This window comes from Catharus ustulatus, chromosome 6 (genome assembly GCF_009819885.2).
Source record: "Catharus ustulatus isolate bCatUst1 chromosome 6, bCatUst1.pri.v2, whole genome shotgun sequence".
Taxonomy (NCBI): Eukaryota; Metazoa; Chordata; class Aves; order Passeriformes; family Turdidae; genus Catharus; species Catharus ustulatus.
The window spans coordinates 62484894-62773251 of NC_046226.1; the positions used below are offsets into that span (position 1 = coordinate 62484894).

At 38.6% G+C, this 288358-nt stretch overlaps 2 protein-coding genes across 4 annotated transcripts; one reads left to right on the forward strand and one right to left on the reverse strand.

Annotated features, from left to right (window-relative positions):
- Positions 1-86424: 86424 nt before the first annotated feature.
- Positions 86425-184646, reverse strand: METTL15 (methyltransferase like 15). Of its 3 annotated transcripts, none has more exons than XM_033063168.2 (6): positions 184628-184646; positions 182967-183246; positions 146890-147026; positions 95280-95471; positions 92986-93164; positions 86425-87379 (listed from the first exon to the last, which is right to left on the reverse strand). In XM_033063168.2, the coding sequence occupies exons 2-6, from the start codon at positions 183228-183230 to the stop codon at positions 86937-86939; spliced, it is 1215 nt and encodes a 404-aa protein (XP_032919059.1). In that variant the 5' UTR covers positions 183231-183246; positions 184628-184646; the 3' UTR covers positions 86425-86936. The 3 variants fall into 3 exon arrangements, with proteins under 3 accessions (XP_032919059.1, XP_032919058.1, XP_032919057.1); XM_033063167.2 differs by lacking the exon at positions 184628-184646 and adding an exon at positions 184353-184501; XM_033063166.2 differs by lacking the exon at positions 184628-184646 and having other exon boundaries at positions 182967-184564.
- An 85-nt stretch (positions 184647-184731) lies between these two features.
- On the forward strand, positions 184732-217354 carry KIF18A (kinesin family member 18A). Its single transcript, XM_033063032.1, has 17 exons — positions 184732-184840; positions 185575-185961; positions 186618-186775; positions 187679-187783; positions 188747-188857; positions 192237-192434; positions 194003-194176; positions 196535-196609; positions 196859-196968; positions 200206-200368; positions 200922-201086; positions 201504-201625; positions 201803-202041; positions 211459-211927; positions 212434-212538; positions 215080-215189; positions 216894-217354. Exons 2-17 carry the CDS (start codon positions 185634-185636, stop codon positions 217082-217084), a joined length of 2823 nt encoding a protein of 940 aa, XP_032918923.1. The 5' UTR covers positions 184732-184840; positions 185575-185633; the 3' UTR covers positions 217085-217354.
- Positions 217355-288358: the final 71004 nt, after the last annotated feature.

Here is a 288358-nt window from a genome sequence, read left to right on the forward strand (position 1 = left end):
AGCCTTTCTCTTCTATGAAAGGTTGAAAAGCTTTCTGTGTAAGGAAGTCTGTTATCTCTCATGTTAAATATTTCATGACTTACAAAAAGAAATCATTCTAGAAATTAAAAAGTGATTTACATGTTTTATAAAATAATTATGTCATTTGTTTATGTGCACATAGTTTTAATTTGATTACACTCCAAGAGCCTTATTTCGTTATTACAGCAGTAACTGTCTTCAGATATTGCTTTATGGATCTCTCACAAGTGTTTATTTAGATACATACAATAGCTCAAGGCATTACAATGGAACATCAACATTTTCATGCCCAAATTGTTGCACATTGGCAAGAAAGTGAACAAGAGATATCTGAAAATACATCTTGATTTAGCAGTGTTCTAGACAAAGATCAATCTTATTACAAATACAATTTTATAATGTAAATATAACACTGTCAATAGATCTGGTCAGCAGATTTACAATGAATATTAAAGTTCTCTGAATACCATTGAATATGAAAAAGAAACAGGAGGAAAAGAGCTAGAGACATTAATTTCCCTTGGAACACAGAAGAAGCAAGAACCAAAAATAACAGTATTTGAATAAATTCCCAGTCTGTCTTCTGAACCAAACCTGTATACTGACTGCCCTCAGGAAAGCAGATAACAGCCCTCAGATGTGCAGATTGCCATTTTGAAATTGCAACTTCTAATAGTTGTTCTGTAAGGATATAGTTTCTCTTTGGTCTGGATATTTTTTCATAGTCAATTCTCAATAGCAGACAAGCCAGAATACTCTGCTTCCCATCATGCATTACTTCTACATTCCCAAATTTTTTAGCTATCATACCAGTCTACCAGACAACCAAAGTACAAATGCATTCCAGTAAAGTAAAATCATAAAGCAACTGAAATTACAGGTCACCAATCCACATAAACCAAACTGGCTGTATAGTCAAAAACTTTTACCTTTCAAAATCTTCTAGCTTGAGGATTTGCACCTATCTGACATGAAGTTTTGTTAAATGTGCACTTTCACACCAAATGGTGGTATTTGTAATGTGGAAAGTGCAGAACTTTTGAATGACTACATTATTATCCTGTATTACTTGAAAAGTAGTCATAATTATAAAAGAAGGAAGGAAAAGAAGTATGTAAAAAGAAGAACTGTGCAAAAAGAGAATGGGAACGAGACTGCAGTGGGTTGGTAATTTCTGAAAAGAATAAACAAAAAAAGGAGTTTCAAATTCATTGTCACAAGATTAATTATCTTATATTTAAGTGATTTTTATGTACGTGCACACTTCTGAAAACTTACAGCATTTCTGCTGAAATTTTTAATTACAAAATGCAGTGTCATTATAGTCAGATCTTTTTTCACTTCAAATCATCTGAAACAGCTTACTGGAGGAATCTGCAAAAGTTTTAGAAGACTGATGCTGTGCAGTAACACATTTGAATTGAACAGTCCTTATAATTGTAACTGATAGTTACCAATGGGTTAAATGAGTGACACTTACTGAAATAAAATCTGATGATGACACCTCTCCTAGGTCCAGATTGCAGAGTGTAAATTCAAGCCTAAATTCAATACTATTGTGATTTCCTTTTCTCTCTAGCAACCCCACACGTGGTCCCTGGATACAGGAGTCAAAGACAGGTATGAAAGCTCTTGGCCACTTCATTATCTTTCTTCTAGACACTGGTAGAGAGTTTTTCCCTCTGACCCACAGTTCTCAGAAAAGGATGAGCACAGTTTGGTGTTTATAAATACAAATATCCCTGTGCACATATGTAAACACACATATGCTATGTTCTATAATGCAACACAGTAAACATGGCATAAGTTTTTATCTTAAATTCAGCTGAGCGTTGGAGATGCAAGTAAGCACGAAGGGAAGACGTGGATCTAAATATAGCTCTTCAGGAGTGGTTTTCACAGCATCATAATGTATACCTACCTTGTAGATTCTATCAGGGAATTAACTGGAGTTTCTAATCATTTTGAAAACAATGCAATTATGATATAGAATAAGAAATAAAAGCATCATATGTAAGTGCATATTAGTCAGCAATTTGAATCTTGAAAGAATGAGAATGTTATTGTTACTATTTCTTGTTTAAACTGTCATTATTCCACTTCACACCAGAAATCAGTAAGATGTCAGGAGTTCATTCACATTTCTAAAGGCCATTTTTGTTTCAGGGAAATCTGGGATCTCAGAAACATAAATGCAACGTCAGTGTGGTTTACACACTTTTTTTTCAGGTTTTCTTAATAATTTAGGGGTCAGAAAGAGAGAGAAACTTTTATCCATTCAGGATCCACTTTCAGGTGATGATGAAGCTTGCTTTTTATAATACACCTCTAATGAGGTTTATAAAAAGAAGAATGGTATATTCTATGAAATATTAAGCCTTTCTATACCTTTAGTGTACTCTAGAATCACACTGATTGAGGATTATTTTTTTAGGCTTGCTTTCCAAAACAGAGAAGCTGCATTTAAAAGAGGCATTATTGTTCAATGCAGTCTTCTTCCCCATGATTAAGGTTTGCAGAATCTCTTTCAAATTTCACACAGGTATATGTGAGGAATGTACAAGGAAGAGAGAATAAAATACACTATCGCAGATCTACAAAAAATTATCTCAAAATCAAATTATGTTATTTGTAGGTGTGAAGCTAAGGAAAGGTCTTTGAGATTCAAAAAAAGCTATTATTTGAGATATAATAAGCCACAGTCTCCACTTGTATTTATGTGACCCAGTGAGAACAGATAGATATCCTCAAGAAAGAACCCCTGAAACCCACACATCTTTTATGTCAGCTTGTATAGAGAAAGGAAGAGAAAGGATATAATTCAATTCCATCCTGAATAGATGGTGAATAAGTCTGTAAGAATCACGAATATTTCTTAGATATTTTCTTTAATCACACACACAATAATGTAATTAAAGGCGCGAACCACATCAAAAATTAAAGTGTTGTCTAAAGAAGTGGTGATTTACAAAGAATTGAATACACAAAACCTGCTTTGAATCTGAATCATGTGGAGCTCAGTATACTTCTGATTTTTGCCAAAGGTAATTGTAATAATGTTGAAAAATATTGAAGTTTTAAATATTATTAAACTCATTAAGAGTTTACTCATTTAAACTCATTGTTTTAAAGCTAAAGTCGATGTGACAGTAGAGAATAGGCTTGGATGCAACTGTGAATCATCCCAATTGGAGAAGGTGTTCTCCAAACCCTTGAGTTGTACTCTGTGATTAGGAAAATTAGCTAAACCAGTCCCAATGCAGTGTTTCTGCAAAGGGAACAAGTTCACTGACCTATCAATGCTGTTTGCTGTAGTGCCTCTGCAAGTCCTGTCTCCTGCCAACCATGGAATAACCTGAGACTCTATCTGGAACTGATAAGGAATGAAACTGAGAAGGAGGAATGGTTGAACAAATTAATGTGAGGCATCTCAGTTTAAAAAATTGTCAGAAGCTTGTCAATAGTGATTTAAATATGTGGGATGAGCCATATCCTACAGACGTCATTTTCCTCATCACTTTCTATATAGCTTATTTAGATTATACAACAACTTCTAAGTGTTTATATATAGTTGTGTGGAGTCACACTTTGAATAAATAGAAGATAATTAGAAAATGAGAGGAAAGCATCACTTCTTTTTTTGTAAGAAACACATTTGTGACTCTCTAATAGAACTTCTGTTTCTCCTGATAGAGCTCATGAGCTCTAGATAAAGCTACACAATTCTAGTTTTTCTGCTTTTCAATAGAAAATTTGTGAATTATTCAGAACTATTTTTTTCCCACTGCTGGGAAAGGAGAAGAAGCTACAGGTTATCCTCAACTAAAACAGTCTGCATTTGCATGTAATATATGCAATTTGAAACTTCCACTAATAAAGCTGGTCACTGTAATTTATTTCCAGAAAGATTTAAAATAGTATTTAAAATAGGATATATACTTCCTCATACTGTCGACAAAGGAAACATTTTCTAAACAAAGGTTAGAAATAACAAGATACTTTCCTTAGTCAGACACAGTAAAAGAGGCAGTATCATAAAACAACTCCTTTTTTTTTTTTTTCCAGGTATAAAGTCTGTGAACATATATTTCAGCAGAGAATCACTGGTTTTTTGTAGGGCTTTTTCTTTTCAGAGAACTCAACAACAGTTTCTCTGGAATGTTCATTATTTTTTTCAATACTTAAGAATGAAGAAAAATACACTAATTAGTAAATTTGATCAAATCAATAAAGAGATCATTTTATTGCTCTGAAAATGTCAAAATAATAACCTCTAGAAACAAATTCAGAAGATATACTATGGTCCTCACATTTCATCCTTCAAATTCTCAGTATACCTGCAAATTTGTTATTCTAGCCTTTGGAGTCTGAACTTAATAACTCTGATCTTAGTAATTATTACTAGGGGGATAGTTTTTATTTTTACAATGTGTTTTAATGAATTCGCCAGCAGGGGAAGTTCCCCTTTTCAAAAGCCCGGACCAAGTTATATGAACCATCTAATTACCACATACATTCACAGTCTTGTTTTCTGTGTTTTTTGGGGGTTTTTTTAATAATCCTTAATTAACAGGCCAACAATCCACAACCAATTTATAGAGTCAGCACTGAACTAAAACACAAACTTACAATGCTGTTTTTTTCAATGCAATATTGATTGCAATTTCTAGCCAGGAGACTACTCAAGCACTTTATACTTATATATTCTTTAGTTTCAAAATTACTATACCATCCCTAAAATGTTCTGACTTAAAAGCGTGGTGGAAAAAAGAGTAGTTAACAATTAAGTATTTTGTATAACACTAGGGAAAGTGTTTGCATGAAACTGTGTATGCTTTCATGGTTTTCACTGGAATCAGATAAACACTAAAGCAAAGAAGCATATCCAGCAATCACACATCCAATGATGTTAAGTGGCAAGATCGAGAGTAAGAATATTATTACTATTTCAGTCAATTTTTTTCTAGTTCAGTTCATCTATGCCTGTAGTTAAAGTGAGTTTCAGTACATTACAGTGAAGGAATGAAATATGATTAACTGTAAGCAGATATTGCTGAATCAGGCCCACAACCTAAATATAAAGCAAATATTAATAGCTCTGTCCAATTCTCTCTAGGACAGTACTTTCAAGGAAAATGTTTAAAATTGTGTACTTTAACTAAATAATTATTTAACATCTAATAAACAACAATTTGCTATGTAGAACAGACCTCAAAATAAAATGTCATTCTGATGTCAATTTTCTACTTTTGTTCGGTGCTAATAACCTTCTAATTGATGAGGTGCAAATAAGCATATTTTCCAATGCTTCATTTGTCTCTGCACAAGTTCTAGGTTTCCTAAATATCTTAAGGACAAAAGATATCATATTGCAAATAGATATTAAAAAATGCCTTTCTTTTTTAATGAGACAAATCACTATTAAGATAAAAGTTAATTCCTGAATCACAGCATATTATATTAACAATGTACTCATGAAGGATACAGTATTTATTGTCCCCTCTGGAGTTTCCCCCTCTGTTGACAGCAACTCTTAGAAATAAAGTGTTCTCTTTACCTTTCCAGATGCAGTCCTAAAGCTTCCATATCAAAATTACTTAAGATAAGTCATAAAAGCAGAAATGGCACACAGTGTCTTTTCTCCAAATGAGTTCTCCAGATACTGCACTAAGCAGACCATCTCCTTTTTGAATATTTACTTATTTTCATTTTCCCTCAAAACAAAACAGATCTCCAACTATAGGTCATTAGCAAGGTGCTGGAGAGTACTGAGAGCCAAGATCTGGCCGCTTGCTTTCCAGAAGGTCAACATCTAGATCTGTACCAAAAATTACACTCTACAACTTTATGTGAATGAGCATACCAAAAACTGGACTTAAGGATCATCAGCTGGAAAAAAAAAAAAAAAGGAAAAGCTGTGGTAAGAGCTCAGTTCTTGGCATTGTACTGTTTGTACAAATTGTACATGGCATAATCCTCCTTGAAGCCCTGAAAGAAATGTCACTAAAAAGATTTCAGAACCTATTATCTCCTTTATATTTGCTTTGCTATGGAGCAGGTTCCATACTGTGATTCTGCCTAATCTCCTTGTGTTATGATGCAAAATATAGCACTCTACACTCCATTTACAGTTAGAAGTTACAGGCTGCAGCCTTTAAATGCCTAAACACTTCTCTAAATAATTGTGTCTTTCTTATATTCTACATCTTTTTTGATTCCACATAGGTATTGATCAGTATTTCATGTTCATAGCAATGCCTTTACAGGCACAGCTGCAATACATAAATAACATAATAAACAATAATAATAAAAAGCAATTGACAGTGACTCAATGATATTCTGTTATGATACGTAAGTCCACCTGATCAGGCACAAAGCCTGAAACATCTTCACATTAAATCTGACATTCTCTTGCCCACTACAGTGAAGTATTCCTTTTCTTTACCTGCTCTCCAGTTCAACAGAGAACTTAGGAATGGTGGGCAGCACGTGATACTGTGATAAAAATAACAAAGTAGAATACATCAATGGAACCAGAAGCAAAAGTAACCTCATGGTGCTGATTCACGTCATAGATGCCAACAACTCAAAAAGCTGCAGTTATGAGTTCGTGAAAAAAAAATTTTTAAAAAAGAGTTTTGGCCTCCACTTCATGGCTGCATGACAGTAATTTAGTAATTCTTGATGTAAAAGTTTGTCAGATGCATATTCCAGGCAATACCTTCTCCCCCTCGTTGAATCATATAGGCTGTGTCCTAATCAAATTATATTTTTGAAGTGTTTCCTCACTGAATCCCACAAGATTGTTTCTCATATTTTCCCCCACACATGCTTCTGAACTAACTATCCTGAGGCTGCCAGCAGAGCCTTCTTTCTTCTCTCTCTTCCCTACCCCCCCTTTCTCTTTTTTTGAGGGGGCGAGGAAGAGAGTCATAGTTATGTTCGTCATTTTTCAGTCCTTCACAATCTGCCCTGTCAGCTGACAATATCTAAAAATATCAGGAAGACCAATGTTTATTTCTGTCATTTCAGGATTATGCCTACCTTTTTTTTTTTTTTTTTTTTAATAAGAGTCACTATTTATTAACATCAGGAAAACTGGTGTTCAGATCTTTTGTGTCCTGCTGGATTGTCAGTGACCTTCCCCAATATTTATGAGGAAGGTCCTTTGTCTTCCAGCAAAAAAGTTGGAGGCTCCCCCTTAAAACCAGGGAGAGAAGGCAAACTGGAGAGCAGCACAGTAGAGACATGGAATCACTCACTAAGCTGCTGCCATTTGCTTCCACATCATTAGTCAGTGATTAATGCACAAGAACAAAACATTATGTCCTTGGTTGCCCACTGGTTACCCCTGCTTATCATAAACCAGTTACATCATACCCTGTTTTTTATTTACAACAGACTCACTATTATCTTTTGAATTATTTCCAGTTGCATCCCAGGAGTTGTTCTCTGTGCATTGTAATAATCATGTACCACCTGTTTCCTCCCAAATTGGCTTGCAAGGAGGTATTTAATTCACTTGTGCCCAATCATTTGCTAAAACAAGTTTCATTACTGGGTTCCAGCCTAATGCTTTCCAGAACTTTTTCTGATATTCCAGCAGTATAAAGCAGCTGATAGCAGCCAGTTAGCAGATCTGCATCCTCAGTACTCCCATAGCTCCTGGCACAAAAGCTACAAGGAGAGCCAAGGTCACAAGAAGAGATGACATGCAGTTATGGGGCTAACAGCCTTGTGGGATCCCTTGCGCAAATGTGTAATTTGAGTGAAACACATCCACCATACTGCCCACCATGGGCAGAAGGTATTGCCTGGCCTCTAGAACTGTGCAGCAAAGGAAACAGGTGACCCACACACAAAAGAAGGCAAAGCTAGGATGGCTTATAGCAATACATATTAAAAGTTTCATTAATTAAACTATTAACACATTAAAAGCATTAATAGTTTAATTAATATTAATTAATTAATATTAATTAAACTATTAAAATTATTAATACTTTCTAAGTAAGGCTCCTCCTCATCAGCTTCCTCATCACAAATGAGTACAGTAATTTCACGATTATAAGCCACATCATTTTGACTAAAATTTTGGTCCAAACCCGAAGTGTGGCTTATAATCAGGTGCAGCTTATATATGGACACAGAACAAAAAGTTGCTGACACCTGGAAGTGCGTCATATAATCATGAAATTACTGTAGTCTTGGAAAACATATGCCATACAAATGATAGAGCTTGTTGAACCAAGGAAGCATGAAGCCTTAGCTCTTACAATCTCTTAGCAGTAATATGAAGTCAGAGATGAGCAGAAAAATATTTTTTTTCCAGTCAGGAATGTCAGTAAATTTTCTGAAAACCCTGGCTGTCATAGAACACACAAAAACAATCCCTTTCTATTGGCACAAGCAAACTATCTGTGACAAAGAACATGCAAATGAAGGAGCACATTGAAGAGGAGCTGGAAGCTTCATTGAAAACTTTGCATACTCTTTATCAGTCACGTTTAAAAAAAGCCCTGCACAATCTGAAGTACCCTGGGGATTTAATTGTCACTTTAATTTTTAAAAGGATCTCCATCTACAATGACACATGGGACACAACACAATGTCAATCATTATTTCAAGCCAAATGATCCAGATTTTAGTAGGAATTGGTTGGGAGAAGATGGAAAGAAGTTTTGAACACATTCTAAAGTACTTTTTGCAATATATACAGGACAAAATGTGCACAACAAACCTGAAACAATTAGATGTGTAGATTACTATTTTGAATCTTGACTAGGAGTCAAAATCTCTAATGTCTTTTACTGGATGCACTCTGTCTCTCCAATGCACTTATCTTCTTTCATGTTCTGTAAGTGTAGAGTGTGGGTTTAACACTGAGCAATGCAATCATATAAGTGTCACCAAAACTGCAGGAATAAAAAAAAAGCTCTCCAACATCATCTTTTAAGTGTGAGAGAATCAGGCACTACTTTATTCTGGCCAGGATGTTATTCCAGCCAGGATGTGCAATGGAAATAGTTTCATCCACACACGGCAGTGGAAATCATTTTATCATACATGCCCAGGTTGTATAGTGAAAATCATTCTGTCACACGTCGTTCTTTTCTCACATATTTATGCATAACAAGCCCAAATAAATTCTCGTTCATTGGTTCTGCATTACACAGTTCTTAGCATTTGAACTCCTGTTGGTTATTGATCCCTTTGCCTTTGATGCTGATTTGGTCCTCATTCTTCGGTTCCCTTATCAATCTTTTCCCAGACCAAGTATCTCCAACTACACCAGAGAACAATGTTTGTTAATGTCCATTTATCTCCTCTGTATCTTCTGGCTATTCCCAACCTGTAGATGTAAAACTTTCAGAATCTGGGAATCTTCTTTTTGTTGATGGAAGCTCACTAGGCCTCATCCAGTGAAACTCAAAACCTCGTGAACAGGGTCATACGAAGAGAAACCTTAATTCCCCACCCCTTGGCAAAGGCAAACAAACCCATGACTAAAGTTCCTTCAAAATTTAAAAGTTATGTAGTTTCCAACAAAAAAAAAAGAAATAAAACCTTCTTCATGGGAAGGAAAGAGTTTGGGGCAAAGTCCGATGTTCGTTTCTTTGATTGAGAAGTCTTTAGTAAGATAAAGACATTGTAAAGGCAATGCAGTTATTGGAAAGAAGCACTATTCCTGTTTCATATAAGTGTTTTTCAGCCTTGTACCCTCAGAGTTAGGCCAATTGCTAGAGCTTACTTGGAAATTACACTTCTGAGTGTTGAAGCTGAGCTGCTAGAACTTTTAGAGACTCTACTTTCTGATGTACCAGTTAGTACAGACACCAAGTGCGCTGTTCCAGTTACTGGTAAGAACCTAAGTAAACAGTTCGATTAAAATTTGCCAAATCAAATGTTTGTCTGGACATGATGGATTGCACTTGGGAAAGCTCAGCTAGATTTGTGGGTTGCCATAAAGCCTTGGCAAGAAATTTAGTGTGTCTGGAACACTTCCTGAATCTATGTGTACTGGTTGATAATATCATTTCCCTCTTTCGCTGGAGTATTTTAGAGATAAAAACCAAGAGTGACCCCAAGGTGCTTCTATGATAAGACAACAGTTACTCAATCCAGTGTATATTAGAGCAATCAATATGCATCTGGACTCGTAGACTAGTTCAACAGCCTAAACTGAGCTTAAATGACTGGAATTTTTTCCTTTAATATACCATATTGTCAGAATCTACAATTGTCCTGGTTCTGGCCACAATAAAGTTAATTTTTGTAACAGACATAGGCTATAAAATACCACCTCCCACCATGCCAGAGGGCTCAGAGTGGGATCAGTTTTCTTTCTGGTTTTTCAGGGTGTCGGGTCAGTGGTACTGGGTTCTGTGAGATGAGCACTGTGTGTGAATCGCTCACCTCGCTTCTAACTCTGCTATTACTACTGCTTTCTTACTGATCATTTTCCTATTTTGTTGCTGCCTCTGGTAAATTGTTCTTATCCAAACTATGATCTTTACCTTTCTGTGCCTGCAATTTTCTACTCCATCCCACCACAGGGGTGGACGGAGGGTTTGGGAGAAATGAGCAAGTGGCATGAAGTCTAGGGTGTTTCAGTAAATTGAGGAGCACCATTCCTAAACCACAAAACTGTAGGGCATTATGAATAATGCTGCACAGATTCCCAGCCTTCTCTCCAGCCTTTCACAGATGTACACTTTACCCTCATACCAGTAATAGTACTGTGTCTTTTGATCTAGTTATGTTTTACTGCATCTCTCTCACAGGCCTAAATCTTACCAGTGGCATCTGTATTTTCAGCCAAACATGGAGCAGGATGAGTCCTCCTGAAAAAAATCCAAACAAATTCTCAGTTTTTTTCTCGCTCAGGAAAATTAGGGATGCTCATATGTTAATCCTGGTTTTTGTTTATCAAACTGAAGATGGAGGCAAGGGAAAGTTGGTGAGACCCATCAGTTTGCCAGCTAGATTACATTAGAATTTCTCCTGAGCAGCTGGAATAGGAATAGAGATGGACAACAAATCTGCATCAGTCATATTGGATGGATGCTAAAGAAGCAATTAGGCATATCCAGCCTAGACAGACAGAATATATGAGAGGATCCAGTAGCAGAGACAGAAACAGAAAGGACAGGAATAAGTATTAAGGGAAGCTAAACAGAAATAGAAAATTAGCTGTTCAAGAAAATTACTGTTCATTGTCAGGATTAGGAAACAATCTGGTCTATAAAAATTGCACCATGACTAACAGACAGAGAGATAATTTGGAGAGATAGGGACAATATTTGTGCAGGTCAATTTGGAGGAAAATCTGCACACACTCTAAAAAGAAAATAAAAATAATATTGTGATTAAAATAATCTTAGGTCTGATTTAATTAACAAAAAGTAAGTGAGAAAGTCTCTGAAGACTGTATGAGTGCACTCAATAACAGAAATTAATAAGTGGAACATCAACATGACCAAGAGAATAGGGAACAAAGTTAAGATGAGGAAAATTTTATGAAATCCCTTATACAGAGGGTTTTTTACTCTATTGCTATTCCCCACATTTCTACATCCCTCACCACTACAGATGTCATCCTTTTTTTTTCAATCATGCCACATAAAGCTACAAGTGTAGATGAAATATAATATATATTCCCTATCTGGCATGTACAACCAGCCAAAGCTGGAACAGAATACATGGGGAAGAACACGTGAGAATGTACAATTGTGTAGATATCAAGATTAAAAACTGTGGGTTTGTATGCTCAGTCCACTCTACTATGCTGCCTCACTCTGAGTTATTACATCACTCTAACTATACTTGAGGCAAGCTATTTCATCTGTTTAACATTTGTATATTTATATCACATCTAAATATACCTGTAAACATATGTATATAAATACTGTATCCAACCTGCCCATCAGCCCCAGTCACCTCCCACCTTCTGCTCACTAATAGCACAGTCCTGCATCACCTCCCACTCAGCCAAGCAATCCTGTGCTAGCTGCTTTCGACATACTCACAGCTATATATATTTGTGAGCAAGATAAAACCCTTCTGCAAAGTAAAGACAACATCCATTTTGCAAGAGTTATAATGTATTTTAGACTCACTTTGATGCTCTGGGGTTTTTTACACTGTATTATGTGCTAAATTTGCATAGACATGTCTGAAACTCATCTACTCTGAAAAAGCATATACCACTAAGACAAAACCAACCAACCAAAAAAAAAAAAAAAAAAAAAAAAGAAGGGCAAACCTGGACACATTTAGGTAGGCAAAAAAAAAATTTCTAGCACCATCATTACATCTTGATAATTCTAAACCATCAATAAATCTTACTAAAAAAGTGAATGCAATTATGCTTTGTTACACAGAGGTAAATTTCCCAGAGTGATTGTGTTCTACCATGGAAAGACAGTCTTGTGTTCTACATGTTCTGTATCAGTGTCTAAATGCAATCATGGTGAGGAATTCCCAGTGTTGCTATACCATCTATTCATTCCTAATGCAGTACAGATAGATTCCAAATCCATCACTGAATGATTTTCACATGATGGAAATTTTCCATTTTTTCTCGTTTTTCTTGTGCGACTTTCAGCTGTTTAGTATTTCATCTCAGTGTAAAGGGTATTTAATGATTCAAGTTGCTTTCTTGCTTAATTTCATCCAACCATTCTAAAGTAAGAGATCCCCTATCTTGGTATTTGGCCTTTTCAAGTGCATGTTAACAACTATCATAACCTTTTTGCTCCATACTTTTTATTTTGCCAGGTTATGCATAGCAATTTCTTTTCCTATTCAGCCTTATTGCCTTAATCTCTAACTTGCCTTTAGTGTCTTGAATTAAGGCTTAATATATCTAGGGCATTTCTTCAATTTTAAGAGTTTGGCATTCCTTAAAGTTTAAAGATACTCATGGTTCATGGGGTATAGCTGCAAATACGATAAACTTCCTAAAATTCTCAGTGCAAGTAAGGCTTGAGATCCTTTTAGAAGAGTTTGCAAATGCATTTGGGCTACAACATTTTGGTGTTACATGGATTTAGTTGGCGCAAGATGGTGCTGTTTAAAAGTTTAACAAACTTCCTGTGATTGATGGAATAGCATTGTCTGATTGACTCACACATGAACACTGTGAGTAAGAGATGGTCTCTCACTCAAGTCTAGAATGCCATTTTTGTATCCCCACAGGACATGAGGAGTATTCAGAATATTTCTGGAGGGACTGACATTTTCAGAGAACTGGACCTTTATGTGTACCTGTTAAATTGTGTTCTTTGAGTTTTGGCAAAGGCAGGGAGGAACTTCCTCATGTGGCCATTCCCCTGCAGCAGTCTTGCTGTCAGTTTATGAAGTGATATACGGTATGATCTAGACAGAAATTACTCCTTACAATAAAAACCTCTCTTGGCAAGCACAAGAAAAATATAGCTAAATTTTTAATGCTCTATACCTGACATGTTTAAAATATCTAAGTATTTTCTGAGAAGACTAGGATTATGCTAGTGTACCTCCACTCCTGAAGAGTCAGCAGTCGTGCTCAGATGAACATTAGACAGCTATTTTTAAAACACTAATTAGTTTTAGTATTTATTTATATATATATATATATATATTTAAAATTAGTATTATCATATCACTCAATAAACCCAACAACCAGGGTGCCTCTATCCAAGTGTTTGTTTCATCAGAATTTCTAGGTGTCAAATGTCCAGGTATCAGAAATTACTAAGAAAGCTAAAAAGAAATATTGTAAGTCAAACAAATACCATCACTATCTCCAGTTTAAAAAAAAAATCCATTGAGGTCCTTAATTTAATCTTCTTTCCTGCTTCTCCTTAGAGCTCAACTAATTAGCTGCCATTTCTAGGGGTCCAAGTACAGGCCCACAGGATACCAGACCAGATAATAACAAGGTATTTTCTGCAGATCTGAGCATGACTCATAATACTGTATGAAGTGGCATGAAAACAAAGTACACATGCCGATACAGGAGGCAAAAATGTCTAGGAAAGCATTTTAATTATGTTTATGCTTTCTGTGAACATAATAATAAGTACAGACAAGCAAGTAGGCAGCAACAAAACTCATGGGGATTATTTGCAAACTACTGTAAAGTTAAACTAATTAATTAAGTGCAATTGATATTCAGTTGCATTATCCTCAATAGGAGAGAGGCAGGATTTAGTTAACATGGACATTAGTTTCAACTGTATTTCTACATCAAAGAATCAAGACCTCTCTTAAAAATTAAAATAAGTATTTTCTCCAAGCAAAAGTATTATTGCAATGTGAATAGCAATAATGATGCTTTGCTCAGTTTTAAGCAAAGTGTTTGTTCTAATTTAACAAATTTGCATATTCTACTGGCTATAATTGTGGAAAGCAGACAAAGTAGGTTTCATAAATTAAAGGTAAGGACAAAACCAAGGAAATCATTCTGTTACAGGGGAGATTGACTTTTATCACACTGCAAAACTGATAGTTTTAATTCTAATAGCATTTTGAACTTAGTACCACAAAATTTTCATACACCCCAGAACACCTCCACTACTTAGAAACAATCATAACAGATCTCCAGAAATGCTGATTGCATCCCATAGTGACCCTTTCCCTGAAGGTCATTTATTACAGCATGTTGCAGAACACAATGTACCAGACTGCCATAGGAACATGCATAATCCTTGAGTTTTATCAACAGACACTGCTAACATTAATTAATTCCCCTAGTTCAGGTAGAGATCCAAAATCCTCACTTTGCATTGCAAGAAACCAAAATATCACACTCAGAAGTCAACCACTGAAAACTAGTGGAAGCCTATGGGTACCTATTGACTCCAAATATGCAATCATTTTCATTTCTCCTTTACACCTGCTGTTAATTTCCACATTATGCCCACTTTTGCATTTCTCAGTTGCCACTCTTTAAAAGATGCACTGAATTCCAAACTTAAGATTATACATATCGAGAAGTTTTGTCCATAAAGGATAGTGGGAGTTCCATCTGTAAGTCTTCACAAACTACTGTGGTAATCACTGCTAATCACCCATGCTTCCAATGTAGTCAATATAAATAATTCCACAAACAACATTTGCAAAGTTCTGACATGTGGCAAATGTTCGGTAGCTATGTTTAGCACATGCTGGATAATCCAAGTTCTTCATACACATTAAATTAGTAATTTTGACTCATAAAAAGGGAAAGGAAAGGAAAAAGGGTTTTTAAATCTATTTCAGCTATAAAAGGAAAAATGTGTATCATGCAGGAGTGCTACAAACTTACAGGCAGAGGTGCTTCCTTAATATAGTAAGCAAGGTACTTTTTCTAATTTTGTATTACCAGTGTTATTACTAAAGCTCTTCTTCTGTTGTTCAGCACAGAGGAATCTTCTGGTAGTACATTGCTGCTACAAGTGTTTCTATAAAGATCTGGAAAGGAAACACATTAGTTGATACATGACTGTCAGAATAGTCCCTTAGGGAAAGATGAGACCTGCTTCTTCCCTTATGAAGGCTCTTATATTTTCCCTAAACTTCTGTAGCTTTTATTAGCAGAAATTCTGGTATTGGTTCCCTTTGAGAAGGAAATGCTCAGTTGTTTCTCCCAGAGAAAGTATCTTAGTTATATTTATGTTCTTTGGAGAAAGTAGAGTGACAGGAAAATGAAATATCTTCCTACTAAAATCTCAGATTTCTGTTGTATAAATTTGAATATTTTATCTGCTAATGTTACTACAGTGCCTTATGCTTTCCAGCTCTGATGTTTTCTCCTCTTATGCAGCACAGCCACTCTTAGACATTAGAAGACCAGTGAGGAGAATGCTCACCTGCCATGGATTATGGGAATTGTAATCCAAAGAAAATTTAGCAGCAAACGGATCTCCTTGGAGACGCTACATAATAATTAGAAATGCCCACAACTGAAGCATTTGAAGCATTTGCCTGAAATGCTGTGGGTATTCTCTGCTGGGTTTTTTTTGTTGTTGTTTCTTTTTTGTATTTCCCTTTTTTTTTTTTCTTTTATTTCCCAAGAGAAAACTAGAAACTGCAGATGGAAGTAGAAAACTTTCTGTAAAAATCTAAATCTTTTATGATACAGGTGGATGCTAGTCATGTTATTGCTGTGATTACTAGCATGGTATTTGATAAAAAAAGAAACTGAGTCATTAAGGACAGTCTTTGCCCAGGGTCAACCACTGAAATGGTGACAAAATGGAAAGCTGAGACAAATAGTCCGACAAACAGACAGCAGGTTGGGGAGAGGAACAGACTGTACAAGCCACAGTTCTGACCAACACAAACTGGTCTGGAGCCACATTATAAACTTTGCCTCTTGAAACAGACACTTCAATCTGCTCACTAGCAACTTGTCTTGCTATGCTGTGATTTCCCCAAAACCCCAACCCAAATAATACCTTTTTTTGAATGAGGAAGAAGCATTATCTCAAAAGGTTCTCTGCCTTTATTGCTCTGACAAGTTTTGGTTTTTTCTTTTGTCCATCTTCTAGGCGGCTATTTAGAGGAAGGCAAATGCTTAACAGAGATGCAGAATACAAGATTAACATTCCTCATCAGTATACACACATATATCACAAGATCCTCACTAGATGACAAGAATAGTTCAGGTAATACTACATCAAGATAACTTTTTCTTCTGTAGTCTGGCAATTTAAATGTTCTATAAAAGATCTGCTTCTAAGTGCATGTTTATTTGGATACCCTTTCTTTTCCTTGTGTCTAGCATAAAAAGCAGGTTCAATCCAGGGGTATTGAGCCATGGTAGAAATTCCACAGATTCCCCTCTCTCACAGGATCTCAGAGTGTTAGTAAACATAACAGACAACCAATCAGTCAGGCTATAGCAACACACACATCTCCAGAAGGCAGTGAGAAAGCCTTAAATAAAACATAGCACCAGCCTTCAGTGGAGTGCATTGAGACAAATGCCAGGGATGTGAAAGGTGTCGCTGGGATTACCAATGACGTGCTAATGGTTGTTCAAGCAATCTCTATGCCTCCTTCTCTCTGACTCACTGTCTCCCCTTGGAGGCTTCTCTCACGTCATTAAGGGACTGAGGGTTATCCACAGATCACTGACTAAAAGCAAGCTTTAGCTTCCCTTCTGCATTCCCCTGGCCGGATGAACAGGACTGAGGTCACTTCCAAGCATCCTTTGAGTTTTTTATCAATAGATCCAATTAAAAAAAAAACAAAAACAAAAACAAAAAACCAAAACCCACCTAAACAACAACCAGATTACCTTCTGCTCTCCCGCTTCTACCTCCCACCTCCATTCTCTGCACATCCCCCCTCCCAAAATCAGTTCTGTTTTGCCCTGTTTTCCCCACAGGGTTAAAAATCCCCTTGATCACAGTAAAAATTGTTTTATGGTTTCCAAGTATTTCCAGAGGCTTTTAACTAATAATACAAGATTAAATATGTAGATAAAGCTCCTATGTGTTACCTGAGAACCCAGCTTCGGGTTAGTTACTATAGAAATTTTTTGTTACTACTAGAAATAGCAGACACAGGCACCAAATACTACAGGCCCAATGCAGATGCTATTGCATTGCTTTAAATGACCACAGTGTGTTTTTTCCCCTCTTCCATGTGGAAATAACCTGTACTGAAAAAAATATATTTATGCTAAGGTAACTGAACAGTACTAGGGGACTGTAATGAGTATAATTAGAATCTACACATCAATGTAGTACAATATTTATGTGCAGATTAAAAAAAATAATAGAAGATTTTTTTTTAAGATGATAAAAATGAAGGACTCAAATCCCATGTCTTCCATGAACACAATAAACTATTAATCTGACTTCAGCACATACAAGCAAACTCATCAAAGGTGCATTTCACAGGGCTTTTACACATTATTTTCCTCATAATCTCATGTGTAGTTGTCCCTATATTGCCTTCTCCACATCTTACTTATTCTCCTTCTATTGCTTTTATCCAGGTACTAATTTTTCATCGGCAATCTTCATGAGAGGTTGCAATGCTCTATCAAGGTGGCATCTTTTTGCACTTACAGCCCTCTTCACCAAGAGCAGACTTACTCCAGCATGGTCTGGTATTCCCTGATTGCTCAGCCAATAAATCACAAAAGTCTATTCCCTCATGCTTGATTTTACAAAACAAGATTATGATTTTTCTCCAGAGATAAGTTTCCATTGTTTGCCAAGAACTTTTGTTTCAGGAGGTGGGACCCGTGAATGATAACATAAAAAGTGCTGGAATCACGCTACAAAGACTCAAAAATTAGGTAGAGCCTGGAAAATAGGAAAGGCAAGCATAGTAATAGACTTCATCTGCTTTAGAATTTTGTTTGATAACACTGAAATGGAAATGATAACCTAGAGATGACATGGTGAGCAGAAAAAACACTCAAGACTTTAACATGTTAAACCACTAGAGAAAAATTTTCCAGATTGTATTTCTTAGCACCCCAGCACAGCCTATTAAATGTGGCAATGAAGCAGACTGGGGAGGATTCTATCTTTCATCTCCTACAAAGCACTCTGCAGAAGAAAAATACTGTGCCAAGTTCTCAGTTTACATTTTGTGACAGGGTGATGCTCTTAAAAATTAGTTGTACCCTCCACTGAAAGTATAGTTTTCTACTGTCATGACTAAATCTCCTGAAATAACAAGTCAGTTTATTTTCACACCCTACAGTTGTCTCTGGTGAAGAAATTCCAATATATTTTTGTCTTTCTTCTTCCTATTTTTAACATTCGTGACACTTCTACTTTATAAGATAAATATTTGAAAAGGAAGATGCCTCCACACTACAGAAACACACTTTTATCACACTGGCTTTTAAAAGCAAAGTTCAGTTCTGAAAAGAGGGAGAAATCACATCATCAGAAAATGACTTTGGATAGTCCTGTACATGAATTATTCATGGTCTATCTTATAGTCCCCTTTATTCTCCAAGAAATATCAAATGATTCAGCAAGCCTATGATTTTCTGTGTTAATCAGATGTCTGACACTATACTCAGGCCTGATGATAGGCCAAGGGAAAAAAACTTCTTTATGTGAGCTAACTGCAAAGACTCTTGATGAATCCCACTCAATTGCATGTCTTCATGTAATAAGATGTTCAAATGCAACATAATTTCATTAGTAAAAATGGAAAAGTCTGTCTAATGATTTATAGCCAAAATTCTAAGATATCAAGGATATTTCCACCAGAATTATCAAACACAAAATGAACTATAGTTTTCAATTCTTTTGGAAAAAAATAGATGCTGTCTCCTTATTTTATTTCTTTCTTTCAACTCTATTATTACAGCTATCATAGCCTATGCTTTCTTTTTCCAGTATGTTTCACACATCATCACTATCTATAGTCAAGGACAAGGATATACACATATGCCTTATAATGACTCATATTTAAATACATAATGGTCAAGCTATCTTTATATAATTTCTAAAAAAAGAAAAGCAACTTTCTGGTTTGTTTAATTATTATCATCTAACCTGCTGACACTCCCATTACATGATGTTTTACAAAACCATCAATAATACAGGAAGACAAAAAAACTCAGCATATTATTCCAGAAGAACCCACAAAATATGTAGGATAGCCTATATTGTTTTATACATATGTATATGGTCTCTACAGTCAACACTAAGTTAGGTTCTTCCAAATCCCTAATTTTTGGCTCATTCTTTCTTCTTTCTCTCCCATTTTGGTGGTTACGAGAACCCTTACTATATCTACCAGTATTTGGTAGAAATTCTTTATTTCTGTTAGCAGCACACTGCAGGTAATAGTAGAGCTTAACCACATAAGGAAAAAATTGCTATTCTTTACAGCAGAGGCCTAAAATCAGGTATAAACAATAATTTTTTTGCATGGAATTTTTTTTCCTGTACCACAAAGGAAGGCCTTTGAATAACAAAACCGAAATGAAAAGAGCATTTCCATGTTAGAATATGAAGAAAGTTCAAAGACACAGCTCAACTAATCTAAAACTCACTGCAGTCATGGAAGGATATTCTGCTGGAGCCCAGCTCATGCCATACCTGTCTATCTGCTTTCTTTACACCTGATCGAGCAGCATCCAGCTGAACCTAGTCACTATTTTGGTAACAGCATGGTATTTTATTAGATCAGCTACAACACAAAGCTCTAATCCTGAGTGTGTCTACACAGGAAGTTAGGCTAGTAAACCTTCACAATCAGCTTAAAATTCATGGTCTGGGTTTTACGAAAATAAAAATATGCCCTTGAGTAAGCAGGGTGCTTTTCTAATGCTGATGCTGAAATTAACACTTTTATGCAGTTTCACTTTTGAGAAAGGTATGACAGATCATAGAGATTTTGAAATCCCATTGAAAAAATAAATATACATCCCTGTCTTCTAATTTTAATTCATGTTACGACATTTGTAATTTTCTATATCCTGTGTAAGATAAAATAGCAATACAAGAACCTCACTATATTTCAAAACAGTAAATAACTAACAAGGAATGACAGGGAAAAAAACAGCCCAGTATGACTGTCAGTTTGGGCTTTGCTGTTGCTGCAATATTTGCTGCCTTCTGAAAATAACTGTTGTGATTAGATAATTTTTTCATATTAGAATTTAAAGAAATAGGCTATAAAATACAAGATTTGAAAAAAACCTAAAACATTTTACATTATTTTTAATTACACAGGCAAGTCAACACTTTCAAGACCTCAGAGCAGATTCAATTTGGTTTCTTCTTTATGACCTTTATGTACCAGCAATGTGCTTAGGAACATAAAAAGAATAGAAGCCAGTTAACACTGAACTTCTAACTAACTCTTAAAATCTGTCTAACCCATGAAGCAGACAGAATTATTGGGGGCAACATATGATAGACGTGGAGTGACTGAAACAAGCAGGTTATAAAAACACACCAAGGATGGAAGAGGAAGACATGGAATGCAGTGTGATAAGAGTAAGCCTTGGCACAGTAGACTCAATTGTAGTTTTCTTGTTTTGCATCTGAGGCACTATTCAGGAAAGAAAAGAGCAGGAAAACAAGGCACTCTTAAGAATAAAAGCCAACCCATACACATAATAAATATTTAATACTCTTTTTTTAGCTGTATCCTTTTTTCCTGTTTAGTGGTTGAGCTGCACATAGCTACTTCTGTCGGACCATCCTAAATTGCAAATCCTCTACTGCAGGCAGTGTAAAGAGTATAAGGAAATGAAACATAATAAAAGCAATCACTTCCTTGCTTAATTTGAACAGTTGGTACAACAGTTGTTTGTGTTAATTACAGATTTATTGTTGGCTGGAGGGCATCGTGGTCTTGGATGAAGCTGAGTGATCAACAAACAAGTCTGCTGGAGGACAAAAGTTTGCATCAGTGGCTGGTAAGCAGGCCTGACAGTGTTAACTGCCCTTCATTTTAGCTCATTATAGATTGACAAGATCATCCATCCTTGAAGTGCCATCATGAGAAAAAAACCCAAATTAATAAATAAGTTATTAGTGGCAATTATGAAGAATAGTGAAAATCAGCAGAGTAAGTAACTTTATGAAAAAGAACACAAAATATGCATATAACATGTACTTTCTTTAATCTCTTAAAACCATCATTTCAATACTAGCTATATTATGGTAATTAATGATACTAGAGCTCACAGTTATGGCATTTCTTGGCAAATTGTATGAAACAGATGTCTGAGCCTGAAGACACTGGCTTCTATTTTTCCCCCAAATAGTGAGCTGTTATCATTCTTTCTGCTGCTAGCATATTGAATTCTGCTGCCATTTTCTCTTCTGTTGTCTCAATGTTAAATCACAAAATACATTGTTGGTTGGCTGAGACAGGGTAGATGCAATAGTCCAAACTAAGAAGAGAAAAATATTAATTTTAACATGAAAATACTCCCTTTTGCAGCATTGCTGTCCCCCACAACAAATGCTATCCTAAAGGAGAGGTTGCTGGAAATATTTTCAGCAACTGAGGAGCAAAAAAGGATAGCTTGTGAAAAACACATACAACAGGGTTAGGAAGGGATGATTAGTTCTGTAATTTGTTAGTTTCTTTTGTTACTGTTAAAGCTAATTGGAAATTGAAACCTGTTTTCCAACAGGACATATAGCTGAACTTCAGTGATCCTTGTGGGTCACTTCCAAAGCAGGATTTTCTGTGATTCTATGATCTCTCTTCCAGATACCACAGAAAGAGCATGCATAACACTGTACTTTTTGTTATTAAAATGATGTTCTTGAAGTGTTTAAGGAGGAACATTTTAGGTGTGTCTCAAAATACACTGTCAGACAAGCAGTGATGCAGATTACCACAGCACAAATTACATTATCATCCTGCTATAAAAGCCTAATAAACAAAATACACCAGCAAAACAGGACTGAAAAACAAGTGCTGAAGCTGTGCTCTCAACTTCATTGGCCTAAATGAAATGTTTGTGTGCTCATCTTGTAAATTTTCTTCCTAGATGGCCGATATATTTTGAATTGAGTATTATTATCTGTGTTAGTTTTCATTTCTGCTGAGCACTGATTACAGAGTCGTGGCTTTTCATCATCAGGCAGCTGGGCATGCACATGAAGTTGGGAGGGGACAGAGCCAGAACAGCTGAACCCTGCTGACCTGAGGAATATTCCAGACCATATTGGCCTCATGCTCAACATAGAAGGATGGGGAAAAAGGAGGGAAAAGGAGAGATTCAGTGATGGCATTTTCTTCTCAAGTTACGTGTTACGGAGCTGTTTTTTCCTGGGGATGGCCGAGCTCCTGCTTATCCATGGGAAATGAGGAATTAATTCCTTGGGTTGTTTTTTTGCTTACTTATGCAGCTTTTGCATTACCTATTAAAGTGTCTCAACCTACAGGTTTTCTCACATTTACTGTTCTGCCTCTCTCTCCCACCCCACTGTTGCAGCAGTGCTGGGCTTGGTTGCCATCAGAGGTTAAACCACAACAGTTTATTTCCAAGAGTCTGGGAATTTGAAATAGTATTTTATAACACTAAGCTGTTTAGAACCATGCTGTATTGCTTTCACTATGATTTGCTATAATGATCTTTACAAAGCAGGGAAATATTTGCTAGGAGAACTATCCCCACTTATAGAATGTGCCAGGCAATGATTACATGGAAAAAATAAGACATCTTCTCTGTTTTGTAGTACTTTGCAAAATTGTTCAGTAATACTGCAATCAGTGCTAGGAGTTTTGAATTATAAAGCTAAAGAAAGATACACTGAACTCAGAGCAGAGTTAGAAGCTAGCAGAGAAAAGGGAAAAAAAAGCTCAACAAGTCATTTGATGAACAATGGAAGAAGTTCTAAAAACACAGGTTAAGTGCTAAGTTTCATCTGATGTTTGAGTGGTATAGTTAACAATCAGGACAATTTAACATCAAAAATTATGTAACTCAAAATAATTCAATGAACTTGATAAACCCCAAATGAAGCAAGAGATTAGAGAAGAAAAAAAATCTAGTAATCAAAACCTTGAGGGGTATCTTACTCTAATGCAAAAACCTATTTCTAGGTAATGCACAAACCTATTTCTAGGTAATGCACAAGGCTAGAATGCAGCAGATATGAAGTCACTTATCAGGTCAGTTATTTAAATTATCTGCAAGCAAGGGAGAAGCTGACCTCTCCTTGCTTCTGTTGTGCTTCACTAAAATGGGGATATTGTTACGGCCACTTTTTCAATCTTTGTTTTATCTATTTAAACTGTGAACTCCCCAGAGGAAAAATTACTTTGTTCAATGTGTTCACAGAATACCTTGCACAGTGGGATTCTAATTTCAGTTGATCTCACCAATTGCTGCCATAATGCAAATAATAAATGATAATATATTAAGACCACCCAAGAATAGTCCTCCAGTTTAATAAATGTAGATCTTCACTGGAGATAGTTAAATCTACTCTGGACTTAGAAATAGAAAATATATTTCAGGGAATAATCCTGAACCAGTAGGGGCATAGCTGACCTATTTTTATCTCTAGCTCCATGAATCACGGAAGATAAAATGGACGTATTACAGTATCAAATTTCTATTTTGAATGATATAATAGAAGTGGAAATCTTTTGAAGCTTCTTTTCTCTCAGGCACAGCACTCTACATATTAAGCCCTATGTAAGGTGCTTATCTTTGAGATATGGAATAAAAGCTGTTGACCTTTTAAACATAAAATCTTGGTGAGCTTTGGTATGGCTTGATCTAATTATATTATAATGGATAGAAGGTAATCTCTTATGTATGCTGTCTAGACACATCATCTCTTATCAGAAATCTCAGAGGGAAAATGGAACCTATAGCAAAGCAGTGATATAGCAATCTTTGTTGAAAGACCAGGATGCCATGGCTTCACAACAGACAGCAAGAGATGCATGACATTGCTAAGCAACGCTATGAGCTGGTGAGGTTTTCCCTGGCTTTACATGGTGTGGTAGTTAAGGAAGCAAGAGCAAGAAAAGAAAGACAAAAAACAACCAAATGAACTGAAGTGCGTAAGAAAGAAAGCATGTGAACAAATGGAGAAGCAGGAAAAAGAAGTGTGAATTAACACAGCAATTGTAGGATGTAAAAACTGCTATACCAGGAAAGCAAAAATATTATAATTTTGCAATTAAAAAGTAATAAAAATCCATATGTTTATCCCTGGATTTCTCCAGCTAAACTTTCATCATCCTATATTCCTTTAAAATTTGTAAACATATATGGACTGGAAAGTGTCTCTTATAGTAAGCTACACTTTAAAGGAAATCACCATTTGTTAAAGCTCTTCTCTTGCAGTTAGGCTAGAGAATGTTTGAAAACCACACAAGTGGGTTCATATGTGATTGACAGAATGTTAAAGCATTTCAAGGAATAGAACAATCTGATAAATGGTAAACACATTCTCTTTGACAGCTTGACAAGTTATTCGTACTCTAGAAAGAAGAGATGTTTATTTGTCTCCATCTTTTCTCCCTATAACATTAGTTCTCAGATGTTGTCTCCATGAGTAGATGCTCCCATGTTTTCTTCTTTTTAGTAGAAGTACTCATTACTGTTCATTTAATCTCCACACAGCCACTGTTGCTAAAAGTCTTCACACCAAAAGAACCTCAGCAGATAACATTTGAAAGTACAGCTTGAATTTTTCCTGAATATAACCAAATCCATGCTCACGTGCCAGCAAAGCTAGTCTAGAACAAAGGTATTGTTACTAGCTTGCTTTCAATCTAATTGCAAAAGGGCCTAAGTTACACTTTCTCAATAAAGTCTTCCAATTCCCTTCTAAAATAGTTAAAAGGACCATCAAAAGAAACCATTTAAGATGTCATTCTAACAACCACTAGATGTGCATAATCACTGCAGCAATTAAAACAGAATCTCACTTACCATTAGTCCCTCATTTGACAAAGATTTTTCTAAAAATAAACAACTTACTTGCTAAAAAAATTGCAATCACAGATAAGAAAACAAAGTATCTAATTGACACAGGAGTCTATATCTTTGTAAGTCATTTGAAACCAAGTAAGTCTAAGTTTCTGGTTTTCTACTGTTTTAGAAATTTACAGCAAGAACCACATGAAATTAACACCCTTTAGAAAGCGTATTAATTAGAGACTAAAGAAGCCATAATTCCAGTGCTTTTTAACTGTTTCCAATCTGATTCATCACCATGAACACAAGAAATTTTGATATACAAGGATAAGCAGACTCTTGGGCTGCAAACCAGTAAAATTGTTCTACTGATGGAGCAGTCACTTCTTGAAGTTCTTTTTTTGTAAGAAGACTCTTTTTCTACGTAGTTTTCTCAGAATTTTCAGTCTTTAGTGACTACAATGAAAATCTTATTTTGCAATGTCTGTCATCCCATGCATACTTTGTCTTATTGAGAACATGCTTCTTATTTCTAATAGCTAAAAAATATGTTCTGTTAGACTAAGAACTCACTACCTGCATTATTATTCAGTATTTCAAACATGATGTATTTAGAGAAGCTTTTACTTGCTTGTTAGAATGACCCTTGCCCTATCTTTTTTATTTTATTGCACCACGCTTTTAAATAATAATACTATTACAGCAGAGATTTATCCTTTGATGAAGTCCAAGAATTACCCAAGAAACTTGAAATATTTTAACTGTTTTGTTAAGAGTCTTCTTGGTTCAGTTGGGGAAAGGAGAAGGATTTCTGGACCACAAGAGGGAGCTCATATTTTTCTGTTTTGTGGACAGCAATTTGCAGAGGCAGAGTGGAGAACTCCCTCTAACTCCATCTGGTACATAAATGAGAAAAATCAGACATATTTTAATAAACAAGTTGGATACAGATGAAGTTTGAATTGAAATCAATCATGGTTAAGGACTTTTTCAATGAAACCAGGATTGTCCCAAATTTTGTTCAAGAACGTATAATGCCACATTTTAAACTGTGTTTTTGATAGTGCAAATATGTAACATGTATGCTGATACTCTTCTATGAATAACTTCACAGTATGGTAGATTTCTGCCATGATGAATGATGGCTGCAAAATTCATCCTACCTCTATACAAAATATTAATATACAAAAGTTAATGTTCCTAGAATAAATCTCTCATTCCCCATGATGCCCTACCGTGTATAGACTGCAGTAGCAGTAAGAGTTCTTTGAAGTTTTGCAATGCTCTCGAGCCATTTATAATCCAAAAGCAATAATTACCAAAAGAGCAATGGGAAGAAAGAAAAGGAGCTTTGTCTGAAGACATTGATAACTGTGCCTCCACCCAACAAAGATTTACCACCATGCTGCCCAAAGAAGGCTGCTCCAGAAAGCTCTGAAAGGTGCTGGAAACACAGGAAGAGAATTACATAATCAAAATCTCTCCTCCTCCTCCTCCATAGCTGAACTATTTTCTGAAAACCATTTTCTAATCTTGGGGCCTGTTGAATTCTAAATATCTTGAACTAAAATTTATAAGTTCCCATGTTCTTCAAATTTCAAACTTGAAAAACTTTTGAGTATTTTCAATCAACTCTTTTCGCTTCCTATTTTCATCTCATTCCTCACAGGTCTACACATCTTCACAAGCAGTCCTGTCCCCTTTGTATTGTTTCTACCTCTTTGAAAGAGCCAGTTCCTCCTCATTTAACCACGGACATCCACACACAAATACACCCATAAGCCTGAAGGGGCCCTGGAGGTGTGGATGACACACGATGAAGATCACAACTGTAAAACTGTTGGAATAATTTCTTTTTTTTTTTGTGACATAATTTCATGTATGGTTTGAGAAGAAAACTTGAATTTTTTTCTGTAATCTCAAGCATGGTTTATGCTTTACTGGCAATATTTCATCATGCAATCTAATCATCCACATACATGTCCAGTAAAAAAGAGCACAGGTGCATCCTCTAGATCAGTTTATTTTGGATATTTGTCTGTAAGTGCTCTTTTTCATGGCCTTTTCAGTCATTGTTAAAATTTTCAATGAGGATTATTCATAAAGAACAAAAAAATCTGGAAGACATTGTTTTCTGTGCAGATGTGTTTCTATGTTATTTAAACATTGATGTATAGGTGTATGCTGCTTTTAAAAACAGAAAAAAACAAGACTGTAGTCTGCTGTGTTGACTGGCTTAGCCACAAGTTGTTCCAATATCTAACTAAAAACATAACGAACATGTAATACCCAAAACATGTATGTACATCATTAACAGTTTAAACTAAGGGACATTAATTAATTTCAAAAGGTTACTCTTTTCTACATCTAGCACTTGGCAGGTCCACCCATTTTATTCATTTAATCCATTTTATTCATTTAATCCATTTTATCCCAAATAACTTCCCTGAAAGAAAAGTGGACCACCTCCAAATGAACACTATTATCATTTAAAAATTAAAAAAAAAAAAAAAAAAAAAAGGCTTGGAAATCTACACAGTTGGCCCTGAAAGCATCATATATGCATTATTTTGTAATTTGCAAATCTATTCATATTTTTCAGTTTTATAGTAATATCAATGCCATTAAACTCTTCATCATATTTCTCAATGTTGTGTGTTAATTTATATTTCAACTTTGTTCACATGTCCTTGGTAAACTGCGTAAGATCAGATTTTCCTTAAGTGTCAAATACCATTTTAGCTTAATAAAAAGGAGGGGAGGGGAGGGGAGGGGAGGGGAGGGGAGGGGAGGGGAGGGAAGGGAAGGGAAGGGAAGGGAAGGGAAGGGAAGGGAAGGGAAGGGAAGGGAAGGGAAGGGAAGGGAAGGGAAGGGAAGGGAAGGGAAGGGAAGGGAAGGGAAGGGAAGGGAAGGGAAGGGAAGGGAAGGGAAGGGAAGGGAAGGGAAGGGAAGGGAAGGGAAGGGAAGGGAAGGGAAGGGAAGGGAAGGGAAGGGAAGGGAAGGGAAGGGAAGGGAAGGGAAGGATAAAATTTTCTACTCTCTGCAAATTGAAACACCAGTTGAGAAAAAAGAAAGCAGAAGAATTTTATTTAGGGTTATGCTATACATATTTATATAATAAATGTATGTCTGAACTTTTTGCAGTACCCAAAATTGCCAGCTACTGGAAACCTCTCCTGAAACTACCTACTGAATTGACAAAAACACTGGCCACTGTCCTAGAGTTCACATCTGTGTTCAGTTTGTGCCCAGTAAGAACAACCTAAGACATAAAGAATATTTAACTTGTGCCAATCTGCACCATTATTTCCAATGAGAAAGCAAAGAGAGCCATGTGAAAATGTTTAATGTAATAATATTTTACCTCATGAACTTAACCATTGCTATCTCTATAAACACCACATTTACGTGAAAATGTTTTACAAATCTAGCACAATGCTGGAAGATATCATACAAATAACAATAAAACAAATCTACAGGTAGATCAGCACTGCAAAACTCAGGCTCTTGAATGCGTGGCAATATGCTACCTGGTGTTTCCTATGGCCAAAATTGCACAAAACTGTTGATTATATTTAAGATATAAAGTATAAATTAGTTGCAAAAATCCCAATATAGAAGCTTTTACCTCCTGCATGCTAGAGACAGGCAAGGTGGCAACATGCAACATCAAGCCTCCTCTCACAGATCTCTTCAGCAAAGCAAGAAAATTGGACTCTTATCTTGGGTCTCCTCTGCCACCTTCAGAGATGGGCAAAACCAAGAAAAAAAGTATTTGTGACTTTCACTTGTGGCTTAATGAACTAAGTGTAAGAAATCACCACTTTCTGAAACATGCACTTTTTTTTTCCATTTACTAAACTGAATAATTTACAATTACTGATTCTGTTTAGTGGTTAGACAACACTGTCAATGCCAGTGTTTAAACAATAGTACCAAACTTAAAGTTGACTGTAAGAATTAGCTTTTTAAATTTTAAAAAATTTAATTTTTTCGTTTAAATATATAAGGTGCACACACATAAATTAAGCATACAAACATGAAATCAAACCAACACAAGTCCATCTTGAGACCAGTCTGAAAGACTGAAAACTTGAAAGATTTCTTTCAGTGATAATTTCTAGCCTTTTATTCACAAAACTTGGATAGGATTCATCCAGTTCTTGACACACATTCTTAAATGGTATAATGAATGCCAAAGCACTGAATTACAAATAAATTAAACGTAACTCTTTTCAATGGAAAGTAGGATTATTTTCTAGTAACTTCCACTGGAAAATAATTCAAACATGAATATGTTTGTAAACAAGAGATGAAGTCAAAGCAATGACAGGAAACAGCACACCCAGTGGTCAGACTTGAAGAGTTGGCCACACATTCAAAGAAAGAGAAGAGAACAGTCACACTTATTCTTCAGTTAAGCAAATAAAGGTATTTTCCAACTTTTCTTTCTTGAATACAATGATACTGTTCCCATAATAAAACTAATTATCTATCTGGGAAATACGAATCAGCCAGCATTTTCTGTGAGCCTCAAAAGGACTGGAATGCTAAACGGTTTGAATGTCAACTTTTTTCCTCTCAGTGTCATATGTGTCTACATATCCTTATTCTCTTACAGTGCTGAAGCACAAAAACTCAAAATGAGTTCATTTCTGGCTCAGTGATTTTATTCTGCACTTGGGGGAAGATTGAGGCTCTTTGCTTTGTCTGACTGGGGGAGCTTACACTCTATAAAGAAAAAGCTGCTGTCAAATAATAACCAGTATAAAATTTCACAAAAGCAGTTGGGTCAAAGAAAAAAATTTTCATTTCATGTCAATTATTCTCATCTTCTTCAGCTAACTCTAAGATCTTGTAAGCTACTCCAGACTCAAATATTTGGCACAGAAGGACAAAGAAAGAATTACATTTGACCTACCAACATTTTCCAGACTCAATCCTGTCCTTACTTTTGAATCATTGTTCTCTTATTCTCATCTAGTTTCCACAAAAACTATTGCACTAACTACACCTGAAAGCTAGTCAGCAAGGAATTTATAAAATCACAGAAAAGGAGACTAGAGCCAACATCTGATAGTTTTTAAAAGGGCAGGTTGCTATGTTAGGCAGAAAAGAAAATAAGTCTCAGAGGAGTATTTGACAAATATTAACCCTGATGAATTGGACTACAGATAGCTACATTTTAAGATATTGTTAGTTATTTTACTGGATTTGCATTTATAATATGGATACTTTATTATACATAACAGTTCATACCTAACACAACTAAATCATTAACAACAATATGACTAATAAGTAAAAATATAAATTTGAAGTGATTCCTGACATGAGCAAACAAGGTAAAGGAAGCAGGCTTTCTAGGCTGGCATAGCAGAAACAGCAGCTCTGGCTTCTTAACATAGCCAGTAAATGTGCTCTGGAGCTTTTTGTTCTTAGTATGGGACAGGATCTGTCTTTGCATTCCCTCACACTGTAGTCCTCTGCAATTTCTCTTTTAACTACCTACCATGTCAGCTAAATTGTCTGATGCTACATTTACACTAATGAGGAGAACAGCAGAACTTTATGGCTTAGGCTAGTAGGGAAATGTGCTAGTTTGATTATAAATACTTTCAAGCAAACTGGGAAGCAATTCATCCTCACCCTGAAATAAATAAAACACAGACTTCCTCTCTCACATATTCAACTGACAAACTTCAAAGCAATTTAGATGTCTTTATCTTAAAGTCTACTTTGTTAGGAGTCACTATGCTTACTTTTTAAAAATTTCATCAGATATCTTTTCTTTTCTCCAGTTTAGCAAAGGCCAGATGAGCTTCACATTGCAGCTATTACTTTATCTGTCCTTTAAAACAGCTGCTAAGGCATTACACAGAGCTGACATCAACCTGTCCAGCCTGTCATTCCTGAGTCTATCTCAGGTCCATACTGGTAAACACTACATTCATTTTTCCTGATCATCAGGTATTTTATTTGGACCTACTACAAACCATTGAAAAGCTGACAACTTTTTTCCCCCCTGTACACTAGAGTACAGTATTTTCACAAATACAAGTCGCATCATTTTGACTAAAATTTTGCTCCCACACCGGAAATGCGGCCAATACTCAGGAGTGGCTAATATGTGAATAATTTTCTGACATTTCCACCCCCAGAAGTGGAAACCGAGGTGCCAAGTCGAGCAACATGCCAGTAAAAGCCGGCATTTCACGATTGTTACAAATTGTTACTCTGTTGCACTGCGGGTGGAGCCTGGTTCCCTGCAGGTAGCACGGGGGGTGGCGAGAGAGGTGGGAGAGCTCCCTCCTTCCCTCCTCTGTTGCAGCCCAGGGGAGAGACGGGGGGGCCCCATGCTGCCATCCCCGCGGCCCGTGGGGTAAGCAGGGGGCTCCTGTCCCCACCCACCGCAGCAGGAGCAGGCAGGTTCCGTCCCCGCCCACCGCCGCCACGGGAGCGGGGAAGCTCCGTCCCTACCCGCCGCGGCAGGAGCGGGGAAACTCCATCCCCGCCCGCTGCCACCGCCGCAGGAGCGGGGAAGCTCCGTCCCCACTCGCCACCACTGCAGCAGGAGCAGGCAGGCTCCGTCCCCACCCGCCGCCACCGCGGGTGCGGGGGGGCTCCGTACCTGCCTGCCACCACAGGGCAGAGCCGGGCCGGGGTGACCGAGCCCAGTGGCAGCAGCGGCCGGCGCCAAGTGGCCCCGCCGAGTGGCAGCGCCGAGCTGGGCTACCTGGCCCCGTCAGCAGCCCCTAGCGGGCCGAGCCTGCACAGCCTTAGCTGAGCCAGTAAACCCCACCCTGCCGTGATTCTGTTACTATTTGGTAACTTTGTTGCACGCGGGTCCTCGCTGCGAACGACAGAGCAGCTTATACTCAGGTGCAGTTTATTTATGGACAAAGAACGAAAAGTTTGCCAACACCCAGAGATACGCTTATAATCCGTGCGGCTTGTATTCGTGAAATTACTGTACTCAAAATTGGGATTGCAAAGATGTCTGCTCAGTGAATTGAATCCTCTTCCAATGATAACCTGAAGGATTACTTGTAAAGCTTCATTTCATCCCCTTTTGATAGTGATAACTTGCTTCTTAAATTGGGTAAAATACCTAGCTTCATAAAAAATGCACTCATATTGATTTTCTGCCTCTCACTCATTTCACATTTTGTTTTCAAACTCATGATGTGGGCATATAATTTTTTCTTAGCCTACATTTAGAATAATCACACATCAGTAAAACATGACAATACATTTCTGACAGCAGTTTCTTCTCTTTATTTCAATTTCTTCAAAGATGGAAAATAAACAATTTCTACTACACATTAACTGGATTTTATCTTCTCCATATTTTTGAATATTTTCTCAGGCATATAGCTGTTTAGAATTTTTATATGCAGGAAAATACACTGTAATCAACATGCTGGGATCAAAAATAAATATCAAGAATTTGAATTAAGATGTGCAACACGGGCATTGTCCCCATGATCTGTAGTTTTATCCCTACCTCTTAAATGAGGTCACTCCAGTCACTACTCCCCATCCACATTCAGCTTACAACTTGACAGAATCTTAGTTTCAAAAAGTTATGACTTCAAGAAAAAAAGACTGCTACTGAATACTTCACTTCTTTAAAATTTGTACTATTTAGGTCAACTAAAAAAACAGTCTTTATCTAGCACAGAAAAGTATTGATTCCAAGAAAGAGCATAGATTATACAGACAGCCATCAAACTAGCACAAATTCATAATCATCAAAACTTTCTCCCTATCCAGACTTCCTCCCAGTAATCTCCAGAGCAAGGCCCAGAAAAGACTTTCAAATGCAAATGTTCTCCAACAGAAAATCCAAAAAAGAAAAAATAAATATATCGATTTGCAGATAGATCACCCATCTAAATGCCAAGGAGAAAGGCCTACTACTATTTTCAGGGGCTCTTCTCTGGTTTTCAGATAGCAGTCATTAAATGTTTGCACAATTTCAGGAAGAGGAAATATAGTGTAAATGTATGTTTACGAGAAACTACCTTTTTGTACAGAAAGCAGTGGGAAGATTTGCTTTTCTGGTTGTTTGGTAAATTAAGAAAATAAGGTAGTTTCCATTAGGACAAGTTATAAAAAGAAGTTCAGCTTGAAGTGATTAGGGGGAAGCCATTGTTGCCATGCTGTATCTGTTTTGGAAGCACTGTGGATCTTCACAGAGTCCAGAACTAGACACTGAGAAGACTGGTGGATAAATCGAGCTTCAGTGATGGTGTCAGAAATCCGAGAACAGGTATGTAGCAAATTATTGCCCTTACCAAAGACCACTTTAAAAATCAGAGCCTGTGGAGGCTGGTAAACAATCTGAGGAAAATGTTGTCATATTCCCCTGGAGAGATAACCCTTGAGCAACAACCCTCGTGGTCATGGAGAGGAAAAATCTTCCCCCAGAATGCACTATTGCTGTTGATTCTATGTATCCCATTGGCCCGTCTCATTTGTTCCGCCCCCATGCATTCATCTCATTTGTTCTGATGTTTTACCTCGCCCCTTGCTGTCCCTATATAAACCCCTGCTATCACTGCCAGGCTGGCTCTTTGTCCCTGGAGCCCTCTGAGGAAGGAGTTGAATGAAGCCTCCTGCAGAACCCCATACGAAGGTTCCATCCTTTTCTCTTCTGCACCACCCCGACAAACTGAGCTCACAGCTGAGCTGAAATAAATCACTCAGGAGCAGCAGATGTGCCTGTGCCACCCAGGCATCCTTTTAAGGATGCTTCTCTGGGAAGGTTGCAGTTCTTTGACCACCACTGCCCGCTGCGACAGGAGCCTTGAATAATTAGGGTAGAAACAGAAGGTTGAGACTCTCCACACACTTTCTATGTGCTTCTCTACACCCTCCTTATTACAAGTTTAAGATAATGTACACTAAAAAACAAGTACTACCTCAAGCTAAAGCTACTGAATGAACCTTCTGGAGACCTTCAGTCAATCAATTCCAATATTGTCTCTTAGGATGTTTTCTCATAACAAACACTTACCAGTATTGCTAGCCAGTGTCATCATACCCAAGGCTCCAGCTGCAAAAATTCCTGTTATGGTAAGAACTGCACACACTGTAAATTGTGCTTAACACACTGTCAATGGTGTTTTACTCACTGTAAAAGGTCAACAAAAAAGCTATTAATAAGTCAAAGGATTGACAGACATTTCTCATGTTAACAACAAGTACATTCAAAAAACATGCATGTCTTACACATGGGGTGGCACATGCCAGCAACTGACTGCTCATCTCTATCATTTTCAGAGATACTATTGATAGACTTAGCACTAAGTCTACTAAAATTTTCTTTGAAGACATAATAATCTGACTTGGGGTTTCATTTCTGTTCATGATCCACAGGCAGGTTCATCAGCTGGAGAGCAAACTTGAAATAAGTCATGGTCTTTCCATGAAGTGTCATGATCTTTACACATTTGCATTGCACTGAGGCTTTTAGCCTAACCCTAACACATTCATTTTATATCAACTGTAATATTTATAATGATATTCAGGTGCATAATTATTTAGAGGATCAGGTCCCTGGAATCTTCAATGTATTTCTCATCAATCTCCACAAGATTTGGTTTGCTATTTTGTAAGTTATTGTATTTTATATATCCTTAAATGTGTGGACAATATTTTGGGGAAAACAAGCTTTTTGAAATGAATATTCATTGCTTTTATAGTGAAAAATCTCTCTCACTGGAGAAACTCGCCCTTACTCAAATTCATTGTATGTTATTTTATCAAAGTGCTTTACTTCATTTTCTCTATGTATTTACATACATATTGGTCAGAAAGTTCATAGAAAAATGAACAATTATCTATCTACAGGATAAATACTTGACATATAATGAAATAAACTTATTTACTGCAGCGGCACAGCAGGAGCTGTAAAGACCACCTTCCCCAGAGTGTCTCCTCCATGAGAAGTGAAGGATCAGGGTGCTCACACTGCTTGATGGTTTCCAAAGGGTCAGCAAAATAATGACAGGAGGGGTTCTTTGCATGGTGCTGCTGTGGGGCTTTATTGCACAAAAGGGAACCAGCAGCAAAGAACCCAGAACAAAGGAAGGTCTAGGTATATAAACTGAGTAGCAAAGGGTGGAACAACAGAAGTGAGGGCCAATGGGTGAGGGAACAAGGGAGGAGTGGAGGCAGGACCAAGGTGTAAAAACAAACTGGGATCCAAGGGAGAAGCAGTTAGGTGTAGCGACACATGTTTATTTTATTCAGCTTACAGTTATAATGGGTTGTTGTTATGTACCCCGGTACTTTCCCCAGCTGGTTAATCCCTGAGTTGTATCCACCCCTGAAACTACCTTGTTTAGCATTCCCCACTCCTTGTCCATCATTGTAACCCTGCCCCTTGTTCCAGCACCTTCCTTGTCAGTCTTGCCCTGGGCCAATCCCTAGATGTTCCACCCCCTTGGAAAGCCCCTATTACTCGATGCCCCATTGGCCCATGTCACCCTTTCTCCTCGCCCTGATCCTCTCATTGGTTGTAACCCTGTAAGACCCTGCCCTCCACTCCACCCCTAAGGATCCCTTATTGGTTAATTGTTTGTACCCACCCCCCTGTATTTAATCCCGAGCACAGGCATGGTCTGGGTATTTTGTCCTTGAATTCTCCAATTTTGATAAACGTTTCGGAAAGAGGCAGAGGGCCTCTTTTGCTTCCTTTACCCAATCCTAGATGTGGGGCACGCTGAAGAGTTACTAGCTCTACAGGTTCTGCTTCCCGGAAATCTCACCCTGGGGAAGTTCCCTACCGGTGTGGCACCGGTGTGCGCATCTGAAGAGTTAGCCCAGGCTCCAGTGGACCGTGTCAAGGAGCAGAGGCCAATAGGGAAGTCAGGAGCCGGGAACATTCTAGAACTGGGGAGGAGAAGAGGGATGACAAACCGGGTAGTTAACATAGAACCACAGCAAAGTGTGGGGGACATCTCCACGACTTTTATGAGGGGTGCTTCCTCCCAGGGCCTCTCAACCATGGCAACCTTTACTAACTCCTGGGATGCAGCAGTTTACTATGAATTACCATAGAAAAAATGCTCAACACATATAGATAGATCAAAGTGTGTGCCGATGCATTTGGTGGAAAAGTAATGCTTAGTTAAATATTTTAACAATTATTGTCTGGCATACAATTTTTTCAGAAACAAAAATCAACATGTATTTTAATTGCATGAAATTTTAGTATAGTAGCTGCTTAAAGAGGATAAATTGAAGGTGCATTAAGGAGGTCACATCAGGTCCAAGACTGAACCTTGGACAAAAATATTTGCAAAAATTGTTCTTGATTACTAAATGTGAAATTCTATGAAATTTTTAGGAGATGGCAAATTCTTTTTGTTTGTGGGAATCACCAGCATTTTCAAGCCAGCTGAGACTGGATATTACACAGGAGATTTGGATTGTAACTGCCTGGTTAATTGGGTTTATATAAACCGGGCACTGTCTTACTATTTCCATGATAAATTCTCTACTAAAGGTGTTGTATCCAGTATGTATAGGCTCCTTACCTGGGAATGTTCTAAGGTTTTATACCTAAGCTTCTTCTCAAAGCAATCTATTTCTTTTGATCACTTTTAAGTTTTAGAAATATTTTTGATATAATCATCAGGATTATTCTTGAAATGTCGTGTGAATTTCAGCAGGGCTTTTTGAAGTTTCAGAAAGTGTCTGTGCTTTAATATGTTATGTAGATGCATCAAAACTTGCATGTAATTGCTGTTGCTTCACAGTCTGTAAGAAACTCAGCACAGCAAACATCTCTAGTCAATTAATCTACCACTTACCATTACATTTTGTGTAATGTCGTGCAGTAGAACTTAAAGACACTGGTCTAGCTCCCTCATAATTTTAAGATTTGCTCTTTCAGATACTTGTCAGGAGAGATACTGCTTAACCAGTAAAGTATACCCATTCTGAAAAACTATGATGCACTATGATGTACAGTGGGAGTTTTTTGCCAAGAGTTCAAGTTTTTTTCTTTTAATTCAAATAGTTCTTATCACTGTGCAGTATTTCATAAAGGAGTACAAACAGAAGCCAGATATAGGAAGAATATATAAGAAACCAGATGAGATTTTCTTTATAGGCATTGAATGTTAGGTCTTTGGTTCTACCCTCCTGTGTAACCCTAGACGCAGAGCTTGAGTAATTCCTGTGTAAAATAGAACAATACATCCCTGTCTCAGCATGTAGTGCATGCCTGTTCACTTCAAAGAGGGAACTCTTCCGTTCAAAGTCCTCTCCTCACTGAATTCATCTTGAACTCACACTCTTAAAGAAAGTATGTCAACAGCATTCACTGGGCATATTGCATTACACAGCACCAAAGTGAGCTTCAAACCCCAATCACTAATGCATATATAGTTCTAATGAGGTTTTTCCAGGAGATCAGTAGTATTGTCCTCATGTCACAGGAGGAAAACCAAGATGAAGACAGGAAATATCATCTCCTTTATGAGGTCATTCAATGTGTCACTGGCAAAGTTGGTTAGAAGCTTGGGTAGCTCTCACTACTCTAATGCAGGCAGTACTGATTATGATCACATGAAGAATAACCTTAAGCAGGCTCACCAAACTGAAAACTCAGCACTTGCCCAACACAAAAGTCTAGCAAGGGGCACTTAGATCACAGGATGAGTGATTAATAATAAAAATACTGAAATTGTGGGAATGGGATTTGTAGTAATAAAGTCAATCTACGTTTTAACATTCATGGATTCTACTTTAGACATTTCTGAAAATAATCATACAGTTGTCACTGTTTTTCTTGACTCATGGGATGCCAAGATAGAAATACAGGTAACTGAAGCTTCAGCTTGCATGGTAGCTTTAACTATTGATGTATGTTTGTTGCTTCTCAAAGCTCATGGCCAGTATTAACCAGGAGAGGATATATCCTGCAGACAAAGTGCAGGAATGTCACTAGTTCTGTAGAAAGCCTTCATAGCCAGAAGAGTCAAACTCAAAATGCTTAAAATTAAAGACTTTACAGTCACAATATTTGTTTGTTTGTGGGTGGTCCTGTTACAGATGAGAATATTCCTTATTTCCTAATTCCGCCATTAAATGCTTTGCAGAGACTTTTGACTATAACTTTGTGTGGGAGTAAATTGAAGAGTTCCTTAAAAAGCAATACCAAACTTTACAGCTCAGCAACCTGTGAACATTCTTTAATCTTGGTCCAATAGTCAAATCATGGCCCAGATAATAGCACCATGGGTATATTTGGTATTCATTTGGAGCTTTACACCAGGATTGGAACAAAGCCTCTCACAGTATTCTGTCATCAGCACATTTCTTCTCCTTTAGTCCCAATGTTTACCTTTCTCAACTCTCTAAATTTCCAGATACAAAGGCAGAACTTTCATTAGATGTCAAGGATGAGGCCCCAGAAATCTCCATCAGGTCCACTGTGAAAGTCAGAGTGATGCTGTGGTTGTAAATAGAAGTGCTAAAGAACTGATCCACAGAACATAATGTTGAGAAGGAAAGCAAGAAAAAAAGAAAAGGAAAAAGGAAGAAAACCCAAGACCAACCAACCAACCAGACAAAAACCAAAACCAGAAACCAAAAGAAAAAAACAAATAAAACAAACAAAACAAACAAAAACCAAAGGAGAAAGCCCCCCAAACCCTGCTCTAATAGAAAGAAAAAAAACATAAGAAAACAACAAATCAAATAAACCACAAAAACACTTCTTTGCCCACTATCTTGGTATGAAAACAGTAAGGACAGCTTTTCTTTGTAGTCAAACCTACCACTTTATTGTGGCTGTTCATGAACTGTCATTTCACAGCAGGATCCCAGGCACAGAACCACTAAGCAGTGACGCGGTAAATGATAAACATGTATTTATTTATCACAACAATGAGGCACAAATGGGGATTTGCATTAAGTGTACTCAGAAGAACGACAGATGCTTAAGAGCCTTTTTCATGACAAAATGGTGAAAATGCCAGGCCCCAAAAAAATTCGAAATTGTTTCACTTTTTTTTTGCATTCATAACACAGCACATCTATGTACTATTCTACTGCATAACAGTTTATTTTAATAGCATTATTTTGTCCAGCCTCATGAGAAAGGAAACACATTCCGATTAATTCATACCAAAACCAAAAGAAGGTCAGTTGGTAAAAAGCATGTGGTGTTCTATTGCATATATACAAGATTATGGTACATCGAAGAAAAAGTTTCATTTGTTGAGAATGTACTACCCTAACCCTATTTAATAGATCAGTAATTCTACATTTTTAGCTAAACTGCAGTGCTGTATTTTACTATTTCAGGCTGGATAATCAATATTTCAGAGTATGCACAAAACATGGTGTAATATTACAATACAAAGATCTTGAATATTAAGTAAAAAGTACACATTTATTTTTAGATTACATATTTCCATTCCTTCATATGTTTTTCTACACTTTATTGGAATAGTATTGGACCTATATTCAAACTTTTCTTACAAAAAATATATTCCTTTATAGGATCTAATTCTTTCAATGGCAACAAACTTTTATGTGAGAGATGAAGGACATGTGACCCTAATACAGCTGGATAGGCACAGAAAATTTTAATGCTGTTGAGATAGATTGTGGTCTAGATCTGTCTAGCCACTAATCAAGAACTGTCATATTCTGTAAAGCAGTAGCTTTGTTAAACAGAGAAACAGAAGTTCACTGTCTCTTGTTCATTGTTCATGTAACAATAACTTAAAGCATGATACGTGAAAACAAAAAACATTCGCAAATTTATATAAACAATGTAAAGAAACTCAACATCCCATATACTTTTGTGTACTGTCCTTTTAGCCTGCAGCTTCTCCCATACAACCACTTTACACCAGTGGAAGTCACATAGTTGTTTCAGGTAAAGCTGCATCTCAGTGCACAGTCGACCAACATCTCCTAAACCAAATAGATAACGGGGAAAATTGGGGTATTCCAGCTATTTCCATAGCCCACTCTTGTTCTTTGGTCACTTTTATTTATCCAACGTCTGCCTGGGTATGCAAACAGGAGAAGGCAAGTGCAAACCTCAGGCACTGCTAACCCCACTTTAAGCACAACGGAACTCTTCCAAAAGAGCAGTGATGCTAAAAACTGAAATAAGCCTGTGGAAAGCTGCTAAATCAGTACTCTGAGGAGACAGATGTATAAAATATTGATATAAATAGTCAATAAGTAGAAAGGTGAGTGCTAGACTGCTAAGTATTTAGAGAAACTCACTGGAAAAAAGAAGGCTCCAGGGAGACCTTTAGCAGCTTTCAGTACCAAAGGGGGTCTACAGGAAAAATGGAGAGGGACATTTGACCAAGGGCAAGGGGTAATGCTTTAAACTGACAGAGGATAGGTTTATACCAGATATCAGCAAGAAATCCTTTACTGTGAGGTTGAGGAGGTTGCCCAGAGAAGTTTGTGGCTACCTCATATTTGAAAGTGTTCAGGATTAGGTTGGATGAGGCTTTGAGTGACCTGGTCTAGCAGCTCTCCCTGCCCATGACAGGGCGGGAACTAATTCATCTTTAAATCCCTTGTAACCCAAACCATTCTGGGATTCTGTAAATTCATTTACACCCCATAGGCCTGTCATGGTGCACAGTTGTGGCTCCACACAGCAGTGTGCCTTACCACAGGCAAAAAAGGAGCCACATGGCAGCCCCAGTGCTCCCTGCAGCACACCCAGGCACTGCCTGTCTTTGTCCATGGCAGGAGACTGATGCCGGAATGATGTTTGCTTTTCTATTTCCTTCATATATATTCATAGCTCTGTAAATTGTTGTTGTATAGCTATATAGCCTGTAGCTAGCCCGGTACTTTTCTCGTACTTTTTCTTAGCTTGGTAGGAAGAAAGACAAAAGACATTCAAGATAGGGTGTCCAAGGTCCCCGTCCTATCTTGGTTATTCCTGGGATCCAAGGATGAAATCAGCTCCTTGAGACACATTTTCATAAACAAAGTTTAGTTTCTATCTAAAGGGGGTCTGCAGTTAGAGGTGGAACCAAAAGGGGAAATTAACCTCACCACTTATGTATCTAATTGGGGATTTTTATCAATTATGCTGATTTGCTAAACATATAAAACTGTATTCACCACATGTAGGGTGGCATTTTCCCTATCTGCCCCTTGGAGGCCTCCAATAAAGACCAGCCTTCATATTGCATCCTTTAGAAATATTGTCTCTCAAGTGTGTTATTTTATTTCTAGGTCCTTAAGGCATCAGGACTGCATCTCTCGCAATGCCCTGCTAGACCAGGAATAGCTCTGAGCCAGGGCTGGAGTGCAGAGGCTGACACACAGGACAGTGACTCCACATATTCTCTGTTGCGTTGGGGGCCAGTATTCCTCAGAATTTCAGAAAACAGGCATAAGTAGCAAATAAGATGAAACTAAAATAATTTCTCTTAATGCCCCCTTGAATATAGCACTAATAGAAATACAGAGAGGGCAAGGTCCTGATACATACCTGCAAGGACAGCACCCCAGGCACCCAGCTCTCAGGTCAGTACTTGCCACACACAGCAAAAACTTGTAATGAGCAGGGAAAACCAGAAAGGTTTTTTTCATGTCAAGGACTTCAGAAGTTCAAGGAAGAAAAGAATGCATTAAAAAAAAAAAAAAAAAAAAAAAAAAAAAGCATATGAATTACCAAGGAGCAAAAATTTAATTTTTTTTTCCCTAAGTTTTGTCATCAATGTCATAGTTTGACACTGACCAAACACCAGGCACCCACAAGAGTTGCTCAGTTACCCTCCCCTGCCACAGCTGGGCAGAGGAGAGAAAAATTTAATGAAGCCTTCATGAAGTGAGGTAAGGACCAGGGGAAAAACACTCCAGTGGTACAACAGGATCAACTTAGAGGTGCAAAGTGAATTTATTACTAGTAAAATCAGAGAAGGATAATGAAAAGTAACACTAGGCCCTTAAAAAAAAACTTTCATTCCCCCAGCTCCTCCCTCCTTCCCACCTACAACTGAGGGGACAGGGTATGGGGGTTTTGGTCAGTTAATCACAGAGATTTTCTTCTGCTGGTCTAAGAGAGGAGTCCTTCTATGAGACTGTGGGGTTCCTCCCATGGGAGACAGTGTTCTGTGAACTTCCCAGTGAGTTTCCAATCTGATGAGCAGCAGTCCTCCCAAAACTGCTACAACATGAATTCCACCCACAGGCAGGGAAGCAGGGCCCCCTCTCTCCACTGGGTCTCCCACTGGATCACAGCCTCCTCTAGGTCTCTACCTGCTCTGGCATGGGCACCTCACCCATGGGCTGTGCATGGATCTCTGCATCCCCCATCAGGGGCACAGCTGCTTCACCATGATCATCACCATGCCCTGCAGTGGAATCTCAGCTCTGGTACCAGGACCACCTCCTGCCCCTCCTTCTCCACTGATCTTGGTGTCTCCATGCCGTTTCCCTCACATGTTCTCACCTCCTCCTCTTCTCTAAGTGGAGTTTAAATTGCACTCTGAATTTGTTTTGATTTTCTTCTTAAATATGTTATTAGAGAGGTGTTGCCAAACTTGCTGTCCTGGTTTCAAAGACAGGTATTTGCCAAGAAAGGCAGGAATCCCTCCCTGAGTTGGAGAGTGAAGATTCCCTTCCTCCAATTTATTATACAGTAGTTTCACGAATACAAGCCGCACCATTTTGACTAAAATTTTGCTCCCACACCAGAAATGCGGCTTATACTCAGGAGTGGCTAATATGTGAATAATTTTCTGACATTTACAACTTCAGAAGTGCCAGCCAGGGTGCCGAGCCGAGCAGCTACTAGTAAAAGCCGGCATTTCGCGATTGTTACAAATTGCTACTCTGTTGTGCCGCGGGTGGAGCCTGGCTCCCTGCAGGCAGCACGGGGGGCGGGGAGAGAGGCGGGAGAACTCCCTCCTTCCCTCCTCTGCCGCAGGCCGGGGGAGAGACGGGGGGGCCCCGTGCTGCCATCGCTACGGCTCGGGGAGGAGGCAGGGGCCTGTGCCGCCATCGCCGCGGCTCGGGGAGGAGGCGGGCAGGCTCTGTCTCCACCCGCCACCGCAGGAGGGGCTCCGTCCCTGCCTGCCACCACAGGGCAGCACCAGGCCAGGGCAAGTGAGCCCAGAGGCAGCGGCCGGCCCCGAGCAGCCCCGCCGAGCGGCAGCACCGGGCTGGGTCACCTGGCCCTGTCGGCAGCCCCGAGCGGGCCGAGCCTGCACAGCCCGAGCCGAACCAGTAAACCCCTCCCTGCCGTGGTTCTGTTACTATTTGGCAGCTTTGTTGCACGCGGGTCCTCACTGCGAACGACAGAGCGGCTTATACTTGGGTGCAGCTTATTTATGGACAAAGAACGAAATGTTTGCCAACACCCAGAGATGCGACTTATAGTCCGTGCGGCTTGTATTCGTGAAATTACTGTAATTTGGAAATTAAGGGGCTCTCAGGCAAAGATAGGGTTAGGAATAACAGTTCTTTACTGATGTATCTACAAGACAAACAAAAACAACATCTGCTATGAAAATTAGCAACAAAACAGAACAGTAACTCAATTCCAGTCCTTTTTGGCCGCAGACACACTCTGCGGTGGTGGGGGCAGAGCAGGTCCCATGCAGCTGAGGAGGGCTGGGATGATGGCAGCAGAGGCCCAGGTGGGAGAACAATGGAGGAAGGACTCCCCCGCTCACTGTGTGGGTCACAGCGCTTGGCTGGATGCTCAGAGGTGGCAGGCTGGAGTGGGGGGGCAGCAGTGCAGTGGTTGACAGCAGCGAATGTGGCTCCTGGCATTGGGATGGCACGAGGCAGAAGCAAGCAGCCCCCCGATGTCTTCCTCCGACCCTGCCCAACTCTTTGTCCCTAGAAATCACGAGCTAGGGTGCAGCCCAACAAACTTTCTTAATATAATAATGGGGAAAATTCCACAGCAAGAAAAAAGTAGGAAAACAAATGCCAACCCCCAACACTTGCGAATTGTCCCACCCTTGGCCAGCAGCATGTCCATCTTCAGATCCATCAGAAATTGATTCTGCTGGACTTGGTGGAAGCTTCCAGCAGCTTCTCACAGAAGCCAACTCTGTGTCCCCCAGCTACCAAAAATGAAGCTGTGCAAAACTAACTCCATCAGTGTAGAGCACATTTACCTGTAGGATCATGTAGTTGTTGAAAAGAAATATTATTTTAACCATGTTTCTTCCAAGGCCTGAATTTTGAATGGAATGCATGTATCCTTGTTCTTTGCAATGGACTGGAAACCAAACAGGCCCTGACAAACAGCCCCAGCCTCAGTTCAGATGGTAACAGTGCCCTGTTCCAAGTCCAGGTCCTGTATATTGAACTGTCTTACAAGAAACTGAGAAAAGTTCAACTTAATTTACAGTACCTTGGTTTTGTAAAGTTTAAATTTAAAAGCCTGGATTCACCTGACTCAAGACTCACATTGTGCAGTATAAACTATTAGGGATTGTTACAGTTGTGCCACAAAGCTGTTGCAAAATACTCGTTAAATTTCCCCAAACAAATACAATTTTAATTTAAAAGCATTCACTTTCTCAAATGCATGAAGGGAAAAAAAGTTTAAAAACATTCTCTTCAAATAAGAAACCAAACTCCAAAAGAAAATCACAGTTTTCCTTCTGCATTTTCTATGTAATCCTAGGTAGAGCTACCAACATATTTCATTACAAAGATGAAGAAGATAAAAATACAGGGGATAAAAATACTCATCAAATGAAGAGTTTTCAAATTTTTTGTTTTAGAATTTTGTTCTTCTCAAGCCTGTAGAAGCTTAAAATAAAAGATATATAAAAGAAAGAAGCTGTTCAACATCCTCCCCCACAAAATGGGAAAACTATGTTTCTTCTGCAAGCAGTATTTTAGCACTGTAAGATGTTCTTATGTTGTGACAAGATAATGTATGTTTAAAGCACTCCTATAATTTAGCTGTCACACAGACACAGCTGCTCTAGTGCATGTGTGTCAAGGTAGAATTAGCTTTGATCTGAAAAATATATCAGATGGTTTCTATTCCTAATACTGAATCAATTCTATTTGATAAGAAATTAATCTCACCATTTTACACATAGCCATTGTCAAAGTGTTTAATCTCTGGAACTGATGCTGTGACTGCATGGAACTGTTTACACACTAAAAAGCTAATGTCAATACAAATAAAAATCACTTTTAAATGGTTTTTGTCTAGGTACTTCCACTTGGGAACATCCTAGATATTTGAGGGCCATCAGGGTATCAGTCTATCCAGCAAATCTTTCTGTGAAGAAAAAAAAATAAAGTACTTAATTGTGCATAGATGCTAAACTTGGGAGCTGAGAAACACATTTTCTGTAGCTTTTGTAACTTCAATATTAGAGATACAGATGTGAAAAAATTATTTTCACAATTTTTTTCACAATTCTTTTACAATTACACCTCCCAACATTGTGAAGACTGACTTAAACTTGCTGTAGTTTAAACTGTTAAATAGCACATTTAGTACTAGGTTTTTTCACTAAAATAATTTCTCCAAAAACAATTTTTCAGCCTCTGAGTTTTTCAGCACATGGTTCTTCAGATAAATACAAAGCAAAAGTAATTCCAGGAATCAGACCACAACAAAGGAAAAAAAATACGTGCGCACTGTGACTCTAGAGTGAAAATCATCATCTATTTTGAGGAGCCAGTATGCTTGGTTTGAGGGACAGAGATCCTCGTTTACCTGCTGCATATGCTCACATGAATGCACAAAGTATTTCCAAGAAATTCCAGTGTTGTTCCTACACATAATACTTGTCTCTCAAGTTTAGCTGCTGCTACAATTTATCTGTAACTTTTCCTTTGTCATGTGGGGGAAAAAAAAGGCTAAACACCAGATCAGAAAAAAAAATCAACTTAAATAAGGCCTCACTCTCAAGCATTCCTTTCTGCCATATACATCATAGTTTTCCAAAGTCTTACCTCTAGGCAGAGACAGGTCTTTAATTAAGAACTAGTGGCAGAGACTGCCTGCAGTCATTTAATGTAGCACAAAAAGTAGGACCCAGCACAACAAAAGAAAATTACAACCATACTTGTTCTTAAGTAAGTACAAGTTTGGCTCTTCCACTTTCTGACCAGTTACTGTTTCTAAAGACTACTCCTATTGGAGTGAAAACATTTATTTTGAGGAATGTAATCTTCATTGCCAGTATCCCAGTTCTATAAATAAGTATCCCTTACTTACTTTCCTTAGTTAGTAAAAATAAACAAGAGAATACGTGCACAAAGATGGGCTATTTCAGTATTGAGTGCAACTCAGGCAGTAGGGCAGACAAAGGTGAAGTTGTAGTATTTTTTAAACCTTGCAGCTAATAGAGTAGGAGTGTAGAAAAGAATGAGGACTGTGGTGAACAACCAAAACTAAAACATTTTACAAAGACAGGGAAGAGAACCACGTCTTCTCTCAATCCCTCTGACTGTATACATATTTTTGTGGCTATTAGTTGTACTACTGAACAAATTACACCTCTGAGCATTGAAATTCCTTATTCACACTACCTTCTAAGAATTATTCTTAGATGTGAAGATTAATTGGGCAGTTGCACACACATAATTTGTGTTTGTTGTTTCAGCCAGACCAGGAAAGGCAGAGTAATATTTCACAATCCAGCCCATAAGATTATTTTTCAAGGCCACAAGAATTAACAGGTTTGCCACCAACCCTTCTCTCAGAGAATCAGCTCTTGTCTGGTGTTCTTTCGGCAAGTGACCTCTTCTCCCCCGGTGATACCTTTTTCTGTTAACTACATATCTGCCCCTCAAGTATCTGTGTTCTTTCTTCCTCACTGTGCAGCAAGAACAACCTCTTTCCCTTCAGATAAAAAACCAAAACAAAAACACCTCCTTGGCCTCTTTCGAGTACCCCTTTGGCACTAAGTCCCACCTGGAAGTCAGTACTGTCAGCTGGCAGATTGCAGAGGTTGTTGGTAGCTCTTGGTTTATTTTTCCTGCTTTCTCAGAGGAAATATCAATTTCACTTCTCTCTCTTCTCTTCCCTTGTAATCTCCATCCCCTTGCCCTGCAAACATGAGAGATGAAATACACATCAAACCAGAATAAAAATCCTGACCTACTTTATTCTTCTCCCAATTACAGAGAAATTATTCCTCCCGTGCTCAAGTATTTTTGTGGGTTTTGCTGTCAATGATTGTATTTATTTTTCAATATTGTCATGCTTCAGTGGTCTATCTTCACTGCTTTCTCAAATGATTCTTCTGAGGAAGACTGTGATTTTACTATAATCTCACGTAAAATACAGTTGATGGGATTTTGTCTTGATCTGTATTCTTGGCTGCAGCTTTCAGACTGCAAAAGGACAAGTAGCAACAGGTGTACATAGAACTATGGTAGAAACAGTGCTTTCTTTTTTTTTCTTTTTTTTTTTTTTTGTTTTAGCTCTGAACGTAAGGAAAAAAGGAATTTTTTAAGAAGTGTGTATGCAGTTTTGGGCAAGCTGAAAATGTAGCATTTGTCTCCTAAAGTTTTTTTATATATAAGCTGTTTTCTGTCTTGAAAAATAGGAAGTGACAAAGTCAGAATCTGAGTAGGCAGAAAAACCTCAACAGATCTGTCCACATTAGACATTCGGAAAGACTTACTTACCTTATTGCGCAGAGATTTTAATGCTATCAGATACACAGCGCTGTCCAGTAATAAAAGAGAATTAAAGTTCAATTAATTACACATTAAATTAATACATTAGTTGCTCAATGGTACAATTTCTATCCCTAATAGTCTGTGAGCTGTTTCTGTGAAGCAGAAATTGTTACCACAGCACAGCTTGTTCTGTGCACTGTCTTTAATGGTTTGCACACCAAGAATTTGCACAACAAAGGAAGGACTGCAAGTATTCAAATAGTATACTACAATGAAGTTGAAAACAGGCATTCCCTAGTCCCTGATGGAAAGGTGGTAACTGCAGGAGCTGAAAAAAAAAAACTTATGGGACATGAAAACCTGGGCTAACTCACTAAGTATGCAAAACATTCAATAACCAGTGTTTATTTGATGAAGGTTTGACGTGACCAGCCACAAAAGGAACAAGTCATTATTTTGCTGCAGAATGCAAACTTTGTTCATTTATTTGTCTTATTTTAAGTAAAATAACAGAAACACACACACAGATGGCTCTTTTAGAGTCAGTGGCGAATAAAGGATTGTGTAAAAATTCCCAAATGTTTCACAACATCTGAAGGGCAGAGAAATGATACAGCATTTCCCTCCAGCATCCTTAAAGTAACACATATAGACTACACAGAATCTCTGCAGGACAAGAAAAAGCCACAAAATTCTGGCCCCCATTTGGGACTTTTCAAAAGGCTACCACTTGTTCTGTGTCACTGGGAAGGGACACTCTGTTAGTCATCACTTGATTTGTCTATTGATCTCATAAAACAGGTTTAGGATTTGATGGAAAGACAAACACCAATCTATTACAAGCAGCAACATGGTGTAAAAATTTGCTTCACTAGTGCAGTTTTTATAAATATAACACAAAAATACAATTTCAGTAGAAACTTTTGAGCTTGCCACTTCACCTTGAGAACAAAAGTTTTGTGGACACTAAGTGCACATTTATTTACTGTTTTTGAAAAAGGGTAGAGCTCTGTCAAATGAACAAAACTGTGAATCAGCTACGTTAAAGTATATTTCTATTCCTAAAATTTACATGGGCAACAATACAGATAGCATAATGTTGTCATAGTACAACAAATTACATGGTAATGAATGAGAAGACAACCATTGCTTCCCAAAAATTGATACTCAGAAATGCAGTAAAAAAAATCCTCAGTAGTCTTCTAGAAAAGTTATCAAGGAATCAGTTAGGCAGTTTGAAGGCATTTTTCATTAAACATAATTAATGGCAAATTTTGTGATACTCAAAAAGCAACATTAGATAGTAAAGCACAACTGCTATGAAAGAAATTTCGCTTCAATATCTAGTGTTATGTTAGAGATACCTGCAGGACCAGTTACCTTAAAAATCACAATCAATCTTAATTCATAACATCAATATTAATAGAATTTTTTATCTAAAAATAAAAGCTAGAGGTTTTCTTCTGAGATCTACCTTAATAAAATTACCTCTGTATTTTTTTCATCCACCTTATATATACAATTTACAAACATTATACCATACACATGGCTTTTATTCGGGTCTTTATGTGATATCTTTGTGTAAATAAGCTTTATTTACATCAGCTATTGCTAGCTAAATCAGTTATTTGGTTGAAAAGAAGAATTATTCAACGAAGTCAAACTGCTGGAAAACATGAGATGGGGAACCTGCTTCCCATTAAGCGTCTTCTTGGCAGCACTGGGAGCTACTGCTTGGATGTGATTATCCAACCAAAGAAAATTGCAACCCCTTTAGTGTGAAGATTTATAGATTTAAGACACTGGTCCACCTTGGTAAGATCTGCCATTTCTGTGCATGCTTCTGTGAGGCAAATGCAGTTTTCTTGCCATTCCTTTCAGCATTAAAGTACAGAATTGGTTCATGGCAGTGTTGCCCTGTTGATAAGAGCACTGCTGGTTGCTTCATTAAGAAGGAATTTCCTTAATGACCTTTGTGAGTGCTGCAATTTGAAGATGGACCTATGAAAAGCAAAATTTTGTAGAATGCTTGAAGGCCTTCTAGCAATTCAGCACAAAAGATTCTTTATGTAGCTCAATGAGCTCTTGATACACAACTTTAGCTTCTCCCTGGGAGCCTTTTCTAAAATTTGGTCTGGAATCACATACTGATAGCATTTTTCACAGTTCAATTTTGTATTAACTATTTGTATTGGATTTTAGTACTAGTATAGAGTAAAAAAAAATTTCAACCAAAAAAAAATGTTCTTAGAGTGAAATGCATGCTCTGTATGTGCGCATCTAGAGGACTCAGAGCTTTCCAGGCAAAAAGAAAAAAGAAAAAAAAAGGAAAAGAAAAACAAAAAGAAAAAAACCACTTAAACCAACAACCAAAAAACCTCAAGTCATTTTGCCCACAAACCCATCAACCTGACATCATAATTCATTTATTCTCTAATAACATGCAGCTGAACCATATGCAAATAGGACAGACCTGCAGTCATAACATAGATTCAGAAGTATCAATAGAATATTGTTTTAGTAATTTACAGCTGGAGCACTAAGAATGACTTTCAAGCAAAACAGAGTCAGTGTCCCCCTTCACATGTTAATGCCTTGTCTTTTTATTTCAGTGGTATCAATAAGTTCTTTGCAGCTTTGTGACTTTGTTCCTAGCTGATGACAGTTTTTTAAACAAAACAGTATGATGTGATAAAATGCATCACAATGACTGTGAGATGTAAGAAATAAGTAACTCTCCATTTCAAATGTATGATGAAATCAGTGAAGTAAAAATTTACATCATTGTACCATTTAAAATGACAGAATGATCACATTGGAAGGGACCACAGTGGGTCATCTGGTCCAACAACCCTGCTCAGGCAAGGGCACTCCTTCCCTGGAGTACCTGGACTTTAGGAGATTCACATTTTATTGTTGTCTGTATTGTGAGTCAGCAAATAGCATGATTCCCACATGGACTCGTGCTTCTGCTTCTCAGCTGGACTTCATCTGATTCTCATGAGCTCCATCTTCTGTAATTTTGAAAAATCAAACAAGTAAATTGGGACTCAGAGTTGTACATTGAAAAGGAGAGGGTTTTTTCCTCTTTACACAGAGAATGAGCTCTACTCTTACTAGCATAGTTCCAGCCAGTTTCCCACCCTCCCCATCCCCTTTAAATTGAGGGATAAACTCATGTTTATAATATATTTGTATTGATTTTTCATGGTCTGGTTTTTGGTAGTGGAGGGGACACAGCTGACTTCTCAGAAGCAACTGGAAGCTTCCACCAGCAGAACCAATTTCTGATGGCTCTGAAGATGGACATGCTGCTGGCCAAGGCTGGGACAATAAGCAAGATTGGCAACACCTCTGTGATAACATATTTAAGAAGAAAATCAAAACAAGTTCAGGGAATGCACAGATCCACCCACAGCCCACTGGGATCCACGGGGTATGCAGAGATCCACCCACAGACCATGGGGATCCATGGGGGATGCAGAGATCCACCCACAGCCCATGGGGATCCAAGAGGATGCAGAGATCCACTCACAGCCCCAGGGGATCCATGGGGGATGCAGAGAACCACCCACAGCCCATAGGGATCCAGGGGGATGTGGAGATCACCCACAGCCCATGGGGATCCAAGGGGGATGCAGAGATCCACCCACAGCCTATGGGGGTCCAGGGGGATGCAGAGATCCACCCACAGCCCATGGGGATCCAGGGGGATGCAGAGATCCACCCACAGCCCATGGGGATCCAAGGAGGATGCAGAGTTCCACCCACAGCCCAAGGGGGTCCAGGGGGATGCAGAGATCCACCCACAGCCCATGGGGATCCATGGGAGATGCAGAGATTCACCCACAGCCCGTGGAGATCCAAGGGGATGCAGAGATCCACCCACAGCCCAGTGGGATCCATGGGGGATGCAGAGATCCACCCACAGCCCATGGGGATCCACAGGGGATGCAGAGATCTATGCACAGCCCCTGGGGATCCACAGGGGATGCAGAGATCCACCCACAGCCCATGGGGATCCAAGGGGATGCAGAGATCCACCCACAGCCCATGGGGATCCATGGGAGATGCAGAGATCCACCCACAGCCCGTGGGGGATGTTCCCATGCTGAAGCAGGTGGATGCCTGGAGGAGGCTGTGATCCAGTGGGAGACCCAGTGGAGAGAGGGGGCCCTGCTTCCAGGCTGGAGCAGCCATCCTTGGAGGACTGCACTCCTTGGAAGAATGACCCAGACCACAGCAGTTTTGGGAGGACTGTGTGCCCGTAGGTGGAATTCATGTTGTGCCAGTTTTGGGAGGACTGCAGCTTGTGAGGTTGGAGCCACACTGGAGAAGTTCACAGAGAACTGTGTGCTGTGGGAAGGGCCCCATGGTCTCACAGGGGAAGGACTCCTCTCCCTGAGCAGCAGAACAAGAGCGCGGGTGATGAACTGACCCAAACCCTCAGGCTCTGTCTCCCTGTGCCTTTGGTGGGAAGGAGGGAGGGGCTGGGGCAATATAAGTTGTTTCAAGGGCTTGTTTTACTTCTCATTATCTTCCTCTGACTCTGTTAGTAATAAATTCACTTTATACCTCTAAGCTGAGCCTGTTTTGCCCTTGGAGTGTTTTCTCCTGGTGCTTAACTCATGAACCCTTTGTTAAATTTTCTGTCTCTCCCCTGCCCGGCTGTGGCAAGGGAGGGAGAGTAAGCAGTTTTGTGGGTGCCTGGTGCTAGGCTAGTGTCAAACCACAACAGTCTGATACAGGCAGATTGTAAACACAACAGCCAGATGTGAGTTTTATTTTTAAAACACAGCTATGGAGAATGTTTTAAGTCATAGCAAAAGAAATCTGAGGAGTTTGGAAGAACTTTGGAGTAACTCAAACTAGGAAGAGAGCATACATGATGTTGCAAAAGAAGCAGTTCCAGTATATCACATTGAAGGTACAGAATACTAGAGATCAGTAACTCTGAAAATTCTGCAAATGCCAGCCAACTCCTTTAAAAGAAAGATGATGATTCTTATATTAGCAATGCTATTAAGTACATTCTAAAGCACCTGTCCAAACAACAACTTCTGAAGCAGCACCTACTCTTCCTTGCAAGAAAAGCTCTACCAGTAGTTTTTAGTAAAACATACCTCAGTACAACCAAAATATTTTATTGCTCAACAGTGAGAGCTTGATGTTCATTTGGGTGATCACTGCATATTTACAGCTCTCTTGAACTACTCTAGGAGATTCTGGGAAGCTAATCACATATAAACATAAACATAATGATATATAAACAACTACCTATACAAGAAATTCTTGTCCACTGCCCAGATAGTTCATGTCATGGTGTCCTGGTGAAACCATCCACACATCATTTTGACCAAGTAGGAATGATTCTTGGTTTTTTGCAACATGTAGACACAACCTCACCAAAAAAAAAAAAAAAAAAAAAAAAAAAAAAAAAAAAAAAAATCCCCATCCCCATTCCTAGTTTCCTGTCTTTTGACTGAACAAAGCCTACCCCTAAAGGGCTGTGGCTATGATTCAGTTATCCAAATTACAAAGGACCAAAGAATTTTCAGTACTTTTCCCTTTTCAGAGGCCCCCAAAATGCTCAAGCTGATGCTGCATGTTGAAACCTCACATTTTGAAAAGCTTTGTTTTGTCTCTCTATAATAATCTGTGAGAGTCAATTCTTTCATTTCTTCCTTCCTAGAATTTATGTTCCCTCCCTATTTGTTATAATGATATTTCAGTGTGTACATGAATAGATTAATTTAGTGCCTTCTCCATGGTATAATCAGTAAAATTTTGCAACCCTGCCATTTGTAAATAGTGCTGATTCCAGAACACTTGCATTTCCTATTTGAGAAAATTGTCCAATTCTGGAGAGAGCTAGGAGCATACCACTTAAAAGGGGGACTATTAGGAAAGATTTCCATAATTAAACTAAATAATACCTGGGCTTATTCTCTCCTCCCTGTGGCCACTGACAAAGTATTCCTGCTTTTATACTATTAAACTTTCTTTTTCTAAAACTATGGATTGCTTCCAGCTGCCAATTGGGATTGATCCCTTACCTGTGGACACCTACTTTGTGTCCAAGAAAAACACTCTCTGACCAGGCCAAATAAAAAAGGCCAGGAATACTTTAGCAGGAAATAGCTTAGGCAATTGACACAATTGAAATTCCAGTTTTGGGAAATGTTCCCTGTTACTGTTGGACAGGATTTACATCTTGGCACTGCTTGTAAACCATAAACCCCAACTTTGTGCACAATGGTTTTCCACTAAATTTTTGAGGCCCAGATAAGAGCTTTTGTAAAACCTGACACATGAAATGCCTCTTCTTTCATTAACATTGCAGTAAACTAATATACAGGAAAAATATTATTAGCTTCTTTTAAATTGGCTTTTTGATCTAGAACTCATGAAGTTTCTGAAATAACTTCAGATGTGCTGTTTGCAGCCTTACATTAATCTCAATTACATAGCAGAGCAGTTTGTTGCAGCTCATTCTTCAGTTACAGTTCTTCAAAAGGACCCAAAAACTGGGTTTCATGATGGAACCATGGGGGACTGAATGGTAAACGGATCCTTCAATATAGTAGCAGTGTGAGTTTCTTTCACTAAAGCTATAAAAGATATATATACACACAGATATATAAAAGATACAAACACATCATACAAAGCAGTATCTTAGCACCAGTGAGAACTTGAACACATTGAGCAGGCATGCACCTGGTTGAGAGGCCCACATTACATATTCGACATTTGGGATCTCCCTTATACCAGCATATAACCTAATACAAATTTCGTTTATAAAACTCCTAATAAAAAGCCAGGAGGTTGCTCCTCTGAGTCTGCTGTTTACCTTTTGTCTTTTCTTTAGTCCTCTCACTGTAATCCAAATAAAGAGCCATGATTTCATACCTGCCTGCCCCTGGTGGGTTACCACCTGTTTTACAGCTGGTGGGTCTCTTTCTTTATATGAAACAATTTTCAAACCGGCCCTTCCTTCTGGCACCATGAGACAAATTTTAGTCCCACTAAAACTTAGTGTCCAATTGCCTTCACATAATCACAGCCACAACCCCAAAACCTCCTGTAATTATTCCAAAAAGACAAAAAACTGCAGCAGTTTGAAAACCTGCTTTATTCATTCAAGATTTAATGGTCTGTTTGCTCCTTCCGGAGACTACATATTGTGACATTTTGCTCAATCTAACAGATGCTACAAACAACTCTTCTTAAAGCTGTGACCCTTATTCTTGTTTACTGGATTTGCATAATGCGAAAAGACATATTAACAGTCTCTCCAGTAACTGAGAACTACTGCAATGGATTTATTCTTTATCTAAGTATTTTTTTCCACATATATAAATTTCCAATGAAACTCAGCCCTATTGTAATGGAAACTGAGACATACCCTCATATTTCTCCTGATTGTTGTATCTTTTCACTTTTATTTTTTATTACAGTCCTCTAACAGCAAATGGGTTTTTTTATTTAAGAACCTGAGAAGGAAGAAGTGTCTTTTCAGGACAAATGAATAAGGGCATTTCAGAGAAGATTTTATAGGAGAAACTGTGATTACCATGATTTAACCTTCATTGAAGAATTAACTGGTATGCCAGAAGGACAAGTTCAGATATCATGACATACACTGAGTTATCAGATTTCACTGTATTAAGAAAATCTATATAATTCAGATTTGTTGTTCTGCCAAGTATGGAGGCCATTTAAACATGGTTTTATACCTGATTTCTAAAGTTTGCTGTTAAGATTCTCTTCGTCAAAACAAAACACATTATCACCTTTTGAATATTACCAAGGACATTTTTAATTAAGATGGAGATGGCAAATCTTATTCCTTGCACAAATGCACTATATGATGGTGTGCAACTTGGACTTGTTGAAAATAACAATTATATTTAGCCGTGCTCATCATATTTTGTACCTGTTGCAACTTAGGTACTTCAACAGGTATCTTCAGTTTTGTTGTGATGGCACATTGATAAAGGAAGAGAGATGCTCACACAATCTGCTTAGCTGATCATCTTTCCACTGCATCTGCAGCAACCACCTAGCACTCACTCCAGCTGCATTGACTTTATGTGACAAGAAACACCAGACTGGACAGAAGCAATGAAAAAGTGAAAAGTGAAAAGTGAAAAGAAGAGCTCAATCTGCATTGAGAGAACGGAGAGAACAGCAAAACCCAGCACCAGTGCTTTTCCTAAAAAGGTGGATGCTTCCGACACCTGTAAATTTACCCCTTTCCCCTCTTTATCTCTTAATTTCTTTCTTCTGACAGTGCTATTTCTAAAAAGCATTGTTTTGGAGTGCAGTCTGTACAAAAAGTTGCATTGTGCTCAGAGGAATAGATCACTGACCCACAAAAGCCTTCTAGAGTTACCAATCCACCTTCTGTTTGCACTTAGGGGTTTTCCAAAGTTATCTAGGCTGAAGAGATCTTAACAAAGTCTTTTGTATTATACCAACTGCAGAAGCTTCAAGGGGATTTTTATGCTAATGATTCTCTTTAATCTCCATATAATTCAGGCCAACTAAAAATAGATCTTTTACAAACTATGAATCATCATGTCTTTAAATGGATGCAGTTCTGCCACAATAAAGTTAAAAATCTCTGTTCCAGAGCACCATTCTCTACTCTCTTCACGTAACAAGCACCCAACAAGCCACTGACAAAAATCAATATAGTTGATTTTTCTTCTCTCCTCTTACTTTAGGTGTCAGTACTATGACCAGTGACAAATAAAGAAACAACTCCAAATACCATACTAATTTGAAGGATAAATCAATAAACTTAAATAGAGCTTCAATTTAGGAAAATTAGTCATGAGCACGTAAAATCTCACAACAGTAGCGATAGCCATGGTAATTTCTTTTTTGAAAGAAAAGAAAAAAGTAACCTAGCCCTAAAGCAGGCTGTAGACCTACTTTTGCTGCTGTTTGACCCTCCTGGAATGTGTGAGAACTCCAAAACACACACAGCAGCTAAACAGATTTTGTATGATTAATTAGCATCCATGTTTCCTTGCAGATCAAATCTGCCTCACAAGTTTTTGCACAGTGGTGCTCCACATGCAAAGATATCTCCTGGTATCTCACTACCAGGAGACAAAGAGCTTTATAAATGTATCTCAAAGGTCAAGCAAGTCTGTGCAGGAAGGGGTTAGCTTTGTATCTGTCATCCATAGCCCATTTTACTCAAAATACTATCACTAAAGGAATCAGAAACAGGCATGTTGAAATCCTAAACAGAAATTCAAATGGAACTAAAAAAAAATACAGAAAAAAAGACAATCTAATTGGTTGCTTTCCACAATTCTTGTAGATTCCTTGTATTTTGTCAACACTCTTACGGAATTCCCTTTAAAAAAGTACATATGACAAATGATTCTCAGAAAGAAGGTGGAATAAATGTGCAACTGGGGAGCAAAGACCAACTGTTAATATCAGAGGTTTAAGGCTAAGGGAGATCTAGGTGTTGGCTGATGAAAAGTAAGCATAAGATAGGCTGTAAGATTGTTTCCTGGACTTTTAAAAGCTTTCACGCATTAGCTTTTCTGACATTTGCTTTTGGATCTTGTTATATTTTATTTTGTTCTTTTTCAATGGAAGTTAATAGTGTGATCCCTGGGTTAACTTACTGACAGTGAGACATGTCTCTCAATTTACCCAAATTTCAAGCTATGGAACTTCATGACTTGTGCTACGGTCCTATAAAAGAATGCCAAGTCAGTATTGGGCAGCACAATGAAAACAAATCCCCAGCAGTGGCCCAGATGTCATGTGATTGCCTCTCTTACACAGTCACATAGAATTCTGACACGAAAGTCTGAGCTGGAAGGGACCCACAATGATCCTCAAGTCCAACTCTTAAGTGAATGGGCCATCTTGAGATTGAACCCACAACTTGGTGTTACTAGCACTATGCTCTAACCAGCTGAACTCATCTCAGGGTCAGTGCACAGTGAAGAATTACAGACATTTTTATTACATTTACTATGATTTTAAAAGTGTTTTTTAAAATTATTGCAATATATACACCAATTAAACTAATGGGTACAGATGAAAATCACCAACCAAAAGACAGATATCACAGTTGTGATACCTGTAACTAAGCAGACAACCTAGGCAAAGAAACAGCACCTGAAGGACACCAGGAACAGTGAATCTCCTAAAGAGGGAACTTTGCTAAATTTTGCATAATACTTCCTAATGAAACAAAAGGAGGAGAGATTTACATTAGATAAGGAAGAAATTCTTCACTGTGGGAGTGGTGAGGCTCTGGTACAGGCTGCCCAGAGAAGTTGTGGATGCCCCATCTCTGGAAAATGCTCTGAGTAAACTGGTAGTGGGTGGCATCCCTGCCCAAGGAAGGAGGTTGGAACTGGATGATCTTAAGGTTGCTTATAACACAAAACTTTCTATGATTCTATGATTTCTGGGCAGCAGAAAAGACTGTGAGTCAAAAGAAGTCCATTCTCTGGTCAGCCATTTTTCCCAGTCCAGAGGTCACTGGACAAAGAGGTCAGTGAGAGGCATTAAGATCCAGTTATTAAAATTGTCTCTGCTCAAATTAAGGTGCAAACAAATCTAATAAGCTGAAGTCAATACTACAGATTTTTATTTAGCAGTAAATATGGGGTGGAGACAGAGACAGAAAAAACAGAGCATTGAAAGAGAAAAAAAAAAGAGATAGTGGGTGAATCCTGACAGCATCCCATTGGTCCTCAACTTCCAGTCTTCTCAGTGGCAAGGGTGGAAGTGATGGTCACAGAGATCCATTCCCCCAAACACACAGAGTACCCTGGGTTTATATTCCCACAGGTTCATGTGGGAACTCAGAGCCACCTCCCCTGGAGTGGAAAATTGTACACTTGATGATTTAATATGTTCGATTTGGGACATTTTGGGGGTCTTTGATGGAATACGACACCTTCTAAGACATTGCAGCTGCCTCTTACATCGTCTTATATAAGAGGTAGAATAATTCAACTTCCACACAAAATATCTGAAACCCCTCACCTGCCTTTCCCCTTTATAGCTATTTTGGCTTTCAGCTTTAGTTTCTCCCTCTTCCCACTTCTTCTAGCTTTTCTTTTCTGCTTATAGTAGTCACCTTCTTACTACCAAACACTGTTCTCTCGCCAAGCTAATAATTGTCAAACTGTTACATTCATAGAAGAATTAACATTGAAGTTGGGTTCCAGTTTTTTAAGTTACCCCAGAAGTTACTGAAGAGAACATCCAAGGAAGTACAATTACATAACATATCATAAAGGCCTGAAGTAATCAGGCCTGGAGAAGACCCACTAAAGAATACTTATTGGGCCTTGCTAAACCTTGGCATACCTCTTCTAGAAAGGTTGTTCTTACATGAACAGTACACATATGTATATACATATTAAAATCAAGTTGCAACTGCAGGCAAAGAAGGGCAACAGTGAGCTCCTCCTGCATCTCTGAAGGAGCCCTTAATGAATGCAAAGACATCAGGGGTTCACTTTGCTTCACCAGTAACTGAAAGAAGTATTCTGTGAAATGTGAAAGAATTTGAGGGTCATCTAGTGCTTAGATGCACCTCCCTACTTAAAATTCTGTTTGCAATTACTGAGGGTCAAGAAATCCTCAGAAGGGTAGATATTCTGATGTTTTCTTGTTGTGTAAGAAATAAGAATAACCATTTACAGAGTATGACTGTAGGAATTACTTTTTAGACTCTCTTGGCTTAGATTAAGTATGATATTTTTTAAATGTTCAGATCTTATTGTCCAAATGAGTCAGAAAAAGCCTATGTCAGGTAGGTTAATTTACTTCACATGTGTTACACCTCAAGCACATCAGCACAGGGAGCTAGCTTAGAAAATTCTGGTGAGCTGCCATGTGACTTTACCTCAGGTTCTTCAAGTTCTACATAATGTTATTCCTTTGAGTTTTCTTTGTCAGCATTAAATATAGTATTCCCTTACATTACTTAAACCTGCTTACAAATTTAAACTTATGCCAGGAAAGTCTTTGATTACAATTTGGCAAATAACCTTCCACTTTTGTATACTTACTATATTCACATCATGATATCCACTTTAATTGTCCATAGATCATGATTGCAAAGATGAGTGGTTTGTATTTACTGATTACTTTCTCAAAAAATTAACATTATCCTCATCATAACCCTTTAGTAAATTATGTTCTACAGGTTTTTCTCAGTAGCATACATACAGTAATTTCACGAATACAAGCCGCAGTAATTAGACAAAAATTTTGGTGAAAACCCGGAAGTGCGGCTAATATTTGGGTGCGGCTAATCTATGAACAAAAATGTGATATCTGCCCTTACCTAGTATCATACCAGTCCAGTCCCGAGCCGAAACAGTTTGAAATCCATGGTTTCCCGTTGTTCCGACGATGAACCAATCAGAGAACAGCTTATTGCCTGCCTGTGGATGGCGGCGTTACTGAGGGGCGGGGGTTGTTATCGGGGTGAGTTACCTCGGCGAGTTACCTCGGCAGTTCGATAAAAGTGTGTGATATTTCTCTGTACTTTTTAAAGTGTTTTCAGTCTTGTGCGGCTATGGGGCTGGCTGGGCTCGCAGGGAGAGGGCTGGGGGAGCCTCTCTCCCCGCAGGGAGAGGTATGAAGTGGGCGATCGGCTCGCAGGGAGAGGGCTGGGGGAGCCGCTCAGCCCGCAGGGAGAGGGGTAGAACGGCCACTCGGCTCGCAGGGAGAGGGCTACAACGGCCGCTCGCCCCGCGGGGCCGCGAGGGCTACAGCGGCCACTCGGCCATGGGGCTGCGAGGGCCAGAGCGGCGCTCGCCCCGCGGGCCGCGAGGGCTAAAACAGCCGCTCGCCCCGCGGGGCTGCGAGGGCTACAACGGCCGCTCCCCCCGCGGGGCTGCGAGGGCCAGAGTGGCCGCTCCTGTGCCAGCATGGAGATGTGGCTCTGCTCGGAGCTCAGCTGCCTGCCCGCATGGCTGAGCGGCTGTTTAAAGGCAACGCGGATCCATTGGGAATGCTCGCAAAATGACCACACTATTGTTCCTGTCTTTTTCGGCTTGTAAATAAAGGGTGTGTCTTTTTTCACTTGGAAACAACGTTTCTGAGGTCGGCAGTAAGCCAGTAAGCCCCGGCGATCCCGCGATTGTGTTACTAAAGGACGACTTTGTGAAAGTTCGCGGCGAACTAAAGTGCGGCTAATATTCTGGGTGCAGCTTATTTATTGACAAAGACATCAATGTTGCCAACACACCGGATATGCGGCTTGTACTCCGTGTGGCTTGTATTCGTGAATTTACTGTACTCCAGGAAAATACTGGAACACAAAAGATATCAATTACTTTCTCACTTTGCATTCTACTTTTCTTTCATTGTATTTCTACAGTGATGTAGAAAACAAGATGAAAACATTTTCCAGATTAAAAACAGTTTTTTAATTGTGTCCTCAATGAATGTTACACTGTGCAATGTGCTACCATACAATCTTACTACCATCCCAAGAGAGAAAGTATGTGTGGGGAAATTCTACAGTACCTTTGTCTAGATTCGATTATTTGTAATGGTGACATCTGTGTATAAACTACCTTAGGAAATATTAAAAATTGATCCACTTTGATAAATTATTATTAATGCTTTCATCTACATTTAATTAAAGAGAAATCTCATACATTGCTTGCCTGATAGGCATGTAGTAACAACATCCTGACTTTGTTGTCATCTTCATTTTTCAGTTCCTGTAACCACTCCTTTCTAAATGAATGGAATGCAAAAAAAAAAAAAGGATTAGCCTGCCCTATAGTGGTTTGATTCATTTCTGCTTTGCCTTATTGTTCTCCATTGCTCGATAAACTGGATAGATTTCCTTAAATAGAAGGAACAGCAGGTTCCTTTCCCTCCCTCTACAGAGGGACAGAACAATAACTGTGATGAAGAAAGGACCATCTCATGTGTGCCATCATCATCACACAGGTCATTTGTAGCTTCCGTTGAATCAGCTGCAGTGCCTGTGGAAGTTTCTTTGTATTTTTCAACAAATGACCTTGGTACTTAATACTTTGGAAAGTATTCACCAATAAATGTTTCAATTTATACATTTCTCAGAAAAAAAATTTTAGCAAACTGAAAACAGGTCTTTCCATACAAATTTTTGCTAGACATTGTCATTGATTCCATGTTCTGTAGAAAACCATGGTGCCAAAATAAATCATATCAAATCTGCTCTTAAGGTACTTTCAATAGTAGTGCTGTGAATCTGTCAGTCTGTGGGCAGTAAAGAATAAACGCTAACAAAGATTTCCTAGAGCTGACCAGCAAAGAGGGATGTAATAACTCTGTGACAACGAAAGTTGTCTCCATCAGCATAAGTGCACCAACATATTAAAGATGCCTGAAACATCACTGGTTTGTGTCCATATAGATAATATCCATATGAAGTTACCAAGTTTTTACTTTCTCCCTCAAAAGCATGTTCCTATTTTTTCGTTGCATAAGAGCAACATTTCAAAGCAATCAGATAGCATTATTTAAAATTGTAGGCTTCAGAAATCTGAATTACAAAACCAACTCACATAATGTGAATGGAGTTCTCAAGCACCTGATGAAAATTTCATAACTCGATTCTCTTTTGGAAGTGTTTTTAGTATGTGCACAAATTAATATTGACAGTTTGATTAAAAATCAGAATAATCTTTTTTCAAAGCATACTGATCTTAGCAATCCAGGCTGTGAATATATTCTTTGCGAAGGTGGTCAAAAAGCCACTTTCTTCCTTCTTTTTCCCACTAAAAAATAAATTCAGCTTGTCCATTATGAGTTTATTTTAATAATACATTAAGATGTATACTGGTGTGGGGAACGAGGCACAGTTACTAGTATTATTTCATATCAAGATACTACTAGTGGATGTTTCAGATGGTCCTGTTACAAGTTCTATACATCAGTGTATCTTTATCTGGTTGGCCTGCTAGAACAATGCTATTTTAGGGGGGAAGGTGGAGGGAGGAAGAAATCTATTTTTCAAGTAACAGATGGATAAACAGATGGGTGGAAAAGTCCACTGAATAGTGTGTTGGCTGCCTGTCATTGCCTGTAGGACAGCCAATAAATATCATATGGATTAAACCTGTAAACTAACATGTCCCTATTTAATGAGTTCTTTCAGAATGGTAGATGTTTTCTTGACAATACCCATATAAATCAAATGTCACTTTGGATAAGGCAAATTTTTGCAAGGAGACCAAACACCTAAGCACGGTTTATTCTAAGATTAATAACCAAAAGCAAACAGGGAAGGAAGCCACGTGGTGAAGTGTGTGCATTGTTACTGACTGTCTGTGAGGTGGCCTTTTGCACATCTGGAATAGATTCCTGCTATTAACTTTCAGTATGTTTACACTTAGGATAATGTTTTCATACTCCTTACATCTCTTCCTGTGAGAAATTTATACTTTTTTTCTCAAGCTTGCATGAATTGCTTAATTCAGTAACCAGTCGTGGAGATACCACCCCAGACCAACAGCAGACCATACATTTCATTCTCTTTTGAGAGATTCTCTCTGTTTGGGCTAAGATAATGCAAAAAAAAGCTGACATGACATAAAACTCCTTGTTTTCTGGTACTTAGGCTTTCCAGTGTCATGTACATCTTGCATTACAGAAAATGACAATTTGCCTGTCTGCCAAAGCCACCATGGCTGTGAGGAAGGGATCGCTCCTACTCACCTTAGAACATTCACCAGCACATGGATCATTCTGTGTAAGAGTAGTTCCTTTATTTTTCATCCAGCCTGCTGTCTAATATTCACTGAGTAATTTCTAGGTCTTCTGAGACAGAGTTGAAAATTTCTTCCTTATTCAGCAAATCATCACTAATTTTACAAAGGGAGGTAAAACTCTTCCAGGCTCAGTTCCACAGGCTTCAAAATGAGACAAAGAGAAAAATGCTGCATTGAAAAATCTGCCTTGAAAAGGAGTTCACCTCTCCAGAGCAGTGCTCCAATGCCTCCACCACATGGGAATCTTATTCCTGAATTTTCTGAGAAAATACAAAAGCAATTATTCAGGTATAATAATGACATGTGAATTTAAGCATTAACATAAGTGTCAATAATTTTCCACAGGTAGTAGAAATCAATTTAATTTGCTGATTTTCAAAAAATTCCTTGAAAGTCGTATTCCTGAAGAGAAAGTGCATGACTTGTTGATGTCATAAAATATTTAGTTGTGCCTAGATGGAAAAAAATAGAAAAATAAAATGCAAAATATTTTAGTTAGGAAAATATAATCAATAAACTCACTACCAATAGGTGAGGTGAATTTCATGAAAAATTTCTAAAAATGTATAGACAGTTGCAAAATGCTGACAACAATATTTTGCAACACTATCAGACATAAAACTCTGGATGTACCCAACAGAATGTTGTGTGACAACAGAAAACTGATTATTATTGGAAAAGGGAATTAAAAATTAGTATAAAAATCCTGAATTGGTGAGAAAGATCTGGCCTTAGGTAGACATGGTGAAAATTATCTTTGAAATTAAGTAATCCATTTTGCCATATGAAAGTATCAGCATAAAGGTTTCTTTGCCTCTTCTTTGCTCCATTGTACCCAGAAACAGGTAATGTCAGTTTTTTTAAAAAACAGCTCTCACTTTTCCTGTCTCTCTGTGCATATGAGGCATGTGCTTGTGCAGACATTACTTGGATTCAGTCTTGCCTAGGGCTGGAGAGCTCCCAAGTAGCTGGTTTGATTTTCTTACTCACTACAGCAGCCTTTTGAGTGACTGCACACCTCTAGATCTGATTGAAGGGGTGAATTAAAAGTAGAATATTCTCTTTTAGTGTAATGTAACAAGTAACCATGCATCTTGCTGTACAGTTAGTCATCCCTCTATGTGTGAATAAGCCCTCCTGTGAAAGAGCTGCTCTACTCTGGGCATATTATTATGATTGACAGAATCTGTCAGAAACCATAGTGAGGTTTTTGGCCTCTTTTCCTTAACTTATATGTAGCAGAAAATGAATTTTTTTAAGTAGTAGGAAAGTTAATAAAACCACTAGAAAGATAGCTGACATGAAGAAACACGGGCATATGTTTTTACCTCTCAAGACTGGAGAGTTTAAAATTTTACCAAGAAAATCTTTGTCCAACTCTTTCTTTTTTAAACACAGAAGCCTTACATCCCTGAAACAACTAAATAATTCCATAGAAGCTTAGATTAAAATTAAATGAGATTTACATGTGTTTCTGAACTAATTTTTTCTCCTTAGCTACTTAGTCTCTGGAGTCTTAGAAACACCTATGTCCCAGTTATTTAAGGCAATTCAAAGTCCCCAAAGTTTGACAGCATCCAAGATTTCAAAATAAAATCAGAGAGTATGAATTTATTCTACTGAATGAGAGCAACATGGAACAATAAGGTGTTCTCAGCCTGCTGGATACATACAGATTTAAAGCTACTACTTAATGTCTTAGTATTTTTGTATCCCAGCAGGGATGGCTTATTCCATAGAACATCATCCAAAGCAAGGCATGAAGTAATTCTTCACACAAAAGTACAAACAGCGAAGATTATTGCTAGCCTTTTCAAAGTTTTCTCCATCTATTCTCATTTTTGATTGATTTTTTCTCAATATCTATGTCACAAGCAAAACTTTGTTTTCTCAGATATCAAAAGAATTTTTTTTCACTTGACTACCTCAACTACTCTTCAACACACAGTGTAGTTAGGTGCATCCAGTTTCTTCACTTCTTCAGCTTCCAGCCTAATGCTGACTCCAGCAGATTGGACTGAGATGCCCAGAAACTCAGCTAACAAGTGATTAGATGATTGTATAGGTTGATGCCATCTCCAGCTGAGTTGCCCTGTGAAATTATTTTACCAGACACGTAAGGAATCTCTCTAAAACTCAGCCATAGACAACATAGCTAAGCACAATTCACAGAATCACAAAATCAGAGAATCACAGAATATTCTGAGCTGGAAGGGACTCAAGGGGAGTCCAACTCCTGACCCTAGGCAGGACCCCCAAGAGTCACATCATGTGCCCAAACACTTTGCATTATCCAAACACTTCTTGAACTCTGCCAGGCTTGATGCTGTGACCTCTTCCCTGGGTAGCCTGTTCCAGTGCTCAATCATCCCCTGGGTGAAGAAACTTTTCCTGATATCCAACCTAAACTTCCCCTGACTCAGTTTCAGGCCATTCCCTTGAGTCCTGTCACTGGTGACCAGTACCTGACCCTCCACTGCCATTTGTGAGGATGTTGAAGACCACAGTGAGGTCTGACCTCAGTCTCCTCCAGGCTGAACAGACCCAGTGCCCTCAGCTGCTCCTCACACGCTTCCTCTCAAGGCCCTTCACCTTCCTTGTGGTCTCCTTTGGATGCTCTCAAATGGCCTAATGTATTTTTTATATTGTGGCATCCACAACTGCCTCAGGACTAGAGGTGAAGCCACCCCAGCTCAGAGCAGGGTGGGACAGTCCCCTCCCTTGCCCAGTTGGTGATGCTGTGTCTGATGCCTCCCAAAACACAGTTGGCCCTCCTGGCTGCCAGGGCACTGCTGACCCATGTCAAACTTGCCATGGACCAGGACCCACAGGTCCCTTTCAACAGAGCTGCTCTCCAGTTTCTCCTTCCCCAGTCTGTACACACAACCAGGGCTGCCACTGGTGCAGAAATTGGCACTTGCCCTTGTTGAACTTCATATGGTTTGTAATTGCCCATCTCTTTAATATGTTGAGGTCTCTCTGCAGGGCCTCCCTGCTTTTGGGGGAGTCAACAGCTCCTTACAATTTGTATCATCTGTGTCCAGTTATCCCCAACATTGCCAACAGAGGACCATGGTCAGGGGCTCCTATACATCATTACTGCCCATGTGGATCCTTTGTACACACATTTCTCAACACCAGAGTGGAGTTGACTAATCCTGGAGGTAGTCTGGAGGACACTCATCTTGATTTATGTGTCTGTGGTCACACTGCTGTCACAACTTCAACTTGAAACTGCTGATGGTGTCTAGGAGGGACCCTGGGACAACTTCTGTGGAGACACATCCAGGGAGGTTCCAAAGCAGCATGATCATGAACAGCTTAATCACAGACATGCTCTTGCTGTCAAAATATGTATTCATTTGTTTGACCCTGGAACATCAAAGCTGCATTGCTACAGAGACAACCTTGACCAGAATCCAGGTTACAAATCCTGGAGTATTTGGTTTTTAAAGTCTACTTTAAACATGATATATGCTAGTTCCTTGCAAAGCTGTGCAAGAGACTCTTACAATTTGAATGATCACAACAAATACTTTCACCAGTTTGTGTTATCACTTAGGAAAATTTTTAAAAATCAACAAAAATACCGCAGAAGAATGAGGTTGTGTGTATATTATTACTAAAGTTGCAACATTAATGTTGGGTTTAGACCCTGAACCTTTGAGTCTTTTACCAGTTGGATAAAATAAAAATAAAAAGCCCGATCAGTGTTCTTTGAAAAACCCTTTGCTATTTAAAGTCAAAGTAATCCCCAGCATTGCTGGCTTTATTTCCTAATTTTTTTTTTCCCTCCCTCCTTATGTTAAAAACATTGCAAATTTGTAGGATGAGAAGACCCTGCAGGAATATAGTTTGAAACATATGAGCAATGTAGGCTATGTAGGCTGATACAAATTCCATGTATCTTATTTAAAAGTCTTAGTGATTCATATTAGATTACTTTCTAAATTTTTTGTTGATAGAAGAAAAGCTAAAAGAACTCCACAAAACAGCCTGTCATTAAAATACCTGAAAATGAAGATAAGAGGAAGTGTGGATTACCAAGGTTTAGTTCTTACTTTTTGCTAAAATTTTGTAAGTAAAATACAGAAAAATCTAGGTCTTCCATTATTTCACTTCAGATTATTTTTTCTAATTAGAAGTGCTGAAAAATCATGAATGGAATGCTTAATATATAGTGTTTCTGAACTCAATCAAATCAACTATTGAGGAAAACATCCCATCTAATTCTAAAACTTATTTTTGGTTTACAAGAGGTTCAGCAGGAACTTTGAACTGTGGTTTCTTTAAAGCTGAACCCCTAAACATTTACAGATTAAGTTTTCAATGTAATAATAACAAAGCTGCGTAAACAAAAGTCCCATTTTAAGAATTGAACCTAATATTACAACTGCAGTGCAACGTGTTCTTCTCAAACATTGCCCCTAACAAGTTTTTTCCAAGCCTCCAAGCTGTGATTCAGAAAGAGAGAGTAGCTCAGGAGCAGCAGCATGGTAAAGCCCTGAGTCCTGCATGCTTTGTGGAAAGAATAATTGATACAGCCATGGGAGGACAAAGCCTACGTTTGTGCTCTATGACTCAGCACGCTCTCCAGCAGCAGCATTACACACAAACAGCTCTCTGCAAAGAGCAAAAGATGTGGGTTCTTCCAAGAGGAGAACATGGAACTTTACTTTGGCAATTTGCTGCAGCCTGGAATATCGCTGCAGTATCACTCATGTAAATCTAAGTTATGCACTACAGGAATTTTAAAAAACCTAGGCCCTCCTTGTGACTTCTGCTATGCTATATAGACTATAAAATTAGCACTACATAAATGAAAAGCATCTCACAAACATTTTAAGCATCACAGATTAAGAATCTGGAGTTTAGTAATGAATTTTGCCATCTCAGCTCTGTCATTTCAGTTGCATTAGTTCCATTATTTTGTCCACATTCTTGTTCGTACATGACTCTTTCAAACAATGGCCACGTCACACTACAGTAGAAACTCTATCATTGGCTCATATTGGTTTTTATTAAAAATTAACTTAGACAGGAAACATAACATGGCTTTGTAGGAAGAAAATGGGTATGGTGGGTACCACTGTTGCAAAAAAACCCAAAAAACCAGCAGAACAGAGCTGGGAAAAAAGAAGGTGACTCCACCAACATTTTCCATTTCCAGATGCTCATGTATCAAATGCAAATACCAGAGGTCAACATAATATAGTGACCTAAAATGAGAAATGTTGTTCTTTTATTTCGTTCCCCAGTAGTACAGAATAATTCTTCACGTGATAGTTGCCATTTCTTCATCAAGTGTGATTAGGAAAGCCACCTATGCATCTTTGGAAAAACTTGAGCAGTGACATAATCTTTTCCATAAAATTCATCCTTACATCTATTTATTCTATTTTTTCTCTTCAAACCACCCCAGATTTTCTTCCCTTTCTCTTTCCACATTTCAATTACAGTAAGTATAAGTATATATAAGGCACGAGTATAAGGTACGCCAGAGTATAAGGCGCACTTTTTTTTGCAGCGAGCATCCATGCAACAAAGTAACCAATTAGTAACAATCGCACCAGCTGTGCTGTCTTGGGTTACAATAGAGGATTTGATCAAAGTATTTATTCTATCACTATCTGTTGTGACCAGGTGGCACAGTGATCCTTATCTCTGTGGGAGATACTCTGCTCAGGGGCCAGCCATTGAAACTAGTAGGGCATTGTTCTTTATCTTTGCACCCCCATCCTTCCCCCAGGGAGTCATTTTCTGCTAGTGGCCCATTGAGTCCCACTGTGTGACTGATAAAATTACTGCATCCCATTGGGAGTTACTCCAGCCAGGGGGGAGAGCCAGCCTTTCCTACCTAGATAAAAACTGAAATTCTGGGACACCAAGTCACCCTCTTTTCCCTGGACTCCAGAGGAAAACCGGACTTTTTTTCCATATCATCACTGGACCTTTGGAGGGAGCCTGCACCCTTCTACAAGACCACTGTTTCAACTGAACCACATCTGTCACTGCAGGAGGACTGTAGCCACCATTTAATGGGACTGCTACCAACACCCTGCTTGATGGGGCATCAGGTTGTGCTCTTTGTGTCTTAGTTTGGAGGACAGGTGTCTGCTAAGAGAGGCAGGAGCCTCTCTTTGAAATGGAGAATGTAAATCCCGTCTCTCCAAATTATTATAATTTTGAAATCAAAGGGCTTTCAGGCAAAGATATGGGAATTAGGAATAGCAGTTCTTTTCTAGGGAAATTAAAATAGAAATACAGTACTACAAAGAAACAAACTCCAAACCCTAACAAAGTCAGAGTACAACCTGACACCCTGTCAGTCAGGGTGTTGGTAGCAGTCCCATTAAATGGTGGCTGCAGTCTTCTTGCAGTGACAGATGTGGTTCAGTTGAAGCAGTGGTCTTGTAGAAGGTGCAGTTTCCCTTCCAGAGGTCTAGTAGTGATGTGGAGAAATCTCCCTTTTTTCAAGAGTCCAGTAGAGAAAGGGCTACTCAGTGTCCTAGAATTTTAGATTTTATCTTGGTGAGAAAGGCTTGGCTCTCCCCCCTGGCTGGAGCAACTCTCAATGGGATGCAGTAATTTTATCAGTCACACAGTGGGACTCAATGGGCCATTAGCAGAAGATAACTCCCTGGAGGAAGGATGGAGGGTGCAAAGATAAAGAACAACACCCTACTGGTTTCAATGGCTGGCCCCTTAGCAGAGTATCTCCCACAGAGATAAAGATCACTGTGCCACCTGGTCACAACAGATAGTGATAGAATAGATACTTTGATCAAATCCTCTATTGTAACCCAAGACATTTTGTCAGTGTTTGGGGTTTGTTTCTTTGTAGTACTGTATTTCTATCTTAATTTTCCTAGTAAAGAACTGTTATTACTAATTCCAATATCTTTGCCTAAGAGTCCCTTAATTTCAAAATTATAGTAATTTGGAGGGAGGGGGTTGACATTCTGCATTTCAAAGAGAGACTTCTGGCTTTCTTAGCAGACACCTGTCCTCCAAACCAGAACATGTGCTGAGCCCCGCCAAGCCCCGCGGCCCCATTCAGTTTCGGCTTGCAGCTCACACTTCTGAGTTGGCAAATTTCCAAACTTTTTCCATATATAAGGCTCAGGAGTATAAGGCGCATTTCCGGATTTGGACCAAAATTTTAGTCAAAAGGGTGCCCCTTATACGCGTGAAGTTACTGTATTTGCATTCAAACACCACAATTCTTTGCAATTTGTGAGCCAGCCTCTCAGCTGTCACATGGGTACAGATGCAAGACAATATTGCAATAAATGAATTAACCAGTGCAGTCCATTACTGCTGTTCATATTTAAGGGCTTAAAGCTACTAACATAGGAACTTTCCTTCATTAGCCTGGCTTCCTCCTCTTGAAGTAAGAGGCCTTTTCTCAAATACAGGAAGGATGGCCATGCTAATTATTGACAAAATATTTCTTTATGCTGTGTGTGTGTGTATACACATCTTTATGCATACCTAAATACACACCTGCATACAAATACAATTACAGTAATTTCACGAATACAAGCCGCACCAATTTGACCAAAATTTTGGTGGAAACCCGGAAGTGCGGCCAATATTCCGGGGCGGCTAATACATTAACAAAATTCTAAAAGCTGCCAACACGGAAGTGAGAGCCTGCGGCAGCCCCAAGCCAAGCTGGAGCCCGGCCGGCCCCGGCAGAGGTGGGAAAGCCTGGCAGAGGTGGGGCCAGCAGTGTGGGGAGCGGGCGGCAGAGCCTGAGCCAGCAGGGCGGGGCAGGGGGGCGGCAGAGCCCGGGCCAGCAGGGCGGGGGAGCCCGGGAGAACTGGGGCTAGCAGTGCAGGGGAGCATGGCAGAAGCAGGAAGGCCGGCGGGTGGGGCTGCCTGGCAGCGGGGGAAGCCCAGCAGAATCGGGGCCAGCAGCGTGGGGGAGCCCGGCGGTGCGGGGGCCTACAGTGCCGGCCAGGGCGAGGAAACTCGGCGGTGGTGCAGACGGGAGGGGGCGGCCGGTGAGCCCGGCGGCGGCGGCGGCAGCCCGGCGGCGGGGCTAGGGAACGCGGCGCGGCGCGGCCGGCGAGCCCGGCGGCGGGGCTAGGGAACGCGGCGCGGCGCGGCCGGCGAGCCCGGCGGCGGGGCTAGCGAACGCGGCGCGGCGCGGCCGGCGAGCCCGGCGGCGGGGCTAGGGAACGCGGCGCGGCGCGGCCGGCGAGCCCGGCGGCGGGGCTAGCGAACGCGGCGTGGCCGGCGAGCCCGCCGGCGGGGCTAGGGAATGCGGCGCGGCCGGCGAGCCCGGCGGCGGGGCTAGGGAACGCGGCGCGGCCGGCGAGCCCGGCGGCGGGGCTAGGGAACGCGGCGCGGCGCGGCCGGCGAGCCCGGCGGCGGGGCTAGCGAACGCGGCAGCGGGGCGGTGCTGACGGGAGAGGGGGGCCAGCGAGCCCGGTGGCGGCGGCAGTACCACCCGGCCAGCCCCGCCGAGCCGTGGCGCTGAGCTGGGCCACCCGGCCCCGTCGGCAACCATGAGCGGGCCGAGCCTTCCTGGCCCCGCCCCGAGCCAGTAAAGCCCGCTATGCCGCGATCCTGTTACTAATTGGCCAATTTGTGAAAGCTGCGCACGGATTCTCGCTACGAACGAAAGTGCGGCTAATATTCGGGGTGCGGCTTATCTATTGACAAAGACAGCAACATTGTCGAGGCACCGGGGGTGTGGCTTATAATCCGTGCGGCTTGTATTCGTGAAACTACTGTAGTTTGGTTAAAACAGCACAAACACATAAACTTTGTGCTCAGGTAAACAAAATTGTAGAATTCATCCAGAATCCTGCTCTCCTGTGAGACCGATATAAAAAAATTCACAGGCTTCATAATATATTTGCCATTGCAGCACTCTTTATATTGTCACAACCATCTCTGTAAAATTAAAATTTGATATCAAATTCCTGCAGAGTTTCTCTAAAATTTAAAGACAAATGAAACAGAGATGGAGGAATGGCCAAAACCTCCTCCTATGCTTGTTTTCAGATACATAAGCAATTCCATTTCCTTCAGCAGTGTGACTGAAAGTATTTTGCATTTTCCAATGGTCATCATTTTGAAGAGGTATAATATTCTCATTAGCAGTAAGGTAGTTTCCAACAAGTTATTCATTATTTCAGTAACATGAAGAGAAGAGAGAAATAGGATTTATGTAAGGAAAAGGGAGAATTTGAGAAGAAATTCCCTGGCTCTTGGGAAGCAGCAACTAAATGGTACAACCATGTGAAAGTTGCTGTGTAAGACAAAGTGTTTATCCCCTCAGTTTAACATCTAAAGACTTCAGCATCAATAAAGACCTGAAAAGTGATAATTAGCATAATTTCAAACAAGTTACTTGAGTTTGCACTTCATTGCTTAAGTGATACTTTACTCAACAGAAGGCATTTCATACACACATAAACCAGAATTTTATTAGAAATGTGGTGAATGGTTTATTTTATAGACAAAGTAACATGCTAATAAAGATGGAGCTAGAGCTATGATACCATTTTCAATTTATGCTGGTGCCACAATAATTTTGCAGCAGAAACTACATTGTAACTATATTAATAACAGCTTTGCTGTCAGTTAGTTCTCTATATGCATGCCATTTGTAAATAGCTATATAAATGTATAAGCCTATCCATATTTATGATCACTACATATTTATGCTATTTTTCCTCATCAGAAATTAAGATTTTAAAAATCTTAAAAGGTTAAGGAGATAAAGTGCAGCAGAAGTTTCCTCATCCACCTAACAAACACTGGAGGGCGAGGGAATTTCAAAATTCTCTATTTGCTATTTCAGATAACTTCAGACCTGTGGAATAATCAGTACCACTTTTAGTAATGCCTTTCTTCAGATTTTTTCCTCAAGATGACAGCTTTCCTCAATCTTCCCTGTGAGAAGAGGAAGAGTCCCATTTCAGTGTACTGGAAATATCTACAGCAGATAGATTGTTATTAATGGGAAGACCAGAATTTGTTTATGCAGGCAGAGGTACCACAACTATTTTTCAATACAAATTTAATTCGTTTACAAAAGAATACCTGAAAGTTTAAAGAAAGTAGACTGCCTAAACAGGTGATAACACTGTTTGTTTTAAGACCTTGAAGAGTTTAAATAAAGAAAGTAAGATATAATTACTGAAACTCTGCCAAGATTATAAAAGAAAACAATAATAAATTTCTGCAAGAACATATTAAGCCCACACATGAACTATTCTTCAAGGAAAGGAATCTTTCCCAAAACAGCCACTTAGGTTAAATGGGAGGAAATTATGAAACTAAATCACAAAGCTATAGACCTCATGTTCATATTAAAAAGAAAAATAAATAGAAACCAATCACCCACTCTTTGCCTTCTGTGATTGCTACTGCTTATTTATTTTTTTAAAAAACTAAGCAGGCAAAATTAAATCTTTCTACTAATGAACATGCGTCAACTCCTGTGAAACAATAGCGAGGGCTTCTCCACAACTGTTCACCAGTTATTTTTAATTTATTGCATAGGCTTAAACATACTGAATGATCACTTGAATGACCAATGAAAACACTTATTCAGAGAATACTTTTTAACAGCTTAAGCTTTTGTGCATCTTTAATTCTCAGATAAGTGAAGCTGGTTAATAAACAGTTTTCCTTTTCCAATTTACTCTTCACAAAATGCATTTTTGTGATTGAGTGAATTACATTAAAGCTACCTGCAGTGTTGTTCTGTATTTGAATAGGAGCACCTACTTACCCTGTGAACCACTGAATATAATAATAATACTCTTAGAGATATCAGTATTTAACCTAATTTATTAATTTGTGCAGAGAGAGAGATGAGGACTTTTTCACAAGTCCCTTTCAAAGTCCCAATGAAGGTTTTTAATTGATTCCCTGCAGAAAAGCCAAATAAGGAACAACCACGAGCAAAATATCCACCAGAGTTCAACCTGCATTTTGCAATAGAACTGGTTACTTTTAGTAGAATGTTGTTTGTTCTCAAGAGACACAAAGTTAGGTCAGCAAAGGTTGTGATGGACAAGGAGAAGGAGAAGACACCTGGGTGAGCGAAACAGTCACAGGCAGCCAGCAATGCAGAAAGGGAGATCATGAAAATAAAACATGACAAAATGCATTAATTAATTTCTTAAAATATGAAATAATATACTTATTTCTGCATGCAGACACACATTTCATAAACTGTTGGTTGCACATCACATAGAATCTCCTATGGGCATTTAATTAGATTCTGAATATTTTTTGCTACACATCCTGATGATGTGGAACATTTCCAAAATATCGGGATTATAATTAAGTACATATGTGAATATCTGGATATTTTTGAAAATAGGTTTTTCATCTTATGTTTTCTGCATAATAGGCTTTGCCAGGTGCCCTCTGGTTTAACAGCTTCTGTCAGAGAGATATACCCTTCATTTATTATTGCAACTTGAGCAGCTAATTGAAACAGTCAAAAAGAGTAAAGGTGAGGGCTTTCATCCATCCATAACTCTGTGTCTATTTCTTCAGGCCAGTGGTTAATTTTTTTGTTTGCTGAGACTTTGATATGCCTTAAGGATCTGTACTTTGTCCCTTAGAAACAGCTTTTTAATTAACTTATTTATTTATTGATGAGTGTAAGTGAGAGGAAAAAAGCAAGGGTAATAAGGAAAGCACACACTCCCAGCCTGTCAACCTCTGCTATTCTAAAATGCTCCAAAACCCCCTTAACTTTCATCTTTTCTCTCTCCAGATAGAAAAACCAAGGTTTTATATTCACTGTGGAGGAGAACTAACACCTTTACCAGCTAATACCAGCATAAAATGAACCCTAGATCAACAGGATTTTGTATTTACAGACATCTGTCACAGATGACCAATCCTCCAGTAGATTAAACTCAGAATAGATGAAAATTAGATAAATAGATAAAAATGCTGCTGGAGATGGGCTACATTGCCATTTCATATGAAAGACACCAGGGTTCTAACAGTCCAAACTATTGTATTTGCCAAAACTGTACTCATCAACCTCTTTCTGATTTATTTTAATGTGGTGTGCTTCTCTGCAGTTCATCACATAATACTTTAAATAATTCTAAATAGAAGGATAGTTGCTATAATTGCTATAAAAAGATAATTACAGGCATTGCAAAGAAAAAAGTTGAAGATAAAACATGAATTGGCATTTAATGACAGTTTGACAAGTCAGCTGACATGCTGTTAAGCAGGGTATCACTGATAGAAACCCAAGCTGCTACAGTCAGGTCAGCCTGTTCAGGAAAAAAGGTTCTCTGAGAGACATGGTTTCTTTGCTCCAACTGCAACATAGGCTCTGCCAAGCTAATAAATTTGTGTTGAACAAGGATTAATAGCTCTGCTTTAACTAAATTGCTTTCATTTCCAGGAGTAACATTAATCTGCAGAGTTTTTACTAAATGAGTTATTAAAACAAATTCACATCAAGTAATTACAGATTGTGTGTATTTAAGATCATTATTTTAAGTGAAATCACAGCTTTTCTTGTCATATTCAGGCATCTCAAAACCCTTCAGGCCTGCCTAAACTTTACGTCTGCATTTTGCTGCAATAAGAAAAATGTTATTTTTATGCCATTGGCCCTTTCTGCCACAAAAAGCTGTCAGGGCATGTAATAGGCTATAACTCCATTCTCCTTGGATTTTGGAAACGAAGCAGTGGCTGCAGTGAACGCAAATAGAGCTAATAATAATTATTAAAGCCAACTGCACACTACTCACATATTCTAATATTTTTCAACTTTTCTCTCAACAACACTTTAAAGCCTTAGAGCATTTCAAGCTGCTGGAATTAACACAGGGACAGATCCCATATAATCGCTAACTGCCCACCAGTGTAGCATAATTTGGGGGAAAAAATGGAAGCATGACTCAGGCAATTTGAATTATATCTCAACTTTAATCACTGGAAGAGATATTTCCAAAGAACTGTCTTTCAAATTAAACACTTCTCTCCATTACAGAAGATATACCCCTCCAATTTAACCTGCCCAATAGAAGTCATATGCATTACTCTTTTTGAGAATGATGAAATGATTCTCCCTATCCAATAATAACCCTCAATCTTTATCATTACCCAAGGCAACTTTAAATTGCACAGTCACCAATTACACCACGTACTGCTAGTGGCATTCTCCAGTTCTTAATATCACTGAACAATCCTTGCAGGCTGCAGTTGACAGCTGGGCCAAGCCACATTCAAACATTTTCCTACTTTGTCATGCAGAATTGCTTCAGGGACAGGATGAGAAAGTAGTAAACTATGGACCCCAAATCTCCAGCTCCCCAAAGCACTGTCAGTCTCATTCTGGCAAAGTTGCTTAGGAATCTCCTCTGGAAATATATTGACCTGGCATTCAAGACTAAGGAGATTGCTCTTGGAAAAAACTGTGATTACAAAGCTGTATTTATAAATATTTTAATGCAATAGTTTAAATCCAGCAATCCATACTAGGATATAAAGTGTAAGAAATACTTTTAAGGATGCATTTGTAAAGGTTCATGTTTAAGAAAGGCTTATACGCTTGAGAGAGCAAAATATTGTGTTTTGAAGATGATCTGATTAGCTGAGAAATCACACATAAGCAGGACATAGCAACAAGCCTTTTTTCTTCCAATTCAAACCTTTGTATACACCTTCTGGAGTGGAAAACAGAGGGCAGGGGAAGATGGAAACAACAGAAGTTTTTAAAAATCACAAGCAAGGGGCCAAAAATGACATGGCTATCCTGAGGGGAACGTGAGGGGACAGAGGGTGGAAAGGAGTAAAGTAAAACTTAAAGGAGGGAAGCAGAAAGGGGGAAAATAGGGAAAATACAGAAAGATTACACTTTACTATCATACATAGCTATGGGAAAGACAAGGGACTTCAATTTTCGTGGTTTTCTCACCTGCCATGAAGGTTGGAATTATGGGCTAAAACAGCTTTAATGTTTCAGGAAATTTGATATCCTCATGCCCTTGGGAAAACTTGGACCATCATTAATAACAAAGGTAATGAGTGTTGTCAGCACTGAATCTGCTGTAGTGACTTGAACACAGAAAGGTGTCATAATTTTATGTGCAAGAATAAGCAGAATTACAAGTGAGGATTTTGCTTAGAGAAAAGAAGACCTAAGTTAAGTACAGTTACTATACAGCCTTGGTATTAAATTAAGAGGAACAAACTGAATGCATGCTGAAGAATCCCAGATATTCTGTAGGCTATAGAAAGTGCCTGGGAGTAATGCCAGTTGAGGTGGCACCCTGTGTAAGAGGAAACATGAATGACAGTCAGTAATTCTATTTAGTAGACAAAATTAATTCTGTATGCCTAATACAAATAAATTATTACTTCAAAGGAGAAACTATGGCAGAAATTCTTAGATCTTTATTTCCTCATCAAAGTTAAAAGCAAAACACCCCAAACCAAAACCAAAAAAAATTCAGTGTTTTCTTTGCTCAAGACTGTTTTGGAAAAAAAAGAATTAATTGCCTTTTCTTTGGAAAACCAACTACTTTTAAAGATTTTTTTTTTCTGTACAAAGAATGCTCAAATGAAACAGAATCCTGAAAATAGCTAAAACTTGACTAGGTCAAGTAAAACATTTGCCAACTATAACTATGGTAGTGTATAAACCCTGAAGGAGTATTTCAAATATGCTGCTGAATTACTGAACTATTAGGAAATGTGGTATTTATGGAGGGCTGTGCTCCCTTTGGTATACAAATGGACCTAATGGTCACTGCAATTAGGTTCATTAATTATTTTTGTCTCAGAGACAAATGTTGACTGCTGCTGCTGCTGTTTCACTTAATTTCAAAAGAACAATGGCCAGCTTACCTGGAGGAACAAAAGTTATCAAATTCAAACAGCAACTAGAAAATACCCCTTACGCTCAGCTTGTGATATGTTCTTTTCCAAATAACTATAGATCTATTAATAAAGTGTTAAGTCAGTGCTCTAAAAAGTAAGATATTGGAATACTTTAAGGGGAAGCTGAGATTCTAATCTCCATGTCAGTCATCACTCTATTGGCTACAGCAGTGCTCCTGCCCAGGTGTGCAGGCTGCAGCCAGTGCTGCTGTGTTTACTTAAGACACATACATGAAAAATCGGCAGGGTCCTGGTGTAAAGGCCAGTGTGACAAATCCCTAGTCATCCCTTAATTACCTTTGTTTTAGACTATTAAGTGCAGTACTAACACATGGCAGGGCATTTGCCAAGCTCATTTAATTAATCTATTGTTTTATAATTTCACATCACCTGTTAGTTTGTAACAGCCCAAGTAACAGTGATAGCTACAGGATGTGTGCTGTTTAGATAAAGAGCCCAAGTTTTTTACAAGAGTGGAAATATATCTGTAATAGGTGCAGCAACACTAGAGATTAAATACCCTCTCCTCTCAAATAATTTTTCTGTCATCCTCCTGCCTTCCCAAAGAGAAGTACTTAAAAGAAATATAGAAGCTCAATTCCAAGGATTTTTTTAAAATTATTTTCCTAACTTTAGTTTTCTGAAACCCACTGTCACCATTACTAAGCCACTTTGGAATGCAATATACTATATATCAGTGAACCTGCCTCCACATCAAGAATTGTTTTTAATTCAGCATTATCATATTTAATCACTATCATACAAGTGCTGGCAGTCACCCTGCACTGCCCCATACTCAGTTGACCTTGTTTTGCAGAGTTTCAAGTCCTTTCTGCTTCCAAAGAAGCCATGATCAGCCTACTGAACTTAACTCTGCTCTGTCAGCTCTGATTGCTTACCAGAATTTCAATTTTCATTTCTATCCCAACTAGGAAAAATGGGACATTTTAGAAATAAGGCATACATATTGTCAACCACTGGAACAGGCTGTCCAAAGAAGTGGTTGAGTCAGTGTCCCTGGAGGTATTTAAAGACATGTCATGTTTGCTGTGGCACTGGGGGACATGGTTTAGTGATGGACTTGGCAGTGCTGGGTTAACAGTTGAACTTTATGACCTGAAAGGTCTTTTCCAACCTTAACAATTCTGTCATTCCATAACAAAGCTGGACCCACAAGTAAAGGCTGCAGGATGAGGTTTGCAGACTGTGCATGTATTAACAGGCATGCATCTGTCATTACTCTTGCGAATGTAGCTTTTGCACTATAGTACAAAACAGTTTTTATGATATCTCCATTTTCAGATACTTATCAGCCAAGACTGTTAATACTTCTTATTTCTTATTCTTAGCAAAGTCTACAAGATATTTTCTTCTGTGTGAAACTATTTGATTAAAAAAAAAATATATATATATATACAATTTACAAGAAATATGTGAAGAGCTTAAAATACTGTTCAAATTCAAAAAGAAGCTTTTCTAGCCTGAATTGTTGATGACTAAGTGATTACTAAGCTTCCACACATTTTGGTGTACAAGCTATCACGATGCTTCAAGTTTTTTTGTACAGTTACTAACTGGTGGTATAACCTTGTTGATGCCATGTTGCTATGTCAATATTATTAGTATAATTACAGCTAACACAAAGTTCTAATAACATCATAAGTCTAGCAGAAATCTATTCTGAGCTCTAGTATACCTTCAGTACAAATATAAAACACAGCCAGACTACATTTTCTTTGCCAGAATCACATCCACAGACTGGAAAGGAAAAGATGACAATGGAGTACATAAAACCTAAGTTTTTATTTAGGTATTCCAGCATGTATAAATTTTAAGATGTGATTAATATAGTGTCATTTATTTTCATTCCAGTTTCTGTTCACTATTCACTAATATATTCACTAATGTTTCACTGTTTAGGCATATTTTTTGAATGAATGGTCAAAAACACGAAGTGTATTTGCCACTGTTACGTCTGCAAAAATTGTATGGGCACTAAAAAATAGATAGAATTGTCATACATATATATTTTATTCTAATAATAATATAATTTTTGAGAAGTTGCACAAGTTTTTCTGTGTTATGAATTAGGTATCTTCAGATAAGAACATGACCTTTGTTCTTTTAAAATTCTTTTAAAATGGAATGTACCTACTGAGCTGCAGAACAAGTTATCCCCATGTTTTTATCTTGCATCTTCATATCGACAATAAAGTTGCTCTTCCTATGATCATTTGCAAGGGCTCTCAAAAGATACCAGAGCAGAGGTACTCCCAGGACAGACAGAGGGAGCTGTATCTCCAGTTTTCTTCTTGAAAAAGACATCTATAAACAAGGTGTCAAGTTTAAACTTGCAACCATAAAAATTAATTTTAAAAACCCTCCAGCTTGTTTTTAACCATTATAACCAATCAAATTAAACTTGTAAAAGCAACAGGAAGAACACGATTTGCCTAAAGATCAAGGTACAATGAAGAAATTTTAGTTTTTATAAATACAGCTATGTCAGTAAGAAATTTAGACAACTGATGTCTTGCTCTGTTTTTTTAGCTTTGATTTCCCATAAACAAATATTCACCCCTTTTCCTGATTTAGTGATGTAATAGCAATACCGAAAAACATGGCATGTCATCAGTGAAATATGTCAAGTAGAAAAGTATTATATAGTATTAATTTAAATAAACTTCTAAGGACAGGTTTTACCATTCACCAAAAAAAAAAAAAAAAAAAAAAAGAAAAGCCCTTCCCTCTCATTCATCTGAAATAAACTTAAAGAGGACCCAGAAAGATAAACACAATTCTAACTGCAAAGGAGACAGAGGGAAAAATATACAGATTACAGTAATTTCACGAATACAAGCCGCACCAATTTGACTAAGATTTTGCTCCTAAACTGGAAATGCGGCCAATAATCAGGAGCGGCTAATATGTGAATAATTTTCTGACATTTACAACCTCAGAAGTGCCAGCCAGAGTGCCGAGCCGAGCTGCTGCAAAGTCAGCATTTTGCTATTGTTACAAATTGCTGCTCTGTTGCACCGCGGGTGGAGCCTGGCTGCCTGCAGGCAGCACGGGGGGCGGGGAGAGAGGCGGGAGAGCTCCCTCCTTCCCTCCTCTACCACAGCCCGGGGGAGAGACGGGGGGCCCCGGGCCGCCATTGTCGCGTCTCGGGGAGGAGAGGGGGGACCCGGGCCGCCACTGCCGCGGCTCGGGAAGGCGGCGGGGGACCCGGGCTGCCACTGCCGCGGCTCGGGGAGGAGTGGGGGGGACTCGGGCTGCCACTGCCGCGGCTCGGGGAGGAGCGGGGGGCTCCGTCCCTGCCTGCCACCACAGGGCAGCGCCGGGCCGTGGTGACCGAGCCCAGTGGCAGCGGCGGCTGGCCCCCAGTGGCCCCGCTGAGCAGCAGCGCCGGGCTGGGCTACCTGGCCCCGTCAGCAGCCCCTAGCGGGCCAAGCCTGCACAGCCTTAGCGGAGCCAGTAAACCCCGCCCTGCCGCCGTTCTGTTACTATTTGGCAACTTTGTTGCACGCGGGTCCTCGCTGCGAACGACAGAGCGGCTTATATTCAGGTGCGGCTTATTTATGGACAAAAAACGAAATATTTGCCAACACCCAGAGATGCGGCTTATACTCAGTGCGGCTTGTATTCGTGAATTTACTGTATATTTGGATGCATATATACCTTCCCACTATTACCTCTCATTATGCGTGAGAAACCATGCTCTACATCCATGTACAGACACTGAGTCCTCTCACTGCTACTGTTTATCCCCAAACAGGCAAAATTAAGCAGTGAATAGAAAAAGTAATAGTATACTGCATATATGAAATTTTGTTAAAATTGCGTATCAGCCTCATAAAGAATTTTCTTAAAAGCTTTTCAATTTTACTGCCTATTTCTTTTAAATGAAATGTATTTTTCTATTCTATCTTGTACAGGGTCTGGGTGAAGGGGAAGAGAAAAAGCTGTTCTACATTAATTTAAATTATTTACAAGATTCACTTGTAGCAAAGAAGTCTTAATTAATACACAAAATCCTGCTTTAATTGCAGTATAACTCCAGTGTAAAAGGGCCTCTGCATTTGATTATATTTCTGGAAGACTTATAAATTTAATTTCATATTATTTTAACTTACAGATAAGTTTTAAGCAAGTGGTTTATAAAAAAGTAAATGTATGGATATAAAGACTGACTCCCATACTCCACTAAATCCTCGTCAAAATCCTGCTGTAAATGGTACAAAAGCTACTGAAGGGCTCCTTCTTGAGAAGAGCACAAGAAAACCAGGTCTGAGACCCTTTCTTACTGTTGCTAGAGGTAAAGATGTTAAGTAAGATGGACAGCGAAAAACTGACTTACAGGTTCATTACTTCTCTGTTCATTCAAATAGTCTCATTTTTCACCAGTACTTTTGCACAGTGATACTAAAAACAGTGATTCACAACTGATTATTTAAAACAACTAAGTTATCTTAAAATTTAAATTAATAAAATCACCAACAATCTGTGTCTAACACATCTTATTGCAATTCTCCCACCCCTGCACGTCACCTTTCCTGAGGGCACAGCTCTTCTCGCTGTGCTGCTACACAGTTTAGAGCATAAACTCTCCATTTATTATCATGTTTTCCCTAGTACAAAAAGTAATCTTAGAGCAATTATATGGATCATTAATAATCATATAAATGCTACTCTAGAAAGCAGAATGCAAAACATCTGATACAACACTTGCTACTGGAAGAGGCTCTTGCTAACAGTGCTCATTGAAGTCAGCTTTTGGCCATTCGTATTCCATTAGGAATCCTTTCCTTCCAACTTCCATTGATGAAATACCTCCATACATCTTTACAAAAACTCATGTTTCAGACTGGGATTTTTTTCAAGTCAAGTGGTAATCTTGGCAGATGTGACTGTGAAAGTTTACTGATACAATGCTCAACAGAAAGTTAAAAAAAGCCCAAACAACCAAAACTGAAGAGATATTTATTCCTTATATTACTTGTATTATGAAACAGTGAAACTGATTCTTTTTCTTTAGGAAGCAATAGGGAAGTAATAATTGTTAGTAGGCCCTCACAGGCTGTAAATGCAGACAATTGTGTTTATACTGTTAAATTATGTTTTAAAATGTACTAATTCTTTATTATAAATATCTTAGTCACAAGATAAGTGTGTCTACTTTTAAAATAATTATTCTATGCAAATTTCTTTACCAGGCAGGTACTTCTGATGGCATACCAACTTTTACAATAACTTGGATTAACTAATTAAATTTTATTGTCTAGTAAATTCAATAGAAAGCAGGTTTGCAAAGCATGCAAATAGTCTTATAGCTGGGTTTTATCCTTTTTAATTTTTTTCCACTCTTCTGAAGTACTAACATGAAAAGATAAACTCTTCAGCAACATGCTCTACATGCACATATTGTATGGCATCACTGTCTCTCCAGAACTACCACATGATGTTCTCTACAATTATTCCATATATTGGACATTTCTACTCTTCCCATTGTAGGACCGTATTCTTGTCATATTCCCTGCAAACACAGCCTACAATCTTTTTTCTTTCTTGATAGATAATCTTGCATTGGTTTTAAACAAGACATTTTCCAGATACCATCTCCTTCTTAAACATAATTTTCAATTGTGGCAAAAAAACCAGTTAACTTTAGTAACATGTCACATCTATCACATTAGAAAAATTTAAGGTGTGCTCTGTAGACATGTTCTGCTAACAAGATAAATGCCTAATACCTTCACATAATTTAATGTCACTTACTAAGTCACTTACTAAGTCACTAACGTCACTTACTGAGAAGCACAGAATGGTTTGGGTTGGAAGGGACATTAAGGATCATCTGTTCCCTGCCCCCCTGCCATGGATAGGGACACCTTCCACTAGACCAGGTTGCTCAGAACCCCATCCAACCTGGCCTTGGACAACTCCAGCAATGGCACAGCCACAGCTCCTCTGAACAACCTGTTCTAGAGCCACCACCTTCTGAGTACAGAATTCCTTTCTAACATCTAGTTTAAAGGTCTCCTCTTTTAGCTAAAACTGTTTCCCTTTGTCCTATCACAGCACATCTGTGTGTCCTACTTTTATGAAGTCCCTACTTTTATGAAATTAAATAAAGTGAATACTTAAAGATACAAGAAGACTTCAACCAAATATTACCAGAAGAGGTTTTTTTCAGGCAAGCAGCAGTTAAAATTTTACGACTCTCCATACATCAGGTTTAAACCTGAAAATCATGAGATGCTGAGAAGAGAGAAACAGACCCTCTAAAGAGAAAAACTGAACAAATTGCATACTGTCATGGCTGTGCAATTCCAATGTAAAGGTAAATAAAAGCCTCTTTTCCTAAATGAGGAAGGATGTTTTCACAATCTTGTATACAGTAGTTCAGTTATTCTAAGAAACTGTGCCTTTAAATTTGGGTATGAGAAGTGTGGATTTTAATCACTGTTTTAAGCATAAGGAATTTTAATGCTTTCATATAATTTCTGGTTCAAATTTTGCTATAACTGGATGGTCTTTCTCTGAAGTGTGTCCTGAACAACGCACAGCATGGCACTACAACTCTTCCAAGCCTATGCTGGAGGCACAGTTTTTCAAATCTACAATTGAAATACATTTCAGTATGAAATCTTAGCTAAAAATAACCTTATCCATTTATATTTAATGTTTGCACGAAAAAAAGTCTATTCAGGGTACAGTCTGTTGTCTCAGAGATGACAAGAGTAAGTAATATTATTTGAAGTGCAATGTTTTATTTAAGCAGCATGTATAATGAAGCTAGTGGAAAAATATTGAAATTTCAGAAAAGAATGAAATGCCCATCATCATTTAAATGTTACTTCAGATTTATGATAGATGTTATCATCTATACCTAAGAATACATTATATGACTTACCTTTACCAAGGAATTAAACAATATCCAGCTATTTCACTGTATTGTATATTGTATATTATATATTACTATATACTGTATTGTATATTAGACAGTGAACTTAAATATCAGCATGTGTCAATATGACCCAAAAATATATCATGAAGTAATCATTTAAATCAACACAAAGAGGATGCTTGATGAAAATCAAGAATTCAGAATGATGTTGTTCAGAAACCAGTGTAGTAGTCATTTCACTGAGTCAGAAATTGCATTTTTTTATTCTACCAGCCAAGTTTCAGACATCACAAACGAAATCCTGGTACCAATTTGATTATCTAAATTAAGACTTCTTCCTGGAGAGATGAGTCATAGGTCAAAGAAGTTGAAACTTATACTATTTTCCAATCATTTGTAGCATATAAAACTAGAAAAACAGTGGTCTTTTAAGATAAAATATAAACCCAAAACTAAATTTATTTCATAGTAACTAAAAAAGAAATTCTATTAAATGTTCTACAAACTAGTATATATAGCACCCAAACAGAAAGCTAAGAGTGTTAAGAGCTAAGAGTGGGCCTTTCCTGAAATAATTGAATACCTACCTCTTAATAAACAATCACCAGCAAAGGAGAATACTTCCTAAGACCCAGAATACTGCCTTTTTGATGGGTTAATAATAATTCTATCAACACCTAAAAGGTGTAGTGGATCTATGCACAGAAATGGTGGCTTTTTTAAGAACCCTTTTTTCCCCTAAGATAAAGTTATTATTTACAATTATTAATCATTAAAAAAACAGGTTATCACTCAGATGTAAATATTTATTTAAAAAAAGGGAATAGTCCATTTACAAATTTCTGGATAGATGTCACTTTATTTAAGAATTAGCTCTTCTCCCATAGGCATTAATGCAACAAGTTAGTTGGGATACAGAGACATACACATTAAGAATTCTTAGGTTAGTTTAAACTTACTCTAGACTAAACCAAACATCAGAATTAGGTGTGTGAAATCCACCCTCATAAAAATATGTCTCAACTAGCTACTGAATTTAGACTGTTAATGTCAGGATTTTGAAATTAATCTAAAGGGAATACTAAAAATACATCAAACCTGTAATTTTTATAAAGTTGGTATTTGATGCTCTTTAAAAAAAAAATGTCTTTTTTGTATAATTATTTAAAGCATTTGTTTTGCATTTTCATGCTCTATACCACTTCCTAATCAAAAGAAGCACAAAGATAAGAAAGAAATGTTTTCTAAAATACTTCATTTTATTTTTCCAGTTCAATACTATCTGTGCAGTTAGAATTCTGGAAAATAGAATGTAAGGAAATTGTAAAATCATGTAATCATATATTTTGGTTTAGAGTTTAATAGCAGCTCTTAGCTTGGCCGACCTTCCTCTCGGGTTGGTTTGAATATCCTTGGCCTGAGGTGTGAGAACTTTTCTCTGTATAAAAGTCCACTTTGAGTTGGATTTTCCATAGGGAGATTCTTGTGTATCTTCTTTGGAGGAATTTTTCAGAGCCTGTCTTATCTTCTGCTTTGAGCCAAGATTGTACTTTTCTGTCATTTCAATTCCATGAAGAAAACGTTTGATGATACGATCCTCCAGTGAATGAAAGGAGAGGGCTACAAGGCGACCTCCAGGTTTTAGAAACTTCTCAGCTGTCTTCAGTCCTATGAAAAGTTCATGGAGCTCATCATTTACAAATATTCGCAGACCTTGAAAAGTTTTAGTAGCAACATGTGCAGGTCTCTGAAGCAAATCCTTTCGTGCATAGAGAGCTGATGCTGGGAAAGCACCTGTCATACATTTTAAAAGATGCGTGTTAATAACTTAATATATCTACATCTTGACATCCACTCATGAGAGATTACTTTAAAGGAAAACACAGTCAAAACTGAACCTTGAGTAGTGAGCTTCCTTCATTGCAATATATCTTTATTTTATGTTTTGAATTCACATCTCTGAACGTAAACCATATTAAACTAAGATGGTTTGTGGTTAAGTGTTGGGTTTTGTTCCCTAGAATCTTTTATATTCATTCCTTCTCTAAAAGCATCACAAATTTGAACTAAAAAATAATGTCTGAAATCGAGATAAAGGGAAAAAAGATAGGATAGATAAGTCTCACCTTACAGCTCAGTGCAATCAATGTCAGTTTGGTATTTGTGATTATGTTATCTTTTTAAGAAAAAAATCAATGTACGATGGACACAATTTTACCTGTTGCCTTTCAGATAACTGCAGTTCTTTACAGCAGAGATAACTGAAGACAATGTCTATCTGGTAATAACTATCTTTCAATTAATTACTTGAAGTTTAAAAGAGGTATCCTTGTTTGGGAATAGCAGTTGTTGAACACTACACCTGTATTTCTTCAAATGTTCACAAAAATACCGTGAGAAATTTAGAAAATGCAGCTGGTACTGATGTGCTTTCACATTTCTACACAGCAGAAAATGTCAAGGCTTGTCAGACCTTAAATCACCAGATTAAATAATTTTTATTAGATGCACACATTCAGATGTCTGAATCCTTCAAGACAGAATTTGGCAACAGGATTGATTTCTCCCAACAAACAACTGCATGAGAGATTGTGGCTTGAAGCTGTCTCACAAGACAGAGTAAACAGATGTAGCCTGCAGAAGCTAGGTTTCATTTACAAACTCTAGAAAAAGTTATGTTAGCTAGTTAATATAATATATGTCCTTGAGAATATAACCTTCTATATTTACTATGAATCACAAAAAGAATCTATCCTCTCATTGTGGAAGTCACAAAGTTCATTTTGATGAGAGACCTCAACTAAAAGGAGTATGAAATATCACAGAACATAAGGTATCCCAAGAAACTACAAACACTAGTAGACTGCTCAGAACTATTGAATGAATTAGATTAGAGGATAAAAGAAATTCTTTCCTTTAAGGGAGGTGAGACACTGGACCAGGTTGCTCAGAGAAGCTAAGATACCCCATTTCTGGAAATGTTCAAGGCAAGGCTGGACGAGGCTTTGAGCAAGTTGGTCTAGTGCGTCCTTGTCCCGTGGCAGGGTAATTGGAACTGGATGGTCTTTAAGGTCCCTTCCAACCCAAACCATTCTGTGAATCTAAATTCAACTTCAAAAGTCTTTGTAAAAATGTAAATGGACATAATATGCTGGTATCTGCATAGATTTTCATTGGTCTGACCATGGATACTGATATTTTGCAATTGCAATAGAATAGATAAATAAAAGAACAATGACACGCAGGTTATTAACACAGCTAGGACACAGGTCTTTGGAAAGTTCTTCCACTTATCCTGCCATGACTGTTGAGTGCAGTTTCTTCCTATAATAACCTTCTATGACAATTAACTGTGACATTAATTTATTACTATGAATAATTTATCACACACTGAAGAACAATTAATTAAAGCCCAGATATATTCTGTAAGTAAAACACAACCTTACATGCCTCAGCTGAACATTCACAAAGAGCATTGCAGGTCCTATAATAAAGTACAGAATACTAATATTCAGGAAATTGGTTAAGAAATGCAGCCACTTTGCAGTTTTATGCAACCAAAACCTCCCAGACTGAAAACAACATCAAACTGTTCAAGTGTTCAAAGACTTACTGGTCTGTTGTTAAAGACTGGGATTAACTAACAAACATGATCTCTGGTAGTTATTTCTGTCACACTGGCCTTCAGCTTTTTAGTAGAGGCTGTAGATTCTGATCTATGTTCCACAGGTGAAAAATTCTACTATCACTCTTACTCCCCTAGTTTAGTTAAATAAAAATCTGTTTGTGATTTCTGCTCAGGCACATCACTTCTCACCCAGTCCCCTCCAGTTACCAAGACACTTAAAGAAAATCCTTCCTGGTAACTGGCTGTTCAATGTACAAAATCATTTAAAAAAAAAAATCTGTATAGGAAGTTTGTAAAATGAATTTCATTCATAAAAACACCACACTTCTGGCTAGATTAATGGCTTGAAATCCCAGTGAGAGAAATAACCATTTTTAGTTTTAGGATGCCCTGATGAAACTTACACTTTGAAACCATCTAATAGGTTCACATATTGAAATGTATTGAAATTTTAAAAGCTTGTGAATGAAATTAGCAATGCTCTGTGCCTGTCAATATGAGCTATTAAAGTCCCCAAAGTGTAAGAGAGTGAGAGAGTTTAAAGATTAATTCAGATCGCGCACCTGTTTGCAGGAATTCGCCTGTTGAATTAGCACTGCATTTAATAAGTTTCTGTGACGTAACTAATGTCTTTTTGTCTAGGCTCCCTCAGTACAGTGTTTATTCTCCCTCATCTGAAATTCAGGCAATATTACAAATTCCAAACTGATAATTAAAGTGTGTAAAAGTCAACCAGTCTGAATGAAATTGACTGTACTGATTCGAGTTATTTTTAAACTTTTAAAATTTCTTTAACATGTCATCATCAACTCCTTTCAAGTTAAGGCCAAATGATTACAGGATATCAAAATTGTCTTTTAATAGATTATGTATCTAAACAATGCTCATAAATTATAAATTTTGTAAAAAAATTAATAGATTAAAAGGTATATCGTCCCCTGAAAAGGAATCTAAATAGACCATTAGTTGTACAGAAAAAGCATATGAAAATAAAATTCTAAACATTTCACCATTTTTAATGAGTTTTCCTGCACATGCAGTAAGACCTATTGTTTCCAAAAAACTCAATGAGGTACAACAAAAGACATCAGGAAGTGCTTCTTAATCAACTTTCACACATCTATTCACAACCCTTCAGCTGAGAAGCACTGATTTTCAGTATTTACAGAGCATTCAATGATGCAAGTACCTCTGAGGAAATGATAAACAATGAGAAGAGTTCGACTGTGCTTTGGGAAGAGATGCTGTTCCCAAGACTGAACCAAAACCTCCTCCTACTGCAGATTTCATAGCTCATAGAGATCTTATTTAAACATATCAGAAGCCTATCAGATAATATTTATAAACACAAAGAGAAAGACAAATTTTCTAATGATGTTTTGTTTCCTTGGGTTTTTTTTAAACTACATCCTTCACTTTTATCTCCCAATTGATTAGGAACTGCAATACATGTTCTAACCTTTTGAGGGGTGGTAGGAAAGACCAGAAGTCTAGCATTCTATAAAAAGAAATTAAATTTCCCAAGTTCAGGTTAGTCCAAATCTGGATTCACTGTGATTCTGATTACCAGCTGGAACTTAAGATAAAACTTGGGAGCTGTAGAAAATCTGAAGCCAAAGTAATTAATAAGAGGAGAAAGAAATATGGACACTACACAAATTCTCAGATACTGACACCCAGCTTCATTGGCTAGATTGTTTTGCTTGTGTTCTGGTTCCTACACTAGGCAAAAATAATGATCTCACTCTGGAAGAAAACCAGGCTCTCAAAGAATCTGCAAAATCTAAAATGCAAGACTTTATTATTCTAATTAATATTTTATTTTTTAAAAGACATAACATTTAACCAATATAGGTCATAAATTTTACTCTGCTAAAGTCCTGAATTAGTCAGTGGTTTTTTGGGCTGTGCCATCAAGAGGTTTCTGTAGTTATGGTCTCTGGCACTTTAGCTCTGGCTTATCCCAATAACTTCACCAAAATAATTTCATGTAAGAATATATATTAATGCTAGATGATAAATGAATCAAAGTATATCACAATTACAAAAATTTCCTTGAGGTTTTCTTAATCAGTCCAAAAATGGATGGGATCCATCACAGTGCTTCCTTACTGGATGAGTCAAATTAAAATTGGAAGAAGTTTTATGCAAACAGGGATCACTGTAAAAGCTCTAAAATTGTTGTAACAACTTCTGTGCTCCAAAAATAGCACACAAAAAATACATATTTATTGTCTTGGCAGATGTGTGTTGGACTCATTGTTTTGGCATGTACACTACCTGATGCGATGCATACTTGACTCGTGGATCAAGAAGCTCTTCAAATATAGCAGAAAATTTAAAGTGAGAGAAAAAAAATCCTTCTCATTGTCACTGAAACTGACCATTAACAAATGACTCACATGCAGCACATTAAACATGAATACAACTTCAATGTTCATGTCTTTTATACACTAGTATTTTCATTTCCTTAGTTTAAGCTGTGGCACAGAATTATTTCAGAATTACTGAGTTGCTTGTCTGTAACACATAACATATCCTTAACACAGTGATATGGTTGCTTCAAATTCCTTAATCAACAGTTTTTCAAAAAGCATGAGATATATATAACAAAGCCCAAAATTATTATTTCAGGATATTGCTAATGATGATATTAAAAATGTAAGGTTTATAAAAGTCATGTAGTACTTTATCTCTTTGATATTTTTAAGATTGCTTATATTCACTGTATTTACAGCAGGGGCTTACAACAGCAAGCACTGTCTCTTCAGGTTCTGTTATCATATCAGCTAAACTTTGGGCCTTGGTTGACTGGGCATTTTGCCAAAGTATCCTGACTTCTACAAACCCAAACCTTTTAATTTTTCTGTCATTAAATTTAAGTGCTTTAGACTTCCAGTTTAAGTAATACAAATTTTTAAGAATGCCATAAATTTTTCTTTTTTTCAGCTCTTCAGGATACTGATAAAATATTTTACACAGTTCTTTAGCAAATATTAAATTTGGATTAGAATTTTAAAGGTCTATATTCAAAGTCAGCAGTTTAGACTAATTCATGACAAGATGTAGTAATTTTCATCATTTGGTTAAGAAAATAAAAACATCCTGACGTTACGTATTATGTCAATGAATGGGATTAATGTCTTACATTTGTTCTTGAAAATTTTTACTTAGGAACACAAATGTAAAGGTTCTTGATATAATCACTGTTCCTGCCTAAATGCATGTTCTTCAAGTTGTTTACAGTAAGGAACAAGGAAGATGAAGTGTTTCAATAGTCTCTTCAGGTTGATCTAGTTGGCATGCACAAGGTGAAGCATGCCATGTATTGCTTTGTGCTTCCTGATTCTTTAAAAATACAGAAATTATCTGATTTTATTCATAATTGGAAACTGCCATGGTACCTCCCCTTAAAATATTAAAATACAGAAATTTTAAACTAAGACAGATATGACATATCTGATTTTTGAAAATAGCCAGGATCAATAGCCAGGATAAAGAATATCCAAGGCTGCTGTCATTCTGTGGTTCAACTTGGCTGACAAAATGATAAATTGCTTCTTGTTAAATCTATTATTAAACTAATTGTTAAACTATAATATATAAAAAAATGGGAGCTTAAAAAAAGAGCAGAAGAGAGCTGACATCAGAGCAGAACAGGCAGGATTAGATCCTGCACGATTTCAAGTACAAATAGATCCCTCTGGGACTTTGGGGATTAATATTTTTTTTTTCCTCCTCAGCAGCCACTGTGAAGAATTAATGAGGGTACCTGCAACAATGCTTGCAAGCTGCTGAGTCCTGGTGATGGGGTATATGCTGCGTGCCTGAACGATGGCTGCAGCGATTTTCTTAGCGTGCCTCTCCTCCCCGTATGTTCTCAGGATGGACGCAAGTGCCTGTTGATCTAAAGCATTCACAACATCAGCAGCAGTGGGCATGTCAGGGTACCTACGCACAACAAGAGCCAATTAGTTCACTGACGTCAGTTTTCATTGACAAGAGGTGAAGCTTCATAGCGTTGAGACATAAAGTCAAACACACACACACACTGCATACAAGTAAGTGCCTTTGAGGTTTTCAGCTAGGAGATGGCAACTCTGTGAAAACAGCTTGCACCTTTTAAATCCTTTTTCTTGCTGGTCTAAATGGAGTTTGTTCCTCAACTTCAATTAGAACAGTTTTAACTTCCAAGTATTATCATAAACTATGCTTAATAGGGTGACAAGAATAAATATATTCCAGTATCGTGCTAGGATGGAAATTATGGGTGACCTTTCTACTTAGCCAGCTTTAGAATATAAACTTGCCTCTTATGGGTTCATTTTAGCCACCTTGCATCATATCTTGTTTTCTAGCCAGAACTGATTTCAAGGATCTTTTCTTTCACATCTCCTGTTAATGAAAACAATTGCTAATGAAGATAATTAAACATATTTTTTTTATTGAAAGGCATAAGAATATATATAAATAGTCTCCTGAGATAACAGAAATGACATAATCATATAAATTACAGGACTTACTAAAATTTAAGCAGTGAAAGCCTTCAATCTGTATATGTATATCTCTGTCACTTCGCTACTGAAATAGTTCAAGGTCTCTTATGAACATCATCTATGTGTTTACTAATCAGAGAAAACATACAAACTACTTAATAAATTCTCTTCTAAATTCTCTTCTCTTTCAGGCATTTTTCACTCCCCTGCAGTATCTTACAAAAGATAACAAAACTTAGAGGCAAGTAGTATCATAGCAACAACCATAGTGTAAGGAGTGTAAGGCTTTTGTTATGCCTCAGGTATCCTTTGTTCTTACGCTTCTGTTCTGTGTTTGTTTTCTCATGATGCATCAGACTTATATTTAAGCCTAGAGTTCAGATTCTTGAAATATGACAACTGAATCCCAGGAGAATCATGGGAGCATTTTGCACAAAAGCAGAAAAAGCAAGTATCATGAAATTTGCTGTGTTAAAACTTAACATTAATATGGTAAGCTAATTCCTTAGAAATTGAGGCTTCCCATTGGCTTTTGTATTGAGGCTTCCCACTGGCTCTTGTGAGCAGTGAAAGAACAAATGGCATTTCTTAAACCTCCATGTTCATCAAAACACTGAGAAAAAAATTGTCATTCTCTGTCATGTAATGCACCATGCAGTATGGCCATCATCCATACAAGACAGATCTTTGGTTGTTCATGCAAAAAGAAAAATGCTGCAGAAATACATCACATTGTCTGAAGATGAAAAACGCTGCAAAAGTGGAAATTATCATTCCACAACTGATGGTTCATGCTCTTGAAAGTACTAAACGTCAATCTAAATTTAAATACAGGTGATTTACTCAATAACCATAAGTTTGACAATTAAGTAAGCCTGATGTAACTCCTACACAGAGACAGGAAGTTGATAGCTTTGCTAAGTAAAACTTAAAACAAATATAATGGCAAATGGGCATGGAAGCATGCATAATACCAGCATGTTAGAAGTAATGTAGCTATCTGCAGATTAAACTAGCAGATATAATGGATAGGATTTTACTTATTTATTTTTATTATGTTCCTTTTACAGAGAAGCAGCTGGATAAGATGGTCATAGCACAGAAGAAGGATGCTGCTCCTTTCCTGAGGGAGCAACTGAACCTGCTCAAGTGAAGTTTCCACAAATAGCAAGCGTGGCAGAAAAGGAAAGGGACTGCAGCAAGAAGTTGTGAGCCTGCAGATCAAGCACAGGCAGAGAAACTGTTCAAATAATAGGCAATGAAAAGAGAGATGTTCCTGTGACTGTGTATATACATCATACACTGCAAAAATGTTACAATTGAAAAGAACAGTTAATAAAACATTATTGGTTTAATTACTCATCACTGGAACCTTTCTCTTATTTCAAAGAAAGTGAAGACAATAACCAGGGCTGAGCACTGAGACAGAAAAACAACTTTTTTGCCAAAAGAAATGCAAAATTAGATGTCATTGATGACAAGAATTCTTCATTTTAAGAGGAAAGCAAATGCACAGGGGTTGCTGAGCAGACAGTTTTTGGCATTCAGGAAATTCTCTGTTATAATGTACCTGTCACTATCCATCCTCATGTCCAAAGGTCCATCCTTCTGCAGGGAAAAACCTCTTTCAGGTGTATCCAATTGCATAGAAGAACAGCCAGCATCTAGGAGAACACCATCCAGAGTCCCTGGCTCAACCCCAGATGACATTAACAAAGCCTCTGACTGGCTAAACTGTCCTAGAAGAGGTTGAATCTGTTTCCTGTAAGAAAGTAACAAATAAATAGCCTCAAGTTTAATTATAACAATTCCATTTCTCCCCCTTGCTTAGCAGGAATTAGGTAATAGCACTCAACTTGTCTCAGAAGCAACAGGGCTATTCCCAAAGTAATAGTTAATCTATTTTCAGATGTCAACATTGAAAACTGGTCCAAACCACCCCTCAGTAGTACTTCTACTTTAACTCTTTACTCCCTTCCTGTTTGATCTTAAAGAAATTAAAAACTGACCAAAAAATATTTTTTTTCAGTATGCAGGACACTTTCAGCAGGAATGTCCTGACTACTAAGGTACTTGCCCTGCTTAGCAGGGCCTTTACTCAAGCAAGGCCTAGGTGCAGAAAAGAAAGGGCAGATCTTGGACCTAGAGAAGACAAAATGGAACAGGAGTGAACAAACCTTGTAATTAATATTTACTCATCAGGAAAAGAATTCCAAGTTCCTGCCATGGGATCAAACATGTTTCTAGTGGCATTTGTAATTTTAAAAATAATTGGGAGAATGAGGTGCACTGAATCATAAGCAGGTAAAACAGTGTATTTTGGATTTAGGCATCTGATCACGGGAGTGAGTAGTTCAACATGCAATTTTGTGCTTACTGCTCTTCCTTAGATTTAAAGAGGTTGTTTCTTAATATTCCTATACAGACAAGGAAAAGAGGAATGGCAAGGGAGAAGATAACACATTTTCTCCACAGGTTCTAGCGTCCAATCACGCAGAGCTCAACCTGATGGAGATCAAGAAGTGTTTGCACAATGCTCTCAGGCACAGGATGGATTTCTTGGGTGTCCTCCCAGGAGCTGGATTCAATGATCCTGATGGGTCTGTTCCAACTCAGGCTATCTGATGATCCTATGATCTCTGAGGTTTCCGATGCTTTCTTGGGTATCTAATCTCAAACTTTTGCGTTTTGCCTATATATAAGGTGACATACAATTACACATTTTATCTGTTTCTCAAAATCTCGATGAATTTCACAGACTTAAAAAGATTAATCAAAATATTGCTGCATTTTTAAGCAGTACCTGCAGAACAGAATGCCCATTCCATGAGGAGAGAAAAAGCTTCCATTAAAAGGAAGACACTTATGAATCCAACCACATGGAAGAACACTCAGGTACACAATGTTCTCCTCATTAGGGCAGAACAAATCCATCTACTAAAAAGCACAAAACCTGGGAAATTGTATGAATGAAAACTTTCCATGAGGGATATAATGATCACACACACAGTTTTGAATTGATTTTTGTCCAGAACATAACGGAATACAACTATTCAGCATAAGAACTGATAGTTCCTGAAAAACACAATGATCCACTTAAGATACTTTAACCAGTTTAAGCTATATAGTTACATATTTTTTAAATTGTGTTTCTTCCTCAATGTAATGAGAGGAATTTCCTTGAAAATATGTACCACTTTTTCCAACTGGGCAGTGTTTCTACCTTCATGACTCATGCAAATGAATGAATTTTAAAATTCCATATGTGGGAGATGAAAATAAATGAGACCTGGATAAAATTATAAATTGCCATTGTCCAGTTCCCCAGCAGACAGTAATCCATGTCAGTGGCTCTGAAGCAGTGCTCTAGCAATTGATCCAAGTAATTTTACGATTATAAGCCGCACCATTTTGACTAAAATTTTGCTCCCAAACCAGAAGTGTGGTTTACTTTCAGGAGCGGCTTATATATGAACAAATTTTGGAAATTTCCCAACCCGGAAGTCCAAGCCAGCAGCAGCCCCGGGCAGAGGGGCAGTGGCGGTGCAGCGGCAGTGCTGCCCAGCCCTGGGGGGCGCGGCGGTGGCACCGGCCAGGCACACCCCTCTCCCTCTTCCCAGCGGCAGCAGCCAGGGATGCCCCTCTTCCTCTTCCCAGCGGCAGCAGCCAGGGACGTCCCTCTCCCACTTCCTCGCGGCGGCAGCCTGGGACGCCCCTCTCCCTCTTCCCAGTGGCAGCAGCCAGGGATGTCCCTCTCCCGCCTCCCAGCGGCAGTAGCCTGGGACGCCCCTCTCCTTCTTCCCGGAGGTAGCAGCCAGAGACGCCCCTCTCCCTCTTCCCGGTGGCAGCAGTCAGGCACGCCCCTCTCCCTCCTCCTGGTGGTAGCAGCCAGGGATGCCCCTCTCCCTCCTCCCGGTGGCACCGGCCGGGCAAGCCCCTCTCCCTCCTCCTGGCAGCACTGGCCAGGCACGCTGCTCCCCTGCCTCCTGGTGGCAGCGGCGAGTGGGGCTGGGGCCACTCCTTGGCGGCCGCCCCGAGCAGGGCTGAGCTAGTAAACTCCGTGATCCTGCGAATCTGTTACTAATTGGCAACTTTGTGAAAGTTGCAACGTGGATCCTCACTGCGAAAGAAAGTGCGGCTAATAATCCGGTGCAGCTTATATATGGACAAAGACCTCAACGTTGCCGACACCCCAGAAGTGCAGCTTATACTCAGTGAGGCTTGTAATCGTGAAATTACTGTAGTCTGAACAATATTAATTTATTGCTAGAAATTTTCTTACATTTCTTTAAACAAGTTATAAATACGTGAATAGCTAAGATGCTTGTGACAGCTTTTTATTTGTGATCTGCCAAACTTTTGTGAGTAGAAAAGGTTAATGGAAAAATTAGTAAATTTTAAGTAAATAGAAATTTACTCTTTGGTAGAGAGATGCTTCAGCTGGAAAACATTCAGGAGTTTGCAAATTAGAAAAAAAAAAGATTGAAAAATTATTAGGATGACATTTGGTGTCAGTGTTTCAGCTGTGTGAAATTATAGCTTCTGTATATAATGTGTTTGTTATGCACTGGCTTGTGTGTACCAAGGTGGATATAAGCATCTCGTTGAATATAAATTCTCACTAAAACCAGATGCTTTTTATGAGGCTATAATGACTATATTACAATGTTCAGGCCAGTTCTCTGAAGTCCTGTTTCTTTGTGGAACAGAAGACATAATTTTAAGCATCTTGGCTATCTCATACACTTCAATTAATCAAACCACATACACAGCGATGAAAGATTTATTACCTTATGAAAGGAAATAAAAATATCAACTCTTCTTTTGATAGGATAGTAACAATGATGATAGTGATGAAAAGGACCAATCTATTAGGTGACACATTTATTTAAAATAAAATATTTTACGAAGAATTCAGAATATTTATTAGAAAATAAAGACTCTTCCCTAGTCTACCATTCTTTATGCCTATATTCAAATAAAAACTGGCTCTTACACACAGGCATTCTCAAAATGTTCTTAATTTACCCTCAATTTTCTTTTGACTTCAAGTTTTTATTTATATGATCTGTAAATCCATTTCCCAGAAAAATCTCAAATAAATAATAAATAATAAACCGTTACATAGGAACATGGAACAGGAAGCAGCTTACGTTAAAAAATGTCAAAAAAATTTATTTCTTACAGTCACATGACTTCTGCACTACCCAGATATGCAGAATTCTTTCCACTTTCTTTTTCAGTCTTCCAATGTTTTCTTTGGTCAATAGAGGATTTATCTTCTATGACCATACTTACCTAGTATGAAAATCTACTATCCTTTCTGTCTCAATATATTGCAAAAACAGTGCTTAGTGAAAAAAGCAGGAAAGGTAAACACCAAGAAAAAGAGCCAAGCTTATAGTTCTAAGAATCCTGAAATGAGAGAGCATATCAAAACATTACATAGCAACACTTAATGGGGATTTTTATCAGGTCTTGGTGAAACCTTCAAAAGCTGCTAAGACTACAAGAGTCACTTAGAGAGTATTGTAATCATTTTAGGCAATCTCAGAAGGTTAAAATCTGACTAAACCAAGTTGCCTTGCTTAAGTGAAAATATTTAAACTTAGTACTTGAATAGAATTTAATATATTCAGAATATTTTAGAAACATAGAAAACTATGAAGAGCTTTTAGCTCCTTTCTTATAAATCGAGAAACAAGACTTGTAGGGTTTAATATTTAATGACTTGAGGATACCACATAGAAAGCTAAGACAATTTCAGAGACTGTAGTTTAAGGATGCAAAAAAGCAGAAAATACCTATCATATTAGCTCTCATTTGGGGGAGGGGGGTGTTTATTAGGTAATAGCATGGTAATTTTTTGATGAATTCCCAACTGCTACAGATAAGCAATCTAACTTCTCAAAATATTCAACATGTTCACTCCCTCTTAAGTAATCCTGACATTCTACAAGAAAAACATACAGTAATTTCACAATTACAAGCTGCACTGACTATAAGCCTCATCTCCAGGTGTCGGCAACATTTTGTTCTTTGTCCATATATAAGCCGCACCTGATTATAAGCCACTCTGTCATGTGCAGCGATGCTCCACGTGCAACAAAGTTGCCAATTAGTAACAGAATCGCAGGATCGCGGGGTTTACTGGCTCGGTTCGGGCGGGCTCGGCCCGCTCGGGGCTGCCGACGGGGCCGGGTGGCCCAGCTCAGTGGGACCACTCAGTGGGGCCGCTCGGGGCCGGCCGCCGCTGCCGCCGGGCTCACTCGCCCTGGCCCGGCGCTGCCCCATGGTGGCAGGTGGGGATGGAGCCCGCAAGCACCTGCGGCGGTGGCAGCAGGTGGGGATGGAGCCCGCCGGCACACACGGCGGCGGCGGCGGCAGGAGGGGAAGGAGCCCCCCTGCTCCCGCGGCGGCAGGCAGGAGCGGAGCCTGCCTGTTCCTGCGGCGGCAGGCGGGGGTGGGAGCCCCCCGCTTCTCCCCTGGGCCGTGGGTAGGGCAGCACGAAGCCCCCCGCCTCTGCCCCAGGCTGCGGGGATGGCAGCACAGAGCCCCCGCCTCCCCCTCGAGCCGCGGGGATGGCAGCACGGAGTCCCCACCTCCCCCTCGAGCCATGGGGATGGCAGCATGGAGCCCCTGCCTCCCTCCCCACACTGCGCTGCTGGCACAGAGTCCCCTGCCTCTGCCCCGGGTCGCGGGGATGGCAGTACAGAGTCCCCCGCCTCCCTCCCCGCACTGCCAGCACTAAGCCCTCCTCCACCCACCACGCAACAGGGTAACCAATTTGTAACAATCGCGCAACACCGGATTTTACTGGCAGGTGTTCGGCACCTCAGCTGCATTTCCAGGGTTGAAAATTTCAGAAAATTTTTCACATATTAGCCACTCCTGAGTGTAAGCCGCATTTCTGGGGTGGGAGCAAAATTTTAGTCAAAATGGTGTGGCTTATAATTGTGAAATTACTGTAATAAAATTTTAAATGAACACTGGGAATATAGAAAATCTAGACTATTTTAAAAAGAATAAAAAGTTATTTACAGCAACTAAGGTTGTGGGACCTTTACAGATTTTCTTGTGCAACAACTTCAAAAGCTTGCAGAATTCTTGGGAAATAACAATGCTGGAAAATAATACAGAAACTTGGGTTCAGGTCCTTTGTTCAGGTCATAACACAGTATTTTATTATATTATGACACATAGCATAGCAATTCTGCTAGACAGGCCTTGATCTGCTCTTAACTACATGAAAGAGCAGAATGAGAAAGAGTTTAATGTCTCCTAAAGCATTTCAGGCTCTGCAGGTTTCAGTTAATCTCTGGTATTCAGCAATGCTTTATAAATCTTTTTTTTCCTTTTACTCAACTGAGAGGGATCCACACAGAAAAAAAAGTAAAGCATTAACACAGCTTCAACAAAATAAATAGAATCTCATCTAATCTTTCTCTTATCTCATCTAATCTCTCTCTTATCTCATCTAATCTCTCATCTAATTTCTCTCAAATGATCATCAATCATTCAAGTATTTTCACAGAGATGTACAATGATGCTTTGATGGTGCTTCAGCATTTTCACATGTATACATAATAATACTTGGTCTTGATGTTTCACTATTGCTCCACTTAAAAATTCTACGTACAAATACATGGCGATCCCTTGTCAGCAGCGAAAAGCACATTTTACTCAACCATAATAAATGGTTCTTCAGGAGAACAGAAAACAAAGTTTTTCAGCTAACTCTTGGCACTGCACATCAAACAAGGAGACCAGCCTGGTGCTTTGATTCAGTAACTCCACTGGGACAGCCATCAGGGGTGCCAAGTAGCACCAGCTATAATGAGGATACTGGTACAGACCTGATTTGACACTGACTCACCTCACTGAGGTCACTCACAGCCGTCATATAGCTGTAGTTTTCACTCATGGCTGCACTGCTTCAGGCACACCTAGAAGCAAACTATGAAGTATTCTAGCCATAAATCCCTGGAACTTTCAGTACCCTACCCGGAAATTGTTGTGTTACTATGCCTCAATGTAACATTGCTCTCAAAAAATGTATCTGAATATTCTGCAAAAATTTTTACATTACCTTTGTCAAATGGAAATTTGTCATGGTTTTAATGCTTGCCAATTGTACTAGTTTTGCATGGCCTGGTTATTGGCAGCAGAGTGGGCTCACAAAAGTGGTTTCTGTGAGGAGCTGCTGGAAACTTCCACCATGTCTGACAGAGCCAATCCATGATGGCTCTGAAGATGGACAAAGCAGGGCCAATTACGGATGATGCTAATATGTCTGCAATAACATATTCAGGAAGAAATCAAAACAAAGGTTGTGGTGTAGTTTTAATTCCAGCCAGAGAAGAGGAGAAAGTGAGAACATGTAAAGGAAAACAACATGGAAACACCAAGGTCACCAAAGAAGAAAGGGAAGAAGGAGATTCTCCAGGCTTTGGAGCTGAAATTCCTCTGCAGGCAGTGGTGAAAACCATGGTGAAGCAGTTGTCCCCCTGCAGCCCATAGGGATCCACACGCAGCCCATGGGGGGATGAAGAGATCCATCCACAGCCCATGGGGGGATGCGGAGATCCACCCACAGCCCATGGGGATCCAAGGGGATGCAGAGATCCACCCACAGCCCAAGGGGATCCAAGGGGATGCACAGCCCATGGGTGAGGTGCCCATGCCAGAGCAAGTAGAGACCTAGAGGAGGCTGTGATCCAGTGGGAGTCCCAGTGGAGAGAGGGGGCGCTGCTTCCAGGCTGGAGTAGCTATCCTTGGAGGACTGCACCCCATGGAAGAATGACCCAGATCATAGCAGCTTTGGGAGGACTGTTTGCCCATGGGAGGAACTCACTTTGCAGCAGTTTGCAGAGAGCTGTTGTTTGTCAGACGGATTCCCATCAGAGAAGTCTGTGGAGAACTGTCTCCTGTGGGAGGGACCCCATGGTGCAGCATGGGAACAACTCCTTGAGCAGTGAGAGAACCCACAGGTGATGAACTGACCATAACCCCCATTCCCTGTCTCCCTGCACTGCTGGGGTAAGAGATAGAGCTGGCAAAGAGAGGGGTGGAGGGAAAGTGGCTTTACAGGCTTATTTTATTTCTCATTATCCTGTTACTATTTTGTTAGTAATAAATTTACGTTATATCTCTAAGTTGAGCCTGTTTTGCCTTTGATAGTATTTGATGAGTGATTTCTCCTTGATCTTATCTCAATCCATGAACCCTTTGTTAAATTTTCTCTCCTCTGTCCAGTTGCAGAGAGGAGTGAGTGAATGGCTTTTGTGGTTGCCTGGTATCTGGCCAGGGTTAACCCACGACACCAATAAAAAACAGTAAAACCAAAAATTGTGACATCTACCACCTTACAAACTGTGTCATTACACTTCCAGTTTTATAAAAAATAAATTACAGATTTATTATGAAAAGCCCTGTCTCTACTTAAGAACTAACAACTCAGTCTAGCTAGGTTTTGTGCAACAAAAATACAAACTCAAACCTGAGTCACTTACTAAGCATATGAAAAAAGCAATTTCCATAGAAATTTAAGATATCCAAATTTGAGGGCTACAATATTAACTGCACTCTGCTAAGGATCATTGAAATGTCATTTTAAGTGTTTTCAAATTGGTGAACTTTTACTTACCATGTATTCCCACTTAAGAGCAGAAAACATTTAAAAGGTATGCATACATTTGAAAAGTCAACTACTTCTCTTCATATAACCTAAAGACATCACACCAAAAAAAACCCAAAAAACTCCCCTTTTTGCAATGACTTGGAGAACATTGAGCATCTTACACTGTCAGAAATGCTATCCCAAGAGAGCCTTTCTCTGTCTCCTCTCATCAACTGCGTATCTCTCTTATACAAACCCTCATGAAACTAGTTATTTCATGCTTCAGTTGTTCTCCTCTAGCTTCCAGGAAAACTCCCTCTTTTCCTTATTCTGTCACATTATGTAAAATGATGCAATCCTTTACTCCTCCTCTGTCAATGACATCATGCCCCAAAACTGTTTCTAACAACCTCTCAGGCATACCTGCTCAAAACAGATTGCTCACTTTTTAAATGTTCATTTTTATTTCTGTATGAAGTATGCACTCCACCACTCTATCTACTAACAGAAGTTCATCAAAAAATACTGGAGAAGACACTACTTCAGCTAAAGGAAAAAGATAGAAATTTTAAACCAAAAGCACAAGTATCAAAGAGACCTTCCATTGAGTACATTCAAAATCTTGCCATATTAAACATCTTCCATAGCAGGTATATTCAATCTCATTAAAACAAATATGAAAATTTAAGTTCCTAATGAACAATGTTTCCTGTTACATTGCACATTAAGGAGGCAACTCTTTTCCTTTTTCTGGGAAAACAAAAGACTAACAGAATAAGACTAGTGATCAAGGTAAATTTCAAAATAACATGTCTCACCAAAATTTGAAAAAGATTTTTCATTTCATACATAACACAAAGTTTTACTGCATATAAAGAGCAATTTTTATGCAATTGCATCTAGCCATTATTGCTATAAAATATGTAACATCATTATGTGCGACACCTTTATTATATAATATATGTAGAATATGTAATATGCTGTCATCATTCAGACGTGCAAAGAAAACCAAGCTGTCAGAATGATTTCCTTGTCACTCAGAACAGTTCAGAGGGTAAGCCACCAGCTTCAGAAAGTCATAGTTTTTGTGACTTTGCATTGCCCCATCTGGGGATTTTATTTGGAGGTGTATCTGAGTTTAGCCTTCACAGCAAAAGATAGGACAGTCTAGGACACGAGGATCAGGGGACATAAGCAAGAACAGCTGAGTACATGTATCATTACCACAGGACTATCAAACATTCACCATGGCCCTCAGCTTTATTACCAATTTTAACTGCCCTAGCACAACCAGTATGCATGTATGCATCACATACCAGATGAATGTCTGTTATTTCACCTCTCCTAATAAACACTACTATCACCTTAACAATTACTGTTACAATTAACAAGAAGTTTTGTTGGACTTTCGTTGGACATTTCTGCTGACAGTTTGCACAACCACTTTTTAAGGGTGAATGTCCAACTCATCATTCAAATTCTAAGACCATTTTTTGCTGTAAGAAAGCACAGCAAAGCAAGTTTTCTGAGAGTTGATAAATTTTAATAATTATATCCTTATTCTTTTTCTACTAGCATCCTAAAAGATAGTCTGCATATGAACACATTTCAGTCCATGAATATAAGAATACTAAAATCTTTAGCAACAATCATTGTAGAAAGTACAGTAATTTCATGACTAAAAGGTGCAACCTTTTGACTAAAATTTTGGCCTGCACCTGGAAGTGTCCCTTATAGTCTGGTGCACCTTATATATGGATAAAGTTCGGAAATTTGTCAACCCGGACGCGTGAGCCACGAGCCACGGGGGGAGCCGGCAGGGCCACGGCCGGTGGGTGCAGGCGGGGCTGCGGTGCCACGGCAGTTGGGTAGAGGCAGGTCTGCAAGGCTGCAGCAGCCGGGTGGAGGCAGGCCCGCGGAGCTGCAGTGCCACAGCTGCCGGGTGAAGGCAGGGCTGCAGGGCCGCGGCTGCTAAGTGGAGGCGGGCCCCTGGTGCCGCGGCTGCCGGGTGGAAGCGGGGCCGCAGCCAGCAACCGCACAGGGGGAGCCAGTGGCGGATCCTCGCTGCAAAACTAAAGTGCACCTTATAGTCCGGTGCACCTTATATATGCGCCAAAGTTCGGAAATTTGCGTGCCTTATAATCCGGTGTACCTTATAGTCATGAAATTACTGTATTTTTTTCAACATGCAGGAAAGGGCAGATAATTTTTTTCCAGTGTTAACACACAGTCTCAGGAATCTGAAATTGTATTGAATGTTGCAGACTGGAGACAAGGCACAAAACCAGACTTACCATTCAATCGGCTTTACTGATCAATTACTGATTAACTGTGATCAGTTATGTACAATGACCAAAATACCATATATAAAATATTAAAGTTTAAAAAGACAAGAACTTGTCTCTCCTTTGTCTCATTTGTTAAATGAAAAAAGAAGAGTACATTTCTTTAGTACCTGCTTTCTCCCATTACAACATTTTGGTTTCTGAATATGTTTCTGTCTCATTTAAATCAGTAATTAACTATTCTCTCATTGAAAAACTATTTCCTTGTTTGAAACAATAGTTAAACCTTAGAATACTGAGGATAAATACATCTAGCATCAAGAATTTATTACAAGTTAAACAAGTAACTTTTTCTTCCTTCCCGTCATTCTTTTCTAAGCTACGTCATAGAAGAATATGTCTACAATTTAAATTGACTCTCATCTCATGCATTAAACTCTCTGCCTATCATTTGGACAGCATCACATTTCCCAGCTATATGCCTATAATTGTGGGAAGGAGAAATAAGAGAAGCAAAAGACAAGAGGAATGCAAATAAGGACAGATGTGATCACTCAACTACAAGTTACAGTTTGCTCTTCTGTACCTTTGCTCATACCAGGTCTTATCCTTTTCAAGACATGGAAACATGAACTCTGCATAAAATCAAAAATTAAATCATATAATGGGTTTAAAAGACAGGCTAATACTCAGTATTTTGTTCCCTATTTCTTTCCCAGTAGTTTTTAGCACGCTCTTCTAACTATCAGTGAACATCATGCATTAAGCTTCCAAGAACAAGCTCAGTATTTCATTAGTATTTCAGCTCATACCCTACATAACTTAATGTGTTTTAACTACATGTCTTTTCACCTGCTGCCTTGTAAGGTTCTGCAGTTCTCCAAGATAAGCTTCATTTTTGCTGTATTAAGTAACATAGCCTAACTAAAAATCAACAGCAATCCTGCCACCAATTTGCTGGCTATTTTGATAATTTATGAATAACTAAATTGCATGCTCTACCCACATAACTCTGTGGTATTGCCCTGGTAAGCTCATAGCTTTGAAATGAGATCAGTGACCCCTCTAACCGGGCAAAAAAGCTACACCAGAAGATTGCTTTGATTGATTGCTTTGCTTTGCACTCTCTACACAACTTCACCTTGTTAAATTGTACTTGTTACTTCTATATTTACAAACTCTGAAAATTTCTTCCAAATTATGAAATTCTTAAAATCAAAATTAAATCTGTATTTGTCACTCAGAACATTTCAATCCGATCTTGGGAAGAAAGTAATGTGCTTAATCCTACTAAAGATTATAACATGTATATGTATACTTAAAAGGTAGTGTTTTACTAATTCATCAAATCAAAAGCTCAAGAAAGCAATGATTTCCAAATACTACATATGCAAAGTTAGATATATCCCTTAAGATAACCTTAGTTACAATAGTAAGCATTAAAGATTGGAAAACTACCAAGGTTACACAAAAGAATACAATACTACCAACTCTAAGAATGCTTTTGATTTAAAATGCTGTCTTAAAACACAAGAAGGTAGCAATTTACTTTCCCAGCGATCTTGACAGTTTTTTCTAGTTTAAAAATTTCAATTTCAGAAATAAAACTTGTTTGTTCAGTGTGGTGAGCCAGAAAGATCGTTCGGAAGACATCGCGATGTACGAGGAGTTAGGGCACATCCTCTCAGTGACGTTAGCCAATCACAACTGTACCAGAGTTACTTAAGCCGGCATTTGTCGGGAAATAAACGCATTTCACCATCCACCTCATGGGTGTCAGTGAGTGATTTGGCCGGTCAGGCCTGTAAGGGTTTAGCCGACGTGTCCCATCCTAGGAACTGGGTCACTACGCCTCCACCTGTGAGGCAACAAAGTGGTGCCGAAACCCGGGATCACCACCCGGTGTACGGGTGAGGGAAGGTTGCCTCTCCACGTTCGGGTGAGGGAACGTCATCTACTGCCCCACGGGCGTAGGCGAATAGCCCCCTGATGTGCAAGCGTGGGCGGATAGCCCCCTGATACACAGGCGCGGGCGATCGGTTGACAGGATTCACGCCGGTTCACGAGGGACGGTCAAAGCGGCTGGACCGACTTCGACGGGGAGGACGCTCCCAGTGCCGTCGAGATGGAGGCGCTCGGCAAGGTAATAGGGGAATTACACAATCAGTGGGGGATAAGTGTTAAAAGATTTGGAGTGCGTGGTTAAAATGTTAATAGAATTGAGTGCAATAAGTCGTCCTGTGGACATGCCGCACTCAGGATGTTGGGATGAATGCCTCAAAGCACTCGCGGAAGATGTGATAATCACAGGATCAGGCAAATGTTTAAAGAGCTGGGGAAAAGTTATGCGGGCTCTGGAAAGGGCTCTATTGGAACAAGAGACTTGGAAAGCAGCTCGAAGTTGTTTAAAAATCACACCGAAAGTGGGGGTGGCCGCCGCCACCCAGACTGCGTCCGGCGATCGCACGGGGTCGAAAACTAACAACCGCTCGCGGCCCCAGTCCGTTATCTCAAACCCTAATCCAGCTACTAATCGGTCGCCAGACTGCAAGAAAGTATGTGAGCCTCAGGGCATTCTTAAAGAGGCGAGCCCTGAAGAAGTTTTTAAAAAGCCACTGCCCTATGCGTCACAAAATGGCGCTGGGGAAGAGGGAGGGGGGCCAGGCGAGAAGTCCGTTCCCGTCACAGGCATGCGCAACTGCAAACACCAGGGGGAGGGCGCGGCCGGCAAGAGGGAGGAGACCCCAAGATCCAACCGGGGAGTTCACCCCAAAACACTCCCCTCGGAGGAGGAGAACCCCTCCAAAGAAGGGCAGAGAAGGGGAGGGGGAAGAAGAAGGCGGAGTTCGGACAAAAGTCACCGGTGGCCAGAAGCTCCTTATCACTCCACTTCCGCCGACTCGGATAGCGAGTTCGGGTGGGCCGGACAGACATCACGGCACGAACGGTGGGAAAAGCAAAGACACACAAAATGATACACATCCAGTACAGAACCAGAATCCGATTGTGATAGAAATAATGCGCCAGCCGTTCCCATCGAACATACCGACTCGTTTACACCATGCGCAGACAAAAGGGGCCCACTGGAACCAGGAAGTGAAAGTCCCGGAGTTCCGAAGTTTTGTGTCAAAAGCCAAGGGTCCAATTTTAGAGGGCAGCAGCACAGAGGGACGTTTAAAACATTCAGGAAAAGAACACAGGCTATCCTGCCAATGTTACGTGGCCAGGGGTGGCTCCAGCTCCATCTCACTCAGCGTCCATGGAGACAGGAGGGTTTCTCCTCGGGACGTGCCCTCGGGAAAGTTCGGCAACTGCTTTGCCCATCTCAGAACCAAACTTGTCGGAACTTTGGTGTTTTGCAGACCTTGCCAGGTCGATATTCGCCTTGGTAACTCGTTCCCCAGCAGTTGCTATAAACATGCCTTACCAATACAGCAAGCACATGTTAGCATTTTTTAAGCGTATGAGGAAGTTTACACCACAACGTTTACTGTTGTTCATTTACATTGCACTGGCATTGTATATTGTTAGCCATTCAGAGAACTTAGGGATGTTGCTTCCTTTAACATTATAGGTTTGAGGAACCAAAAATTGAGTGAATTAGTTTGGTGAAAAGTATTTTGTTGTTAAATTGAAATTGTGTGATTTTCTAAAATACAGTAAATTCACGAATACAAGCCACACTGAGTATAAGCTGCATCTCTGGGTGTTGGCAAATATTTCGGTTTTTGCCCATAAATAAGCCGCACCTGAATATAAGCCGCTCTGTCGTTCGCAGCGAGGACCCGCATGCAACAAAGTTGCCAAATAGTAACAGAACCGTGGCATGGCGGGGGGTTTACTGGCTCAGCTAAGGCTGTGCAGGCTCGGCCCGCTAGGGGCTGCTGACGGGGCCAGGTGGCCCAGCCCGGCGCTGCCACTCGGGGCTGGCCGCCGCCTCTGGGTTCGCTCGCCCCGGCCCCGCTCAAGCCGCGGCGCTGCCCGGGCACGGAGAGAGTGCCCCGCTCACGCCACAGCGCTGGTCGGGCACGGAGCACCCCCTGCTCCCGCCACGGCGGCGGAGGGTGGGGGCAGAGCACCCCTCCTCCTCCCCGGGCCGCAGCAATGGCGGCACGCCCCCCTCCCGTCCTCCCCGGGCCGCAGCAATGACAGCGCGGCCCCCCACCGTCCTCCCCGGGCTGCGGCAATGGCGGCGCAGGGCCCCCGTCGGCTCCCCGGGTCGCGGCAATGGCGGCGCGCCCTCCCCCTCCATCCTCCCCGAGCCGCGGCAATGGCGGCGCGCCCCTCCCCCGTCCTCCCCGGGCCACGGCAATGGCGGCGCGGCCCCCCCTCTCCTCCCCGGGCCGCGGCAATGGCGGCGTGTCCATCCCCCCCGTCCTCCTCGAGCTGCGGCAATGGCGGCGTGGCCCCCCCCACTCCTCTCCGAGCCGCGGCAATGGAGGCGCAGGGCCCCCCCGTCTCTCCCCTGGGCTGTGGCAGAGGAGGGAAGAGAGCTCTCCCGCCTCTCTCCCTGCCCCCCGTGCTGCCTGCAGGGAGCCAGGGTAACAGAGTAACACTTTGTAACAATCGCGGAATGCCAGCTTTTACTGGCAGGTGCTTGGCTCGGCGCCCTGGCTGGCACGTCTGGGGTTGTAAATGTCAGAAAATTATTCACAGATTAGCCGCCCCCGACTATTAGCCGCACTTCCGGGTTTCCACCAAAATTTTTGTCAAATTGCTGCGGCTTGTATTCGTGAAATTACTGTACTTATCCCTTACCGCTTTTCAAAATTCAGTAAAGGTTTGATTTTAAAATATAATAGGAAAAAACATTTTGCCTAGTCTAATATCTCAGCCCTGGCCAGGTTGGAATATTAGCTAAGCAAAGAACGTTTGCCATCGAAACCTTCTCAGTCTCTTTCAATTGTGGCCAGATTGGAATTGACTGACAAGGGGAGAAAATTATAAAGTTCAGATATTTCCGAATTAAAATTGAAAACAAGTAATTTGGACGGGTTGATTCGGCCTTGCAAGGGCTAGAACCTTTTCCTTTGAAGGGAACATGGAGAATCTTGTCCGGAGAGGATTCTCCTGGGTTGTCATTTGAAAGGAAGGTTCTCGAACAATATTAAACACTAAGATGAGATTGTAGAAATATTGGGAATTGTGGTTTTCACCAAACTAAGGTAATTCAAAATACATGTTTTCCTCTGTTGTGGTTTCAAAAAAAAAAAAAAAAAAAAAAGTGGGGGGAGAAAGACAGGAGATTTGCCCTAAGGCATCAGGGCATTGAACCAGCCAGTCACAAAAGAAGAACATCTAGCTCCCATCCACGCAGCAGTCCCTCCATCAGCTTCTTCTCGTGCCAGGACAGGACTGCGGGCACTCCTCCTGGAGGGCTACCGGGTCCCCGTCCAGCAATCCAGGCGGGAGCGCGCCTACACATCCGAGAAGTCCTCTGCCAGCGCCCTGGTGCGCAGGCTCAGCTGCAGGTACGCGATCACAACGAGCTGCTCCGAGTCTGAGTCCGATCCCGAGTCTGAGTTCCTGCTCTCAGCATTCCTGCAGACCCTCAGCATTCCCACGAAGCTCCCATAAATCTCGGTGGGAATCCCGGCATCCTGGCTGGCTCCAGAGCCCAGTTCCTGATGGATTCCCGCCTCCTGGAAAATTCTCCCGCTCTCCTCGTTTCCTCGCACCCGGGATTCCAGGACAGGTACCAGGTCATGTCACAGAAACGGTAGTTTCTTGGCTCAAAGATTTGCTCCAGGAAGTACTCTTCCACATGGTAATCATTTATTTCATCATTTCTGGCCCAGTGTATCCAAGTCCTGCTCCACGCACACCACCGCAGCTTGCACAGCATGTATGCTTCTCTCGGATATGTGTGAAGATCAAACTGCTGTCTCAATGCCCTCCTAGATATATACATGCCTCTAAGCCGTCTCTGGTGCATGGCATCCCGTGCAACAGCACCGGGCAGACCGTCGTTGAGAGAGCGGGTCGAACTCTGAGAACTAAGCGGGAAGTACTGACAGGGACAGAGGGTTTTACCAATTCCATTCCCCAAGTGACCGAGTGCGCATACTAGCAACCACACCGCCAGCACTAAATCAATTCCCCAGGGGGTATGAGATAAATAGTCCTGCCCAGAGATACTGGGCCACCCGAGCGCTAGAGAAAGACCCACTGGTTATAGTTAAGAACGGACTAAGGAAGTGGGAACAAGGTAGGAAACTAGTGCTCACGGGGCAAGGGTACGTGGCAGTAAAAAAGGATGATATTATCAAGTGGTACCCTTAAAAATCCATAAAGTCCATGCTGCCTAATAAAACTGATGAAACTAACGAGATCTCTGAGTTTCTTTTGACAGGCTTGCCGCCGTGATCCATCTCGTCAGCCTCGCGTTCCATCTTCGTGCTTCAGTGTTCTGTCGTTGCCAAACCCGCTTCATCGGCCAAGCAAAGAACTCGAAGACAAGTTCCAGCGTCACGGTCAGACGCTCCGGCAATGAAATCAGTTCAATTCCCCTGTTTACCCAACAGCCCTAGTTTATCACCCATGTGTTCACCCTGGTGGGACCAGTTGCAGTTGTTGTACCCGTGTTAATGTTTGGTCCCCGTTTCATAAGTAAACTAGCCCGGTTCGCAAAAGCTCGTTCGAGCAAAGTCGATATTACGCTGTAGAGCGAAGTGACTTCAACCGTTTATGTGATTTGTTAACTGAATAAGTTATAGCCAAGTTGCGATTGCATTTAGATGTTTAAAACGGTTCGCGAGTTGTTACTAACATGTTTCAGGAGTTATTACTAACATCAGTTTAGTACAGTTATGAAGGCTTAACCAGTCATGGAGAGGGGGGAAATGTGGTGAGTCAGAAAGATCGTTTGGAAGACATCGCAATGTACGAGGAGTTAGGGCACACCCTCTCCGTGACGTTAGCCAATCACAACTGTACCAGAGTTACTTAAGCCGGCGTTTGCCGAGAAATAAACGCATTTCATCATCCACCCCATGGGTGTCAGTGAGTGTTTGGCCCGTCAGGCCTGTAAGGGTTTAGCCGACGTGTCCCGTCCTAGGAACTGGGTCACTACGCCTCCACCTGTGAGGCAACAGTTCAGGAACCATGAACATCTTGCTGCTCTTTAGACAACAGTTAGCATCCATGTAGAATTATACAGACAATTCTATATTAAATTCTAATTTTGTAACTTCATTTATTAAGTACCTTGTAATAAGAGCTGAGATATTTACATGCATTTTACCAGTGATGATCTATCTTGACATTCAGTGTTTCCTGCACTGACATTCTTACTTCATACACGTCATGAAATGCTGCATTCAAATGACCTTCCCTCCTATAAAAGGAACATCCAGAAATTGTGCAAATTATCTTTTAAGTAAATAGCAGAATTTTTTTTTTTTTACTGAAATACCCTGGTCTCAACAGTGTTATCTTTTATGCACAGAGACTACATTACTTGCCACTGCAGATTACAACATAATGTGTGAAATTGTAAGTATTTGGAGAAGTAAGAGAACTTTCAATTGAATGTTTGCTCCTGAAAGTACACATAATATTTTAAATTAGTGCTCTGCATCTTTCTACTGGGAAAATATTTTCAATGGAGATACATTAAAAAAAAAAAGGCACCCTCTTTGTGAGACAAGACAACATCCTGAGGTAAAAAAAAGCTGTGAGTTAGCTTTACCAAATATGGAAGTTAATGAAACAGGTACATAATCAACAGTTAAAAAGATACCATACAGAAGAAGCAATATGTAAGTACACAAACATGGCAGACAATGAGAACAGAAGCTGTTGCATATCTCCATCTAAAGTATAATGAGACATCATCCTTACAAATCCACAAACACAAAAGATATTTGTAGCAAGTTTTTAACCTAGAAGGGAAAATGTCAGTCTAGCTAAATTTGTTGCATGTATGCCAGTAAAGGATGGTAAAGTTCCTAAAAAATTACCAAAGATAAATGTGATGAGTTCAAAGCACCATGTGTGAAAATATGTACTAAAGGGCCTGAAGAAAACCCTTGAATGACCTGGGAGCTCATCATCTGCACATAACCATGAAGATCCAAGTCAGAATTCTTAATTGGAATAGAAAAGTATTAATGGTAAGACTTCATCCAGAGTGTGGTATGTCATTATGAGAGCCTTGTCTAAAAGGGAATAACTCAAATTGGAATTGGCACAGAGGAGCTAGAACAGGATGAGTAGAAGTGAGAGATCATGAGATGAGAGGATAAAAAAAAAAACGCTCAGATTTGTTTTGCATACAAAAAAGAGTATTTTAAATGCCAAGGAGAGAAAATAGTTAAGAGATATTAATAAACTATAAGTTAATTTTCTTCAATTAAAATTAAATTAGGTAACTGCTTTAACTGGAAATTTTTTTAAAGTTTCATGTAATGAAAAATTAGACTCTGGAATAGCAGGAACACTGCATATAGAACTCCTAATTACTTTTAAGATAGAGCACAGTGAAGGAGATTAAATTATGTACTGGCTTATAATACCATGCAATTAGATTCAGTGATGTAGAAGTCTCTTACAGCATGTTTATATTTGAACAGCTGTTGTAATTCTCCATTGAAAAGTTCACCCTGAAAATGTTTATATAAACTTATCAAGACATATACACATTACACATTTTACATGCGTATAAACATACTCCAGCCTAAGAATAACTTAGCCCGTAGGTATAAACGATTTATTTTATTTTTAGAAATCCCTAAACTGAATGCATAAACACAACATTGTCATTGAAAAGGTTTCTTTCTCTAATTTTTCCCAAAACAGTTACTGGGGAACTTTTAACCAAATATAACATTGATATTGACTGGAAAATGCTATTTTCTGACAGAAAACTCAAAAAATATACTGCTCTCAGTTAAAAAAATTTAGTATTTTTATTTCTTAATTCAGAAGATGAGAAAGGAACTTCTGAATCCTTTGCTGCCACAAAAGGATAATTGGGATCCCAAGATCAACAACTTTTGATCATTATTGAAGGAAAAGTTCCGTAGTTCAAAAGTTCATGTGTCTGCTTTTCCATAGGGTGCTATTAAATAATCTAAAGTCATTAACTTATTTATATATGAAGGAGACAAAAATGAAACCCCCAAACAAAACCTAACTTACTTTAGCGCTATTTTAAAGTATAATTCTATCCAACTAGAATAAAGAAGAATGGACACATCTAAGAACATTTTAACCTTCTGCTCCATGGTTTGGGACTTTATAGGCTGTATTTTTCTATGTTTATGAATAGTTTTTCGTCTGTTTTGTATAGTAGTTGATTTCTCAATTACACAAGTATTTTCTATTACATTACTGAATTTATTAAAGACTAAGACCTTATAAGTAAAATAATTACTGGTAATTTATACATCAAGATGAATACCCTTCCAGGCGCTAGAAAATGCACAACATGATCTTGACAGCCTTCAGAAAACAACTACAGCCTCTATTTAAACTGAAGTTTTACAAAACTGGAATTAGGCAAGAATCCATTTGATCCACAAATGCTGACTGTTGTAGAGAATTTCTTTTTTTAAGTGCCATTTTTTTACTTAGGAATCACAGAACTGCAAAAGAGACCTCAAGATGTCTTCTGGTCCAAAGTTCAGTGCAGACCTAATTAGACGGGTTCCTCAAGGCCAGGTCCAGTTGAGCCTTAAACACATCCAAAGATACTCCACAAGCTCTCCAGGAAACCTCTTCCAGTACTACAATCCTTATGACCATTTTTTCACTGTCCCATCTAACTGAATTTCCTGCCTTTTACCTCGTGTCTCTGAAACTCCAAAAGACTCCAGGTCTGCGGCAGCCCTTCAGGCAGGTGAAAAGCTTTAGTGCAAATTGTACATAAAGTTGGCGAATGGTTTTCTATTACTTAACCCTTCAAAAATACTTCAGATCACTAATCCTGTTTTAAATTTTTTTCCTAGAATTATTGAAATTAAAGCAAACTTGAAATTAAGATATAGCAACTGTGTATTTAATCAAATTATAAAACAAGAGCAGTTTGATATACACCTGGAAGATTCGTTCTTAGTTGTATTTTATCACATAGATAACTAAACAGTTATTCCTGAATCATTTACATATTTACTACAAGCAGACTCATTTTCCATATCAGGCTACTCATTTACAACTTAGGAGTTTTTGTTGGATGTTGGATTCTTGACAGGATATAAAATAATTGCTCATCATTACCTGAGGACATGAAAAATTTAAGAATCAAGCCCTAAACACAAGCTGATTTACATCTCAGTATTTTTGCACATTCTCAAAATAGCTGATTTTGGTTCCTTTAGAAGTGCCAGTAAATTGAATTTCATTTGACTCCATTTACTACAACACTTCCTAGTAAAAAAAAATCATTATTGAGTAGAATAACTCTCATTGAAAGTCTCCTTTTGGTTACTATACAAATATATTTGTGTTCCCATTCACAAGCTGAGCTACTGAAATCATTATAAATACCAATATCAGCAATTCAAGTGAAAAAAAATAACCTTTTATTTGGAATAAATGTCTCCTTCCAATGCAAAACCATGGGTAATCCATTAAATTCTTCACAATAGTGTAGATAGCTCCACTGGTGTTCCTACAACGTGCTCTGGTAACATTTCAAATAACCCATGACAGATACTAAAGAAACTACTTTCAAATTCATTTCAGCAGTATAATGCCTTACCTAGCGTATCTCTTCCCTAAGGTGGCATACTATAAGAGTAAGTATAACTCCACTTAAAACACTTCTTTAAAAGAAATTTAAAAGACACTATGTTTCCAATAACAAAATATCAAATACAATCAAACAGAATTCAATAGAACCGTCCACTGGAAGTCATTCATGTCAGGACAAGCAAACCTGTGGCTCCATTCTGCAAAGCACTGTCATGAACTTGGTGTAGTACATTTCACCCCCACACACCACCTGCAATACCAGTGACTTTTGTGTTATATTCACAGTATGGTTATTAGATTTGTTACAAAGTGTATAGCTCAATTTGATTTATAAAAGTAATCCTCAAGTGATACCAGAGCTATTGTTGTGTCTTAAAAAAGAACCCAGAAACTATCATCCAGAAACCTTCCACTGTGAGTCTGATTGCTCAACATTCATGCATTTGTGCTGACTTTTCTGTGTAAAGCAGTTCTGACATCATAGTCCTTTTGGCCATAAAATGAGTGAATTATCTGATACACAGATTAACACCTTATGGAAGACATTGTCTGCCAAAAAGATTATCACAGTTCTGGTACTATTAGATGGGGGGATAAGAGGCATGCCCACTTCATTATAACCATTTTGTATCACATATCTTACAAAGAAGGAGCTGTGCCAAACAATTCAGGCAAAGGTTTAAATTATGTTAAAACCGCATTGGGGTCTTCTCAAAATATGCAGATCACTCTGACAAACATTAGGGTCTGTTTGAAATTAAGAAAAGAGTAGAATCACATTCTTCACAATAAGGGTCTGGCATAGCTTCTTTATAGGTGCATCCACTAGGAAAAAATGCATACATTTTCACAGTGTAATTAGCAAAAGTCTGATAATCAAAATTAAGAGACAAGCAATGCGTCACAGAATTTATCAGGTATCACCTGAAGTACTGTGCCAGATTTTACAGCGAGTGCTTTAAAACAAGTTGTCAATAAGCTGAAAGAGATCCAGAGACCAACAAAAAAGTGGGTAGAAAACATGAGTCATATGGAAACACTGTAAGTTGTGCTTTGTTTTGTTTTTCTTTGTGAATAAGAAGGCTGGAGGGGATCTGACGGTTATCTCTGTAAGAAGTTATTAAAAAGGTTTCAGTATTCAGCCATTCTGCATGCCAAACCACAGCAAGTCAAGGAATACTTGACTGAAGTTGCAGAAAAGGAGCTCTGAGGTAGACACTAGGAAAACATCTTTATGTATAAACAACAAGAAATCACCCAGACATACTATTTATGCAATTCCTGTTATTATTGAAGGCTCTTAGGAAGAGGAAAGGCAAACAGTGTTTAGTAATTTCAAAAGTACATTAGGTTTTGTTTAAATTTTACAATTTATTGACAGTGCTTAAATCCCTTGTTTCTAACATCCATGATTTATTTTATTTGAATTTTCTTTTGGAAATCATTCAGGGTTGAAGTAGTTTCATTTCTAAGTTTGATCAGGAAATCTGCAGTTAAATTTCAAGTTGGTAACATCTGATCTCATGTCTTTGGAAAAGTGACTGATCAAATTTTTGCTTGTATCATTCTGTTCTTTCTTCTGTCTTATCTCCTGATACTCCTGTAACTGCATCAAGGATAATTATAAATTATTTATTTATTTGTAGTAGAAATACAGGCAGAATAGTCCTCTTCCTGCTCTTTTCCCTCCAGTGAATAGTATCCCAAATAGGACTTCTGAAAAGTAGAGATCATAATGCTGGCTCTTGCAGTCTATTGGAAAGTGGTATTCTGCATTAACTACACAGATTTTGGATACACAAAAACCTTTCTGCTTGAGTCTACAAAAGTCATCTTTGAGATTTCACCTTTCAGTATCGTGAATGCCAGTATCCCTCTAATAAACTGCAGTTTATATAATAACAGAAAACAGATACAATTATTATTTATTTATTTATTATAATATATGTATTACAAGAAGGATGTAGAGGGTTGGTATCCTTGCCCATGGAGGATGGATTGTAACCAGACAATCTTTAAGGTTCCTCTCTAACCAAAACTATTTTATGAGTTATTATTTGGTTGGGTTTTTTTTAAATCCAGTATAACATATAGAACTCATATTTCTGTTTGAAATTGAAAATTTTAGTTCAAAGCTGAGCATATAGCAGACGTTGCCCAAAAAAAAAGAAGAAAAGAAAAAAGTGGGCAATTTCCAGTCAAGTCTGAAGGGACCAGTGTACACTTAGAAGAATTTTCACTGTTTGATTTCATGCTGAAGTGGACAGAGAGGTGCAAAGCCACAGTACTGTCCACAGTGCTTTATGGCAACTCTAAGACATGCCATGTATGCTTTTGTAGAGTAGAAGATGAAGCCAGGCTGAAATGCACAGCTTGCACAATTTTCGGTTTTTTTCCCCCTCTATACAAAAGACCAAAACCTGTCTTTCAGTCAATACATCCACCTTGAACTACATATCCTGAAGATGCACCCTGAAGTTCATATAAAGCTCCTTTTTGGCTATCCCTGATTTACCCATAAATTTTAACTGATGCTGTTGAATGGTCAACTGATATTTAATTTCTGTTCTTAATATTATTCAAACTACTTGTCTTTTTGGAATTTTTCTGATGCTTGATTTTTCTCATCACAATTTACACATAGCTCTTGTTCTCTAGACTTGCTTTGTACTGTGAAATTGCTGTATTTTCCCAATTTTCCACATGTTCATTCACTTCCTGCTCTTCTCCATATTCTTCCACACTGTTTTTTTACAGCTATCAAGGCAATCCCATAGGTATTCTTGCAACATAATAATTTCCATGGTCTGTGAACAATGAAGAAGTGTTTACCTCAGAAAGCATTGCATAGAAAACTATTCCTGCTTCCTAGGGGTAAGAAATTTTGTTGTTACTTAGGACACTTATTTATTGCTATTATATCTACTTTACCTATGTATAACACAAATAGTTATGAGCCAGGCTTATTCTCTATTATATTGATACTGATAGTGATCAAATTGAATATATTCATGTTCATTACAAATAAATCCCACTTAAATGATATGAAATCATTGAAATTTTACAACTCTGCATAAATGAAAATCAACCTCTTTAGCTTGTTACATTTAAGTTTTACCAACCAACAATTGAAGCTGGAGGGCTGAAACACTGACTTGTAGGTATGATTAAGTTCTTTCCAAAAAGCTTTCCACTGCAATACCTTGTGAACTGGATTTTAAATAATCACCTGTGAATCTTGCATGTCTAGTTTAATCTAATTTCTCCGGAAATGGCAAATGTTAAGAAAATACAATCCATCTGAAATTAATTTTTATATTATCACAGTCATATATTGCTCTTCTGCTACATACTTTGTTAATTCCTGTGACAATGAGAATACAGCGTGTCTGAATTACAGTAATTTCACAACTGTAAGGCGCACCGGATTATAAGGTGCATCTCCAGGAGTCGGCAAATTTTGCAACTTTGTACATTATATAAGGCGCACCGGACTATAAGACACACTTTTTGTTTGCAGCGAGGATCCGTGCCGCATGCAACAAAGTAACGAATTACTAACGGAGTCTGTAGCCGCCGGCCGCCTCCCTCTCCACGCGGCTCCCGGCTCCCTCCTTCCCCGCACGGCTCCATTTGTCCATTATATAAGGCACACCAGATTATAACGCGCACTTCCAGGGTCAGGCCAAAATTTTCATCAAAAGGGTGTGCCTGTACATATTACTGTACATATATTCTCTTATAAAGGGTAGTATAGTGTATTGAAGGAGATTTATAGTCTCAAGAAGATTAATCTAAAAAGCTAGCATCTGTGATAAAAGTACCTGTTTGGGGGTGGGAAGCAGGGGGCGGACAGAAGTAATGAAGAAATGCTGAAAAAAACCCAGGAATGAAAACTACAGTAGAACTATGGCCAGTATTACAACATACAAAAACCTTAGCTCATGATTTTAAAAAACTTGTATGTTCGGGATATCCACATTGTATCTATCTAGATTTTTAAGGTTGTGAGAGCCTAAATACAAATTCATTTTGAATAGTTTCTTCAGAACTCTACAAACTGTTACTCTAATTTCCTTTTTTACAAAACATTCTCCAACAGATCTTTTCTTCAATTTTTGCATGTGTAGTAGCAGGATGAAGTCCACAATCACTTTTCTAAATATCTGCAAGCACTCACGAAAATGCAGCTAAAGTGTTTAATTATAATTTTAAAGTTGTATTAACATTACAGTGCAATTTTTACATCTGAGATTTAAAGTAGTTTTTCATCTTTCAGAAGTAGTCAGTCTTGTATTCATATTCCCAGTAAGGCATTATAAGCAACTAGCTAAGAGTTTCAAAAGGTGTATATTCCAAGAAGCAAAGGTTGCTCATGATCTCCTTCATGAAACCCAAAAGCATAAAGAAGTGGTCTCTCCACCAGAAAACTTCTTCGAAGAATCATTCAGAAAGACAACTGAGTTTTTTGATATGACACATTTTCTCATGCCATGGCAATGACTACACAGTTCTGAGTGGAGATTCAGACAGATGCAAAACAGATGTGCACACAGGAGTAACCAGTAAAGCCACTCACTTTCTGGAAGACTTAATGTCTCCTTCATAAAATTACTAGGCAATTAAATCCTTTCTCCCTCCCTAACTGCCTTCCTGTTTTTCCCAAAGTAACTGGAAACACTTCCTGCAATTTTCCTTATCTTCTAGAATCAAGCATAGCTTTTCTCCTTTTTGTTTCAGTGGTCTCCAAATTCTGCCACCTCCTGGGCAGTCTTTGCATTCAAACAACCCCTTCTTTCTCAGGCCTCACAACTACTTTTTTCTACCTGGCATGCTTCAACAATTTTCTCAGTAACTACTCTGCAAAAGAAAATGTTTGTCTCCATTAACTTGGTAAGGACCCTGAAACAGGTTGGTTAAAGACAGCAGAGATTCTGACGTGCTGCACCTAGAACAAATATCCAAATTACAGGAGATAGCAGTGAGGGATGTCAAAGGTTCCACACATGTGAAATACAGGAATTAGAGAATATCCAAAAAGTTTCCCTCTCATGGCTGCCCAAAAATTATTGGAAATCATATTATAACTAAATTACACATAAATGCAGATAGCTCTTACTTTAAGATCAGGCAGCTTCTATTTACTTGGAAAACTAGGATGTAGCTGCCAAATTTAGATTGCAGCCACAACCTTTTACGCAACGTATTAAAGTTGCCCTATTACAATAAAGATAAGAGCCTGAAAGAGAAGCATTTTTTGCAGGAAAACAGGACAAAAGCTGGCAGTATTTTCATTACTAATATAAAGAACACAAAATCACTAACAACGTGCAGGAATGGAATAATAACCTTATATAAAAGAGCATTCCCTTCAAAACAAATCTACAGTACACTAGTAAAGTGACACGTACAAACAAGCTTTTTGTAACTTTAGTTGACAGGTAATTCTAAATTCATGCCTGAATACACAGTGCACATTACCAAGCCCTCAGGAGAAGATCACTGAAAATTACACAGGAGGAAAACATATCTGTTGTAGGTTCTGTTTGTAGATACTGGCATTTCTTAATGCCAGAGTACAGACAGTGAATCAACAACCAGGAATCACATACTATAGCATCCTCTCATGCAGCTGCTCCATCCCGCTTTGTACGTAGCGTCTACAAATATGCACTCTTAAGTGTTGCTTAAGTTCAGCTTTTTGAGGAAAAAAGGCAGCATCAGAAACCTCTACTGAAATTGCTCTCCATTTGTTTTTGACAAGCCCACCCCCTCCACCTGAATTTCCTCCATACCTCCTATATCTCCCCAATTTCTCTCCCTTAAGTCACTGCCCCCTCTAACATCCTAGCTCCCAGACTGACCTGAGAGGATGACTCAGCTGTAATTACATTAAATTCTAATAAAGCCTCATGCATTTGACAAGGCAGCCTAGCTTAACTCCTGCCTCTCAAATACACATGTACAGCAAGCAAACCAAGGTGTGGCTCAGTAGAACTGTTTTGGGAACTCTGAGTGCAATAATTTATATTTTTATTATGTTGTTTCTGGAAAGCTACATTTAGTAAGTTATAAAAAAGATCTCTTCCTTATTTCTATCTTGAGAAAGAATCCTAATTGGCTAGATCCAGTCATAAAAATTTAACCATGTTTCTGAAAACACGAGTGCCAAAGGGTAATGCATCGCTAATGGTTGCCAGTGGAATAAATAGCAGTTCTGACGTCAAAACTTTGTTACACTCCAATAACTGTCTCACTTGGGGTTTCAGGTACAGCAAGTTACATGTCAGTTTTAAATAAAGTTATAAAAATAGAACACACAGTGAACCATACTGCCACTATGCAGCCTGAAACTACATGATTTATGTCTAATAAAATGTTAACAAAGGTGACAGAGGGTATGAAAATAGTATTTTCTACCTCATAATATCCTTTTACTTAGATTTGAGAGGGCAAAACAAGGCAGATATAATTTTTCTTTTGTTTTTCAAAACATATGGCCAAAACAAGAGTAAGCAATTTTGAATGGAAGTGACATTTAAAAAATATTTATAGTACCTTTACCCAAAAGATAGTATAGTAAAATTCAAGTTGTAAAAATCTGCAATACAATGCATCTCTGAGTCCCACTTGAATAAATTCATTAAGTTGCAAGAAGCTTTGTCTTTCATTTCCTTCTATAGTGCAGTGATTAAACAAAATACCCTTTCATTCTGTAAAAGATGAAACCTTGGGCTGTGCTTGTATAACTAATAGTTTAATGGTTCAGTGATTCAGTCATCCAGATGATGGACAAAACTATGGTGCATGTATGGAGCAGAATATCTGAATTTAGGAACTTGCTTGAATACATAATGCTTAACACTTGAATTTAGGAATATGGTGGACGTGGCAGTGCTGGGTTAACAGTCAGAGGTCTTTTCCAACCTAAGTAATCCTATAATCCTTTCTCTACAAAAACAAAGTTTTAGAGGTGCAAATATGGCTGCATTCACAGGGAAGGGGAAGGACAATACTCTTAAGGCAACACAGAAGGCTAGAAAGAAGTCTGAAGAAATCACATTAACTTCAATGCAGTGTAGGAATAGGGATAATTGTCATTTTGACCTGTAGGTTCTCCAGTGTTTATTTCAAGAATATTAAGACATTTATACCATTACAGAGCTTCCAATGCAAAGGAAAATCAAAGAGCTTCCAGCACTGCAGATCAAAGATCACATACATGAAATCCCATCCTTACAAAAGGCTGCTGATGGACTTACAAGTAACCTACACTGTCTAAACTCTGAGCATGAAAGATTTAAGAATTATAAGAGCCTGTAGAAGAACAGGAGTAAACTGTAGAACCAACTGCAACAATCTATATACATTATCAAATTATGTAAGTATCAGTGTAGGAAATATATGATGAAAATTTTTTGAGTGAGAAAGGAAATTTTGTCACAACTCTTGTTCAAAAAAACAAAATTTGCCTACATATAAGTGAATGCAGTCAAGTATACTGGAGGGGACTGTGGCAAAAAGAAAAAAAAAATTCCCTTGTTTCACATTCAACAAAGTTTTGTCTCATTTGAAGGCACTAGTTATCATTACTTAAATGTTTACTAAAGATTTACTCTTATTTGAAAGGATCACAAGAGAGAGAGAGAGCCCAGAAGAAACTCTACCCTTTAGTCAGAAACCTTCAATAGGTCATAGAAATGGACAAGGTCTTCTAGTCCTGAAATATTTGAAGACAAGTGCCTTCCTGCTGTAATGGCAATCTCCAGAGTGACTTAGGAATAAGAGGAAAAAAAAACAAAAAAACCCCACCAAAAATTATATAATATTGACACTACTGAGTGAATATTCTTGAGCAAAAGCAATGCAGTAACATTTGATAAATTGAATAAGGATTTCACTAAATATAAAGAGGAAGGTTTAGGTTCTACATAAAACTACAACAAAAACAATCTTTATTTGAATTGGTTCTTTGCATTTCTTACAAGAAAACCATTTTTTATAGCATTAAGTGCAACCAATAATACTTATTTTCACTTCAATAATTTACGTTCTTTGTTCATCAGCATCAACTGCACTACAGGTTCCTGCTGCTTATTGTCCTAGTCAATTTTAAGCCCTAAGGTGACTTGTTAACAAACGATTTGGAAATAAAAAGTGACACAAAGGCCACATAAATCCTTATTAATTATTAACTAACTGAACCTCCAAACCACCTGCAATACCTTCTAAAGATGATTATGGGGCAGAAAGACATCAGAAAGCCAAAACAATAAGAACATTCTGGTTCTAGTTAAAAGTTCTAGTTTTCATACAAACTTTCATTGAATTTGTAATTCAAGATTAAAACACCGAAAGACAAAAATATTTTAGATATGTGTTAAACTTATAACAAGTTGTGACTGGGTTAAGCATTGCAGATGAACCTTGTTGACTTAGGGTATGAGTTAAACCAGCAAATTATAATTCCCTTTTGTCTTTAAATCATTTAAATCTAGAATAAAGTCAAATGCGAGTATCAAGTCCCTTCTTAGCTTAGGTAAGAGCACATGGCAAGCCCACATGCTACTTTTAGAGAGGGGCTTCACTTCCCAATACAGCAATGCTTACTAAGAAGCACTGCATCTTCAACCACAACTCTTTTTTTCCAAACCGTATCACAGGTAGTAAAGAAGCACAGTTCTAAGATGCCATTCACTCCCTGCTATGCTTTCACACAGGAACCTTCCAAAAAATTCCCCCAATGATTCAAAGAAAAAAATCGTATAATCTGTTATTTGAAAAAATTACTTTCAACTTATCATAAAGTTGCTCATTATTAACAGTACAGGTTTTGCTTTTCATTGGTTTGTTGGGTTTTTTCTTTAAAGGGCATGTTTGAACAGCTCCAGGTCAGTCATAATTATTAGAAGGTTTGTCAGCATTTATGTTCACAATACAACCAAAGTTTTTAAAATAAATAGAATTTAAGTCCATTTATAACAAGTATAACGCTCTCTGATGAGTTTAAACAAAGCTGACAGTGACACAATTGACTTAAATTAATCACAAGAGATCATTTTAGTAATTGATGTGATATGCAAGTTACATTTCTCCTCTGCAGTATCTTTCAAAGACAAACAAATAAATTACAACTTCTATTTCTCAAAAGCAATTAAAACTTTTCAGTACTACGAGTATTGGAAACTATATTCATTTTATAATTTAAAAATGGAATTGAACATTTCATTAAATTAATCAGAAATGGTCTTTCATATGCATTTATTAACAAAACCCGCATCCCACAATGATGCTGGTGAAGGCTCTGGAACACAGAACTTATCACTCCATGCAACTGCCTGAAAGGAGATTGTAGCAAAGTGGGGATTGGTTGCTTCTTCTAAGCAACAAGCGATAGGATGAAAGGGAATTATCTCAAGTTATGTCAAGGATGTTTTTTATTGGATATTAAGAATATTTTCTTCATCAAAAGTGTTGTCAAGCACTGGAACAGGCTGCTCAGGGGGGTGACTGAGTCACCATGCCTGGAGGTATTTAAAAGACTTGTCAATGTGGCACTTAAAAACATGGTTTAGTGGTGAACTTGGTGGAGTTTGATTTAATGCTTGGAATCAATGATCTTAGAAATCTTTTGCAACGTAAATTACTCTTTTTGCAACATAAATGATTCTATGATTTTAACTGCCTTCTGAGAATCAGTAACCTTTCCAGAAAGAAAAAAGAAAATAAAAAAGAAGAAGTAATAAAACAAATACAGAAGTACAAAGTTCTAGGCCAGTTTAATACAGGACCAGAGGGAATACTTGTAGTAAACTATACAATACCCATAGCAGTAAAAATAAGGAATTGGTAAAAACCTCCTTGTATAATAAACAAATACTCCACAAATATTTGACCTCAGGTGTCACAGCTCCTTACACAGCCTCAAACAGATTTTGGAGGAATAACAGTGAAGGGTGCATTAACAGATTACTCTTCATGGAAGTAATACAAGTGTCTAATAATAGTTTTGAACATTGATCCTAAATCTAAGCTACACAATGTAATTCTGCAACCAAAGTCTTTAGGCAAAATTGCTGATTGATGGTGATGGTAGCGAAGGAGATAACAAACTAGAAATCACAGGATTCAGGAGACCTCAACCTCCTTAGGTAACAGGCAAACAGGAGGCTCTCCTGACATGAGAAGGAACTCTGAAATCCCATGAATAATTTCTGCAAAGTGCAAGGCAATCCATACCCATTTGAAAACAAAAAGCCACAGTAGCCACAGCAAGATGCCAGCTTGGTTGAACAGGAAAAGAAGAGGGCCAAGAGAAAGAAGGAGGACAAGCTACCAAAGAAATCCTGAGCTGTATTGCACTTGGCTGGAATTAAGAATACCTAAAGTTGTCTGAAGGAATATGCCATGAAGATATGGAAGACTGAAGAATGGCACAGGTGACCCAGTAAAAAATTTCACTAAAAAGGGTGAGGTAATTAAAGCCTTTGCCTAAGTATTTAGTGGCAAAATCTGTCCTAAATTCCCATTTTCACAGACTAGGAGGGAAATGTGGTAATACCATAGAAGGATAAAGGGAGATGGTCATGTGGAGCAGTTGGACACATACATCGATACATGACCAGATGACACATACCAGAATATGTCAAGAGAACTGGCTGATGTTATCAGGAATCTCCTCTGTCAGCTTTAGGGCAACTCCCTGATGACTGTGACAAAGTCAGTGCCGTGAGAACTGCAAAAAAATGTCAAAAAGGATTTTCCAGAGAAATACAAGCTGGGAGACCTTCCTTCATCATTATAGAATTGACACATGAAGTCTTCATGAACACTATTACCCAGCACTTGAAAAGCAAGATGAGAACAGACAACATAGATTTATTTAAGGTAGAACAATCCTGGATCAATCCCATTTATTTCTAAGGCAAAGTATCTGGCTCTATAGATAACAGGTAAACAGTATATTTAATTTTATTTTAATAAAACTTTTGGGTTTTCTCCTTTATTGCTTTGGCAGGCAACATTACAGCCACGAACAATGCATGGGCAAAAAGTTGGATTCAAGGGCTATTGGTGCAATGAATCAATGTGTTACTTGCACCTGAAAGTCTAGCAGGAGAAGAGAGCTTCCTTCCAGAGACCTAGCTGACCTGCCCAGGGGGATCCAAATTTGAGCTGAAAACTCAAAAGCAAGATTCAGTAATTAAAGGGTTTACACTGCATATCTGGACGCAGAATTAATGCATAAACATTTTTATGTACCATAATTTCATTATATATTTATCTATTTCTATCAAATGTGCAACACCAAATCATTAAGTAGCTTCCAGATTGGAACCCAAATACTGACATTTCTTCCTGTAGCAATGGTTCGAGAAAGGGGAGAATAAGACCAGTTCTGCAAACTTCTATTTTTCAATGTTTAATATCTTATTAATTATGATAATTTAAAATGGAAACATATTCCTTTGAAAGCAAGAAATTCCCTGATTATACAATGAGATTCAGTTCTTGTTTTGAGTCATGAAGTCATTGCACAAAAGGAGTAACAAATTTCAAGTTTTTAAAATTCAGTAACATTTTAAATTCATAATTCTTGCTACAAAGGATCTGAATTTATAATAAACCAGTATCTCAACTAAAGAGTTATGAAAAAAAGATATCAAATTAACATCAAAAACCTACAGAGATTTCTTTTCCAGTCCATTTTTTATCTGCAAAATATCCAAGGAAACAGAATTCAAAGTTTCCTTCAAACATAGTTGTGGTGCCCTCTCCATTAAGTATGCGACCATGCAAAACAAAGAAACAAATGAGACCAAGAAAACTAGTGCCTTTCATGTCTACTGCTCTATTCTGCTAAATTCCCCATAAATCCATAACAGTCCAAATACCTGAGAAGAGCAAGATGGGAATAAGCAGTGGATATTATCTAGCTGGACTTGAGCAAAGCTTTCAACACTCTCTCACAATATCCTCATAGGCAAACTCGGGGGTGTGGACTGGACGAGCTGACATTTCAGTGGATTGAGAAATGGCTGAACAGTAGATTCTAGGGAACTGTGATCAGTGGCACAGGGTCTAGTTGGAGGCCTGCCACTGGTGGTGTCCTCCAAGGTTCAATATTGGTCCAGTGTTGTTTAACTGACTCATCAATGACTTGGACAAAGGGGTAGATGCCCCCTCAGCAAGTTTGCTGGTGACACAAAGATGGGAGAAATGGCCAGTACTCCAGACTGCTGTGGATCCCTTCAGAGGCACCTTGACAGGTTGGAGAGATGAACGGAGAAGAACTGTCTCAAATTCAACAAAAGGAAATGCAGGATCCTGCACTACGGAAGGAATAACTCCAGGTACCAGGGGTTATTCATACCAGTACAGGCTGAGGGCTGACCTGCTGGAAAGCAGCTTTGTGGAAAATGAACTGGGGGTCCTGGTGGATGACGAATTGTCCATGAGCCAGCAGTGTGCCCTGTGAACAAGAAGGCCAATGGTATCCTATGGTGCATTAGGAAGAGCATTGCCAGCAGGTCGAGGTTGGTGATCCTGACCCTCTACTCAGCCGAGGAGTTCTGTGCCCAGTTCTGGGTTCGAGCTCCTGGAGCAGATCCAGTGCACAATAACAAAGATGATAAAGGGACTGGAGCACTCTGATGAGGATGGACTGAGGGAGCTGGGCCTGACCAGCTATAGCAGAGATGACTGAGAGGGGACCCTGTCAATGTCTGTCTGTATTGAAGGGACTTGTGGGAGGATGGAGTCAGACTCTGCTCAGTGATGTCAAGCAACAGCCACAAAGCCATGGCAGAAACTGATGCACAGCAAGTTCCACCAGGGTACCAGTAAGAACTTTCCTGTGCAGGTTCCATGCACTGGAACAGATTGTCCAGAGCGGGTGTGGAGTCTCCCTACTGAAGATATTTGAGAACTATCTGGACACAATCTTGTGTAATGTGCTCTGGAATGACCCTGTTTGAGCAGGGAGGTTGGCAGATGACCCACTGTGGTGCCTTCCAACCTGTCCTATTCTGTGAAATTTGCTATCACAAGAATGACCTGAGAGGTCTCATCTAATTTGTTCTATACAGCAAATATTACAAACAGCTGAAAGTCTGCAATCATGCATCTTCTCATTATTACCACTCATTTTATATAATATTATTGATAATCTATTTGAATGTTTATAATGGGTTATTTTTAAAGCAAAAAGTAAAAGTATTTTAATTACACATTTTATTTTGGGAAATCTAAATTTTTTCATTGCACAGTATGCTTTCCATACAGGCAGAAGTAAGATCATTTGAACTACAGAAGTCATATACCACAAAACAAAAATCCTACCTTAAGCATACTGTAAAAGTAAACCTATTTGTGGGGCTCTCCCTCATTACCATGATAAAGAATAGCACACTAGCATTTACCTTTGTATTCAGCCTTTCCTTAGCTGCTGGTATTGATGCATATGATAGATTAACTTAAATTTCTGCATAAGAAAATTTCACCTTACATACCCAAATTTTGTTAGCTGGAAATAAAGTTGCCTTTTATACTCTTGAAGCAGTATCCAAGATAGTCAGTTTACTCTAGTTTTGTTGCAGCATAAAGTTTAAAGCGACAGTACTGATGATTCAAAATGTGCACACATTTTTGGTCCAGCTAGTTGGGAAAGTAACAAACTACACATTCAATTCTGTCGTTACACATAATTTTTACTAATTTTTACAGAAAATTAATTTTAGTTATTTATTTTTAGAATATGAAAATGTACTGGCATAATTTCATGCATTATCAATTTTTGGCTTAAACACTACTAAATGCCAGAAGGTCCCATCTTAATATTGTACTCACTAGGTGCTAACATTCACTTAAAGGCAGACTGTAGGATGGGTTGAATCCACTTACACGGTGGATGTCACACATCACTCCAACCTTAGTCTAGACTGTATTGCAAGAAACCAAAACTCATTCTAATAATCAAGTGAATTAGATTGTTTGCGTTGTCTTTTGCTGCTAATCACTCTGTTCATTAGGAAGAGCTGGTAGGCATGAAAGAGGTAATGATAAACCTTAAACTGATAGAAGATAATGCAGTACCTGTCATCCAAAAGGATGAGCAACAACAATGCAGCAGTGGATTAAACCTGCCCTGACACAGAAAACTTGAAGGTTATAGCAGCTGGTCTCCAAGCTGGTCTCCAAGCTGGTCTCCAAGCAAAAGTACTTCCTAGTTTTTTCGAGGGGCAAAGATGCTGGTTTTCAGGAAAAGAGAAAAAAAAAAAAAAGTTGCTTTCCCAGAGAAGGCCTGGGGGAAAGGAGTGCTCCTCATCTTCCTCTTTCCTTTCACAGTCAGGCACGTGGCATAGATCTTCTTAAAGATGAATGGCCAATCTGGATGTCAATATCAGAAAGACTTTGGTTCTGGTTTTCTAATTTATATTTAAATATTTAAATTGCATCAGGCTCTAATGACCATGACCATGTCACGACCACAGTAAGACTGACAGTATAAACAGTATCAATAATACAGATTGTTTGTGCTGTTGAGATATGACACTTGTAATATTTCTTATAAATCTGCGTGTGTCAAGACCCCTTAGTAGTCAAACATTTGCACCATTCAGTGGTGACAAGGCCACAGGTAACTTCCATTCAAAGTAACATGTTTTCTCCACTGAGGTTTTACACAGAAATTCTCTGATATCTTTCTGTCCAAATTTTTGCTGCTTGGTAAATCTAAGTTGATGTATTTTCCAGGCATCCAAATACAAAGCAGCAATTAACTGCCTGATTTTACTTTCAGTCCTTTCAATATTCTGTACAATACTTGGCACAGTTGAGTCACAAAGACTAAAATCAAATTAAAATGCAAATTATGTTTATTATCATGACAAGAAAAAAATAGAATCATGTAGTCAAAGTAATTCATTTTTATGGTCTATGTCACCTATATGCATAATCCTAATGCATCTAAGAATAATGGTATCTGAAGCCAAATGACTCAATCAGAAAAACAATCTGAATTTCTCTGCACGTTTTTATATTTCATAGTTAAGTATGAAGCTCAGTTCTGATACAAAAATGTGTTTACAAATATTTTAATTTAGTTACCCGTTTTCTTTTTACCAAAGTAAAAGAAATAAGATTATGAATCAGAGACTATCAGCCCTTTTTTGTTTGTTTAATTTAGCCACTTAGTAAATTATATGTTTAGCTTAAATACCAACAAGTCTTGACCTTCTCTTACTAATTGACAAGCATCTTTTTGTCTACACATGTATATAATTTCCATCTTCACTGGCAAGCACTGGTGTCTTCCATCCTCAACAGTTATCATCTATTTACTGATGAAATAAACTTTTATCTGTATTGTTTGATACAAGAAGCAGCATTTTAATACAGTTTATATCCTCTTGATTTCTGCAGAGTGCCTTAATGCCTCCTATGGTAAATATGAACAAAAATGAGCTAAATATACAGCCTGGTACAAACTTGCTAAGGAATATGAAAATACTATCTCCCTATCAAGAAAAAAAGATCTGTAAACAACCAGCTACTAGGTAAAAAATCCCTCTGATTAGAAATTATTATCTTTCCCTCCTCCTTCCCTCTTTCTCATCAGAAGGAGTTTTGCTATTATGAAAAACTAAATTTTAGAAAATATGAAAGCAGTATTGTATCAGTCTCCTTTATGAAACAATGATCATTTTTATAAAAATCAAACTGTAAACTCTTGTTACTGTAATGAAAATATATCCAGAACTCAACTGTTCATCTGCAGAAAATATGCTCCGTTTATAAAATGTATTTCTAAATATTTTTGAAATATACATTACAAAATGTTAATAATTAAAATTTAAGTTCTACACTCATTTACATGCATTTTAGTAATGAGATGGTTACAAAAGCAATATAAAAGTCCTTAAGTCATCTAAACACTTGTAAGAAACTTTCTCATCAAAACCATGAAGAAGGAAAACTGGCAGAAAGAAAAAGCTGAAATTATTTCAGAAGCTTTATCAACTTAATTGATGGTCTTCTCATTCTGTAAGGAGTTAGCACTTTAGAGTATTCCTAGAAACACTGATGAAAAACTGTGATGGAAGAAAACCGACATCCTACTGAGTGTTTCTTTGTTTCTTGATCTACACTTGTGGTCTAAAAAGTGTAGCTTCTGTGGCCTGAAAGGAATTAAGCTGCTTAACCTATACTTCTATTGTCTAAGGATGTCTAAAGTTGTCTAAGATAGTTCAGATACAAGAGTAGATGGATCATGCTGACTGCCTGATATGTCTGATGAATAAGATTGGACTAGATGACATCCTAAGATCTCTTCCTATGAGAATATATTTGATACTGTGTCACAGTTTAGAAATGATACTCCCCGGTTTAGTGCTCCAAACCATGCAATGCTTGCTTACTTCCTCTTCTGCCACCCGCTCCCCCTGCAGGGGGATGGAAAGGAGAACTGGAGGCACAAAAGATAAAGATCATAGGTTGAGATAAGAACAATTTAATGGAAACAGCAAATGAACTAAGAAAACCAACAGTAATGGCAACAAAATTAAAAACAGAGCATACAAGAGAGGTGAGCGATTTGCACACAAGTGCTCAGCACATGGAACTCAGCACTATCCCAACCACCCATCCGCACCCAGCACAACTGGAGGAGACCCCTTCCCTCCCCACCCCATGCTCATGACATGGGGTGGTGTTTAAGGTTGCAATACAGGATGTGACCAAAAGTATCTATTCTATCACCATCTGTTGAAACCAGATGGGGAAGCAATCCTTATCACTGTGGGAGATATTCCCTGCTAATGGGCCATCAGTTAAAACCAGGTGGGCAGTCATCTTTATCTTTTCACAACCCATCCTTCCTCCAGGTATCTCCTGTTAATGGCCCATTAAGTCCCACTGTATGACTGGTAAAATTACATCATCCTCTTGGGAGATGCTCCACCCAGGGGAGGAGCCAAGCCTTTCCTGCCTAAATAAAAACTGAGATTTGGAACACCAAAGTAGCCTTTTTCCACTGGATTCCAGAGGAAAACTGGACCTTTTCCACATCATCATTGGACCTTTTCCATGTCATCATTGGACCTTCAGAGGAAAACTGCACCCTTCTCCAGGAGCACTGCTTCAACTGAACCACAGCTGTCACGCCAGGAGAACTGCAGCCACCATTTAATGGAACTGCTACCAAAACCCTGCCTGACAGGGTGTCAGGTTGTATTCTGACTCTGTCAGTGTTTTGGGTTTGCTCATTGTAATACTGTATTTATATCTTAATTTTCCTAGTGAAGAACTGTTATTCCATATATTTGCCTAAGAGCTCCTTAATTTCAAAATTATAATACAGTAATTTCACGATTATAAGGCGTATCAGATTATAAGGTGTACTTCTGGGTGTCGGCAAATTCTGAACTTTGTCCATGTATAAGGCGCGCTGAACTATAAGGCGCACTTTTTTTTGCAGCGAGGAGCCGCGCCGCATGCAACAAAATAATGAATTAGTAATGAAATTGCGCAATCTCGGGGTTTACTGGCAGGTGCTCAATTTGCAAACATTTTTCACGGATCGGCATAGCCTTTAAACGCAGCCCCAGGAGCCCTCCCCATGCCGTGGGCTCTGGCACTCCCGCCCGCCCCTGGCGCTGGCTGGCACAGCTCGCGGCTCGGGGCTCCTGCCACGCAGCCATGGCTCAGGGGTCCTGGCTCCTACCTCGTGGCCGCAGCTCCCGTGGGTCCAGGCTCCCGCCGTGCGGCCGCAGTTCCCACGGGTCCTGGCTCCCGCTGCATGGCGCCCCTCTTGCAGCTCCCGTGGTGCAGCCATGGCTTGCGGCTCCCGCGGCGCGGCACTCCCCCTGCGGCTTGGCTCACGGCTCGCACTTCCGGGTTGGCAAATTTCCGAGCTTTGTCCATATATAATGTGCACTGGATTATAAGGCGCACTTCTGGGTTTCCATCAAAATTCTAGTCAAAACGGTATGCCTTATAGTCGTGAAATTACTGTAATTCGTGAAGAGGAGGTTTACATTCTCCATTTCAAAGAGAGGTTCCTGCCTTTCTTAGCAGACACCTACCTGTCTTTCAATCCAGGACAGGTGGTATAGAAGAATAACATCCAGGTCCTAGCCATGCCCCTCCTGGCTACTGCAAAAGTTAACCATCCTAGCTGGAACCAGGATATATTGTAAGAGAAACTGCCTAAACCAAAAGTAAATTCAAAACTGATAAACATCAGTTATCCACAAAACTCTAAACTTCAATTACAGTAATTTCACAACCATAAGGCGCACCGGACTATAAGGCGCACCCCCAGGAGTCAGCAAATTTCGCAGCTTTGTAGATCACATAAGGCGCACCAGACTATAAGGTGCACTTTGTTTTTTGCAGTGAGGCTCTGCCCCCAGCTCCCCCCAGCGCGGTTGCTGGCTGAGACCCCGCCTCAACCCGGCAGCCATTGGCCCTCAGGCCTGCCTGTACCCAGCGGGACCGGGCTATGCCTGCTGCTGCTCCGTGGAGCATCCTCGGGGCCGGGCTATGACCGCCACTGCTCCATGGAGCGTCTCCGGGGTTGGGGCATGCCCGCCACTGCTCCATGCAGCGTCCCTGAGGCCCCGCTGCTCCAGGAGTTCCCTGGCGCTCTGGGTGACCCAATGCCGGCAGGCTCGTCCCGTGCCGCTGCTGCCCCGATGCTGGTGGCTTTCCCCGCTCCTCATGGCAGCCACCCCGATGCCAGTGGGCCCACCCCGCGGGGCCACCTCCCCGATGCCAGCAGGCCTGCCCCGCACGAGGGACACCCCGATGCTGGCAGGCCCGCCCCACGGGGCCACCTCCCCGATGCCAGTGGGCTTGCCCCGGCCCGGCGCTGGCCTGATGCCGCCGCTGGGCGGGCTCTACTCAGCTGGGGACTGTTGCCGGCTTGCACTTCCGGGGTGGCAAATGTCGCAACTTTGTACATCAGATAAAGTGCACCAGACTATAAGGCGCACTTCCGGGTTCAAGAGAAAATTTTAGTCAAAAGGGTGCGCCTTATAGTCGTGAAATTACTGTAATGTAAAACATATCTCTTCTAAGATTTTCCTGCTGGAGTAATTAAGCAGCTTATTCAAGAGCACTCAGATCAAAATTATATCACATTGTTTGCCTAAACCAGTAACTTGTAAAAGGGATGACCTGACTCATTTGACTGTAAATTATATTAAATATAGCACTGGTCTATGCGATGTTATGTATGAAAACAAAATCCCAGTTTTATGACATTAAATTTTTTTAAAAAATTAATGATAACTATCAGCTAATTTTTTTCAAAATAAAATATTTAAATCATTAAAAAGATTAATAGATTATTGTAAATACAATGAATCTTGAAGAACTGATCAGTATTTAATCATTGTCCAAATGTTTTTACTGCTATAGAAAAGCTTTACTGGGAAGGCCAGCGTAACTACATGCCTTGAAACTAACACTACTGTGTATATAAAGGCAGTATTCTGGCACAGTGTCTTGAAAGACACTTTCCTACCTCTAGATGTAAACAGCGCTGTTACAAGCTGCCGCTGAGATGGGGTAATTAAGGTTCTTGTTTAAAGATACTCTGGAGTGGATGAGAGGGAAATGACACTGAATGGTGTTTAGAGATAGATAGATAGATAGATAGATAGATAGATAGATAGATAGATAGATAGATAGATAGATGGATGGATGGATGGATGCAGGGTTTATTTTAGAACAATTTGGTTGCAATGGAAAGGAGGTATGTAGCCATTTTAGCTATTATTATCTATTATAATAAAACAATATAAAAGTATACAGAAGGGAAGGGAAGGGAAGGGAAGGGAAGGGAAGGGAAGGGAAGGGAAGGGAAGGGAAGGGAAGGGAAGGGAAGGGAAGGGAAGGGAAGGGAAGGGAAGGGAAGGGAAGGGAAGGGAAGGGAAGGGAAGGGAAGGGAAGGGAAGGGAAGGGAAGGGAAGGGAAGGGAAGGGAAGGGAAGGGAAGGGAAGGGAAGGGAAGGGAAGGGAAGGGAAGGGAAGGGAAGGGAAGGGAAGGGATAACCATGGATCCAGCTACAAGACTTGGTTGTTGCAATTCAAATGTGTATTGGTTGAAGTGATCGCCTCCGTCTTGATCTGTCATGATGGGGGAAGCCCATGAAACAGAGTTCAACATGTTAATATGTGTTCAAGTTTAGGTGGGAATGCCCAAGCACCTCCCCTGGAGGGTAGTTTCAACACTGTGCATCATGCACAGTCCTCTGATGGAACTCCACAGAAATTAGTCTGGAGGTGCTGTGGTGGTCACTGGTGGCCACAGATGCCATTTGTCCCACCCCTTGGGGTGCTCTTGGTTGACTGGTGATATGTGTATGAGCAGTTGCTTCCTTTCCCAGTTTGCCACAGTGGGAATTTTTGTCTGGATGCATTAACCAGGATGCGCTAACCAGATCTCACCTCTGACAGGCCTGGAATTAGCGCCTTCCTGCACAAATTCCTCCTTTCTGTGCTTATCTCAAGTTCCTGCTATGGTGGCTTTCCTTATGGCAAGTTCCTTCTGTGGCCTTTTTTTAAGACAGACAATTGCACCCTTTAAGCTCTTGTAAGTGCAAATGAGGACTTGTCTATCATGCAACCAGTACATGAAATGTAAACTCAACTAATACAGGAAATGGTCTGTAGACATACCAACACAAAGTGGTAGAAACACTTTCTGAACTTGAATTTACTGGACAACAATCTACAAGAAAAGATTTTGCAGCCCACACCATGAATCAAAATCCCTTACATTTGCAATGAAATGAAAATTAAGAAATGCGTATACAAATTATTTAATTACAGTTTCAAACTATGTAATGTTGTAGTGAAATTTCTGTAATTATGCTATATATATGCATATATGCATACATATATGCTATGTGCTATATATATAATTATACTATATATATACATATGTTATGCTATATATATATATATATATATATATATACATACATATATATATATATAAGAGAAGCCTGATACTCCAATCACAGAATCATTTGGGTTGGAAAAAATCTCTAAGATGGAGTCCAATCATTGGACAGCTCAGCACTGTGAAGTCCACCAGTAAACCATGTCACTATGTACAACTCAACATAGCCTTTAAATCCCTCCAGGCATGATGAGTCCACCACCTCCTTGGGAAGCCCATTCCACTGCTTGACAGCCCTTTCCCTGACAAAATTCTTCCTAGTATCTAATCTGAACCTCTCCTGGTGCAACTTGAGGCTGTTTCCACTTGTTCTATGGTTATTACCTGGGAAAACAGACTGGCACTCACCTGTCTACAACCTCCTTTCAGAGAGTTGTAGAAAGCAAGAAGGTCCTCTCTGAGTCTCCTTTTCTGCAGACTGAACACTCCCAACTCCTCATGGCACGCTCTCTAGATCCTTCCCCAGCTCCACTCCCTTCTCTGGACATGATTCATCATCTCAATGTCATTCTTGTAGTGAGGGGCCCAAAACTAACCAGAGGTGCAGCTTTATCAGTGCCCAATACAGGAAGGCAATCACTCCCTGGTCCTGCTGGACACACAGTTTCTGATAGGAGCTAGGATGCCATTGGCCTCCTTGGCCATCTGAGCACAGCTGGTTCATGTTCAGCTACTGTTGACCAGAGCCCCCAGAACTTCCAGAACTTCCCTTTTCTGCAGGGAAGCTTTCCACTCTTCCCCCAGCCTGTCGCACTCTTGTGACCCATGTAATTAATTCTGTTGACCTTCAAATGACTGCCCTTGGCTCAGTAATCTACTCTGTCCAAATCCCTCTTTAGAATCTTTCTACACTGCAGGCAGCTCAACACTCCCACCCAAGTTGGTGTTGTCTGCTAATTGACTGAGAGTGCCCTCAACCCCCTTGTCCAGATCATCAAAGGCCCAAATACTGAGCCCTGGGGGACACCAATCATAACCAGGCACCTGCTGATCTAACTTCAGTCACCACCACTCTCTTGACCCAGCCAGTTTTTACCAAGACAAGAGTACACCTGTGCAAGCCATAGGCAGCGAATTTCTCCAGGAGAAATCTGTGGGAACAGTGTCAAAGGTTTTACTGAAGTCCAGGTAAATTAAACGCATAGCCTTTCCCTTGACAAGATTTTAAGAAAGGACTAAAGGAACAAGATATCCAACAATGTAAAAAGTGAACAGAACAAGTTGTCTTGTATGCGTTTTCTGTGTTAGGGCAATTTTGAATTTTATGTTTTGATACAGAAATATGTTTGGCTTTCCTACTCAAATCTTTTGGGAAACAAAAATAAATGTCAGTAAAGTAATATTTTAATATTAATGGCATTTGAGTGTCTTTTTACTACTCTTAACTGAATTTTTCCACTTCATATTTAAGGTAACTCATTTATCTTTCTTGCCTGCATTTGAGAGACAGACATGTTGACATACATGGAGAATTCTTTAGAAAGAAATAATCCTATAGGTTACTAAATAAGTATACTTATATATAGAGAAGGCACCATTATAATGAATATGCCTTGACTGCATGTTAATTGTATTTCTTATGTACTACAGTTAATTTTTTTAAAAATATAATATGCAGCAAGAAAAGCACCAATATATAACACTCAGCTACAATTCACAAGCACATAAAAACATCTTATCAACACTGGAAAAAAAAAACCCTCTGTTTTTTCTAGAACTGGGAAAAAATCTATTTTGGGAATATATAAGAGTATACAATGCACAGCTGATCTATCACATTCTTTCTGTAAACTTTGTGTAACTCTGAAAGCAAAATCCACAAGCACCCTCACACCTCAAAATCACTTTAAAACTATATTAAAATGCTATTTAAATTGCATGAGGAATTCTATAGTATTTATCAATAGTTTTGGGGCACAATTTCTTACTCTGCTCAGACAACTACAAAGCACGTATTTTTTCCTCTACATTGGCTTTGCCCAAGTTTCTCATACTTAAAAATTTTCCATTATATTGGTTAATTGCCAGATTTCAGCCACCTCTCTAGGCTCTTCCTTTCTGTGGGCATGAAAGGGTTTACTTGTAATATATATTGCTCCTGACTCAATTTTATCTTGTTCTCCTGGATTCTCAGCAGCAATTCCCAAGTTAGTGGCTTCCCCAGAAAGCACGTCAAAGGATTCCCACCCACACACTGAATATCTAACAGACCCTGACCCATTTTCTCCTTATTAAAGTAGCACTACCCATTTTTAAAAATAAAGATAATAAACAGAGACACTAAATGAATGTGAGAGCTTCAGCTGGAACTCTACCCTCTTCAGATTTAAGTTTTGACAAAATTGCTACCAAAAAATAGAGACACATTTAAAATACAAACACAAATGTATTTTCCTCTGTTTTCTCGTCCAGTGACTTATTAATTTTTCAGTTAAATACATGGAGGATTTAATTTATACGTTCTGAATATAAAAAAATCCCTTAATTTAGCCATATTTATCTCCTCTTGCCACAATATCTTTGGGCATATTTCACAGAATCACGTAATTGTAAGGGTTGGACGGACTTCTGGAGATTTAATTTGTAAATTCTGAATATAGAAAAATCCCTTAATTTAACCATGTTTATCTCCTCTTGCCACAATAACTTTGGGTATATTTCACAGAATTGTTAGGGTTGAAGGGGCCTCTGGAGATCATCCAGTCCAACTGCCCTGCCAAAACAGGGTCACCTGAAGCAGGTGCTCGTTCATGCATATTTTGGGTGTCTCTAGAGGGAGACTCCATAACTTCCATGGGCAGCCTGTTGCACTGCTCTGCTACCCTTAACATAAAGAAAGTCTTCTTCATGTTGAGGTGGAACTTTCTGTGGTTTAGTTTATGGTCATTGCTCCTTGTCTGGGCACCACGGAAAGATCTGGCACCACTCTCTTCACACCTGCATATTTATATGCATTGATGAGACCAATTCTCAGTCTTCCCTAGACTTAACAGGTCCAGCTCTCAGTGTCTTTCCTCCAGATGCTCCAGACCCCCACACTTGCTTCATTAGGCTTCTCCCTGAACAACTCTCTAGCCTACCAAGGTCCCTCTGAATGGAGCAGAGCCTTCAGGTGTATCAGCCATTCCCCCAGTTTTGTAGCAAACTTGCTTAAGGTGCATTCCATTCCTTCATCCAGGCCATTGATAAACAGGCTGACTGGACCCAGAACTGATCCCTGGGGAAAGCTGCTGAGTGCAGGCCTCTAGCTGGATTCTACTCCACTGATCGCGACCCTCTGAGCTCTGCCCTTCAGCCAGGTCTTGATCTGCCTCACTGGACATTCCTCTAACCTGATTTCCTGAGCTTACCTATGAGGATCTCATGGGAGAGTGTCAAAAGCCTCGCTGAAGTTGATGCAGACAACATCACTGCTCTGCCCTCACTGACCCAATCTGTCATGCCATCAGAAAAGGCTATCAGATTGGTCAAGCATGATTTCCCCTTGGTGAATCCATACTTACTAATCCTGATGAACTTCTTTTCTTCTGCATACTTTGTGATGGCCTCAGAAATTATCTCATCACCTTCCCAGAGAATTTCCCAAATTCTCCTTTTTGCCCTTTTTGAATCTGGGAGTAACATTGCCCTTTCTCTCTACATCAGGCATGTCTCCCATTCTTCCATGTTCAAAGATGACGAGAGTAGCAGAGCAACAACATCTGCAAGCTCCCTCAGCACCCATGGGTGCATCCCATCAGGGCACATGGATTTAGCGGTGTTAAGTTAATCTAACTTCTCTCTAACCCAAACCCCTATGACCAAAGGGAAACTTTCCTTTCTCCACCCTTCCTCTCTTACTTCTGAGGTTTGGGATTCCTGAGGGACATTCTCAGTAGTAAAAACTAAGGCATGAAAGACATTCATTACTTCTGCCTTTTCTCTGTCTTGTTACACCCACCTGATTCAGCAGCGGCCTCCCATTTTCCCTAATTTTCATTTTCCTGCTGATGTGCTTGTAAAAGAACTTCTTGTTGTCCTTGATATCCCTTGCCAGATTCAATTCCAGTTGGGCCTTGACCTTCCTTGTCTCATTTATGCATATCCTAGTAATGTTTCTGTAGTCTTCCTGGGTAGCCTGTCCCTTTTCCACATCCCCCACATTTCTCTTTCATTTGAGGTTTACTACTCCCTGCTCATCCATGCAGCTCTCCTGCCTGCTTTGCTTGATTTCTTGATCATGGGGGTACAGGTCTTTAGCTTGCCGTCTTCAACAAGTCTTCAACTTGCCATTGAGCAGGGCCCCTAGGTCCCTTTCTGCAGTGCTGCTCTCCAGCCTCTCGTTCCCCACTCTGTACATAATCCCAAGGTTGTTCTCAGGTGCAGAATCCACCAATAAAGTGTTACAACCCAACCCTGAGGGTGAGGATAATTCAGGTTCTTCTTAACAGACACTCACAAATCTAGGGGACCAGAGGGGATCCACCCTAGGGTGATGAGGGAACAGGCACATGAGCTTGTGAAACCACTCCCATCATTTTTCATCAGTCCTGGTACACTGGGGAGGTCCCAGATAACTCAAGTTGGCCAATGTGATGTCTATCCACAAGGAGGGTTGGAAGGAGGATCCAGGAAACTAGAGGCCTGTCAGGCTTACCTTGGTGCCTGGCAAGATAATGGAACAGATCATCTTGAGTGCCATCACACGGCACCTACAGGACAGCCAAAGGATCAGAGCCAGACAGTGTGGATTTAGGAGGGACCAGACCAGTCTCACCTCCTTTTACGACCAGGTGACCCGCCTGGTGGATGCAGGAAAGGCTGTGGATGTTGTCTATTTGAACTTCAGCAAGGCTTTTGACACTGTCACCCATAGCATACTCCTGGAAAAGCTGGCAGCCCATAGTTTGTACAGGAGCACTCTTTGCTAGGTTAAGAACTGGTTGGATGGCCGGGCCCAGAGAGTGGTGGTGAACGGTGCTGCATCCAGCTGGTGGCCAGTCACCAGTGGTGTCTGTCAGGGCTCAGTGCTGGGGCCTATTCTGTTCAATATTTTCGTTGTTGACATGGATGAGGTATTGAGTCCTTCATTAGTAAATTTGCAGATGACACTAAGCTGGGAGCATGTGTCAATCTGTTGGAAGGTAGGAGGGCTCTGCAAAGGGACCCGGACAGGCTGGATAGATCAGCCAAGCCCAACAACTTGAGGTTTAAGAAGTCCAAGTTCCAAGTCTTGCATGTTGGCCACAACAACCCTCTGCAGCCACAACAGGCTGGGGATAGAGTGCCTGGACAGTGCCCAAGCAGAAAGGGACCTAGGCGTACAGCCGACTGAACATGAGCGAGCAGTGTGCCCTGGTGGCCAAGAAGGCCAATGGCCCCTGGCCTGTATCAGGAATGGTGTGGCCAACAGGACCAGGGAGGTCATTCTTCCCCTGTACTCAGCACTGGCTAGGCCTTATCTTGAGTCCTGTGTACAGTTCTGGGCCCCTCAGTGACATTGACATGCTCAAATACATCTAGAGAAGAGTAACAAGGCTGGTGAGGGGTTTCAAACACAAGCCCTGTGAAAAGCCACTGAGGGAGCTGGGGTTGTTTAGCCTGGAGAAAAGGAGACTCAGGGGTGATCTTATCACTCTCTACAATTCCTTGAAAGGAGGTTATAGCCAGGTGAGGGTCAGTCTCTTCTCTGAGGCAACCTCTGACAGAATGAGAGGACAAAGTCTTAAGTTGAGCCAAGGGAAGTTTAGGCTGAACACTAGGAAAAGATTCTTCACTGAAAAAGTGATTGGGCACTATAAGGGGCTGCCCAGGGAAGTGGTGGAGTCACTGTCCCTGGAGGTGTTTACAAAAAGACTGGATATGGCACTCAGTGTCATGGTTTAGTTAATAAGGCGATGTTGGTTGGAATTGATGATCTCAAAGGTCTTTTCCAACCTAGTTAATTCTAGAATTAACTAGGTTGGAAAAGACCTTTTCGAAGACTAATTTCCAAGTTAATTCTGTGTTTCTGCGATCCTTTGGGGTGGATTAGAGTGAAATGACATTGCATGACCAGTGTACATATACATATACATATGCATATGTATGTGCATGTGCATATACGTATTTTATAAGAATTTGGCTGCAGTCAAAAGGAGGTATGTAGCCCTTTTGGTTATTATTATCTACAATAATATAAAAGCATAAAAATAACACTTAGAAATGTATAAGGGAAAGAAAGAAAGAAAAATATCACTACTTTTTGGATCCACCACCAAGACTCAATTGTTGCAATTTTATGTCCATTAGTCAACCTAAAGATTATCTCAGTAAGGGAGGACATTGCCATGATAAAAAAAGCACTATTTGGCCTTGCAGGATCTGCTTTGTATTGCCCTCTTCCCTTATCAGACTCACAACTCAGATTCTTGATAAACAAAGGTGGGTTTGTCATGGTCATCCTCTAGGGCTCATGCCCTCTGCATCTGGTCTGTTACCATGCACATCATAGCAAAGCACCTACTGCCTCCACAAATGGCTGATTGTTTTGACTCCTTCACCACTAACATTTTAATCCCTCACACTACCCTTGTTAGCCTTCATACAAATGGTTATTGCCCAGACCTCTAATTTGTCCAGATTTCTCTGCAGAGTCTCTCTGCCTTCCAGAGAATCAGCAGCTCCTTCCAATTTTGTCAAGTCCTGTATCCAAGCCCTTTACCAAGGGCTTATTGACATTCACCAGCCTGATGTCAACCCATCCAGTACAGCTCCTTGTGCCCAACCTGTGAGCCAATCACTCACCCACTGCAAGAGAGTGTATTTGTGCAGCTGAGGAATGGGCATTTTGTCCAGAATATGGTGAGAGACACTATCAAAAATTTTACTGAAAACCAAAACGATTACATCAACAAAGAAAGACATATAGTGAACAATTGGAACTATCTATTGTCATCTAACCAGGATAAGCAATAACAATTAATATATGCATTATTCTAGTTTAAGCAGGAAAAAAATGGCAACAGAAAATTCAGTTGAAGTATGACTTTCAGTCTGCCCATTACATTCAGTTTCAGACAATGGGAATTAGATTTTACTGGTTATAGTTACACAACAGCCTCTTCCCCAACTTTGTGCTGTCACCTCCAAAGCAAATGAACCAATTCAGCAAGTCAAATAACCTCTCCCTAAACAGCAATGCTAAACAGAAGAGGTGGAAAAAAGCGTAGAACAGAAAAAGTGGAGGATGTGTACACTTCTGTGCTGCAGTTATTCAGTGAGATACATCTAAGGTTGTGCTTCTTACAGAAGGGATAGCCCTACATTTCTCTTAGATGCAACTGCATGCTCCCATTGTCATTTTTAAGATGGCACAACTATTTCTGTGGCTCCCTGGTGAGCCAGGCAACTATTTAATCTGAGAATAGACCTAACCAGATATAGATGTCAACTGGATTCATTCCCTGAGTTTTGATGCCCACATAGAATTGAACTGAACTGATACAAGGTTTCTTTCTAACACGGTGCACGTAAATAGATTAAAAAATCCCACAATATTAGACCAATTATCTTTTAATGAATATCGAAAAAAATCCATTTACAAAAGTTCCATGTCAGAAATAAATCAACTCAACTGATTTGTAAGAAAACACTAGCTTTATCTGTTTATAAATTACATCCTTATACCTCCTTTCTCCTTTTAAGTTGACAATGGTTTATGCAACTGCCTTTCCAAGGAAAGCAGATTAACAATTACCACATACAAAATATTCTTTTTCCATAAATTTTAACACAAAGTATTATAAGGAAATAAAATATTTACCTTATGAAAAAGGACTCGCCTGTTCTTTCTAATAGGAAAGACAGAAAATGAGGGAAAACACCAGAGCAAATAACAATATGGCTCTGTATCCTACAATACATATCCAGGCAACATGCAATGATTAAGATTTTTCACCAACGCTACTTCATTCTAAGGATAACAAAGGTAGATACCACCATCAAAAATGAGAGCTAGGAGACCTCCTTTGTCTATTAAACCATAATAAGTTACATAAACTGCTATACAAAGTTCATCTTTTGTAAGTAAGCAGAAAATTATCGATATCAATTATCGGCAGAAGAGCACCCAACACTTGTAAAATCTCTTTATCTATCTGGAAAATAAATTTTTCACATCCAGGTTTGCATAGGATACTTTCAGATAAACTTATATTGAGTCAGAGGACTGTTCATTGTTGCTTAACGTTGTGTGAATGTTTTTAAAAGACTGGTTTCTTTCTATGACACAAAGAACAGAAGACCTTACAACTCCCATGATATTTGGCAGAACATGTTTGCAGGCTTAGTTTAAAAGAAAATGGACTTTCCTTGACAATATTCTCCACAGGATTCTGTCAAAAAGAATTCTCTGGAGAAATAACAGTGGATAGATTATACAAATTTTTAAGTACACATTGCATGGAACTTCAGCCCAAAAAGAACTGAAAATTTAGAGAAATATGTGTAAATGGTCTTACAGAGTAGGATAGCTAGAAACTAGCTACGCTGTCCCGACTCATGCTTGCATTTCTCCCACTGGGTCTCTGTCAAACATACTTGAAGAAAGGAATGCACAGTTTAGCTTTTTATCTTAGAAAACTTGAGGAACACTTTCTGCATTGATTAAATATTACTGCTGCCTCAGAACTTCTTTTCATATGGGAAAACATGACTGGACAACCAGGTGGTTTTTTATCTGCCTCTCCAGATTTCTTATTGGAAATACATACTTTTCTTCATGTTAAAGCTGTTTTGAAATAATGTTTTCAACAGTGACTATTCTCTCCTTACTACCTTACCTAAATTTCTTAAGTCTTGATTAGTACACATTAATTAATTTTGTATCTACATATTTTTATTCTTGGTCAGATCTGAACATTTGACTTTCTGAAAAGCTCATATTCAACTCTGTATATTGCACTTTTGCACAAATACACTGATGTTCTGACTGGGTTCTTTCTTGAATTAAATAAAGGAACAAGAACTTTGCATAACTAAAAGAGATGTAAAAGATTGCACTTAGCAATTGTTCATTTAGCAAATTCAGCACTCTTATTTAAAAAGAAAATTGAAGCATGAGCTATACACAGAAATCATAGCTTATTAAATTGTTCAGTAGTTTCTTAAGCCAGTGGCAAAATACTTAGTAAACCTAATACCAAATTACAGTTATTTTGAGGTTTTTAAAATTAAAATATCCATAATCCATATTTAAATTACCTAATTATTTTAAAACATATTATTCCATAATTTTTGTGAAATACGTACCACAAAGATATGCTTTTGTACCCCTTTGCAATCAGAATCATCTCAAGGCAAGCAGAACACACGGATCTTTTAAAAATCTATTTTTAAATATAAAATTAGCTACTTGATGCATGCTTAAAATTAAAACCACAAAACACACATTTAACTCTAAAAACCTAAGAAGAAGTTGCATGTTTCATAAACAAATCAAATTGGATCTCCTATTTAACAGGGAAAATAAGGCATAGAATGCTATTCTATAGTAAGATATTAAAAACTATAAAAATATATTAAATTGCATATAAAATACCAAAGTATCAACCTTATCTCAACCAGATATAAGACAGAAGGAGACAACTTACGGGTAGGTTTCTGAAAGCTGCTGGGCTATTTTATAAGCTGTGGGATCCCTGTCAAGTGCATACACAGTGATGTCGCTGGCTTTCTCCAGAAGAGCTGTTGTGTGACCTCCGGCTCCAAACGTCATATCGAGGAAGAGCTTGGAGTGAAAACACAAACACCTTTTACCTTACAGCAGTGATAAACTGATGGTTGGTTTAAAACTTACTTTGATAATCTCCCTCATGTATTAGAGGAAAATACACCATTGCCTTTTTGGAAATATTTTTATATTTTGTGCAGAATTGCAATTAGGAGAGAATAATATTTTACACAAAAAACCCCACCCTAAAAACAAACAAACAAATAAATAAATAAACAAAACAACAAATCCAAACAAAACCACCCACAAACAAACAAATAAAAACACCAAACCAAACAACACCAAAACAAAAAAAAACACCTTCTGTCTCATACTTTGGAAGGGTGATTGCGACATCAAACTTCATATGGAGATAAAGTGACTGGAAAAGGCTTTTACAAAGTTTATGGAGGGAACAAAATTTAGTTGGGTGATCACCCAATATTAAATTGTATCACTCATATAAAAAATAAAGCACTTATCCAGAATCTTTTTGCAAGCAGTATCTATAAGACAAAACTGTTACAGAGGACATGCCACCCATACTATATAAATGCTCTCAGAATCTATTTAAGCATTCTGATTTATCTTCCACCGTAACAAAAACAAAAGTATACTCATTGAAACCAATTTATAAACACAAAACTGAAACAGTTAAAAAATGTGGTTGTTTCTTTAACACAACTGAACATAAGAATTTAGCTAGATTTTAAATATACAGTAATTTCACGACTATAAGGCGCACCCTTTTGACTAAAATTTTTCCCCGAATCCGGAAGTGCGCATTATAGTCCAGTGCACCTTATCTGATGTACAAAGTTCGGAAATTTGCGAACCCGGAAGCGCGAGCTGCGAGCTGAGCCGGGAGCTGCGGCCATGTGGGGGGAGTTGGGAAACGGGGGAGCCACGGCTTCCGAGTGGGGGAAACCTGGAACCGGTGCGGCCGCCGGCCAGGGAGAAGCAGGGGGAAGCGGTGCGGCCACAGGGAAGCGGCAAAGAAGCGCCGCAGGAAAGCACCGAAAAGCGGCAAAAAAGTGCTGCAGAAAAGCGGTGAAAAAGTGGCGAAAAAGTGCCGCAGGAAAGCTGCTAAAAAGCACCACAGGAAAGCACCGAAAAGCGGCGAAAAAGCACCGCAGGAAAGTACCGAAAAGCAGAGAAAAAGCGCCGCGGGAAAGCGCAGAGAAGCGGCACCGCCGCCGGCCGAGGGGAAGCCAGGATGCAGCGCAGCTGCGCGGTGGGAGCCGGGAGCCGTGAGCCATGCCAGCCGGTGCTGGGGGCGGGCGGGAGTGCCGGGGCCCGCTGCATGGTGAGGGCGCCTGGGGTTGCGTTTAAAGGCTACACCGATCTTTGAAAAATGTTTGCAAATTGAGCACCTGCCAGTAATTTGTTACTTTGTTGCACGCCGCGCAGCTCCTCGCTGTAGAAAAATAGTGCACCTTATAGTCCAGTGTGCCTTATATGATCTACAAAGTTGCAAAAGTTGCCGACTCCTGGGGGGTGCGGTTTATAGTCTGGTGCGCCTTGTGGTTGTGAAATTACTGTACTTGCTATATGCTAAAAATTCCAAGCGTATTCTCTGTAAGTTCTCACATGTCACTAAGATTCAGGGAAACTCTCTTATGACAAAGATTCCAATCAGTTTGGGTTTTGTTTGCATTGTACCGTTACTTCTACTACACTAATTAAACTCCAATACTGGTTATTGAGTGGGATATCAAACTAATTAGATACTTTTTTTATTATCTCCTTTCAATGAAAATTATTAATATAAAAATGTAATTTTTAACTCTGTATTTAGCTTAGAAAATTGCAAAGATGAACATGAATTCTAGAAAATATACTAATCCTCTTAAATTACTTTTTAAAAATTTCCAGGGCATATCTGTTATACTTTCATTTCCATTCAAGTTATTTCCACTTAATCCTCACCAGAAGTAATGTACATAAGCAATAAACAGATCTCTAACTTTTATATTCTAGTTCTGTAGGGAAATCCATTTTGAAAAATCATTTTAGAAATATGTGGAGGAGCAACAGAAAATTAAAACCTTTAAAACATTTGTTTGTTGTTTTTTTTTTTCATAAGATTAACCCACTCAGAAATGCACTCAAAAAACTTAATCACAGGAGTCCCAAGTGTCATTTAGGATTGCACTTATTCTGCAGCAACACAATCAAAACCAATCTAAATTACATCATAATTCCTCTTGGGAAAACAAACAAACAAACAAACAAAAAAAAAACAAAAAAAAAGTTTAAGCATCATGAGTCACGTCTTCATGGCTGGGTTTGGTTGTTTAGCTTCATTCAAAAAAACAAATGCTCATATTCTTTATCACAGTTAGAAAACTAGGATGAAAATTTTCAAAAACATCTCTATTTTCTTTCCTAAAACAGACCTATAGTGTCGTCAGGAAGAGTCATGGAAGGTAGAGGAAGTGCCAGAAGAGTTACTTCTATCTTTGAAATAAAATATTTTGGAGTAGTAATTTTATTCCACTTAAATTCACTAGTACCGTGAGTTTCCAGAAAACAGTCTTTTTTCCACTAGTATGCTTAACTACTTGTTTATTTCTTACATGTCTGTTTGTCTTCTACACATCTAACTCTTCTTTGGTCATCTCTAGAAAGTATTGAACAGATTCAATCCTTCTTTCACCAACACTTCCATACTAGAGAGAAAGTCCTTTGTTTCATCACGTTTGAACAGCAGAATATGAAAAGATAACTTAGGTACCTTTTCGGCCAAATCTCCAGACATTTTTGCTTTTTTAAGCAATATGTAACACTGAGTTTTTTATTTCCAGATGAATTTGTAAAGACCTTGTAGTTCATTCAAGAACACTTATATTTTAACAGTCTTACCTTTCCTCACAGCTTCTGCTTTCATTCATTTTAAATTTGATAAACTTTAAGCTTGACAAGCCCTTTATACATGCTGCTTATTAATGAACCATACAGAAGATCTTGAAAATGAACCAAAAAAAAAATACTAGCAATGCAGAGAAGAGAAAGGATATGGGTCATTGTACCATAACATAATGACAAACTCTCAATATTGTGACAGTATTGAAAAGCTTTAGTTAAGAATCCATCCATCCATACTGCGAATAACCTCCTACTTACTGAATTCCACTGCCCTTTCTGAAAGAATCAACACAAACCAACCAAACTTTTAAGACATGATCTTTAACCTGAGAGCACTAGATATGGAAGGATACAGCTCTGATTCAATCCACATTCAATTCCTCATAATCTAAATGTTCTACTCAAAAGCTACACTTTGCATCTAGAACGTAAAAAAAATAACTATCACCTTAAGTTATCAAATAGCATGATTATGATATTAACATGACCATTTTGGAGCATTTATCAGATTTGAAATTAATCACTGTAATATCCTGCTTCATAATATGTTTCTTATATATACCATCCATCTTTCATGCCTGAAATAAAAGACGCATCATTTTTTTTCTTCCTCTTTCTCTCTTGCCTACTAGTTTTTAATCACATAAAATTAAATGACACTTTATCCTCCTGGTCCTATAAATACTGGAAAATATTATTACATTAATTTCTCCTGCAGTGACTCACAATTCCATTGTTAAGTTATGATAGTCCTATCAGAGTCCCCTTGGGAATTTCATAATCAGTTTGTGACTGTACATTTTAGAAACCATTTGGCTCTTCCATGACACACAGATAACAACACACAAAAATTTCACAGCTTTCATTTTACAACTAGCTCTAATATAGTTAGAGTGGTACAAGTTTGAGTTCACCATTTCTGTATAAAAGACCTTTTACTGAAAAGCTCTCATAAAAAATACCTTTTAAGCATTTCATTTTACTGTGACTGATATGTAATTCCTCGAATGGTTATGTTCCACATGTAATAAAGTTTAGTCCACAACACTTAACAGCCTTTGTGAATATTTCCTTTGCTGTGAAACAAAAGGAGATTGCAGAACTTACACAAAATTAAAACTCACACATGACACATAAATTGAAACAGCATGACTTATTTTTAAAAACTCACTATTCCAGTATTTTCCACTGTCTCTTTCTTTTTTAAAGGCAAGAACTTTATACCTTTTTAAAAGTAATTTGATCCTTTGTATGTCCAACTTTATTTTCCCCTACTAACCTTAATTATTTCAAGCACTCCATCAGATGTTCTTTCAAAAAATGTTTCTTCTTTCTCTCACAACCCTGATATTATCTGAAAGAGGACTTCAGTATATTGGACAACATCTCCAAAAGACTTTGGCAAATTGTACAAAATATTTAAGACATACTGAGTTAGAATACAGGACATGAAGTCTCAGTCTTCTATCTGGGGTATCAATACTTCATGAGCAGTCCCTCTCTTTTCCATTGCTGACCATGTCACAAACTCCTGCCATTTACCTGTTGTGCAAACTGTCTCACCTTGTTCACATTTACACAATACCAAAATATCATTAATACGTTCTGATAAACTAGCACACATAAGGCATTTGCCATGGCTCTTTCCAACACATAAAATTAATTTATTCTAAAAACAGAAGAACTGTTATTTACCAAAAAAGTGATCTTGCACTGCATAATTATTTATTCAATCCCTAGTCCTCTTTATCCACTTTTTCTATTAAAAAAAATGAGATCTATATTGACAACCATCTTCCGTGCCTTTAGCAAGTGCAATCACCTAAACCATCTTACCTCTAAGTTCTCTGATTAAAAATAAAAAAAATAAAAATCAGCCTCAAAACAACCTTCCCAGGAAAATGCTGTTCCTTCCTCCAGTCCTGTTTTGCACTTCCTTCAATGATTTAATTCACAGCCACAGAAGAGACAACTGCACTATTTTTCCCCTCTGATACTCTCGTTATCCTGTTGTTGACATTTGTCCCCTTCTTGCCTATAGAAACACTTCATTGAATGGCAGTCATTCAAGTATAGTGAGTAGAAGTAGTAGTTTTGCAGTACTCCTCCCAAATTTAATGCTCAGAATAATGAAACTTAGAAGGTAATGAAGACAGCTATCATGTCATGGAAAGAAAATAACACTATGTAAATTATAGTGCATGATCTCTATATAATGTAAAACTCATTAAATTTTGCCATTTGCAGTATTATGTATCAAAATCAGTCCAGATGTAGTTTTCAGAGGAAAATATTACTCAAAGCTTACTTAATAGCAAAAAAAAAAGTAATCCTACCTAATCAGTTCTTTTACCTAATGGGAAAGACATACTTCTTGAAGTGCAAAAAACCAAGTAATACTGCTTTCAGAATAGAAAACAATATACAGTAGTTTCACGAATACAAGCCGCACGGATTATAAGCCGCACCCCCGGTGCCTCGACAATGTTGCTGTCTTTGTCAATAGATAAGCCGCACCCCGAATATTAGCCGCACTTTCGTTCGTAGCGAGAATCCGTGCGCAGCTTTCACAAATTGGCCAATTAGTAACAGGATCGCGGCATAGCGGGCTTTACTGGCTCGGGGCGGGGCCAGGCAGGCTCGGCCCGCTTATGGTTGCCGACGGGGCCGGGTGGCCCAGCTCAGCGCCACGGCTCGGCGGGGCTGGCCGGGTGGTACTGCCGCCGCCGCCGGGCTCGCTGGCCCCCCTCTCCCGTCAGCACCACCCCGCTGCCGCGTTCCCTAGCCCCGCCGGCGGGCTCGCCGGCCGCGGCGCGCCGCCTTCCCTAGCCCCGCCGCCGGGTTCGCCGGCCGCGGCGCGTTCCCTAGCCCCGCCGGCGGGCTCGCCGGCCGCGGCGCGCCGCCTTCCCTAGCCCCGCCGCCGGGTTCGCCGGCCGCGGTGCGTTCCCTAGCCCCGCCGGCGGGCTCGCTGGCCGCGGCGCGCCGCCTTCCCTAGAACCTCCGCCGGGCTCGCCGGCCGCGGCGCGCCGCCTTCCCTAGCCCCGCCGGCGGGCTCGCCGGCCGCGGCGCGCCGCCTTCCCTAGCCCCGCCGGCGGGCTCGCCGGCCGCCCCCTCCCGTCTGCACCGCCGCCGCGTTTCCTCGCCCTGGTCGGCACTGCAGGCCCCCGCACCGCCAGGCTCCCCGACGCTGCTGGCCCCAATTCTGCTGGGCTTCCCCCGCTGCCAGGCAGCCCCACCCGTCGGCCTTCCTGCTTCTGCCATGCTCCCCTGCACTGCTAGCCCCAGTTCTCCCAGGCTCCCCCGCCCTGCTGGCTCAGGCTCTGCCGCCCTCCCTGCCCCGCCCTGCTGGCTCAGGCTCTGCCGCCCGCCCCCCACACTGCTGGCCCCGCCTCTGCCAGGCTTTCCAACCTCTGCCGGGGCCGGCCGGGCTCCAGCTTGGCTTGGGGCTGCCGCGGGCTCTCACTTCCGTGTTGGTAGCTTTTAGAATTTTGTTAATAGATTAGCCGCCCCGGAATATTAGCCGCACTTCCGGGTTTCCACCAAAATTTTGGTCAAATTGGTGCGGCTTGTATTCGTGAAATTACTGTAAATGAAAACTTTAAAACATGAACAGAAGGATAGAAAACAATATGAATTCCAAGTTTAAAATATGAGAAGAAAAATTAACTTGCAAAAATTACACACTTTGCCAGTACCATATCAATACTATATATAACATTTTAACAGTGATACATGCCTAATGGTGGACATTCCACCCAAAACTGGGCTTCGCAAATTATAAACTAGAACCACAGAACTTTCCTGTGGGAGAAAGGAAATATATCCACAAACCCTGCTGCAACAGCCAAGAACAGAGCCCCAGTACCTCACCATTCATGTTTCATCTTCCAGAAAAAAAAAAAAGACTTACAAAGAGTGAAAATTATGAAATTCATATACTTTCAGTTTTATCAATTATGGAATTAGAATTTTTAAAGAAACTTGCATAACATATTTGTTCTGAAAATCGAACTCTTTCCACTTTTTACAAGCTTGGGGGAGGGAAAAAAAAAAAGCATAGTGATTTATTTAAACCATACTACAAAGAAAAAGTGAAGAACAGCTACCCAGCATCCAAACTATGTTGCCTAGAAGAAAAGGAAACACCTGGAAACTGCTGCCTGAGAAAAGAAAAATAAAATGGAGATTTTTTCCATTCAATTGACAGCCATGCAAATGTCAACAATATTTTTCCTTGGAGTATTATTCTACTGAATAGTCTAATAAAAGCAAGTTCACAAAAACAAATGGTTACATGATGAGAGCAATGGTTACATGATGAGAGAAATAGGTTCTGCAGTATTTCTGCAATATTAAATCCACCATCAACTAGTGCATTACAAGCCAATCAAAGCTAGATCACAGTGCTTCTCTTTGTTTTTACTGATCTTTATCAGTGGGATGACAAGCCAGCATTTTTCACAATAACAGATTTTTCATACTTGAAATGAGGGCTAGCTTTTGCTCAAAAATGCAAAGAAGGTCAAAATACTAGGATGTTTGTTAAGGCTAACAATAAATATTTATTACTGCATTGCCAGGCACTGTTGGTCTGTATCAAAGTATTTATTCTTATTTTATTTGTATCTATTCCATCTTCTTGTGGAAAATAAATCCTGAGAACAGAAAAGTAATACAAACAAAATAATCAACACATTGCAAGATGCTTTTTGCTTCTACTTTCTTCTGGTGTTTCTATGATGAGTCATGTTCCCTAAACTTGCTGTCTGAATTTCCTTGTTATTCACAACAGAAATTGTTCACTGTCACAACATAACTTGTTTTCCACTCTGCTTTATTGTTCAAATATCAACTCTAAGTGCAATAAAATGTATCTGACCTCTTGTGAAATACCTTGAATTTTCTACAGCTTACTATTTTAAGACACTCAACTACTTAATATACACTAAGTAGAACAAGCTGAATTGAAGTGGGGACCAGTGACAACAAATTCTATAGGAATCTTTTTCTAGCGGTGAATATTTTTCCCCAAGAAATAGTTGATCTGTTTTATCCTTTTATTTCCGTATCTTTCACAACTAGTCACTGCAAAGGTATGAATAGAGACATCTTAAAAATAGTTACTGTTGTCAGCGTTTCTTGAACAAGTACACAGACTATTGCTTGGGCACATATTTTAAAGTCCACCGTGAGAAAAGGCAATCACTTCTCGGTTCCTCAGTATTTTATTTTTCTTCTGTAGAGCTCAAAATTGAGAATTAATGTTCATTGCTGGCCTTTGGTAAAACCAACCTCACTGAACCTATAGTTTCAATAAACACAGAGAGAAAATTAATCAGAAGAACAAATGAAATCTATAAACTTTTCCTTCTAAGGGGAAGCAAAAATACATCCAAACTTCAGTTTATTTTCTTCCTATCATCTAAATACAGGGATTCTGCTAAACAACAACATGAAACAGAACTTATACTACCACCAAACAGACTCCCAATCCTATTCCAGCCAACAGGCAGGACTTACAATACCCAAAATCCCAAAATCTTCCTCTGGTAGGAGATAGTGGCAAACACTGGTTTAAGAAGGTAATCTTCCCAAAATCTCAATTCACTCTATAACCAGTCTCCATACAGAATTACAAATGTTAAGACTGGTATGCATGGAGAACAAAGGGAAACCTCATAGAGCAAATACACCAGGTCTGACTCCACCAGACTATCAATAAAGACAGAGCTAGTAAAATGCATAAATTCACACACACAGACAAAATCTTACTACCAGGAAAAAGCACCATTTGAAAAAGTTTGTGCTTAAAAATCCAAACTTATCATCCTTGAACTGTTCTGACTTGCTGCCTCCTTCTTCCCAGCTAGCAGTAGTAATTAATGACAATAAATTATATGCCTCATGATATTCCAACTAGCTTTCTGAATACCAATTTCAACTTCAGTGGATGAGAAAATATTTCTTATCCTAAAATGATCTGGCAGAAGACAGGAAAAAACGGTTCTGTTGCTTGAAATCCATAATATTTACCCAAATTAAGTTACTAACATTTCATTCATGCCTTTCTAACAGCTATTCTGACACTCTTTGGGATATGGCCAAAAGGTAAAATGATTTGTATATTGTTGAGGTTTTTCTTTAATTCCACTTCTTTATTACTTCATCAAAATGCTTTGAATTCACCTTGATGTGCCGTAAAAACCAGAAATACATGGAGATATTGCAGCACTTTAATTTTAAGATAATCATCCAAGTGGACAGAGAAACAAAAATGTTTCCAGAAAAAACTTCCCCTATTGCATGCAGTAACATACTACATGGTAATTCTAGGAACAGAAAAATATTATTATTTTATTTTTAATACTATTTTTAATGCACAAGGACATCATATATATATATATCTATTGTTCCATTCAGTATATGCATACCAATGAACGCTAAAAACATCATGTTCAATAACTTTAAATACTATGTAATGATACAACTTCCTATATCAATAAAGAAAAAGTAGACAGAACCATTTTGTCCAAATTAATTCACAGTCTCCAAAAACTGAAGTTAATGCTTTTCACTAACATTAAACTATACATATATGCATCATGTGCTATACAATGAAAATTAATTCAGGCTGCAGAACCTGGACAACCAAGTACCACGGAGCTCTAAAACCTGTTCTGCAGCAAAGTACTTTAAAACAAAGCAAAAGTGTCAGGTTTATATATTTTCACACTAATATCTGATCTAAACCTCATTTGTTGCTGAAATTGTTCACCAACAAAATAAACACTACATTTCTCCTACCCTCTTTCTCCAGGTCACCTCCAAGGCATGCAGAACTCAAGCCCACATCAAGACTTCCACACAATGTTGATTTTGAATCAAATCATGTCAGTATAGATTATTCCCTGACATGACAAACATGTTAAAAGTACTGTTTAGATATGCTGAAAACAGTAATTGAAAAGGCAAGTTTTCTACATTTAAGAAAAAATATTCTCCTACACACTTACTATGTATTCAGCATTTCTTACACCACTATATATGCACCACATATAATTCTGTCAATAATTTTCCACTAAAGCAGACAATCACCATTTCAACATTTAATCTTCTTTCCTACAGAGCCTGTGAGCTTTTATGAAGAAATTTTACAATCAGTTTTTGCAATGTACAGCCAAACATACGAGTCTAAAATTATTATGTGGGATATATGCAGAAAATCTTTGTTTTGCAGCTCTCACTTTTGAAGCAATTGGAGCAAATGCAGCAATTTGATCATTTTGACTAAATATACTAGAATTAGGACTGTCTTTTTTTAACACATGTTCTGAACAACAAGTCCAGAAAATTAAAATAACCAACAGAAAACTAAATTTTAATTGCGGAATAATTTTAAAGGCACTTCTAAGGTATGATTTTGTCAGAGATGAAAAGGAAATAACTCCGAATCTCCTTACATAGAATCCATTTCAGGCATCATTTTGCATTTTAAGTTACATACAATTATTTCTGAACAAACTATGATAGTCATTGTGTGCAAATAAAAGAATGTAGTACAAAAGGAACTTTAAACGATTCCCCCTAGGTCACTGCAACCATATTTATGTAAGAATAAAAATAAAAAGCACTTCTTTAAAAACTTATGTAAATGAACATTTGCAAACCAGTAAAAACCCCAAACCTATTAACTGTAATGCCAGTGCAAAGTCACACATAGGTAAAGTCACTTACACCAGCTCAGTTACACAGAACAATCCAAAAGGTCGGTGTTGACTTTAGAACATCTTATTATGGTAACAAACAATCTATTTAAAAGAGACTAATGGAAGTAGGATCACTTTTCGTCTGAAAGACATATGGAGTCTTTTTTCTGTCAACTGAAGTTCATGGCTGGACTCAGCTTACAACTCTGATCATACTGGCATGCTTAAAACCCTACACTGCGTAGAAATCTCACAAATATTCTCCTGCCAACAGCTAAAACTTCTTAACCTTATAAATAATACTTATTGATAACAGTCCTTTCTTCTAATTGTACATTTATAGGAAAATAAAAATGCAATTATATGCTCAATTTATTTAGAACATACCAGAGTAATAAAAAAACCCCTCCACCCAATTTAAAAAAAAATCACAAAGAAACAAAAAAAACCCAACCAACACCCACGACCCTCTCCTGAAAAATAAAATCTTGAAAAATTATGTATTTTTATTGTTCATCTTTGGCTGAAGTGTAAATCCAAGATCATAAGTTGTACGAAGTTACCAATTATATGAATGAAAGTTGCTGTTGAGAGTAATTTACCCTCAACATCAAAAAATCTACTCATTCAAACATTTTAAACAGTTTTCTCTTAGTAATATTTCACTTAACATTCCCTACTGATTAATTGCTATTAAAAAAAACAAACAAACAAACAAAAAAAAACCCTCTCAACAGATTTTCAAATGAATTTCAAATACATTATTCTTCTATAAGAGAAAGTCAAAAGGTAGTCATCTGGGAATCATCTCCAATTAGGTTTTAATATCATGCATGCAATGAATTATATTTACTGGTTTTTCAGTAACAAACTCAGCAAATTCTCTCCTCTCCTTCTCTCTCTATTTATTTTCATTCTTTAATAACTCATATATGAACATATTAAAAATAGGCTTCTGAATCTCACCATCCAAAGGTGACTATTTTAATTATACATGCAGAAACCCAAAGCAACATGGAACTCGTCATCTTTTTGGAAATGTTAGCCCCCAAACAACATGAGGAATCATGTTTTCTCTGACGTATGCAACAGAAATCTCTTTACATAAGAAAGTTATCATGTAATCAAAGTCTTTGTCATACTGTCAGTTCAGAAAAGACAACAGTGTTTTTCCTTGGCAAGATCAAGTATAAAATGGTGAGGGAAGAAGAGACACTGCTACTGTGAATGCAGGTTACATTAGTCCTCTTTTCAAGAAATTAAAAGAATATTTTTGGATCATGGTAGAATTCACCCACGTATTTATTAAAAACCAAAAAATATTTCCAAATACTTTATTTTCTTATTTTACATTAAAATATCTCAATATAATTTACAATTACTTTCAAAAACATTTTTGCAATTTTATAGTATGCTTTACAGCAACTGTTTGCCATATTGTAAAAAAATCCTGTAACTCTACTGATAAATTAACTCCCTAACTGTAGCTAAACACAATCACACTCTAAAACAAGTAGCAACATAGTTCATTTTTCAGCATTTAGAAATGCAGTGCTACTAAACTTCATCGAACAGAGAAGATTTAATGACCTCCAATACACTGTAACTGGAGATGCTCATATTCTCATCTGCTATGCAGATACAATACACTAATACATAATTAAAGAACAGGCAGTTACTGATTTATATTTATGTGAGATCAGCTTTACAAAAAGGAACATACTTCAGACTCACAGGCAATTAAAACCAGATTAATTTCCTACCACAAATATGAGTTCAAACTCCTAGTGAGAACAGCATGACTTGTAATTTACTTTTATACTCTTTATTACATTAATACAGCAATCAAAACAAAAATTGACATTCACCCCTGACAAAAATAATGAGCACAGAAACCTTGTAGAATTATACAGTTTTCATATAATCTATTGATTGGAGAAGGCAGTTACTTGGTCCTTCAGAGTATAAAATTGAACACCAGGAATTCCCAGCCTCTTGTGGGAACTGTACAGGTGGTTCACTAGTAGTACAAGAAGTCTTAGCAGCATGCAATTATAGTAATAAAATATCTTTAATGTGTTGATATAAGTCAATGAAAAAGAACATGCATGCACAATCTGCCATCTGAATAGGGTCCCTTTACTTCCATTTTAAGGTAAAAACATTCTCAGTTCTATCATCTGTGTAATTTAATAAAGAATGCTGTGGTGGAAATCACAGAATACAATGGCATGACTAAATTATGCAAAAGTTTTGAGTGGAGGTGTCATTTTTTAAAAAAATAAGATGTTCAGCCATTAATTACAAAAAGAATAAACAAGTGGATTAAGAACATAATAAATCACATTTTACACTGAAGTTGTTGAACTAATTGGTTGCATTTCAACATGAAAGTATAGATACTATCATAAATCATAAGCTGGAAAGAGGCAACATATCAAACTTCACTTTCTGATAATGCTCTTTGTTTACCAACAAAGTACTGTCTGTGGCAACATTTTACACAAGGAGGAGCTAGTCTGGTTCACATCTGTTAGTTCACTGAAACAAGAAACATAGAGCAACTGCACCTCACTTAAATAACATAGATTAGATATAGATAGTAGTTTAATCAACCAATTCTAACACAGCATTGTTTGAAAACACAACAAATGGGCCCAATGATATTTAAAATCCTACTGTAAAAAACAGTTTTAAAAATCCTTACAAATACACAGAAAATAAGACAGCTTTTACAAGTAGAAAAAATATAAATACAGTAAGCTTTCTTGTTCCCTTTGTCCATTATTTATTGCCTGCAAATAAATTGTTTTACTCAGTTTTGTAAAGTGATGTTTGTATGCCATGATCCTTTATTAGAGACCAAAAGGAATAACCATTAGCAAAACTAATTTGCTTTATGATCTCTACACACATACAATACAGTTCTTTTCAAACAAACTTGTTATTTACCTCAAGATCAAACAAATTAATATGACAGAGTAGGAAAGACCATACAGATAACAGATACCAATTCCAAGTAATTAGAGATAAACAGTCACCTCCCTCAGCACAAAGCAATTAAATGTGTTTATCTTCAGACCTACAGTGCTTAGCTGTCTTGGAATCAACATGCACAACTAGATGGGTCTGTGAGTTTTGTAACTGTTAGCTTCACCCTGTATTTCCACCCAAAAGTTAGTTGTACAAGAAAAGAAAAATTAAAAAGCAGTTATAGTTTTAAATCATCTCTCGACAAGCAGAATCTGAGCCACCAAGCGTGGTCTAATCCATGTTAGATATTTAATAGCTCAAACAGAATACAGGATTAAAAGTTTATTTTAGTGGTATACATTTTTTCCTAATAAACTCTTACATAATTTATGTTACTAAGCTTATTTTAAGATGGGAACATTCTTCTGTTTTGAATACATACTATATTTAGCCACACAACATCCTTATCCAGGTGGATGCATCCCGTTACTCTGCCTATACAAATGAGAGCACATAAGAGGTGTTGCTGACCAATCTGAATTGTCTTCAGTTTTCTTTCAATGAGTGGAATCACTCAAGAATAATAATGCCTACTCTAAATACCATAGGTATGTCACCATCCTAAAAATCACTATATGGAAAAGTTAAATACCTTAATGTAAACCCTAGCACCATTATTTCTTTCCTGTCCATGACAAGTTCACTATCTTGCAGATGTTATTCAGCAGCAAGTAATAAAACAACAACATACCAGAGTTACAGAGAAGGGCAACAGCACAACTTGGCATTACCAATAGCTCAGAAATTGTATCAAAATTCATGCAAAAAATGGCAAAGTCAAGTACTACTGATAAAACAGAGAGGAGGAGCGGGGAGGTCACAAAAATCAACTAAGTGCCGTTGGAAAAATACGAAGGCAAATTAGAACTCAATAAAGTTTCTCTGAACAAAAACAACCAAATCCTAATACTTCAGATCAGTTTAAGCTTTCCTAAAAGCAATGCACAAGACAGTCATGTTTGTCACTACAGCAGTCATGATCTACAATTATGAAACTTATTTTCCATAAAAATAATGCATATGTTGTCTACTCTTCCTGGCAGTATGTTTGATATATGTATTTTTATACTCATACATATCACTGAGGAAGGAATTATGTCCACAAGAATCTGAAGTGTATGCTTCACTGAGTCCACTTTGACTAACTCTTACATTACTGAACCTTCAGCTGACCCTGTTAATCAGTCTTTTCTTTTACAAGCATTTGGAAAAAAATGACTGCATAAGATTCTGAAATTCTATTAAAAACCCTGCTTCAAAAAGAGAAGGATTTTTTATATGCTCCAATCCCATTCTGCTTCCTAAAAAAAGGCTGAAGTACAAATTTAACAACAGAAAGTAGTTTGAAGGTTATTATGATGCCTGCTCTACAGACATTTTCTTCAGAAAACATTAAATAATATTTAATTCAAAAATTGGCATAAAGACTAGAGGACTGGTTTCCTGTTGCTATGTTCCAGTTGCTCAGGTTTAAAATGAAACCAAGCGAAGGATATCAGATATGAAAACTGGATCAAGTCTCACTGTCAGCATTCTTTACAGGATGCAATATGGGAGGGAAGCTTGTCAGGGTCACATGTACATCTACACTACAAGGAATTATTACTGGCAATTCTTCTTAAGAGGTCCCATCCCATTACCAAAAAATCTATAGTCCTTATCACCCCAGACTCTGCAAATTACTTTTGACAGCATGAGTGATCATAAATTTTGTTCTCAAGGATCTGCACGAAAACAGCTCAGCAAAATCTGAAGAGAGGGAAAATTTCACCATACTCTATCCAACAGATGCTGTATTTCTGCTAAAATAAAGTAGCATGTCACATTGCAGGATATGAACCTACAAAGATCCTCTAGAAAATCCAAGAAATTTGATATAGCTTCTGGTGAAGAAACCCAGGAAATTATCTAAATTTTGGAACTTGTATAAGAAAAAAGACTTCAAATGTCCACACTACAGCAACACAGAAAATGAGCCTCACTTTGATGAAGACAGCATTTACACAGGCATTGCAAAATTGTATGGAACACACCAGTAGGTTCCTTAACCAGCACAAATAAATTCTCCAACTATTCTGGTCAAAATGTATAGGCATTTTATATCTTTGAAATTAGGAAAATAAACAGTAAAAAAGGGACATCTCTAAACATATGTAAACATTACACACAGAATCACAAAAAAAAACCCCCACACCACACAAATTCTAATTACCACTCAATTATGAATAAAATTCAGATATTGAAAGCACTGAATGCATCAGATATTTGCACCAAAACTTTTCAGCAGACAAATGTGTTGAATGTGACCAATAAAACTGAGAAACAAGAGAGAGCAAAATGTATTTACTGAGTAAATTTGCCTGAAATGGAACATTATTTTTAGTATTTCTGCTCTCTCAGCATTAACACTTGCTCAAATGTAACCACAGCTATGAAAACCTAGTCAGTTCCAGAAATTAGATTTAATGTCTGCTTCCAAAAGGAATCAAATAAAACATGTTTCATAAACACTACACAGGCCACCAGTATCGCAAAGGAATCACAGAGACTCCCAAACTTTCGTAAGTTGGGTTGTGTTTCCACACCTGGGGCAGTCAGTTCCAGGTGTACTGCACACCCCTCCAGGTGAAAGCAAACTGTGGCCTGCACTCTGCTGCCAAAGGAATGGAGAAAAATGCATTAGCAGCATCAACAGTGACTCCACTTTTCTTCCTTGAACTCCAGTTTGTACTGAAGTTCCAGCACGTCCAGCAGCAGCACGCAGTGATGGCGTGACTTAATTCAGGCCACAACAGTCTCCTGTCAGTCTCCGTCCTCCACTGGACTTGGCCACTGGCAATACAGGACTTTTAAAGCATAAGTGAGTCTTGCTCTGGCTCTCCAGTTCACAAAAAATCTCATGGTGGGAGTTACAGAGTCCCGGTTGGTGCAGTGTTGTCAACAGTGCACTGTTGTGGTAGCAATTGGTGTCTGTGGTTCTTCAACTCTCAACAATGCCACAGTAGAAGGGTTCGCTGAGAGAACATGCAAGGTATTAATTCAGTTACCTAATTTCCTCTGTCTACAAAGCAGCTATCTCTAAAGTCCAGCAACGCCCTTCTAAATCCTTGAAATACCCTCTCCTCAGATAATCTGTGCTAGGGATGCACAGGGCCTCTGGGCCAGTCACAATGGAGGATTTTGCCATTCACTTCCAATCAGGATCACTTCAACTTCCAGTACAGGCAACTGTTGGGATCCCCCTGTCACCCCAGAAACAGAGATGGATTCTGCCCATATGTATCTTGATGGCTTCATGTGACATTGTTCCCACAGGTGCCAACTAAATCCTTATGCTCTCATGGGTCTGAGTTGCCAGACCATGGGATCCACACAGTCTGATAGACCTGTTTTCCCTTTTTCCCACCTGGCTGGAGGCAGGGTCTCTCTAGTTCTGGTCATAGTATTCATTGCTCACTTCTTGTAGATATGAACTGGGCATCCTTTTGAGAGGATAAGTAACATCAGTCCTTTCATTCTGGCTGAGGACCTGAGGACATGCCCCATGGAAAATGGAACAGCATTTATCCTTGAAGAATTTCCTGCAGTGATTGCTCCTCCTCTCAAATCACATACCAGTGCTGATAGGGCAGGTTTTCCACCCCACTTTCCTCTCTGTCGTCGGGCAGATAAATCCACAGGGTACCTCTCGGTGTGTACCCTCTCTGTCAAGCAGGGGGTGCTTCCTGGTCTATAATGGTGGGGCATGGGACATTTCTTCTCTAGCGTGCTTGAGTCTTTCAAATCTGTCCATGGGCTTGGACAGTCTTTCTACAGTCAAGGTGCAGGCAGGAAGGACAAAAATGATCTTCATATTGCCAGAGTCAGCACTGTTTGTTCTCCTTTCATTAACATCAATGCCAAAGAGCTGGTGTACAGCAATGGTACGCTCTGTACAAACTTCTGCAACAGGATTGTGTACACTGAACCTCATCTACAGGGGACTGCTCATCATTTGAGTCCCTACAGATTACCTCCAGCACAGCTAATTGTCTCAGGCACTGGATACCTTTCTCCATGGCATTTCACCTGCTTGGGCATACTATCAGACCATCTTTGAGAGGATGCCTTTCCCTCACACTTGACAGGAGTCACCTTCAGAGGCTGAGAGTTTCTGTCCTCTTCTCAATCCTCTTGTCAATGCCTGCATCCCAGGAAAAGGGATCCCAGCTGCTTGGCTGCCATCTACTTTCATATTTTGGGTTGTGATATCCCAGCATTGGAGCATCCAGGTCACCAGTGACTGGCAGCTGAAAATTTTTTCCATATCTTGGGAGTTCACCTGGGGATAGGAATCAGAATTATTCCTGGCCCTGCCTTTTCCAGGGGCCTTGTTTCCTTTTCATCCCCCACTAGGTAAACTGATTTGGTCTTTGATTTCTTTGTCTCTATAGGTGTGGCTGCTACTGACAGAGGTTGTTCCTGTGGTTCAGCAGCAATTTGAATGACCATGGTGCCTATTGCTCTGCTTTCCTCCTCCTTCCTGAGGATGCTGTCTAGTATCAGGCAGTGTCTGATAGGACTTAGCACCTTGCACAACTTTTCACCTCTCTGGAACTGCCACAGAATTTCGCCTTCATATATTTTATCACTTTAACAGGATCCTGTAGTTGTTCAGAGATGAACTTCCAAACCACTGGAGCAGAATAATCCTTCAAAAGATGACCCATTTTCTCCCACATTCCATGCCACTCATGTCTGTCCACTCTTGGGGCAGATCTCCCCAGAAATCTCTTTCATTGTTACCATGGGGTCGTTGGTTGGGGACAGAGATGACAGGAATTCACCAAACAGTACTGAGTTTATTATGGCTGCCCCTTTTTATAGGGGGTTTGAATTTCCTGATGGGTTGGGATCTTGGACCTCCCAGCTCTCTGACCAGTGACAAGTCTCCCAGCTCTCTGACCAGTGACAAGTCTGCAGCTTAGGATGCAACCTGATTGGGTGCAATCCCTGTTTGGGTTTGAACATATCCTATCATTGTTCACCCAGGGACCTGTTTATCGAACATGGCTAGCCAGACTGGGTTTCTTATTTATGGCCAAATTATTTGCCCAGCTACAGACCAGATGTGCTGTGACATTTCTTGACTCCAAACATGGTGTGGACCCCACTGAGGAGACCTGGAAGACTTAGGAACAAGAACATGCTTTCCTTAACATCCAAAGGGAATTCAAATCTCAAAAGCTGTTGTAACAAGCCTGAAGGAGGAAAAGGGGGTAAAAGGCTGGGGAAAATCATCCTCCCCTGTTCCCTCCACAGACTGGATATGATTATTAATGGACTCACAAAGGTAAGGGTAGGAGAGCAGCAGTGCATACACATCCCAAAATACTTTCCTTGCTCTTAATATCATCATGTCTTAAACTGATATTCTATTGTACAGCAAAGCAATCCTGATCCCTCTCCCTGCTTTGAAAAAGAGCACTGTGGTGGGCACATAGTTCATACAGAGTTAGGTGCCACAGCACAAGAACAGACCAAGCAACACTGTGACCAGTGGCACCAGACCTCATACAGCAAACAGATCAAATTTGTTTCCAACCCACTCTGGGCAGATCTGCTGCTATCTCAACCCTTCATGACCTATGCCATGCATCAAATATGGCTGCTGTGATTTAGGAATGGTACTCCCATATTCAGTACACACACCAAGATGCTACAAAATCACACGTCACTCTCTCTTGCTTCCCCTACCCTCCTTGCTGGGGCAGGATGGAATTAAGAACTGAAGGCACAAGACATGAAGAAGAAATGAGAATTGAAGGCACAGGAGGTAAAGATCACAGGTCGAGAAAAGAACAATTTACTGGAAACAGCAACAATATAAGAAAACAAACACTAACAGCAACAATATTAATAACAAAAGATATAAGAAATTATTTACATGGACAAATGTCCCTGATAACAGAATACCAGACAGTTCCCTCCACCATGCTTTCTCAACCTAAAGGAACCCCTTCTTCTAGAATAGAGATCCTTCCACCTCCCCCTTACAGTGACATGAGATAGTACAGAATAACTTCCTATATATATGTCCTAATCCTAATCATTCTTCTTCCTGGCTACTGCAGAAATTAACCCTCTTCTAGCCAAAACCAGGGCAATATTTTTAAACTTAGCTTGATATATGGTAACTAGCAACTGGGAACTCTTGCTCCCAAAAAACCAGTACAGATATACAGTAATTTCATGACCATAAGGCGCACTGGACTATAAGGCGCACCCCATGGGAGTCGGCAAAATTCGCAACTTTGTAGATCAGATAAAGTGCACCGGACTATAAGGCGCACTTTTTTTTTTTGCAGTGAGGCTCCGCCCCCAGCTCCCCCCGCGCAGTTTCTGGCTGAGGCCCTGCCTCAACCCGGCAGCCATTGGCCCCCAGGCCCGCCTGTACCCGGCAGGGGCCGGGGCATGCCCGCCGCTGCTCCGTGCCACCTCTCCAAGGCCGGGCTATGGCCACCGCCCCTCCGTGCTCCTTCCACGGGGCCGGGGCATGCCTGTAGAGGGGCCGTCATGCCTCCAAGGGGCTGGGGCGTGCCTCTGGAGGGGCTGTCCCACCTCCACGGGGCTGGGGCGTGCCTGCCGCCACTCCACCCCGCCTCCACCTGGCAGCCATGGCACTGCCGGCTCCCCCCACGGCTCACAGCTCTCACTTCCGGGTAGGCAAATTTCTGAACTTTGTCAATCAGACCGAACTATAAGGCGCACTTCCGGGTTTGGGGGAAAATTTTAGTCAAAAGGGTGCACCTTATAGTCATGAAATTACTGTACACTGCTTGTAGTAATAATCACTGTTTTATACAATTTTTAATATTTGTTCTAAAATAATGCCACTGTTGTTTTTGATAACTTGACCCTTCTACCCCACTCCTTTGCTTTCAGCATGTATATATTTTAATATACTACTCAAATAGAAAGCTAGCACCCTGACTTGCTGAGCAAAAATAATGACATACCTAAACTGTATAGGGAAATGGTTTACAGAATCATAAAAAACAGGACAAAGAATTAAGAATATGTTTCCAAGTGCACTTACTGGACGGTTGTTAAATTATTTTAACTATTACAGTCTTTGAACCTATTCTCAAGTTAGTACCTTAATTGTTTCATGCCCTAGTAGGTGTTAAAATTTATCTTCTGGATTTTCCAAATGCCAGCTCCATCAGCTTTTGAGCACTTATTCATGCCCACTCAGAGACATGTCAACGAGACAGAATTTTTTTATAACCTTTGCTGAAATGAAGTCTTGAGTCTCTAATTATTCTCCAGTATACCACCAGATAAAAGACTAACAAATACTTCCAAGATTGGTGCTACTGATTCCACTTAGTGATTATAATTTTTTCCTTTCCTGCCTGGAAGAAAAAACTAATCCACTAGAAATTTTGTGCAACATTTGTAAAAGCAATCCATCTACCACAGCAAGGCAAAACCATTGGCTGTAACATGCAATATGTCAATGTACAAAGAAGACAACCTCTAAACACTTAAGTGTTCTACTAAGTATATTATCACCATAAAGAAAGCATTGTCCCACACAAAAAGCACAGTTTATTAATTAGTGCATATAAACACTCCCAAAAAGTTCCTCTACCTAAAGCAAATTACAACCCCACTACTGGTGAGATTTTCCAGACTTTTGTACTGAGATACAAAAATCTCATCAACAGATGAGGAATCTTGTTTCTTCATTTTCAGTACTCCAGCACACTGATTCTGCCAAGCAATAACCTAATCCAAGGAATTTTGAAGTGCTGAAACCCAAAAAACCGTTGTGCTAATGGTGTGTGCGAAATGGGATGAGAAAATAGGAATGTATCACCACTTTTTACTCTATAATCAGGATTATATAACTAATATTTTACAAAGTAATCAACTTTATCAGCAAAACTACTGCTGTAGCTTGTACTACTGTACAAACCACAATACAACAGTTCCCAAATTACTAAGTTCAAAATCCAAGCTACAAGCTTCCAACACAGAAATCTTTTCTTAGATGTCCTGCACAGAGCAAGAAAAAAAAATCTTCCATTTCAGCTAAACTTATCTGATTTTACTTAGAAACAGAATACTTCCAAGTAGAGCTTTATTCTCCTCAGTGACTGTAAAGCAGGTGAAAGCTTTGCTTTAGATCTTTACTGTTTTTTTAAATTGAAAAAGATGCTTTGAAATATGGTGCATTTTACTCTTCAAGAACTAATTTTATTGCTAATCTCTAGGATAAGTAAGATTTTGGTGACTATATTGAAAACATCTAAGCATCTTCACAAAGTGATGAAATAGAACAAATATATATATGCAGGAGTTACAGCCATAAACCTACTTAAAAACTGACTTTTTAAAATTTAGATAACATGCAAAACCAACTTTTGAATACTTTGATGGAGAATAAGAGTAAACTGGGGAAACATAAAAGACTGTTAGAAAAGGAGCAAAACCAAATTAAACCAAGATAAGGACAACAAAGGAAAAATGCATGAAGGAGGAAATCCTTTAGAAAGGAAGGAGGCTGAAAAAGAACTGCATCAGTAAGCCTTGCATTCCTAGGAGAAAGTTGCTATGAGGGAAATCTACAGTCCAGAAAAACAATAAAATCACATTCAAAGAACAAATTTCAGAGCCAACTGATCATTTCAGGAGAGAACAGAACACCTTCCATCACTGCTGCTTTATATGAAATTGGGCTTAGATGAGGAAAAGAAAATAGGAAATGTGGAAAAGGATTCCCTTAGGACACATCTCTCTGGTCCAATAAAACATCCAAAGGCTCCAGCAGTTTTCTGTGGAGGACTATTAAAATTGTTTTTATACAGCTGTAGCAGATGGTATGATTCACTTATCTCAAAAATACAAGAGCTCAGGGAACTTGATGATATTATCAAGCATCAAGTTCGAACAAATAAAAAAGCGCCTTTCATGCAAATATTGAAACTATAAATAACATTGTGCGGAGAGGTATAGTATTTAAAACATTTTTTAGAGAGATCAAACTCTAAAAAAACATCATGCCAATGACATTATACAAATACAACCCTCATCTTTCCCCCTGCAAGGAAGTTCTTCAATTACTGCTGTCAGGCAGTAATTCTACAGGGTAGAAAATAATCATTCTCTACCTTCCTCTCCTTTTAGGCTTCCATTAGCACCTGCTGTTGGGCACTGCCAGAGACTGGACACCTGGTCAGGTACACTCCTGTACTGCGACAGTGCTGTATTACTGATAGTCTTGTGATTTAGCAGTATCTTTCGATCTAAAGAGCTTCAGTGAGACAAAAAACTGTTCAAGAGGAAAAGAATATATTATCAAATAATCTTCTACCTCCTCCAATCTCTAAAAAGACATTTGTTCTCCATCTCAGCTTCAGTATTCATCACATGTAGAAGTAGCATAGATCTTTCTTAAAGTCCAAAATTACTGTCTCAGTTGTTTTAAGAAATAAGAAACTCAGTTGCAACCATTCATTCATGTCTTCACTCCTCTGTTCCCAGTGGGAACAAGCAAGAGGCCTGCACAAATCCAGCAAGGTTTGTTTTCTCTAATAATGCAAATGACCACATAAAAAAAAAAAAAAAAGAAACCTTGCTTTTCTCCCAATACCTTAAAGTTGTTTTATTTTCCTTAATGAGACAGCTTCAAGACATGTCCTGTTCCACGTCCTCCATATAGCCCTTTGCCTGAAGCAGCATGATGCTATGAAACACACACAAAGGAACTCAAGAGGAGGAGAAAGAAAGGCTACAATGATATTGGAAGACACTGCTAATTACCTGGAGATGGTGGGCACACACTTGGACAAAGCTATAAAACAGGGCACAACACAAGATGAACATCAGAAGTGAAAACTAGACAAATTGAAAACGCAATCTGCAAGACAAGACAAAGAATATATCTATTTATTAGTTTGATTTTTTTTAAAAGGTTTGAATGATGCTTTAAAGAGTTTAGGAACAGTGAAAAAACATTAGTCAGTACTAATAGGCCAGTTCATAATGATGAAAACTTTAAAAAGTCCTCAAAGGACTCTAAACACCTGTAAATGCACAGGCATGGTAAAAAGCATAATTACTGAATATGTGACCTAACAGAGTGAAAAAATTCAAACGGAGTACTATAAAAATCAGAGAGGACAGTAAAATATTATGGCAATGGCAGGTATATTCAACAGAAACATCTTAAAACACAAATTTTAACAGCAAAGAACAATTAATCTAAGTTGCTAAAAACAAAATACTTCAGTGGGATGTCAATCAGTAACACAGAGCTGACAAGTGCGCTTTAATTACATTTGAGACTGTTACCAATTAGTTAGTCTACAACAGTAGAGGCTTCATGCTATGACTCAGTGCACTGACTCATTCAGTGAAACTTTTCCTACAGAACTACCCAGGCACCCACAAGGAGGCAAGATCAAAAGGAAAGTAGTTACATTGACCTTCTTAGCAAAAGTCTTGTTTTCAATTTAGATGGCCAAAAGTATATACTGACACAACTGCTCAAGTAGGCTTTTTGAAGGGGAGACTTTCAGGAGCACTGTTTTAACTCCATTTCAGATAAACATCTCAAAAAATCAAAATACAAATAATGCTTTGCACCGTTTGAAGCTGAAGCAGCCCATTTTAAACCTGGGTTTTTTTTGTTTTTTTTTTTTTTAACAAGCTGCTCAAGTAGAACTATTTACTATTAGTAAAAATAAAAAATCCTATTTTCTGTCACTTAAGAGTCCTGGCTGATTTTAGCAATTGAAGGCTGAAATATTTTCTGTGTCAGAAGAAGGTCACCAGCTATGGAAGGGGGTGGGAATGAGTGACACAATGTCTTCAGCCATTTCCCTGTTTCAGGAAAAAAAAACATCTTTGGTTGAGGTTGAATTGTAACAATTCTACCATTGCACTAAGCAGTAATGGCATTTTCAAGTTTTGCAATGAAACAACAGGAAGAAAATCCTGGGTGAAAGATTCTTCTGTTGATATTCTCATGGACCTCTGAACACGTCAGATTTCAAACTAAGACTTCTGTCCCAGCTGCTCTTTCTGAATGCTCAGGCTATGATGCCAAAGCTGAAAGTGCAGGATCCTGGAAAAGGAAAGCTGTTTTAAATGTTCTCATGTTCTCAGCTTCTGGTCTGATAGTGCTAACACAGTGCAAGAAATCAAAGAGGTGAGGGGATGAGAGGTGTCCAGACTCAAGACAGACAACCTGTTGAGAAGCCCTTCAGTGTACCAGCTGATGTAAACACCTCATTGTTTCTGAAAACAGCTGGCTGCTCACTATCATCTTCAGCTCTAGTTGAACACTGGCCCTGTTCTCACAGGTTTGGTTTATTCACCTGAAAAAAAGCTGCAAGGAAATGTGTAATTTTGCAGTGAGCTCATTCCATGGCTGCACAACCAAAATAGCAAGAGGAAGAATTAATGTATATCCAGAAACCAGCATGTCCAGTGCACTTGGCAATGTGTTAAGCCATTAACACATAAGAATTTAAGAGTTTTATTTTAGGCCTGGAGAAAATGGGAGAAGCAGGTAAGGCTCTTGAGTACTAAAATGAGCATGAATGTAGGAATTAACAAATATTTTAAAATTAAAGCCTGTTTTCTCCAGAACTATACTAGAATCTACAAATCTCAGTATTTAACATTAAATTTTAGTAAGTGAAAAAGCTGTAAGTCAGAACAGGCATACATCATCTTCTCACAGCAAAAACAAAGAGCGACAATTTACCTAAGATTAGTATAAATTAAGATTAGACCAATTAACTAGGCTACTAAGTTGCACAAGTTGTTAAGTGTTAGGTGTAGGAGTAATTAGGCATTATTTCCTGATGTGTGTTTTCCCTTTTGTAGTTAATTTCTCTCAGCACAGGTGTTTACTGTGTACTTCCACAAGCCAATTAAACTTAGCAACATGACCCAGAAAACTAAAACAGAAGAAAATGTTGTATTGTTTTCTGACATGTTAGTGTGTTTAACTGATTTGCAGAAGTCAGGGAGGGACAGAAGCTTAGGGAGATGGTGATAAGGGGTGAGCAGGGATGCTGGACTTAACCCCTTCAGTGGCATCATGACACTTCAGTGGCTTCGTGTTCAGCTTGGCTCTTCCAGCAAATCCTAAGGAACAAATCAGTCACTTCCATTCAAGTTTTCTTTTCAAAATTGAAGCAACACTGGAAATTGCAATATCCAACACAGTTACTGAGAAATGTACTCAAATGACAGATGGATACTGGAACTTTGGCCACTCAGCTCCTGTGATTCTACAGCAGGCAGGTAGGTCATGCTGTTTCTCATTTTTCTGTCTGTAAAACTCAGAAACTCTAGAACTGATTCCCAGACACACTGTGACCTCAACAGCTGCAAGTGGATGTCTCTCGAATTGCTCCCTCCAATTTAGAGCTGCAAAGCTCTAAACCCAAATGCTAACCTCTTCAAAAAGCCAGGAAAAGAGGCATTTCTGCTTGGGCACCCAAAGCAGAATTTCAGTATTGTTGCCTCTAAATTCTGTGAAGCAGAAACAATACTATTGTGCTACTTTATAAGAGAGCTGTAAATATAAATTCTGTGTAATGAATTTGAATTAATTAATCTATAATCTATGAATGATTCAAAGGTTATAGGGATATAATTCAAGAGACAAAAATCTTAATTCAAAGCAGAGTTTGACTAGTAAACAGCATATGTCTGTGAACAAAATATTTTGTTTATTTCTCTGGCGCTGTCCGGCTGTATCTACCTGAACAGGCCAGTGGAAGGAGATTCTCAAAGGACAGAACCACCATTTTGTCGAGGCCCCTGCACAAAGGCCAGCAAGTTTTACTCCAGACCACTTCCCAAGGTCATTTTCCTTTTTAACATCATCCCTAGATAACAGTTTGCTTTATATATTCAATGCCAGCAGAGGTTAGCATTCAATCCTGATGAACAACTTTTTACCCATGTAAAAAATTCTTCATGAAAAAGAAGAGAGAAGTCCTCTCTCTTCAAACAAAATATACACTATGTACGCTCACTTCCACACTCACAACAGCAATATTGCTGGTTTTAGATAATAGCATCTATCAAAATTTGAACTATTTAATCAGACCATGTTTCTAGAACTATTCTAAATCTATTCTAAATCTAGAACTACTTTTGCTAAAGCAAAAAGATTGATTAGAAGATTTTAGCAATTGGAGATCTTTTTTCTTCTTGTTAGCATTTCAATCTCCAATAGGAAAAATGTTTCCTTGAAACTTTCTCCTCTTCTGCTCTGCTAGAAGTCACCTTTGTTGAATGAACATAACTCAGGTAAGCTGAAACATCTGCAGCTTCTCAAAACCATTTAACAAGGATTTCAGACTAAATTTTAAAAGTCAAAGTCTGCCTACCCATGATCAAGTCCAAACCACGTATCTACGAATTTTCCTTACATTTTTCCATTCTAAGCACTTTGGTTGACTCAAGATTTTTCTAAATGAACTAAAAAACTACACACACTCAAAGTCTCAGAAGAAAACATTAGTAGAATATTCACTTTGCTGCTATTCACATGCAAATAAGAAAAATTATCCTAGAACTAAGAGAAAAAGAGGTTAATGAAAACAAGATATTCTTGCATTTTTATACTATTTTATTCAAATTTAGTAAGAAGCAATATTTACAGTTTAGCATTTATATTTAATAACCTTTGTTTTCTCTTATAAGAATTCAAAATATTTTGCAAGTAAGTTCTGTAAAGTAAATCAGACATAGCTGCTTTTAAAGTAGAGCACTTTGATTATTAATCATCTTTTCAAAATCATTGCCTTACAGAATGGAAAACAATATTACAAATCCTGTGAATCACACATGGTCACACCTAGTTATGGCATACGCCCATCCTGAAAAGTTGCAATTTTCATTTGCATTCTGTTATTTCTATGAGAACTCTAAAAATGAAATTACGTACTTACTATAGAGCTGTATGTTCTGATGTCATCTTAACATCAATCAGTAACAAAACACTGCCATGTTTAACATAAAATTACTTTACAATAAAGAGGGGAAAAAAAAGAATAAAAAAGGAACTTCTAGAAAACAAAAATGTCTGTGGCAAGAGGTAGTTAAGGTTACCCTGTAGAGCAAAGCCTCATTACAGGTTTCCCTGCAGTAAACTTGCAAATGTTTTAAACCTATGCAAGGTAAACAAGCTTTATACAAATCTATAGACCCAGTACCAATAAGATGCTAGTGACGACATCACTATGAAAATTATAAGCAGCTACTGATCTATACAGGAATAATTCCCATCCAAAGTTTGCTCAAGTATACAAGAGCTGAACTTGACAGTGAAAATATTATAAGGGGATTAAAAGGTATTATGCAGGATGATATGACCTGTCTAAAAATAAAGTTGAACAAAAAAGTGAAAATTTAGAGTTCTGTATTTTTGCAAATGGTAATATATTACACCATAAAATCTGTCTTTTTCTGGCATCTACTAAAAAGAAAAGAAAAAATCAAATTAAGTACATAGCAAAGAAGAATTTTGGTTGCAAGCAAACGATATCTCCTATCAGTTCTATACAGTACATGTCTTTCATTTATGTAAAAAGTTATCAATTGTAATTTTAAAAAATAAGGACTGATAGGCAAAACATAACTGGACTATTTTTTTCCAAAAGTACTCTTGACAGAATATGAAATGATAAAAAAGTTGTTTACACGCCAAGTCTAACAATTTACATCACAAAGAGAATATAAATTAATAGTTGGCATTTTGTAGGAAAACAACCTTCTCAGATCACGTATTAAGTAGAATATAAAATGATTTTCCAGTATTGGTCTATTTAACAATTTAACATAATGCAACCATTAAGTCCCATTTTTCACATTCATTGCATTGGTACACTAAGGATGCTACCAAATTATACTAGTATACAGTTGAAATATCTGTATAATCACTAAGTTTGCATATCCAAGAATTTCAGTAACTTGCACTATCAACCATCTCTTCATCATTTCACACATAGGAGTAAAAAGATTGCTATGAGCATATTTTGAAGCACCCATCAATCATAATCTCTTAATGCCTCAAAATAATTTCCAGTGTATTTTCTTCACAAGGGCTCGTTTTTCTGATTACAGCTAAATATGAAACAACTTATGAACAAAAATGAACAGGTTTTGTATGAAAACATATAAAAAGGCATTTTACTTCTGCTTTGCTTTGTTTTGCACTTCTCACTTATTTTCTAAAGCCTCTTACATTCATTTGTGGTCTTGATTCCACAGAACATACTGGAATGCATCACCTCAAGACATCTACAATGTATCTTAAAGTACACGACATCTTTTTTTAAAGTTCATGTCATCAATTGTAGGCTCACCTCAAAAGCCTGGCAAAAGTCCAGTCACTGGCAAACCACTCTAATCCTTACACATCCAGAAGCAAAGGGGGCCATGTCCTAGACCTTCTCATGTTTGCCAAGTGGCATTCTTTGCCTACTGTGAAACCTGCAGCCAAACACTGCACTTCACATAGCTGAGGGAAATATCCAGAAAGATTACTGGGAGCAAGTATTTTCAATGCAGGAGAACACAGATGAGCCCTTTCCCCCTTTGCTCTTGCATAAGAGGTAAGAGAAGCAAACAAAAACCACCACCACCTGCCTTTGTCACCTGCTTTTAGAAAGCACTGGCAGACCTTGCTTCACTATGAATTATTTATTTCACTCATTTTCCTAAGAGTAATGTTGTCTGGAATTAGATTTAATGACGTTATGACTCAAGCACATCATTATTAACATTTCCGTAGGAAATTAAAATTTCAGTGTCTGAATGACTTCAGCTAATCATCAGACTTAACAAGAAAAAGCTAACTTCCTCTGCTACCTCAGAAGAAACATCTTTCCTCAATTATAACTGAGGAGATATTTAAGATGCAATGAAAAATTTACAAAGGCTCATGTAAAAATCTAGTTCTTTATTATTAATAGTTAGCCAACCCCAAAAAAGTCATGGACATGTTTTTTATAAGCCTTAGCTGCCAGGTTCTTATAGCAATTGGACATTAAGCAATACCATTTTGAAATAGAGTGAGCCTGAAACAATATTTATTTATTTCAGTAACATTATTAAAACTGAATAATTTGTCATTTATTAAAACACAATTATTAGAAAATTATTTTCCCAAGATGTTGAGCATCAGTAAACATCATTGCAATGAAGATAACATGCTCAGAAAGTCTGAGAAAAAGAAAAAAATATTAAAAATAAAACAAAACATACATTTGCATGACTTCAGATACCTGTTTAAACAACAAATTTAGTAACTTAACCTTTTAATCATCTCTTTACCAAGACTAATTCTGTGCAAAACTACTCCCAACAGTATAAAACACAAAATAAGAAAACACAACCTGCAGATATCTCCATATTCCAACTGTGATCGTCAATTGCTAGTAATATTTTGTTTGATAGAAAAAAGTCTGCATTTCTGTTTGCAAACTCAAATTCAAATATTTAATAAGAAAGCTTAGCCAAAAGGCTGACTAAAGACACACAGTACTAGATGAGGAGGAAATGAGTAGCTACATATATTAATTATCACCCTTTCTGAGAACACAGCCTCACTCAAGTTAAAATTTAAAGGGCTTAGATTACTTTCTGGTGAATTTTATTAGTTTTCCCCAAGAGGTGCAAAGTCTAATACTGTCACAACAGAAAAGGAGAACATATACAGCGTCATTACAAGCTGAGTCACCCGAAAGCACTGAATCTTGCTTTATTATAACACAGCATCTTAAATAGACTCCTGAATCGCTATCATTTGTTATGTGCTATAACGGTAACAGCAAGCTAAACCAGTATCACCATAAAACGAAATCTGCACATCTGCAGTCATTTTCAGAAGGCAGACCCTGTTCTCTCGCTGGTCTCTTTAGATATAGCAGCTGCAGGCCTTCCTTCCTCTACTCTCTTGTAGAGAAAGATGCAGAACAAAGTTGGTGAGAGGTCTTCGACTTGTGGCTGCTGGTAACATTTAGATATGCCTTCAGAGAGTCATAATGCAGGTGGGAAGATGAGGTGTTCAGGCACATGTGCAAGAACTACAACCTGAAGATTCTTTCCTGTGCAGCAGTAGCCATCAACTTATCCTTCCTCTCATCCAAGTATTCTAGTTATTTTCTGTCTAAAGACCTAATCCTTGAAATGGAAAAAAAGTAAAATTTGAAGGAACTTCTTCACCATGCCTCAATTCATATCCTGCCATTATTCAGATCTAAATCCATGGATATTTTTCATTTCCTGGTACAACAGTCTAATTACTCAGGAGTACCAGCTTCAACATAGAAAATAGTTATGCAGTGCTCTCAAATAAATCACATGTTTTAAGTCATCTGTCAATACGGAATTTAAGATCCCAGTATTTTTGGAGAAGTCAGCAAAACAAGAAGACAATTGAAGAGGGTGACTTTCTCTGCCTCCTCAACCAGCAAGCTGTTAATGAACATCACCTCCTGCCCTGTTTTCTTCCCAGCCCCCTTCTTTTCTCTCCCATCTTGTGATGGAAGTCACACAGATGCACATACTGTAAAACACATACGATATTTTGTTGGCATTACACTGTTAAATACTCCTTCTACCTTACTACATTTTATTTCAACTGCATGTCACAACAGAGAGCAATCAAGGCTCAAGGACCATAAGCAAATGGGGTCTGCTTTTTCAAATCTGCATGTCAACTACCATTGCAAAGCCAGACAATATTATTATTAAAATAACAATAAATACTTGAAGTACTATCTTTTGCATATCGTAGTCAAAATTGTTCTGAAAATGTTTTCCATTTTCATGCACTAACTTCAAATACTAACTTCACTAAAAACATCCCTCTTAAAGTATGGTTTTAGCCAAGTATTTTAAACAGTGCTATCTGATGAGAATCCATTTAACTAGTTTCCTAGTAGATACATCAAAAAATAAATATACTTTGCATATATACACATTCGATCATTTTATTACACACTTCTACACACAGCTGTGATCTGAAGCCTGGCTAGCCTCTTTTGTAAATTTACAGTATGTGCAGCCAGGACATCAGGCAAGATAAGAGTGACAGGAAAAAATATGTAAGAACTACATGATCAACTGAAACAACTCTCAATATGCCCCAGTAAAAAGTGTGTTCTGTAATTCCCAGAGTATTTTCAGAATTACTTTATATTAATTTATTGACTCTTGCAGGTTTCTGTATTTTCCTTTCTTTTTTACAACAATCACTACAAAGCTGCTGACAGAGCAAAATTAGCCATAAAATTTGCATATGGAAAGATATTTTCAGCATGCTTCCCACAAAAAAAGGTTGTTTCTACAATAAAGAATATTATGCAAATTGATTATTTTATGTCACGTTATTCACAAGTACAGTAAAAAACAGGCTAAAACAATAAAAACTTGTACTATGTCCATCCGTGTGTGTAGTGCTTTTCTAAAACAAGTATTTCATTATTTATCTCATCATACAACTAATATTCCCTTCCGAATTTGGTATTTTGGCAGCATTCTACAAAAAAACTCATACAACTTGAGAACTCAGAATTAATTTTTCCAGATCCCTTTTCCATTCCTCTTTATTTTGGACACCCTGCAGAAAACTTCAGTTTTGAGTCATTCCAATTATAAATGATTTGCAGATGGATTTGGAGGTACTATGATAAGAATCCTGGTCACCAGCACAGACATGCAACTATTTATATACCACGATACTTGGAAACCTTTGTCACAAAACAGAAGTCCCCTCTGCAGGGAGCTGCTGTACAGAGAAAGGTTATTTTTGCCTTAAAGCATTTATACTTGGCACAAGGCAGAAAGAGAATACTGATGTATGGACAATAATACACAGAAACTAAGACAACAATTTCAGAACTGACTCTACTTTCTCACTCCAGCAGCCTACCTCAACTTCCTTCAAGTGTCATCTATTACTTGACTAACTCTGCAGAAAAGGAAGGAAACAACCATGCTGCAGATCAACATCCAACAGTAGCAACAGACCCTCCAGGAGGTGAAAAGCTACTGTCTTCAAACTCGAACCCCAGAGCTCAACTAGCATTTCACTCACAGCAAAACAATGTCGGACTGTCAGCAATGTCTTGTACTTCCTTCCTGTTACTTTAGAAGTCCATGCTTGCACTCCTTCTGAAAAAGAATCATTTGATGTTTGGATGTGTGAAAATAGTAACTATTCTGAAAACAAAGCAGTATGTACCTGAAAGAACAAAAGGAAAGCTAACAGCAAAGCTGCATGTTTTCAGGAAACACTTGTCTCTTTCTAGAAACTAAGTATAACACATGATTTCCAAGAAAAAGAGGATACCTCCTTCAATGAATGCCAAGTAGCAAAAATAATCTGAATAACATTAAGGTGAATCAAATGGGAAATATCCACAGTAAGTCCCGGCTAACTCCAGATGATGTCAGATGAGATGTCTTTGGGGAAAATTAACTGCCTTTTTTTTTACACAAATTAACATAATGAGGTTATGTTATCATAAAATCACTTACTATTAACTGCATCTGATGAACCACTTAAACACTGGAGAAAATTGAAAGACCTCATTCATTATTTCTCACCTCAAGTTTGACCACCTACCATTTAATTTACAGACACTAAAAAAAAAGCTTCTTAAATTATCATAAACAAAGTAATACTAGCAGACCTTATAGTATCTCCATTATAGTCTCTTCTAGATCATACTCAACCATAGACAAAACCGATCATACAAAACCATAGATGTCATCAGACTACAGGCTTCCCCATAAAATCTGAGTAGGGCACAATATTTGTTTTTCTTCCAGTTGGAGTTTAAATATTATATATAGAATTATTTGTTGGTGCTGCAGCACTATCATTTCCTGGAGTTTCGCAAATCAAAAATCTTTTAAGATTCTCATGAGAACAGTTAAAATTTCAGCGTTTCAAGCTTTTGCATTCATACTAGAACTGTTATTGAAATTATTTTACTTAACGTTATGGCCACAGTATGTGGAAAAGATCCACATCTTCAGTTAAAAGACAAATGACCATTGCAAAGGAAAAAATTAGGAAAAAGTAGGCTGAAAACTGGGGGCAACCTGCTTCTGGATGTCCAAACATTGATCAAAATATGTTTAGTTCTTTAAGAGAACAGAGAATTGTCCTGACAACTGCAAAAACATTGGTGAGATATTTGCAAACAACACTCCTGGACTGAGAAGATTAAAATGCAGGGTAATCAATAGAGTAAACTTAAAGAGGAAATTACTTATGTGTGGACTTACTGCAACAGACTTTTCATTGAGAAGCGAGGTAGATTAATAAAAACTAATTCGCAATCTTTGCTTCAAAGACAGGACTACTACAGGGACTTTGCGAAACAAGGCAATAAAAGAAGATTCAAAGATAAATGGAAGTATTATTGCTCAAACTCCTGACAAGCAGATTCCCCAAAGGAGACAGTCAACAAGAATATTCAGTGGGAGGGCACTAACATCTTTATCTCAGTGGTGATTCACTCTTAAGTAACATTTATTTTCGTAAGAACCTCTATAAGTAAAATGAAAATCCCATTCAGTGACCATAACTATAGGGAGAACATCATCTTTCTAATTAGATTCTTTTTATATTGGTAACTTCTTGTCTTAGGACACAAGAAGAAATAGAGGCCCAAATCAGATATTTTATAACAAATAATATAACTCTATGAAAGCCAAGTAAAGGAAACATTTATGTGCGTAGGAGAGAATAAAGCAGAAAAACTAAATTCAACATCAGAGCACTACTTTTCCTGCCAACAAAATAAAGTGTTTATAGACTTCCTGTCATGACTATAATCTTAAAAATTTAACATTGTACGACACTCCCAGTTGACATCCATGTTAATACAAACTGATTATCACCACTCAGGTTAGTGACAAACTGTCTCAAACTGTATTCAAAATTTCACTCACACTAGCAAAATTCAGTTGACACATTGCATCCTTTTACACACTACTTATTTTCCAAGGCTTCAGAAAGTGCTGTAAATACATATAGAAAAAGAAAAATGGAAGTGCTGAACAGTTTCCAGTTTCAGGCATGCCAAACAGGTCAGCAGTACTATAAATGCTTCTCTTTGAGGTAAACACACCTGGGCTCTCTTATAGCAGTCAGTGGTTCACAACTAGCCTAGAATCTGGAAAACCATTTATACACAGACCTGAAAAAATCCCACCCCAACAATAAGCTATTTTTCATTCATAAATATTTAAATTAGAAAAACTCTTCAGGGGCCGTAATAGGTACTCCACACAGTTCATAACCTTAAGTACTTTCTTTTACAAGTTGTGTTGCCAAGTAAGGTTTTCTATACCAATAAAGAGAATTTAATGAACACTGAAGTCATCAGGCTCTTCTTATCTAAGTAAAAACTTACACAACTGGAAAAAATATTTCACACAATGCATCACAGTTTGTATGTTCATTTAGTGTCTGAAAATGTCCTCATAATTCTAACATAAGTTCTTTGTGTATTTCTCTAATTTGGGTATCGTCAACAGTAGAACACATGCAAGAGCAATGTGTATGCTAATGTGTATCAACACTATCTGCATTTTCACTGCTTCTTCAAAGACTTAAAATCATGCACTGTGAAACACAAGATATGACTGCAAATTTTTGATCACTGAATCCACCTCAGACTTGCTATATCACCTTGTCACTGTTGGATCATGCTCTTTTCAAATAAAAATAAAAACATACACACACTTTGACCTTTCTACTTTTTTACCCATTGTTTCAGTCTTTCTAGTAAAACTATTAATTGATAAACCTAAACTAGTAAGATTGTATGAAGCTAAAATAAGCACTAAAATCACAGATGAAAATATCTGAAATGTTAATGTTATTTAAGAATTTACATTATTTTAAAAATCCTTTTAAATTAATACTAAAACCACCCAGACAAAAACATTTCATTGTGTATCTTTTTCAAGGATGTGATAACCATATATGAGAACTCCCCAGTACTATGAGTAATTAACATAACCTTTAGAATACGCAAGTGCAATTCAGAGACAGGCACAAAAACAACATAATAGTCAAATATGACAGTTTTAATAAATACCACCCACCTGAGGATTCAGGCACACGGACACCAGAATTTTATTAGTTTGAATACAGAGATTTAACTTGAGCTTTAAAACAATTTAAAGGTACAAATGATTGTTTAAGAGTATCCCTTTATTTCTCTAAACAAAAGCTATTCCTACACTCCACAAATTTTTCTGCCAGACTGTTAATGGATCACAAATGTTAATTAATCATTTAACTTACCTGACCTGGCTGAGGGGATAAACAATTAACAACCTCCTCCAGCATCACTGGTATGTGCAATCTTCCAAAATTACTGTTTTCTGTACTTTGAGGCAACTCTTCGGTTTCACATTTCTGGACAGTTTGCTCCTTAGACTCAGAGTCAGAAAGCTTTTTTGATGAAGAATAGATCCTTCTGGCCAAACCAGACACATTTACTGAATTCCGTTTCAAGTTACACAGAAACAAACATTTGCAAACTTGGCACAGATTTTGAGGTAACATTTTGGAGTTGATCGACCTAGAAGAGCAGTAATTGTTGGGAATTACTTTCAAACAAGTATTTGAAATAGTGTGTTTGTTTAAGTAAGAAGGCAGAAATGCTATAGGCAAAGCTATACCCATTCCAAGTTGGGTAGCTTTATAGATATGTTTTATCAGCAAATGTTTTCAGAACTTTCTAGATTATCTACAAATCCACCATGTTCAAGCAACAAGCACATTCTTTTCACTATCAGATTTTAATACATGCTTTTCTTGAATTTACCTTGCCAGAAGCTACCAATATTTTTCCTGCTTAAGAATATGCTGGGAAAGTTACTCTCCTGATAATTTAGGCTTCAGCTGGACAGTAATTTCCCCACCTTAAATATGAAAGTGCATATCTAACTTTGAATAGACACACAGATGTGAGGTTTTGCAATAAACCACACTGTGTCTACAGAAAACATGTATTATCATAGTATACTGTGCTGGGGTGGAGTTATTTTCTTCACAGTGGCTAATACGAGGCTGTGTTTTGGATTTTTGCTGAACACAGCAGGGAGGAGACAGCTAGGGCAGACCCAAATGCACTGAAGGGATATTCCAGACCAAATGACATAATGCTTCATACAGAAAGTGGGAGGAAGACAATGTTTGGAGTGATGGCATTTTTCTTCCCAAGTAACCATTACCCGTGATAGGGCCCTGCTGTCCTTGGAGATGGCTAAACTCCTGCCTACCCATGGGAAGTAGTGACCTAATTCCTTGTTTTACTTTGCTTGTCAGCACAGTTTTTGATTTACCTAATAAATTATCTGTATCTCAGCTTTCTACATTTTTACTCCTTCCCACTAGTGAGGCAGTGAGGAGCGGTGGCTGCGGTTAAACCAGTAACAAGTGTCTGCCATCACCCTACTCACACTGGTACGAGCCCAAGACGCGTGGTTAACACGAAGGACACGCTTTGCTTACAACCACCCTCGCTCTACACAATTGGAGATCTTTTTCTTAGAAGTGAGCAGAAAGTTTATTTTATAACAGCGCAATCCTAAAGGGGCACTCGGGCACGACTGCAGGCTGCCGCCTCAAGACCGGCACTTGTCCTAAAGCAGAAAGTAAAGGTAGCAAGGACAAAAATTTTACCCCTCAACACTTGTTATCAGAGGTGACCAGAGAAGCACCAACAGCCCGCACCCCGGTCGGCGACAGGCCCTGCGACTCGCGGGAGGAAAAGGCTGTGCCCGCCCGAGCCGGGCTGGTGGGATGTACGGAGCCAAAGGCCGGCCGCTCGCCCGTCAGCCCCGGGCGTGTCGCGTGTCCCGTGTCCCGTGTCCCCCGTCCCTCTCTCCCTCCCTCCACTCGCGGCCTCCCCTCAGGCTCCGCGACCGCTCGCGCCGCGCCCGGCCCCACGCACTTACCGCTGGCGCCGGCGCTCTGCTGACGTCACGGCGGACAGCCAATGAGCAGGCGAGGAGGGCTGCGTGCGTGTGTTTGAATTCGGCGGCCGGTGGATGGCGGTCGGTGCCGCCGCGGCCCGTGCGTGAGTCCCGGGGGCGAGCGTGGGGACGGCTGAGGCCACGGCCCGCGAGTGAGCTCGGCGGAGCGAGACTGGGGAGAGGCGTTGCCCGAGGGTGAGTGCCGGTGCCGGGGCAGGCGTCTCTGCGGTGGGTATGAGGGGAGTTCTCTGGCCGTAGGGCCGAGCCTGGAGCCGTGCCCTGAGGAAAAGTGTCTGCCGTGGCGCAGGAGAGCAGTGCGGGTGTGGGAGGTGGCTCGGCTGAGAGAGGGCGAGCTGGCTCTGGAGCGGCAAAAGCGGCACTGAGAGCCTTTGCTGTGTAGGTTACTGTCGGCTTTTTAAGGAGCCCGCTGTTAACAACAGAAATGGGCTATTTAAAAGAAATTCCGGCTTGGTGTCGGTTGCTGCATCCCATGCAAGGCACGTTAACGTAAATCCCGCTTTAACTCTCTTTAAACGTGCAACGTGACTGTATCAATAATCCAGGGAGAGCAACATAGGCTGCTCCTCTTTCTGCTGAAGAACAAAAAAAACTGCTCGCTTTAGTCCACAGAAATGTGGTAGCTCATCTAAAGGCTTGGTCTGTTTTAAAGGAAAGCCTGTAGGTCGTTTAGTAGTTTAAATCCTTAAATAAACTTAAGAATTTCGTGGGGAAGTGCTAGTTGGCTTTCTGAAAGCTGTGGTGACTTAAGTCATGTTTTGTTTGTTACATGTTACATGTCTCACTGCCGTTGGGGCGGTACTCTGACAAGTCATGGGTGACTGCAGCATAGGTGCCTGATCAAATGTGTGAACTGTTTGAAGGAGTGAAAGGCATTATGTTGCAAATAAGACCTATCTTGTCAATTGCAGAAAATATTCAGCTGTTCGATCTGAAAGAGTGTTGGAAGTGAAGCTGGGGAACAGAAGGGATGACTCCTGCTAAGGAAGAAGATGTCTGTAGCCATGTGAAAGTGGTAGTCCGTGTCCGTCCAGAGAACCAAAAAGAAAAACACAGCAACTTTAGCAGGGTTGTCCGTGTTATTGACCGGCATGTATTGGTCTTTGATCCAAAGGAGGAACAAGTTAGCTTCTTTAACAGGCAGAGAGTGACCCATAGGGATATTAACAAAAGACAAAGGAAAGATCTTAAATTTATGTTTGATGCCATTTTTGATGACAGTTCATCCCAGCTGGAAGTTTTTGAGCACACTACTAAAAATCTAATTGATGGCTTCCTAAATGGATATAACTGTACAGGTAACTGTGTTATTTATTTTCTTTAATTAAAAAACTTCAGTGATTTTTCTCAAAATTTCTACCATTCTGTCCAATGGCTGCAGAGATATTAAAAAAGTCTGAGATAGAAAACATAGTGGTTTAATTCATAGGTATAAAAGGCTGACTTTTTAGCATATGGAAGTTAGGATAGCTCCACTCTATTTTAAAAATAAGTTTGTGTTAAGGTTATAATAGACTTGGGAATTTTATCTGAAACATATGTGTTAATGGGAGTTCACTAGAGTTATTCAAGCAGAAACAGTTGTGTCACTGAGAGTGTGACAACCTGCTTTATCAACTCTAAGATTTTGGTTTTTTTAATTGGCTGCTGGAATGCGCTGAGGAAATGAAATGCCTGGATGGCTTAGGGTAATGAGAGTAAGTAAATAGTATTTTCATGTAACATATCAGTGAATTAATTTTGAACTGAAAAACTCAAAAGTGTTGTTTTGAAACATCTGTGTCTAATTATAGATGTGAAAGGTAAAGCTTAAGTAAGAAATTTGAACCATTTATGAAACAGTTCTGCAAAATAACAGAGGTCTGTGAATGTTTATTTGACTTGTGTTCCTGATTAGCTTAAAAATAAATTACGTACTTTCACTTTGTTGGGGTTTTTTTTTGGGAAAATTCAGTGCTTGCATATGGTGCAACAGGAGCTGGAAAGACTCATACAATGTTAGGGTCTCCTGAAGATCCTGGAGTCATGTATTTAACTATGATGACACTTTATAAACGCATGGATCAGATAAAAGAAGATAAAACATGTGATGTTGCCATCTCTTATTTAGAGGTGAGTTCCTGTATTTGGTATGTTGCTTTTAATAAGTTATATTTTATAAATAAGGACAAGCTGCTCTGGTCCTTTCTGGAGCTTGACAAAATGTGTCCTTATAGGAGTTGAACTGTATTGTGCTCTGCAAACTTGGTGTTCCTAGGCACCTGTTACTGTTTTACAGTAACCCCTTCTAATGTGTTTATATTATCTGTATCATGTCTATAATAGGAACTGAATGTTCATGATTTGTGTTTTGCTGATGAATTACATGCCTCTGAACATCTGTTGAAGTGTGCAAGAAAATATAATTTCAGAGTAATGTTTTAGGACTTCTCAATAGCATCTATAAGCACTGAAAAAGCACAACAAAATGATACTTTGTTTTTGCAGGTAAATGTTTTGGCACCGCTGCTGAGCGGTGCTAGTAAAATGGTTATCTTTTTAACTCTCTCAAAGTCTTAATGAACTCTAGTTGGTATTTGGGAGGGGTAGAAGGAGATGGAGAGAGCTTGAATTGCCATATGCTTTCACAGACCGAGAGAGAAGACATTTAAATAATTTTAACAAAAGTAGGTTTGAACCAAGAAATATGGCTGAAGTAGGGATTGTAACATACAATGGAGGAAAATAAGTGCTTTTGATTAATGGTTGTTGCAAAACTGGTTTTTGTACAAAAAGGTAATTTTTCTCAATAGAGAACAAAGATTATTTGCTAGGAAGAATTATTCATTTTTAAAATCTAAAAAGATCATGTGAATTGAATATTTTAAGCTCAGTGTAGGAAAAATATAAGAAACATATCATGAATTCACTATTTTGTCTTAAAGAAGTATTTTTTAGACTGGTGATTTCTGTTTATTTAATTCTATCATCTCTGAGAGGATATTTTAATAAAACCTTTTAAATTCCCTTTTAAAGGTTTATAATGAACAGATACGTGATCTGCTGGTCAAATCTGGACCTCTGGCTGTGCGTGAAGATGGCCAGCAAGGAGTGGTAGTTCAAGGTCTGACACTGCATCAGGTGTGTAAATATCTATGGAAACTTAAAATGTGCTTGAGATATTTGAGAAATGTTCCCATTGTTCTGAGAGTTGTAAGGAATTTGGTAATTTCCTGGTGGGCTTTTTTCTGGCCATAAGCACCAGTAACTTGCAAATCTAATTAATTAGTTAAAAGTACGTTGTGGGAAAAAGCCTGCTAATGTTATTGAATGCAAATATAGAAGCATTCAGTTCTTGTTATCAAAAGGGTACCATACCATTGGCTTGATGCTCATCCAGTAGATGTTAGAAGCTTTCTTTTTTTGGCTAAAGTATCTTACCATTGCCTTCATTGCCATCTTGGAGTGCTCTACGCTGCTGTGAAGTCTAAAGGTTGCTTCTGTTTGTAAATAACCATGTTTGAAAAGTTGCATGTTAAGTTACTTTTCTGGACTAGCACAGCAATTCTTTGGTAAGGTCAGTGATAGAACTTAGTTTTCCAATCTCAAAATCTATTCCTGTGGACCTATTTTCTTGCAGCTTTCTTTTGTATGTTACATACTGTGACAGGAAACAATATTCTAAGTTTGGCTAGTTCTGTGAACATCCTTGTTCCCAAACCTTGAGTCTTGTAAGGAAAAGATTTTTCTTGTACTAATGCATTAAATAGTGATATACTAATTTAAGGCCAGACATTCTTGAAAGAGGCTGATTCTAACTGGAGAATCTTTCAGATTTGTTTAAATTCTTTACTAAAAATATTTTCTGATTTATATTGCTACACTTAAGTACTTGCTTTTCATACCTTACTGCTTTTTAGCTGAGAATACTTGTTTGAAGTGCCTCTGTTTCAAACAAGAAATTTCTAGGGAGCTAAAATTTTAAGGTTTTGAGGTTTTTTTTGAAGATCAATGTTAATGTAAATGTATTTTAGAATCAGTATATTCGTATAGCTGATGGAAAAGAAAAGAAACTTGTATTTGTCTTGTGCTCTACTCTTAAAGCCTAAATCAGCTGCGGAAATCCTTCAGATGTTGGACTATGGAAATAAAAATAGAACTCAGCATCCCACAGATGTGAATGCCTCCTCTTCCCGGTCCCATGCTGTCTTTCAGGTAAGATGATATAGCCAATACACGGTGGCCATTACTGTGACTAGCAGGTTTTGTTTAAAGTTGGATACAATGGAAGCTTTCACTTTTAAACTGTATTGTTCGAGAAGAGGGAATTGAAGTTTTTCAGTTTACTCTTCTTGTTGACCCTTATTCCTTGGAAGTATGTAATAGTTCTTAATATTTATGTTTGAAGAAATGAATTCAGTAAAAAGATCGCTTATTTCCAATTGTTTGAACTTATTAGATATATTAGAAATATGTACAGCAATTTCACGAGTATAAGGCGCACTTCTGGGTGTCGGCAAATTTCCGAATTTCGTCCATATATAAGGCACTCCGGGATATAAGGCGCACTTCTGGGTTTGGATCATAATTTTAGTCAAAAGGGTGCACCTTATACACATGAAATTGCTGTACTTTTACCTTCTTAACTTATATTTCTTAGAATAAATAACTTTTATGTAAAATGATAGTTAAAACTTTAATGGACTTCCATATTGTAATCTTACAAACTGAAAGTTGTTGATGATTCTTTTAATGCTTTCTGGTTTCATGATGTTGTGTAGCATTTCTCTGGGAAAAATAATTTACAGAACGCAGTTATGTCTGACTATAAACTAAGAATCTTAAGTAGTACTTTCTTATTTTACTTTCTTGGTTAATGGTAATTTTTACTATAAAGTTGTTTCCTAATCTCCTGGTATAGATCAAGTTTTAGAAAATTGAAATGATGATTCTTAGTTTTCAGAAATGAGTTCTGAATGAGTTGTACAAATATGCTAAAACTTAAGACTTATCCAAAGATTTTGGGGTTAGCTACACTGCCTTACTCTTCGGACTTCTCTTTTTAAATACAATGTATGATATTTAAAAACTAATCATGTTATCAGCAATGTCTTTTTTTTTTCTGTTTGCTGTTATATACTGCCAAGCAGTATTTTGAATTATTTGTTCTGCCCTTGCTTCTGGTCCTTGCATTAGAGCACTTAACTGTTGGGAAGTTCTTAACAGTGTCTGCACACTTGGACAGTACTAAATAACTATAGCAAAGTTTTTTAAAAAAGGCTTCTAAATATGGAACAGAACAAAAGTCATTGTCCCTCTAAAAGCTTCTGTTTCCCTACATACCTTAAACGTATGTTTGAAATTGTCTGTTATTTAATTTCTCCTGATGTCTGCCCTTGTGCATTTTACATGACTGCACAAACACTTTTAAAGTTGTTTGAGTTGAGAGCTGCCTTGTCATGTATGTATGCTGCCTTTAGAAAGGCTCAAGGTACAGTGCTACAGGCAGATCAGAGTGAAGTGCTGCTTTCTGTTTATTTACTTGCTGGGCTGGGATGTCTGATCTTGGTTACCTTTACTCTAGGAAAAAGCTCTGGATTTTATTATCTGACAGGCTTTTTCTCAGTGCACTTCTTAAAGTGGTAAGCAGTTAAATAAATCACTTCAGTTTCTCATATGTCCACAAATCTGTGCATAACAGAATTGTCTTTGTCTCCAGACATAAAAGTGATGAGAAATCCCCAGTGCTGTCATGATTGCTCTTTATTTTTAATGTTTCTTTTATTTTAAGAGTTGCTTTTTTGTAGAGATATGTTACTTTTGGCTTTCTTGTTAACTTTATGGGAGCAGGATATTTTCTGAAACTAACTCAGAAATTAAGTCTTGGCCCAGGACACTCTGAGCTGATTTTAGAGATGCAAATTTTGGCTTACTTTACCATATTTCTTATGTTTGAAATATCTATCTGGGTCAGGCAATTACTGCATCTGAGAGGAAAATCTGAATTGCCACACTGTTGTATTGAGATTGTTCTGCTTTGGGGTGTTTCCTGTATCTTTTGAATTTTTACAAAAGCTTGAGTCATACAGCATTGTTTGGCTGTCACTCTACCTTTTCCTACTTCTTTAATGATAGTTACTGTGTTGCTCTGGTAGTGTGTTCCCAGCCTGAGGTTCTGGTTTTTTTTCTTGTCTATTATACTGGAAACAGTACAACTGAACTTAGTTGTACTGTTTGATATAGTAACATGTCTATTTGAAATAGGTTTACATTTCATGGCAAGTCATAAGAATTTTATTTTATTCATTCACAATACTTGTTGGTCTGTTTTCTGTTGCAAGGTGCTGTGAAAACTTCATTTCTCATGCACAAAGCTTAAAACTACAGAAGTAGTGAGATGCTGTCTTTACTAGTCAGTCACCTTATATTCATGGTAGCTCTTTCCTAATTCACTGTCCAGAAGGGCATTCATGAATGTGTCAGTAACTGTTAGCCATATTAAATGGCAAGGCACTCAACACAAAGGAAGGGGAAGTAAATACTGGAAAAGGTGTAAAGACATCTAAGGATAACTTTGGTTCTTCTTATTGACCATATATTTATACTTTGCCCACTTTCTTATAAACCTGAAGAAAAAATACTTTCAACTGCAGAAGGAAACAGAAGCCTTTAGTTCTTTATACTGTGAAAATTTCAGGAAAGATGGAATGAAGGGTAACAAGTGGCTTCAGGAGGCATCACATCATAGCAGTAAATGAGTATTGTTCCCTGTTAATGGGAGATGCAGCTAAATCTAAATCACTGAAAGGTCAGCCTTTTCCTGGTTTATCCCTATACATCTCTTTATAGTGTACTCCTAAATGTGCATTTGAAAAAGGAACACTTCTTTAAATTGAAAGTTCAGTAGTGTGATACTCATTCTTAGTGCAGAAGAATCAAGAGCTGTGAAATTCATTTTCCCTGTAAAAACAACCTCACTTAGCTGCTTCGTGAGCCAGGGCCAGTTGGTCAGTCCATCCTCTGCAGCAGAATGGAAATCAGAAGCAAGAGGAGATACCTTGTGGTTCACTTGAGTGAAGGGAAAGTGGCAGGTGGGGCAATTACTTGCCACCATCAAACCATTGCCTAGCCATTCCTCATGCAATGGCTACTCAGAGCAACTTTCAGTCAGTTGAGATCAGCTGTTTGCTTGCAACCTCTTGCTCACTGCCTTGATGCCATACAGCTACTGTTCAGCAAAAGCTAATCACCAGTGTGTGTTATCAGCACTGTCTGGGTCACAGTCCTGGAAACAGCACATGGACTGATGTGCAGAAAATTAAGTCCATCTCAGTCAAACTCACTGCAACTATACTCTGTTTCTTCCCTTACTAATACATAAAACAAGGGACTTTAAAAGGTGTCAGAAATAGGTTCACTATTTTCCGTTAGACCAAAGTGCCTGTTGACATTAGATATGTACTAAAAGGTTTAACTTGGATTATGAGGATTCCCATACAAGTGTCCTAAGACAGTTGTTACACTATGAAATTAATTTACTGTTTAGATTAGTTAGTGGCTACTTTTTAATTGTCTTCTTTTTTTTTAATTGTAGATTTACCTACGGCAGCAAGATAAAACAGCTAGCATTAATCAAAATATTCGTATTGCCAAAATGTCTCTCATTGACCTGGCAGGATCTGAACGTGCCAAAGCCACAAGTTCCAAGGGGGCTCGTTTTGTGGAAGGAACAAATATTAACCGGTCCCTGCTTGCTCTTGGAAATGTCATTAATGCATTGGCTGATCCAAAGGTATGTACTGCTTTCCCATGCAGTCTTTACCTCCTTGCACTCTGAAAACACTTTAAAAGGTGCCAAGCTGATTGAATTATGTGGCTTACGTTGTTGCTGCTGCTCACATTGTCATTTGCATATAGGATTGTCTTAAGGGTTTCTGCCATCATATCTGTGATAGCTGAAAGACAGGCCCAATGAGAGAGAATTCTCAAAAATGTTGTGCAGCTGCCTAAGGATAGTGTCAAAAATGAATGCTTGTCTTACTTTGATTTCTTCAAAGTCAAGCATATATAGAGAAGATTGCATGAGTATGTGAATAACCTTACAATTAACCTTTAATCTTAGGGGGAAGTAGCTTTTATAGGCTAAAACAGTTCCTATTCCAAGTTGCTCTTTTGGGATCTCACATACATCTATACATGTACGCGTCCCTGCTCAAAGCACTGAGTCAGCTCCTGATCTGGCTCACTAGCTCAAGGCAAGGAATAGGTACAATTGTGTAGGATAAGGACAAAGCCTCCTGAACATTTGCGTAAGTAAGGTCTGTTGTCTACCATAACACTCTTTTTGTCCTTCTGCTCAACTAGCAAATTCCTGCTTCAAATATGCCAAGAGAAAATCGGATTTAATTTACCTTCCTGATGCTGCATGTCCTCATCACCATCTTGGAGGAGGGGAAGGAGGAGTTTAATATCTGTATCATGGACATATGAAGGAATCATGTCAATTTATTTGATGTGGGATTTGGTTCCTAGTGACCAGACTTAGTATAATGAAATGGAAATTACAGTAATTTCACAACTGTAAGGCACACCAGATTATAAGGCGCACTTCTGGGTGTCGGCAAATTTCCAAACGTTTTCCATGTATAAGGCGCACTTTTTTTTTTTTTGCAGCGGGGATCTGTGCGCAACAAAGTAACCAATAAGTAACAGAATCGCTCTGCTTGCTGCTCAGCTTGCGGCTCGCACTTACGGGTTGTCGGCAAATTGCCAAACTCTGTCCATATATAAGGCGCACCGGATTATAAGGTGTACTTCCAGCTTTCGATCAAGGTTTTAGGCTTTAAGGTGTACCTTGTAGTCGTGAAATTACAGTATGTAGCTTCACAAAGCAGATTTTGTGTTGCCTGGAAAGTTGTGAAATCTATCCTTGGAGATAATCAAAAGCCTGCTGGGCATAGTCCTTGCCATCTTACTCTAGCTGACTCTGCTTTGAGCAGAGGGATTTAATTAGATGGATTTTAGAGGTCCTTCCCAACTTGGATGATTTTGTAAACTGAAAATAGTTTAATGTAGCTAACTTTTCTTTTAGTTGCCCTGTCACAAAAATAGGAGTTACATATCCAGACATCAGAAAGTAACTAGCTAATACATGTGTTTTTAAAGGTGTTGAACAATTCCAAGAGACTTAAAATGTGTAAGATGTATAGATAGATACTTCAAAGAAAAATTACTTATGTCAAAGAAAAGTTTCGTGGCTGTTTGTCATGTTTTATGTTACTGTTGAAATTCTAAGCAGACTTTAAATAAAAGTATAGTTAACTGAACCAGATATATATATATATATATATCTCTTTTTAGAGCAAGAAACACATTCCTTATCGAAACAGCAAACTTACTCGTTTATTGAAAGATTCTCTTGGAGGAAATTGCCGAACAGTAATGATAGCTGCTATTAGCCCATCTTCCTTGTTTTATGATGATACCTATAATACTCTTAAGTATGCAAACCGAGCAAAGGATATCAAGTCTTCTGTAAGTATATTAGTATTCATTGATCTCTTGTCAAAGTAAAATAATATTATTGAGAAAAAATAATTTCTTTTGGAATATTTGCTTTAGTTTCACTTTTGTCTTAAATTTTGTTCCATTTTCTTTCTCAAGTCTTTCATATCTGACTGATGGGTGTAGTAGATACATAGTAGATCCTTGATCTGGCCCAAAATCAACATAGCTCCACGTCCTAGTTTAGGGTAAATTTGGGAGGAAACCTCCAAAGGGTCCCCCTCAGGAAACAAACCCAAGTGGCCCCTCCCCCAGCTGGTTTGGGAAGAAATATCCTCAGAAAAGTGGAAAATATCTGTTTATTCTACAGGCAAAGCATTGCCCAGCAGAAAAAAAAATCAACAATAACAAACAACAAAACCTCTTGCTGCTCTGAAGAGATGACAAATTTGGAAAATCTCTCTCCTGTGGGTGGTAGCTCAGCTCAGTCTGTTATCAGTCCATCCGACTCTGGAAAATGCCACTACCCAGGCCAGGCCACAGGTGCAAGCTCCCAATGCTTCCCCCGGGTTCCCAGTCCAGAGCAGGTTCAAATAATTCCAGGGGAAAAAAAAGCTTTCTGGAGAACTTGTCTGTTTCAGTAGTTAGTCAAAAACTAACTAAAAGCAAAGGGGAGCTCTCTCCAACACAGCAACACAGTCCAGGAGACAAAGTGATGAAACTCTTATCTCTGTGTAATGAAAACAATTACTTCAGGCATTCTACTGCTTCTCCTTCTTCCCCTTTACTCTCAGATCCAACCTTAAATGTACAAAACTTATTTCTGGGCTAAACAGAGAAATGGGGATACAATGCAACATTACAAAGTCACCCCAGGACATTCCATTAATGGGATGAGGATGCCAGTTTGAATCTGTTTGTTTTGTGAGCATGGAATTAAAAATAATCCTCAACTGGAAGAATTCACATGCTTTTTTTAATATCTTGCTATTAGTTTCTCAGAACTGTGAAATATATTAAAGAAATTTCTTACCAGTTTTACAAAAATCAGTCCAAGTTGATATAGGGAGAATTCAGCTGGAGTCAAGAAGCCCAGTGAGATTGTCTTGATGAATGAAAAGCTGTAATGTCCTGTTTCTGCAATCTATTGTTTAATTGTTTTTTCATCATCTGTCTATTGCAGTTCCTAATTCTTTTTATGTGATACAGGGATCACTGTAACTTCCATTTGTTGCTTGCTTAAAGGTAGTTTTTAGAATAAAATGCACAAGATAGACATTTAAATAGTAAAACTAATCAGAATAAATGCAAAATGTGCTTGCATATGTAAATTTTTGGTTTGTTGAGGGAAATGTACTGACCATGGGTGTGCAACAGGTGACAGCAAAAGCTGACAGTCATATTCTTGTTGTGCAAGTCAGGATTTTATGTACAGTATTTTCACGATTATAAGCCGGAAGTGCGGCTTATAATCAGGTGTGGCATATATATGGACAAAGAACAAAAAGTTGCTGTTTTAGTTTGGAGAACAGGTGTCTGCTGAAAAAGGCAGGAGCTTCTCTTTGAAATGGAAAATGTAAACCCCTTCCCTCTAAATTATTATAATTGTGAAATCAAGGAGCTTTCAGGCAAAGATATGGGAATTAGGAATAACAGTTCTCTACTAGGGAAATTAAAATAGAAATACAGTACTACAAAGAAACAAGCTCCAAACTCTGACAAAGTCAGAGTACAACCTGACACCCCATCAGGCAGGGTGTTGGTAGCAGACCCATTAAATGGTGGTTGCAGTCCTCCTGCAGTGACAGATGTGGTTCAGTTGAAGCAGTGGTCCTGTAGAAGGTGCAGTTTCCCTCTGGAGGTCCAGTGGTGATGTGGAGAAATCTGGTTTCCCTCTGGAGTCCAGAGGAGAAAGGGGCTCCCTTAGTATCTTGGTAAGAAATGTTGGACTCTTCCCCCTGGCTGGAGTAACTTCCAATGGGATGAAGTAATTTTATCAGTCACACAGTGGGACTCAATGGCCATTAGCAGAAAATTACTCGCTGGGGGAAGGACGGTTTGTGAAAAGATAAAGAACAATGCCCCACCTAGTTTCAAGGGATGGCCCATTAGCAGAATATCTGACATGGAGATAAGGATCACTGCCCCCACCCTCAACAGATGGTGATAGAGTAGATACCTTTTATCACGCTCTGTATTGTAACCCAAGATATTTGCCAACACCCAGAAGTGCAGTTTATAATCAGATGTGGATTATAAATCATGAAATTAATGTATCTCTTTCCTCATAATTTTGTGTATGTGTTACTATGTAGTACATATACATAGTGTGTTGTTTATGCATGAAAACATGGAACTGCCTTTAAATTCTAACTTATTTCTTTGCAGTTGAAGAGCAATGTTGTTAGTTTGGACAGTCACATAAGCCAGTATGCTAAAATTTGCAATGAACAAAAGAAAGAGGTATGTAAAAAATTTGTTGTTAAGAGGTTGAAAGGTGAACTGTTAACTTTGAATATAAAAAATAGTTTATGGGATCGAATCTATAAGGTAATATGGTTCGAATGTATTTCGAAGTAAGAAAATTTTTTCTTCTGAGAGCAGTATCACCTACTGCCATTTGTAAAGCTGTTAAGTATCAGCACGGAATAATAATTTTGGAAAAAGAAACAAAACACATATTTCAACTAAAAGGTACTTCTTTTGGTTTAGATCCTAATGTTGAAGGAGAAACTCAGAGAATATGAAGAAAAACAAGCAAGCATTCCTGAAAATCATAATACTGCAGAACTTTCAAACAACCAGCAAGTGGAAATAGAAAGGTAAATGAATTGCATTTTGAGCTTGCTTCCAAGGAGTTTGCCTAACTTGTAAAAATATTTGTAAAACAAACCTCCTATTTTCAGTATTGATTTCCTCATGTCAATACTGCTTTACCTAGGTCTAGGTATGGCTTGATGGTGGTTTTAAAATGAAAGGGAGAGATGTAGGAAATGACATGTGACAGGAAGCAGTATATGAATGCTGGCTTCAAGCAAAGCTTCTTAACAGGTTGTGTTTGTGGGTAGGCAGAATGTAGTTTGCATAAATGACAGCAGCTCTTGTGACTGTTGGCAGGCACTAATTCATGTGGTATCTTTCCTACAAGGTTTGAGAGAGACAAAACCTGGAAGTTTTTCTGCAAAGAGTTCATTTAGTAGATTTCTTATTTTCTATTGCTTTGATGTTTCTTGGCCCCTTCTTGGTGGTGTTCCTCTCTTTTCGTATGTGACAGTCTCATGAAAGAACACAAAATGTAACAAACTAAAATGTGAAGTATCAATATGTTGCACAAGCCATTTTATTCCATGAAGAGCATAGGTTTTGGAGTGCAAGACTTTCTGGATATGTCTCTGCATGTCTCATATTTCTGACAGTTACCTAAGTTAATTTAGCTAACTGGTTTTTTTATTTGACCCTTTGAGTCTGTTTTTTTTAACCTGGAAATCTTCTGAGGTATGGTTAAAAGCCATTCAAAGCAAGGTGTTGTCTAACTGTGCTCTATTTTAGTGGCATTCCAGATATTTCAATAAACCCTTTCATTCAGGTTATTTAAATTTAATTTTCAAAAGTAGTGTGGGCTTCTAAGTCATGTTGATATTTCTGACAGTTTTCCTGCATATTTTTGCACTGTATGTCTTTAAGATAGATTTAATTTCCTGTGATTTGCCCTTTATTTCATTCTCGTGTGTGGGAAGAGTCAGTCAAGGGCAAGGTCTCTAAAATATCTTTTTGAAAGGGTGGACGTATTCTATGCCAAGATTTGCTGGTCAGAGAATATTTGTTTGCATTTCATTGTTATGGAAAATCCAAACATCCACATGCAAACCTATCCTAGTCCCTCTTGATGTCAGAAATTATGTGGATGTCTTTCTTCTTTCTCATGAATATCCTGCCGGGTTCATCCTACTGATGTTGTGTGGGTAACAAGTTGATTTTTTTTCCCATTCATTTACAGGTTTTGAAGGTAATTTGCTGCCTTCTCCTTTTTAGTCAGGACAAGGAAGAGAGCCTTATCAATGATCTTGTATTTAGGTCCAACTACCCATGATTTTTGCATCACTGTTGTCTGAAAGAGACTCACTGAGTACACCACTTGGCTCTTAAAAACCATTCCTCCTTCTGCTGAAGCTTGGAGATGTGTTGTCTGCCAGTCTTTTGAGTCTTGAGCTTGTTGAGGGTAGACAATGGACACTGGCTCAAGAACTACACCCAGTAGGTCCTTGAGCATTTTCACACTAGGTAGTATAGGTAGTTCATACCCTGGATGGGCCTATATGTAACTTCGTAATTTTTCAGCTGAAGACCAGAGGGTAAAGGTAACTCCATAAAAACCGAAATGTGCTTATTGAAAGACTGAATCCACAAAGGCTTCTATACTTCATGCTTTATTTGAAACACTAGTGAATATAAGTACACGAAAGGTTGTTTTAACTGGTAATGGCTCCTCATAAGGAGGGTACATAGAATTACAATCTTCACCCTCATCTGAATTATTCCCAGCTTTTTACTGTGATGGAAACGGAGATGATTCATTCTTTGATTCCTTATTGCTCTGTTTCCCAAGCAGCTGGGAGGAACCGTATTTCTATGATGCTAGGGAGGACAGAAATTCTCCAGGCAGTGTGCAATCAATAGTATAGTTGGATGGATAAGAACAGTGTAGAGTAAGATCTGATACTCTGCAGATTACTGTTTTATTATAGACTCTTTTAGGTTAGAAAAGACCTCAAAGATCAAACTCTAACTATTAACCTATTATTGTTCCTTAAAGTAATAATACTTAAGTTCTGTGAGTGTTTTAGTACACATTTTTACCTAGATATGATAGTATTCCTCTAGACACTCAGTGAAAACCTCTTGTATTTGTAAATCTGTGAAGAATTATTATTTTCTTAATTCTGTTTCTTTATAAAAGGCGAGTAATAAAATACTCAGAATAAGACTCAGTTATTCGAACTTTAGACAGTGCAATAAAAATACTACTTCTGAAATCCTGGCAAGAAGTCAATTGCATGACAAGAATGTCTCTTCAACTGGTTCTGGAGTTGAACCTGAGTTTTTTAGCATTTTTGCAGTTTTTGATTTTATGGGGTTTTTTAATACTAGAAACTGTATATGTATATATGGAACTGAAACTGTATACATAACTAAAATGTTGCCTGTCTTTAGAGCGCTTACATCTTAAACCCTGCTTTTGTTTTTATGTAGAGTTCTAACAACATAGGATATAATACTTTGTATATGAGGTTGGCTATCATTGAGATATACAGTATCTTTTTGGCCATTCTGTGCTGAAGCATTTTTGGTATTCAGGAGTAAAGTGAAAAAGTACCACTAGTGAAAGTTATATTGCAGTATTGCAATGCTTCCAGGTCTTCTTATTCTGACTTGTGTTGCAGTCCAGGGGTAACCAGAAAACTGGTTACTCAATAATTCCTTGAGTAGCATATACTGTTGGTTTGGTTTTCCCCCCTGTTAGTCTAGTATGTGTTAAAATATGATGAATGTTCTGAGTTTTGTTGTCCATTAGTGATGAAATTTGTACAGCTATTTCAGAGAAAGTGAGATCCAAAGACCTTTGTGGCTTTCCCCTTTTCTTTGAGGATAGGTTGTAGGTTTTTGAATACCTTGTGTGTCTATGGCAACTGTAGTCTGATCTGTTTAATAGATTGATGTAAAAAGTAGACAACCTAGGTATTTAGTATCTTTTGAAGTTGGAGAAAGGCATCTGAAACTTCTACACATAAGTCTTTTAAATCTCAGTGTAGTCATTGTAGTTATGACAAGATTTATTTTTAGTTCCTCCTTCAAAATTTCACATCCTATTTTCACTTCAAATGCATAAAATTCTTACTGATGTACTGTATTTATTTAGTGCCTATCTACAACAGGGTTTAGTCATTTCTTTTCAATTTCTTTATGTTTATTTTATTTATTTGGAATTGAAAATTCCTCTACCAAAGGAGACGGTCATTAAAAGTCTTCAAAAATAGTTAACTATTATCCTTTGGCTTTAGATACAAAGAAATAATTAAAAATGTTTTCGCAAGCCGTGAGGAAATCAGAAAAGAATATCTTAAGGTGGAAAGAAAACTGAAAGAAAATGCACTAAAGAAATATTACCAGAATCAATGTCATGAACAAATTCAACTGATATGCTCTGAAGAAAGAGTAGAAAAGGTGAGTTTTCTGCAATGAAGTGCAGGGTATCATCTCTCTTTATTTTGGCATAATTGTGTAAATTTTGCTTAAGTAATTATATAATGTATTAGTGCATTTAATTAAAATGAGGCACACAGATTATCACTCCTCTATGACTATTGATGTAGTAACCTAATTTTTGAGGTAAACAGCAGAGTATAGTTGTCTTCTATTTAGAAGAGTGCCCTTTGCCTTGTTAGGACACTACCTTGCTTATAACCAACTTGCTGTTGCTGGTTTTGTGCTTTTTAGTTGTCATATTTAACAAACAGTACAAACATCAGAAGAGTGTGATGTTTGAAGATAGAGGATTTTGCTTCTCAATTCTTTATCCTTTAACAGGGTTTTTGTAGGACATACTGCATAAGGAAAACAGAAAAAATGCTTCTTCATTTTCATTCTTGAGTTACTAGGAATTTTTTGGCCATGTTATATAAAATTAAAGAAAAAATCTATATATAGAGAGAATTTGAACATCATTTGAAAGTTTCCACCTTAAATGCTGATTATTTGTGGGGGGGATTTTTTTTAGGCTACTTGCAAGCGGGATCTAAGGCTTTCAGCACTTAATAGTCACTATGTACGCATGCAGAAGAAAAAAGAAGAGCAGACCAATCTTTTTGAGGAAAATACCAAATGGCTGCACCGTGTTGAAAATGAAATGCGCCTTCTAGGTCAAGATGGGTGTATTCCAAAAGTAAAGTTTTTTTCACTTTGTCATGGTTGGGAATGGGGAGGAGAATTGGATAAAGAGTAAAACCTCTGAGTTAAGAACAGCTTAGTAATTGAAATAAAGTAAAATATATAGAGAGAATATACAGAAATAGGCCAGCGTTTGATGCATAGATAAGCATCCATATGTGCCTTTTGGATTTTTGATGCTAATTGCAGCTCACACAGTATTGGTCAAAGGAATCTACAAAGTTATATTTATGCATGTAAAAATAATTCATACTTTTCTACTATAACACTTCATTGTAAGAATATAGCTCTACTCTGTCTTTACTTTTCACATAGTCTGATCTAATATTAGATTTTCAGTTTGGTTTAGTTTCTTCCTACCAGTTTTATGTATAGCTGTTTGATTTTCATTTTTATTCCTAATTTCCCAAAGGAACTTCGTCAAGATCTGCAGTATTGCCATTTAAACCTAGAAGTTCAGGCCCTTAAAGCCCAGATTGAGCACATGTTGTCTCTGGTGTCCCTTCAAGATCAGTATAATAAGCAAACAGAAAAGTAAGTATGGTTTCATGGCAGGTGGGATAAGACTTACCTTCTGACAATTGTGAGAGCACCTATTTAGAGAATTCAGTTTTAAGTGAAACAGAAGCAAGGTTTTTTATCACTTTTTGGGTTTTGGGTTAAAATTGTATTTTCTTAGGTCAGCTTGTCTTGCCTCTTGCTGTCTTACAGAGTACTAAATACTGCACTTCCAGTTCTTCGCAAGCAATACCTGACTTTGAGAGAAGCTGGGTTGACAAATTGCAAAAGTGAGACTGAATATGCAGAGGTTGAGCACCTGATTCAAAGACAAAAATCGGTAGCTTGGGCTGACCAGACTGAAGAAAATAATCGAAATCAAAACCATGAAGTAGAAATGTCAGCTATATTTTCATTCCCACAGCTTGTAAGCAGACCAAACACCCCATGCCGTAAGTATATCATTAAATTTTTCTCTGTTGGAAATACTTTTACATATCTTCTGCAGCAGTCAGATATCATCCATAAACACAGTTGTGCACTTCTTCAGATACTGAGGCCAGATGTAAAATTGAGTCTCAGACCCACTTTCTACAAATTTTACACAGTTCTTAATGGGATATAGGATAGGAAAGAAGTTTACTTCTTCAATGTCTAGATATGAACTGCAACAGATGAATTCATCCTCTTCACGTTATAATGTACTCCGTATATCAATGTTCATAGATCCTGTGAGTGCTATTAAAAATTGCATTTGAGTCTTTCATGTGACATTGATGGGGAAAGGAATCATAGTGTTAGTTGGTTATAATTCTGTTAAAGTAACTTTAGATGTTAACCAGGTATGGTTTTGTGTAGTTTTTAATAATAGCCTTGAGGGAGATGAGATTTACTATTAATTATAGGTTGACTTGGAGTCAACTTACTAAAATATTTTAGAAGTTCATGTTTCCAAGAATCAAAGGATTTGCCATATCTACCTCTACCATGGAACTGGCAGTTTTGTTTTATCCTGATGGCCCCATTTTTTCCCTATAACTCTAGATAACTGGCTTTTCTTCATCTATGAAGTGAGTTGCCCTAGAGCATAGTCTGGGTCAAAAGGGATGACGAATCCTCATTAGACGGTACTGTTCTGATGGATTACATGCAAAATTTCATCCTGATTAGTGCAACTGCTCTGGGGCCCATGATTGTGTTTTGTGCTGTGGGTGGGGAGCACCCAATACCCTGAGGATTTCCCATTACTGCTAGTAATCCATCTGACAGACATCTGTAGGTAACAACGGGAAAAAGAGAGAAATACTACTTCACCTTCTCAAAAGCTAGTAGTTCCAAAAAAAGCCTTGACCTCTGATAAACTGTGAAATTAGTTCCCTCCTATTGATGGCTTTCTTCTATACAGCTTGAGAATTATTTTATCAAAACCATGTATTGTCCCTCTTCTCATAAAGAGTAGATGTGGTTTTTTTGAATGTTTGTCTTTTTCTTGATACCAAATAGTTACACAGTGCCTCACTGCAATGCTAAGTTTAGACTGTGTTGGCAGTGAGTTGGAGTTTTTTTTGTTTGTTTTTTGGTTGGCTTGGGATTTTTTTCATGAGTGGCATTGGTTTGATTTTAGTTTGGTTCGTTGGTGTTTTGTTTTTTTTTTTTAGTGTGTGTTTGCTTTTGTTTCTACAGAGAGAAGGAAAAGAAAGTTAGCAGATTTGCATGCTTACTTATTCTACCCATGTTAGTCAGGGATTCATTCAGCAAGGGTGAAAGCTGGTATTTATTTTAAATCATAAGCATATTTTTTTAGATACTGGGAGTTTTTTTGTGTAGGGGTACTTTTTTCTGATGGAATAAGTAGGAACTCTAATCCAGAAGCTCTGTAATATCCTTTGTAATGAAGTATTGATTGTAATTATTTTCTTGTCATATTTAGGTTATGCTTGTTGTGAATTTTAGTTTCTGATGCTAGTACGCTGTGTTAGAGTTCTTGATTAATTTACTTCTCTTCTACCTTTCTTGAAGTTTTGTGCTGTAAGAGGCTTGGTCAGTTCTTAGTGAAATTAATACTAAAATGACCATTATTTAAATTCCACGTGAGCTATTTAAACAAACATTTCCTTTTATTAAAATCATTAGACATTATTTAAGGGGTTTTCTTGAAAACCTTATGTGTAGGTATTCCAATTATTCTCTTATCCTAAATTTTGTTGAACTTCATATCCAAGTAAGTAAATGGGCACCATTTTCAGCTAAGACAGACTTTTTTTCAGTTGCAAATGCTGCCTGAAGATTATCAAAAAAATCCATAGTGGTATTTTCTATGATTTTTATTTGCTTTTTGGTCTTTGGAAGAGAAAATGAGGCATTACTGTCACTCCTTTCCCCTTCTCATTAGATCCAGGATAAAACGTGGTAGAAGCAACTGTTCTCCAAATTTTGCAATCTTTAGGGAAACGTTACCTAAAATACTAATTATGTTGACTCAATCACTTCAAACAAGTGAGGACGAAAAAAATATTCCACTAATTTACTAGTGCTTGGATTCTTCTTTTTTTCTGATCAGCACACAAACACAGCTAAGTAGCTCCTCTTCAATTGTTTGTTTGAATTCACATTTAAAATAATTGGACTATTAAATGATGGAAGTGCATTTCTCTTGTGCAAAATGTATGCAATATACAAATAAGAAAAAATCATAAATCAGAAAAAATACATTAGTATGGAAGAATAGGGCAGCATCCCAAACAGAAATGGGAAGGATGTAGTAATTTCTTTTTTGTCTTTAAAGATGAAATTAAATTATTCAAGAATCCAATTCCTGCTTCCTAAAGTTATCTCAGAAGTGTGCTTGGTAAATATCAGCAACAGCTGACTTAAGAAGTAACTGAAAAAATTTAAAGAGTTTGTTTAGAATTCTTGCACCTTGGATACTTTGATATTTTATTATCTATAATTTGTTCAAGGTATTGGGAAGGAAGTAGTGCTCCAAGGTGGAAAAAACAAAACGAAAAAAAACACAGTTATTGTTATTCCTTATATAAAACCTCATATTTCACATTTAACATATTTGCATGGACTGCATGTTGTCATCAGGAAAGAGCAATGCATTTCAGTTCTTGTGATTTGGTTCTTCTTATTTTGAAAGACATAATTTATTTTAATCTCCCATTTAATATAAATATATGTTGCCTTGTTTTGGAAGTTTCTCCCATAATTTAGGGGAGAAGGTAAAGTTAATTGATGGCAATACGATGATTCATTTATAGGAAATGTAAGTCTGGAGCATTTAGATTGAGGAAGAGAGTGTGGAAGGTCTGCTAGTAACAAATCTCAGGTATTACTGTGAACCTATGTTAACATATTTGAAAGACAATTTTTTTAAAGTAAAATCCATCTGCAAAGATAAGAGAGCACTCATTTATAAAACACAAAACATGATGAGAAAAATATTCGTTACTCTTCAGAGTAGGCTTACAAAATAAATAATTTTATTGCTTTTGTTGAACTCAAGTGTCTAGGGATGTGTGCATTCTCCATCCCTTATCCATTTTGGAAGTTTCAGTCGTTAACAAACTACAGGTGTCTCTTTAGTTACTACATGTTTAAATTGGTAGTGATGCAGGAAACTATCTGTATTTAAAGATGGTGCTGAATTCTGTGTGTTGCAGAACATGAGGCAGTAATCACTGTGTCATGCAAAAAGTTTCTGTGAACTTTTGCCTGTGGTTCTTTGAGAGAACCATGACAATGTTCAAATGCACATTAATTGTTATGGGGTGTTTTCACATTAAAAATGAAGTATTTTAAGTCACATAAATAGCTTTTCTGATTACAAGCATTCTCTCCAGAAGGTCAGAGCAGCTACATAATTTCCACAGAATAGGTAGAACTATGAAAGCAGGACCTTAACAGGTCCTGAAAGCAGTCTTGTGTGTTTCTTTGGAATTAACTACATTTGTTGACTGGTACTGAAGAAAAGTCAAACTAGTAATTGATGTGGAAAAAGAATCTAAAAACTGCAAAGATGAAAGGGTAGGGGGATTTATTCTAGGTTTTATTAAGTCTTCTACAGGAATAAGTTATTGTAATATAATTCTAAATGTTCTTTTTATATGAATTGATTTTGTTATTATCTTGGTATAAGGACCTTCCCTAAGTCTTTGTTTCTAATGAATATTTCTTCCTTGGAAAAGATCTCTTGTATATTAATTAGTATAAAGTTGTAGTATGGGAGGAAAAGATAAACATCTTTTCTGGCCATTCATTCAATATCTGTTTCTCTGGTCAAGTTATCAAGGTAGTCAATTTTTGTGAATCAACTCTTGATTTCTAGTGAAAGCTAATTAAAGCTCATACGCTTTGCCAAAGCACATATAGTGCTTCACTCCAGGAGTTGACCTCCTTCTATCTTGTTTTTCCTTTAGCTTTTGAAATCTTTAAACACCTTTTGTAAAATTCTGACGTTAATTATAAGTTTGTTGCTTCTTGCAGAAAATGCTGCTTTCCAATTTTTTTTTTGACACATACACTAAAAATTTAGATTTAGCTTGTGTATACTTAATGTAACCATAAATGTGCATTGTCATGAACAATTTAACTGTTTGTTTCAAAGAAAGCACAAGCTATGGAAGCAAGTACATTTAAGAATGTATTTCGGCACCCATTCTTAAGTGTTCATTAATGGGGAGCCATACAGTATTCAGAGTTCAGATTGATGGGTGAAGAGCTTTGACTGGTACTTGCAAGTATTTCTTTGAATGGGGAAGTTCTTGGCACTGTTTCAAGCATCCCATTTCCAGAAGCCTTACAGTACTTTACCACTGAGAGAATGGAATTGATTTATAGAAAAAAGAAAAGGCATCCATTGCATGCCTCCTCTTGTCACAAGCATTCTGATCTGAAAAGTCAATTTTTATTTTTTTTTTTTGTATGGCAGGAAAAATTGAGGTGTAGATGTATATAGTAAAAGATTTTATTAAAAGTAGGAAAAGCATGTGTCTTGACTAGGAAAGATTTGTCTTAATAAGCAGTTCTTCCATACTGTCTTATGTGACTTCTAAGTACTGTTTCTCGTGCTGTGTAAAACAGTACACAGATCAATGGGACTTCCAAGAAGGCAGCCTGGGTTTGAACCTTTTTCAGTTCACAGCTGTTGTTTGTGAACCTGTTGTGAAACTTGCCATCACAGTGATTATGCCTTTGGGTCACAGTGATATTAAATAATTGAAATGCATTGACTAGACCTCATTTGCAATTTGGAATTCCATGAGTCAGTTGTTAAAAGAATGAAAATGTATGATTAAAATTGTAATTTGATCAATCGGTGATAGCCTAGAAACGTTTATTGAAATGAATACATTAATATTTAATTTCACTTTAGGAAAACAACCTGGCAGACTTAATTTAGCACAGTTTCCAGAAATAATCCCCTTATGCATGTATTAGCATGAGTTCCAGAAGAAGACAAGTCTTGGCCATTATTTTGTCCCTAATGTCAATTAGAACTAACTCAATTCATCAGAGTTGTTTTGCCATGAGCTCTGCTCACTTTGCCTGTGACTCATGTTTCACACATAGTGCATTCTGTTTCTCATATTAATGCACAGACTTGTAAGTATCTGTTATTCCCATGTTTCTTGTCAGATAAATCGGTACTTCTGACTAGTCTTTTGGGACAAATGATACAGCAAACTAAGGATCAAAACCACCTTCTATCACTGAGTGGGCATGGTTGATCAGTGGATGATGGCTTTTATGTTTAATTTCTGGATGAATCTCTTAAATAGTATCTTAAAGAATTTTTTAATTTCTCTTTTATAAACATCAGCCTGAAATTAAGGATCAGCAAATATGTGATCTCTTCTCCAAAATATATTTGGAATAGTGTTTATTCTTAGAGATACATTGTCGCTGAAAATACTAGCTAAGGAAACAAACTTCCAAATTTTTCTTTTAACCTACTTCATCAAGTTTACTGCAGCTGTTCTATAAAGTATATGTGATTCATTTCTGTATATAAAATAAAAAATATTACTGAATGATGATGATATTGATGCAAAATATTGAAGTAACTATAAAGCATGAAGCAAATATAGACTATAAACATAATTCCTCTGCCTTATTCTGGAACATGTTCGAAATTTTTTTTTTTTAGTTGGAGCATGTTGTTTATATTTCAGTAGGAAAATGATGACAATACTTAACGATTACCATTAGACATCCATTCAGGAACTTCTTGGATTTGTTCTTTAGGAAATATGAATAGCCCTTCTTGGTTATCCACTGTCTCATCTTTAATACCATATATTTAGAAATTTATGGAAGTAGTGGAGTTTCTGTAGCAACTTCGGTTGTCGGAGTCCCTTTTACATAAGCTTCTCACTCATAGTTATTAAAAGCACTTGCAAAAAAGTTAGTTTCTAGCTTCAGTATCTTGCTTCCTTAATAAGCTGGAAATAGAAATACTGGCAATTGTTTATTTTGTGTCCAAATGTATTTGTTGCTGTATTTTTATTTACCGGAGATCAACAGCTGTTGGGAGTGCTACACAGTAGAACAACAAGCTGAAGTGGAATTTGGATTTTGGAGGGTTTTTTGCCACATCATAGCTGGTTTGTTATTTAGTGAAACCAAGTTAAAGACAGTATTGCTGGTGATGTTTGTTTAGCTGTTTACTGTGTTAGGAGCAACCTAATGTTTTCACAAAAAGCTATGGGTTCTTAAGTATTTTGTATTATTTCCAACACTTTAATGACGAGAAAAGCTTCTTGTTTTAACTTAGTTTTACAATGAGTTTTATTCCAGAAGTAAATAGATTTTAAAGATAGGTCTTTGTTTTTACGAACAGTTTATATTTGCCTCATATAGAATTCCTGCAACTATTGTTATTAGTTTACTCGTATTACAGTACAAAATGCTATGCATTATGATGGAATTCATCAAATTATTTATGTTGGCGTTACTTTTGTGTTCTTTATGTATTTAGTTAATGATTTAAATGCTAGTACTTACAGTTAATTTTAAAATGCTTCCAGTATTTAGGCCTGTAGAAGCTTCTAAACCTTGGCACTCCCATCAAAATGTTTCTCCATCAGACTTCCTTCTAGTAACTTTAGGACATTAGCAAAACCTCATTGTCTTACAGTAAGCAAACTTGCTGAAACTGAAAACTCCCCATTCTAATGTAACAGTGGACTAATAGAACTCTAACCATTATTTTTCCTGAAAAAGACATTAATATGCATATAAGTAGGAGTAAAAACTAATAAATGAATATTTTAAATATGTCCTGAGGTATTTAATGAATAGTTATTTCAAACACTAGATTATATAAGCCTTTTTCTTATAAGATGTCAAGAGTCCTTTTAAAAAAAGTTTGGGTTCAATTTTTGGTTGAGATGACTAGAATTTTTTTTCATTTTTTGTTAGCCCATTACACTGAGGTAAATGTTGTACTTATTAAAACAAAATTAAAGAGCAAGTATGTAATGAAGCATAGCATTGTTGATAGTGTCATAAAGGAGATGTTTTAAATTGTTCATAAATGAGTTTCTTGTTTGTTACTAAATCCAGCCAAGTCCTGGAGAAATGTCTCTATCACAGCGGGCATATTTTATTTTGGGTGGAGGTAAAGATTACTTGGGGTACGCTCAGACCCTGTTTTACTACTGTTTCTATTCCACTACTCATGGGATCCTGAATTAGCATAGGGTTTAGATTCCGATCAAAACACTGCATTTCAGCAACCTGCTGCGTTTCACCTGGTGAAAGCTGACTGTGGGTTAGATGTGCTGTAAGATAATTTCCATTTCAACAAAGAAAAGGTCCTTCACATATGTAAAGTGAACTGTACATAGGTGCACACATAGACAAATTCACAATTCAGTTATTTTATGTCAGGTAGTCCTCTCCAAGTCCAAATTTTCCATGTATGTGTTTCTTCAAAGCTGGAAGCAACATAATGGAATTGTAATCAATCATGTAATTGTCCACACTACTTTTCCCATAAGCAGTTTAAATATTGTTCATTCCGACACTGAGCCCCTGAGTGAGGAGTAAATGTTTGGTTTATTTTATCAATGGTTTCATTATTGAATTAAGTTGTGGCAGCATAGAATAGACTTGTGGCCATTATCTAACCATCTAATTTACTTGGTACTTGTACACTATTTGATACCACCTGTTCTATCCTCCTGGAGCAGGTCTAAGTCTTATTATGGTCTTTAAATCCTTGGCTGTCCCTTACAGCTCTATTTTTCTATTTGGGCATCATCTCATGTAGCTGGGTATTCAATCATATGGCAAATGTAATACCAAAGTGTGCAGGCAAAAGCAGTGCTCGTTGGCTTTTCTTCAGTGAGGATATTACTTGGGCCTTTTCCCCAAGATACCTGATTTCTGAGGGTACTTGGGGTATTGGCTTTTTTAAAGCATCTTGGCAAATTGGGTTGCAACTGGACAATGAGCTCAAAATTAAATGGGACCTGAGAAATGGTAAGCAGAGAAAAAACTACAAGTATTTAAACCTTGCTTTCTATAACAAATTAAGCTTGTGGAGGTGAAATACATGTTTCTAATCAGTCTTTGTCATGTTCAAAGAATGTTTTTGGAACAGTTAAAATGCCCTAAGTGTCAACACATGATAAAGAACAATCAAAGCATTCAGACTTGAGTACTTTAAACTAGCTTTCTTATTCTGAGGCAAACATAGATTAAAATTTAGAAGAAATAAATACTTATCAACACTGTTCTACGAATACCATAGCTAATTCCTGAGTAACTTGCATCAATTTAAAAGGCAGGAGATTTTGCAGTTTAGTTGCTCACAGGCATGAAGCAGTCAATGCAGAAAAAAGTATGAATCTGGGTGCCAGCTGAAGAGGATCCAATTTGTAGGCATTTTAAGGATACTAGGCTTCATTTCTTAAATTTGCACTGCAAGTTAAATATAGAAACACTTAGGCTTTTGACAACCCTCTCCTGTTCTTGATTTGTTTAAAAAAGGAATTTGTTAGTTTTTTTGTTATTAACTGTAAGTCACCAGTTTCCTACCCATTTGAACAGTGAGCTGTGTCTTAAAATGATCCTCCTTCACTGAAAACTTGAGTAAAAGAAAGGCCTTTACTGTCTTATTTTGGAGACTGCCTTTATTACCACTTGCTTGAAAATAAAAACATTATGACACTTCAAGAAAAAATAGCTTCAATCAGGATGAATGAGAATGGCCAATTACACTGTATTGCTTGCTTTATTTGGGAGGGTGGGGCAAGTTGTTAGTCAAGAGCTTTGCTCGCCGCAGTTGATATAATGGGGTCACAGAATTCTAGTAACTTCTGTGTTTCTCCTTTGCAACTTCTTTTTGCAAAACCCTACTTTCTCATTTGCAGTGTCAGAGAATCTTGTTCTTCTAAATGCTTCTGTGTCATTCCTTTTTCCAGAGTCTCATTATTCTGCATGGTATTTGCTGGGGAATAAATGGCTGGGATCGGGAATCAACTCTAAATTACTGTGATTGTACCTTAAAATATGAGTTTTGTCATGGTGGTGCAATAATTTTCGGTATTCTCACTCTTTCATTCCCCCTTGTCAGGTGTTAGATCTTAGTTGTGATTATTTCTATAACCTCTGGGATTAGCTATGCCTACCTATGCATGTTTATAATACTTTGAGTGTATACTTTGAAAGAGCAAATACCATCTTAGATCATGCTGCAATAGAAATAATTTCATATATATGATCAAGTTGCTATGTATATGAGATACATATTATTTGTAATTTCTGCTAATGTCTCAGTAGGCAAGAGGAAGGGAAAAGCAAGATTTGAGTAGTATGTGCAGTTAGATGTGCTAACCATTGTTACTCATGTTTCACAGGTACCTCTTTCGGTACACCATCACAAGAAATGAATAAAAATACACAAGTGTTAGAACATACAGAATCGCCACAGAAAAGAACTAGGAGGAAGCTAATGGACGCTCCAAATCCATCTGCCTCCAACCAATGCAGCTTCCAGCACCTGGAGGATTCTCTTGCCAAGGACATCTACCCTATAATCTATACACCAGACTCTTGCAGAAAGCCAGTACAAGGCTTCTATACTCAGACTGTGGTAAAGAAGGCTTTACACCTTGCAGGCCTGGGGAAAGTCAGTGCATGTAGTACAGATACGCCAGCCAAAAAGGCCAGTATTATGGACACTACATGTGATATAATCCCAGACTGTGATGAAGCTGTCATGAATTCAACAATAATTCTCTATGAAGGCACAGATGAAACAACTGAAATGACTACTTACTCATCTGTGAAGGAGTCACAGGCATGCAGCAATAGCATTGTGCCAAGGTATTTTCCTTTTATATGGGCAAGAAATATTACCAAGTAATTTACTCCTATCTTTACAGCTGGGTTTTCCATTTATATCCATTTTATAAATAAAACCAATATTTTGAAAATCAAACCTTCAATTTTGATCAACATCAAATTCAATTCTGCCATTATTTGAAAACAGTAGTATGTTAGTTACAACAAATAAAGTTGAAAGCTTATCCTGTTTTACAAGATATGTACCAAAAAGAAAATACAGCATTTTTAAAATTTATTGTGATGCCTCAGGTAAGTTACCTTCTCTCTAAGCTTTGTTTTCTGTCTGTAAAATGGATACTTAACCTCTGCACATTGTGAAATGCCATGCTTAAAGCTGCTGTGCATGTCTGAAATCTGTCTCAAATAACATTTATGAAATCAATTTCCAGTTTTGACTTTCAACTTATCATATATGTGTACAATTAAGAACATCTATTTGACTTTTACCAAGAATGTTTTACAGAAATGTAATTCTTTTATTCCAGACTTGATCTTTCTTCCTTAATTAACAAAAATTCTGCTCCAATATTTGAGAAGCCCTCATATATGGCAATGACTTCAGCTGCTCAGAGAAAAAGAAAGGTGTTGAGGTAAGATTAAACTTACCCTTCTATATAAAATGAGTTTTCATTTGTTATGTTTTTACTTGAGTTTTGTTATTCTATTTCAAATCTGAAAGCATCTTATACAAGTCATTTGGGCCTGCATATGACATGTTCTGATTCACAGATGTTTGAATTCAATTGATTTTTTTTTTTCCTCCCAGTAACTTCAGTTTGGTTTTTTTCTTTAGTCTTGGTTTAAGAACTTCTGTTTTAATAACTGCAAACTAGTATCATGTCTTGTGTAGCTGCTGTCTACTCAAAATAGAAAGATGCCATATAATTCTGTAAAGATAAATTTTGTCATCAAGTAAAAATCAAGTTTTTTGAAAATGTTCTGCCTTTGCTGAAACACATTAGAAACTACCAATATAGAAAGCAGGGAAAAAATACACATGACAATACTTATGTGATCAACTTTGGGTTTTTGATAATTAATTTTCAGTCTCATATTGTGACTTAATTTTTGGGATCTACTCTAGAAAGAACTTGGGTATTATCACTTCTGGTTTATGACCCTAAAAAAGGCTTGTTAGCAGGAGCACCAGAAAAGCTGAAACTGAATAGACAATAAGTTGAATTGTAGCATTTTTTTGTATGTGTATTTCTTTAGTTGGTTTGGGCTTTTTTTTTTAATGTGTTTAAAACCTGATTAACTATGAAACACCTGGTTTTCTTTTTTTTTCTATTTCCAAAAGCAAAAATTTAAACAGCCTTTTCAAAAAACATGTTACAAGTCACCTGTTGCTACCACCACATAGGTCTCAGGAAGACTATCTCAAGACTGTTGGAAAAAGTCTATAACTAGATCACAGTACATGGAAGAAACATAAGTGCCTTTTTGTTTATTAGCATCTTTAGAATAGAGAATTGTCCTAGAAGATTCATCTGGTCTAGTTTCATGTTACTGTTCTGATTGTTATCAATTACTGTTTTGAACTGTCTTGCTAGGATGAGGAATAAACTCTTTTGCTCTAGAATGAGAAAAGAGGCACTACTCACACTTTCAAATAGCTGATTTTATTTAGCAAAATTTAGCAAAATAAATCACCTGTTCTGAAACAAAGGTAGCTTTTTGTACATTCGCTCTAGGGAGAGACATGGGAACTTTTGGAGCCAGGTTTATCTAGTCTTAAGGCAAAAGTTCTCAGACAGGCTTTTGAAGTACTGTTTTTTGTAATAATTGTGTAAATTTTTTTTATATGCTTATTTCTTCCCAAAAGATTAGCTCTTTGTGCTCACCGTATTTCTTGTGTATCTTAAACATATTTCCTGATACACTACAGAAAAATCCTACAACATCTATTCCTTTTCTAGAGATCATTTTTCCTTAGTAACTTGTCTGTCGACTGAAATTCTTATGACTTTGTCCAGCAGCTGGTGATGAAGAGAGAGAATGAAAAAACATTTGTGAAGGAAAAAAGGAATATGCTCTTACTTCTGAGAGTGCCTTCCTTCCATTATCTTCTTTTCCCTCTTTTCTCTCCCATGCTTTCCCTGATTGAAGTGGCTCACCCCAGTCATTCATCTCCTACTAATGTTAGAATAAAAATACAAATTTCAGTTATATTGTCTACATTAGAAGTATAATTTGAAATAGTTGTATTTTGAGGATAAGGGATTAGAGGCAAGTCAGTCTTGAGAGACTATTTTACCAGATAATGTTACATTCTTACTGACGTAAGTTCTCTTGCAAGAAGCACGAACAAGTAGGTTTTTAGGACTGGCACAAGTAAAGTCTTAGTTCTTGCTGCTTGTTATATCTTTTGATTTAGGCAGCAAATTATTATTAAGAAAGTGTGAGTTAAGGGACTATAAAGTGGAAATAATACAATATTTATTACAGGAATAGGAAAAGCATAGGAACTTGGGATGTAAATGCAATTAGCTTGTTTATGAGCTGTCTTGCAGAGTGCAACCAAGGAAGTTTGTGAGACAATTGCAAAAGGGTGAGATCAAAGAGGTTCATAATTTTCACTGTAGAACTTAAGTCCGTCACATAAAATGCTATGTATAAAATATAGAGGTTTTGCTTTCATGAATTTGAAGCTGAAACAGTTGGCTTGCAACTTAGTTAAAAAGCATTGTCTGCTGTGAAGCCACCCCCTCCAACTGTGTTGGAGGCTGTAGAAAAGTTAATGTAGCAATAAAAAAATCATGGTTTGTTCAATAAACACAGCTTGATCATTTCAAGGATTTGCAACATGCCTTAAGATTATTTCTTAGTACGGTTTGTATGTGGTGGCCATCAAACTGGCTTCTGTGGTTTAAAAAAAAAATCTGTGACGTATTGTCCTTACTTTTTAATACAAGTGCCAACATTAGTTTTATTTTCAGTTGAAGCATTCTTGTAAGTTTTTAAAGGAAATATCCTTTTCTATCTATCCATAGATATATTTAATAAATTAGTTTATTCTTTGTCTTCTGTTATAATTCTGTGAACACTTGCTAATATTTTAAGTATTTCTATATTGCAAGGCCTAAACTATCGTTAGTAGTGACTGTACTGAAAGCAAACTCCTTTTCCAGCTCTACATCAAACACTGTGTTGGGCAACCTGCAAGACCCAGTTCCTGCAAAGCGTGTTCACCGGGACATCTTGTTAAGCCACGCAGCCTTGCGAGTACCCCGAGCAGCTGGTAGGTGTCAGAGCTTGAAGGGATGGCACTGCCCTGGTTAACAGTGCAAAATTAACATTGCTACTCAATTTGTTTTGTCAACTTAATAGCATGTGTTGCTGTCATAGTATACTAAGCCATTGGTTTGAATAGTATATTCTTTTATTAAAAAAACCAAGAAAAACAATGTTAATTATATAGATAGCATCTAATCAAAAGTCAGTTCAGTATTATAAGGTTGTTGAGAAAATCTTTTCCCCCAGAGGTTTGAAGTTATTCCACCTAACATAATTTATGTACTTGTTGAGGAATTTGGTGAACTTTATTACCAGTTTTTGTCTTTGCCCAAGTGTGGTTTATCAAAAAATAAAATTTTCTAGTAATTTCCATACCTGTTTTAATTCTTTGCTTTATTTTGCAACACCACACTGGTTCAACAGGTTTTTTCAGAGATTTATTGGTCTTAAAATTTGGGGCTATTCTGGGCAAAAACAGTAACTGAGGAAAAGTTATTTTGCTTCTAACATACTGCTGATAATATTAGCAAGTTCTGTTGTGTGAAAGCTTGCCTCAATTATATGACTTCTCTCTGAGGTGCATAAGTCCTCTGTAATAAAATCAGTTACAAGTAATTTTTTCAGCCAATATTCACAAATGCCTTCAATTTTATAAAAACCTCTACTTTTTCTAGTGCATGGCACTAAGCTGCTTGGCACCTGCAGGAGATTTTTATGTGGTGAATAAGTTCAATTTTCCTTCATCTCTACCCAATTGTGTCCTTTTCCTCTCTAGCTTCAAAGATACAGTTAACAATCTTCTTAGGCTATTTAAAGGAGATACAATATTTGTTTTATAATTTTAGTATGCTTTTCTTATGAAATAGAAAAGCAGTGTGAAAAAGCATTTCTATTGTGTAGATTTTTCCAGTGCTATGAGCAATACACCAATTTTAGGGCACATACATGTTTTTAAGTAAAAATTACTGTGAGGGAGCAAGTACATATGAAAATGTCTTATTCTGTATTCATGAGAAATGTTGAGGTTGTATTACAAGAAGCTTTCTGGAAACTGAATATCCGAGTCTAAACTCTGTCTAATCACGTTACTTATCTGGCAAATTGCATACACAGTTCTATCACTATTCAATGTCTGCTACAACAGACCAGGTTGTGAAATTACCACTATTCAATCACCACCCTGGAACTAAGAAACTATGTAATGCAGAAGCACATTTTGAAATGAGAATAAATTTTTGATTCTTCGATGTCTAACTGAATATGAAATAGTGCATGCTCTTAAAAATAAAGTCTACAAGAGCAGAATAAATCTTAACCAAATACCTAAGTGGAAGAGTTGTTTTCAGATTTAAGACGCAACTTTCTATAATAACATAGTGTTCATTTTTCAACACTATTATAGAATAAGGATTAATTGCACTTTTACATAATTTCTACATCTTTTTATAGACAATTGTACTTTTTTTAATAGTATTTCATGTTAGATGAGAGTCTAATCATGGGACTTTCTAGACAACTAAAACACTGAATTACTGAGCTAAGAGTGATTACATTTTTGTATATTAAAATTAGGCTTTCAGTAAAGGGGAAAGAAATGCATAAAAATTCTTAGACATATTTTGAAAAGGAGGTCCATGTACGCTAAATTGTACTTATGTTTGTTGAATGAGTTTCTCCCTATTTCTAATAGCATTTCTTTCTTCACTAGGAACTAAAATGAAGAGGAGGAAGCAAGAGCAGGATATGTCAAGAAACTTCATTAGAAGTCTTTCTCAAGAAAATGACCCACTGGATGCTAAAACAAGGACATCAAAAAACCTTTTACTTCATATTTCCAAGAAGAAGGATTTAGTTCTCAATTCATCCTTATTTCAAGCAGAATTGATGGATAGCAAATGAGAATAGGGTGAATTGTGATATCCTGTTGTAAATAATTTTGAGAGTTTTGTGGTGGAAGTCTTAGAAAAATTATTTTGACCCACTAAATTATTTTCATTGGAGTAGCTTCCTTGTGTTAAAATCATTTTTCTTTTGGAAGCAACTTAAACATGCTAATATTAGAACATGTTCATGCTTAGCATTATAATGCCTTAGATGTTCTTAGATTGCTAGTATCCATTGATGACATATGGAGTCTTTCTGGATTTTAGTCTGTTACTTGATTGTAAATGTTCCTGCTCTGTTTTTTCATTTTAATTCAGCTGTAAATACATTGTATGCTAATTACTTTAAATAAATTTTAATATTAAAGAGCAATATAATGCAAAATTTATTTCTAGCAAAAATGTTCCTTTCTTCTCTTATGAAAAGTATCTAAATCAATTTTGACAAACACTGTTGTAAGTACATGTCCTCTAGCAAGTTATCAATATTCAGAGGCAGAGCAATTTATGTATCGTTGTACTGTAACCTTGCCAACCTGCCCAGCCTTGAGAATGTCTTTCTAGTGTGTCTGGTGTGTGCAAATGCAAACACATTATTTTCTCCAATCTAGTGAGAGCCAGAGGAGGAAGTTCAGTGAGTAGTTCCAGTGGTGTCAGACAGCTAGCTGCCTGAACCAAGGTGAGTTCAGTAATACGAGTATGCTGCAGAATTTATTCCTGACTCATTGAAGGAGCATTTTTCAGAAGTTTCTGAAGGAGATGGGAGCTGCCTGCAACAGCCTTCAGGACCACTTGTGGAATGCGCAGACAATGTTGCAGAAGTGGTCGTCATTGGGGAAGATCAAAGAGGAAGAAATACAGTAATTTCATGGCTATAAGGCTCACCCTTTTGACTAAAATTTTGATGGGAACACACAAGTACACCTTATAATCCGGTGTATATATATAGACAAAGCTCTGAAATTTGCTAACCCGGAAGTGCGAGCTGCAAGAGTTGCGGGGGGAGCCGCAGGGCTGTGGCCGGCAGGGGCAGGTGGGGCCCTGGCACCACCAAGCAGCAGAGGCATCCAGCACTGCCAAGCAGCATAGGTGCTCAGCCCTGGCAGCAACCCCAAATGGGGCTGCACCCGCCTGAGCCGAGCCAGTAAACTCCGTGATCACGCGATTCCCTTACTAATTCATTACTTTGTTGCACGTGGATCCTCGCTGCAACAAAAAAAAGTGCGCCTTATATATGGACAAAGTTCGGAAATTTGGTGACTCCCGGAGGTGCGCCTTATAGTTGTGGAATTACTGTAATTTCTTAAATAGGCTTTACTAGTTAAAAATACTAGATGGAGAGAAATTGAATCCTCCTAGTTGCATTCTAAAAGGAGTATCAGTGATATAGTTGTGGTGAGCCTGGAATCTTGCAGTGTAATGCGAACTGAGAAAATATTGGCCATGGAAAAGGCTTGTATGAAGCCTCAAAACTAGAATTTGGGACCAAGGTCATGTAATCTCAGTAGAATGATGAGGGAGGGTTACTTTATCATAATGAACAACAATATTTTGGAATTAATTGTAGTTTATGACTTTGGTACCTGATACAGCTGAAGTAGTAAAGACCATTTTTGGTTTATGGGATTTTTTTCAATTCTCAGTGTTTAATAAAAAATGTACACAGGGACTTTATTTTGATTATATCATGTGTGCAAGAGGCATGTTGGGTTTTGCTTATAATTATAGTTGTAACTTTCATTGCTCTTGTGGCATACAAGACTTACACATAAATGTCCGTAGCAACCTTGAAGTTTCTAGACAAGCTTGTGCACATTTTTGATGGTTAGTCAAAACATAAAATGGATGAATCATCTTTTTTTAATGTCTTTTGTGTATCCTTGAATGGAATTGGTTCGATTGCAACACAGGCAGGGACTAAAAAAATTGCTGAGAAAATTAAAAACTGACATGAGAAGTGATTCAATCAGAAGTTGATTATAGATTTGTTGGCTAGGTGTATATGTGCCATTGATAACTAGCATAAATTAAGTGTTTCCGGAGATAAAAATCCTGCTTCAGTCTGCTATGTATTTCAGATTGTTATTGGGTAATTTTCTGCACTATTACTTATACTTACATTTGTTTCCTTACATACTGTGAACACATCTAGACTTCATAAAGAGAAAGTGCTCTGCAGCACATTCCACACACATTACTGGCACAAAACTTTCTGTAACTTTTCGTTGCCTAATAAGATTTTTTTGTCAGATTGTCAATTAGGTAGAAAGCAAAGGGTATTTGGGATGCAGTGCAGGTGTGATATAGCCAGTTTCATTTTCTTGCCAATCTACTTTGACTTCTAACTGCTGTGTTGTCTTAACAAGCTAATTTAAGTAATAGCATTTATCTGAAGTACACATTTTGTTGATTTCACTGTTGCAGCACGCAGAGTTAAATTGTGTCTGCAAATGTGAAAAGGATGTTAAAGATCTTGTCCCACTGGGAAATACTTACAAAAACACGCAAAGACTGTGGGGTATAGTTTGTACTATTACAGTAACTTCACGACTATAGGGTGCACCCCTTTGACTAAAATTTTGATTGAAACCGGGAAGTACACCTTATATGTGGACAAAGTTCAGAAATTTGCCAACTCAGAAGCGTGAGCCACGCACTGAGCCGAGCCATGCGGAGCCGCGGGGACCCATGCCCCGAGCCACATGCCATGAGAGCCACGCCAGCCGGTGCCAGGGGCAGGCGGGAGTACCAGGGCCCACGGCACGGGGAGGGCGCCTGGGGCTACGTTTAAAGGCTACACTGATCTGTGAAAAATGTTTGCAAATTTAGCACCTGCCAGCAAACCCCACGATCACGCGATTCCGTTACTAATGCATTACTTTGTTGCGCGTGAATCCTCACTGCAAAAAAAAAGTGCTCCTTCTGTACGGACAAAGTTCGGAAATTTGCGGACACCCGGAAGTGCGCCTTATAGTCATGAAATTACTGTAGTTATTTACTTGCTTATTCTAATAACATTCAATCAACTTAAAATGCTTCTCAGAGCATTAACTTGGCCCGTTAAACTTAGCAAACTTCAAGCCTATTTGATTTTTAGTTACTCGAGAAATTCTAAGAGGGAATTGGAGGAAAGAAAAGCACACATTTTGGGTTCTAACAATGTTCAAATAGAAACTCCGAGATGAAGGTAGAGTCAAGATCAAGGCTTTACCTCATGTTTGGCCTTAAATAAACCTTGGCTTTTCTCCCAGGCCATCCATCAATCAATATGAACCGGTGTGATGCTTGAGGCTGCACGATGCAGGGCCAGGAGCTGGAATTTGCTAATCCCTGTTGGTTGCTTCTAAATCAGGATATTCTGTGATTAAGATCATCCACAAAAAATTTATGTCTGCAGTCCTGTCAAACTGACAAAGCACAAGAATTTGATTGGATTATTAGAAAAAGTCATGGTGGTAGGAATTGTTTCCCTAGCTGTCTGAAGGTAATGAAGCATCTATTCACTGGAAGAAATGTGCTTTTAAGTTTGGGTACTTTGACTACAGAAGACAGCAGGTACTATTTGGAAGCATGACAACATAATGCAAAAATAGATTTAAGTTAGCAAAGTGGTCCACCATTAAAACAATTTGGATTTCTCTTTCGTTTTCTTTCACTTTGGTTGGATTTTTGAAAATTTGATTCTGTAAACTGGCATGAGGAAATTAGTTTTAATGAGTAGAAAAGGTAAACATTCTTAGAAAACTCATCCACTGGATGTGTAAAATATGTAATAATCCTTGCAGCAATTTCCAAATGCTGAATTAATAAAGAATAGGTGTTACAGTAAATGGTCTGTTTAATTTTTCCACTATGTAGTGCTCTTGAAAAAATTATTTCTGATTTCCCTGTTTTGAATTTAATTGTGCCATATGCATTAGGTCTAAAGGTTTTATGTAGCATGACTATTGTATATCTAAGATCTACAAGCAAGTGGTTGAATCTAACAGTAGAATAAATCATGCTTTAAAAGAGTTAACTAAAAAATTCTCATTTTGTGTTTGAATTTTAGTCCGCTACACTGCTGGTATTATTTTTAACTGAATTCTTGTAATTATATTTCACAAAGTAAGATTACAGTAAGATGGTGAAAATGCTATTTTCACCACTAGCACATGCACATAAAGGCTACTGTAACTTGCATTTCAGTGAAGCAGTTGGTTTATTTACTTAGAGATGTCTCCAAAAAGAAAAGATATTCAGCTAAACTAACTTTAGATACAGTAGTAGTATTCTGAAGGGGACAGGGAAACCGGTGCTTGAGTTAATTATCTGATTAAGATGAAACATATTTTAATTTAAATTAAGTAGTTAAATTCTTGTTGTTCATCCCAAACTGCATCAAGACAGTGACATAAGGGAAAACAGTCTTTAAAAATGAGAAAACACCACTGTAATGAGAGGCTTAATCGTGTGTAGATCCAATAGTCCCTCCTGACACTCTAATGCAGACTACACTTCTAGACACCAAAAATTGCCTGAGCAGCATGTAGATGACGCCTCAAAGTTTATACATCACTGTCTTACTATGTTCACATTCAGCAGCTTTTCTAACTGGGATGGGGCGGGGGGGAAGCCCAGAAAAACCACTAGAGTATTTAACCTGAGAAGGTGGGTGGATGGGGAACTAAAACTAAAAACGTTTTAAAATAATCTGTAAGGGGCAGATAAATGCTGAAACTGTTCACCCTGAAATATATATGAAATCTACCTTTGTAGGGAAGGGAACAAATACTAAAAGACAAATAAAGGAGGAAGTTAGGAGTCAAAACCTGAGTCTTTCAATACTGGAAGTAAGAACATGGAATCTGTATTTATATGAGAAAAAACAAAAACAATTTAAAATAAAATTTTTAAATCGTTTGCTGAAAGTGAAAGTAATTAAATAATTCACCTAAGGGTGAGTGAATAGTGGTTCAGTAAAAAAGTAGTCAAAGTAAAAAGGCCATGATAGAGACCTTAAAGGAGGTAGAAGTCTCAAAGGAATTCTTGGAGATAGGTTAAATGAGACTTGTCAGAACTTCTCTTGGCAAGAGATAGGTAAATTTGTAGTTTGAGGTTGAAGATATCAAAAGCACCTTTATTAATTTGGCAGGGGTCACCAAGATGGAGGGATGGGACGGGAGGTGCAGCTGATGTGCTCAAGGGCAGGACTGCCATTTGGAACTAAAGGAAAAAAGCAGCAGGAACCTTTGCAGCCATTATGGTGCAGGGTTGGAGTACCAGACAAAGGCTGAGGGAGAAAAACTTAATTTTAACCAACAACAGTGTAGATCAGAGGGGGCTGAGAAGACAGGGTAATACTCTGCTGCAGTGCATGGTGGAAGATCAAGGAGTCCTAAATTGAACAGGAGGTATTTCTGATGGTGAGGATAACCAAGGCACTGGAACAAGTTACCTGTGCGGCTGCTGAATCTCTGTTCCTGGAGGTGTCAAGAAAGAGCTGGACAAAAACCTGTGGGACTCAATCAGTGCTAACCCTGCTTTGAGCATTGAAAAACTTTGAGGCTGAGCTAGATGAACTTTACAAGCTTTCTTCCAACTTGAATCATTCTGTTATTCAAAGGAAAGGAAAGAATTCTCAGGCTGAAGATCAAATAGAAGATAATTTATAAACAATTTTTGTAAGGAGCCCTAATACAGCTGTTTCACCAGCCAAAAGTACTGAAGGTCAAATTTAAAATAACTGAATAACTATGATATAAAACCAATTGCTTCAGTTTTTCTTAGCATCAATGACTTGTAAATAGGCAATATTGTTCTTTTGGTTTGGTTTGTTGGTTGGGGTTTCTAGAAGTTCTGGTATTCTACACAAGAAATAAAGAATGTAATAAGAAATCTGTTAGAAAACATGTCTAATGGTCTAGTCTTTCATTAGAGGGAAATCAGGTTTCACAAATCTGTTAAATTGTTTCACAGACTCTGAGTTTATAATTGACATGTAACTGCACAGTGTTGTCCAGTCATATTTTCAAAACCTGCCAGAAGATAACTCATGGTAACTATTACAAAATAACACTACTTTGGGGAAACGTCAGAGGGGATTCATGTAAGAGTCAATTTGTGTTTTAGAATTCAAAACCAGTTTTTAGAACAGAGGAAAGAATATTGGTACTGTCTAGGCAAGTGTGCTAGATTCATAGGCTTTAATATATTCACAAATTATTTCAAAAAGGCGTTCTAAGGTAAACTGACAAAAATTCCTGAAACTGAATTATTCAATTAGCTGAAACAAAAGCTAATATGAAGAGGTGAAGGAGCATGTCAGTTGCTGAAGGACTGGGCAGTAAAATAACAAATGAAACTCAATGTCAATGAATCCAAAATGATGCACAAGGATGAAAACAGCCCAAATTGTACATACATGACAATGAGTTCTTAAATAAATATTATTACTCAAGAAAGAGATCTTGGAGTTATTGTAAAAATGTGGTGATAACATCATCCCTGTGGTCAAAATAGCACAAAAAACGGATGGAAAACAAACCATTGTGTAAATTCCTTGCCTGAATCCTGGTGCTGTCCTACACATTTCAAATAAATGTAGTTGAATTATAAAGGGTATAAAAATGGATGAGGGGAGCAATTAAAGTAGTGAACAGTCTGAATAAAAGTAATGTCGTTTAGGAGCACTTCACCCTGGAAGTAAGGAGTTATGTAAGGTACAGTAATTTCACGATTACAAGCCGCACTGACTATAAGCCACATCTCTGGGTGTTGGCAAACATTTTGTTCTTTGTCCATACACAAGCCACACCCAATTATAAGCCGCTCTGTTGTTCACAGGGAGGACCCACGTGCAACAAAGTTGCCAAATAGTAACAGAATCGCAGCATGACGGGGTTTACTGGCCCGTCTCGGGCTGTGAGGGCTTGGCCTGCTCGGGGCTGCCGACGGGGCCAGGTGGCCCAGCCCGGCGCTACCGCTCGGCGGGGCTACTCGGGGCTAGCCACCACTGCCATTGGGCTCGCTCACTCCGGCCCAGAGCTGCGCCACGGTGGCAGGCAGGGACAGAGCCCGCTGGCACTCACAGCAGCAGCGGCAGGCGGGGACGGGAGCCCCCCGCCTCCCCCAGAGCCGTGGGGATGGCAGCACGGAGCCCCTGCCTCCCCCTGGGCTCTGCTGCCTGAAGGAGGGAGCTCTCCCGCCTCTCCCAGCCCCATACTGCCTGCACAGAGCCTGGCTCCACCCGCGGCACAACAGAGTAACCAATTTGTAACAATCACACAATGCCAGGTTTTACTGCCAGGTGCTCGACACGGCACCTCAGTTTCCACTTCCGGGGTTGGAAATGTCAGAAAATTATTCACATATTAGCCACTTCTGAGTGTAAGCCGGTGTGGGAGCAAAATTTTAGTCAAAACCGTGCGGCTTGTAATTGTGAAATTACTGTATATAAAATAACAAGTAATGGAAAAAGGGACTAGGTAACAATTATTCGCTGTTTCTTACTGTATAAGAGCTAAATGGCAGGTTCAAAGCACATGTCATTTCTTCCCTGAATAGCATATTTGATGATGAAATCTGGAATTTAAAATGTGATGGGTGTCAAAAGAGTTTAATTCAAATCTGTGGAAGAAATGGTTATGGGGAGCTTTTGAATACAGAGATCTGCTTCTGCAGGTGCTCAGAGCAGTGAACAAATAGGGAGGCAGGAGGGTATGCTCAGTGTTATTGTTGTCTTTGATTCTGGTATTTCCTTTAATATCTGGTGAGGGGTGTTAGTAAAGAGAGGAGACAGGGCTTACTGGACTTTTAACTCTAGTATGGTTATTCTGTGTTTTTCCTTTATATCTTAAGTGCTTAACACCAAGAGGGTAGTCTTCCTGATATGCTGTATAGTCAACAGAGAAAAAGAAGGTGAGAAAGACTCTCTTCCAGAAGGCAGTTCAGAATGGGAAGCTGGCTTGGATTCTTTTGGCAATACACTCACCTGGCAGGTAAATGTTGCTCCTAGAGGACCTTGAGTTTGGCATTCCAGATATGTCCTCCCAAATTAATTTTAAGTTTACTCTCCATATACTGAGTGAATTTATAATAATGCACCCTAATGAAGTTTCTGACCTTTTAGCCTGCTTGTGGCATCTTTCTGACATTTGAAGTCTTGGATGAGAATCTACCCTAATTGACATGAAGAGGTCTGGGGACCATAATGGACACCAAGTGCTAGTTTCTGATCTCAGCAGGGTGGTGACTTCATGTATAACAGGAATTCCCATTTTGGAGAATGACAGAAAAAAGCTACAACAAACTAAAACAATTACAAACAAAAAGCAGAATCCACATATATTCCAATACAGCTATAAAACTTGGAAATTGTGATTTTCATCTTTTCATCTTGCATCATCATCTTATTGTATAGTCTGGCTTTGGTTTTTCATATGGTTCACAGTTTGTCTTCCCTCCAGTTGACCTTTAAATCATGCATTTCCTAGTCTTCCTAACATTCTATGATGTTCTTCTGCTTGCTCACATAGAAGAGAAAATGTATGTTGAACATTCTGAAAGATATAGGGGGATTAATTCTGTAATTGCTTTAAGATATTTCATTTGAGACTCATTGAAATGTTAAAGATTAAGAAATTTTTAGCACTAGAGGTTCCACTGGAAAGCTCTAAATGCTGTATTGCCTTCATATGGTTCATGCATCCAGAATTTAAAGATGCTGTGGAAACTCACAGAAATATATACTCCTATGATAAAATATATTGAAATTATAGAATATTTTCCTAATGAATCCATTCCGATTCTTCAGTCCTTGGTCTAAGACATTTCAGAGATGATGATAATGCTCACGCATGATAATTTGAGTCTCTCTGAATGTTCCTCTTTGCACACAGGCATCTTACCTAGTCTCCAGTATAAGATTGATAAGATTGTTGTTTTTTCCCTGAATATCTAGCCCTTTTGATGGAATTGCTTTGTTTGTGATCTGGAGCCATTAAGTGAAGAGGATAGAGCCCTATACAAAATTTCATTTCTTGCGTAAGATGGAAGTACAGTAATTTCACGATTATAAGCTGCACCATTTTGACTAAAATTTTGGCCCAAACCTGAAGTGCGGCTTATAATCAAATGCGGCTTACATATGGACAAAGAATGAAAAGTTGCTATTTTAGTTTGGAGGGCAGGTGTCTACTGAGAAAGGCAGGAGCTTCTCTTTGAAATGGAGAATGTAAACTCCCTCCCTCCAAATTATTAGAATTTTGAAATCAAGGGGCTTTCACACAAAGATATGGGAATTAGGAATAACAGTTCTTTACTAAGGAAATTAAAATAGAAATACAGTACTACAAAGAAACAAACTCCAAACCCTGACAAAGTCAGAGTACAACCTGACACCCTGTCAGGCAGGGTGTTGGTAGCAGTCCCATTAAATGGTGGCTACAGTCCTCCTGCAGTGACAGATGTGGTTCAGTTGAAGTAGTGGTCCTGTAGAAGGTGCAGTTTCCCTCTGAAGGTCCAGTGGTGATGTGGAGAAATCCGGTTTTCCTCTGGAGTCCAGTGGAGAAAAGGGTTCCCTTAGTGTCCCAAAACCTCTGTTTTTATCTTGGTAAGAAATATTGGGCTCTTTCCCCAGGCTGGAGCAACTTTTAGTGGGATGCAGTAATTTTATCAGTCACACAGTGGGACTCAATGGGTTATTATCAGAAAATGACTCGCTGGAGGAAGGATGGGTTGTGAAAGATAAAGAATAATGCCCCATCTGGTTTCAATGGCTGGCCCATTAGCAGAATATCTCCCTCAGAGATAAGGATCACTGCCCCACCCTCAACAGATGGTGACAGAATAGACACCTTTTATCACGCTCTGTATTGTAACCTGCGGCTTATAATCAGGTGCGGCTTATATATGGACAAAGAATGAAAAGTTGCCGACACCTGGAAGTGCGTTTTATAATTGGTGTGGCTTATAATCATGAAATTACTGTAATCTTGTGAAAGACTCAAAGGAAGGGAAAGGCTGTTTTGATTTTTTGGCCAGAGTGATGTTTCCTTTAAGGAAATAAGCTCACCATTCACAACAAACTTCTTCAAGTTCCTCAATTTTGAGTGCTTGTTTTGAGACAACTGAAGCTTGATAACAATAATGTTGAACATGTCCAACATTTTACATTCATGGCAGCAACTGGTGGAATCAGGCTCTTTGCTCTGAACAGAGAAAAAGGCTTTTAAACCCCTTAGCTTTTGGGAAACTCAGAACCTTAGACTTTCAAAACTGGCAAACAAAATTAGCTGACACTCTGAACATTTGGGCTTTTATCTTAAATATTCAATTCCCTTTGTGTAAAATAGTGATAAAAACATCCTCTAACTTCAAAAGGATTTTGGGAGGATCAGTTCATTAACGGTTTCAAATAATTCAGATGCTGTAGTGAAATCACCATACAAAATCCCATAAGGAAATTAATAATTCTGTAATCATTGTAGGCTTTGGGTTATGGTAAGTCAATAACACATAAGATTACTGCATGGGAGGGGTATCAAAGTAATCTTTTTGTTGGAAAGTAGTCTTTCCTTCTGTAAGTGTTGCCCACTCAAGGCACTCTGTGTGTGAGAAGCAATACAGAAAACAATTCACAGAATTCACAGAATGACTAGGTTGGAAGAGACCTTCAAGATCAAGTCCAACCCATCCCCTAACACCTCAACTAGATGATGGCACTGAATGCTACATCCAGTCTTTTTTTAAAGACATCCAGGAATGGTGACTCCACCACCTCCCTGGGCAGACCATTCCAGAACTTTATCACTCTTTCAGTAAAAAACTTTTTCCTAATATCCAACCTATATTTCCCTAGGTGCAGCTTAAGCCTGTGTCCTCTTGTTCTGTCGGTTGCTGCCTGGTGAAAGAGACCAACCCCCACCTGACCACAGCCACCTTTCAGGTAGCTGTAGAGAGTGATAAGGTTACCCCTGAGTCTCCTTTTCTCCAGTCTAAACAACCCCATCTCCCTCAGTCGTTCCTCACAGGTTTGGTGCTCCAAGCCCCTCACCCAGCCTTGTTGCCTTCTCAGGATGTGCTCAAGTGTCTCAATGTCCTCCCTAAACTGAAGGGACAGAACTGGACACAGCACTCCAGGTGCAGCCTCACCAGCGCCAAATACAGGGGGACAATGACCTCCCTGCTCCTGCTGGCCACACTATTCCTGATACAGACCAGGATGCCATTGGCCTTCTGCTGGCTCATGGGCACACAGCTGGCTCATGTCCAGCTTGCTGTCCATCAGTGCCCCCAGTTCTGTTTCTGTCAAGGCACTGTCCAGCCGCACCGTCCCCAGCCTATAACACTGCAGGGGGTTATTGTGGCTGAAATGCAGGACTCAGCACTTGGACTTATTAAACTCCCATTGCCCATCTAACCATTCCAGGTCTCTCTTGAGAGCCATCCAGCCTTCCAACAGATTGACACATGCTCCCACTGTCATCTGTAAATTTATTAATGAAAGACTCAACACCCTCATCCATGACATCAATGAAAATATTGAACAGAACAGGCCCCAGCACAGACCCCTGAGGGACACCACTGGTGACTGGCCACCCGCTGGATGCAGCACCGTTCACCACCACTCTCTGGGCCCAGCCATCCAGCCAGTTCTTAACCCAGCAAAGAGTGCTTCTGTCCAAGCTGTGGGCTCCAGTTTTCCAGGAGTATGCTATGGTAGACAGTGTCAAAAGCCTTGCTGAAGTCCAGGTAGGTCACTTGGTCATAAAAGGAGATCAGGTTGGTCAAACACAACCATCCCCTCCTAAACCCATGCTGGCTGGGTCTGATACCCTGGCCATCCTCTAAGTGCTCTGTGATGGCACTCAGTATAAACTGTTCCATGACCTTACCTGGTACTGAGTTCAGGCTAATTGGCCTATAGTTACCAGGATCGTCCTTCCCACCCTTTTCATGAATGGGTGTCACATTGGTCAGCTTCCAGTCATCTGGTATTTCACCAGTGAGCCAGGACTGCTGGTAAATGATGGAGAGAGGCTTTGCAAGCTCATTTGCCAGCCCCCTCATCACCCTGGGATGGATCCCATCTGGTCCCATAGATTTATGAACATCTAAGCTTCTCAGCAGTTCTCTGACAGCCTCCTTCTGTGTAACAGGGGGACCATTTTGCTCCTTGACACCATCTACCAATCCAGGAGGACAGTCGTCCTGTGGACAAGCTATCTTCCCACTAAAGACTGAGGTAAAGACGTTAGCATTTCTGCCTTCTCCTCATCTGCAGTTACTAAGTTCCCTCCCACATCCAACAGAGAACAAAGAGTGGTCTTACCCTTTCTTTTACCATGAATATATTTCCAAAAACATTTTTTATTATCCTTTACAAAAGTCGCCAAATTAAGTTTGAACTGAGCTTTGGCCTTCCTAATTTTTTTTTCCTACATGCTCCAGCAGCTCCCTTAAATCCTTCTTGAGAGACCTGACCCTTCTTTCAAAGATGATACATCTTCTTTTTATTCCTAAGTTCCTTCAAAACCTCGTTGTCCATCCAGGCTGGATGTTTGCCTTGTCAACTCGTCTTTCAGCACACAGACACAGTCTGTTCCTGTGCCCTCAAGATCTCTGTTTTGAAGCACACCCACTTTTACTGAACTCCTTTGTTTTTAAGGGCTTCCCAAGGAGCTCTCTGAATAAGTTGAATAAGTCTCCTAAATAGGCCAAAATCTTCCCTCCGGAAGTCCAGTGTAAAAGTCTTATTGATATTCCTCCTGATTTCATGAAATATACTCTATATATATATAACTCTATAATTTCATGATCACTATACCCCAAGTGGCCTACAACCACCACATCTCCCACCAGCCCATCTCTATTTGCAAACAGCAGATCTTACATAGTTCTTCCCCAGGTGGGCTCACCCACTACCTGCATCAAAAAGTTGTCTTCCACACACTCTAAAAACTTCCTGGACTGCCTTTTCTCAGCTGTATTAAGTTCCTAGCAGATGTCTGGCAAGTTGAAGTCACCTACAAGAACAAGGGCTGATGATCCTGAAACATTTTCTATTTGCTTATAGAATAAATTGTCCACCTCTTCTTCCTGGTTGGGTGGGTGACAACAGACTCCTAGTACGATGTCAGCCTTGTTGGCCTTCCCCTTAATTCTTACCCCAGGCATTCAACCTGATTGTCATTCCTTTCAATACCTATGGCATCAAAAGCCTCCCTAATGTAAAGTGCCACCCCTCCACTGCTTCTCCCTTTCCTGTCTCTTCTGAAGAACTTTTAGCCACCCAGTGCAGCATCCCAGCCATGTGAGTCATCCCACTATGTTTTCGTGATAGCGACTACATCATAGCTTTGATGTTGCACCACGGCTTCCAGCTCTTCTTGTTTGTTACCCCTGCTGTGTGCATTGGTATACATGCACCTCAGCTGGGCTACTGATTTCACCCCTAACTCAGGTTTATCCCCCTTGGGCCTGCTTTCAGAGAGTCCAGCTGCATGCCCTTCCCCCTTCAAACCTAGTTTAAAGTTCTCTTAGCAAGGTCTGCCAGTTCATGAGCAAAAACCTTCTGTCCTTAATGGAGAGATGGAACCCCATGCTCAAAGAACCCAAAATTCTTCTGTTGACACCAACCCTTGAGCTACTTGTTAGTGATATGAGTTCTCCTATTCCTTTCACCATTTATCTCAGCCACCAAGGGGACTGAGGAAAAGATCACCTGTGCCCCTGTCCTATCAATCACTTGACCGAGTGCCCTAAAGTACCTTTTAATTGTCCTGACACTCCTCTTTGGAATGTCATCACTACCAACCCGGAGTATCAGCAGTGGATAATAATCAGAGGGCTGAACCAGCCCAGGGTGTCTCTTGCTAATATCCCATACCTGAGCCCCAGGGAAGCAACAGACCAGTTGGGCAAACAGTGGGTTGTGTCCTGTCGACATGTGGGACCCTCTGTTCCCCTCAGAAGGGAGTCACCCACCACAGTTACCCTTCTTTTCTTTTTAATGTCAGAGGTAGTGATCTCTCAGAGATGAACCATAATGGGGAGGCTCACCGGGCAGATAATTTTCTTCTAAATCATCTAAATCATCTAAATCATCTGGCTGACTCTCCAGATCCAGGGCCTCATTCCTATTCTGAAGTGGCACCTGGCTAGGGAGTGGGGGTTGGGAGGAATTTTTATTATTACCTCCCTGAGCAGGGACCCATTTTCCACTCCCCTTCATCCACCAGGTGCAATGTTGAAGCTGTGGGAATAAAAGTATCTGTACTATAGGAATGGACACTCAGGGACACATTCATATGGCACAGGCACCCTTAAAAATATGATTTTGATTTGACAGTTAAACATTCTCTTAGTACAAAATTTAGCTGTTAATATGTGTTCAAGTATCTGAAACTTATTTGTTTAATCATCCACTGAGGGAATTCCTGTTAATATGGTTTAAGTAGCCCTGCACATTTTGAACCTCCACACATCGTATTCCAAGTACCTGTCACAGAGCTTTACACAGCACACAGTGATTGCAAGGAATGAAGATTTCTAGAAACAACTTGGGAAATGCATTATAATTGGTGTCATGAACCTGAGGACCCCATTAGATCAGATAATCTGGGGATTTACAGATCAACAACCAAACTTCTGTGTTTCATCGAGTAAAAATAAATAAGCCACTCAGAATTGTTCAAACTATTCAGAGCTGTAAGAGTTGTAAATATTTAAGCAGAAACTCCAGTTAACAGCTGTGCTGATTCCAGTCCAACTGATATAATGAAAGATAAAATCAGAAGGCTGATAGAAATCTAGAAGTGGATGCACAAAGCTGCACAGTTTCCATAACTTCATTCAACATCTCCTTTAAATGTTGTACAGTAATTTCACACCTATAAGACACACTTAAAATCCTAAAATTTGCTCAAAATCCGGAAGTGGTCTTATAATCCAGTGCACCTTATATATGGAAAAAGTTTGGAAATTTACCATTAACTGATACTGCACCGCACCTTTCCCAAGCAAAAATGGGTTGAAGTAGGTGTTGGGGGTTGGGGGATTTTTTACTCTTTCCCTCGATGGAGGTAGAGAATTTTTTCCATTATAATGCTAAGAAAGTTGGCTGGGCGACTCCTTTAGTTTTAATTGCTCAAGACAAAAGGGATGAGTGGAGGGGCTGTCTGGCTGGCTCAGTTGCCAGGGGGAAGGTTAGAGGGGTAGGGGTGGATGGTCGTTGGTTGCTTTGTCCTTCCGAGGGAGACACTCGCCAGCCCGAACAAGGAGGAGAAAGGTCTCTCTGCGGTGAGATCTGCCCTGCAACCTGGTGCTGCTACAGCCTCCCGCTTCTGAGAACAGCCCTGAGAACTGAGACGCAGACAGCCCTGTCACTACCACCTCGCCTTCCTGCTCCCACCTGCTACCGCCACTGAGGGGGGGTTGCTCCGCCCCACTCTCCACAGGGACCATGCGGAGGAGAAGAGTGTCTGTGACTGGAAAAGAGACTGAGACTGAGTTTTGTTCTGTTTTGTCACTGATTTTCCATAGCTGATGTTGTTGTTGTTTGCATTTTTTTTCAGTGTTTTGATTCTTTTTAGGTTGCATTTAAAGGCTACGCCAATCCGCGAAAAATGTTTGCAAATTGAGCACCTACCAGTAAACCCCTCAATTGTGCAATTCCGTTAGTTATTTTGTTTGTTTGCGAAAGTTGCGCATGGATCAATGTTGCAAAAAAAAGTGTACCCTATAATCCGGTGTGCTTTATATATGGAAAAAGTTTGGAAATTTACTGTTAACTGACACTGCGCCTTGTAATCTGATGCACCTTATAGTCGTGAAATTACTGTACATTTAAAGAGTGAAGAATGGAAGAAAAATTAAAATTAGTGGAAACTGGTAGGTGTTATTAATCCATGTGGTCAGCACATTGTTCAGCTGAAGGAGCAAGGCTGCAGAAGCTGATGCTATGGGAGTTCAGTGTGGCACAAAGTAGAGGCAGAAAGGGCTGGTGGGGGAACCCAACCCTCTGGGGGAAGCATGAGATGTTCAAGCCAATGGTGACAACTGTGCAGCAAGTTGAGAGCTGTTAAGAAAGCATGTTTCCTGGTGGAAAGTCAGATCATTCAATGTATACTACAGTAACTGGCCCATATGGGGACATTCTGGGCTATGGGTAGGTAAAGACAAGACAGTACAGATAATCAATCCAGCCAAGCCAGTAAAATAAACAAATAAGCAAAAAAATATTTTGGCAATTATATATAGATGTCAAAACAACCATATATAGAAATTTAGGTTCATTTCTTGAGCTATTGCATTAGGCAATCTAGCCAGTTAGATGCTCAAAACTGACTTGAGATTTTAAGAAATATGTATTTACTGAGAAATTCAGAGAGGTTCAAGTTCTGTTTCATGTTTGTGAGCACTACCAGTGGTCAGACGGAGGAAGAAGTTATGTTGTGGCAGAGCAAGTGGAATTTTCATCTGTAATGCAGACACTAAGGATTGTGAAGACTGGTATTTACACCCACCAATTTTCAAGTAACAGAGATGACAAAAAAATAAGGGGGAAGGAGAAGGACAAATTTGAAACCAAGGGGGTTGTTTTGTTGCAATATTTATTACTCAAGTTTGTTTGGGTTTTTTTGGTGAAGAAATAATACAGTAATTTCATGACTATAAGGCGCACCAGATTTTAAGGCACACTTCCGGCTGTCGGCAAATTTCCAAACTTTTTCCACATATATAAAGTGCACCAGATTATAAGGCACTTATTTTTATTTTTTTTTTTGCAGTGAGGATCCGGGCGCAATAAAGTAACCAATAAGTAACAGAATGGCATGAGCCCCGCTGAGCCACGTAGGGCCACGCGAGCTCTGTTGAGCCCCGCTGACCCCGCGGTTCCTGTGCAGCTCACACTTCTGGGTGTTGGCAAATTTCCGAACTGTGTCCCTATATAAGGTGCACCAGATTATAAGGCGTACTTTCAGGTTATGATCAAAATTTTAGGCTTTAGGGTGCGCCGTTATAGTCGTGAAATTACTGTACTTGTTCCTTTGAATTGTACACTCAACAAGAATAATAGCTGTATAATGTATCCGTGCCAAAAGATGCCACTGAATCAGGACTTAGAATAAAATTGAGAGTCCAAGTGTCCTAATTTAATTTTTTTCTTTGGGGGCTCTAAATTTTTATTTAAGTTTTAATGAATAATGTTATAAAAAATTAGCCCACTGTCCTAGTTTGGATGATAGGTGTCTGCTAAGAAAGGCAGGAACTTCTCTTTGAAATGGAGAATGTAAACCCCCTCCCTCCAAATTATTAGAATTTTGAAATCAAGGGGCTTTCACACAAAGATATGGGAATTAGGAATAACAGTTCTTTACTAAGGAAATTAAAATAGAAATACAGTACTACAAAGAAACAAACTCCAAACCCTGACAAAGTCAGAGTACAACCTGACACCCTGTCAGGCAGGGTGTTGGTAGCAGTCCCATTAAATGGTGGTTGCAGTCCTCCTGCAGTGACAGATGTGATTCAGTTGGAGCAGTGCTCCTGTAGAAGGTGCAGTTTCCCTCTGGAGGTCCAGTGGTGATGTGGAGGAATCCAGTTTCCCTCTGGAGTCCAGTGGAGAAAGGGGCTCCCTTAGTGTCCCAAAACCTCTGTTTTTATCTTGGTAAGAAATGTTGGGCTCTTTCCCCAGGCTGGAGCAACTTTTAGTGGGATGCAGTAATTTTATCAGTCACACAGTGGGACTCAATGGGTTATTATCAGAAAATGACTCGCTGGAGGAAGGACGGGTTGTGAAAAGATAAAGAGCAATGCCCCACCTGGTTTCAATGACTGGCCCATTAGCAGAATATCTCCCTCAGAGATAAGGATCACTGCCCCTGCCCTCAACAGATGGTGATAGAATAGACCTTTTATCACACCCTGTATTGTAACCCAAGACACCCACAAAAAACTCGACTTTTTCAATTGCTAAGGGGAACTTGAAGCAGAAAAGGGAACATACTTTCTAGACACTGATCACTTTTAGGAAGAGAATTAGATCATGTAAGGCACTACAGATTCATACACAATTAGTATTTTTGGTGTCAGAATCATCATTATTTTCTGAAAGTGTTTTAGTGTTTTTGCAGACTGGACAATCTCAGTTACCCACAAAATATTTTTAGAAGGCCTTGAACTATGTAAAGTGTGTCACTCATTATTAAAAATTTAGCACAAAATATAGCACCAAATAAATTATTTTTTTAAAGTTACTTAAACCAGTAGTAAAAGTTAACAAAGGGAGAATTACAGTAATTTCAAGACTATAAGGCACACCGGATTATAAGGCGCACCGGATTATAAGGCTCACTTTCCAGGTGTCGGCAAATTTCCAAAATTTTTCCATATATAAGGCACAATGGATTATAAGGCGCACTTTTTTTTTGCAGCGAGGATTGGTGCGCAACAAAGTAACCAATAAGTAACGGAATCGCGCAGGCCCCACTGAGCCCCGTCAAGCCCTGCCGAGCCCCACCAAGCCGCACGGCCCCACGCAAGCCCCACCGACCCGGGCAGCTCCATGTGGCTCAGCTAGCTGCATGCTGCTCAGCTCGCGGCTCGCACTTCTGGGTTGGCAAATTTCCAAACTGTGTCCATGTATAAGGCGCACCGGATTATAAAGCACACTTCCGGGTTTCGATCAAAATTTTAGGTTTTAAGGTATGCCTTATAGTTATGAATTTACTGTAATTTGTACTTTTTAATATGTGCAATAAATTAGTGGCTATTCATGGCCAGGCATTCCTGGAAGATGTTAGATAAAGCCTTCAGACTTGGAACAATAACACTTTGTTTCTAAAATTTGTAGGTGAAAAAAGCTAAGTTATAATTACTTGATTTCAATTATGTCCACAAGGTAATGAAGCAGGAGATTAAAAAAAGGCTGTCAAAGTATCACAAGTTTTTTTTCAATACATGGTTTTTAAGTAACTTGTGTGGTAAAACAAAGAACTAACACAAACTGTTGGACCAGACTTCTGGGGAGAGTGAAGGTGATAAAATGCACAACTGTTCCCACAGCTGCACTGTGTACACTGCCACTAACAATGTTACTGCTGTTGACAGATATTACTCTGAGAAGGTGTTAATGCTTTCAGACATATACTAAGCTATTAATCCATGTTTCTTCCTCTTTATTCTTTAGAAATCCATAGGAAACTGACATATTATGGTAACAAAATCTGCTTTCTTCTTTAATTAGTCTTTAATTTTTTCTTCCTTGAAAACATATAAACACACATATACATATATGTACATACATATAAATTGTTACAGGAAGAAAACCTCTTAAATTCCTGCTCTCACTGAATACAAGAGTATGCAAAGACATAATGTCAAGTCTCAGTTTTGGTTTTTGGGAGGAAGTTCCTTCACACAAGCAGTGAAAAGTCCTGTGCTACCCTGCTGCTCCTTGGTTTTCTCTGCAGGCAGGAGCTAGCAGAGGTTAGTTCAGGCCACTGTTCAGCTTTTTGCTTGTGGCCACTGCACTGTGTTGGACCATGAGAGCTGCTGTACTCTGATCTCTACTGTGTCTAGACAGATATTCATAATGAAATAGATGTCTGGATAATGAAGCAGACTTTCACAGTCCTAATGGGATTGATGCCTACAGAGGCTGGAAAAAGAGCAACTTGCATTGCACCCTCCTGGGCTGCTGGATTTCACAGGTAAGATGAGCATGGGCAGTCAGGGTGGCTTTGCTTTTAACCTCACCTTCTCCCCATGTACTCAGCCTCACTTGACCTGGTTTGGGCTTTTAAGGCTGGGCTCTGTGGAGGGCTGCACAAGCATGTTGACTGAATCAAGAGAACTTTATACAATACTTAATTTCATCCAAAATTCTCCAGAATACAGGAGGTTTTTTCCGGAATCAAATTTCAGTTTTAAAATACTGTGTGCAGACATGATCTTCTAATGAATGACAAATTTATATGTTTACTTGCATATTTTTATGCTTCTCGGCATGTGGAAATCCTCCCAACTAAAGTAAGAATGACTGTATCTCCCTAAGGCTACCCTTTTATTCTTCAAGAGTTCCTTGAAACAGTAGGTCTGACTGGAGTATGTTTGTATGAGTGCTAGCAGTGGCAAGAAGCAGAAGAATGTAGGCAATTGCTTTTTGCTCTTAACAGAACTTGACAGCAAAAGAGAGCACATCCCTAATGTCAGGAACAAGCTACAAGGCATTCTCATAATCAGGGTACAAAAGTTACTGCAGAACAGAATTACAGCGAGACAGTAGAAGTCATGGTCATTTCATCCTCGTTTTCATGTATATGCAGAATGGTTCCTTGGTTCTTTGTATATTAAGAAAACCTGAATAAATTAGGAGCTGGGATATTTCTGAGATAATTATGCAAATATTTTGGCATTTCTCTAGTGGGCTTTTTGGGATGTAGCATTACAGTACTTTGGAGTTCATTTCATTGGGTCTTCTTGAGAGGAGCCCAGATGTCTACTGGACCTAACCCTGCCTGTGCTGAATGTGACCTCCAAGTCAAGAGATCTCCCAGTAACTCCCCAAAGTTAAACAACGTTCGTGGATCACTCATGCTCCAAGTTTCCCTGCTTTCTGTTGCCAAAGTAGATACAGAGTCAGTGTCGAGAACTTGCAAATGTATTCAGTAGGCATACATTATGCAGTTTCCCTTGTAACTGATGACCTTTCATAACATACCTGTGTGTTGGGCATTCATCAGCTGTAATGTGATATAGAACTCATGTAAGTGTATCTCTACAAAACCCATTAAATAATATATAGACCTATTGAAAAAAAGTATAACAAAAGTATAGAGTACAGATTAATAGCCTCTGTTTCCTCTTTTTCTGTGAAGGTAAAATCATAATTTTTTCATATTTCAAATATTAATTTATGAAATCATCTTAAAATTAAATAATTTTAAGTTAATTTGCCAAAAATTACATTTTCAATATTCCAAAGTCTAAACATATTTTGTAATATTTATAAACACATGCATAGATTCAAAAGATGTAAAATTAAGGCAACAGCAGAAGAGAATACAAGAATTTCAGACTCTTGTATTTAAATAATTTTTCATAAATTAATTTATGAGGTTTTTTGATCAACCCGTATTGTACAAGTGTAAAAGAAAATGCACCCTGCATTTCCCACAGCATTTCCCATAATCGCGCTTAAAGACAGGAACCTTTTTGAAATCTCCAACTATACTAATAGCATTTCGTTGATAGAACTGTTCACACTGGATGAAATATTTCCTATGATTGATAGGGCATCCATTGACATACATTTGCTGGTAAGATATATCACTAAAAAATATATGAAACAATATTTACATTTTGGACAAATTTTAGAGGAAAGAAAATGTTTCATCTGTTAACTGCTGCATAGTAGTAACCAAACTGAGTTGGATTAAGTTCAGCTCCATCTGGATTGATGTTTCCAGTGTTGTAAAGTAGAACTGCTTGTCTCTATGTTCACAACATCTCTACATCGGTGTGCAGGGTTATTTTCTTGAAAACTATTTGATAACATTTATTTGTGAGTCAATGGCTCATCCTAGTCCACTGACACTTCTATGGCCTTTTTTATCTCATTATTTTAACTAGAGAAAACAGTACCCAGTCTCAACTGGGGCAGTTATTTTGATTGTGTGGAATAACTGCAGTGAGCAGAATTAGAGCAAACACTGAAAAAATTTCAGAAGTGCAACATGCATATGGTCCCCTCTTGGGTTTGTTCACCTGGTTCTCTTAAAAAGAAAGTAATTTTCATTGTCATTAACAAAGCCATCATAAAAAAAGTCTCATGTCTGTCATTTTTATTATGAAAATAATAATAATAGAAAGAAAATAATAATTTTCTTTCAAAATCTTTTTAAATGTCAAAATTAATTTTTCATTAGTACTGCAATCTCTTTATTTAGAAATTATAATTTCCTTATAATGAAAAAATACTTTTAAAAAAAACTATATTACTAAGTTTTGATGTAGCTAAATATATTCAATGAAGACTACTTAACTTCTGTCTTGTCTTCTTATCTTGTATTGAGAGGTATTTCAGAGGATGCTCCAATTTTCTAATCTTCATTGTCTATATAAGCACAGTTTGTCTGGAATTTTGCCATCTAATTATTCCATATTTTTTATTTTCCTCTTAGAAAAGAAAAAGGGGCTGGTTTCTTGTCTTGGCTGCTAGTCTGGGACCTTGGTATACTTGTAAGTGGCCAAAACTGTTCAAGTATGATGCTTCTGTGTGGGCTAATATTATTCTTTGTCTTCTTTAATCAGAATATTTGATTATCATAAATAAATTCTTGATAACGTGTCAATAAGACTAAGACCTCCCTTTATCTGTAGTGTAATAAATATTCCTATAGATAAACACTAACTTTTAACAGTGTAATGTGTCAGTCCTAGTTATTTTTAACTTGGGTGTGGGATTCCAGACTCAATTTAAGAATAAAGAAGGATTTATAGCTGCTGCTTTTGCTGGGAGATGGGCTGTTGATGCCATTGATTTGACCCTTTGCTACTGTCAGAAGGATATAGCACATGCACTCTTTGCTGAGTAATTTCCCTTTGTTGAAATAAGTAAATCACAGACTGCTATAATTTGTGAACTACTGTGATTATGCAAATAGTCCTATTTTGAAACTTGCCAAAAAAAACAGTTTTCAAGTTTCAAAGTTTTTAATGGTTCAGTGATTCAGTCTCTTTCGTCAACACCACCTGTGATGTCACTTGATCAGTTTCTCTTTGTTTCTCTTGTTTGACTGTGACTTTGGCACAAATAACATCACTTGCTTTTGCCACACATTCCCTAGTGACTCTCTGCATTTGTGTTTGCCTTTTTTATTTGGAGGAAGAGGAGGAGAGCATTGACTGCCTGTTTCTGAGGCTGATATATTCTACGCCCCAAAGTATATTCTGTTACATAAACTTCTTGCTGAAATGAAATAAGATTTTGCTTTTCATGTGTGGAGACCCTATTAATGTAAGTGAAATTGTATATATGTATGTTATTTCTGGAGGTGAAACATTGCTTGGCTAAGATAACAAAAATCTGTAGAAGACCAGAAGTTTAACGTATCTACAACGCATTTTCCTAATTTGTTATAAGTACCAGTCCTTGTCTCCCAGAAGTAGGAAAGTCCTGTAAGGAGATCTCAACAAATGGCCAAATATATATATGGTTTTGTACTATCTTTTAGAAGGCCAAGGTAGGAATATGGAATGCATTAAGGGAAAACAGGTACTTGATAGAAAGAAAGTGAAATGCATCAAGAATCCCTGTATTTCAAAAGATGTTGCGATATCCTAGTAGGAGGATAAGGCTTTCTAGGCAATGTTTTTATGTCTTTTACCACAGTATTCACTTTACTGTTGCTCAAATTTAATATGTATTCCAGAATACCAAATGTATATATTTGGACTTTAAACTATCTATTATCTGTAAATAGTGCCACCTGTGGTAGACAGATACCTGAACAATTGCACTTAACTCTGACTGTGCCTATTTTTCCTTTCCCCCCCACCCTTATTTCAGCGAATATTCTACACATGCATTAACTGCCTGTAATTCTTTGCAGAATAAAAGTAAAAATTACTGCATTTTTAAATTGGCTATTAGAAGACAAGAACAAGAAACATCTGAGCTGAGGGAAATCTGCTCTTTTCATTTTAGGATGCCTTTCTAATGCTGGGAAAGGTATATTTAGATCTGAGTTTGGCCATGAGAAATAAATTCAGTCTTTCTAAACTGTGTAAGACAGCTAAAACAGGCCTGCTTACCCTCAAATTTATCATGCATCATAGAGATGTGTAAAACCCACATCTTTGTCTCAAGTAGCATGTGTGGCAGCATAATACAGATGACCCTTAAATTCCAGTATCCCAATTAATAATTAAGTAATTTGCTGAAGTACTAATCCATGTTTACTAATTACATGTTTACTGTTAAATTCAATTCAGCAGCCAAATAAAGACTGTTGAAGATGTCCTGGTTCTGTCATTTGGACATTGGAATGCTAGGACATTAACTTTTCCGTTTGAAGATATTTGCTCACCAGCAGAATGACCAACAGAGATTCAAAATACTAACTAGCATGTGCCAATTGAAATCATGCACAAGTAGTTAACAGCCTGTGAAACAGAGAAAAAACAAATGTGCAACAATTAGTAAAATAAACCTATTGTGACTTTCAATTACTGAATACATTCCTATTGAAATTTAACCAACTGTCTTTTTAGCATTCCTAATCATGAGTGGCATCTTTTGTTAAGCCATTTACTTTCTTGGTTTCTTTGTGTAAGATTATATTATTCTGTAATGAACAGGCATAACTAAAGATTATTTTTATTGTTGTTACATTGCATTTTTAATGCATAGACTGACCATGTGCTATAGCAGAAATAACTGGTACTTATTTTCAAGACTTGACTTTCTGATTGCTTCAGGAGTGCAGATGATCATCACTTCTCTGGGTAATGTCTAACACATTTCGTTATTTAAACTTAGAAGCTCAGATTTCTGATGTTACATGACAGGTGAAACAGGTCACTATGTACACCTGGCCATAATTATTTGCGTAGACATCAATCCTTGCTTTTTAGTACTGTCCTAGGTTACAATGTAAAGATATGCCCAAAAGTATGTATTCTATCACTATCCGCTGAAACCAGGTGGGGAAGTGATTCTTATCTCTATGGGAGATATTATCTGCCAATGGGCTATTTGTTAAAAACCAGGTGGGGCATTGTTCTTTATCTTTTCCACAACTCATCCTTCCTTCAGGGAGGTATCTTTTGCTAATGGCCCATGGAGTCCCACTGCATGACTGATAAAATTACATCATCCCATTGTGAGATGCTTCACCCAGGGGGAGGAGCCAAGCCTTTCCTACCTGGATAAAAACTGAGATTTGGAACACCAAGGCAGCCCTTACCCACTGGTTTCCAGAGGACAAGAACTACCAGACGTTTCCATGAGATCACTACTTCAACAAGACCGCTTAATCTGGACTGCTACCACCATGCTAACTAGCAGGTTGTCGGTTTGTATTCTGACTCTGTCAGTGGTTTTTCTTTTGTATTATTGTAGGTATTTTATTTTTATCTTTTTTTTCCTATTAAACTGTATTTCTGACTTGGAATCTCTCACTGATTTTGCTTTCAAAACCATTACAAGTACAATTAAGTCTAAGGGTAGAAGTCTGATCCTTCCACAGGTCCCAGCTTGATATTGTTAGGGAGCATAACATTATGACTAAATGATGGCAGTGATATGGCGTATGTGAGAAAACTTTCTGGTCTTTACCTAACATTTTTCAGTGACTCAGCAGCCAACAGACTTGTCCTTTCCTCCCTTGCCCGGATAGTTGACTGATTCTGCTGTTATCCAGAGAAGGAAGAGAGTAAAGAAAAAACTTGTGATTGTCAAGTTGGCAAACAAACTGCATAGCTATGGCTCTGAACTGACATCTGAACTAAACCCCAAAAGCTTCATGGTGATTCCAAGTGAATGTACTAACACTTCAGCTGGGAACAGGAATTCTAGCTTGTCAGGCCATTTTTTCAGAAAGCCATGAAGATGCAAGAGAGGCAAAAGATTTCCACCAAGGACCCAATAACTACAGTTCTGAGGACAGTTTTAGGACATCCCAGATAGATGAAGGTTTAGTGGGTTTTATTCTGCACAGAAAGCCTCCCTCTCACTTTGTTTTTGTGTGTTGTTTATTTTTTAAGGGAAAAATAGTGTCTCTGTAGACTTTGATGATTTTTACTTTCATTGAAAATATTTTTCCATCTCTCGTTTTAAATTTACTTTGGACCTCAAAGCTTTCCCCTGTGGAATGAGAAACAGACACCACATAAATTGGGGATTACAGTAATTTCACTACCATAAGGCGCACTGGACTATAAGGCGCACCCCCCAGGAGTCGGCAAAATTCACAACTTTGTAGATCACATAAGGTGCACTGGACTATAAGACGCACATTTTTTTGCAGCAAGGCTCCGCCCCCAGCTTCCCCCGCGCACTTGCTGGCCGAGGCCCCGCCTCAACCCAGCAACCATTGGCCCCTGGGCCCGTCTGTACCCGGTGGGGCCGGGCTATGCCCACCGCCGCTCCGTGCAGCGTCCCCAAGGCCCCGCTGCTCCGGGAGTTCCCTGGCACTCCAGGTGTCACGTGCTCCCCTGGCGCACCGGGAACCCCACACTGCCGGCGCAATCCAGGAGTCCCCTGGCGCTCCGGGTGACCCGATGCTGGCAGGCTTGCCCTGTGCCGCCACTGCCCCGATTCCGGCTGCTTGCCCCCTCCCCGCGCGGCAGCCGCTCCGATTCCGGTGGCTTTCCCCCTCCCTGTGCGGGGGGGCACCCCGATGCCAACGAGCCCCCCCTGAGCGGGGGCCGTCCCAATGCCGGCGGGCCCACCCGGTGCGGGGGACGCCCCAATGTGGGCGGGCCGGCCCCGCACGGGGGACGCCCCGATGCCGGCGGGCTCACGCTTCTGGGGTGGCAAATGTCGCAACTTTGTACATCAGATAAGGCGCACCGGATTACAAGGCACACTTCCGGGTTCGAGGGAAAATTTTAGTCAAAAGGGTACATCTTATAGTCATGAAATTACTGTAATTATTTCTCTTTTGAAGATGGGAAACTCATGCACAGCAACAAGCTGTGTATCAAATGCCTTGGTTAAAGTCTCAGACTAGATCCGGCAACATCCAAAATACAAGTTGAAGTATTTTATGCTGAAAACACAAGACCTTGTTTCTAATACCATGTCACCCTTCTCATTCCTTTCTGGTGCTTTAACATGGATAATGAAAATGGGATCCTTGAAGTTGCAGGTTGTTTGTAACAGGCTTGCTAGAACTAATAAAGAATGTGTTTGTATTTGTATTAATACATATATATATCTATATGGAAGTTCATACCTCTCAATAGTCATCCAATATTCTGCCTTACAATGCAAACACACTTATTTTATAAAACCACTATGCTGAGAGAAATTGTTGATGTCTAAATGCTGTCTAGAGTGTTCTGAATTTTCTTTTTGTTAATTTGTATTGAAAAATAATTGATTAGATTTAGGTTAGTGGGTTTACTTTCACTCTTACCAAATAATAGGCATTGGTTATAAGGTACAACTTAGCATCTGATATGTTTAACATGGCTAAAGAGGCATTATCTCCACTCTTTTTGGATTAGTTAGCAAATTTACTTTCTATTTTAATGCAGACAAGATGAAGGTGTGCTAACCAACAAGATACTATGAACCAGGAAGAATATTTGGAAGGTAATGGGCAAAATAATACTGAAATAATATTAATGTGAAGGTTTTGTGCTTTTCATCTGTCTGATAAACACTGGGTGACTACTTTTCCCCACTATAGACACCCTTTCCTGTGCAGACCAGTTTCTCAGTGCCAAGAGATAGACTCTCTGCTGGTATCAGAGCAGTGCCTTGTGGTGCCTGCTGCATCCTTGGCTGGCCTCAGAAAAATGGTCTTCCAATTGACCTAAATGAAAGACCTCTATTCCTAATTTTCATGAAGTGCAAGGGTTTCTTCCCAAGTTATCCTTATTCTCCTGAAGGAAAACAATGAAAAACAGCACTGGCATAGGTTTGATTTAGTGTGTGTGAGTAAGGGAGAAACAGGAGGTTCTGTGCATCTAGGAAACATGCCTAGGGTCTATGACAGGTCTGGGAGAAATATCAGGGAACTTCAGCCACTGGCAATAGGTAACTGCTGTGCAAGAATGTATTTTAAAATTGTATTAGTTTTCCAGATGACATACCTCACTTTATGGCAAGGATTTTGCTTTCAGTACTGATCCATAACATTAGAGCATCACCATGTAGGAGTCTGACAGCAGAGCAAAAGCAGAGGGCAGGTATATTTCTCAGCATCAGATTCCTGTTTGTATGAGATACTCAGGTCATTAAATACTTTCAGATGACCTATGACCTGTCCATCTGCTTCACACTTCCTCTCCTCCTTTTCCTGAACTCAGATGGGTCTGTAACTGGAGCTTAGAGTCACAAGTGTTTCCAGGCTGTGCTGACCTTGGCAGTGGGTGAAAGCTTCATGTTTGGTTGTACAATAGCTTTGCTCTCCAGCTTTCAGATGTCACTCTTGTCCAGTGTGAGGACACTGAGCCAAGATCCCCATGACTGGGAAGAGGGTCTGGTTATCCATGCAATGGCAGGCATGCCTGCTTCTTGGTGTCCTATTTCAAAACAACAAATGCATTTTGTTCAGGCACAGCACAGCTTGGTGACAGGAGGGTTCCAAATGCTCCTGTGATTCTTTTTCTTTGTACCATATCATGACACAATAAATCCATGAGACAGGAAGTATGTGCTGCTCTCCTTGCTGGACTGATCCTGAGGCAGCATTCCACTCTGTATTAACCTGTTATGTTATCCCTTCCCTGTGCTTACCAGAAAAGCCCTGCCTACATTGTCATGGCCTGCAGTCCTGCTGCCATTGGACCATTTGCCATGGTTCACTTGAATATAAAACATCAAAGGAACAACGAAATACCATCTTCCAGCATCTCTCTGACTGCCTCCTAGAGAACTTTGTGGATGAGTCTGATGGGATGGTAAGATGAGAGAGCCTAAGATTAGGTCCTACTTTGTACTCTTTCAGGTTCAGGCCTTGAAGTCCTCAAATTTTATGTTGGGCTTTTTTTTCCCCTGTAGGTTGAGCTGTTGTAAATAATGAAAGTGAGAGAAACCTGATCTAGTAAACTAATAATTGAATACTTTAGGTAATATAACAGGAAAGCAGCAGTACAAGACAAGACTCCTTGTACAGCTCAATAATTAGATTATTGTCTAGGGCAAATTATGCAGACGAAATCTATTTCAAATTTGGGGTTTGCTGTCAAAAGTTTCATAACAGACTATTTCAGTGGTCTGGGCCATGATTTGGCATGCGCTCAGTGGCACTGACTAAATTGCAAAATATTTTATCCTCTGGCAAATGCTTAATCCCCATCACATGGGAAATGAGAGAATAAAGCTTCACTAACACAGTCTAGGGAAGTAGAGTGTTTCTGCAATTCTTGTGTGCATGGAAGAAAAGGTTTCTGTGTGATTAGAAGTGAGGCTGTGGGAGGGAAAGAGACTATGACAAGAGTAACAGTTGTGGTCAAACACCTTCAACAATGCCAACACAATCTCTCTGGAAACAGAGATAAAATACATGATTTGATTGAAATGGCTTATCTTAGTCCTGCCAATTTGAGGTGCAATGCTGTAGACTAGATGGGATGAGAACAGAACTCCATAGAGATGAAGGGGTTGGGTATCTGCATATGTGAACTTATATCTCCATATAGGGAAGGAGAGGAACATAAGAGACATGAGAAACTAAAATGTCTTTATTTCTATTCCTGATAAATTGAAAGCTGTGTTACACAGACTATTCAATTCAAAAAATCCTTGCAGTTAATAGCAGTTGTAGACACAAGGGTTGTAGATATGTAATGCTTTGTGTCTGTTATTCTATGATTTATAAGTTTGATATAATAGATTACAATATTTCATTTGGAAGAGACCAAAAATGCTCCTCCTGTGAAACTCCCATAGCTCTTCAGGCCTGACCAAAAGTTAAAGCCTATGATGAAGCTCATTGTTCAAATGTCTCTAAACTGTGACAGGCCTGGGACATCTCCCACCTCTCTAGGAAGCAGTTCCAGCATTTGACCACCTTTCCACAAAGAAATGTCTCCTCATATCCAGTCTGAACTTACCCCAGCACAGCTTTGAACCATTTCTCCTCACCACTGGACCCCAGGGAGAAGAGATTGCCATCATCTCCTCTTACCCTCTCCAGGAGACTGGAGAGCAGGGAAGTCACCCCTCAGCCTCCTTCTCCAAACTAGACCAGCCCAAAATCCTCAGTGGTTCCTCATAGCAACTTTCCAACCCTTTCACAAACTTTGCTGCTCTTCTCTGGATGTTCTTCTTCTCTGCTGCTGACAGGAACCCCCAGATCCCTGTCTGCAGGGCTGCTCTCCAGACTCTCCCAATTTACACCTGTGCCTGGTGTTATTCCATCCCAGATGCAGAATGCAGCATTTGGACTTGCTAAATTCCATCACACTGATCTTCCTCCAATGTTCCAGTCTATCTAGATCCCTCTGGAAAGGATCTACATGATGTCTCATCTTGAGAAACAATCTTATCTCCTAGCATGGGATTTTTTTTCCTCAGTTTTAGGGGAGTGCAGCTAAATATTGCCTGCCTTCATCAAAATATTAATGACTCTTGTTTGTCAGGAGTTCTGGTCTTCCTCTGGCTTTCTGCCTAACATGCCTGATGGAGCCTGAAGCCACCTAGGGCAGAATTGTGTTTTGTCTGCTGGATAACAGGCAGCCACTCTGTGACTTGTTTGCAGGGTATTCTCACTCTGCACACTTGTGAAGTCTGCATCCTCTCCATCTTAAGTATTCAGCATTTCCACAAGCCCATACAGTTCATTCTTCTGTCACCTTGCCTGCAAGTACAGGCTCCAACACCCCAATCTTATATCCTCTAAGATTTTCCAAAATATTCTCTGACACAGGCACTAATGAGTAGAGAAGTCATTTAATGCAGACAGGCATGCATAGTGACAAGTCTACTGCAGTGAGCAAATGCCGTGGTTTCCTCACCTTACTCCCAACAGAGTATGCTGAATGTCCTGGTGTCCACCAAGGACAGTGTTAATTTTTTGGAGTGCATAAGGGGGTGTGTCCTGATATTATTCAGTAACACCTCACATCATTGCTGGGGACAAGGAACTCTGTTGGTGCTGAGAAGAAGGGCAGGGCTTCCAGTCAACAAAGTGTGGCAGGCAAAGCCATCTGCCATTTGTTCATTGTTGCCTAGAGTTCTCCATGACCATTTTTTCATGTGAATCACTTCTCTTTTGTGTACTTTTGCTACTAATATTGCTGCTGTTACTGTTCTTTTTCTTATCTCATTGCTCTTTCCAGTAAATTGTTCTTATCTTGTTATCCCTGCCTCCTGTGCCTCCTATTGGATAGTGGTGGAGAGGAGACATTTTCACTGACCTTTTTACTAGGAGTACTAAATTGGGGAATACCATTCCTAAACCATGACACTGCTTTACCTGAGCCTGGGGAGGATACAATGACAAGTCCATAAATATTATGCACATCCATTCAAAGGTCATACGACACATTTTTAACAGGTGCTTCATTTTTCTGCTCAGAACCTTGAGCAAATTAATTGGCACAGCATCCCACACCACCCTCCTTTCAAATTTCATTTACCCTAACGAGGTTACGTAAAGTTTCATCACAATATCATCATCATAGCATTGCTCAAGTTCCAATTTGGCACAGTAGAAGAAAGAAGTCCAACAAGAAGTTCCATTGTAGGAGGAATTACACTCTGAGGCAAATATGTTTCCAGGGGAAATAATTTTCAGCCTTAGACCCTGAATCTTAGCTAATTCTGTAACCCCAGAGTTCAAACATCTCAGAAATATGGTGAATGATTAAAATTTAAATGTAAGTTAGCAAGTTAAAAATGAGCCTGAGTACTCAGTCTTAAGAACTTTGTAACTTGATCTTCTGCTCTTTGTATCTTTTTTTTTTTTTAATGCACACTCAAAGTATTGGAGTCTATTTTATAAGCTTCAGAGTATCAAAAAAGGGTAAAAAGGGGTAAGGTGTTAAAGAAATATAAGGTTATTTTTATCTTCTGGAAAGATAAGTACATTTAAGAACAAAGGATTTTGCTGCAATTAGAACATTCAGTGCTTTGGTGCCCACTAGCTTTGGTCTCATCACAAAAATATATGTTTCTTTATCAATTTACAAGATTTCTTGGGGGGGTTTCCTATTAATGTTTATGAAAAATCCTCTGAGGAAAAAGTATTGGATGAAACAAACAGACTTCAAGTTTTAGAGGATAAGCAGTCAATATGAATTTAGATAATAATTTAATATCAAAATCTCATTATAGATTTGTAGCCACTATTATGATTTTTAAAGTACTGTATTTATGCATTTTGGAAAATAGGGATTTGCTGAACAGAAACAACAGCTGTGCAGAGTTTGGCTCAGTTTCAGGTGCATGCCTTTCTCAGGGAGTACATTCTGCCTGGCCTTGCAATCTGAATGGGTGGATATTTCTAGACAGAAAACAAAAGGCATAAAACTAACTTCTTACTGCTACCTGTTCTTAATAAACACCAAGAATTTTGTGCTCTTATAGAACCCTCTGCAAGCATTACTGCATAAAATTTCTTATGCTCACTCACTCTGGGTTGGAATGATGGTATAGGTATGATGCATTCTGCACTGGTCCCCAGTAAAGGATAGAGTATTGCCTATTATCACGTTGCTGCATCACTGTGTATTCTGAAAGCCCTCAGTTACTTAATTGTTAAATATTGTTATTACATACTTTTTTCTGTGGTGGTAGTGCTTAGGAGTTTTAACATGGAACAAGACCCAAAACCAGTATAACATACAACAGAGAGAAAATCCCTGCCTCAAAATGCTTGAAAGGTGAGATGGCATGATACAGGATGGTCTTAGAGGTCTCTTCCAACCTTAGTGGTTCTGTGATTTTATATACCAAGAAAGGAGAGACCACTGGTCAGCACAGCAGGAATTAGACACATCAGTAGCCCACATTGTGGTTTCACAGGCATGAGGATAAAGAATGTACCTGCTGGTGAATGGAAGCAGATATTCTTCAGTGAATGAAGGCTGATAGGCAAACAAAGTGTCCTTAGCAGCTGGAGTGAGTAGTTTAGGTTTGATGCATTGTCTTAACAAGTGTCAAACAACACAAAGGTGAAGCAGCATGGTCAGATGAGTCAGAAAAATTCTCTTGGTGGAACACGCAGGGTGGAGATCAGTGGGGCAAGGCTGCATTTGTCAAGGTAGGGGGTTGCGATATTTGAGATAAATAAAAGGGTTTGGATAAAAGCTCGGTCTGTTTGAATAAACTCCAGTTTCAAAGGTCTTGTACAGAAAGAAATGAGAGATATGATGACATAAACTGGACATCAAAGTTAGAATGAGTCTTCCTTTCCTTTGCCAGGAGGGATGATTAACCTCTAACTTGATTTTTTTTTGTGTGTGTGTGTATTTCTGAGTTAGTTTATTTCATTTTTTAGTCTCAGGCTGAAAAAGCACTATTCCACTGTATTATCATATTGGTTTGTGTTAAACATGTTCGTTTGACAAGAGCCAGTTTTATGGCAAAACTCAGAATACTGCTGACTAAACTTTCTAATGAGGTGCCAGAAACAAGAAACTTCATATGAATATCAGCTATAATTTTTTTTAGAAGTTCTGGCAGGATTTCACTAAAAGCTGAAAAACAATGCTAAACTGTGCAGCAAATTAGAAGGGAATTAGAAATGGGCAATTATTCCTTGACTTAACTCTTGAATTTTTAAGTGGCTTCTGTGACTTCTGTTGTCATCTCTTTAGAGATTTCTGAATACTTGAAAGTAGCATTTGCTTCTCATTGTGTGTATTTGTTTATATAGCCCTGTTATTTGCTAACATGCATTGTTGCAATGCCAGTTTTAGTTTTACACAGGTCAGAGTATGAATATCAGTGTTTTCCAGCCAAGCATTCCAATATTACTTTATACTATTTTTTTGCAGATACAAACTCCTAAAACAATGTTTGGCAGCTTCATACTGTGATATATAGCTACAGATGGCATCGCAGAATTTCAGAATATACTGAGTTTGAAGGGACTTACCAGGATCATCAAGTCCAACTGCTGACCCTTTGCAGGACACCCCAAGAATCACATCATATGCCCAAGAGCATTGTCCAAACACTCCTTGAGCTCTGTCAGGTTGGTGCTGGGAATACTTCCCTGGGGAGCTGTTCCAGTGCCCAGCCACCCTCCGGGTGAAGAATATTTTCCTGATACCCAGCCTAAACCTCGGGTCCTATCACTGGGCACCAGAGATCAATGCCTGCTCCTCCTATTCCCCTCGTGAGAAAGCAAGAGACTAGCATTTAGTAGATCAGGGGCACCTTAATCTCTAATGAACCATCAAATTGTAAATTACTTGATCATCTCATTAATCTACTTATTAATTGCACACTGAACTGACAGCAAAATCCAAAGGAAAGCCCGTGTTTTTCCAAAGCTAGACTTATACGAAACTTACATATTTGTGTGGGCACTCACATCTGGTTAAGAATTGATGGCTTAATCTACAGATTTTAAAAATAAGACCGATTAATACTTATCTAGATCACTGCAAAAGCTACCTCTTTGTGTTCCACACAGAGCTCTATCTTCACTTTGAGAGGTTATAGGTTTTAACCTCAGGTAGACAATGTATGGACAATGAAGTATGATGAAATTTTTATGTGATTTACCAGGTTGAGTCAAAAGCTCACATCATAAGAAACTTCACTTCTGCTCAATGATTCACAGTGAAATTTTAGACTGCCTTGTCTTTGCCAGGATGTTTACTCAACTGACTCCAGTTAAGAGTTCACTTTTGTTGGGCAGTGTAGACATGGCTTGAGTTGTGTAAACTAACTTCTTGACCTCTGGAAGCTGCTTGTGATTGCATGCCATCAAAGGTTATGATTTTACTTTATTAAACCTTACTTTTTAATACACTTCACATCTCTTGCTCTAACCTCCTTCTAAACAAATCCAATATAATCTTCATCCATTACCAATTCCATCTTCAATACTGTGTCTCCATCTGACTGGATTCAGTGTGTGCTCCCTAACCTCTCATGACAAGGGCTGAAATTGCACTCCATTGGTACAGCTTCTGAACTGCATTGTTGAACATAACCACTGCACTCATAGTGTTTGACACTGCACTCCAGGGTGTTTGCAGTTGCATGGGTTCTCCTGCTACATTCTCTAAACTGTGCTATCTGCCAAAATGTTTTTGAACATGACCTTCTTCTCTACAGCAAACCTACCTATTGCCTTGAGAAAGATCCTTTAGAAACTATTTTACCAGGTTTGTTTAGCAAGGGAAGTGGTAGCAGAGGTGCAGGAATTTTCTGACTTTCCAAGGAGACTGAATAGGAACAATGTAGATTTCTTCCCTTTTACATTGGACTGGCTTCAGTTTTCATCAGCCATGCTCATATTTAATTATTTGTGTTCCTCTAATTCAAAATAAAGTAAGAATCATAGAAAGGGTTGGGTTAAAAGAGACCTTAAAGATCATCCATTTCCAACCTCCTGCCTTGTGCAGGGATACCTTTCACTAGACCAATTTGCAACAAAATCGTTAAGCTAAGGCCTATGGAAGAGAGCTAGATTAAGTTCTTCACATGCTTCTCACATGTAAACAATGGTGATTGATGTCTTGAAGTAATGGAAAAACTAATTTAGCATTTCCACCTAACATCAACAGAGACTACCTATGAGCTGAGCCTCATTTGGTACATGAGAAATAAAGCTATTGCTCTTGTCCAGCACTGCTTGCCAGTAGAGATACAAACTTCTACAACCACTAAAATGAGAGAGTAATCAGTTTCTTATTCATAAAGCAGAAATAAACTTGACTCCCTCACCCTAGTAAAAAGCTACTATTACAGTGGGAGGGAGAAAAAGCAATGTAGAAAGGACAAAAGGATCTGAACAGCAGAGGAAAACAGTCATTTAATATTTTATCTTTATGTTTTAAATTGTTACTTTTGAATTTCCTGAATCTTACTTTAGGAAATCTCGTTGGCATTATTTTGGCAGTAAATTATTTGTATGTTTCCCCATCTTTCATGGTACTCTGTTTCTGGGCTTCCTGAAAGATCTCATCAACTTCTAGCAACATGCTGAGGCACTGCTATAAACTGTCAAAGAGGAAGGAAGATAGGGCTAACAAAGTGATGCTCTGGGATTTGTATTAGCATGAATTGTCAAAGATGAGTAACTAATGATGTGTTTTCTCACTTCTGAAAAGATACATAAAATCCCTGGTAATTTTGTTAGAATAATTCATTAACCAGCATTTTTGCCCTTTGTTGTTAAATCTTACATATCTCTCTTTGTTTTCATCAAACTTAGTGAAGAACTCTTACATTTGTATACCTTCCTGGTGAAGAAATCTACTTCCCAGAGTATTTTTGTTGGTATTTTGCTCCATTCAATTAAAAATATCTCAATATCTCTTGTAAATTCCCATTCCATTGGCCCTCCATATTTATCTTAGGTTTGGTTCAGGATTACTGCTTTCAAATTTCCCCCCAACCTTCTGAGAAAAATGTCAGTACTTTATTGTTTTGGATTCATTCATAGCAATAAAATCTGTTTAGGCTGTGCTTCAGTTTCTGGACATCTTAATTTGAGAACTAAGACAGAAGAGCACTTTGTGTTTTCTGACCAAGAGAATATAAAATGTCACTGATGGAGCTGGAAAGCCTTCTGCAGTTCACAGGACAGTTGGGATATAGTTCCTCCAGAGCAAGGTATATATCTAGAGCCATATAGATGTGTATAACCCTATGGAAGTACTTGGGAGTGTCTACCTATTGAATATAAATTATTCTTCTCACGGACTTCTTTAGTCCCACAGTTGCATTCTTCACTGTTGTGGGAGATCCCAACCTGAGCATCAAATTTTCTGTGATTGATTTTTAATCAGATTTATCAACTGTGGTCGGCTGACTTCAAGTAAGTGCTATAGACAAAACAGTAACCATGAGAAAAAAAGGAATATTTTTTTCATTACTGACAGCTTCCTTGCTTTGACCCTTTGACTTCTTCCCAAGGTCAATTAAATGCCTCAGAGGAACTGGAGTGGTTACAAATCAACTTCGTCATTGTCCATTGGGTGGATGAAGAACATTTCATAAAAATGAAAATAGGTTTCCAGGGAGACCTTCACAGTACATGACTTGTCCATGAATTGAAGATCAGACCTTTTCACAGGGCAATTTACTGGTTTGCTCAAGTGCTCTCACTCAGACTTGGTGCCCCCAGATGTTTCTCTTGTGGCACAGTGGTGTCAAATCAACCATCAACACCCCCAGCTGGAGTCCTTCCCCTTCCATGTGTCCCATCCTCTGGTCCAGTACATAATATGTTTAAGTACCTTGTTCACTCTGGACCAGAGAAACAAGTCATTATCAGGGAAAAATACCCTTTGACTGTGGCTGATAGGAAAAGAAAAAAGCCACAAAAATGAACACTAAATGAAGATCATCCTGTTGACTGCAAGAATTATCTTTGAAGAGTTCTAAACAATCAGAAACTTCAGTTTGTTTTCAGCATAAGCTCCCAGGGGAAGGTCATCTGATTCATATCCGTCAAATGTTGAAAGGATGAGTCACAGTCAAACAAATCACACTTTTCTAACTGTCTTTACACATACGGGAAGGAATAATCTCTCTTCATTTAAAAGGACTTCTTCTTTTTCTTAGTAGACAACATTCAATAACTTAGCCCCATGTTATCTGTTTTCCTTGAATTATGAATATTTATTCCTCTCTATATCCATAAATAATACATAATCTACAGTTGCCTCATTTTTCTCTTATGACCTTTATACACATCCTGTACTTTAAATCAAATTCTGTCTTAGTTACAAAAAGCTCTAATTCCCACTTAATTCAACATCCACACACACAAAAAAATCTAGTCTTCAAATAATAGCTAACACCAGATCTCATATTCTTTGCTGCCAGTCAACCAACGCTGGACATGAGAAGAAATATATTACTCCAGAAGTCATCAATTTATGCCACAGTATTTAAGATGTGATAAAATGTATAAGTTTCTGTGCCCACGATCCTAATCCCATGGCTGCAATATTCATGTGTGGAGAGTGCCCACTTCAGGCACAGCTCCCATAAAGCTGACAGGACACCGTGCAGATACAGCAAGCTGTGATTGCCCTTTTGCTCTTCCACGGGGTCCTTCTCCTTCAAAGAATCACAGAACAGGTTGGAAGGGACCTTAAAGTCCATCTGGTTCCAACCACCTGCCATGGGCAGGGATGCCTTTCACTATCCCAGGTTGCTCAAGCCCCCATCCACCCTGACTATCCAGGAATGGGGCCTCCACACCTTCTCTGGGCAACCTGGGCCAGTGTCTCATCACCCTATGGGTAAAGAACTTCTTCCTACATCTAATTAAGACCTCTCCTCTTTTAGTTTAAAACTATTCCCCCTTGCCCTGTCACTGTCTGCCTGTGAGAAAATAATTCTCCCTCTTTTTCATAAGCCTCTTTCAGTACTTCTCCTTGCATGCCACTTGCCTCAGGCTGCAGAGCCCCTAGGTAAGGTTTTACTTTAGCATTTATATCTGCCTTGCCTCATAAGTGGAAGTGGTTTGGAATTTGTTTCCAAATGGCATTTGGTAGGGCTAAGTGTTTTGTGGCAGTATTGTGTATTCCAGCACAAAATAGTGCTCAATCCTGGTCCATGCTACCTTCCAGAACTGTGTGGGCACAAGAGGGGAATTCCATCAGATCAGGAAGCTGTGTGAAACAGAACCCAGGAAAAACATCTCTCTTCAAATCCCCTCCTGACAAGGGTTTAGCATGCAGCCACCAGCATGCTGCACTCCTCTGTGGGGTTACATGTGAGAGGAAGAGGCCCAAGTGATGGCTTGAGCAGATGAAAAGCTGTTAAGAAAATCTTTCAGAAAAGTGTGCTCTGAACCATGACCTGAATGTAAAATATATGTGTTTGCAAGGCATGCTCAGAAATTAAACATTTCTGTTTTGTAGGGAAACTGAAACTTTTTCCTCCTAATGTGTAATGAAGTGCTTAAAGAGTAAATCTGAATGAGACAACTATTTTAACAGCCAATCATTTCACACTATTTTAAAAATATATTATTTTAGATTATCGCTGTGCATCACAAAAAATGTTCACAGAATGTGCAAAGGTATTCCCTCAGCTTCTACTCACTAACAATTTGAACTGCTGTCCAAAACCTGAACTATTCAGAGTTAGGTAACTATTCCCCATTTTAGAGAAAAAGAACCTGATACACCGAGAATGCATTCAGAGCAATAATCACAGGATGTGTCTGGCGCCAGAGCCAGATCTTCTGACTCACAGTGCTTCCTTTTCTGTTTGAGAAAAAGCATATACTTATTTTTCATAATTATGTCCTAGAATAAGTGTTTAAAAACAAAGGAAAAAAGTTTTAGAAAATTATACAGACTTTAGGGTAATCTAATTCCATTATGACAAGCAAAATTTTAAAAGTACTCATATCACCAATTTATTATACTGGAAAATGTGTGTCTTCAATCTTTCAGTTTGGGCATCTATATGAAATATTTCTAAATTATGTTAAAAACTTCCTTGAAACCTTATCTATGGGAGACACTGTCATTCATATTTTATTCTGCATTCTGTTTGTATTTCTAGAAGATTGGATCTGCCTGTGAAGGGATGCCAATCTCCAGGGGTTGTTTGCCAATACCAAAAGTAGTTTGAAAGAGTTCCACTGAAGTGTAATTTGCAATAATATAAATATACAAGGAAAAAATGAACACCTTCAAAGCTGGATTTTAACAATGAAAACTAATTTATCAGATATACAAAAGATTTTTGGCCCTTTAATGCAAATAGGCAGAACTGTATCTTTCTACGGTAATTACAGAGCAGTTTTTGTGACTACTTTTGCTTAGATTCTATGCTTAATTCATATGGAACAAATTATGTGATTCGACACATAAGTGATTTTGAAATGTCATTTTATCTAGGGAAAAAAACAGATGTTTCATACCTGAACTCATTCTGTCCTATGTCCTGCCCCATTTCACACTTTACAAGCTCAGTCTTAGAATTTGTATATTTCCTACTTAAAAACAAATAGCTAACATAATTCTGCTACTGCCTCAAGTTCATCTTTATCACAATTGTCAGGTCCAAATGTATTTGTTACTGGGTATTATGCTCTTAAATATTCAATATGCCAAATACATACCATAAAACACAGTATCAAGGACTAGGGTTTTAAACCTGTCTAAAAAAGGAGGGAGAATAAAAAAGATAGAGTAATCTGTTCACCCAAAGGGACAATTGAGCTCTTTTGAGAATTTAGCCCCAACTGTATATGCTGTGCTTTTGATAATATACCTATTTATTATATAAAATATTACAGTATCATAAAATCTTATTATTTGGTTGCAATATACCATGTGAATGTAAATTCCTCTAAAGTAGTTCTGTTTAAATTCTAGAAATACTTAAGCAAGTGATACTTCACCCAAAAAGGTAATAAAATTCATCCCAGTGTCACTGTTAAAACAGACCAGAATGTAATGTGAGAACATACAGAGTACTTGGGAGATGTAATTTCCTACAGACCAAGCAGTTGGAATGATGTTATTTAGAGAAAAGGATCTTGTCTTCAGTTTGCTGTCTGTCTGATTGTATAAGTGATCTTGATGCAGTGAATTAGTATCTCACTATGTGAAAAATATCTCTAAGATAAATTCTGCAAACGAGAGAAATTAGTATTAAAAATAATTTTTTGTTTCTTTTTTTTAAGGTTCTGTTCAGTTCCATGTTGAAACAACATGAGGTAATGTAATAAGCAGGGTGAATGGGATGTCACATTACTTTAAAACAATGGATGACTTGCCTTAATGTCTTAATACTGCTGTATCTGTAACAAACACTTCTGGAGCCCCACTTGAGAGCTGCTTTAATTTCAAGTTAATTCACATTGATGTCTAGTGCCTATTAGTCACCACTTCCAAAAAGAATGATTTGTGACAGAATAATTTTAAAAAAGAAATACCACTGTGATTTGCATTATGAAAAATGCTAATATCTGATCTATTTTGGTGTCCTTGAAATGCGACGCTTTGAAAAAAGGACATGTAGAGTCCTTTTTTATTGTTACCCCTTGGCATTACTACTGAACTTACTCTGTTTAAGGGTTAAGCATAGGGCAATGAATTATCATACGCAACTATTTTTCCCTTGGATGCCGAAAGTCACTGAAGAGTATAGATTATCAATTTCTTCTAGTGTATATGCATATCTAAAATACTTCAAAATAGCAAACACCTATCAATGCCTTATTATTAATGCCAAAATATTGATATCTTTTATCCTCTGGTATTCAGCAAAGGTTTCTCCTTGAATTTCATATGGCTAATAAGAAGCAGTGCATTGAATTAATCTGTTTAAGAATTCTTATATAGTAGTTGACTTTTTTTTCTCTCGAAATGAGGTGGGAAGATGATTTACTGCCCATCCATGTGATTGCCATTTGGTTAGGAGGTAACACTTAACAAGAGAAATTGAATGGAGTGATGTCAAGCAATGAAGGTGTTAATTTGGCAAGGTCCTCTGAAACTGGCTGGAAGAAAGGAGTTTGCAGTGTGGAGTGTAAGTTACCTTTTTAGACTCAACAATTTGCTAAATTTGAAATAGAGTTTAAACTCATTAATTCTATGACTCCACCAAAACCTAAGATCAATAAGGCAAGAAAATATCTTTCAGGAAGTCTGGGGTCTTTAATGGAATTTGAAACATTAAATGGTTCTGTAGTTTTCAAACATATCTTTTAAAATATGATACAGAAGTCATCTTGTCTCAGGGGATTGGTTGCTAATATGGGAGGGTTAAGTGAAGGAATAAGTTTTGCAGAGGAAGATGTTTAAAATAATTTCAGGACGTAGTAAACAAAAATCTATTCCATTGTTCCATCATCTTGTCTTGCTTCTCTCTCATCAAACCCCTTTAAGCTTACATGGCAGCTGCAAACATGTGGCTTCAATATTCAAAATTAATTTTGAACAGACAAATGAAAATATTTTAGAGTCAAATTTTGGTATTAGTGCTCGAATATGCAAAGAGGACCACACTGTTTTAAGCATGGCACTTCAGGTAAAAATCTTGAGTTAAATCTTCCAAGATACTGAGTGCAGCTGAGGAGGTAGTGAGCAAACTCTCTGCCTCCTTCCTTCTCACAACCACACACAAAGTTGTGTCTGTGCAGTGCTATGCACACTGTGGATATGCATGGATAAGAGAATCTATAAGCCACTGTGACATAAATAACAGTGAGAACAGACTCTAATTAATTCTCTTTGGTTTTCACACTGATAACAAGATGTAGTTACTACTTTGTCACTATTGTACTTTCTGTAACACTTTCTTAGATAACTCCCTTAGAGAATTTCTCCCCAGGAAAAAAAAAAGTGTATTGTTCCTGCCCTTTGTGCATCAATTGTCAATTTCAAGGATGCCTGCCAAAGCTGCTTAGCCTTTTGTAGTCTGAAATTAATTTTCAAACAATGCCTTCCAATTTCTAGCTAATCTATTGTGTGTTATTCAAACCTCTAATGTATGTAATTTCTCAAGGATCAACATAGTCAAGCACACAGAAGCCTTGAGCTGGCATGTCAAATAAAATGCTCTCTCTTGGAAATGAACACAGTTTCATAGTGATTGAATAATTGGTGTTTTGAGTGTTTGCTTCTGAGGTTGCGCAATGCATTCCAAAGTCTAATTTTATGAAGGCATCCTAATGCTTCCTGATTATGGAACAGCTGTTTTGTGTAAATTAACAGCATGTGCAAAAGCCTAGCCCTGCTTCAAGTCAGCTGCACAAATCTCTGGTGTTACTTCAGTTTGAGAATTTCTTGCCTATCTTTCAGGGTACAGCATGACTTTCATTTCATCAGTTCTAATAACAAATCAGGTTTTAAACATGCTGTGAGGCCAGTGACTATGTAGGGGCTTTTTTTTCTTCTCTGCTAAATCTGGACCAAGGTCACACAGATGTTATGTGGTCTGCCAATTTTTTTTCAACCTCAGTAAAATCCAGCAGTCTTTCAAGAGAATCTCCAACAAAAAATCTCATGACAGAGTTGGATGTGGAGCCAATAGCCTTCTAGCTGATGAGTCAAAACAAGATCAGATAAACCAGAGTGTTATTCATTACTTTGGTCTTGGAGCTTAAATTCTCCATTTCTTATTTGTCACCTTGACATTTTTTTTCGGGAAGCCTAGCAGCTCTAGGCACAAACCTTATGTGACTATACTTATGTTTATAGTCTACACTACGTGCTAGATGGCCCAAAGTCTCAGAAAAAAAATTATAAAACTGAGTAGCCTGTTGTCCCAAATTCCACTTCCTTTGCTCCCTAAAGTATTACTATGCTATATGTTATTAGACCCAATATCCATGCAAATCTTTTTCAGATCAGTCACCCCGCCCTCCTTTTCACTAAAATGGAGGCTGCATCTCTTTCTGTTTTGGGGAATGGCAGGCCTCAGAGAAGCAGGGAGGTACAAGACTCCTTAAATTAGCTTTAATATCAGTGCTTTATCCTCTCAATATTTCAGCCACTATCCTACAAAAGCGTAATTCTCTCATGAACCTAAGCTGGTATGTGTAGAGACCAAGTTTGTCTCATTTTGGACAGTGAGGCTTCTCAAATGATGGAGAAAAGCAGGATTTGGTGTTGAATCTATGATCAGTACAATTGGATTGTCCACCTTGGACTATTGTGATGAAAATTCATAAACTGGATATAGAAGCTCCTACCAAGGAATTATTTTCCTTTACCTCTTTAAAGTAATAAATATTATGTAAATATATATACTGAAAAATGTGATAGTGTCAAAAGTAAAGTTTTCCCCATCAGTAAAAAGACAGATTTCTAGGGAGACAGGTGAAATGGCTTGTGCAGTGATAACACTGGTCCTGGAACATCTGAAAGAAATTCTGCAGGCCTTTCTTCAGCAGTATGACACTTGATTGCATGTATTGTAGTATCTAGCAAGTACTTGTAAAAACAAATACTTGCTAAATATTACAATATACACAGTCAGGTTTCAATGCTTTGAAACTTGAATTTGATAAAGTTGAGCATTGCATTTCATCGGGAGAAAGAACTCAGAATCAACTGGAGGAGGTTCCAAGGTGACCTTTTTGTGGTCTTTCATTATCCAAAGGGAGCCTACAAAAAATAGGAAGAGGAAATGTTTACAAGGGCAAGAGGGAAATGTTTTTTGAAATGACAGAGAGTAGTTCAGAATAAATATTAAGAAGAAATTATTTACTGTGAGGGAGGTGAGACGCTGGAACAGGCTGCCCAGGGTGCTAGCATATGAGCCACAACTCAAATTCTTTTGCTGTTGCAATGGCCCTCTCCTTTTACTTATTTATGTTGCAATGGAGAAACTGGGCATAGAGGAGCTCCAGCAACCTATTTGGAACATCCTATGCAATGCAGTCTCTTGAACATGAAAACCATTTTTTAATTAAGCAGTTAGAATACTGCATCATTTGAGGATCATCTAGCATCCTCAAATCCTTATTTGATTTAGCTTTATTTCAGTAATATACTTTTTGTTGCTTCTTGGTGTCTTTCTCTCTGAATCTGCTTAGAAATCCATTTAGGGTAATTGCTCCTTCACAAGGCACTTCTCTGTAATGTTCAGTACAATGGTCTCATGTCAGAAGATGGTGTTAAAATAAAGTGACTATCGTGATAAAGTCTTGTCTAAAAAAAAAAAAAAAAAAGGAGAAAAAATTAAAATCTACTATTTGTTCCTGTTTCTGGTTTTCCTCCATTACAGGTAATGAAATAATATGGATAAAAGTTGTAAGCATTATACCAAAAGGAGCCCAGACTTACTAATAATTTCAAAAATGACCAGCATCTTGTTTAGTTGCACATATTGCTGTAGTTGGAATTCAGTTGTCTGATTAAAAAAAGGAAGCCTCAATATTGCTGCTAAACTCTTAAAGTAATTTTATTTCCAAATCAACAACATTGATGACATACCTGAATATAAAATAATCCCTCTGCAGTGAATAGAAGGAACCTGAAGATGCTGCTACAGACTTTTTGTACCTAAATGTTTTTTACATTGTCGAAAAACAAAAAAAGTAGTAATTAGATGGATGGTTTTCACAGCTTCTCATTTGCAGGAAGTGGAGCCTTGCTTTTACAGACTCCCATGACAGTGGGCAAGTAGAAGCAGTGGCATGTCCGTGCAGGAGGATTTCCACTGATGGTAAATGAAAAGGCAGCTCCGACTCTGTTGGCGTCTTGGTTTCAGGGTTGAGAATACAAGCTTACATCTTGTTTTTTGTCAGCATATTATACCTTCATTTTACAGGGGGGCCACTGGTCTTGGAAAAAGACACCTGGAAAAGGGGCACAGTCTGTTTTATATTATTTGTTTTGATGGGCATTTGATTCATCCCATGTTTCTGCACAGATATGTAGAAGTTTACATTGGGGGTGGGGGGAAAATTAAAGCCATTATTCATATGCCTTGCAAGATTTTGTTGAATAGTAGTTTTAAACAAATTCCATTTTAACAAACTTCTTCATCCCGACTTACAAAAAAAAAATCTTATTTAAGCCCACCCATGGAACCAGGCTTCTGTAACTGAGATAGGAAGGTGTCTTAGGTTACAATACAGGATATTATCAAAGTATCTATTCTATCACCATCTGCTGAGACCAGGTAGGGCAGTGATCCTGATCTCTGTGGGAGTTATTCTGCTAATGGGTGATCCATTGAAACCAGAGAGGGCATAGTTCTTTATCTTTTCACAACCCATCCTTCCTCCAGGGAGTTATCTTCTGCTAATGGCCCATGAGTCCCATTGATAAAATTACTTCATCCCACTGGGAGATGTTCCAGCCAGGGGAGGAGTCAAGCATTTCCCACCTAGATAAAAACTGGGATTTTTGGACACCAAGGGAACCCTTTCTCCACTGGACTCCAGAGGAAAAATGGACTTCTCCACATCATCACTGGACCTTCTGAGGGAAACTGCACACTTCTACAGGAGCACTGCTTCAACTGAATCACATCTGTCACTCCAGGAGGATGCAGCCACTATTTAATCAAACAGCTACCAACACCCTGCTGACGGGGTGTCAAGGTTGTATTCTGACTTTGTCAGTGTTTGGGGTTTGTGCTTTGTAGTACTGTATTTTGGATTTAATTTTCTTAGTAAAGAACTGTTATTCCTATTCCCATATCTTTGCCTGAGAGCCCCTTGATTTCAAAATTATAATAATTTGGAGGGAAGGGGTTTATGTTCTCAATTTCAAAGAGAGTCTCCTGCCTTTCTAAGGACAGAAGATCTTGCTCTGAACGGAAGTATTATTTTGAAGGAATCTGGTTACACTGAGATTAGCATACTAATTAATTATATAATTTCCTCTATGACTGTACTTTGAAGATGTTTGTGATTTCTTTGCAGTAACGAGACAATGCGACATGTCATAGGAAATCTCCAGGGATGACAAGGAGGATGAATAACAGAGGTGTGTGTCTATTTGCGAAAGTCATGTCCTCACCAGCTCCAACTCTTTCTAGCTGCATCTGCGATACTATATCTTTAGTTTTTAAAACCTGTTAGCTGTCACTGTGCAGCAATAAAGAGGTGCAGTATTAGGTTGGCATCAACATCTGATAGGCTCAATTTACAGGGAGAGCTCAGAAGGGAAATAATAGCTTATCCCTCAGCTGACCACCTAGAAAACTCCCTGTTGCTGCACTCAAGACATAGATCTGCCTCAACTCTGGTACATGAAGGGAAAATAAAAGCAATATTAACTGTCCCCAAAAGTATTATATTAAGTAGTACTGGCACAAACTTTTGATCTACACTTGTGACAGTGCAACAGGGTGTGAAGAGGATTGATTCTTCTCCATTTCTCCTTTTCAAATTTGTTTCTCTAATTGGTTTGGGATTTTTTGCTATGGCATTATTGATGTCTCATTCTGGGGCAGCCAGCTACCCTTAAATAAGAGAGATTTGCTAATACAGCCAACCACTTCATGCTAACAAGCCTAATAGGAACTTAATAGAATGTTTTCACGAGTGTTCCTAGCTAGGAGAAATTATGGTGAAGATAGTCTGATTCAGATTCTACCTGAATTTCTTAGGTTATTATCAGCTTTGTTTCAGGATATTTTACAACACAGAGCAAGGCAGATATTAATGCCGGTGGTCAATGATCTGCTTGTAATAGACAAAGTGCTACATGATAGTTTCATGGGAAGATTGATGCTACCGTTTCTGAGATGTTGCTGACTCATCCATGGCATCTAATGGATGCACTTCCCTGAATTAATTCCTGCTTCCAGTTCCATAAATATGGCTAAAGTAAATGATACCTCTAGGAAACATCCTGTCTCTTCATTCTAATGTACTTATTCCAATGGTTAATTACTCTTACTGTTAAACATTTGCATTCTTATTTCTAGCTGAAAATCATCTAGTGTCAGATTCCAGTTACAGTTTATTACCTTTGTGTTTGTTTTTTCAGCAAGCTGTTTTTACTTTGGAGGCTTTGTAATTGAACATACTTTTTTTTTTTCTCCAGTCAGATTTTAGTGATAACATCACCAATCTTTTCACCAAAGCCTTCTTATTTTTTTTTCCTCTTCAGTATGTTTCTTTCACAACAAAGAAGCATTTGGAATTTTTAAACCATTAAAAATATTGTATTTTTTTAAAAGAGTAGTAATGATTTGGCTTTGATAATCCAAAGATGTGAGAGACATAAAGATCATAGGGTATATTCATATGTTTTATTAGACCAACTTGATACAGGCTGGGGAGAAAGGTGGGTGGAGATACAGAATAAAAAATTTAACACACAATCCTTCTCTGTGATCCAAGAGGTTTATGTGAGCAACTGCTAAGCAGTTAGTTTAAAAAGAAATTATTTCTTACGTGTTTTCATTTTTTTTTTGCATTATTTCACAAAACAAGGGCACCAAATTCTGTGTAAATAATATTTAAGTATCTTCTAGCAAAAAGAAAGTTTGTTTGATAAAAATAATCTATGAAAGGAGGTATTAACAGGTTTGTTCATCTCAGAAATAAATAAAATTAAATAAATAAGATAAATTACAGTAATTTCACTACTATAAGGCGCACCCTTTTGACTAAAATTTTCCCCCGAAACCAGAAGTGCACCTTACAGTCCAGTGTGCCTTATCTGATGTACAAAGTTGTGACACTTGCCACCCCGGAAGTGCAAGCCTGTAACAGTCCCCAGCCGAGCAGAGCCCACCCGGTGGCAGCATCAAGCCAGCGTCGGGCTGGGGCAAGCCCGGTGGCATTGGGGCGGCAGCCGCGTGGGGGAGGGAAAGGGCGGTGGCACAGCCCGGGTTGGGGGGCAAAGCTGCCAGCATCAGGTAGGTGGCCCTGCGGGGTGGGCCCGCTGGCATCGGGGTAGCCACTGCATGGGGGGCGAAAAGCCGCCAGAATCGGGGCAGCGGCAGTGCAGGACGAGCCTGCTGGCATTGGGTCACCCAGAGCGCCAGGGAACTCCCAGAGCAGCGGGGGTCCAGGGACGCTGCACGGAGCAGCGGTGGGCATGCCCCGGCCCCGGGGATGCTGCACACAGCGGCGGCAGGCATAGCCCGGCCCAGTCGGGTACAGGTGGGCCCGGGGGCCAATGGTTGCCAGGTTGAGGCGAGACCTCTGCCAGCAACCGCATGGGGGGAGCTGGGGGCGGAGCATCGCTGCAAAAAAAAAAGTGGGCCTTATAATCCGGTGCGCCTTATGGTCATGAAATTACTGTAATATAAAATATGTTCTATTTTCTGTAAGGCTTAAGTGTTGAGCTAGAGAAATTCTGTTGCAGTTTTCTCTCATCTTTCATCCCCTCAAGCTTATTAAGGGAAATAAATATCACTAAATGTATTCAGTAATAAAGAGTTAGAAAAAGGCATCCAAAAAGTGATGGGAGAAGAAAATTAGTAGCCAATCATTACAGTGTTTTTTACCCATTTTCAAAAGTGCTTTGGCCCCCTCCCCTGTTGCCACCTCTGGCAATGTCAGAGGAGGCGGAAAATTGGGCTGGGCAATCAAAAAAAAAATTTACTTAAAACCTCATAAAACCAAAACCAAAAAGCCCAAATGGTTTTGTTTAAAGTAAGGCAAAGTGGTGTTGAGATTTTCTCATTCACAACATTTACTACATATTTGACATTTGAGCTGCTATAGCTGGGAAGGGATGACTCCATCCTGAGGGGAAGGATGTTATTTCTACAGCTAATTGGCTGGTTGGTACTTTAATTCATAAATCCCTGTGCCTGTTCTCTTTTGCAATGACTAAAGATCCCAACCATTTATAGCTGCACTGAGGACAAGAATACTTATATTTCCTGCTTTCTTGAAGTTCATTCTTAAAAATCACTGAGCTGTAAAATTCCACTTCAACAGACTTTTTTTAAACACAAGAACTATTTAAAATGTATAATATCAAACCTTCCCTAAGAAAACTCTCACAATGAGTGAGAAGGACTTCTATTAAATCCCCTTTTTAAGTGAAGAAGTAATTTACGTTCAAATTTCACCAGATGAGGTTAATGTAATTATACCAGGGATGTTCCAAAAAACTGGCAGCTCCCCCATAGCCTTATGATGACTTGCAAATTAGAGAAGGTAGCAAAGTCAGTTCCAATTTCTCCCATGCATGTTGCATAGAGAAATCTATGGGGGACATTTCCAGAGGAGACTACACCTCCTGATGTCTTTTTTTTCCTTGAAATGTCTTTGATCCTCATTTTTATTTTTTCAAGCGCAATTTCCACTGCTCAATTTGAACCTATTGTTAATGTTTAATGTTAAGACTTGAAAGGGTTTATAAATTTAAAAAACCCCCTAAATGATGAGTACTGAACTGTAGATTAAAAATAAACAGATAATTACAAAATAATAGATGATTGCATTACTTATACACTGTAAGTTTTATCTCAGAGCACATACCTTCTAGATAAAAAACCTCTATAATTTAATTAGAATGGTAATTTTTCGCTCCACATCTCATACAGTAACTTTACATTTCAAACTTATACAACATTTTCTTAAGCCTACATATAACAAGCCAAATGAAACTTTAAAAAAAGTATTGGCTTTGATTAATAAAAAAGCCTCAGTCTAGCAGAAAAAGAATTTAGATATGAGTTAGTCACAATTTTGATGTTTAAGTGAAAAAAACTGTTTGCACCCTTTAGTTAGAGCAAATCTACTGTATCCAAGACCCCCTCAAAGAGTAATCTATATGGAAAAATTTAAGCTTGGTCCATTAAAAAAATTTCATTTTAAAATTCTGCACAATACAGTCCATAAAAGTTTTGAGACATATGTTCACTGACAGTGCTTACAGAATTCTGTGTAAAATAGGTAGGCAAGTGTTCAACTGGCCAAATATTGTTTCAGTCCATCTTATGACAATGGTGTATTGGCATTTTTAATATTACATATGCATTTATGAAAGTAGCAGAGAGAGAAAAATGTAAGAAAGTGATTTGAATTCTTCAAATGAATGGTGAAATAAGTATTATTTTTATATTTCCATGTTGCATTCAAAATAATTTTCTTCTAATGCATGGGTTACTGGCTATACATTTTCCTCATAAGGAAGCATCTAGGTTGAAAAAGAGGTCTTTGAGGTACTGATTTTCTCCTTGATTTCCCTGATGCAACACAAAAGGAATTTTCTTAGTGATATTTTATTCATTTTTCCCCTTCTAATTGTCTTTGATTTTTCTTTCTCTATCCTTCTTTCCATGCTCTACCACAGAAAATGACTTTGTGGTGAGCAGAGGGGAATTCCTTCAATTTATTTCAGGGAGCATGAAGTTCAACCTGGGATTTTGCTGTGAAAACTAGAGACGAAAAGTGCTAACTAACAAATCTGCTTGAAGGGAAAATGTTTTCTCACTTTGATAATGAAATATTAATATTGTAAGGCTCCCCCCCTCTCACCCCGCCCCGCCCCCCCCCCCCCCCCCCCCCCCCCCCCAAATGCCCCAAATGACAATTGCATGTGAATTCAGATGGGAATTTTGTAATCTCTCAAAATGGGGCCCTGGCAATTTTCCTCCTGTCATGATTATGCATCTCAGCCCTGGATGTAAAAAGTGGTCAACCAGCCAGGTGGCTACAACTCCTACATGGGCTCTTTTTGGATTTTGTGACTCGGAGTGATGCACAAACCTCTTTGTCTGTTTGTTTTAACGTAGCTTTGTAAAGGCAACAAGTTTCTTTTGAACCAATACCAGCACAAAACAAACTAATCAAAAATAAATCTCACCTTTTCATACCATTACACCACAGCAAAAACCATTAAAAGTTTTTAAGTTGTAGGTTTGGGATCTCTTTTGAAAAACCTGAGTTTTTCTGTCATGTGCATGAATCATTTTAATAACTTCATATAATCATTATGTAGAGTTTGTGGGTGTCCTGCACAGCACACCTACCAAGTGCTGTAGCTCAGCAGAACAGCAGGTAAGCTGAACTGGAATTCCTACCTTAATCTTCAAATGCGAGATACTGAAACAAAGGTACAGGATTGGAATGCAAGTTTAGTAGCAAAAAGATACAAATTATATTCTCAATGTTTAAAAAATACTAATGCACATAAAATAGTTATTTTTATATAATAATATATTTAATTGTATTCTAAGTATAAACATAGAAAAATATTAGTCTTGTGTAGTATTAGATTAAAAGGTTTATTGGATTGTTACACATTATATAATGTGTGACACTTATTACATGCAAGCAACAAATGGTCAGAATTTTTAATCTGTCCCAAAGGGGCAACATTAATATATTTATTAGCAAGCGTCAAACACCATATAAATATATTAATAATCAAAAATAAATTTTTCCATTTAATAAATGCATTTTTGTATATTTTTGTTTATATGTGTGGAATGAAGGTGAGCACACAAAGTGTTTCCAATTACTAGGTGGTGTAATACAGTTCTGTGTTTTCTGAGTGGAAAATCATACTACATGGATAATCCCAGACTTCGATCAATAAATGGGAATATATAAAACTAAATGTTTGATCTCATCCATGGTTCCAAAAATTCCACTTAAGCAATGAAAAGAAAATGCTACACACTGCACTTTTAGACTCCTACCTCACCTCAAGGAAATAAGCCTGCTAATTTTTTGTGGTTTAATTTATGTGAGTGAAATTCCGCTTCTATTGAAATCAATGACACAGCCCCTGTGCTTTCAGCTGGGTGTAATTCCACTTCTATACGTACACTGTGACTGATGGTCTCTGTCACACATAGCTCCAGGAAATGTCATTTATATATATTTGTGCAGTGCCCTGCACAGCAAAAGTTTGGTTTGGTTGAAGCAAGCTGAAGAGCTGCTAACATAATATAAATAATAAATTATACCTGCTAAAAATATTGTGTAGAGGGTTGTGATTTTGTGAAAAGGAGATTTATGCAGCATGAAGAAATAGTATTTAATGACTTCCCTTTAGTTATCCTTTAGCCTACTTGCAGATTAAATTGGCAGTTCAACATACAACATGACTAATTTTCTTGATTGTTCAAGGACCTTACAAGAGCTAGGCATAAATCATTTGGTTTGGATGTTATTAATTTAACTGAAAAAAAAAATGGCCTCAATATTTTAAATAGTTTTCATCCTGAAAATGCAGATATGGCCCTGGATTGGGTTTGCTTCTTGCTCCTGTAGATGTTTCACTATTCATCTTTCCTAGAAGTAGCAGGTGAAATAAACTACCTTTAGAAAACATAAAGACCTCGTAAGAGGAAGGGGTGAGCTGTCTCGGTCTTATCTCTCAACCTTCTGATCCATCAATTGAGAACACCCAACATGGTGGTGATAACTGAAAGAAACAGTTTTCTTTCTGTTGCACCAGAACAGCAAGAAAGAGGCCAATCTCCTCAGCTTTGCTCTTTGAATCAAACTGTCAAACTCCAAAGTGAACTGTAGAAATCATGAAAAGAAGTGTAATTATAAAACCCAAAAACCAAACCAAAAAACCTATAGCTATTGTTTTGTCCAACCCAATGAGACTATATTCAAAGTGGAAAGTCCAATTCAATTCTAGATCATTTTACATAATTTCCTTTAAATTTAAATACTTAGTGGTAAGTCAAATGGAAATGGAGGATGACAAGGAAAGAGCCCCCCATTGCATTTGGAATTTGAGCAGGCAAAATGGAAGGCGGCATTGCAGGAAATGTCTTTGTGTTGATCAGTGATAAAGTGAAATAACATCTGGGTGTACTTTTTTATTTGATTTATTGGGAAATTAATTTACCTGCAGGAATTTATCCCTAAAATGCTTATTTTTATTATCTGGTTGGGACACTGTTGTGTAAGCTTGCAAAAACAGAGGCTTGCTCAGAGACTGTCTATGCCTTGTAAAGAAATTAAATGCTTGTTAATCTTTGTTACTTTTGGCTAATATAGGAAAAATTATCCTCTGAGAAGACTTGGCTCCTTAATGTTGTGATTAAATAGAGGTGAGGATACACTTTGTTATTGCCTTACTGCTGAAACTATGTATGTGCCATGAGTGTCTTCGCCACAGCTACACATAAGATAGAAACTTCTCTTGGCACAATAATTTCAGCTTGATAAGGTGATAAGAATCTTGGAATTAGTTTTTTAGACACAAGAGGCTGCATATGAAAAATGCACATAATAATGGTGAATCTGGTGAATCTGGTGAATACTATTTTTAAAATCCTGGTTTGAGAGCTCTTGTCTTCATATTTTCTTTTGCCTTGGGATTTGTACAAATTTTTCAGAAAAGATGTAAAACCTCTCCTAGGTATTATGAGCCACATGTATACTTGGATATTTGGTGCTACAGGTATCATAAATTAACATTATTGATTTTACAAATTAACATCATTATTTTATTTTCTATGAAAGGTAAAGTCCATGCTTCAGTGGTACTAGACAAACACATTACATTACCCTCAAATTTAGTGCCTTTCTCCTCTGCAGACAGAAAATCTGACATTGACATTTAAGGCCTCAGAAGCATGACTTGGAAATTAGATGAGTACATCAGGAGCTGGAGAGTGAACTGCAGACACCTGGAAAAAAACATTATTAGCAGTATATTCATGTCCTTCCTCCAGGTATGCTATTGTTCTATCAAGCACACCTATTAGCTATTTACAGTCTCTTGTTGTCACCTGTGGCAGCTTTAACCTTATTCTATAAAATTATACTGTTTTCAAATCAAACTGCCTGCTAATGTGGCTAAAAACCTTCGCTGCATCGTTTCTAGCCAATTTTCTTACATTTAAAGATTTGTCAGTTGAAACAACATCTCAAAATAATAGCATTTTGTTCCTGAAATTTAATATTGTAAGCATGTGGAGAGCCGTTATAGTCTTACTAGTGGCACCCTTCATCTCTTATTCCCCTCAGAACTCTATTTTCCATCTGCATATTACAGTAATTTCACGATTATAAGCTGCACTGAGTATAAGTCGCACTTCCGGGTGCCAGCAAATTTTCATCCTTTGTCCATACATAAGCCGCACCTGATTATAAGGCGCACATTACAATACAGGGTGTGATAAAAGGTATCTATTCTATCACCATCTGTTGAGGGTGGGGGCAGTGATCCTTATCTCAATGGCAGATAATCTGCTAATGGGCCATCCATTGAAACCAGGCAAGGCATTGTTCTTTATGTTTTCACAACCCATCCTTCCTCCAGTGAGTCACTTACTGCTAATGGCCCATTGAGTCCCACTGTGTGACTGATAAAATTACTGCATCCCATTGGAAGTTGCTCCAACAGCCAGGGGGAAGAACTCAGCATTTCTTACCAAAATAAAAACAGAGGTTTTGGGACACTAAGGGAGCCCCTTTCTCCACTGGACTCCAGAGGAAAACCGGATTTCTCCACATCAACACTGGACCTCTGGAGGGAAACTTCACCTTCTACAGGAGCACTGCTCCAACTGAATCACATCTGTCACTGCAGGAGGATGCAGCCACCATTTAATGGGACTGCTACCAGCACCTGGCCTGACAGGGTGTCGGGTGGTACTCTGACTTTGTCAGGGTTTGGAGTTTGTTTCTTTGTAATACTGTATTGCTATTTTAATTTCTCTAGTAAAGAACTGTTATTCCTAATTCCCATATCTTTGCCTGAGAGCCCCTTGATTTCAAAATTCTAATAATTTGGAGGGAGGGAGTTTACATTCTCCATTTCAAAGAGAAACTCCTGCCTTTCTCAGCAGACACCTGTCCTCCAAACTAAAACAGCAACTTTTCGTTCTTTGTCCATATATAAGCCGCACCTGATTACAAGCCACACTTCGGGTTCGGACCAAAATTTTAGTCAAAATGGTGCGTCTTATAATTGTGAAATTACTGTACTATTACTAGCGCAGTAGATTGCATTGCTGTTCCCCCCCAGTCAAGAGCAACTTCCAGACTGCTCTAACCAGACAATAAAGAAGAAATAAATGTCCAGTGCCCCAACCTGGTAAATAAGATTAAACAATTGAGCGTATCCAGAGAAATTAAATGTAGCCCAATAACTCTTAATGGCTTGGAAAATTACAGATGGGGGAAATTTTAGAACCTAGAATAAGTTATTGACATACTCATTCAGAAATGAGTACTACATTAACTTGCTGACCTTAAGAGAAAAATTTGAGCAGTAAGAATGTCAGAATAAAACTGACAGAATATCATCTACCCTTCCATTTTAGTGTGTGTTTTCTGTGTCATTGGTCACTTACAACTGTTCATCCCAACTCCACACTGTTACTCAGTGGTCATAGATAAACAACTCAGAGGAAAAAAAGGAAACCTGGGTACAGGACACCAACAGAGGTTCACCACCAATGTTGGTTCAGCTTTGTACTCAAGCCTCTTAAGTCAAGAATGAATCCCAAAACACTGCTCTGACCTCAGGTCACCTCTTGGCATCCCATGGATTGGGTGGAAAAGAGAAGGGGTGGCCTCTGGCTGAGTGTTCATGCGTGAATGCTGGGTGGAGGGTGACTGTGCCCTACTTCAAGATCATTAAACCTCCCTGTGCTTGGGCTTACAAAAAGATTTTTGGAGCTGAGAAGTCATCTTCTTATCTTACTTCTTTCCACTCTTATTGGAGGCTTTTGGATGGTGTATGCACATCTATCATCCCCTTAGCACCAAAGGGGTTATTTAGTCCTAACTGCATGATATTTCTTTGGCTTTAGATCTTTGAATGAGGATGAAGCCATGCATGGAAAGATCTTCTGGCATTATTTCACCCTAGACGTGATGATGTCATGAATTATCCTATCTATTTACTTTTTTGTGTGTAACAGAGTAGCAAGAGTTTAAAAAAACACAGCCCTGGAGAGAAAATTCTTTTATATTACAGTAATTTCAGGACTACAAGGCGCACCCTTTTGACTAAAATTTTGATGGGAACCTGGAAGTGTACCTTATAATACAGTGTGCCTTATATATGGACAAAGTTCAGAAATTTGCCAACCCGGAAGTGCAAGCCGCAAGAGCCACGGGGGCAGCCTGCAGGGCCGTGGCTGGCAGGGGCCAGCGTGGTCGCAGCTGGCAGGGGCAGGCGGGGCCAGCGGGGCCATAGCCGATAGGGGCAGGCAGGGCCGCAGTGCTGCGGCCGGCGGGTGCCAGCGGGGCCACAGTGCCACGGCCAGCAGGTGCAGGTGGGGCTGCAGTGCCAGGGCCGGCGGGGCCACAGCTGGCACAGGCAGGTGGGGCCATGGCACCGCAGCCAGTGGGTGCAGGTGGGGCTGTGGTGCTGCGGCCAGTGGGCGCAGGCGGAGCCACGGAGTCACAGCCGATAGGCGCAGGCGGGACCAGTGAGACCGCGGCTGGCAGGGGCAGGCAGGGCTGCGGCGCTGGGGCTGGCAGGGTCGCAGTCGATAGGGGCAGGCGGGGCCATGGTGCCACAGCCGCATGCGGGGAGCCGGTGGTGGATCCTTACTGCAAAGAAAAAGTGTACCTTATAGTCCAATGTGCCTTATATATGGGCAAAAGTTCGGAAATTTGCCGACACTCAGAAGTGCGCCTTATAATCCAGTGCACCTTATAGTAGTGAAATTACTGTAAGATTTTTTTTATAATTGAAACAGAACAAAAAAGAAACCAAACCAACAACTCAAGCAACACCAAAACCTCCATCAGAGCACCCCAACTTCAGAAGCAGAGTGAAGTACATTTTTCCTTTACCATTTGTCAAGTTTCTTAGGTTAACTATTAAGCAATTAGGTAGGAAATATTAATAGTCCCCCATTAGAAATGGAAGTAGATAGAAAAACCATGGTTTTCTTCAACTGCTTTGAGAATGAAAATAAATATAAATTCTGTAACATTCCATTTTTTCTTTTACTTCCTCTTGGATGGTTAGGTGCATCACATTTTTTCCATTTGCAACCAGTCCATAAGATTTATATAAATTCACTACATTGATGCAGTGCCATTCCTTGACCTGCTGTGTTAGAGGAGGTCTGTAGTAAAGACAGTGGAGCTTGAGCTGTGTTAATGGTCAGTTTCTGTGGACATAACTGAATGTGCACATTGCAAATGTTTGAAATACTTGAGTCTGAGCTCTCCTGGGGAACATCTATTTAGCCCAATATGCCTTAAAGTAGAAGTTCTTCAAATTAGCTCTAAGTGCATATAAAGTCTCGTTCATATCCTGGACACAAAGTGCACACAGTACTAAGTATTATGTTCAGAGTAGTTCTCCTTCCAGTCATAGTTTATGGATCTGCATTTTGATTTCCAACAGCTGACGCAGACACGTAGTCAATTTCTGCTCAGAAATACAAAGTACTGGAAATGTCAGAAAATCCTTTTTACTTCAGGAAAAAAAAAAGAAAACGCAGCCTACATTTGTGGATATAAATATTTTCATTTACTTTTATTGTTGATGGTAATGTTCCTGATGATTTGAATGTTAAGTCCTATTAGCCCAATCTCTTTTTCTGTCCATTTAACTGTGATGGGAACAGATAGGAGATGTGAAAAGAACTTTAGTAAATGCATTTTAGTGCTAAAAATGTTGCATTTAGCAGTTTCACCTGAAACTAGATATCCTAGACCTGTCTCATCAGTACCTCTGGCTCTTGTGCAAATCTAATAGCTACCACTAATGAAATGAAGACTGTGGTGATTGTAATTACTTTTTTGGAAACAAATAAACCATAAATACTGATAGACTTAACTTTTATTAATTACAGATTCTTCCTTTTAAAAAAATTTTCTTGCTCTCTTGGTTGATGTAAGAAGGTAGAAAATTGTAGAGCCACTGTGCTATGCTGCTTCAAACAGCTCTCTTCTGGTAAGATGTAGTAACTGACTATATAATCAGTATTTCAAACATCACAGCAGGCTACCATTACTTTATTTTGCTGATACTTCTATGAATTATTTCACACACGAAATTTTAAAATTCTGTAAGTTTTCTTTCTTCAGAAACATTAGGAATCTATTTCTTTGAGAACTCAGCTGGTCATCTGAGCATCCTATATTGGAGTAATTCTCTTCAGTTAACATGTCACAGCTAACAAGATTTGTTCACCTCTGGAATTACAAAAGGGCGCTGTTTAGGATCACATGGCTAAAGTGTTCTCAGAGCCCAGAGTGAGCTAAATCCTCCAACAGTTCAGAGGCATTTTTGGCTTGTTATATAAACAGTGACAAGCATCAAATAATTTGCACTGTGGGCTTTCACACACTCTAGGGAAATTGCTGAGATTATTTAAAAATATGGGAAATACTAGCAAGTAATCTCTCGCCTTTCCAAATATTTTTCTCTTTGCATCTAATTTCATAAAGATGTGGGATAGACTTAGAAAAAGCACTTACATTTTAATTTCTACCTAAAGGCGAGTTTAATTTTTTTTTTTTTAATATTCTGCCACCTATTGGTAATTGCATGTGCTTGTACATGGCACAGTGACAAATATACAACAGCCATGTCCCCATCCCTCTTAATTAACACAATCATTGACTCTTTTTCCCATGAAATTTACTCTGCAAAACTTCCTATGGATCAAATTATGTCAGGGTAAATTATTAAAACATTAAAACAATACCACTGGTTTCTGGTTGGCCTGAAAACAAATCAAATTTTCAGATTCTGGACTGTCTTTCAACCTAGAATATATCTTAAATACCAGGGCCTCTTTTAGCCAGTCTAATATGAACGCTTCCTATAAATCTTATGTGGTAAAAACATTTAGGAGACAAACAGCACTTCTGCCTCTATGTAACAGGAGACATTAATTTATTTTGTTTATGATGAACATTGAATAGAATTGGATATCCATTATGTCTGGAACATATTTTGAGAACTCTCTAATTCTTTGGAAATCATATAGATTCATATCAGTCTTGATTAGCTCCTTATTTTTAGAAGCAGAGAAATTTTTACTTCACCCTGAGTGAATCCTGGATGAGCTTAGTATTTGCTTCTGGATTTTGAAGATAAATGAGAAAATTTCAGTGATTTTGATTTTTTTGTAATATATCCCATAACTTTATTGCTTATTCAAAAATCCACTCAATCAAGCCATGCACAATGTTATCTTTGTCTCATCCATAACTCCAAATGTGTAAGGTTAGCACAAATTTAAAGATTTCATTACTGTGGAGTGGGGGAGACATCACAGGCTGGGACTGGATCCATTCCTCAGAGTTTGTTATAAGGTGTTAATCTCCCTTTAAAGATTTTTATCTGTGGATGTGAAACTTGAATGTCTAAGACAGCAGGTGTGGAAATGTTTGAACTACACAGAACACACTGGATGTTGAGTATCTTCAGAAAACAGGAGGGGAGTGATCTGTATGAAAGGAAAGAGAGTATTGGGGCAGGCACAAATACATGAATATTTTTATTTTTGAGCGTGAACCAAGAATCCCAGACTAAAAATTAGCTGCAAACATCAGAAAGAAAGCCACAAAGAATGGGAAAGATGGATAAAAATCAGAGAAGATGGGAGAGTATAGCAGAGTTATCAACACAAATATTTAGCCCCTAATCAGCTCACAAATATATATGAGCACATAAAAATTAAAAAAACAAAAAACCCAAACAAACAAAAAAACCCACAAAAACTCAAAAACCAACAAAAAACCCCCACAAAACCTAACAAACCAAAACTTCCTCATGATTAAGTAACAAAAGTACAGTAATTTCACGACTATAAGGCGCATCCTTTTGATTAAAATTTTGATAGAAACCCAGAAGTGCACCTTATAATCTGGAAGTGCACCTTATATATGGACAAAGTTCAGAAATTTGCCAACCCGGAAGTGCAAGCCGAGCTGTGAGCCGTGCCAGCTGCAGGAGCCATGCTGCGAGCCGAGCCACAAGCCACACCGCAAGAAAAGCTGCGAGCCAAGCCACGCCAGCTGGCGCCGGGTGGGAGTGCCGGGGCCTGCAGTACAGGGAGGGCTCCTGGGGTTGCGTTTAAGGGCTATGCCAATCCGTGAAAAATGTTTACAAATTGAGCACCTGCCAGTAAACCCCGTGATCACACAATTCCGTTACTAATTCATTACTTTGTTGCGCGCAGATCCTCGCTGCAAAAAAAAAGTGCGCCTTATAGTCCGGTGCGCCTTATATATGGACAAAGTTAGAAAATTTGCCGACACCCAGAAGTGCGCCTTATAATCTGGTGTGCCTTATAGTCATGAAATTATTGTACTTTGGGCAAACTGTGAAACCAATAAAAAGTTCAAATTCTGACTGATAAGGGCAGATTTGGAAAATAGGAGGTCAAAGTGTGAAAATAAACAAGCAACTCTTCCAAGGAGAAAAATAAATATTATATTGTGACAAGTATGTAGCCAGAAAATAAAGGTGAGAGGTAAATAAAGAATATTGCTGAAGACCTCACAGATGTCCTTATGTCAGTCTTCTCTACACAGGCTCTGGACTGGCACCAATTTTCCTCAGGCAACAAAGATGACACATTCTGGGACTGAGGTGCTGCTTTAATACATTTGAGGGAAAAAAGTAATCAGTTATGGATAACAAAACACCAAAACTAGTCAGTGAAATAGTTGAGCATTTGGACTTTGACTCCAGAGAAGCCTGGGTGTAAAGCCTTAAAACATTTCCATATGAGGTACCAATATGTATTGTTGTATATTGTACATATATTGTACTATATATATCTACATGTAGTAGATACATTTATAGGGAAATTAAAACAGTGTTTTTCAGTGTTCTGTGAAAGGAATGATGACCCCAATGAAGTATAAGTTGCTGTTTGTTACGTCTAGGAATACCTGTAAAATCAATCATGTGAATGTTCAGAAGTTTTAGCAGGGAACATGAGCTGAAAGGAAAACCAGCCTCTTCCTGAAGGAAAGATGTGTCTCTTGATTATCTTGATTTTTTATATTCCCAAATGACTGTTAAGGAAGTAGAGAAAGCGTGAAATGATAAGCAAAGTGCTGTTAAGTTGAAGGAAGTTAGTGACCAAAAATTAGATGCTACTCTAAATCTAAAACTAAATCTAAATCTAAATCTAAATCTAAATCTAAAGCTAAATCTAAATCTAAATCTAAATCTAAACCTAAACCTAAATCTAAATCTAAATCTAAAACTAAATCTAAACCTGGCAATCTGTGACCAAAAGGGATGAGAAAAACAGACAATAAAAATCATGGGGGGAAAAGTATAAATATATTATTTTATTTTAAAAATCAGTCCCCTCCTTTTTTTTGAAAGTGCCATTTTTATTTCTTGCCACCATACCAAATGTGAAAAAAGAGACAACTGAAGTAGAAGTGATTTAGATATGAAAGATGAAAATGATGGATTTTCAGACAAAAACAAAAAAATCTAGAACTGACATAGCAACATCTTTCATTACTTTACAGTGCATTTAGAATGGCAGCTGGGCTATATCGGTGGTATGCAATTCTGAAGTTGGAAGAGGAGATAGCCAACAAAAACAAACAAACAAACAAACAAACAAAAAAGTATAACAACATTCTTACCAATTTTCCATAAATTAGAAGCTGAAAATCAAGAGAAAAAAAATGAAAGTAAATGTGCCCCTCCAGAACATAGACATTGACAGATAAATGGAGTGCAGACAAATAGAACTGACTCCACCTCCACTACCCGTGAAAAACCATTGTATGGCTTTTAAGATATCAATACCAGTGAGCCCATACAGTTTATATATTTATAATACAGTGGAGAATGATTTTATCAGCTGGCACTTTTCTTATCAGCTGCCATTGTGCTTTTCAGTCATTTTGTTACGTTCTTACTAGACAAATTCCAGTTAAACATGCTATCCTGTGAACAAGCTATGCACAATAGAAAATCATTGAAGAACTGCCCTTGGTTTGGTACATGCATGACAATTTCAGGATCTATAAAATTCCCAATTTCCTGCATTTTGGTAACTAAAAATAGAAACACAATTATGATTCTGACACCGGTATTCAGACAGTTCGGACAGAAGTTTACTTAATGCAGTTGGTTTTGTAAGGTCACAAGTTGGTGAATTCACTTCAAAATGCAGATTCATGTGCAGTAAATGTAAAATCATACCCTCTTTCATGCAGAATGTTCAGGGCAGAGAGTGCTTCCACTGACCCATCTGCTGAACAGACCATACAGTAACTGATTTATTTTGCAGGAGAGGAAGAGAGAGATCATGGAAACAAAAAACTGCAGCACATGTTATCCTTCTTTCTGCTTTGCTTTTATCCATTTTCTCCTGTAGTACAAAAGTTTGTCGTGGGAGAAAGGGACAGAGCCTCTGACACAGGTGAACCAGGTCAGCACAGTTTTATTCAGTGATGGTGGAAAGGCTGATGCTAAGGTCATCACTTTGGTGGCAAGATTGCAAGTAATACCATGAAAAACCCATTTTCCTTCTAGAAGAAGGTTCATGGAAACGACTGCATTTAGTGAGGAGGAAGCAAACCTTCAGTTTTGAGACCATGGGCCTCCACTATGCCAGCAAAGCAGATGGACCTAAGAGCAGCAAGGAACCCTGCACTCAGAAATCCACTTTCCAACGGCCCTTACTGTTCTCTCCCCAGATGTGCCAGGACATATTTGGAGGAACAGCAAGAGTCAGACTTCTGACTGGCTTTGTACAAATTAACTGAAATAATGTTTGGCACTTGGAGCTATTTTGGTGAGCTATATAAATATTCTGCCTACAACGCAGTCACCTCTTTTCAGTCAGACAGCATGGACATGGTAGCCAGTTATAAATACCTGGATCACTAAAGACTGTAAGAATTATGTTTTGTAATGTCTTCGTTCCAGAGAAGTCGCACGTGTAAGAAGGAGCCCGTGTGGATTAAGAAAAAAAAACAAAGGCATGATTAATAGCAAACACCATTCACCCTACACATCACTTTTAGAGCAAAAGCTCTTTGCAATCCTCTCTTGTTCAAATTTCACCTCCAGACATGTCTCAGATACATTTCCCCTGTTTGTTGTCTCTCTTACACTGTTTAACTGTCCTTTTTCTTTTTTGGCTCAGCCTGAGGCATCATGCTGCTCCTGTTGCCTGACATGGCCCAGTATCTGCTTTTTAACTCTACTAGAGTTTTGTTACTGGAAATAGTACTTTCTCTGCTGAAGATGATGTGTGTATCTGTGAGAAAGAAATCAGAGTAACATTTGGGGTAAAGATAGCAAGAAATATTTTGGTATAGTACTTAATTTTTGTTCTAAGAAAACTTGTTTCATTTATGGTGTCCTCCTGCTTGAGAACAGGAATTCAAAAATTGGCTAAGTGGTATTTGGTAAGTGAGTAGGTCTGTCAGCCTCATGTTGATGATGTTCTTTTACCCAGCCTCATGAAAATCTGCTGAAAATTGGCCAACTTCTAAATCCCAGGAGAAAAATTCTGTTTGCTTGTACTCAGTAGCATATATGAGCAGTGGTGAAATTCTCTGCAGCACCTGTAACGCTGGGCAGACAGGGTTGTAGTGGGGCGTCCTCCAGTTTCCCTCACCAAGTTGCCCTTCTATTGAACCTTCAGAAGTAGTAGTAGTAGTAGTAGTAGTAGTAGTAGTAGTAGTAGTAGTAGTAGTAGTAGTAGTAGTAGTAGTAGTAGTAGCAGCAATAGTAGTAATTAGACTTTGACAGTAGGGCAATTAAAATATGGTCAAGAGACTGTAATGCTAGCATAAATCACAGGTCAATGTGTGGCACAAGCCCTTGTATGAACCTGGTTGACTTGCTAGCCAGCAAGATGAGTTTTGGATTTTCAGCTTTCATCCTTTAATTGTTCATAAGAAAATGTCTTAAGATTTTGTTTGTTTCTGGCTCCTGGCTATGCAGGTGATTTTCTTAAGGCAGCTGAATACCAATTTTTCACAATGAGCAGTTTAAAATTTATTGTCTTTGCCATAAGTTTTCAGAGGGATTAATTTTTTTTAATAAATCTGAGGATTTAAAATCAAGTCATCACTAATAAAAAATATTGCACTAATATATATACTGTCAATGTGAAAAGAAAACACTGTGGTCAGTTCAAATGCATAAGATGTCAAAGTCACTATAAAAAAAAAGAAGTCTGAAACCCACTGAATAGAAGATATCTCATTCTTTTGTTTTCCGTCACAAATAGCCAGTGTGATTTGCAGGAATTTCTGGTTGCAGGAATTGGCAGGTGTGTGCAGTTTGCAAGACAGGCAACTATTACAGGGCTTCTAATTGATTTGAAAAGTGTCACCACAAATGTTCTCTCCTCTACATTTTAAGTATGAACAGTGTAGATCAACTCATCACTTCAGGAGAGGAAAATTTGAGAGTAAGGAGGAGAAACAGACTGGAATCCAGATAGTATTTGATATAAATATAACCATATATAAAATATAAATAAACTCTGACTAGATTTTTCACCAGCATGGTAAGAGATGGAGAGCCAAGACCAAATCCTGGATCTTAGATACAACCTCCCAAGTAAACTTGAGTTCACAGCTACCAGCTTTTTTGTGAAGAAAATTAAGTGCTTTGAAGAGGTTCAGGGAGCGTAATCATGAGTTAAAGAAGGCAGGTTGCTTTTTAAGGAGGACTTATTAATTTTTACAGCTATAGCTATGACATTGTTTAGACGCAAGGGTAGCAGTTCCAGTTTTCTGCCATATCCCTTGAACTACCAATGGTAGCAACTGCTTCTGGTGCTCAGTTGGGTGTAATCACTCCACACCCCAATTATCTTCAGTACAATAGGGATGAGAACAATCCTTGCCTGCTGTCACCTTCATATCTCAGTCTGTACTGGCCCTCACTGTAGGATTCCAAGCCTGGCTGAGCCTCTAAGCAATTTGGTAACACAAACATAGATAGATTCAGCCATTATTTACTAAAGATAACAGGGACACAGCCACCTCACAGACATTTTAAATCCTCTTAATATTTGCATTATTTGTTTTTAATCCTCAGTGCCATAGAATTCATGTAATGGATGAGGGACATAAAAGATGGGAAGTTTCGGCCCTTTCATCTGAATGGGAAAAATCCAGAAAACCAAGATTTCTGCTCAGATTCCTACCACTTCCCTATTGCTATACAATTTCAAAGGACATACATTGTCCCTTAAGGTAAGGCTATAGTTTGTTTGCTGAGCAGTGTTCAGTAACATGTCAGTATGCAGAAGTCTAGGAGAGGACCTTCTGCAGCTCATATGTCTTCTTTCCATCTTTCAAATCTGAGAAATTGAGTAAGAGAGTTGATGGTTGAATCACAGGGATAAAATGGAATTTTGCAGTCTGGTCCTTTCCTTATTGAATGGCCACTGCTGCCAGCATTGAGAGTTTCCAGCTTGTTTCAGCTAATTCTGGAAGCTTCAAGGTCTTTTTTTGAGTAACTTACATTCAGGCATCTCTGCTGAAAAGCAACAGTCTCTTATTTTCAGTTTCTCAATTCTTTACAGGGAGCCTTTGCTGAAAGGAAGGTTTACCTTTTTTGTGTGTGTGTGTGAAAATAAGAATGTGAAACAAAACCGACCTGGTACCTTGAATGAATGAATGTGTGAAGATTCTCAAGCCCCAAGGAATTATTGCTGTTGTGCTATTTCTTATATAAGACTACATCCTGCCTTCCTCATTAATTGGACGCAACTGCTAAAATATCCTTTACAATAAGCACTTCTTCATACCAGACATATTTCCTGGATCTATAAAACAGCTTTTAGAAAGGGAGAACTGTATTTAAGGCATTAATGTAGTTCCACAAAATGATGCTTGCTGATATATGGAGCACTTTTTGAATAATTCACTTTGAAATTAACACTATAATACCATTTACCTTTAAAGTCCAATTTACTGGAGCTGGAAAGAATTGTTCTCTGGAGATGAGGATATCAGCAAGCACCAGACTTTTAGAGCTTCTTTGGCTTAATAAAAACAGTCAGATGATTTCATGCAAAGAAAATCAGTAAGCAGTGAGAGAGGCAAAAATTAGAGGAGATGAATGCCAGCCTCTCCTCTACCATTAGGTTGTGCATGTCCAGGTTCTTGGGTTTGGCAGGAGAGGAGACTTGCAGAGATCCTGCCCTCAGATGCACACTCCTGTGCAGGAGATTTCTCTCCCTTGGCTGCGATGAAAAGACTTGGCAGGGGACCGAGCCATAAACCGCTCACTGGAGTGATCTGGGTTAAGTTTAATCCTTAGGAAAACAGGGATTATTTCAAGTGCAGATCAGTTTTACACTGTAATTTGCAGGGCCACCCCGCAGACTGGCAGACAAGCCCTGCTGCAGCTTGGCCATAAAGCTCCCTGGACCCGGCATGGCTCAGCTGGCATCCACCACTCCTTTCACCAAAACTGCAGTGAGAAGACACCCAACCTCCCCCATCAGGTTCAAACAAAGTACTTGGTTAAAAGTTTGTGTTTGTCTTTCTTTTTTCTGTTCTGCTTCTACATTTCTGCCACACCTGGAGTTGATTATATAATTTAGGCAAAAGGAACAAAGAGACTAATGGAACTTCTGCCCCTCACAAGGAGTTGCAAATTTTGCAAACGTTTACAACCATGTGTGATCATAGCATCATAACTGCAACCTGATTTTTATGCAACTCATTTTTACTTGCTCTTCAGCCAATTTTAGGTATGAATAATGTGGGGGAAAAAGGGGATCTTGGTGGAGTCTTTTTCTATCGTTTTCAAAATTACCTTTAATATCAGTTTATTTGATTGAGAACAAGTTCTACAAATGCTGACTTTTGAGGTAGAGTGCTAAATGTTTTGTTTATTGAACTCCTGTTTAGTACTACTGACAAAAATGGTTTTGGTAACATCATATGATGTTATTTGACTGAGCTGACTCGGTCTACAAGGATAGCCTAAGTTGCAGCTGGCTATTTTTTTCTGATATAAGATTACAGTGCACAAATGTATACACATTTCCTATTACATTTGATGTGGACATGTTTTTATTTCCCATTTTGATTAGCTTCACTACTGCCAACCCAAAATATTCAAAAAATTGGGAGTCAGTTTATAAGAATAGTGAGATCAATTTAACTTCATATACCTGTGGATTTTATTTTCTTTAGTAAGCTCTAAGATATAAAAGTATTAGGTGTAAAAATAATTTAGAAACATGTAGGCTGAACTATTTGCTTAGTCAGAATATTGCAGAAAGTGAGACCTTACCACTCCCTGCCACTGTCAGCTGAGGCTGCTGATAATCTGAGAAAACTGGTACTGCTGTCACACTCAGCCTGGAATATCCTATACAGAGTGTCTTATAATTCACTTTAACTGAAATGTAAACTCATTTACTTGTGCTCCCTTTCAGGTATACCAGCCACAGAGCACCCTAGCCAGAGTAAGAAATTTTCTGTTTCAGACCACTAATGGGCTTTTTTTTTAAAAAAAAAACCCTCTGTCTTCAGTAGGCATCACAACTTCCGCATCCCAGTATGAGTGGAGAGATGAATAATAACATCTAGATTTGTCTGAATTCCATATATCCCAGAGGGATCAAGTTTGATTCCCTCCCTTATTTACAATGATACAAGGAAAGCATTTCAATTCTCCAAATGCTCCCTCATGTGGCTTCTTAGTACTAATACTGAAACATTTATGTGTTCTCGGAGATCACAACTCTATGCCAGGAAATAGGCTGAGACAACATAAGAGGTATTTCATGTGAACCTTGACATTAGAAAATTATGGTTCCAGATCCTGTATGTAAAATGTTTGGGTTGTTGTTCTTTGGTTTTTGTTTTTTTAATGAGATGGAAGCAGTTATATTTTCTTCTGTCCCTGTGAGGGGGAAGGGAAAAACCTGAGCTTTGCTCAGGTTTGCCTACTGGATTATTTAATCAGATGCCATGGCAATAAGTAAGGGATACAAATCTGAAAATCACAGAGTCACAGAATTAACTAGATTGGAAAAGACCCTTAAGGTCATCAAGTCCACCCTGTAACCTAATGCCACCTTGTCAGAACCGGACACAGCACTCAAGGTGCAGCCTCACCAGTACCTAGTACTGGGGAAGAATGACTCCCTGATCCTGCTAACCAATAAAAAGGGACTACTTTGGTGTAATGGCTGAAAAAGTGGAAGTCTGTGTACACAACCAAGGGAATTTGCATAATGCACAATCTAGCTTCCACAACATTTGTGAATAAATACAGAAGTTGAAATACAGAAAAGGAGAGGGAGGAAGGTAAATATGCTGTTGCTTTGAAACTGCAGCACTGTCTCTCTCCTTTACCACAATTTGGGAGATGTTTCTTTGAGCTCTGACACTTCCAGTTTGGTTACAACATGGGAAGCCACTGCTGAACCTCGATGAGCAGGTTCGGTAAGCAATATACTTATTTCCATTCATCTTAAATGGCCCAGTTACCTAATAACTTGGGCCACCATGCTTCTTTATTTTTTTTAATGACAGCTCTGTGTCAGCACTATTCTTGTCTCTGCTTTTTCCTGTGCTTCTGCTGGTTCTGTGTGATGAGCAGGGACTCCCACCTGTGGGCAGCTTAATCTTGTGAGGTAGGAACAGATGCCACACGTACTGGGGACTTCTCATTTCCATGGTGAACTGTCATGCTAAAGAGTGACTAAGCCCAGTCAGTCTTCTATTATATAAAAATCTCTGTAATAAGAAGCTGATTTCTTCCCCTATTCTTGAATATTCAGGGTGCATGGTAACCTATCTTAAAATTTATTTAGAATTTATTTATCAGATTGCTCAAGATGACTCTAGGTTCAGCAGCACCTCTCCCAGTCACCTCCCCTCTCTGAGGGAACCAGAGAGGTAAAGGTGAGGCAGGAAGACAAATTGCATCAAAGAGAAGGGCTTAGGGAAAATACTTTGTTGTCCCTCTGGAGAGCCCTCACCTGACCCCAAAGTGTTTGCATGGTATGCAAAGGCATATATGCAGGTGTTTTGGTGTGCATTCTTGCCTGAGGTAAAGAAAAAAATTACTGCTCCTAGGTCGCTTCAACAATCTGGGAACACTTGATTTGCTTCTCTGCCTCTCAAGTACTTTTGGAAAGGGCAAGGTTTACCTTAAGGAGATTGATTCTGGAGTTACTGGCTCATTCACAAGGGAGAAAAATTAAAAATCAAAGGACTGCAAATTCAATAATTAATATCTTTCATACTGGACAAAATATTTCTCTCAAGAAGAAAAATTTCATTTTTATTTTGAGCTTTCTAAAGCCTGTATAAATAAAATTCTCTGACCCTGGAATAGTCTCTTTTGAACTTGGATGAAAAATCTGACAAAAATAAGAGTCATCTGCAAGCCTTGTGGGAACACTGCTCTACAGTTTTCACCAATAGAAGTTCTAACCAGGAATGTCACCCAACCTTTATCAGCAGGAAGATGGTGATATGGTCTGTACCCAGATGCTTGAAATTGTTGCAGAAACATGCAGTGTTGAAACCTCCCCAGCAAAACCTCTTGCAAGATGATGCTATGTCAGTAGACATCTGGAAAAATATGTTCAACATGTACTCACATCGTTTGGTATTGCTTCTAGCTCTTTGGGAAGAAAGCCAATGCCAAAAGAAATGCAACTGCTTGGGGGGCAGAAAAAAAGCTTTGCATTTTGGAGATTTTAGTAACATATTTTTCCCCTCACGTTATTTAACACAGTATCCCTCAAAATACTTTTAATCTGATCAAAACAAGAAAATACCACAGGATTTTTTTTTTTTTCCTTCAGGAAATCTAAACGCCTTTGCTTTCATCCAGTATCTTGAATTTTTTGGGGGGTAACTGAAACTTTGTACTCATTGTTGAGGTATATATACAGCATATTGGGGGAATCTATAAACCAGGGAGGACAATTTCTTTTCATAGGAATATATTAGATTTCAGGAGTTATTGTTGAACACAGAGAATGGAGCTTTTTTGTAAGAAAAATATATGATGTCACATCTTTGTTTGTAGGTATGTCCTGCTCATTGCGACAAAACATTTGTACTGTCTTCAAGTGAAGAAAAAGCATTGAGCCTGCCCCACCTTATTGGGAACTGCAGGCAAAAACCTAGAAAAGCATCTATTCCTAAAGCTACAGGGCAAAACATTTCAGTACTCACCTCACTTGTCATGACGCCTCTCAGTTTTGCAAGGTAAAATATAAACAGGCCAATGCGTAATAACTAGGACTGTCCTTTTCCAGAGGTAGTACCAGATCGATTTACTATGGCAACTACAGGTGTTTGTTGAAGAAAACACAATAATGAGTGGTGTAGGGCAAAAGACAAGTTAGTCTCATAGACATTTTAGATATCTGCCAAGTAAAATGTGACAGGAATGGAATTTAAATACAAAATATCAGTAAAACAGTCCACTTAGGTTCACTAACAGCGATATTTAATTCAAACTCAGTATTACATACAGCTGGATATACAATCACAGTATATACCAAATTCTTGCTCCTCCTTTCTTGCCTATCCAAACATCCTACTTTCAGTAATACCATGAGATTTTTTTATTTACGTCAGTTTCAAAATAGAAATTATATTAAATATGGCATCCAGTGTAGTTACCACCAAGCCAGGAACATCAAGGCTCTTCCTCAGGGCATTGTTCAATCACAGAAGGAGGAGACAAGCTGCAGTGTAGTCTTACTCTTGGATTGCATAGACAGTTTGATGCACAGACAGTTTAGCAAGGTAAGATGGTGTGAGAACCACGGTACATTATTCACCTAGTCAGTAATTCATTTGCTAATGCCCTTACCCAGCCTTCAGAGGCTGCAGGTACCTCTCTGCAGCAGAGGAGGGGACAGGGTCAACCCACTTCCATCTCTCCAAAATACTGAATTTTGCCTTTTTTACATGAATGGCCTCCTCCTTCTACTTATCCCAGTCATGGCAACATGGCAGTGCTGAAATGCAAATGGGATGGCCTAGCTCATGAGGACACATCTGCCTGAAACTCACTTGGAGCTCCTGGTAAACAAAATGCAAATGAAATATTCAAAGCCCTCTTTGCAAACCAGTGAAAGCAAGCTACTCTACCTTTTTCTTTAATTGGTCTTACAAACCAGTGTAGCATC

What these genes read in the sequence shown, in the direction of transcription:
- METTL15 (XM_033063166.2), bottom strand. Translation starts at nt 183,350, where the DNA reads ATGGGTATAGCTTTGCCTATAGCATTTCTGCCTTCTTACTTAAACAAA. An exon ending in CAGCTTTCAGAAACCTACCC is followed by an intron (nt 95,472 to 146,889) that starts GTAAGTTGTCTC and finishes ACTTTCTTACAG; the next exon opens with GAAACAGATTCAACCTCTTC. An exon ending in ATGAGGATGGATAGTGACAG is followed by an intron (nt 93,165 to 95,279) that starts GTACATTATAAC and finishes TGTTGTGCGTAG; the next exon opens with GTACCCTGACATGCCCACTG.
- KIF18A (XM_033063032.1), top strand. Translation starts at nt 185,634, where the DNA reads ATGACTCCTGCTAAGGAAGAAGATGTCTGTAGCCATGTGAAAGTGGTA. An exon ending in GGTCCCATGCTGTCTTTCAG is followed by an intron (nt 188,858 to 192,236) that starts GTAAGATGATAT and finishes TTTTAATTGTAG; the next exon opens with ATTTACCTACGGCAGCAAGA. An exon ending in CTGAAGAAAGAGTAGAAAAG is followed by an intron (nt 200,369 to 200,921) that starts GTGAGTTTTCTG and finishes GATTTTTTTTAG; the next exon opens with GCTACTTGCAAGCGGGATCT.